Source organism: Lemur catta, chromosome 11, assembly GCF_020740605.2.
Source record: "Lemur catta isolate mLemCat1 chromosome 11, mLemCat1.pri, whole genome shotgun sequence".
NCBI classification, from domain to species: Eukaryota; Metazoa; Chordata; class Mammalia; order Primates; family Lemuridae; genus Lemur; species Lemur catta.
In genome coordinates, this window is record NC_059138.1 from 80507582 (window position 1) to 80795939 (window position 288358).

The 288358-nt window shown below is 39.7% G+C and overlaps 1 protein-coding gene across 3 annotated transcripts; it reads left to right on the forward strand.

The window, feature by feature from the left end:
* Positions 1 to 64162: 64162 nt before the first annotated feature.
* Positions 64163 to 175692, forward strand: SEPTIN7 (septin 7). 3 transcript variants are annotated; one of them, XM_045564420.1, is made up of 14 exons: positions 64163 to 64963; positions 93547 to 93551; positions 95264 to 95366; positions 132982 to 133088; positions 143346 to 143446; positions 144341 to 144475; positions 149889 to 150006; positions 152896 to 152988; positions 154329 to 154425; positions 156055 to 156106; positions 160001 to 160126; positions 169247 to 169382; positions 173455 to 173594; positions 174625 to 175692. In XM_045564420.1, exons 1-14 carry the CDS (start codon positions 64903 to 64905, stop codon positions 174662 to 174664), a joined length of 1314 nt encoding a protein of 437 aa, XP_045420376.1. In that variant the 5' UTR covers positions 64163 to 64902; the 3' UTR covers positions 174665 to 175692. The 3 variants fall into 3 exon arrangements, with proteins under 3 accessions (XP_045420376.1, XP_045420377.1, XP_045420378.1); XM_045564421.1 differs by lacking the exon at positions 93547 to 93551 and adding an exon at positions 66524 to 66525 and having other exon boundaries at positions 64685 to 64963; XM_045564422.1 differs by lacking the exon at positions 93547 to 93551 and having other exon boundaries at positions 64835 to 64963.
* Positions 175693 to 288358: the final 112666 nt, after the last annotated feature.

Sequence of the window (288358 nt, forward strand, 5' to 3'; positions counted from 1 at the left end):
TGATATAGGTGTTTTGTGTTATAGTCACCTGCAGATTATTTGGCACTTTCTCTTAATATTCCTGGGTCCTTCAGTTACAAGGATAGGGTCCTTTTATTAAAGCTGCAACCTGCAGAATCCTTCTCAATCCTTTATCAGGAAGAAAAAAAAAAAAACCAGACAGTCATTTTAGAGGGTTTTTGAATTCCTGATCACAGATATAAATAATAGTCACTCTGGAAAATACTTAAGTGTAATCAAAAATATAATGTTCCTTATAACATTGGAAGCTTTATAGTAAACAAGCAATGCTACCCAGCCTCCATCTCCGTCATCATCACACTTCTACCAACCCTTGTCTGCAATTTCAAAAGAGATAACAGAAAATTCTGTTTAAAATTTAACTTGAAGTAAATTTAAAAGCGTGATCAGGGACATAGACAACACAGATGTTAGAGCTGTGAAAATAAATCATGGTGATTGCCCAGGCATCTAATATATTTTTCACCAATACTGTGTTTTCAAAAATTTGAATGTACATGAATAATAGATCATTATGATGATTTGCCTTTGAACAGCCTTTTTTCCTTCTTTTTCATGGAGGAACAATCTTAATTTATTACTGGGGGAGCTGTCCTATATTCCACTATTTCAGAAAAAAACAATCTCCTTTTGTGGAAAACTGTCCCCATCATGTAAACTTTTAGCACATGGTCTCTCAAGATTTTTGCACTCTTAGACACCAAATATATCACCTCTTGGGGATATGATAAAATTATGGGTAAAGCTCACGTTAAAGTTATAGGTTTCCTTTGCTGCTCTATGTATCAGCTTTACCCCAACTGACTTCACAAGTTATATTTAAGGAATTAAAAAAATTTCTTTCTTAATTATATTCTCATTAATTTCTCTAGGACATTTGTTCATTAAATACAATGAGTTGCTAAACTATGTCCATTAAGTGTGTAGGGTATGTTACCAATTAAATGTCAAGGTTCTGACTAGGTAGGATTTCATGATCAAGTATAGTCTCTTACTATTAATACTTATGATCTTGTTCTTCCATATCCCCCCAAAGTCTTTCATTTCACTCCTCTGCATTCATACTTACTCCTACTACTAACTCCACTTAGATTCTCTCATCCTACCTCCTTTCCCATAACTCTTGCCTCATAGTAAGTTTCCTTTTCCTCACTTACATTTAGTCACATCTACCATCTCACCGTAAATCCTAAGCAGTGTAAGCAAAGGCAACACTGTCAACTTATCCAAAAAGTTCTGCAATCATGAACAGTAGATAAGCAGGTGGTAACAAGAGCATCCAGGTGAATCTGAGCCAGGCTGAAAACCTGCTGAGCTGGCCTGGCTCGGAGATGATAAAGAGAAGAAAATACAAGGAAGGAGGCATTGTTGCCATTACTGTAGGTTCCAAGAGCAGGAACGACTAGGGTGCTCCCCACCCCAAGGCAGCAGCGGGGGACGAATTCTCCAAGAGTCCAGAGGAGAAAGCCAGCATTGGAATCCCAGGAAGATCAAGTATCAGTGCCATGTCCAAAGGGTGAGGGAAATGACCAAAACTAGTGTGGTAAGACCAAGAGTTACCTTGTGGTTTGGCTTCATCACTATGCGGGTGCATGGAAGTGCCAGCAGCTGAGCCCAGAGCTGCCAAGAGAGGCAGAAAGCTAGCATGTTGGAGATCTGGGGCATCAATAAGGTAAAATGTGATGGCAGAAGAAGACACCACAGGCACTGTTGAGGCATCACGTAGGAAGTGGACAGCAGAACTGGCAGAGGCTGCTGCACCTGTTCAAGCACCAGGAATGACAGAGAAGGCTGGCACGGCTGAGTGGCAGCTGCTGGGCAGGACAGACCAGATTGGCCAGTACAACAGCAGAGAGCCATGTGGGGCTTTGACTCGGGAAGGTGGAGGCAAGTATGAGAGAGAAAGTAGAAGAGACAGTAGGTGAACCAAGACAGTGGTCAGGATAAAAAGAGAGCAGGCCAGATGGCCATTATAATGTGTCCAACTTTTCAGCAGCAAGCGAATAAGCAAATTTAAATGTAAGTTGCTTAAGCCAAGATCAATTTTAAGTCTGTGCTTTGCTGGTGATACAGGATCATTAACTGCATCAATAATGCCCATGCTCAACTCATTCTGGAATGGGGGCAATTGTGTAGCTTAATTTTGGTCTGGATGTATTCAACAAAAGGGAAAGGATGAAGGCAAAGCCATGGAACTATTTTTTAAAAACTGACATACATTAATAAAATCTAGAAATCTTGAGGAGATTTAATGACAATGTTGAGACTCATATAATTTTATGTTAAGGATTCTCTTTCCAGGAATAATTTATTTCAGTTAGTCATGTTGTTATCTTCCACGGAAGATAACAACTTAATTTAGTGTAAATAACCACCATTGGATTACTAACATTATATTTTTTTTCTTTGTCCAAATAGAGTGCTATCTTTTTCTTTACAAAAAATAAAAAAAGATTGTGTGTGTGTACATGTATGGGTCAAGACTAAAAATTAAGCTTGGGTTAAAGTTTTTGGCAAAGGACAAACAATTGGCAAGTTCACAAAACAGAATTTATAATCCTGTTGTGAAGTTGACTAATTTGTTAATTTAAATAAGATTGTGAGTGTCAGCACATAAAGAGGTAATGCTGTCTCAGTTGTAGCTACAGACTGCAAATCTTGTGTCAGTTCAAATTTTTGCCAGCAGATACTAATGACTTCACTGAAAGCAGATGTTTAGAAATAGAACTGTAAACACAACCCTGGCTGATTAATATGCTTATTATACTTCCTTGTTATGATACTAGCAAATATTCAGTTATCTTTAAGTTGATCCGTAATGTATTCAACAGTATCATGAGAGCATAATTTTTGTGATGATTTGTCCAATGTTTCTATCAATTCATCCTAGCAACAGAGCCAAGTTTAGAGTTATTGCTGCCTGAGTTAGAACAGCTGCCCTGGGAATCTTGTCTGAACAGCAAGTTAACTGCTGTTCACAGTAATATCTGGTCTTTCCCACCCCCAAACATACACAAAAGATTTTTGTCATTCTTGGCATTGGGCAGTAGAAGTAGCAAGACATGCCAGCAGAACTCTAAAGGCAGAATGTCCTTCCACCTGTTTTATGCTGTAAGACAGACTTCCAAGTGCGAGGCGGTGTAGAGGGCTGTTTCCTTGAATGGCAGCTGAATGCGCCAGCGGGATCCTTGGCAGCGATGCCCAGGCACTGAAGCCGGGCATTCAGGAGAGCTAAATGGAGAAAAGAAACTTGAGCAAACCGCTTCCTGGAACACTGAGAACCTGAATGGGAAATTAAGAAGTACCAGATTCTTTCTATTCTTACACCAGCCAAGGTCAGATTTCCAAGTTCCTATTGATTCTCATCTTTCCCTAAAAAAAAAAAAAAAAAAAAATGCTATGGCAATGTTTGAGGGTAATAAAGATACTCCTTTTTTCTTTTAGAAAATATTAAATGGTACTTGTTGCTTTGTTATGCTTTTGCTTAAGAATTTTTCTCCCATCCTAAAGTGAGAACTTCATGTCACAAATCAAGCAAAACCATGCTGGAGAGATTCACTTAGAGGAGACAAGTGACTTATTCTACATCTCAAGGGACAGTTCCTTAGGCGAGAAGTGTTGACTATGCCAGCTTGCTTGTTGCATCTTTTGGTATTATTTTAGCAGAAAGCTGAGGCTGGTTGTCCCTAGACAAGGAGAGCTTGATGCAGGAATAATGGCCACAGACAACCACCCATTACCAGGAAAGAGGGTACATTGATAGCAATAGACCTAGGAGAGATCACCGGCTTTTGTTAATTTTATGCTATCTGCCCGGCGCTCCCCTGGAACGCTAGTTTCAAACCTAGAATTCTGGCATTGAGGAAAGTAATAACAAGTGTCTTGGGGCAAGAGGGGAGGAGGCGTGGGTGAACAGAGGATGAGAATTCCTCCAGTTATTTTCAGTTTTTCAGGAAGCTTAAAAATTTGTTTGTTTACTCAAAATACAACCTCAAGGATGACTTTTAGTTAGAAATAAACGTCTGGACCTCTTGGCTTCCTCTTGGGAAGATAAATTCATTATTATTTCACAAAAATGTTTGCTTCTAAACAAAATCTTTTGAGACAGGGATTCTGTGGGGAGAAATTATCTTAAAAGAAGTTTTCAGTGGTGGTGAGATTAGAAAGACTGCCCTAAAGAAAATTGTTTAAAGGATGTCATTTTTCAAACTGCTTTCATAAGAGAATTTACAAACAGTGGCTAATGTCCCATTATACTCCATGTCTAATTCAAAGTCAGTTTAGAAAGATTGCAAGAAGAGCGACTGTGGGAAATTTCCGAGCTGCTGCCGCCTGCAAAGCCTTCCCTTACTGAGTATCTCAGTGCTGGTATAACAGATCCCAGTCATTGGCTTTATTTGCCAGAGCTACCAGGAAATGGTAGAAATTCAATAAATGTCAACCTTGCTTGATCCAAGGAGCCTCCTTACAGAGTTGTGGATTCTTCAGAGAGGTTTTACCAAAGTAAGGGCAGAACACACATACAGACTTCCACAGATTCAAGAAACGTAGGCAGCAATGTTTATTATTAGCCCTCCTCTTTTCCATCAGCAAGAACAAAATCACTTGTTTCCGACTGTCAAAAAAGTGCATTTGTTCATTAAATTATCAGACATTGCTCTGGTACCTATCCTAGGCTAGGCTCCGTGCTAAGTGCTGGGTCATAAAGATGAATAAGACGTGCAGTGCCACAATCAGGATTGTTAACAACTGACTTAGGTGGCTCATCTAGGTTGCCTAGACACCAGCCAGCAGACACCGGGGTCCCCCAACCTTATCTCCACAGGAGAGGTTGCACCTAAAATACTCCAAGGACCAGTTTTCTCTTCCGTAGAACCCAAAGTTTTTAGATCTTGCACAGCTGGCTTTCCCAGGCAACTTAAAGAGTTGGTATCGAACCCTAGACTGATGTTGCTCAAGAAGTCTAATTATCCTCACACCCACTGGGTTGTTCTCACTCCTGAGAACAGCAAGGGAGCAAGGTTCCTTTCCTGGAATGCCCACCCATGGTGTGTCCAGCAGAGAACCTTGGCCCATGTCTTCTCTTTTCTTGCTACTTCTTGCTTTGTAAATTTCCCCTAGTAAAGCCCATGAGATTTCACGGAATTCAACACAAAAATCACAAACCCTGCTGCATGATGGGGGATGAGCACGGAAGGATCCATCTTACACAACACTTCCCAGCACAATGCTAGAATCGCCTATTCCAGAACCTGGGGGAAAAAATCTAATTATTCATTCTGATGGGGACAGGCCAGATGAAGGGAGTGGGAAGTACTTCAAGGAGTCCACAGCACTGTTCAGCTGAGGAGTGCAGAGTTTGTGCCATGGAACTCCAGGGTTCCTTCTCTAACAGTTCCTCTAAGACAGTGCCTATCTTAAACCCCCCTCAACTACTGAGTGTATAGATGTTTGTTTCATCTGTTGATTCATTTATTCACTTAATCCGAGCTGCTTTAAGACTTAAGAGAGACAGTGGACTGGAAAGTGCCTTGGAAAACCATAAAGCTCTATCCAAGTAACATAATATGAAAGGTGTATTTACTATAGATTATCAGTCCCATTCCTTTTTTGTTCCTAAGGTAGAACTTATTCTCCAGATAAAGGCTTATGATGAAACCCCAAATATAAAATATATATGTACATGGATATGCTCCAGCTGAAGTAAGGTGGAGGGTTGGAATTCCAAGGAGCACAATTTTTAAAGCTCTGCAAGACATGACAAAGAGATAAAAGAGCTTAGATGTTTCTTTTAAAAATAAATCCCACCTGTTATGCATCTTGACTGTGGTAGTGAGTATACAGCTCTACACATGTGATAAAATTGTCTAAATGTAAATACGCACATACACAAATGATTACAGGTAAAACCAGTAAAATTTGAATAAGATGGGTAGATTATAGCAATGTCATTTCCTAGTTGTGATATTGTACTACAGCTCTGCAAGATGTTACCACTAGAGAAAACTGAGTGAAGGGTACATGGGATCTCTCTGTCTAGTTTCTTACAACCACATGTAGAATACACAATGATCTTAAAATAAAAAGTTCAATTAAAAATAAGTAAATCCGCAGTGTGAATTTCTCATCCGGTCATTTTCCTCATCCTGAATTTGCAGAGTAGCCAAACAAAAACCTACCCATGACCACCAACTGAGAATCTTTGTTTTCCATATTAATAGACATAGGCAGGTGTATCAGGAAGCCTGCAGGTATAAATAACATAAGATACTGACTCAACCGATACATGCAGTAAGGAAAATATGGCATATCATATAATGAGGCATCTTGAATATCAGGGTAGTCCTCAGGGCAGTTGATTCAATAGCTTGATTGATCATCAAGGACCTACATCCTTTCCAACTTTCTACCCTGCTGTCCGCAGCCTGTCAGTTTCATCAGTTTCGTCCTCAAGCTGGCTTGATGATGGTTGCAAGATGGCTGCTATCAGGTCGTATTCTACATGCAGATGCAAAAAGTATCTCTTTCCATAAGTCTCATATAAGAGCAAGGAAATATTTGTAGGTCTTTCTGCCACTCTCTTCACCCACTTGTTTTATTGTGGAACAATAAATGGATTACTTGGCCGGCAGGGTGGGATTGCCATTACCCTTAGATGGAGTCCCTGGGAGTGGGGGATGGTTATGCCTGAAAAAAGCCAGCGCTCTGCTGGTAAGAGCTGAGACCTGGTGATGGGTAACAACCTGTTACCAAGGAGCCATGGTAAGGCTCTGGGCCTGCCCAGAAGGTGATGAAGAGCAACAAAAACAACTGCGAGGAACACACTTTTACAGCCAGTTCCTGCTTGCACACCACAGAGGACAATGGGTCCAGTGTGCCAAGGAGGCTGGGGAACTCAGAACTAGATGAGGAGCCAGGGAGAGAGGCTGCCAAAGCCGAAACTCAGAGAATGAACGTCCTACCAGGAAGTTGCAAAGGAAGTCCTTTTTGAAGAAGATCCTATCCTAGGTTTACAGGCGAACAAATTTTTTGTTTTGTTTTGCTTGCATGAGGGTTAAGTTAAAGTGAAGTACTTTTTAAAATAAAAATATTAAAAAATAAAAATCTTTTAAAAATGAGAAAATGCAACAATTGCCTTTCAGATTATTTCCTGGTCATCAAAGATTTGTTTTTACATTTACCCAGAAGAGATAGAAGTCAGTCTGTGTATTGGAAGATCTGTTCATATTTGGTGAGGATGGAGGGCTTCAAAATATGGTGCAAATGATGCATATTTATTGCCTCCCTGACTGCAGACTCAAGGAGGCAGGGACTTTGACATCTTCCACAATGCCTATCTGTAACCCCAGTGGCTGCCACATAGTATATGCTCAATAAATATTGACTGTACTAATTAAAATTTTCCTTCTCTACTCCCAAACTATAAAAACCTAGAATGGCATGTTCTTGCTGGACAATAGCATCAAACAAAGGAGGGGAGCTGAAGGTATGTCTCTCAGTCATTCTCTGTGTCTATGATATGCCCCACATGTGTGTTCCTAATGCCGCAGTCTCACAGGTGGCCTCTATCGGGACCTAAGCCCTGTGGAGACAGTAGCTTGCAGACCTCCAATCCAGGGGCAGCCAATGGTGGCCCAGATGCAATCAGCCAGCTCAGGAAAGGTCTTCTCCATCCGTGCCTTCGAGGAAGGAGGAAGTGGGACTACATTTCAGCTATGTAAGTCTTACTGCTAAACTCAGACCGAGTGCTACATCCCCAAACCTGGACAGCCACGGTGTCTGCTGCACAGGCCAAAAGTAGTTCTTGGCAGGGTCTGGGCAGCAGGAGTAGTATAAACACTGACTGATGAGCTCACCTAAATATCAAAAGGATGAAGAAAATTGTTGATCTTTTCCCCTGGAGGAACTTTACAAATGACCTTGACAAACCCCTTAAAATCTACAGAACCAATTTTTTTTTACAACTATCTTTTTATTCTGGTTTCTATTTCCTCTTTTCCTGCTTTTTTTTTTTTTTCTATTTCTTTTCTCCCTTTCCCTTCCTATTTCTTTTTTGTTTTTTGAGACAGAGTCTCACTCTGTTGCCCAGACTAGAGTGCCGTGGTGTCAGCCTAGCTCACAGCAACCTCAAACTCCTGGGCTCAAGCAATCCTCCTGCCTCAGCCTCCCAAACAGCTGGGACTACAGGCATGTGCCACCATGCCCGGCTAATTTTTTCTATATATTTTTAGTTGTCCAGCTAATTTCTTTCTATTTTTTTAGTAGAGACGGGGTCACACTCTTGCTCAGGCTGGTCTTGGACTCCTGAGCTCAAATGATCCACCCGCCTCAGCCTTCCAGAGTGGTAGGATTACAGGCGTGAGCCATCATGCCCTACCAGCCCTTTCTATTTCTTTACTTTTCTCCCACTTTCTCTCCTTCTTCACCAACTCTTCTTCCTCTCCCCCTAAAAGGCAATACTTTGAAAGTGAAAGTATATTTTAATATTTATTGAAAGCAATTGTTTCTTTTTGCATGGTTCTCTTGCCCTTCATAAAAAATGATTCTTCCATCCTAAGTTAACTTTCATAATAATTACCAGAAGGCCAAAGGATCCAAGTACGTGTAAAATGAATACATTAAAAAGAAAAACTATTAATAATCATTTAAAGACTAACATTTAAGCACTCCGACCTCTACTGTTTTAAAATTAGAGTTCAACTTGATGCCATTTATATTCGAATTCCTAAAATTACAACCATCATCTATGTTTTGCAGGCTTCCTTTATCTATACAGACATTTCCTGTTCTGTCTTCTCTTTCCCCCGAGACCCATTACAACTTACTTATTGTTGATTTCAGGTTTTATTTGGGGGAAAGGGGTGCCTTTTTTTTTAACTAAAATAAATCCAAACTTTTGAGAAGCAGAGGAAGGGAAGAAGGCATGAGATATTGGCCTTAACTTAGGTTGGCATCTTTACTTACATATGACTGAGTTAACTTTAGCATGAAAATGTCTTCCCACTTAATTAATTTAAATTTAGTTTTCCAAACCTCAGTATGCCCAGCTATACATTATGTATGCCAGGCTTATGCACAACATCACCAATATCCCAGGTCCACAGATCTGAGGTCAGCAACATCGGCTAACCTTTATATAGTGTTTCCCGCATGTCAGGCACCATGCAAAGCTCTTCACTGGCATCAACTTATTTAATCCTTCAACAGCCCTACAAGTTAGGTGTCTTAGTCAGCTTGGGCTGCCATAACAAAATACCATAGACTGGGCGGCTTAAACAACAGACATTTGTTTTCTTACAGTTCTGGAGACTGGAAGCCCAAGATCAAGGAGCCAGCAAAGCTGGTGTCTGGTGAGGGCTCTCCCCTTGGGTAGCAGACAGCCACTTTCTCACTGCGTGCTCAGATGGCCTTTCCTCTGTGCTCCTCGGAGACAGTGAGTGAGTTCTCTGGTGTCTCTTCTTATGAGGACACTAATCTTATGGGATCAGGGCCCCACCCTTAGCACCTCACTTAACCTTAATTACTTCCTTAGAGACCCTAAATCTAAGGCCACACTGGGGGTTAGAGCTTCAACATGCATTTTGCAAGACAGTAGCATTCAGTCCATAACAGTAGAGAATATTGTTCTCCCCATTTTCAGATTAAGAAACTTTGGCCTAGATGGGTTGAATAGTTTGCCCAATGTCACACAGACAATAAACAGCAACGCTGGGATCTGAACTCTGGTATTCATGCTCTTAACCACTATGGTGGTCTGTCTCTCATTACCTACCGTGAGTCATGATCTAACTTCTACCAACCCATCAACACCGTCAACATCTAACACCCCCAAACCCTGTAGAACTTTAAACCTATCATAGAATTATCAGAACTTTGCAATGCTTTTTTAAAAAAATGCCTGTACAGGGAAAAAATCCTTCATCATTATGATTATTTTACTAGAAGTAGATTTTTATATTATCAAATTTAGAAAAAATAACTTGTAGTTACTATAATCTAGCTCTTAAAATGCCTGCACATCTTGGTTACTCTAGTAAAAACTTCTTCTCAGTTTCTATATTTAAACTCTTAAAGCTCAACAATAAAAAAACAACCGCTTTTGGAGAGCAACTCGCAATCATCAGTCCAGCAGCTTGAATTCATTAACGATTCCAAATAACTCTTTGGGGAAAGTAGAGGAACTGTGCTCCACTATTGGGCATTGACAATACTTAATTTTTTATCCTTTAATTAGCAAAGAGTTGGTACACTGACTTCCTTTTTTGAACAAGGAGGTTTGAATCTTTGGCACATGACTGGAAAAATTTGGGGCATTTTTGACATCTTTTTTTAAAACTGCCCTTTAAACAGAAAAGTCTGCTATTCTAATATTAAAGACTTTTGATTCATATGGGAACTGGTGACAAATTGTCATGTGACCCCATGAGAGGTGACAGACTATTCACTTGGCCTTATGCCCCCCAATTCCAAAAGGGGCTGACTATTGGCAGCTATGTTAAGAAAATATGGTCAGTGCCTATAAAGTTGGAACTAATCATGATGCTGAGATTGCTTAGCTTTTTCCCATTCACAAGTACAGTTGATTTTGCAAGTAATTAAATGACTAGTACAAAATATGCAGAAACATAAGCTAGATGTCATTAAGGAGGGATGTGTTGGTTTCGATTTTTGTCTAATGTAATTATCTGTAATTTGCCCAACAACTTGTCTAAACTGGTATGTTAAACTGATGTTTATATGATTCAAAAATTTAAAAAAATAAACCAAAGATCCTGACAGACACTACACCAAAGAAAATACACAGACGGCAGATAGCATATGAAAAGATCTTCACATCATATGTCATCAGGAAAACGACAATTAAAACAACAATGAGATATCACTACTTACCTGTTAGAATGGCCAAAGTTCAGAACACTGATAACACTAAATGCTGTCAAGGATGTGGAGTAACAGAAACTCTCATTCATTGGTGGTAGGAATGCAAAACGACATAGGACTTTGGAAGACAGTTTGGCAGTTACTCATAAAACTAAGTTTCTATATTTATAACACTAGTGGTTATAAATATAATCAGTGATCATTTCTTTAGAGGCTGTATTACATTTTAAGAATTTAAAGCCTTTTAACCCAAATTTCTGCTCAGAAAGCTGGAGCATTATAATGTGGTGCGATTACCCTTAGAATTCTTGCCAGTCAATGAAGAAGCCATTTTCACACTAACTTACAGACTTTGCAATGTTTGAATTAAATACGTAGTGAGGGGAATCTGATTAACTGATTGGCAGTAGTCCTAGATGTTTAACTGAGACAGTGCAGTAGATAAAAGCAAAGATTCTAGAATCTGGCTATCCAGGTCTGAATCTTGATTCTGCTGTGTCCTTGAGCAAGTCGCTCAACCTAAGTTTCAGTTTCCTCATTAGTAAAATGAAGCCAGTGGTAGCTTCTACCTTACGTGAGGACTTAGGGAGAGGATCCATGTTAAGTGTAAATTAAATAGTCCCTGGCTAAGTGCTCCCTAAATAATCATTTTTTTCCTTGTAAATTTCTAAAGAGAATGTTTTATACTTTTAAATTTTTTTAATCATTTCCCAAAGCCCCTAACAGAAGACACAATCAGTGTCAAAGGAAAGAATGATAAATGTCTTGAAGGGTCAATGTCCCACCTGACCCATTCTCAGTATTACTAGTTTCACCAGGAAACAGCAGAAGCTCTATTTTGAGGCAAAACTGGGCCTCATGCAGGCAAGAACATTGCTAGACCACAGGCCTTGCTCTTAAACCACAGCTACATACCGCAGCCTCACATGGCAAGAGGGGAGGAACTCTTGACTGGTTCTCACAATAAACAGCTTCTCACCTGTGCAGTTCTTGGGAGTTACAAATGTGCATGTAGGTTCAGGGTTTTAGGGGGGGAAGATTGGGGTATTTCTCTTCAGAATCTATTTAAACTCAGATATTTTGGTTATTAGAGTGAATGGAAACTATCAAGGACTACATAAAATACGTTTGGGCAGGCTGGGCCTAATTTTAGACTGTTGGTATAGACACACATCAGCACAGCTACCAACCCCACAGACACAAGAGTATCTGTTTGTCACTGTCCATGTGGTTGGGAAGTTCTGTGACTTGGGGAGTAGAACCAAGGGTAGTTGCTGGGACAGCTAAATACCAAGAGGAGGTTTGAGGGACGGTAAGATTCTCTTCCCAGCTACATCTTGGGCCTTGTTTTTAAACCCAAATGGTTAGATGAGTAAAGGCCAGAAAGTGGGGAAACTATCCCCAAGAAACCTTTGTGATTCTCAGTGTAAGCATCATTGCCTCCGATCCCAGGTAACAAGCAGAGCTCAGAGAGGCCATTTCCTCGGCTTGTGCATAAACCCCGCTCTGCTCTGACAGCCCAGGCTGCTGGGTTTGGCAGGCTTGGCAGCACTGGGTAGGACTGTGTTTGGGGCTTGATCAGCACTGCTTTCATGATGGACTGTGACAGCACTGAGGGCTTCCAAGTGGCCCTGCAGGAAGCAGACCTGGAGGAGCCAGAGCAGGAGAGAAAGGACCAGGTGGATCAGTGTGGTTGTGGCAGCTGGTTTTTAAGCACAAAGGACACACCCTGTTGGGGATGCCCAGAAATAGCTGGAGGACACTGAGTTCAAGCTAACAGCCTATTGTTACCTTTGTAATTTGGACATCAAAAGGAAATGTAACCTGATTTTATATAGTCTGGAAGGACTTGGACATATTGTAACTAAGCTATAATTGCAATTAATGGGCTACTTTAGAAGTAATCTAATTTCATGGAAAATTTGGTGGCTTACAATAAAATAAGGAGATAAAAGCCATTGCCAAAATGTCTATGAATTGGATAAACCAAGACATAGGAAAAAATCAAATCTGAATTAGGTTATGCAAAAAGAGAAAAATATGAAGCTTAGGAAGAATAAAACTTGCTCCATGGGTAGCTTTTTGCCACGCTAGATATTGCAAACAGAAGGAGTTTAATATAGGTGATGGAAGAGTTGAGAGGCCAGAGAATAGCAGGAATGCACTATCAACTTTCAGTCAGGAGGGACAGAGGGAGGAAGCAGAGTCCCTAGAGCCACCTGGAAGAATTGGGAACCATGGCAGCCCTTCCAGCTCCAGCTGGAATCATGGAGGAAGGGGCCGTCCAGCAGGGAGTGGAGACATGGACAAGATGCTGCTAGAGACCATCTGAAGCAGGGAGAAGGGGAGACATAGCCTGGCTTCTTCCCTGCCATTCTCCAGTGTCCATCACTGGCTCTCTCTGGCTCAGTCTGGACATGAGCCTAGAAAATGCAGTTCCCAAGGATGCAAAGCCCAGATAGAGGATGGCCTGGAATAGATCTGAGAACAAACAAACAAAAAGCCAGCATATGAAGTTTAAAATAAAATACAGAAATAGCATCATGGCATATGTAGTGTTCTAAATTTATCACTTACCATTTTTACAGAGATAAGATCTGGTTAAAATGGCCATTGAGAGCAGGCTTGATCCACAGAATGAAGGGGACAACAGCAGAGCACAGAGGTAGGCAGCAGAAGGCAGGAGGCTGCAGAAGTACACTCCCAACACAAAGAAAGGTATGCCACAGAATGGCAGCTCCGGGGGCTGTGGTGGGTGCAGGTCTTGTTCCTTGGGAGGCAGGCCTGACCTGCTCTGCAGAGTGGGAAGAGGGCAGGGGTATGGGCTGGTTGTTGCCCAGAAGTAGCATCAAAGTCTCAGAGATCTTTAGAGCCTGGAGGAAACTTAGGTCTCCCATTTCAACTCACGACTTCTGCAGAATAAGGAACTGAAACCCAGAAAAGTGATGGACCCAGCAGCCCAAAGAAACTCAAGTCAGGTTTTGTCATTTTTTGGTTTGGGGGACATGATGGAGGAAGTGTTAGGGGACAGTTTAGCACCAGTGCCTCCTTTTCCTGCTGTGAGTCAATGGGCAGCCTAGCAGAGAAGGCGTGATGAGAAATGAGGAGCTCTGGAGGCAATCGCTCTCCTGTGTCCTGTCTCAGACACAGTGCCAGGCACCTGGCGTGTCTTAGGAAGGGATTCACCAAAGAACATCTTTTCCTTAGAAACTCCCCTAGTCTCCAGGGTCTCGTTTTAATTGCCTTTGGCATAATTTTGGAGCCTTCAGTAGGTCCCAGGCGCCGTGCTAGATACAAAGATGAGTGAAATACAAGTATGAATAAGCCATATACCAGGTACTTAGAACTCCAGGAGTTCTAAGCCCCCCAGGGAATCAGAAGTGAATACAAATGATTATGATGCAATGTGGTAAACAGAATAATACCTGTAGCTCAGAAGAGGGAGTAATTGCTGGGGGGGGGGGGGCGAGTGCAGGAAGGTGGACAGAGAAGGCTTCACAAAGTCAACATCAGACAAAGTGTTGAAGGAGGAATAGAAGCTCTTCAGCCCTCCAACTGCAATGTTACATAACAGGATTAGACCACCCTTCCCCAACACGCCACTATTATTCTTCAGGGATTTACACGGCATCTGTTCTTGTCCCACCCACCTCTCATTACATAATTGAAATCACACACACACACACACACACACACACACACACACTGTTTTGAAAGTACATGATAGCTAAAATGAGTCCACTGCCCCATCAACCATGATCAGTGGGGCCAGATCAAGACCCTCAGAGACTCTGAGCACTGAAAAGTTGGTGGTGCTCTCGTGTGTAATTTAATATTAAACAGTGCCATCAGTCAGATGCCTGTGAGGAAGTCCAGCAAAGTTCTGATTTTTCCTACAATGACACCTTTTATATATTTTTGCAAATATCAAATAGCCAACTACTACCCGTGTAATGTTATTCTGATAACTTTAGTGCCCCTGCTTTGCTGGTGCCCACACGTGTGCTTGGCCCACCCGTGGGGGATCCTGCACTGAGGAGGCAGCCCCTTCCCACACCAGAAATGCCAGGTGAGGTTAGTCTCAACAAGTTCACGGCCTTCAAGTTGTTCTTTCACTTCCGCCTCGAGTGCATGCGTTATGACTTTGTTCTTTTATCTCCTTCTGTCAAATACTCGGCTTGCAACCCAGGAAGGCCACCTGAAGTTCTGGTGGTCTGTTTAACCGTAAAGAAAGGCTGATGAGAGAAGTGGTTTCCTTATACTGAGCTGAGTAACTTGTAGCACGAGGAAGACCGTGCTATGGTGAGGCATGGATGAGCACAGGCTTTTACAGACACGGCTGGGTTCAACGTTTGGTCTTGCACTAAACCATGTGATCTTGAGCAAGTTACTGTACACCTGAAAGCCCAAGTTTTATCATCTACAAAATGTGCTTAATAATAGCACCTACATCTTGAGGTCATTTGTTGAACAAACATTTTATATACTCCTACTATGTGCCAGGCACTATCCTTGAAGAGGGAGATACAGCAGTGAGTGAACAAAATCTCTGCCCTAGAGCTCACATTCTAGTGGAAGAAGATAGACAGCAAAAATAGATCGATTACATGTTATGGTAGAAGGGAAAGGGGCTGGGGAGCGTTGGGGAGGGTTCCTACTGTAGATGGAGTGAGGTGACCCTGTGGCCCTGAGGGCGGCAGGTGGACATCAGGGGAACAGCCCTCCAGAGAGAGGAAGCAGCCTACGCAGAGGCCCTGAGGCAGGAGAAGCCTAGTGCATTTGAGGAACAGAGAGTCCGGCTGGAACCAACTGAGCGGTGTGGCAGAGTGGAGGGAAACGAGGTCAGAGAGCAGGAGACTGGAGGGTGTTGGGCCGAGGCGTGGCGTGACCCGACTTGTATTCTAATAGCATCTCTCTGGCTGCTGGGTTGAGAATAGACGCTGGAGGACGGGGGCGGAGGCAGGGGAACCAGTTAGGAAACTACCCCGGTGATCCCAGTGAAAGATGACGCGTGTGATGTCCTCACCCCGGCGCCTGGCGTGGAACCAACTCTGGATGCGGGTGCCCATTAGCGTCCTGTCGTGACCTGGATCCACACTGGCGTCTCTGGCAAAAGAAGATCACGGATTTGTTCTCTGTTCTGCATCGTTCTCAGCCATCCTTCTACTGCCATCATCGTCCCCTTCCTTCATCCCTCTGTTCTTAATCCTTTCCCCCTTTCTTCTCTCTCCGTGTCCTCAACTCTGTTGTCTTTATCACTCTTATGCATAGTATTCTTTTCCAGGGCACAGTTTTGGGGATTTAATTTGAATCTTGGGGACAGAGCAGCGAGCCTTTGGGCATGCAGTTCCCAGTCATATTCCACAGGGCACTTGGGAAGGACAAGGGAGGAGAAGGGGGGGCTGGCGCGGAAGGCACCCGGAGAGGCGGCTCTGCCGTGCGGACTGCGCAGATGCCACAGCCGGAGCGCTGGCACCGCTGTCCTCATGCAGCCGGGAGAAGAGAAGCCTCTGCTGGTATTTCAGGTGACACCTGAAAGAAGGAGAAGGCAGGGACTCAGAGGCTCCCACCACCACTGCATGGGCTGGAGGAGTGAAGATCAAAAGGTCTTTTTCAGGAAATCGAGAGGTACAGGGTTGATAGAGAAGCCACCACCGATAATGCCACATCCACAGCACCAAAGCACGAGATTCAGAAGGATCCTCGTTGATCCTGGGCACCACCTTGGTGTCACAATACCGGGTGAGTTGTCACAGTGGGTATTCTGGGTATTCCCAGAAGCCATTCTGACCCTGAGACTACTAGCAATAACTTAACTAGATACAGAAGTGTCTCTGAATCACATAAATATACCCCACTAAAGCCAAACTAAATGTGTTCCCAACTCAACTTCCCCTTAGCCAGACCCCAAGAGACCCCTGGCCACTCTAATCCCTCTGGCAAGGTGACAGAAGGGAAGTTAGAGGGGAGCAAGGCAGTGGCCTTCACTAAGTGTGATTTAAAATATCCTTCTTTTGCCAATTTTACAAAAACATCTGACCCTGTATACACACAGCAAGGCCCCCTCCCAGGGCTTTGGGAGGGGGTCCACAAGGGAGGGCTCCTGAAACTTAACCCTCGCAAGGAAAATCAGCCTCTGCCTGGAACAGAAGTCATTTACCTTCATGGCCAGAGACTGATTCTGTCACAGGAAGGGGATTTGGGCAAGCGTGAAGGATTTCCTCGGGCATCGTTCATGGCAATAATGTTTTACTCATCTTGGAAGTTGCTGATACTACTACCAGATGATTCATTAATATAATTTAAATTAGTAGATAATGAACCACTTTTTGTAGCCTTTACACTCTGACTTCTGAATCACGCCCTTTTAAATCAGTAGTTTCCCAAGCTCGTTCATTCAGCAAAAATGTATTGGGGGCACACTCTGTGTGGGGACTGCGCTGAGCTCAAATGGGGCCCTTGGGGAGGAGACACATAATCAAATAACCAGCCAAGTATATAATTACAGGACAAGGGAGGGAAAGTTCAGGGTCCTACTGGGAGCAGAACCGGGGGTCCTAACCTAGTGGGAGTGACAGGAAAGACTGAGATGTCTGAAAGAGTCATTCTTTCAGCTATTATTTTTCAGTGCCTTCTCTGTGCCCACACAGTGCTAGGGGCTAGAATAATGGTGAGCAAAAACTGCAGAGTCCCTGCCCTCCTAGAATTGTTTCCTGGAGGAGACACTGTCACAGAATCAGATTTTGTCTACTTGTAAATGACAACCTGATAATGGCCTCCACAAAGGGGCCCCGCAGGTGCATGTGTGAGCATAAGCGAGGAGTGTTGACAACTGACAATGCAGCACGGATAGGTTTTCTGAAGGCGGCCACAGGGCCCTGAGAGCCAAAGGCAGATTGGATGGGTGAGAAGGTGAGAGGGCTTCTGGGGGTCTTTGGGGCAAAAGGAACTGCATGAGGGAAGGTGTGGGGATGGGAGAGAGCACGCAGGAGGGAGAAGACACAGAGAGACCTGCGCGGCTAGGGTGGCTCTGGGGAAGAGTACAGATAAATAGTTTAGCCTGGTGTGCCTAAAAATGACTGGAGCCCCAGAAGGTTCCTAGCAGCGGAGAGACAGCCCAATTGGCATTTAAATGGAGCGCTCCGGCTGCAGCGAGAATATTGGATTACAAGGGTTGCTTTGGCAATAACTGCATCCTAATTACTTCCCCCTTTCTCACTTTCTTTTCCGGTGGCCACAGAGATTTAAATAAATGCATGCCAGATACACAGTTTAAAACATGCCAACAATGAGGGCTGTGTGGCTTGGAAAAGAGCACACTACTTTCAGTCAGGCAGATGCGGATTAGATTGCGCTCCACCTCCAGGCAGCTGGTGGCCCTGGCAGGTCACTCACCCTCTCTAAAACCCACCTCCACCTAGTCTACAAAATGGGGAGAATGATGCCCACTCCACTGAGTTGTATGAGCAATAGAAAGGGTGTGTGCAAATTACCTGGCATTTGGCAGAACTCAGTACGTTCCAGCTGTTATTGGAAGTAATTGCAAGGTTGTCAAGCTAGTGAGAGGAAGATTACTAACCAAAAGCTCTACTAGCAAAAGCACTGGGATTAAAGTACAACTTCTCCTATTAAAAAATATACATATATAGGCTGGGCGTGGTGGCTCACGCCTGTAATCCTAGCACTCTGGGAGGCCGAGGCGGGCGGATCGTTTGTGCTCAAGAGTTCGAGACCAGCCTGAGCAAGAGCGAGACCTGTCTCTACTAAAAATAGAAAGAAATGATCTGGCCAACTAAAATATATATAGAAAAAATTAGCCGGGCATGGTGGCACATGCCTGTAGTCCCAGCTACTCGGGAGGCTGAGGCAGTAGGATCGCTTAAGCTCAGGAGTTTGAGGTTGCTGTGAGCTAGGCAGATGCCACGGCACTCACTCTAGCCCGGGCAACAAAGCGAGACTCTAGCTTAAAAAAAAAAAAAAAAAAAAACCTATATAAATACATATGTATATATAATATAATTCATTATATTTTTTACAGATAGCTGTCCAAGGAGATCTTCCTAATACTAGTGCTAGAAAACAAGTGTATACTATTTATATGATTAAACTATATACAATAAAGTTTTACAATTTTCTCAATTAATCATATTGTTCATGAATTGCCTTACATTTGGCCTTTTCCTGTTTGCAATTATTCCCTGGAGAAACTGAATTCATTTGCTAGACTATTTATCCCCCAGATGGAATGATATTAGCTTCCCAAGAATAATTTTATTTATCTCTCTTTCTCCAGAGCCTCCTCGGGAGCCTGGCACTAAGTAGTAGGTGCTCAGTAAACACTTGCAGAATGGAAAAATAGATAAAGAGCAAATGAATAAATTTCACTTACGAATCTGGCAACTATATTTTATGAACCAAAATCAAGACACGTTGTCTGTTCTATTGAATATGTGTGTCTTAGAACTTGTCATGGAATATTTAAAATCCAGACTGTCCTGGAAAATTCAGGATATATGATCCACACATATCTTTAAATAGCTGAACATCTTTTAAAGGAGCTACAATAAGAAGCTATAACAAGCTCCACTGTGGGCTTGTGTTACATTTATTTTTGAGCTTAAAAATTGTTCCAAGTGCTATGTTCACAGTGGAAGGAACGATCTAGAAGATTAAAGGACTTCTGTTTACCCATGACACAGGACTCAAGATCAGCTTTTCTCTTATCTCACTCGCTATAATTAGTTGCCTTGATCAGACCTTCACTGGCACAAAAAGAGCAAGTGAAACAGCCATACATTTTGTTTGTTAAGCACAGCTGAGGCTGGCTCAACAGAGTGTCGATTCAAAAGAAGGGAATAAAATATGCAGCAAAGTTGGGAGCCTGGGAACAAAGAATCCAGTATGACAATTTACAGGAAAGCTAAACAAGCATTCAAAATGCCATCAAGAAGGTAAAAAAAAAAACCCTCCAGAATCTAGAAAAGAGATAAATGGGAGAAAAAAGCTTGAGAGGAGCTGGAAGGACTAATTGCAAATCAATGAAGAATTTAAGACTTTGCTTTAAAGGAATATTTTTAAAAGTCAGCTTTAATTTATGTACAACAAAATTTACCCTTTTGGTATATAGTTCTATGAGTTCTAACCATTGCATATAGCTGTGTGGTTATCACCACAATCAATATATAAACAGTTTAATCATCTCAAAATTCCCTCTTACCTTATTGTAACTAAGCTCTTCCTTGCCCTCAGCTCTTGGCAATCACTGATCTGTTTTCTACCCCTCTAGTTTTGCCTGCTTTAAAGGAATTTAATAACAGAACTTAAAATGATGGGAAAAAAAGGAACTGAGATTTTTTTTCCCTACCACTCACTCACTTCCTACGCCATTTAACAGCATCATTTAGCGAATTTATAGTTATTAAAGATCTACTATTTGCCAAAGATTTTGCAAACACTGTCTTTCATTTTTATAGCTTGTCTGTGAGGGAGGTGTTACACCAGTTCCTACAGGAGAGATGAGACTCAAAGAGGTGTCAAGCTGGTAAGACACAGAGCAGAGATTTAAAACCAAAGTTGATGAAAATGTTACCAGGGCTTATCTCTGCATGTTACATTATGGCTGATTTGTACTCTCTTTCATATATATATTTTCATATATTTTATATTATCAAGGTTTTCTACAAAGAGCTTATATCACTTTTATAACCAGAAAAAAATGCTTTTATAAATAATACATAAAGACAGACTCTATACAAACACACAAAGTCTGATTCCAAAGCCTATTCTCTTTGCTGAGCAGAGCAGGGAAAGGTAGAAGAAACCTAGAAGGGAATAGAAGCAGAGGCTCCTCTTAGCAAGTGGCACCTATTTAGAAGTGAGAAACCAGAATCAAACTTACTGGAAGAACCAGAGCACAGCTCTGCTGTTTCTAGAACTCATCACAGCCTAACATCTCCACTTTCAAAAAGTTCTCGAACACAAATGTTCTTCCAAGGTGCTGCAGATGAAGTCCAGAGGCCTGTCGAGCCCACTGAGAGCACTCCAGACCTACAGACGGTCCCCCCCGAGCCTCTTCCTGTCTTGTCTCACATCTCCAGAAGGCCCAGTAGGAACAAGCTGATCATCATCACGGGCAAGTGAGCGCCTGGCAGCCTGTCACCACTACTGGAAAGACAGGAAAATGAATAATGACGCCAAAGCCAAAGGGAACACAGATCAAAATACAGGTCATGTTTGAAGACAGAAACAATCCATAGACTGAGACAAAATATTTGCAAAACATACATCTGACAAAGAATTAGTATCTAGAGTATGTAAAGAGCTCCTATATCTCAAAAATTAAAAAAAAAACAATTTGGATTGACTCGAACAAACGCTTCACAAAGGAAGATACATAAATGGCCCACAAGCACGTTAAAAGATGCTCAACATCATTAATCATTAGCAAATTGCAAATTAAAGCCAATTAAAGCCATTAGCAAATTGCAAATTAAATACAATACTTCTACCCACAGGAATGGCTAAGATCCAAAAAGGTCAACAACACTAAATGTTGAGAGAACATGGAACGACCTGAGCTCTCATACACCGCCGGTGGTGGAACCACTTTGGGAAAAGGTCTGACAATTTCTTACGAAACTAAACATATACCTACCCTGTGTCCCAGCAATTTCTCTTCTAGGTTTGTGGCCAAGAATTACAAAAGCATTTCCACAAAGAGCCTTCCACAAAACCTTTAATTGCTAAACAAACTGAGATATAGTCATACAATGGAATACTACTCAGCAATATAAAGAAAGAAATTCTGGTAAACGTACTAATGTGGATGAATCTTTAAAACATTATGCTGAGTGAATATAAAAGCATATGCTGTGTGATTCCATTTATATGAAGTGCTAAAATGGGCAAAACTAATTTATGGTGAGAAAAATATCAGAATGGTGGTTGTCTCTGAGGTTATGAGAATGAGAGAAGAAACATGAGGACATTTTCTAGAATGATAGTAATATTCTGTACCCTCATAAGAATTTGTTTTATAAAAACATTTCCATTTGTCAAAAATCACTGAATGGTACACTTAAGATACTTTGCTGTATAAAAGTTTTACTTCACTAAAAAAACAAAAAAGAACTGTATGTAACCAAATATTGAACCCTAGTTAATGACATACATACTAAAATGTTTCGAGGTAAAGTGTATAGATGTTTGCAGCTTCCTTTGAAATATATCATAAAATAAAATGGATTGATTATTGAATAGAGGGATGGCTACATGAATAGATATATGATAAAGCAAGTACAGTGAAAGGTTAATTGTAGAATCCAGATGGTAGGTATATGGATGTTAACTATAAAATTCTTTCATCTTCTCTGGATATTTGAAAGTTTTTATAATGAAATGTTGAGAAAAAATAGGTTAAGATTTGGGAGAAAGGAAAAATGAAGGTCAGATAAAAAAGAGTGAAGCTGATGTGAGAACATTATGAAAAACTACAGATCTGTCTTTGAGTTTTCTAAGAGCCAAAGCAAAAAAAGGCTGGGGACCGCCGGGGTGGGAGGGAACAGAAAAGGAAGAGGAAGAGGGAAGATAAAGAGAGAAGAAGAGAGATCTCAGTTACATGACTAGCAATGCCCATATGATTAAATAAATTGTTCTAGTAAAGTAACCCTTTTCCTGATACTGGTAAGGTTTCATAAGAGGAGACTGTACAGCGTGGTTCTATTAGTTAAGTATGGGCTTGGCACAGAGACTTTACTCATTAAACAAGCAACAAATTCATTTCTCTCTCACATAACAGACCACAGATAGTGCTCTGGAATAGTATGGTGGCTCTGTTTGAGGGACCACAAGGAAAAATAGGTGACTGGTGCTCCAAAATTCTACAACATAGAAAACGGCTGTAGTGACTTTATCCAGGAAAAAAAAATTGTATCAAAAGATAGAAAGAACCTTGGAAAATTTCTAAGAAATAGATTTTGTCACCTATCTCATTCATCTCCAATGTATCCTGCTAAATCCATTCCTCTCTGAATATGTACCATATGCTAGATACCATAGGGAATGATAATAATAGCTTTCTTATAGCATGTTTCAAAAATTCTAATATACATAATTTTTTTTGGTACATTTTGACATTCCTAAAATCTGGATAGGTCTTATAATCAATGACATGTCATAATTGGTAGAATTTTTTCTTTCTTAATGTAGATAAACAATATAATTGTGTTTCTTAAAATCAATGGCATCTTAAATTTACTGAAACACAGTATCTAATGCTTCATAGTTTAAAGTATTGTCATCTTATTTGAGCCTCACAACAACACATTTTGGTGAGATGAGTAGTTATTCCTATTCCAAATATAGCAATTTGAGATTCAGAGCAATTAAGTGACCTCTTCAAGGTGCTCAGCTAGAAAATGATAAAGTCATAACTCTAAATATACTGTTTTTTCCCAATATCACACAAAATATTTAGAGACTGAAAACTCCATGGAAACAAGGACTTTGTTTTATTCACTCCAATAGTACTAGAGTATGGAGAACATTGCTCGGCATATAGTAGGTATTTTATCACCTATTCCATGGTGCCTTCCTCAGGTTAAGCCAAATAAATTTGCTCCCTAATGACTTGAAAGGCAACCTAGTACAGTGCAAAGCATACTGGTTTTTGCAACAGAAGACTTGAGTTTAGATCCCTTCTGATTTTAACCACCCACCAGCATAAACTTTGGGAGAGATTATATAACTTTCCTGAGCCCCAATTTTCTTATCTGCAAAATTGAGAATAATGAAACCTATCAGATTATATCATTGTGCGGCTCAAATGAGACCAGATAGGTGAATGCACCTGCACATAGTAGGAGTTCAATATCTTTGTCTCTTTCTTTTCCTTCCACCATGCTCTTCTTGAACTTGGGAAACACTTCATTTTTGCACTTCACATTTTCTCCCTAAGAGATTGTGAATTTCTAAAAGAACATGGTTTGGTTCATATCCACCACTCCAGAGCTCAAGAGAATGCTTAATATAATACATTCTACGTGCCCTTAAATGTTTTCAGAGTTCATTCATTCACTTATTTAATCCATAAATATTTATTGTGTGCCTGCTATATGCCAGGACTTTTTCTGGTTGCTGAGGATATAGCAATGAACAAAACTAACAAAGATTCTTGTCCTCATGGATGCAGATGAACAAGACATGAATAAATAAACAATGTATGGTGATAAGTACTATAGAGAAAAATAAAATGGGGAATGTGGATAGGAAGTATGGGGAGGTGAGCAGGGGTGGCTTCTTGCAATACTTATTTGGATGTTAATGAAAAGTTAATGAAATTCTCTACTCATGTGGTGATATTTGAGTAGAGAATTCAAGGAAATGAGGGGACAACCATGCACACATCTGGGTTAAGTTTGAAGAGCAATTTAAATATTTGTAGAAAAAATAAATGGAAAAACGTGGGGTCGGGAGTGGTGGCTCAAGCCTATAATCCTAGCACTCCAGGAGGCTAAGGTGGGAGGACCACTTGAGGCCAGGAGTTTGAAACCAGCCTGAACAAGAACAAGACCCCATCTCTACCAAAAAATAGAAGAAATTAGCCGGGCATGGTGCTGCATGCCTGTAGTCCCAGCTACTCAAGAGGCTGAGGCAGGAGGATTGCTTGGGCCCAGGAGTTTGAGGTTGCTGTGAGCTAGGCTGATACCACAGCACTCTAGTCCAGGCAACAGAGAGAGACTCTGTCTCAAAAAATTAAAAAAAGTAAGCATTAAAAATGTAAAAAATGGAAAAACATAGATAGATAGAACATTTCAGAAGATGGGAACATTTGAGCAAAAACCTAACAGAATTAAGTAGAAGGCCTGCTTAGGCAATTTTAAATGAACTAGCCAGTCTGGGGTGTCAGAACCTACAATATCAGGAAAAGAGTTGGCATTTTATCTTATGCACAATGGTGAAGGCTGTTGAGTGAGACATGTGACAGGAAACTTAATCTGGTACAACCATGCATGCAGGGAGTATTAAAGAGAAAGAATAGCAGTTTCATTTTAGAAATATTGAGTCTGACATCATGGTAGGTTATCAAAAATAACTTGCTTACCAAACAGTTGGAAATACAGACCCGGAGTTAAGAGAGAGGAGAGCTTGAGATTTGAGGGTGTAGTCCATCTAAATCCTGACAGTCGATTACAATCATCTTCCAAGAGTTACAAACTCTGTGAGCAACAAACAGACCTTTTTAGAATTTCACTTCTGGCCTAAGAACTGGTACAGCATTCCCTTTGGAATTTTCCAAGCTTAGGCCAAGACTAGGCAATCGAAGTCAGCAGTAATGAGAATGATATGCAGGACCTGACAGGCAGACACACCAGCAGATTAAGTCCTGTCATGGAAAAAGACCCTGAAAGGTGGGGCACCGTGTGCCTTGGGAAGCTCAGACTCATAAGAAATCTGGAAGAATGTGTACCATGCCAGATGCTTCAGCCTTATGGGAGGGCTTTTTTTAAAAAGTGTACTATGTGAAACGATTTAGCCACCCTTCAAAAAGCAGCACACCAATGATTCATCCTGTCTACAAAAACATACAGACCCTCACATTTGACTTTGCAATGTAACACTGATCGGAAATATCAAAAAAGAAACAAAAGTTATCTCCTTGCCATTTGGCATGATTTCTCATTTACCCTCCAACAAACATGAAGGGAGTCTGTGAGTCTCCAAAACCAAGGAGTAGGGTTTATAAGCTGCAGGGAGAGAAGTTGCAATGGCCAGCTGCATCTTATGTAAGATTCTTGAGTCTTACCGATGTGCTTGTGGCTTTTTGACAGTGGAAATCTACCACTGAGAAAAGAGAAAGGAAAATATTATTGAGATAACTTGGTTCTCACAGACAAAAGCCTGGAATTCTAACCAGGTGTATTGTGTGCCTATAATTGGCTATTGGCTCCTGGGAAGAAAAGAGACTAACTGGAAGCAAAAAGAGAGGGGTTTCTTTACTTGAAATATATTATCTTAGTCCAAGGATCTTCAAATGTTTTGCTTACATAACCCCCAAAGGAATTTTTTTAAAGCTATGTAACTCCTCACATATTTTAAGTTGACATCTAACATTTTTCATCATAAGATAAAATAAGATGATAGACGGTAATTGGGATAAATATTTCATGACACTATTTGATAAAAGAGGTTTTAACTTCTCAATGAATAAAACACCCCAAGTCTGAAAGAAATCATGTAAAAATTTTATGAGCCAGTTTTATCGAATGTTTCTCAAAAATGTGCTTGTCTTGCAAGACATTCCAGTTAACTTTAAGAGAATCAGCATCACTAACTTATAGTGTTCAGCTGTTTCAAATCCAGAGCTTGCCCCAAAAAGGCCAATTCCACTTCTAATCCTGAGCTTTGCCCTTAACAGAAATATGTATAAGACAGGCAGATAAAGGAAGACCCATGGGTGTGAGGCAATTTAATTAATAATAAGTAAAGGTGTCTTCACCAAACCAATATTTCTTTCTTGTTTTTAACTTCTATGTGCATCTAAAAAAAAAATAAAAATCTTTTCTCAAACAGCCAAAATAACACTGTCACATCTAATGAAAATATTCAGTCCGTATTAAAATTTCTCACATGTCCCTCAAATGCCCTTTACGATTGCTTTTTCTAATCTAGGATTCGATCCTAGGCCATACACTGCATCTGCTTGTTATATCTCATAAGTCTCTTTTAATCTAGAATATGTATTCTTAATGGGGATGATATTGTCCCCAAGGGAGTGAAAATTGAATTCTTGGGGGATGAAAAAAAATCTTACTCTCTTCTTGTACAAAGCACATGTATACATTCAGTGCATAAACACATGCACATATACCTGTGGTACTTTCATGGTAGGGGGATGGTTAGGAAATGAATGTCTAAAAAGTCTCTCTTTTGGTGTGTGGGTCGGGGCAATAATGAAAGAAAGGTTGAGAAATATTGGTCTAGAACAATCCTTCTTTCGTGACACTGATGGATTGATGAGGCCCCAAAGCCGATATTTCAATGTGTCCCCTTGTTTGGTTCATAGGGGAGGTTTCCACAGCCCAGGGCAACGCCCCATTGTGAGATTTGGAATGAGAAGGTAGCAGACGTGGAAATGTGGTGCCAGAAAGGACTCCCTCCCCAGCTGTGAGGAGTGTGGCTAGCACACACCCTCCAGCTGTTAGTCTTCTCAGAGCCGGCCTCAGCTTTCCAGCCGAGGTCACGCTCTTCTTGGGGCAGCCCCAACCAATGACTGAACAACACTAGTGCGTGTGGGCCTGGCCATTTCCACCCAATGTGAGAACTGCGAAGAGGCAACCTTGGCTCTGGACCTGAGCCGTTGAGCAGGCAGAGACTTGTGGGGTTTGCATTACAGTCTGACGACACTAGCTGCCCAACCCTGCTTTCTCTCTGTTCCCTTCACATATATTACTCCTCAGGAAAACATTTGCACTCCTAACTCTCTCTCTCAGATCTCCTTTCTGAACAACCTCACTAATACAATGAGGGCAAACACAGGCTCATAGATCAGTTTCAGTGTCAGGGAAGAGTAGACAGGAGGTTGAAGATCTGGAAAATGAACGCTGTGAATATTGTGCAGCCAGGCATGGTGGCACACAGCTACAGTTCCAAGCTACTTGGGAGGCCGAGGTAGGAGGATCACTTGAGTGCAGGAGTTCTGGGATGTAGTGTGCTACACAGATGAGGTGTCCACATTAAGTTCACCATCAATATAGTGACCTCCCCAGAGCAGAGCACCACCAGATTGACTAATGAGGGGTGAACAGGTCCAGCCTGTTGTCCCAGAGGTCAAAAGTGGAGCAGGTCAAAACTCCCGTGCTGATCAGTAGTGGGATATTCCCTGTGAACAGCTCCTGCACTCCAGCCTGGACAGCACAGTGAGACCCAGTCTCTTAAAAAAAATTATGTGTAACTTTGGGAGGCTGAGTTGGGAGGACAGCTTGAGGTCAGGATTTCAAGACCAGCCTGAGCAAGAGCGAGACCCCTGTCTCTACAAAATTAGAAAAATTAGCCAGGCATGATGGTGTGTGCCTGTAGTCCCAGCTACCCAGGAGGCTGAGGCAGGAGGATCACTTGAGCACAGGAGTTTGAGGTTGCTGTCAGCTATGATGATGCCACTGCACTCTACCCAGGGGGACAGAGCAAGACTCTGTCTCAAAAAAAAAAAAAAAATGTAGTCCTGAAATCTTCACTTATCCAAAGGTGTAAGAAGGAACCAGTCAGAATTCAATTAGAAAAGCAGGACACTGAGAAATATATATATACGTGGGTGTGGGTGTGGGTGTGGATGTGTATTTAGTGCAGGATTTTATTACAGGGATTTGATCTTACTCAATTGGGAGAGCTGGTTCCACAGTCTGTAAGAGGCTATTGTTTCTATGTCTGGTGCTGAAGCCTGAAATCCTCAGAGAAGGCATTTGGGAAAGAAGGATGACCCTGAAGTGGGAGGAGCACAGGCAAACAGAAACCCACAAGGATGGACTGGGGTCCGCATCAGTATCTTACTGCCTCCAAGCTGCCAACTTCCATGATAGGTGCTCTGCAGGGGAAGGAAGCTGGTGTTCCCCACGAGGGAGCTACACACATATCTGGTCCAGGAGTTAGAGAGGCTGGAGGGGCTGCAGGCCCAGCTGCTGTGCCACTCTAACAACGTGAGCTGACAGGTAAGTGGCAACATGAGTGAGCTGCAACAGCACCTGTGTCAAGAATGCAAAGGATATAGCTGCTGCTTCACTGATTTACTTTCTCTTTCTAAATCTCACACGAAATATCTCTTGAAGCCCACCCTCACCCAGGCCTGTGCAGGGAAGGAAATTCCGGGGGCCAGTTTCAGCTTAGCTGAGCTGACCCACAAATCCACCCAATAGGAGTTTCCATACCCAGTTTAAGGATCACAGACTTAACAAAGGGCCAGAAATCCTTTCTGAAAATCGTGCCTGTGAGTTTAGGATTAAATGTACAGACTTGCTGCATATCCTAAGATAGAACGCATTAAACCTAAAACTCTACCAGCAAGGGAGGACGTTACTGCTTTACTCCAGGGCATAGGCAGTGAAGTGTGCATGGGGTAGGGGACACCCTCGGTCTCACAGGCCTGGGTTTGGGGGGCTGTTGGGTATTAACCTCTGTAAATTTCAGTTTCTTCACCTATAAAAGGGGCTGATAATACCTACTTTGCAGGATTTTGTGAAGATTACATCACGATCGCATACACAAAGTCCAAACACATTGTGCTTAATGAATGGCAGCTATTATTTCAAGGATGTCTTTCAATTTCTTTTCTTTAAGACATTTGTAAATCTTTATTAATTCCTGTGGAAATCAACCACTTTTATCCATTTAAAAAGCAAGTCACTGACTTTTTATTTTTGTTGAGACAGAGTGTCTCTCTGTCCCCCTGGGGTAGAGTGCAGTGGCGTCACCATAGCTCACTGCAACCTCAAACTCCTGGGCTCAAGTGAACCTCCTGCCTCAGCCTCCCGAGTAGCTGGGACTACAGGCGTGCACCACCATGCCTGGCTAATTTTTGCTATTTTCAGTAGAGACAGGGTCTTGCTCTTGCTCAAGCTAGTCTTAAACTTCTGGCCTCAAGCAATCCTCCCACCTTGGCCTCCCAGAGTGCTAGGATTACAGGCATGAGCCACTGAGCCTGGCCATAATTTCCAAATTAATAAAATCACGTTGAAATCTTAGAACTGTGGAATCTTTGGAGGATCACACAAGCCAAAGGCTGGTTAAGCCAGAGGTTAGAATTCACAGAACCATCAGCTTACGTCCCCTAAAACCAGAGTTCTCCATGTTCTTGGGTTTGAAGAGTGGGAGGGAAAAACCCAGTAGTCGCAACGAGTTAGCTTCCGGTTGATGACTGCCATCATAGCTGCAGGCAGAAGACAGCAGTCAATAGGAAACTGTGCTTCGTGTGCTATTGCAGTTCAGTTTTTCCTGAAGGCAGATGCCTCCTTCATGGTCCTTCATGCCTCAGAGAGTTGGGATCGACCTGGAAATCATGGAGGCAAATAAGGTTGTGAAAGACAGAAAGAGGTCACTGCAGTCCGGGCATAGTTTGATTCTCTCCACCCCCTGCTCTCTTACACCAATATATAACTTCAGGGCCACAGATGGACTTCATGATAAGAACTCACTTGGCCCTCAATTAGCTAAAACTCTGTGGTTGCAAGAAATAGAAACCCAATTCAAACCAGCTATAAACAAGCAAGAAAGAAAGATAAAACAAAGAAGGAAGGAGGGAAGGAAGAAAGGAAGGAGTAAGGTTATGATCTTTTTATATTTACTTTTAAAATTTATTTTTGTAATTTTATTTTTATACTGATACATAATGTACATATTTTCAGGGCACCTGTGATTATTTAATACATTCATATAATTTTTAAAGATCAAATCAGTGTAATTGGGATATCCATCGCCTTAAATATTTATCTTTTCCTTATGCTACGAACATTCAAATTCTTCTCTTCTAGCTACTTTGAAATATAGATTACTGTAAACTGTAGTCACCCTACTGATCTATCAAACACTAGGTCTTATTTCTTCTATCAAACTGTATATCTGTACCCATTAATCAACCTCTCTTTATTGCTCCCTCCCCCCTCAAGGTTATAATTTATTGTTTATTTGGCTCAAACAACGGGTAATCTAGGGACCTTGGGGGATTGCAGGTACTTAACAGTACAGTAAGATCTCTCCCTGTCTCTCTCTCTCTCCCTCTCTCTCTCTCTCTCTCTCTCTCACCCCCACCCACCCCTCTGCTTTTCCCTGTGCAGGGGCTGCATTCCCCCCACTGTAGATGAGCTTGCTCACCTTGCAGTGGAGAGGAAGTGGAGCTTGGTTCAGACAAGCACTGGTTTTGACATCTCAGTCTAATGACACCAGAGAAGAAAGCTTCCTTTTCCAAAAGTCTGCATATAAATTCCCAGGGAAAGGGTCTAATTGGCTCGGTTTGATGTAGCCAAGTGAATGGGGACAATGGTTGATGCAGCCTGGATCTCCTGCTCACCCTCTAGACTGAAGACTGGTTGGCAGCCCACTAAAACCACAAGGAGAAGGGGTGGTTCATTTCCCTCCAATGAAATGAGGAGTTGTATCAGAAGAAGGTGGAGGAGGAGATGCTGAACAGACACAATTGACAAGTGTGCATTACAGATCCTTTATGTCTCAAGGTTTTGTTTGGTTTTCCAACAAAATTCTCTGAAAACAGAGAGCACTTTTACAATTGCAAAGGAAAACCTCTTTGTTGATAGAAAGAGGAGAAAGTGCACAGAAGAGAGGGGCTGGGTGAATCACCTGTCATCAAAACTCTCTGGTGGAGTGTATCATCTCTTTGTGGCTTCAGGTATTTAATGTCTGTAAATATGACTCTAATATTTATTGCTACTGGCCTCTAACCCTCAGGGGATAAGAATAAAACCTACTTTATAGGGCTCCCGTGAAGATTCCATGAGCTAATACAAGTAAAACACAGTACAAAGCCTGATGCACAGAAAGCATTTTTTTTTTAAACAGGGTCTTGCTCTATTGCCCAGGCTAGAGTGCAGTGGCATCATCCTAGCTCACTGCAAACTCAAACTCCTGGGCTCAAGCAATCCTACTGCCTCAGCCTGCCAAGTAGCTGGGACCATAGGCATGAGCCACTATGCCTGGCCAGAAAGCTACTTTTATAAATAAAAAAATATATCTTGTTGTCATACCCATACCCCCACTACACACGGAGGGCTGTGTGATGCAAATACCTGCAGCTTTGCTTAGGCTTTTCCTTCTGGCTCATGGAGACTCATTTGCAGAGTTAATGCCCCTCAAATCAACTCTCAGTGGACAAGAATTAATGGGTGAATACTCCAGCTTCCTCATCCCCAGGCAAGACAGCTTTGAGACTTCTTCTATTCTCTCTTCCAGAGTTTCCCAGCATGACTGTACTCTAACTGACCTGTTTGTTTGAGAACATGACCTTTTTTCTTCTGCTTCCTTCCCTTCCCTGTATTACCACCCACTCCCCTACCAGTGTTTCCTGAAATCACCCCCTGAATAAACTGCTTGCACTTGAATTCTCGTCTCAGGATTTGCCTCTGGAGAACTTAAACTAGGACAATAAATTTGCAAAGAAAACACATGGAATAATATGCACCAGACTGTTCACCGTTACTATTCTAGCACTGGTAGGATTTTAAGTTATTATCCTTTTTGTTATCTATATTTAAAGCGTTTTCTGCAATGAACATGGATAGCAACTAATTATTAAAACAGTCTAAAATCTTAAGCTTGGGTTTTAGTCTTTGTAAAACCTGACCATCTTTTTCTTCTACCTACTTCTAAGTCTATGCACCCCATAATCAAGTCTTCTTACTTTGGGATCCATTAAATCCATTCCTAGCTCTAGGACTCAGACCCAACCCAGCATTTTAAACTACATCTTCCACCAGGCCTCCCCTGACTCCCTCAGCCCGTGAGGCCATTTGGGGTCCATTTCTTCTATGTATTCTTTGATCAACATTATCAGTTCTTCCTATATCCTGTATTCCTTTAATAAGATATGACTTCTTTTCCATATGGGTCTCTCAAGTTGCTAGAATATTTGGATCAGCAATAGAAGCACTTTTCACATGAAAATGGTGTTACACCAATCCAAGATAAAATACTCCCCCCAAAATTATTTAAGATAATATCTGAGCTGCATCTGCTGTTTCAGTCTTTAACAAAGGGTCTTTTTATAGGATAGCAGCAGTGGGGGAAGAAAAGGGGAGAAACAGAAGCTGGCTCTGATGCACTCATTCCACCATCCATAAATGATCTTTTCATGAGGACACAGCCGATAAGGAGAGAAGGAAAGACAAAAAGCATTCTTGACTTAGGAATGGAACGGCGGCTCCTGCTCGGTGTCTGATTCAGTTATTCAGAACGGCTTTCTTATGGCTGGGCCTCTTGTGAATTATGACTCTCTCTCTCTTTCTTCCCCCCAGGCTTCGTATTAAAGACAAGATGCAGCTGCAAGAGCCTCCAGAGATTTCCCAGCAGTCTGCTATGGTGAAATAAAATACCATGTTATGCTGGAAAACTAGCCAGCCCTTTCTTCACATGGCTGTGCTATCTCATGGCCAAGATAAAGGATCCCAGGCCCCAAACACTTACTGCTTCTCTTGAGATTTGCAGCATGATCTTCTAGGCAGTACTTAATTTTTCTGTGTGTTCCAGCTTCCCTGTATGATATTGATAATTATCCTCTAAAGGGAATGAATATGTTTGCATAATATATGTATATTCCTCCTTCTTGAAATACTGTCCCGAAGGAGGGTGTTTGGTTACTATTAGAGCAACTATTTTACTTCCAAGTGGAGAGAGGTTCTGTGGCCCTGGTGCCACAGATGACTTGGGACTTTGACAGGCTTGTGATCTTCCCTATTGGCAACTTTCATGTCATGACTACCAGAAGGATTACATTATATAAATGGGCTGAGGTTTATACATAATGATTGGTTGAACTGCTTCTGATGTTGCAATCTCTGCTTTATCTGCCCCAGAGGAAAATGGAGCCAGCTAAAATAGGCCTGTAACCCTGCCTGGAGATTTGGAGTGTGCTAGTGACATATTGGGATGATATAAAATTGGAGACTATTTCTAGTTAAATAGTTTAGCCCCTAGTGGAGTTACTTGCTGAAAGTAAACATGATGCTCCATCCTCTTATCTTGATTTCAATCTGCAAATAATAGATAACTTTCAAATCCCAGCAAAGGCTTGGGTGAGTCTGTAGCAAAAGAGAAGAATCAGAAATTACTGAGTTCTTCTTGCTGATGACAGAGCTCTTCAAATGTCAGCAGCCCTTTCCTTTCTCCCCTCCTCATTCCACCCTAGTTCTAAGCTAGCAAAGAGGATAAAGGAAGATCCTTCTCCCTGTCGGATATACCTTGTGTTGAGAAATCTTTTATTTTTTTATTATTTATTTATTTATTTATTTTCAGACAGAATCTCACTCTGTTCCTCGGGGTAGAGTGCCGTGGCATCAGCCTAGCTCACAGCAACCTCAAACTCCTGGGCTCAAGCGATCCTCCTGCCTCAGCCTCCCGAGTAGCTGGGACTACAGGCATGTGCCACCATGCCAGGCTAATTTTTTCTATATATTTTTAGTTGTCCAGCTAATTTCTTTCTATTTTTTTTTTTTTTTTTTTTAGTAGAGACGGGGTCTCGCTCTTGCTCAGGCTGGTCTCGAACACCTGAGCTCAAACGATCCGCCCGCCTCGGCCTCCCAGAGTGCTAGGATTACAGGCCAGAAATCTTTATTAGACTAAAATGGTCAGATGCTAAGAATCAAATTTCTTTCCAACCTAACTATCTGCGTTGTGTCAATGGGAGAATAGGTAAGGATCCAATCGGTGAACAAATGTTAAATTTATATATTCAATCAGACAAATAAGTTCCTTTGGTTGTTCACAAGCAAAATCTGAAGAAGTCGAATTTATCAACTGAGGGACAAAGATGGAGTCTTTTTCTATCTTTTTTGTAATAGATTGGTGTTCAGTAAATATAGTTGCATTGAATTATTAAATTGAAAATATTCATGCCCATTTTGAAGAAAACAATATGAAAGGAAATTACCAAATGCAATGAATACATAAACTATACCTTGAACCACTTCTCTGCTTCTCAAGGGTGAGGCTAGAATGTGTTCCAACTCACTAATTTTTGCAAGTTATAAGAGTCCCTGAAGGAAGGGAAATGGCCGTCCCCATTATGCTATTTTACAGATATGAAAACTGAAGTGCAAGCTGCTTGTCCCGGAGGTAGTCTGTGAGTCCTAGTCGGGATAGGACGCTGGGACACTGGGATGGAGGGAGCAGAAATCCCGCCCAGAACCTACTTTGGGCCTCCCTTTCAAACTCCTTGCCCCCTTTAACTGGTAACGACTTAGGAACCTGTGACAATGTACTCTGGGACACCAGGAGAAGCTTTTCCTGCCCAGCAGAGGGGCAGAGCAAAAAGCCAAATAGCTGGACTCATTTAGGGCAGGGACTCTGTTTTGCTCACCACTGCATGCCCACCTCCACCCCATGCCCGGTGCCTACCTAACCCAGTACCGGGCTTGGGCCTAACGAACTCGAGTAGAGCAAAAGAATGAGTGATGACAGCCCTGTTACTTTCATCTTGGTGTCTGAACCATTAAATCAATGTTTCTTAACATGGTTCAGTCCTTTAGAAAAGAAAGGGCCCCCAGCATCACCTGTGTGCAATCGCTCCCATAAAAACAACAGTAAGTATCTTTCCAGATTGGCAAGAAGCCGCATGCATTCGGTTTTAGTTATGCTCCCTTCTAATAAAATAAATACTACCTAAGTAGATAAATAAACAAACACAAATAAATACCACATATGAGGAAGGGTCTTCCATGTGTTATGAAATGAGAAAGTTATAAAACAGCACAAAAACCGTATGAGGGAGGCATTCTTTTTATTCCTTTTTACAGATAAGGGAAGTGAGATTTAAAGAGGTTAAGTAACTTGCCCAGAATCACATAGCTTGAAAAGAAGATTTAAAACAAAGTCTGTTTGACTCCAGAACGTAGCATCTTACTGCTTCTCTCTGGTTCTTGCTCCCACTCCAGCTTCGTCGTGCCTCTTCTCCCTCTCTTCCTTCTCTTTTCTATTTCTGAGTATCTCTGCCCCACCCGCATATATGTTTATCTATGCATAGCTCTCGCACATTTCCAAGGTTTCCACGATCCAGAGAACTTCCATTGCCAGAGAGCCTTGCCAGTCTTAGACTCAAAGGCCGAGCAGGGTCTGATGTTCTAGCCACCAGGCCACTGACTAAGGTCACTGCCCTGCTACTGGGCACATCCCAGACTCACAGATTCTGCCCAGGCCGGGGCTATAAATACATTTTGTCACTTGAATGTGAAAATGGCAATTATTAATTTTAAAAGCAGTGTTTAGAAGTGGCTGCCACTTAGATTTTGGTTGACTAGTTTGTATAACCATGTGCTATCAGTATAAATAATCTGCATCAGAGATTTGCATGGGTTCTTCTCAAGAAACTCTCTTCACGCTCCAGAAATTATGAGGATCAAAGTATTACCCAGGTAGCAGTTGCACTTCTTTTCTTTTTTTTGTTTTTTGTTTTTTGATTCAACACATAGACACACACTTCTAATAGCTAACATTTTGAGTAATGACTCTGTATAAAACACATGCCCAGTGGTTCACATACATGATCTTATTTCACCAAGGCTTACAGGGGTTAAACAACAGCCCAGTTGTCACTTACTCAGTCGCAGAGCCAGCTCTCCAATACAAGTGGGCCTCATGTCAGGGCCTAGGCTCTCAACCCTCTTGCTCTCAGTGACAAGCACAGGGCCATCCCTGTGGAACACAGAGATGAAATGGCTCAGTCAGTCAAGGAACGTGCAATCCAGTAGCAAAGACATTTTAAAAGGTTCACAAATAATAAAGGGCAGAATGCAACCTAATATTATCCTCTCAGGGTAAACAACAGACAAAGAATAGTAATGATTTTTTTACAAGAGCAAACTTTTAATTTGTATGTGATGCTCTTTAAAAGAACTTGGAGAACAGAGGAAACCACAGAGCATATTCGGAGACAGGCAGCTTTCCAAACATCACAATTACTTCTGTGGAAAAGCAGGGCCAAGACTGAAGGGGTAGAACAGTCCAGAAAGTCAGTGGCTGGGGTGGGATTAAGACTTGTATGTACATCTGGAGATAAAGGGGTCAGAAGGCCTGAGGAAAGATTAAAGTTAATGAGCCACATGGACCAGAAATCCTCTGGCGGTCACCCCCTGACACCAGAAGGGTGGCTGCTACAACCAGAACAGCACAGATACTGACAAGTCAAGAATTAACCACGAACACTGCAGGGCCCTTGAAGGCCAAGACCTCTTCTTGGTTTATTTTGTTTTGCTATAAATCATTTACTTAATGCATTGTAGTTCTTAGGATAGTACAAGCTGTATTAATATATGATCATTATCCAGTTGAGAAAGAAAACACAGAGTTTGTATACAAAAAGAGAAAAATCTCCCAAACTGTTTTCTTTATATACATGACTGGGGGGTGGAATCAATGCCAAGACTCATCTTTGAAAGGTTGAAATCACTCTATCATTATCTAATCTTCCAACAGTTTTTAAGTGACCACAAGCTCCAGTCACATTGGCAAAGGAATGGTCTCCTCACCAGAATTCTACTTTTCATAAATGTCTATCCATCTTTACTTGTAAGCGTATTCAAAAATTTTGGAAGAATGCAGAGCTAGGGAGGTCAGTGGCTTGGTGGAAGAGTGGTAAGAGCTGGACCTCTCCCCATGTCTTGTCATCAAAGTTTGTTTTTTCAAGACGAAGAAATTTATTCTGCTAATTCATTTGCTGCATGCATCTCTTAGTTGGGGTGCTGCGTGGGATGGTAAAAGCTCTGATGTGGATATTTCTCAGAAAAAGAAGAAGCTCATTTGTACTACATTTGCCTTTTAAGGGGTATCTGATTGCAATTATCTTTTTCCAAAAAATCTTGCTAGAACTCGCAAAGTTCTCACAGACATTGGTATAGAGCAGTCAGGCTATGGCAAGTACGAGAGGGAAAACACAGTGAGTCCTGACTTTGAAAAAGTATTTACATACATTCCAGAGCATTCCAAACACATAAAGAATAAACTTAGCAGGGAAAGGCATTCCTTGCCTAAAACTGTGTCTTTGAAACTGGAATCTGAGTGGAAGAAATGCGTTATGGTACTAGTACATAGAGAGAAAAGGAACAGAAACTGAAGGTCCAAATGAAGTGTTCGTGGAAGATTCGTGAGAGAAAAGGACAAACTGACACCAAGTAGATACTTCTCATAAGGACGTGCCTTGCAATTTGAGCATTTTTGAGCTTGCAATGGAATTTTAAAGCCATCCAGAAACAACAGATGTTTGAACCCAAATGATCCAACTTCTTGATGCCAAAATTAGGGCTCTGAAGAGGAACGTTGGAGTTGTAACATATGAAGAATAACTTCAGTAAGTCTTCTCTAGGCAAACAGTTGAAAGATTTATTCTGCGGCTTCCTGACCTACCCTTTTATCTGTGCCCATTTATATTCTAAGAGATAAAAATTTCTGTTGAGTGGGAATATTAATAACTAAAATCCAAGTCTCTTTTCTGGGTTTGACTTCAATCTCCTCTCCCTCCTCTTTGAGCACTTTATGTCTCCGTTGAATTACGAAACCAGGAGGAGGACCCTTCTGAACATTATTTACTCCCAAACTTTTATACATGAAAACCAATAACAGATTATGGCTGTATCTACATAGCACAGAATTATCTAGCTAATTTAATAGTTGTAAGCAGCCAAGTCAGATATTGTTAGCAAGCAAACAAAAACCAACACCAATTCCCAACAACAACAAACAAACAAACTCCACTTTACAAGCTACTTTTTCTCCAGCTTAAGTAGATAACTGCTAAATGTCAAATCTCTACTTTACTTGTTTTAAAACGATGTATCATTTAATTCCAAAACAAGATAGTTGTTTATTCATTAGCTCATTAGATTAACTTTTTCCCTTCATCTCTCTGTTAAATGAATGCAATTTAGACATCAAATCACTTTATCGAATTTCCACAGAAACTTCTTGCATATCTCATTTACCAAATAAACTTCCCAGCAAGGTAGAAAGGTTTATTTGTTTCCAGAAGGATGTTAGCATAAAGATGTTTCTTATTTCAGCCACACAAATACTGCAAAATCACACCTTTGGGGAGAAATGGCAGGATGGTCATAGCTCTAAAAGCAGCTAGGAACTCAAACTGTAACTGCATTTTAAAAATAGCATAGCAGCTATGATCATAATTTAGCTCCACAGCACGTAAGCGTGGTATGAACAGGAAATGGGAGTACATCTTCAGAGCCTGATAAGATTCGCTAATGTAAGACATATGCTCTGTTTCTTAGCTGGCAAGCTAGTCCTAAGCAGAAATAAGAAAAGCATGTATGTTTATCTTGAACCTAAAGATCAAACTTATAAACTTCGGGAGATTTTTTTGAATTGCTATCGAATTAAGTGATGAAGTCAAGAAATGTGCAGCATAGATTCAATTGCTAAAAAAAATACTTTTATTTGAAAAATAAAGATTTGAAGTAACATCCAGAGGAAAACTAATTAAGTTAGCTATGCATCACAAGCCCAGGTTATCTCAGAGCAGTCTCAGCAAGGCAGAGCCAGTCCTTAGAGAAATCTCTGTTAATCAAAGGAACATTCCTGACAAAAGAATCTCCATTATCTACAAAAGGCCAAAGTTGAATTCACTAAGGATTATATGTTTTAAGAACATTATACAATATCAATAACTATTCATAGTTCTACTTAGGACAAGCAAAAATATGTCAGAATGCCCTTAAGATTACTCTTATATTCTAGGAAGGAATTGATGCTTTATACATTTCAAGATCAGTGTTTTAGAGAAAGTAGAAGATAGTGCAACATGGGTCAGCAATGGACTCATAACAGTACATTAAAGTACACACAATCAAATCACCCAGTTTTACAGTCCACAATAAAGACAATGGGAAAAGGAGCTAATATCAATGCATATCATCAAAATACAAGTTGGATTTATTATCCTTTGATGAAAATCATGGTAAAGAAAACCTGAGACATCTGGGAAAAAAAGTAGTTTAGATTTCTAGGTTCTTTTCTTTGACAAAAGGAAGTCTAGGAAGATTGCTCTGTTTATTCAGAATAAGAATAAATTCACTCATTCAGCAAATATTTATTGAGTACTTCCTATGCATGAGGTGCTGTCGCAATTGCCAGGAATATGGCAATGGAAAGGAAAGACAGAGAAGGAGCTCACATTCTAGTAGGAGAGCTCAGTTAATAAATAAATGAGAGTCCTGCAAGGGTAATTAGTGCTATGAAGGGTATGAAAGGTGATGTGTAGGGAAAGACAGTATAGGTAGGGACTATTTTACATAAGATGGCCAAGGATATCCTTGTTTGAGCTGAGACCTGAATAATGAGAAGAAGCCACATGAATGAATATACTGGGGGATGTCCTTGGGGTAGCAGCAAGTGCTAGTGCAAAGTTCCAGAGGCTGGAACAAGCTTGACTTCTTCAAGGAACAGAAAAAATGTCAGTAAGGTCAAAATATGGTCGCTGATGGGGAGAGGGGAAGAGATGAGCTTGTAGAGGCAGGCAGGGACCAGATCACACAGGAGCTACTGTAGCTTAATAAGACGTCTGGATTTCCTTTTAAGAAAAATGAAAAACCATTGGAGAATTTATATGAGTAAGTGGCTTTGATCTGATTTATATATTTTATTTTAATTATAAAATATTTCAAGCATCCAAGAATGCATCGATGACAAGAAAATGAATACTTCAAGAAATTAGGTTCGGTTAAAATCCCCATGGTACCTTTCTCAGTCCTATTCCCCTCCCTCTTTAAAGGTAACCACTATTCCGAAATTATGCTTATAATTCCCATGCATACTTTTGTGATTTTACCACACATACTCATACATATCTACAAACAATATATATCACTGCCTTGCATGTTTTCAAACTTTGTATGAATGGTACCATACTGTATATATTCTTCTGTACTTGCTTTTTTATCCTCAGTATTATGTTTTTGAGATTTATCCAGACTGATGTAGAGAGCTCTTATTCCTTAATTTTTAGAAGCTATTTAGTATTCTCTTGTATTGACATATTCCAATTTATTCATTCTTTGGTTGGTGGGCATTTATGTTTTTTTCAATGTTTTTGTTTCTATCTCCCTGGGAAGGCAATGGAAAAATAGACAAGAGTGGACACACAAAAACCAGTTGGAAGACTCTTCAGTAATCCAGCAGGAAGCTGGTGGTGGCTAGGACTAAGGTAACGCAACTGAGAAGATGAGAAATGGAGAAATTTATATATATTTTGAAGATATAGGTTATTGGATTTGCTGATGGATTTGATAGGAAAGAGGGGTTGCTGAGAGAAGGTAAGAAATCAAGAATGAATCCTAACTTTTGGCCTTGAGCAATTTTTAGGTCATCTAAGAGCCAGAATCTTAGAACTTTAAAATGTAGTGTGTGATGTGGTATTTTAATTTCTTAAGGTTAATGAAAATCTTACTTATACTTGTGTTTCCTATAGAACCTTGCCATATACAATATCAAGTACTCCAAAAAATTGTGTTGAATGAATGGATGTTTGAATGAATAACAGACTTTACAATTGGTTCTCTATAGTACATCGGGATTATACTGAGATTTAGTTATATGACAATCTTAAATATCTTCAGAAAAAATGAAATGATGAAGGATTTTATTAAATAATGCAAGGGGAATGTATATGTTTGGGGGTTATTAATAAAGCAAGATTGGCTATTTTGAACACTTTTGAAGCTGAGTGATTGGCATATGAAGGTTGCATTTCTGTGAATGTTGGAAAAATTACATGATAAAAAGCTTAAAAAGAGATAAGAAAAAAAATTTAGCAGTCTCTCCATCAAGATGAGAATTGCGGCCTACCTGTCTCTTCAAATAAACATCCAAATAATAAACCACTCCAAGTAAGTAGCTTGTTAGAGAACTCAGAAGTCCAGCCAAAGTTCTTAACTTCCTGGGGCTTATAAACCCCTTACAAAAATCTGATGAAACATACGAACATTTTTTTCCCAGAAGAGAAAAACACATATATACAATTTTGCATAAATATATCTGAGTGTCTTTGGCACTCTTTGAAGCTGGTGCCATAGACCAAGTTAAGAAATACAGATGGGTTCAGTTAAAGACCTCGTTGAAGTTCTTATACTATGAATTCTTAGGTAGTTCGTTAGCATGGAATTTTGCCAGATTAGTTTTTCAATGTTTTCATGTTTTAGTGTTCTACTCCACGGTTGGTGCTTACACTCCTACCCACAGTTATAGCTGGATGATTGGGATGTGAGTCTTGCCTTTGTCACTTTTAAGCAATATGATCTTGGAACATCACTTAACCTTTTGAAGCCTTAGCTTCTTTATCTGTAAGCTTGAAATATTAATACACCAAGTGCTATTATGTGATAAAAATGAGCTAATATAATTGAGAGTTCTTTGTAAGATTTAAAGAGCACTATAAATTCATGGTAACATTTACCTATAATGGGCCAGAAACTCTTCTAAACATTTTAAGTACCTCATTTTTATTAACTTCATTTTTACTCATGAGGAAACTGAATCCGGGAGAAGTTAAGGAACTTGCCTGATGTCACACAGCAAGTAAGTGGTGCAGCCAGGATTTGAGCCCAGGCAATCTGACTCTAGACTGTATGCTCTTAACTTTCATGCTATGAATTATAACAAAACTATAACATCCCTCCACTGCCCCATGATATAATATCTTGATCATCTGATGAATTCTGGCAACCTAGCACTGAGAGGAAAACTGTAATTTAAGTATCAGTCAAATCTTAAGAAAAAAAGTTATGCCACTTTCATCTACGTTCAATTTTGTCTTGTTTTTTTTTTTAAAAAAAAAATTTTAATTAAAGTTTTAATTTTAAAATTAAATTTTATGTTTTTAAAATTTTTTTCTGTTTAATTTTTACATTATAAAATTTTATTTTGTTTTGTTTAAGTCCTTCTTTGAAGAAGTGGTTGATCGCAGGGCTAGGACAGGGAAAATACAGGGTGAGTCTGGACCATGTTGTGGTGCCAAAAAACATAAGGAAGTGCTCAAAAAATAATGAGAACACATCAAAAAGACATTGACCAGACGTGGTGGTTCACGCCTATAATCCTAGCTCTCTGGGAGGCCAAGGTGAGCGGATCGTTTGAGCTCAGGAGTTCGAGACCAGCCTGAGCAAGAGCGAGACCCCATCTCTACTAAAAAAATAGAAAGAAATTAGCTGGACAACTAAAAATATATATATATAAAAAAAAAATTAGCCGGGCATGGTGGCGCATGCCTGTAGTCCCAGCTACTCGGGAGGCTGAGGCAGGAGGATCGCTTGAGCCCAGGAGTTTGAGTTTGCTGTGAGCTAGGCTGACGCCACGGCACTCTAGCCCAGGCAACAGAGTGAGACTCTATCTCAAAAAAAAAAAAAAAAAAAAAAAAAGGACATAGGGGCCAACCAGAAAGAGCTTTTAGTAGCCAAAGCTGGAACAATTTTAGCAAGAAGTAAATAACAATAGCATTAAGTTATAATCTACTTCATAAAATAAACATTCATGAATTCATACAGATATTAACAAATACTTGAATTTTTAAAAACTAATGGGAGAGAAGAGATAGTCTAGTTTACATAAAATTCTAATTAATAAATGTGGAAGAAACAAGAAAAACAGAAAATTAAGAACAGAACACCACAGTAATATTTGTTGCAGGCAAGATCCATCAACAGATGCTTAAAATCAGCAGAACAGAAACAGGATAGTTCCATGATTTTAACATATCTCCCCCAAGATGTATTAATTACAAAGGTAAAAACAGTAATTTTGTAGTGGAGAAACCTGGCAACTTGCACCTTAACCGAGTGATGGAGATTAACATCACTAGTAATAAGAGATACCAATATCATGAACCCCCTGATCATGAGGTCCTGAGGTGGGCACATCGCTTCTGTTTATTCTTATCAAAAATGCATAAGCTCAATTTAATCATGAGAAAACAGCAGACACAGAACAATTGAGGAACATTCTACAGAAATTTGTCCAGTATTCTCCAAAAGTGTCAAAGTCACGAAAGACAAGGAGAGACTGAGTAACGGTCTACACAGTTGGAGAACAAGAGGATGTAACAAGGAGATGCAATGCAGGATCCTGGAAAGAAAAATGACATTAGGGACAAACAGGGCAGTCCAAATAAAGTCTGTAGTTTAGTTAATAATGGTATTATACCAATGCTAATTTCTTAGTTTAGATTATTGTTTTATGGTCAAATAAAATGTTAGCATTAGTGCAAGCGAGGTGAAGGGTACACAGGAACTCTCTGATCTATTTCTGTAAATTTTCTATCAGTCTAAAATTATTTCAAAATAAAAAGTTAAAAAGAAAAGTAAGCCCAGATCGTGTGTTGTTTTACACAATTGTTTAAACCATCTATTCCAATATTTCCCCAAACTCAGTTACTTGAATATCAGTTTCAGCATTTTTGACAATCTCTGCAATAGTAATAATACCAAAACTACAGTCAACATTTATTGAATTCTTACAGTATATTACAGGGCAGGAAAATGAGGCACCAAGAAGTAAGCAACTTCCTCAAAGTCAAGAACTAAGGTGGTGGAACCAGGATTCAAACTTAGGCAATTAGATGCAATGTGCATCGTTATTTCTCCCCTACACCATCTCCCGCATCATTATTTACCTACTAACTTAAAATTGAACCCATTTTTAAACTTAAAAATTAGCAATTAAGCAAAATAATAGGCTATGTTATAAGGTCCTCAGGACAGGGGTTTTGTTTTCTCCACTCATGTTTTTTCTGTAAGTTAATTGAATAGTGCCTGGCACACAGAGGTACTCAATAAATATTACTGAGTGAATAAATGAATACAAAAATTTACATCACAAGTATAAATGGAAAACCAGCACTGTTTGCCGGAAATAGAAAGTTATCTCCTAAATAAATACAGTGAAAATAATATAATATTATTAAATGCTGTAGTTTCCTGAAGGCTCTGAACCTGAGACCCAATAACTCTGTATTTAAAAAGTAATACAAGTGTTAGAAGATATATAAAGAAAAGGATACCAGCAGCAGACTTTCTCCTTGATTTATTAATAATCAGAAGGATTCAAAGAGAATAGTTTTCTAAGCAAATCAATTTTATTTGAAGTTGTATCAGTATGCTTCCTAAAATCACACTAATGACCAAGGTAAGGTCCCATTCTTTGGGAAACATGATCTTATTCTAAAGGGACTGGTTGACAGCTCAGTCTCTCTCATTCTTCCTCATTCCTCCTTAAATATTGTCTCATCTGTAATCTCCGACTTCCTCTATAGATTCATTTTTTTTAAGTACAAAATGACTTGAGCCTGCCAAACCTGTATGAACTAACTTCCTGCAATCAAAAGTCCTAAATGACCATCCAAAAGATCATGATACCCTTCCACAGCATCCTCAGTTTCTTTTTCTGTAAAGGGAGGGTAAGCCTGAATAAAATTTTATGTTCTGGGAAACACTTATTAGCAATTGAAAGAGCAATAATTTAGGGATGGCGGAAAAATAAAGAAGAGTGAGTACAGAATGGCAGATTCATAAAAAATTGTTTGAAATGAAGAGCAAGCTATCAAAATTTATTTTCAAGAAAACATTAACAAAGTTAAGCTCTGTTCTACCTCTGGTATGATATTTCTTCACTAAATACTTTAACAGTAGATATGTATGAGGGACAGAATTATTTGAAACCAAAGTTATTCCTATTAAAAAAAAATAGTGATCTGAAGAGTAAGATCGATTTTGCCTTTATTCCAAAGAGCTGTGAGAAACACAATTCTAATGGAAAGACATTTAATTATATGAGCTTCACAATGACATTATCTTCAAATCAGGCTCACTCCCTAACATTTGGGGGATCTGGGTCAAAAGTACATTTTGAATTCAACATCCCATGTATTTAAATATTTTAAAGTTCTAAATAAAGCTAAACAATTTATTAAATATTTGAATTTTCCTACCTAAACACCTTCATAGTTAGGCACAATGGCTCATGCCTGTAATCCCTGCACTTTGGGAGGTTGAGGCAGGAGCAGTGCTCAAGCCCAGGAGTTTGCGACCAGCCTGGGGAACATAGTGAGACCCCATTTCTAAAAAAAAAAAAAAATTATTTTAAATTAGCCAGGTGTGGTGGCACATGCCTGCAATTCCAGCTCCTCGGAAAGCTGAGGCAGGAGAATAACTTGAGCCCAGGAGTTTAAGGTTGCAGTGAGCTATGATCACGCCACTGCACTCTAGCTTGGGCAACAGAGAGAGCCTGTGTCTCAAAACAAAACAAAACCTTATAACAACCTGAAAGATCAGGTTTGAATTTAGATTTCTCAGACTCTTCAGAGTTCCACATCAAAAAATAGCAGGGAAAGAGGCAGGGGAGAGCTGGCTTCCAGTCCCCAGCTCAGGGCCACCAATCCTTGGGAGGATAGAAGTGGGGAAGAAGCCATGGAAGTTGCTTGGGCCCTGTGAGCGGGGAACTCCTCTGTCCTGGTTACTCCAAATGTGGTCCGGTGAGGGTACGCAGACTCTGAGTGGGTACATCCCCTTAGCAACACAGACATCTCACCCCATGGGGAGGGAGAGGGCCCGAAGGAGGCCAGAGTGGAGGCCTCAAAAGTTTGGGGCTCAGGGCCAGGGAACTTTGTCACCCTGGTCTAATGGTAATACTGCTTCAGGTACTTCTTGGTGATCAGTCATCAGGTGAGGGGATAGAGAGTAAAGCTTTCATTCTTCCAAGTCCTTTGGAATATTACTCCGAAACAGAGATTTTTATTGTGATATTAATTGACAAATGGAGACAAATCAAAAGATGTTAATGATTTGTCTTTTGGCATCATGCAACATTGGGATTTTCTGAAGTTCAAGATCACATATAAAATAAGGTGGAGTTGGTTAATTTTTATTATGATTTTGTGTAGTTTTTGCATAGTGTGTGATTCAAAAGGTAATCTCCAGGGAGGAGGAATGAGGGTAGAAAGAATGGAAAGGGAGATTTTACCCTTCAGTTAATACCATTCTGAACTGAGGGATTTTTTTATCATGTAGACAAATCAGATTTATATTAACACAACAAAAAATTAAAGATTTTAAAGTAGTCCATTATGCAAATATAGAAGTTTGATTGCTGAATTTAACTACTGGGCATAGGTCTTTTGGTCCCCAGATGAAACATTGCCAGCACAACATATTAGGTAATGTGATAAATACAGAAACGCTATTTTTTCTTAATGGCAACATTCACATTTGAAGCAAGCTGTCAGTAGCAAACAGCTTTGCTTGAGTTGCCTGGTTTAGCAGATGTCTTTGTTAGGAATGTGACAATTATCACCATTATTTATTTCGCTGAATATCAAGTGATACAGAGGAAAGCCAAGTCCTCATCAATAGTGCACATGGTTAATTACATCATGCTATCTTCTCACATGCCTTACTCTTTGTTATTTGCTTTTGAAATTATGAAAAGATATATCTGACTCTGACTCAAAAAGTGAATGCAGTTCAAAGTTAATATTAACCGTAACACAAAACTATGTGGACTACACGGGAAAAAGCAAACTATTTTTTCCAGTGACTTTACTTGCTGTATAATAATATTAGGCAACATTTACCAAGCGCTGACTCTGTACCAGTTAATGAGTAAACATTTTACATACATTATCTCTATCGATTATAATCAGAAGCTTCCCTGATATTTGCATATATTCTTTCACTTGCACTGTATCTTCCTTTTAACGTATTATTTGTTATATTAGCCAATGGCTTGTTTTGATATGATGAATATCATGAATTTTTGGCCACTGAATATTTCCTGTTATAGAAGTTCTATTATGAGTGAAACATTTACCTTACTATAAATATCAAATTACTGAGGGGAAAAAAATAAAACTCTTGCTCCTTAAAATAAGTTAAATTTGATCCTTAATTCTATAAATTAAATCAAGGCAATGCTTGATATAGAATTTAACAATTTAATAAACAAAAAGCACCTTATAATAGGAGTCTTGTGCATTCATTGAGTTGGATACAAAAATGAATTAGGCTCTGTTCCTCTCTTCCAAGAGTGCATGCTCTAATGGAGAAGAGGAACAAACATTTGAGTGCCAAGATAGATTGTGGTTAAGTTCTGTGTTCCAGATATCAGCCAAGTATTTGATAATGTGGGGAGGCTCTTGTTTCTGACTTTGGTGATGAGGAGAGAGCATTTTGAAAGAGAATGATTTGAACTGAACTTTGAAGGTCCCTGATCACACTCTGGGGGCCCCACTCTGGCCTACCTTGGACCTTCCTTGTAAAAGCCGATCTGGGGGGAAGGTCATCAGACAGAGACAATAGTCTAAGAAAAGGCAACTGAACACAGGGTCTGCTGGGGGAACTTGTTACAGACCAGGCTGCCAGAATGGAGTGGGAAATAAGACTAGGGAGATAGATTCGGACTGATTCATGGAGGGCTTTGACTATAAAGGACAAGGGTAGAGAATGAAAGTCTTTGAGCTGGAAGTGTAACATTCAAAGAAAGCACTTAACATGTGAACAGCATAGTTAATTTGCTTTTATTTTACTAATTGGAGGAAAGACAAACTGAAAGCAGAGAGACCATTTAGAAGGCTATTGCAATAGTCTAAGCAAGAGTTAACGAGTTTCTGAAGAAGAGTAGTGAACTGAGGAGATCGATTTGAAAGATAATGGTGGAAGGAGATGGCCACTGGATTGATTAGCCAAGATCAAAAGCACAGGAGTTAAAAATGATGAGTTAAATTTAGTCCAGAGCTTGAAGTTTCTGCAATACATCAGCATGGGATCCTCAGCATTTAGTTAGGAATAAGGGTCTTGTTAAGGGAAGACAGACAAGGGCTGAGGTACGGAGCTGGGAGTCATTCTTACAAAAGTGAGAGGTAGATTGAGCCCTAAGATAGGATGAGATTGCCAAGGGATTGTTGGGAAGTAAAACAGAGAGGCCTGAACACTGAATCTTCAGAAATCTTATATTATATAGTTAATAGGCTTGTTTTAAAGCAGGGCAGAGGAGTCCTGGAAGGAAACTAAACAGAAGCAGTCCACAAAGCAGGAGCAGAGCCAAAACAATGTACCATGGACTCCAGGGGAGATGAGAGCTCTAGCGAGGAAGGGGTGGTCAATGTCAAATTCTGCTGAAAACAGAATCTGAGCAGAAGGTATAAGAAGTTTTTGACTTTAGGATGTTCATAGGCTGACGGTGCTGAGAGTCAAGTGGGAGAAGGAACCAAGATGAATGAAGTTTGTGGGTGAAGAAGGATAGAAACAGAAATATTATGTATGGAGATCAGAGTCAAGGGAGAGTCTCCTTAGGGCAGGAGAAAAAAGATGTGCAGGTACCAGGGAGGGACTGGATGGGAAGAAGGCCCAGAAAGTATAAGGGGAGTAGATGATTGACAGAACAAATTCAAGAAGGACACAGGAAGGGAAAAGAGCATGGCAACACTGGCTTTAGAAGGGAGTCAGCAAAATAATTCTTCAGACACCAGACGGAAGATAAAGTGAATGAGTGATGAAAGCCTTGCATGTCAGATGACCTCCAGCTTCTCATAAAATACATGGCAATAGAGGGTGGAGATAGATATAGAAATTTAATGAGAGTGCAGAGGCTTGAAATAACAGGTATGGCTATTTTAAGACGGAATCAATGAGAGGTGAGAAAAGGAATGCCGAGTGTTGTTGAGTTCCCAGACAAATTGGATAGAATATATTTGAGAGCATCCAATCAGCCTGGTTATGCTCCATTCTCCAGAAATGTTCAGCTGCCAAGAAAAGGGAAAAGAAGATACAGATGGCCACCTTAACTGGGACTGGAAATTGGCAGAACAGGTGACAGAATGGTGAGATGAGTCACTGGGATCCAGGCGAGAGCACAGAGGGAAAAATTGTCCCTGGGATGCATAAGGTGCCTTATGATGATGTCCCCATGAGGCCAACAAGCCTGGTGGATGGGGAAAGAGCAAAGTGACTGGATCAAAATGTGTGAAGAGTGGGCTAGAAGGAGTGAGGTTATAGGAGAGAGAGAAGGTGGTGGTCAGAGGAAACTTTTCAAGTTTGAGTCTCTGATGTGGAAAAGTTGTGGGTGATGGTGAAAACTAAGGTGTGGCTGCCTATACTGTGGAGGATCTGAGGCAGAAGGAGGTGGAAGTCACAAAGATCAAGTTAAGGAACTGACAGATCAGAGAGTTACAGAGATTATCAACAATAGATTTTGAATCCCAAAGAATACTCTAGTCACAGCTGAGATTTTTTAAAATGATAAAAGCCACATTAATATGGTATTAAAATAGGAGCATCCAGAAAAATATTTTGAAGGAGGACACTCAACCCTGTTCATTCAATAAATATACATTGAGTATTATGATGTACTTAATGTGAAACCACATTCAATAAGCATGATATGATGGATACTTCTTTAGATGATGGCTCAAGTAATATTAAGATTTTAGTTCCCAATGTCAGAGTACAACTTAGCACCTGATGAATGAACTTGCACTACAAGTAGAAAATACAAACTGGTTATTTGAAGAAGAAAAAAAGCAGGAAAGCTAAACCCAGTAATTATGAAACATCACCATATATTTAAATAAATGGTTGAAGCAAGTAAATGATAGTGATTTCCAAGAAATTACTTGTATTCATTGTGAAACTGCTAATCATTCCCTAATGTTTTGCCTTAAGAGTATAAACTTTCACACTTAGAGGCTCTTTCTATAAACAGTCTATGAACTCAGAAAACACAGCCTGTCTCACTGATCTGCTTCTGGGTTGTCATAAGACTAGCTTGGTGGTGGTACATCTGGAGTCATCAAATGCAGGAACCATGACAAACTGGGCTCACTGGTCCTTTGTACCCCAGATGGGGACACAGCCACAATTTTCTAGAGTTCTGAAAATAAATAAGTTGTTTTTTTAGAGACAAGTACAGTGACTCTATTATATACACTCATCGGGAGATTGTGCAGAGTTTAGGATGTTGTAATCATCTAACTCAAAGAGGAATTGTTAGCCAGATGTTGAAAAATATATGTAAATAGGCTCTGGGAGTACATGTTATCTCTGAATCTTCCCAAAGAATGTTGACTTAGTCCTAGAGCATTTATTTATAAATTCTTTTCAAACAATCTTTAAAGTAAACCGAGAAGCCCTATTTTGCATTACTTAGGTTAGTCCAATATAGACAAAATGTTGATAATTGTTGAAGCTGTGTGTTGGATATGAGGGTTTCTTTGACTCTTCTCCTTTTGTGTATGTTTAAAATTTTTCATAATAAAAAGTAAAAAAAAAAAAAAAAGAGGAGAGTCTCTTTACTGTGCTTGTATAACTGCAAGTAGTGAGACCCCTTTCTTGCTTTTCTCCTTCCTGTTGACACACACCGTAACCTGTGAGTAGTTGCTTACTCCAGTTCGCTTCTCTCTGGAACAAATTAGAACACACTGACACTACAGTATGGATGGCATAACATCATCGTTACTCCTCATATTCCTTCGTGCTTCATAAAACTCTTCATGTGCTGTCAATTCATTCACTCCCATGGAACCTCTGTATTCACAGGCTCCTCCTAAATAGTTGTCCTCCCAAAATCCAGCCTGAAAATGCAATAAGTGTTAATCATTTATGAACCATTCCTTACTGAACACCTGGTATGTGCCATTATTTTAAAATTATTTTATAAATTCCACGGCTAAATATCTTTGCAAGGAAAAAAAATAGCATCCAACAGAAAGCGTTTATTTGCACAATAAACATCTATTAAGCACCTATTATCTGCAAAGTGGACACCATGGCCTTGGTCACACAGCATGCTGGAAACTTCTACAGGGAAGCGAGAATAGTTGAAGATTAGACAGGTGGCCCTTCTAGTGAGGGAAGGGGAGCTTTTAAAAAATGCAGACCCCCCCCCAGGCCTTACCCATAGAGGGATTTAAGTTTGAGGTGGTCCCAGAAAGGGCTGAGAACCACTGGCCTAAGTCACTAAGTCTAAAGGGCCCAGCAGACTCTAGATCAGCTGAAGCTGGCACCGTGTTCCACTTGCAGTATAGTTGGCAGGTGTAAGCAGGCAGGATATTTGTGTGAAGCTGCATCCTGATGCCGGAAGGATTATGAAAACAGGGACCAAGCCTAGAGAAAAGAATCAGCAGGACTGGGGCAAGGGGCAGTACTCAGAGTTATTGGGGCTTAGATTTAAGTGTGGGCTTTGGTCCTGGTGGAGTACTGAGCAAGGACCCTGAAAAGATCAATTGTATATTTTGTCCTAGCCATGTAGCGGGCACTATGCAGGCATATAATCTCATTTGCTCTTCATGATAGCCCTGTGAGACAGGTTGATTTGCCCAATGTCAGATAGCCAGTAAGTGGCCGAGCCGTGATTTGAGCTTAACTCCATTCTATTTGCAAAGTCCCTGCTCTTCCTGTCCCTCTGTGGTGCCTACAAAGGCTTCTCGGGCTCACCCAGCGTGATAGCGAGGGAGACCATTTGAGCATAAGGGGCTCTGCTCACATGAGGTATCAATCAGGCAGCTGGCTATTTCCATACACCCCTCACTGGCGGAGAACATAAACTCCCAGTGACTCCTGACTGCCAGGGTTCTCATGATTTCCAGCATTATCACCCAGGCAACACAGGGAAACTGACAAATTTCTCTTTGTGCCTACATCCTCCTCAATTTTACCTGTTTCTTTCACGATTCCAGAGGAGGGGCCTACTATTCTCATGCTCTTCACCTCCATTGCCATCGAAGAGCACATGCCTAATGGCAGATGAGAGAGAGCACTCTGCTTTGGGGACCTACTGCTTTTGAACAAAGATCAGGTGCTTAGTGGAATGAAGGTGATATCAGGAGCTAGAGAAGGTTGGAGGATATGCTGAAATCCCTGAAATCACACTTGTAGATAGACTATAGCACATTCAAACTGCTCCCATTGGTATCTGAGGAGAAATGACAAGATTTCAGGAGACGGATGGTCAAGAGTTCTGCTGCTTCAGAGATTCTCTTGAAGTACTTTTCTTGCCACTGTACAAGCCTATTCATACAAAGTCTTCATTTTTCACAGGGAACAATAAGTATGTGTACTCTTCTCACAAAGACGGTCATCAGTGGCCATAATCCATCAAAGCCTCTTTCTTTTGACAGCTGAAGTTATAGACCCAGACGTTGCTTTATTAGTATTCCAAATACCAGCACTGCCCCACCCTGCAATAAACAGAGTAAACAAGAGTGGCTCTCCTGCGCCTCCCCACCCCACCACCATGATAGTTCAATGAGAGCTCAAGATCATGGGATTTTCTCCTACTTATCAATATGTCTTGTGAGTTCAAAATTGTTTTGGCAAATACTTCTGACTAGTGGCTACCAAATATATACTTAAGACTTAGAGGTGGTAGTTTATTTGCTGAGAGAATATAGTAATGACCTGTGAATAATATTCTAAGATAATGTCAAACTGGATGACAATTTTCTGTATCCTGTATACGTAACAGGAGAAAGTAATTTTATAAGGCAGCATGATAAAATGGACTTGGCTTTGTTGCTTATTAACTGTGCAACTTTTGCAAATTACTTGCCTTCTCTGAGCCTTGCTTTCTGCCATGATAAAACAAAAATAGTAATACTTGCCTTGAAAAGTTTTGTGGGGATAAGGTATCATATATGTGAAGTGTCCAGCAATGCCTGGGACATAGGGGCTCAAAAATATTTGTCAAAGAAATAAGCAGTAAATGCTCAATAGAGGTAGCTTTGCTTATTTGTTATAGTGTTTGTCACACATTAGAGGCTTTAAACCTGTCCACCTCATGCTCCTTAGGAAATAATTTAACAATTCTTGGTTTCATTCTTAATTACAAAGGCAAACACGTCTGTTACAAAAATTCATATTACATAAATGGAAAAATGAATAGTGAAAGGCCCCATTCCAAAGCTCTTACCCTAGAGGTAACCATTCTTAACAGTTTAATATATATCCTTTCAGATCTTTATCTAGCCATATACAAATATGTGATGTAATTTTTCAACATAAGTTTAGACTATATATAGTGTTTTGCAACTTTAGGTTTTGACTTATCACAGACATCTTTCCAGGCCTAGTATTCTGTTTGTATGGTTGGACCGTAATTTATGATGCAAATCTCCTATTAATGGACAATTAGGTTATTTACAATGTTTTACTGGTTCAATCAGTGCTACAATGAATATCCTTATGTAAATACCCTTTGAAATAGTACTAGTTATTTTTCTAGGATAAATTTTTAGAAGAAGAATTACCAAGTCAAAAGGTATATATATTAACCAGACTTTGCTAACTCACCAGGAGAATGTTATGGAATGAATTATGTCCCTCAAAAATTTATATGTTGGCTGGACATGGTGGTTTGCGCCTATAGTCCTAGTTACTCGGGAAGCTGAGGTGGGAGAATCACTTGAGCCCAGGGGCTCTAGAGGCTGCCTTGAGCTATATATATGTTGGAGCCCTAACCTCCAGTACCTCAGAATGGGACTGAATTTGGAGACAGGGCCTTTAAAAGAGTGGATAAGTTAAAACGAGGCCATTAGGGTGGCCCTAATCCAATCTGACTGGTGTCCTAATAAGAGAAAATTTAGACACACAAAGGGAAACCAAAGACGTACACACACAGAGGAAAAATCTCCTGAGGACACAGGGAGAAGGCAGTAGTCTGCCAACAAAGGAGAGAAGCCTTGGGACAAACCAAATTTGCCATCACCTTGTTCTTGGATTTTTAGCCTCCAGAACTGTGAGAAAATAAATTTCTGTTGTTTAAGTCCCGCAGTCTATGGTATTTTGTTACAGCAGCCTGAGCAGACTAATAGAGAAGTCATTCCCTTCTGCTCCCTGTGGTGTGAGCGAGCTGCTCTGGTCACTTGCTCCCTCCACTCGTGACCTCTCTGTCCCTTCCTTCATTGCCCTTACCCTCCTTGCTTGTTCCAGTTTATTTAACAAGATGTTTATTGTGAAACGTGGGGAATTCCAAGGATCTTTGGAGGTTTACGAACAATTTGTTTTTTGATGTACTTCATTTTGACATGGCATTAAGATTACAGGAAGAAGTTATTAAGGTATTTTCCCTTTAAGTTATCCCCACTTTTCATTACATAAACTACAAAACAATGAGAAGAAAATCTTTCCCACATAATTTTTGCCACACTTCTTCCTTTAATTAATGGGAATATATAGCTCACATGTGGTAGATCATTTTTAGTACATTGGTCTTTACAATAAGGTAATTAAATCACTTTAGATAGACCTAGTGGCTAGGTAAAGTTAACGCACAGTTTAAAACTGAGTTTGAACACATTTCCTCTCCCTGACCACCCATCTCTAAATCCTTGTTTCTTCTTTGAGAAAGAGGTAGAAAGGAAATTTGAAATTACTTGAAGATCTACATTCTGCTCTGCAGCCATCCTCTGTCACCTTCACATATTTGACATTCTTTAGATACCCTGATGAAGTGAGTCACCCAGAATGACACAGCCACAGTAGCTAGAATAAGTGGGCTCAAGGTCTAATATTTCTTTCTTCCTTCAGCAATTATTTCATATGTAAAGTGAAAGATGTTTTTGCTGGAGATTGTTGCATCTTGGTGACAAAACCAGAGGAAGAGGGAGAGCATTGATTGAAAAGAGGGTTCTACTTTTGTAATCTTTTCCATCTCTTCTCTCTTTTCAGAGTTCACGTTGGTTGCACCATAGGTCTGGGAAGGCTTGTGCTTACTTTTCCCTAACAGTTTAATACGTATCTTGGGAAGTAAGCATCAGCCTGCCTCTTATCTAGAACTGATCAAGGGGGAGAGGGGCTAGAAGCAGCTGGGCTGAAACAAGAGAAGTAAAGGTGGACTTGTTCTCTTTGCCCACCCTTGCCAATGGCAGAGTAGACTGAGCCTTTCATTTGACTCTCATGGAGATGCCAAAAAACAGTAGTCTCTGCCATTTGAAATCTAGGGGAAAATTGTGTGGGAAATGTTGGGTTTTTTTTTTCCTGATATTTTTCTCAATGTGGTTTTTTGTGTGTGTAATGGAATTTGGGGATAAATTAAGGAGCAAATATAAATATAATGATCTCTCTCTATTTGCAATACTCAAGTTCTACTTTTTTTGTGCCTTTTCGGTGTTACTTTTTCTACTCTATTTAGTTTCTTAAGCTACACATGAATCCCCCAAATAAATGCAATTATTTCCAGTGAATATTTGAGTGCCTACTATGTGCAAGGCCTTATGCTAGGTTCTGCATGAGATGTGCAAGGCATTATGCTAAGTCCTGCATTAGATAGCTAAGATTTAGTCTGCCTCAGGGTCTGCAGTCTCATGGCAAAAGTAACTCATGGTCAAGTTTGCTCCTAGATTTTCAAAAACCAGCTGGATTTTGCAAGAGAAAACATTTTAACTGTCTAGTGCTCATTGACAGCATCCAATGTCACTGACATGTAGCTCAAAGCAAAAATGTATTTTAAAATAATGGACAATTAAATGAACACTTTTATCAGAAACAGGATTTCAAAAGAGTTTGCTCACTTGTGTGGCATAAGTCGTGAAAGGGAAAGGGAGTTATGCTCATGCCATATGTGAACTAAAGAGCTACGAGGCAATATCATATCATCTGCAATACAGCTGCTTCATTTAAATTCAAATCCTAACATTTAGAGTTTTAATAGTCGGTATTGTGGGCTGTACACATGACAAAAAAAATCATAATTGGGAAGTTCTTGAATTTGGTAGGTAGCAGATTAGAATTACAAGGTCTCTTCCAACTCTAAGATATGAGATTCTGTTAGGACATAAATGTAGCCTTTTGGAATAAGAACTTCAGGGGGAAGTATCTACAGTTCAACACTAGCGTTTAATGCTGTATTGCTACCATTTTGGATGACAAAGATGACCATTATTTTGGTTTCATAAAATCTGTTTATGTTTATAGTGGTTAGTTGGCAAGATGTTATCATTTACTGCCAAATTTCTGAGAGCAAATAAAAGAAAAAAGAATAATCAACCAAAAACCATAAATAAATCATAATGATGATTCCATCCATGGAAGGGATTACATCATAGATAACAATCACAAACACCATCATTTGCTCTTTTATTTTTTATCTGATGCTTAAGTACCTCCCTAAAATAGGATCCAATCAATATCAAATGATTAGAGATACAGTACAGGAAAGAGTCTGAGTTGCTGGGAGCCTCACAAAGGAGGGGAGTAATGACACACTATTTTAACTATTACTAAGCATTTGTCCTCCTCCAGTCAGTCTCCATGGTAATCTACTGTAACTGCTTCACTTAAAGCAAGCACATCAGTCTCAACACAGGCATTTGCTTCCTCTCCAAATTTCCTGTTTTCCTGGATATGAGGTCCCTGAGGTGCACCTTCAGGAAACAGTCACTCATCAGAGGTCTGCCAGAAAGACAACTTGGAGAGGGCAGGTTCCTACCACTTGTGAAAATGACAGCCTTTTTCTAACTTTACACGTTGCATCTACATAAACTTAAGTTCAATTCAATTCACTTTCAGGAGCCTCTTATATCGCAGGAGGCACTCAATCATTGCCAAAGTCAATATATTAAGTCTGGTTGTTGAAGCAGCTGGTTTCCCACAGAACCATGAGTCCCTATTTCCTATTTCAGTTAGTTTATGGCTCAGTGGTAGGAAACGCCAAAGGGAGTTGGCAACAATGGCTTTTTCCACTTCTAATAGATTTTCTTTTATGTCTTTTGGATTTTCCTCCAGTATTGTGTTCAGTGGTATTTCTACTGTGTAATCAAGTTGGATAGCTCTACAACAAGGCACTGATTGGCAAAAGAACTCTGAAGTAAATGGTCTCCTCTATTCCCTCAGTCCCAGAAGCAACTGTGCTGTCAGTCTATTACCAGTGCTGCGGAGTAGCAGAGGGAGGTGGGGCTCTCATCTGCATTAGAACTAAGCGTCCAGGAGAGCCCTGGAATGTGAAAATTCCTTGAGCCTCCAAGGAAAAATTGAGAGAAATCCAGCCTCTCCGGGCAGTCTGGATTCAAACTTCCTATTTCTGCACTGCTTCCTGCCCCACTCTCTTCTTGGCTGGTGGGAAAAAGAAAAAACCCTCCTGCAGTGAAGAATTTAAGATTTGCTCTGATTTTTTGCTATTTGTTTAAATCTCTGGGCTTCAAGCTGCATGGTTCTCTCATTTCCTTTTGTTTTATTACTATTACTATGTCTTTTGGCTTTTCTTCCTCTGTAGGGTGAAGATTGATCTTTAAAAAGAAAAAGGAAGCTATGAGGCTTTTTCTAATTTCTGTTCATTAGTTGTGTAGCCTTGCAGGAGTCGCTTGACTCCTTGTAACTTACAGAATCTTAACCTATAAAAGGGCATGCTAATATCTAGTCCCTTCAATTTGCAGAACACGAAAATTATTTTAGTTAGATTCTTTGATCTCAACAGAACTTTCCTCTGATTACTATGCTATGTAATCATAAATTTAACATTAGAATGTGCTATTGGTTTTCAAATATTTAAAAGTTAAATATAAGAATATTTAAACCATACTTACCTTGATTCCTTGTGTTTGTATATTGTGACACTTAAAAGAGATTTTGTGGATGGGAGAATATTTCTCTTGTGTAACACAGTCATCCCGCAGTATCTGTGAGGCACTGGTTCCAGGACCTTCTGTGGATAGCAAAATCTTCAGATGCTTAAGTCCCTGACATGAAATGGCATAGTATTTGCATATAACCTATGTACATCCTCTTGTGTACTTTAAATCATCTCTAGATTACTATGTAACACCTAATACAATGTAAATGCTATGTAAATAGTTGTTATAAAGTATTGTTTAGAGAAGGATGACAAGAAAAAAAGGTCTGTACATGTTCAGTACAGATACTTTTTTTTTGAGGCAGAGTCTTTCTCTGTCGCCTGGGCTAGAGTGCAGTGGTGTCATCATAGCTCACTGCAACCTCAAACTCCTGGGCTCACACAATCCTCCTTTCTCAGCCTCCTGAGTTGCTGGGACTACAGGAGCATGCCACCACACCTGGCTAATTTTTCTATTTTTTGTAGAGATGAGGGTCTCATTTTTGCTCAGGCTGGTCTCCATCAAACTCCTGACCTCAAGCAGTCCTCCTGCCGTGGTCTCCCAGAGTGCTAGGATTACAGGCATGAGCCACCACGCCTGCCTCCAGATGCAATTTTTAAAAAAATATTTTTCCATCTGTGGTTGGTTGAATCCATGGATGTAGAACCCACAATTATGAAGGGCTGACTGTATCTTGAATTGTGAGTTCTCATATTTTAAATTTGACTTGAAAAGAAAAAAATACCCCCATATTAATTCGTATCAAACTAGTTTCAGCTTTATGAATAAGTTAAATATTTTTAATTTTCACAAATTAAAAGTTTTAGTTAGTTAGTAGCTCTTTCTTTTTCATATCATTTCTCAATCCTCTTCCACTATCTTTCAAAGGAGGACAAAAGCACTCAAGGGCTTTTTGGATATTTGGATTATTACTCTTAACAGGGAAATATTGCAGATTGCTTAACCCACTTCCAACTGAAATCTCAAGCTCCACCCCTACCACTCAATCTGACCATGTCTGCTACTTTTTGACAGTGTAGAAAATAGGACAGGATCTGTTCTATGAGAGGTGCCATCACATTTCTACTGTCATTTTCTTAGTTAGCTCTCAAGGAGAACCTTCATATAGACCTCATAGCATTCACAGGTCCTTCTTCTTGCACTAAAGGTAAAAGTACCTGAAAATTGCAACAGTTATTTTATCCTCTCACTGGACTAAATGTGTAGCAAATGAGGGATAGGATTCAGGACAACAGAGGAAAAAATCTCTTCATCTGAGATCTTGTTATGTATTGGAAAAGCATGAGTTCTCTGAATGTTGTCTCAGGCCCTCGCAAAATTTTTAGACAAGTAAAATCAATTCTTTGAATCTTGGCTTTCTCAATTAAAAAATGAGGGTAATACCTATTTCACAAAATTGTTGTATGGATTAGATTGATGAGAAATGGTTGGATTTAAAAATTCTCATTTTCAGGTTATTACAGGTAATCCTGGTTCTACTACCAGCTAGAACATTGGTCCATACTTATCATAGACAATTACCAAAGCAAGCATATTTGTACAGCACTCCATAGTTTACAAAGCACATTCACCTAAAGAATACTTTTACTTATGCACATTCAGATATTAAACCTTTTTTTCTTAACCTATTCAGATAGGAAGTCTGGGAATTTGGGGGAAATCTTTATTAAGAAACATTAAGTAGCTGTGCATCACAGTTCTGGCAAACTGACATTCCCTTGTTATTTAACACATCTACGTTGAGCACACATCATGTGTGCTAGTGCAGCAGATCTGAAGCTTTTGGTCTCAAGACCCCTTTACATTCTTAAAAATTATTGAAAACCCCAAAGAGTTTTTGTTTATATGGACTAAATCAATTGCTATTTACTCTATTAGAAATTAAAAGAGAAAGTTTAAAAATATTATTTACTAATTTGTTTTAAAAATAATTCATTAAAATTCATTAAAAAATAAATATGGTAACATAAAGAACAAATTTTTATGAAAAATAACTCCACTTCCAAATCAAATAAAAATAGTTTGAAGAGTACCATTGTTTTACATATTTGAAAATCCTTTAAACATTTTTATTTTAGTAGATTTAAGGAGTGCAAGTTGAATTCCATTATAGGTATATATTGTATAGTGGTGTAGTCTGGGCTTTTGGTGTACATTGTACCCCATCAGTAATTTTTCATCCTTCATCCCCTCCTATGCAAATCCTTTTAATAGGTAATTTAACAGAAGACAGCTGGATTATTTTCTGTGCTTTTACATTGAATCTGTTGCAATTATCATACTTCACATAGTCTCTGGAAAATGACACTATGTGCTTGTAAGAGAATGGGAATAAAAAAGGTAAAAAATAAGTCTTAGTATCATAATTAATTAAAATATTAACTGTCTGGATTCCCACACATCTCAGAGATCCCCCTTGAGGGTTCCCCATTCCCTATTTTAACCCCTGTGCTAGTGCCTAGTACCCAGTTATCACTCAAGAAGTAGCTACTGAATGAAGTAATGAATACCATACCCTGTGGTAGGTGCTGGGGCTACAGAGGTGAACAAGATGAGTTTCTGACTTTAAGGAGTTTAGACTCCAATGGAAGACAGACAAGTATTTACAAAACTGTGCTATCAGTACCACCATAGGAGTAAATACAGGATATTGTGGGAGGTTAGAAGGCCCCTAGCCCAGTCTTGGGAGATCAAAGTTGGCTTTTAGAGAAAATGGTGGCTGAGACTTAAAGGAAAATCCAGGTAAGGAATGCAAGTGTAAAAAGAGGAGTAAAGTATTCCAGACAGTGGGAGCAGCAAGGCTTGCTAGAGTTTAGAGAGAACAAGCCATAGATGAGGAAACATATCATGTAAGTTTCCTGAGGGAAAGTTTTAAGACTTTAGAAAAGAGGATTAACATAGTTAGATGTAAGTTTAGAAAGGTCATTCTAGGTACAATGTGAAGACTGAGTTGTAGAACAAGGCACCAGGCAGAAAGGTTATTGCAAGGAGTTGAGGCAGAAGATAGTATTGGCTTAACTAGGATAGTAATGGAGATGCAGAGTAATGGAGAAATTAGAGAGTTTGAAAAGGAAAAACTGATGGCTTTCTGATGGCCATAGGAGGTGAGAGCGGAAGGGGCTGAGTGCTTTATTCAACCAGGTTGATCATGGTACCATTTAGAGACTAGAAACATAAAAGCAGGTAAAATGAGGAGTTTAGTTTGAGATTTTTGTTTTGAGATATCTTAGAACATCCAGAGCAGATATTTTGAAGACAGATATGTAGATTTGTAGTCAGAGAAAACTGGACTAGAAATTTATATTTAGGAGTTAGTAGCATATATATGGTCACAGAAGCCATGGGAGTGAATGAAATCACAAAAAGGAGAGTGCAAAAAGTGAATCAGGAACAAACTAACTAGGACACAACTCTGAGGTAACACAGACAATTAAATGACATGCAGAAGTAGGTCCTGGAAGGTAAAACAAAGACACAGATCTAGGAAGGAAACTAGGAAATTATGGTTTCACAAATCAATGGATGTGAGTGCAGGTCACTAGTATCAAATACTGCAGAGAGGTCAAGTAAAATAAGAGTCTATTGGATTGAACAAAAAGGTCCTTGGTGACTTTGTTGAGAATTTCAGTGGAGTGGTTAACTGCAGAATCCATAGGCTTGTTGAATAAATAACCCACTGAGTGAAGTTCCCAGGAAGGCAGGAGCAGACAGGATACAGAGAACAAATACAAAGAGATGGAATACAGGGAATGGGCAGAGATATGTGCCTCAGAGAGAGGGACACCTAATCCATTGTGACATTTGAAAAAATAGCTGTGGACATGAGTAGGTTTCTGAGTGTGGAGGCATGAAGTTGTTGGAGCTCCTTTCTGACAGTTTCTATTTTTTGCTGAGAATAAGGGAGGGAGGTGGTTTAAAAACAATGGAGAAAATGTGAAGTGGCTGTTGTGGAAAATGGGAAAGAGAGCTAACTAGGGAAACAAGTATTGCTTAGCAAAGCTGAAGGCCCACTTCAGTTTGGACACTGCAAATATGTACTGGAAACAATCTACATGGTCCATCCAGAATTTCAGATCACTTTTCTTTTTTAAACTTGTTTCTGAACCAGAAAATTAAGGTCTAGGCTATATTTTATTGACAAATGTAATATTGTAGACAGTGCAATAGAAATAACTCTTGCTATTAAACCTCTCTATAAAGAAAGTTCCACAGAATATCATCTCATTGCCAGTAATACTCCATGTAATTTTCAATGAAAAGTAGTGAAGCTATTATTGTGTGGAGTGGAGTTTGTATTATTAGAGCAAGAACAAACCTCAGGCAAGGAAGTTAATATTTTTTAATATTAAGAATTTATCTATTTTCAGAGCACAAAATAACACAATTCATCTTTTTAATACACACTAAGAGATCATCCTCAAAGAAATATAGCAATAAAGATGAGAGGCAAAGATTTTCTTCTTTTAGACCATTATATTAATAATACCATTTGGTTTAATATTTTAAAATGGTTTATATAAAGGTAATATTTATTAAGCATTTACTAGGCACTGGGCATATATATTACTCCATTTAGCACTCACAAAAACTCTATTGGATAACTATTATCTCCATTTATAGATGAAGAAACTGGATCACAGAAAAGTTAAGTACCTCGTCCTTGGTCACATGTCTAATAAATGGTGAGCTGAGATTTGAACCCAGGCAATCTGAATCCAGAGGCTATATACATTTATCCTCCTTGCTACACTGCCATTTTCAAAAATAGAAATTTAATGAAATTTCCCAAAGTAAAATGCTCATGTGACATTTCAGAAATTTAACACAATGATTGGTTGGGCAGAGGAGTTGTAACAGACTTTATGAGTAATTCAGTAAGAATGTAGACTTATGAAACAGCATAAGAAACACAAGAGACAAAATAAGTTGCTTCTTTGGATAAAATTTCCTTCCTTAAAAAATTGGAAATATTTCAAGTATACAGAAGAGTATAGAAGAAAATTACAATTGAATACCCAGGTACCCTCCACCTAGCTTTAGCAAATCTTAATGTTTTGCCACATTTCGTGTAGATTACTTTTGGTAGAAAATAAAACATTATAGATACAGGTGAACCCTTCCTATTACATTCCCTTCTCCTCCTCTCTGGAAATAACCATTATGCTGAATTAGGTATGTATCATTTCCTTATATGGTTTTTACAATTTGATCTCACGTTTCTTATTTTTAAACTTCTACTTATGGTATGTCATAAACATCTTTCTGAAACTTGCTGTTTTCCTTACATTATGTTGATGAACTCTATCCATATTAAAAATGACAACTTTTGTTTATTGATTTTCATTGTTTAGTATCCCACGTATGTTAATTTGCTCAAAGATGTAACTTATCCATTCTCCTATTAGTGGACATTTATTATTTCACTAATAACGTAGGCTGTGCTACACCGAACATTCTTGCACGTGCTCATAACTTTGTGTGTGTGTGTGTATATATATAGAATCCCTTAATATGCAGTTTAACAGGAAAATTAACACGTGCGTGAAGCATACAAGGAAGAGAGCCATTAGTTTCAAGAAATGTACGGAAGACCATGGGTTACTCCAAGTAAGGCTTTCATTAGAAAGCATTTGGGGAAGGTTCTAACAAGCGACATCCATCGCTATAGTACAAGATCACAGAATCTTAGACCTTTTTTACTCTTTAATTGTTACCCAAGTTTCACGTGTCCATTCATTTCATCAACTAGGGTGAGAGCTCCAAGCGGACGGAACCGGGCATCAACAAGGTGAGGCCACACGAACGTGACAGTAGACAGTCCACAGTGGAGGCTGCAGCAGCCGATGACCTCTTGGCTGTGAAAGGCCACCAAAGTGACAGCACAAGGAAGTGTCGGGGCAACCGAGGTCTAACTTCATTTTTCTCCCCGAAAGCAGAGGAAACAGGGATGGATGTGGGCGTAGACACCTGCCTCGAAGCATCTCTTCACTCTCACAAAGCCGCCAGGTCAGTAGCTAGAAGTCCAGCAACAGACGCGGCCCCCGCCCTGGGGCAGTTGCCCAGTCTAGCGCTTCCAGCAGCGCCTCTTTGCCTTACGCCAATTCCGTAAAGAGGCGCTGAGGCCAACCGGGCGGCTCCCGCAGCTCCAAAACCTGACGTGAAATTGCGCGGGGCGGCACTGACCGCGGCCATCTTTAATTCGGGCAAGACCCCACCCTCGCACCCCACCGACCACTGCCCTCAGCGGCCCCAGGTTTTCACCGACAAATGTAACGCGGCTAACCTTAGAGGCAGTGTTGACCGAACACGCAAAGAAACCCGACTATCCATGACCTCAAGGTGCCAAATCCGGCCAATTTAAACATGGCGGCTAAACCCGAGCATCAAAACGTCGCTGATGCCCATGAAATCATGCTCGAAATGGAGTGAGGCGGCCAGGCATGGGAGGGGATAATCTCGCGAGACCGAAGCCAGTTTCGGTTCGGCCCGGAAGCCTCGTCTGAGGGGGCGGAGGACGGAGGAGGGAGCGGGAGTCTGGCGAGAGCCACTGGAGGAGTTCGCGTGCTGTCGCGTGCGTAAGCTGGGCAGCGACGCCGGGCGGCTACGCCGCGGAATCGGCGTAGGCGGCTTTGGAGAATCGGCGGGCTGCGCTGCGCCGGGGCTGGTCGCGGAGGGGGGAGGGGATGTCGGTCAGTGCGAGATCCGCTGCTGCTGAGGAGAGGAGCGTCAACAGCAGCACCATGGGTGAGTCTCAGCTTTGGGCCGTCGCGACTCGAGGTCGGCGGCTCCGATTGCAGGGAGGCTTTGCGGCCGCTGGACCGAGCCGGGGGAACGCCCTGAGTTGAGGCGGGGAGCAGCGGCGAGGGGAGGTGGGGTGGGGGCGACGGCGGGCCCGGGGCGCGGCAGCGGCGGGCCCGGGGGGAGGGGAGGTGGCGGCGGTGACAGTTTGAATTGAACGTGCGGAGAGCCGAGGCGGCGGCATTTCCTGTGCCGCGGCGGGCGGGCCTGGGGCTCGGGGAGACGTGAGCTGCGGCCTCCGCGGCTGCAGCTGCTCGAGCGGGGTCGTCTTAGCCCAGCCCTTGCCTCCCTCCATCCGCTCGCCTCCTCCGGGCCCGCCGACTCCCGCGGCCCTGCTTTCTCCCGTCGCCGGCCGCGGCACCCTTGGCGGAGCTCCCCTCGTGAGGGAGCGGGCCTGGCGAGGAGGGTGGGGATGTGTGTGCGAGCGCTCGGGCCGGGGTGCTGTGCGGGCCGGCCCGGGAAGGCGGCGGGGAGGGAGGAAGAAGGATGCACCAGGCTGGGGCTGCGGTGCAGGCGGCGGCGGCTGCAGCAGCAGCAGCTCCAGAGCTCCAGCAGCTCTGGCAACCGCCTCGCCTGCTCGCTTCCCTCTCCCGGTCTCTCGGGGTTGCTTTTCCCTAGGCGCAGCCCGGAAGGTCGGTGGATGGCGGGCGAGCCTTGAGGCAGGAGGATCAGGAGCTTGGTTTGGGGTTTGGGCTTCATTTTTAGGAATAGGGGAAAGAGAACGTTTGGGAAGGGCGCCCTCCGGAGGAAGTGGAAAGGGTGGGAAGGGTCCCTGGAAAAGGGAGGGAGTGGAGATAAGTACTGGTGAAGTTTAAGGAAATTAATTTTTGAAAATATTTCAGTATTCTCAGTTATTCTCCTTAGAAGCCCTTCCATTTCCTTTCCTCCCCCACATATTGGAAAAAGGACAGGCCATTTCATTCACATTTTCCACTCCTGAGTTCCATTTCAACTCTGTATAGTAAGAAATAAGCAACTGAGATTTTTCTAGCACATTTCCATTTGCTAAGTTACTTTTTGAGAGTACACTGTTTCAAATCTGGGTTTTTATAGTTTGTGACGTTGAGGTGTTTGCTTAGTTGCTGAAATAATAACACAGTACTTAAATTCTTGCAAATTTATTGCTAAATAGTTCAGCTTTAAGAATTACTTCTTTTGGCTGTGTTATTTTGATGAAATGGAAGAACATCTTCCTGAGTGCCCTTGAGAATCTAAATGAACAGATAATCTAGATTTACGAGCATTTCACTTGTTTTACATATTTATGTACATATTTAGTTAGTTTTTCCTCTTAAAAGTTTATGCACAAGTTGAGGAGTCGTTAGGTTTTAAGTGTACAGGTAGGGTTGAAATTTATGGAATCCTGATAGACTGAAGGATGGATATAAACAATTACCAAGTCAGGAATCTGCCAGAATTCCTTATTCCTCCAAACTACAAGGGAATGAGCAAGGGGTGGTGGTTGTGTGGGGTGGGGAGTAGGAAACAATCTTTCATCCCACTCAGCTGTTCAGTGGGTGGGATTAAAGGAGTTAGAGTTGAGTGGAACTATGAAATAAATGTGGAAGCTACATAGATGGTTTGCATGGTAGCATTGTGTCATTCTGTGATGGGACAACATGATGGAACTAGGTCCTCTTAATATAGTTGTTAAAAATATCACATGTACTCTTAGGCTTACAGAATTCAAATTCATAAATGATAACAGGAAGTTATGTTTATATTGATTTGGTTTTAACTTACAGAAAGGATATCATGTTTTTCTAATTTAGTTTAACAATTTTGGTTGATGGTTTTGGTTTTCAGATAAGGTAATTTGATGCACAACTAATTGAAGGGTAGTATTATCAATGGATTATGTTTTGGAAGTTTGTTACAAAATTGATCGTTTGAATTTGTGCATTTTCCCATAGAAATAAGTTTAAATAAGCCCATACCAGAACCTGAGCTAGTGTGAGACAAGTTAGGACTCTTGACAGACCTTGGGGTAATTTAGAGGGATATGCTATAACAACAACAACAAAGCTCCGGAGGAAGGAGGGAGGAAGAAAAGTTAGATATGTGGCTTCTAAGGTCTCAATAATGGGGTGTGATTAGATGAGGGGACCAGCCAAAATAAGGATAGTGGTAGAGCAGGTTGTTTTCAAACTTATATACATACTCACTGTAGACTGTATTGTGGGAATTGCCAGTAGAGTATTGTTATCTGACTAAATTGCCAGCAGAGAACCATGTTTTTACATTTTGACTATTTTAATACATTATCTTCAATTTTTGATTAGAAATTGAACATTTTTATTTTAACAATTTATGTATTTTACTAAGTTTTGAGACAAAACTTTGTATATTTTTCTGTACAAAATTTGGAATGTAAATGACATAAGATTGTATAATGGAAACTGATGTAGAAAAATTATGTTTTTAAGGAATAAAAGTTTAAGGTAGCTTGATTATGGGTTTGGTTTGTCATATGAAAGCATACTGTTAAATGTAGCTTGTTGGACTTTACAGTAGTGTTTTGCAGATTGCTACCTATTAATAGGTCTTAAAATCAATTTGTGAATTTCTACTAATATTTAAAAAGAAAAATAAAAATTAGCAGACCATTGCACTTGGTGTGGATTTTTTTGAGGGGAGTTAAATTGTGTTTTTGAAGTACTATGTCTTGGATTGGGATGTAATTTTTTTTTTTTAAAACTAAAGATCATGGTCAAAGTTCAGTATGGATGGGTCAAATGTAAGATTTTTAAGTCTTCAGGGTTGGAAGTCTTGATGTGAGGAAGGAAGACTTTAATAAAGGATGTTAGTTCCGTGTGGCTTTTCAATTTGGATTCACTTATTCTGTTCTCCATGTAGCTAGCGTGGTTAGAGAGATCTGGGGCTACTCCTGCTTAAAAGGAGGCCATCCATCCTGCAAAGCCAGGTAGAAACTAGGGTGAGTCCTTAAAGAAAACAGTAGCATTCAGTGACTCTGCTGCAGGCCTTGAGGAGAAATACGATCTTTTCTTTGTTTTTGACTGCTCTTGGCCTTTTGCATTATTGGAGAGCTAGAGACTAAGTTTTGAGCATGGGCCCAGGAAAGAGAGGCCAAAAAGGGAGCTTGACTTGGTTTTGGTGTTGAAGGCCACAGGCCAGACACACAGGAAGTCCTTGTGACTCATACCTGGTGCAGTCCAGCTCTCAAGAGGTAGGAATTACGCACAGGGGTTTGAGTTCAAATTCTTAATGATAGTGGAAGCATATAGTGATTAAGAAAGTTTTGTTGTCAGATATGGATTCAAATCCTGGCTTTGCCGTTCACTAGATGTATCAGTCAGAATAGGTTAGGTTAGTGCTTCTCAAACTGATGAGGGACTTAAAATTTTTGTAATCTACTGTCGATTGATGTCATCGTAAAATATAAAAGAACGATCATGCATTGCTTACTTAATGATGGGGATACATTCTGACAAATGCATCATCAAGTGATTTCATCATTGTGTGAACATCATAGAGTGCACTTACACAAACCTGGATGGAACAGCCTACTATACACCTAGACTATATGGTATATAGCCCGTTGCTCCTAGGCTACAAACCTATACAGCATGTTACTGTACTGAATACTGTAGGCAGTTATAACACAATGGTAAGTATTTGTGCTTCTAAACATATTTAAACATAGAAAAGATAGTGTGTTGTGCTATGAACTTATGACTGTAGGACATCACTTGGTAATAGGAATTTTTCAGCTCCATTATAATCTGTGGTATCACTGTCATGTATGTAGTCCATCATTGATTGAAATGTCATTATGCAGTGTATGACTTGACTGCAAATTTTTTAAAAAATGGAGATGGAATAAGAAAGACAAAATATAAGCCTAAATTTTTATTAGATCCAGTAGATGTAAAATTATTCTGCTATAAAAAATGCGCTTTTGTGCTCTCAATTTCTATAGTTCTTTGACATAAACTGATAAACAATTCACAGACTGGCTCACTGGTCCACAGAATACACTTTGAATAGTACTAGGTTAGATAATGCTGCAGTAACAAAACAGTCATGCTAAAGTTTATGTACAGTATTTTAGGCCAGTGTTTCTTAACTTTAAAAGTATTATACTTTGAAGGCTGAGGAGAGTAAGTTTCCTCTGTGATTTGTGGATGTGGGTAGCCTGAAGCTTTTTAAAGCTTTCCGAAGCTTTTTAAGTCTTATGTATTCATGTGACATTTGCATTTTATTCTATATTTGTTTGCTTTATGTAAAATATAAAGATGAGACTATTCCTCCTTCTCCACTAATCTGGAAGTAAAAATTGACTTGCCTGAAGATGTAACATGTTAATTCTATTGTGTTTTTTAGCTTTGAGGCCACAACTGAGTACTTTTGGTACCTTCATTTGAGGTGAGGCTCCAGGTCAGAGTTTCTCATTTGAGGTTTTAGAATTCTTCATTATGGGTGGATGGGTGATCGGATATGTGCATTGTACATATTAACCTGCATACCTGGCCTCCACCCACTAAGATGCCAGTAGCACATGCCTTCTTCACTTGTGAAAATGAAAAAATGTCTGCATACATTGCCAAATGACAACTCTTGGGTAGAATCGCCCCTAATTAAGAACCACTGCAGTAGGTGATTGAGAGCCATTGAAAAATTGTAGGAGATGGAGAAGAAGGAAGAAGTCTTCCTTAACCATCTTACTCCTTAATTCTTCCTCCTAGAACTCCTATCACTTGTTAGTATTGTTAGTATTTCCCAAACTTAGGAATCAGAATCACCTAGGTAGCGGTTTTTTTTTTTGGTATAAATTTATCATTAATTCATGTATTTTTTGCAAGTGTTATAAGTAATTACTGGACATAGAACATTATGTTAGGTCAGTATTTTCCAAAGTATAATTGATGACCCTCATGCAAGAAGGGTCAACCATGGCCTGGAGTTAAAAATGCAGATTAACTGGTTCCCACTACAGACCCAGGGATTCACAATCTCTGGAAGAGGAGCCCAGGAATCTGCATGTCCAAATGCCTCCCAAGTTATTAAGTAACTTTATTGAGTTATGGCTTTCATATAGTAAAATTGTTTAGTTCAATGAATTTTGACACATGTGTACACATACGTCTTGTAGCCTTTATTCCAATCAAGATACAGAATATTGCCACCATCCCAGAGTTTCTTGTACCCCATTGCAGTTATCCCCCTTCTGCTCCAGGTAACCCCTGTTCTGATTTCTAATAGCCATAGATTAGTGTATTGTTTTGTTTTTTTAACAGTTTTATTGAGATGTAATATGTATATAGTTGACTTATTTAAAGTCATTTCTGGGTAGCTTTTTAAAGCCCTCCGCTTTATTATGCAAGATTTCAAACATGAAGAAAACGTGAAATAGTTAGAATGATCACCTTGGTACATTTAAAAGCATGCAGATAGTGTTCCAGAGTTTGGTAAGCTGTAATAGGCTTGAGATGGGGCCCTGAAGATCTTTGACTCTGATTGACTCTTTTTCAGGAAAATCAAAACCATTTTTCCCCAGTTTTACTATTCTTTTTAAAATATATTTGAAATACTCCTGCAGTGGCAATTTGGTATTTTTGTAAACCTTGTTTACAAAATATTTAACAAATATTTGACTCCAACAAGTATCAGATACTGTGAAACAGTAGCAATCAAGAAAGCTATGGCCCATGCCCAGTTTGTTATAATATTTGTGTTTTCATTTCTGAAATTGCTTTTTTGATTATTTTATTGGGAGTTTATTTTTTGAATAGATAATGTAATCACTTGGTTCAAAATTCAAAAGAGATATATAGTGAAATCTTCCTACTCCTATTCTCAAGTCACCTAGTTTCCTGCTCCTCAGACAACCTATTTAACAGTTTCTTGTGTGTTCTTCCAAAGGTGTGTTTTTTTTTTTTTTTGTATATGGAAGTTAAAAACATATATGCTTCTTGCCCCCACCTTTGGTGGCATAAAACACATTCTTTCTCACCTTTTTTTTTTCTATTAGTGTATCTTAGATTATTTCATATCAGTACATAGCGGTACATATACAGCTGCATAAATCCACTATATGGTGTCTCAGTCCATTTGGCTGCTGTAACAAAATATCTGAGACTGAATAATTTATCAAGAACAGAAATTTATTTCTTACTGTTCTGGAGGTTGGGAAGTCCAAGATCAAGGTGCTGGCAGGTTCGGTGTCTGGTGAGGGCCAAGTCTCTGCTTCCAAGATGGTATGTTAAACGCTGCTTCCTCTTGAGGGCACTAATGTTATGTCCTCATGTGGCAGAAAGGGTACAAGGGGTGAATAGCTTCCATGCACCTCTTTTGTAAGATCATTAATACTAATAATACCATCACATTGGTGATTATTTTCAATATAGGAGTTTTGGAAGAGTATATTTAGATCATAGCATATGGATAGACTATGATTTAACATGTCCACTTTGATAGACATCAATTTACAATATTTTGCTATTATGAACTGTGACATGATGAGTAACTTGGGACATTGATCATTTCACATTTGTTAATATCTCAGTGCTTTTGAACTTTTTGAAGCAAGATACTACCAGTTAAAGCACCAGTATTGATGTTAAGTTGTTACATCAGTAGTAGTTTAGAACTTCAACGCTCAAGTTCATTCATTAAACACATATATGTCTTGTACCTGCTGTATGCTGGGCACTAGGGAAACTGAATTAAATGCTATCACAGTAAACATAGAAGCATGGTGATTAAAAGCTTAGGTTCTGGAGTCAGAGCTGGATTCAGATCCCAACTCTAAAATAAAGCTTAACTGAACCTTGGGCAAATCATAGAAATTTTATGTTTCCTTCTCTGTAAAGGGGGGGGTGTCATAAGGTTACTAGAGAATTAAATGAGTTAATACATGGCAAATCATTAGCATTATGCCTGGCATAATATAATTCAGATGTTAGCTTAAAAGAAAGTTATCAGAGTATATTGCAATTGACTTTATTTTTTTTTCCTCCACTTTGACTTAAAGTCAAAGACTGTGTTTTATTCACTTTTGTATCCCTAGACCTGGCGTGGACTTAGTAAATAACTTGTGATATTACTTAAAGTTACATAGAGTTTACAATGGTAATATAGAGCAGGGTACCTTTTACAAACTGGAGAATATGTATCTTTAAAGGTGGATAGGAGTGATTAGGTAGAGGAGGAGGAGGAGTAAGGATATTTATTCTAGGCTGAGAAATCATGTTAGTCCCAGTTTATGAGGCTAGAAATGTAAACAGGCACCTGGATGCCATGCTGAGGATTTTTTTTTTTTAATGTTTATTGAAAGGTTTTAAGAACGGTAACCATGAGAATCATCATGATAATTCTCACTGGAGGTTCAGATAGGGCTCCAGGTGGGGCTAGTGAATTGAGGGAGATTAATGCAGCAGTCCTAGTTCTAAAAAATGGACACAAGTAGGGCTGTGGTAAAGGGCCTGAAAGGGATGGTTGTAAAGTATTTGGGAAGATATGTGAGTAACGAATCCAGAAAATATGAGCCTTTTGGCTTGAGTGAATGGGTAGATGAGTATGTACCATTTCTTGAAATAGGTAATTTAAACATGAAATTGAGAAGCCTGGGAGACATCCAAGTGAGCATGTCTTCTGGGGTCTCTCAATACTAGGAGAGACATTTAGAATAGAAAAGAAATGTTTTAAGATTATTGTAAATGTATTCATTTGTGCTTTGAATTTTTATGTTTAGTAAGTAAATTTGTGAGCAGGGTTGCAATGAAGTGATTTGTGTGAAACTTCCATGTCCTTCAAAGTTAGAGGGGGGTCACTGTTTTCTTGGATAGTACTGAAATGTTTGCTTACTTAAAATTTCTACTGGCACATTCACAGTAGCAGTTGTCAGACTAAGGGTTATGCTAGTGTTTATTTGCACTATGACATTTTTTATCCCTATATGTTCAAATTGTCCATTCAGATTGTAATCAGAATTCTTTCTTTTTGAGGAAGATTTTGGTATGTATTGTCCTTCAGTTTTAGAGAATACTGTAAATATTTTGAGTGAGATCATTATTTGTGTAAGAGAAGGCAAAATTTTCATTAGTAATTTTATCTTAGTGCTTTTTGCTTATACCATTGTTAAAAAAAAAAATAACCAGGGTATCACCTTGGCTGTTACAAGTAACATTCTGGGATGTGAGATGATCTGTGTAAGGAAAAATTTTCCAGTAACTAATGTATTTTCAAATATCAACATTTTAAATCATTTGCAGTAACAAAAAGTTTAATACATAAAGTTAGTACCTTTTATGATTAATTTAAACAAATTAACCAAGAGGAGGAAAATATTAAATTATTTTAATTATTGTAGATTAATTTATATTTTTTCTTAATTATATATATTTTTTCATGGTTCTAATTAGAGGTATATTAGTGGTTCTAAATCCTGAGTGGGCACTGGAAACATTTCCAATGCTTCACACACTTGGAGGTTGTTTAGTTCACCAGGTGGGGCCCAAAAGTTTGTGTTTTAAGTATTCTAGGTAATTCTGATGAAAGCCAGAATTGAGAACCTCTGGTGTGAATTATATTATGAGGTAACATAAGTAAAAGTACTCTGTAAACTCTTAATTTTTATACAAACCCAAGGTATTATTCACTTAATATTTAATACAGATTTTGGTCTATTGATCTATATGCAGGTTATTTTAAATATGTGTATGGTATTCCAATGTTATAATTTGCCTAGTCATTTTATTATTTTGGGACATTTTGTCATTTTGACATTTTAGAATTATAAAAATATTAATAGTATTTTTAAGAGCATCTTTAAGCAAACCTCTTCTTCAGTTATTTCCCTGGGGTGTTAGTTTAGTAGCTTAAACTTGTTTTAATTTACATTTCTTATATTACTGGGGAGAGATTTGTTATGTATAAAATGATTAGCTCCCCTACTTTCAGCAAAATATACTGAACTTCTTAAAACCACCATCTGGAATATTTGGTTTTGCACTGTAACTTATAATATGGGGTTATTAAGTAATATAATATGAGAACTTTTTTAAAAACGGTTACATAGCTTTTCACATTTTTCTGCTCTGATGGATGTACCTACCTTCTTCTGTTCTTGATGTTTTTTAGCTACACAGTTTGCTGTTACAAGTCTTTTGTGTTTTAGTTGCTCAGTTTTTTATTTCCTGGTTTATTTCTTTTCTTTTTTTTTTTTTTTTTGAGACATAGTCTCACTCTGTTGCCCGGGCTGGAGTGCCGTGGCATCAGCCTAGCTCACAGCAACCTCAAACTCCTGGGCTCAAGCAGTCCTCCTGCCTCAGCCTCCCGAGTAGCTGGGACTACAGGCATGTACCACCATGTCCGGCTAATTTTTTCTATATATATATATATATGTTTTTAGCTGTCCGTATAATTTCTTTTCTATTTTTAGTAGAGATGGGGTCTCGCTCTTGCTCAGGCTGGTCTCGAACTCCTGAGCTCAAACAGTCCGCCCGCCTTGGCCTCCCAGAGTGCTAGGATTACAGGCGTGAGCCACTGCGCCCGGCCTCCTAGTTTATTTCTTTATTGAGGGTTTGCTCTCTAAGCATTGAGCTAGATTTCCATTTCTAGTTCTTGTATATATTCTATGTAACTAATATGCTAGGTGAAATGGAAATAAATTTAAGTAGGCATGGTTCCTGTTCTATGGTTATATAAAATTGTGCAAATAAAAAAGAACTATCAAAACCAAAATATGAGAGGTCATTGTATAATTTGCAAGGACTGTAGATTGTCAGAGGACAGTTTGTAGTCTGGTAGCTTTCTTGTTGCTAGGAAAGGCAAATCGAGTAGATAACATTTCTTTAGTTTAAGTTTGGAGAAATAAGAAGTTGGCACAAATGGATAAAATTAGTGATACCACATAGAGCTAGTCAGTCCTGTCTTGGGTTTTGTATTAGAATGTAAAAGTTGGTCTAGTACAGAACAATTAGGAATTACTTTAGAGAGATGATTAATTCAACTGTGAGCCAAAAAGATAACTAAAATGACTTAGCTGGCATGTAGACGTACCAAACATACTTAAGTTTGTGTTAGAGCATGGCGCTGTGCTGTTAGAAAGATAATTACATACATGTAGCCCCTTTTTCTTTTTGGAAATTTTGGGATAATTTTAGATTTGCTGAAAAGTTACAGCCCCTCTCTTTTTGAAATATTTGGTCAACATGGAGGAAATGCAGAAAGAATATCACAAGCGTGCAAATATAGCACAGTATATGAGATAAATGCACCATCAACATTAGTGCTGGCCAGGATTAAGGGAAATGTCAAGGAAGTAAGGAGTTTTGTGCTTGCTGGAAACATCTTTTATTTGAAGCTGTGTTGAAAGTTTTGGATAGGATTGGGAGATTCCATTGCTTATTAATTGAAGGATGGGTACTCTAGGTATAGTTGGTTGCCAGTGGATTCCATTTAACAAATTAGAATCTAGCCAAGGTGAACAAGGGACCTTTTTCCCTATGCAGTAGTTTTCTCACTGGTCTTATTGCTTATAGTCTCTTCCAACTTCATTAAATAAATCTTTTTAAAATTAATATGCCTGAAGGACAACTTTTATAAAATAATTTACTTATTACAGAACTTTAAGTATCAATTATTCGTAATACTGGCTTCTAGGATTCTTGTTAAAAACACTATGTCCTGGGCCTTACCAGCAAGATTCTAATTCCCTACGTCTAGGCTGGGGCCCAAGTTACCTGTTTTTATGAAAAACTCCCTAGATACTTCTGATTACAGCCAGGTTTGGGAATCACTTAACCTTTAAGATAAAAAGTTCAGAGGCCTTAATAATAGCTATCATTTATTCCACAACCACTATAACAGCTGTCATTTATTGTACTTATTGTATATGAAGTACCCAACCCTTTATATTAATTATTCCTTAAATACTTTACAAATAACTTAATCAAGACATTTTCCCAATGTAAGGCTCAGAAAGGTTATATAAGTTACCAACCAGAGCATAGCTCTAAGTTACAGCAGATACTAGAATTCAGATTTCTGGGTAGCTATACTTATACTGTCTTCTTATTCTGCTGTATATTCTTTTATTAAAAACTTTGGGCAATCATTTTAGGACCTCTTTGTTTTGGCCTTTTCCTCCTACTCACATTGAGTAATATTTGGTATTCTTGCCTCTGCTTATGATGTTCTTACCTACCTTGAAGTCTTTCATTCCTTATGGAAGGCTCATCACAAAACTACTCGTTCTGGGAAACTTTTTCCAACTATTTGAGTCCTTGATGATTTTTCCTTTACTTTGAACTATAAAACAAGATCCATGGATCCTTATGGTGTATAATTCTGCTGAAGTTGACATGCTGTTCATTCATCTTATTTTACTAGTATTCTATCCTATATTTTTCTACCTTGCCCATATTCATATCATGATTGAGATCTTGTCAGAATTATCTTCTATAGTTTCTTCCTTTGCAGTCTAACAAATTTGTAATAAAGGGAAAATAAAGAATATCTAACTTGTCTATTAAAAAGTAAACCCATACTAACTTTTGGTGCATATAACTTCATGTTCTATGTGATTTTTTGTTTTAATGGAAATGCTTCAGTTTCCTTGATAATGACTTGGAAAATGGGACATAATAGAAAGCCGAATTAACCTCTAAGCCAGTTAGCTACATACAACCGGTGTTAAAATTTGGGGAGTATTTTCTTTCAGACTTTTCTTTCTGTAAACTTTTTAAAAAGCTGTAAAATAATGGTGGCACATGATTTCATCTCTCTTGGGTGAATACTTCGGCTAAGTCATATGGTAGGTGTATGTTTAACTGTTTAAGAAATTGCAAAACTATTTTCCAACTTTGTAACACATTATGTTTCCATTAGAAATGAATAAAAATTCCAGTTTCACATATTCACCAACACGTGGAATGGTCAACTTACTGATTTTAATCATTCTTACAGATTTGTAGAGATAGCTCATTATAAATTTGTATTTTTCTAATGACTGATGATGTTGAGGATTTTCTGTGCTTATTTGCTATCTATATGTTGTCTGTGGTGGTCTGTTGAATTCGTTGGTCCATTTTAAAATTGGATTATTTGTCCTACTGAATTTTCAGAATTCTTTATATATTTTTAGATATTAGTTCTTTGTTGGACTATGAAAATATCTTCTCATTATACTTTTACCAGCTAGTTTTCGCATCTGTCAATAATTCTTACTGGTGGTAGTTATTACTGTGCTGTTTGTCTTAATAGTGATTTTCTGTTTACATCATGCTACATTTTAAAGTTGGGATTCTGTTGTAAGGAAGGGCTCTTTTATTTATTCATTAATTCATTCAATTATTAATATTAGTATGAACACACAAATATTAATTTTTTTCCTTGGTTTGTTGCTTAAATTGTCCATTGGAGCTCTTTCAAGTTGGCTCTTGTTCCTTTCAACATGCTCCCATCATTTTTTTGAGTACTTCTTTACTTTCTGGTTCCTTTTATATTTTTTCTGCCTAAGCCCTGGAATCAACCATTGTCCAAGAGTCCAGGTTCCTTTTATTTGAGAACAGTATTTAGAAACCAAGATTTGGCTCCTGGAAGTGCTCATCACTATTGGGGTATCATTGCTTCTATGTGTTCTGAGCAGACAGGTAGGAAATATATGAATTTATATACATACACACATCTTTATTTCTTTACATATGTTAATATGTTAAAAATCATGGATTTATACTGGCACACCAATTCCAGTCTATTAATGCAGGCTTCATTCTAGCCTTTCTCTTTTCCTTATTTGTAATTCTTTTTTCCAACATTGAGAAACCTAGCTGTCATCCACAATTTATTTACATATTTGTTAGATCCTAGTATATACACAGATGTAGCTTAAGAACTGCTATTATATAACTTCCTAGAGTATAGTGTTAGTATTTGTGTATAGTTTCTTGTCTTTAGCCTTATAGTATGTTAACAGTAAGTGATACTGTTAGTTAAAACACTGTAAAATACATTATACTAATTGAGATACTGTTTTCCAAAGTTACTTATGTTCTTTTCTTTCCTACCCCTTCAGTGTCTTTATGTTTTTCTTGCAAAATATAGTTAGCTTCATTTGTTACTGTTTCTATTCCATTTGGGGCTCTTATTACATCCTGGCTGATTTTGGTTATTTTTCAATTGTGGTATATGAAACATTACCATGATGTTAAGTAGTGAACTCTGTAAAATAGTATACCCAGAAGTATCCCTTCCACCTTTCTTTTACCCTTTCTCATTCCTCCTTTCTTTCTATCACTTTCCCACCCATCCATAGAGGTAACCAATTTTATGAGTTTCTTGGCTTAATTTTCCTATCTTTCTGTACAAGTGAGAAGATATGTGTGAAAAAGGAGTTATAAAAATTATATATGAAAGGTAGTCTTTTACACAATGCATGCTTGTTTTTAGAACAGCTTTATTGAGATAATTTACATGCCATAAAATTCACCTTTTTTAAAGTGTACAGTTCTCTGGTTTTAGTATATTCAAGGTTGTGCAACTATTGTCACTATCTACTTATAAGACATTTTTATCAGCCCCTAAAGAAACCCTGTACCTGTTAGCAGTCAGTCCCTATTCCCTCTACTTCTCAGGTTCTGACAACCACTAATTTACTTTCCATCTCTATGGATTTGCCTACCTTGGACATTGCATGTAAATGGAATACAACATGTGGTCTTTGTGACTGGCTTCTTTCACTTAATGTTTTCCATGTTGAAACATATCTCAGTAGTACTTCATTCCATTTTATTGCTGGATATTATTCCATTGTGTATATATTACCACATTAAGTTTATCTGTTCAATAGTTAATATTTGGGTTGTTTCTACTTTTTGGCTATTATCAATAATGCAGCTCTGAACACTGGAATACAAGTTTTTGTGTGGGCACATGTTTTTAGTTCTCTTGGATATATACCTAGAAATGCAATCCCTGGATCATGGGGTAACTCTAGTTTAACTTTCTGAAGAACTGCCAAGCTGTTTGCCATAGCAGCTGTCCCATTTTATTATACATTCCTGCCAGCAAAGTATGAGGGTTTCAATTTCTCCACATTCTTGTCTACACTTGTTATTATCTGTCTTTTTAATGTTAACCATTCTACTGGGGATGAGGTAGTATCATTGTGGTTTTAATTTGCACTTCCTTAATGGCTGCTGATGTTGAACATCTTTTCATGTGCTAATTGGCAATTTGTAGATCTTTGCAGAAATGTCTATTAAAATACTTTTTCAAATTTTTTATTTTTATTTATTTATTTTTTACTATTTCTTTCTTTCTTTTTTTTTTTTTATTTCAGCTGTTCATGGGGGTACAAAAGCTAAGGTTATATACATTGTCCGTGTCCCACCCATCCCCCATTTTTTCAAATTTTTAATCATAGTTTGTCTTTTTATTGTTCAGTTGTAAGAGTTCTGTATACACTCTGGAAATAAGTCCTTTATTACATAGGTGATTTGCGACTGTTTTCTACAGTTCCACAGGTTGTATTTTCACTTTCTTGATAGTGTTCTGTGAAGCATAAACATTTTTAATTTTGATAAAGTCCATTTTTTCTGCTTTTTACATAGATTGTGTTTTTGGAGTCATATCTGAGAACCCATTGCTTAATCCAAGGTCATAAAGATTTACATCTGTGTTTTCTTTGAAGAGTTTTATAGTTTTAGACCTTATGTTTAGGTCTTTGATTCATTTTGAGTTAATTTTTGTGTATGGTATGAGGTAGGAATCTACCTCATTCTTCATTCTTTTGTATGTGGATATCTACTATCACTTTTTATTGAAAAGACTAGTCTTTTTGCAGTATCTTGGCAACCTTGTAGAGAAACAATTGACCATACATGTAAGGGTTTATTTCTGTATTTTCAGTTGTACTCCATTGATCTATTATGTCCTTATAGCAGTCACACACTTGTAGTGACTGTAACTTTGTAATATATTTTGAAATTAGAAAGTGTGAGTCCTCTAACTTTGTTCTGTTTCGGTATTGTTTTGGCTATTTTGGGTCCCTTGAATTTCCATATGAATTATATCATTAGTTTGTCAATTTCTGCACAGAAGCCAACTAGGATTTTCACAAGTATGGGGTTGAATTTGTAGATTAATTTGGGGAGGATTGCCATCTTAACAATATTAAGTCATTCAGTCTATCAACACTGGAGATCTTTTGTTTATTTAGGTCTTCAATTTCATTGAACAATATTTTATAGTTTTCATTGTACAAGACTTGCATTTCTTTTTGCTGAATTTATTTCTAAGTATTTTATTCTTGATGCTATCACAGATGGTGTTTTCTTATTTTATTTTTGGATTTTTTTTGCTGGTGTGTGGAAATACAATTGATTTTTGTATATTGGTCTTATATCATGCAACTTTATTAGTTCTTACATTTTTTTTAGTGGATTCTTTAGGAATTCCTATTTATAAGATCATATCATCTGCAAATAGAGATAGTTTTATTCCTTACATTACTTTACAATCTTGATACTTTTTATTTCTACATTTTGCCAAATGCCTTTCCAGAACTTCAGAACAATGTCGATTAGAAGTGGCGAGAGTAGACATTTTTGTGTTGTTCTTGATTTTAAAGTGAAAGCATTTACTTTTTCACCATTAACTTTGATATTAGTTGTGGCTTTTTCTTAGATGCTTTTTGAAGTTGAGGAGATTCCTTTCTGTACCTGGTTTGTTAAGTGTGTTTACTGTGTTGGATTTCCATGAAATGAATTTTGTGTATTGAGATGATCATGTATTTGGGGGGTGTGTGTTTACTTAATTTTGTATATTATATTGGTTGATTTTCATATGTAAAACCAACATATTCATTCTGGGATAAATCCCACGACACGTGTGGTGTGTAATCCCTTTTTTATTGCTAGTATTCTTTGATTACTTGTATTTCCTTGATGTTTTTTGCACTATATAAAGGACCTATATTGACTGGTTTGTTGTTTTCATTTGATGCATTTGGTTTTGGTTATCAGGGTAAAACTAGCCTTGTAAAATGAGTTGGCAAGTGTTCCCTCCTCTTCTCTTTCTTGGAATAGTTTTTGAAGGATTGGGCAATTTCTAAACATTTAGTAGAATTTACCAGTGAAGACATCCGGGCTTGGGCCTTTTTTTGTGGAAAGTTTTGTGGGTTTTAAAATTATTATTGTCCACCCTGAGCAGGAGTGAGACCCCATCTCTACTAAAAATAGCAAACATTAGCTGGGCATGGTGGTGCATGCCTGTAGTCCCAGCTACTCTGGAGGCTGAGGCAGGAGAATCGCTTGAGCCCAGGAGTTCGAGGCTGCAGTGAGCTATGATGATGCCATTGCATTCTACCCAGGAAAACAGAGTGAGACTCTGTCTCAAAAAAAAAAAAAATTATCGTGTTTGTGTGTGAAATTTTTAAATTACTAATTTAATCTCTCTGTTTTAGGACTGTTCAGATTTTCTGTTTCTTCTTGAGTCAGTTTTGGTAGTTTGTGTCTTTCTAGGAATTTCTGCATTTCTTCTAAGTTATATAATTTGTTGGCATAAAAATATTCGTATGTTCCTTTATAAGCCTTTTTTATTTCTGAAAGGTTGATAGTGATTTTCTCTTTTTCGTTCTTGATTTCAGTAATTTGAGTGTTCCCGTTTTTTTCTTTGTCAGTCTAGCTAATGGTTTGTCAATTTTGTTGATCTTTCCAGTGAACTAATTTATGGTTTGGTAGATTTTTCTCTATTGTGTTTGTTATGTATTTCATTTATTTCTGCTTAAGTCATAATCATTTATTTTTGTTTACTTTGGGTTTAGTTTGTTCTTTTTCTAGTTTCTTGAGATGGAAAGTTAGGTTATGATTTGAGATCTTTCTGCTCTTCTTAATATAAGCATTTACAGATGTAAATTTACATCCAAGCACTGATTTAGCTGTATTCAATACATTTTGGTATATTTTATTTTTATTTTCATTGACTCAAAGTATTTTTTAGTTTCCTCTGTAATTTATTTTTTTGACCCATCAGTTATTTAAGAGTATATTGTTTAATTTCCACAAATGTGTAAATTTTCCAAATTTCCTTCTTTAATTGATTCTAATTTCATTCTATTGTGGTTGAAGAATATACTTTGTAGGATTTCAGTCGTTTTAAATTGAGACTCGTTTTGTGGTCTATTCTGGAGAATGTTCTTTGTACACTTGAGAAGAATGTGTTTTTGCTACTGTTGGGTTGAGTGTTGTATAGTCACATGCTAGGTCTAGTTGGTTGATAGTGGTGTCAAGTCTTCTGTTTCTTTTTATTTATCTTTTGTCTAGTTGTTTTTATCTACCCATTATTGAAAGTAAGGTTATCAGAGTTCAACTATTAATATTATTGTTGAATTATCTTATTTCTCCCTTTCATTCTGTCAACTTTATGTATTTTTGGGTTCTGTTGTTAGAGACATATATGTTTATAATTGTTGTATCATCTCAATGCTTCAATCAGTATAAAATATCCTTTGTGGTAACAATGTTTGTCTTTGGTCTGTGTTGTCTGATATTAGTGTAGCTATTTTAGCTCTTTTTTTTATTTTTTGAAACAGAATCTTGCTCTGTTACTCGGGCTAGAGTGCAGAGGTGTCATGTTATAGCTCACTGCAACTTCAGTCTCCTGGGCTCACGTGATCCTCCTGCCTCAGCCTCCCAAAGTGCTAGGATCACAGGCGTGAGCCACCACACGCAGCTCAGCTTTGTTTTTGTTACCTTTTTTACCCTTTTTCTTTCAACCTATTTGTGTTGTGATACTAAAAAATGTCTCATGGGCACCGTATAGTTGGGTTATAGTTTTTTAAATCCATGTATCCACACTTTGCCTTTTGTTTGGAGTCCCACTCTACCTGACAACAGCAAAATACATTAATCTGGTTAAATTTAAGTACTGATAAGATAAAATTTACACCTATCATTTTGTTATGTTTTCTACGTATTTTGTCTTTTTTATTGTTCTGTTCTTGAATTCCCTTTATAAAAATATTTTCTAATGTACCATTTTAATTCCCTTCTTTTTTGTTGTATTATTTTTGAGATTTTTGTATTTGTGTGTGTGTGGTTGTCCTAGGGATTACAGTTAATAACTTAATTTATAACATTGTAATATGGGTTAATACCACCATAATTTCAATAAAATAAATTTGCTCCTGTATAGCTTCATTCTCTCTCATTTCCTTTATGGTGTTATTGTCACACATATTACACCCTTATGCATTATAAGCGCATTAGCACAGTTATAATTACTGCTTCATGAAGTTGCCTTTTAAATCAGGTAGGAGAAGAGTATCAAAACTATTAATATGTTTTATACCTCCTTTTATACTTCCTTATTCATTACATTTATCAGTAGTAGTCTTGTCTTCCTGTGAATTTCAGTGACTGTCTTCTAATGTTTTTCCATTTTATCCTGAATGATTTCTTTATTTCTTGTAGGGCAGGTCTGCTTGTGAAGGATTCTCTGTTTTTGTTTATTAGAGGATGTTTGAATTCTCCACTTGTGAAGGCTACTTTTGTTAGATGTGGAATTCTTGGATGACAATCTTTTTCTTTTAATATTTTAAATGTGTCATTCCTCTGCCTTCTATCCTCCCTGGTTTCTGACAGTATGTCAGCTATTATTCTTATTGATGGTCCCTTATATATACAGTTTGCTTCTCACTTGCTGCTTTTAAGATTCTCTCTTTATCTTTGATTTTTGACAGTTTGATTATGATGTGTGGATATCTTGGATTTTATCTTATTAGGAGTTTGTTGAGCTTTTGATGTGGAGACTAATGTTTTTATTCAAATTTGGGAAACTTTCTGCTGCTGTTTTTTCAAACATACGTTCTACCCCTTCCTCTCTGTCCCTACCCTTTTCCTATCTCAAATACTGCCATTATGCATATGTTGATATGCTTGTTCCACATGTCTCTGTGGCTCTGTTTAGTTTTCTTCTTTTACTTAAGATTGGTTAATGTTATTTGACTCATCTTTAGGTTTGGTAATTCTTTCTTCCACCAGCTCCAATCTGTTGTTGAGCCTCTAGTGAATTTTTCATTTTAATTACTGTATTTTTCAACTCCAGAATTTCTTTTTGTTTTTTTTGAATAATTATCTCTTTATTGATAATCTATTTGGTGATATCATCCTCATACTAACCTTTGGTTTGTTAGACTTGGTTTCCTTTAGTTTTTAGAACATATTTAAAATAGCAGATGTAAAAGTATTTGTTTAACATCTGGGCTTTCTCAGGAACTGTTGCCTTTTTTCCCTTGTGTTTGGGCCATGCATTTTTTTTTTTTTTTTTGCAAGTCTCATAACCTTTTCTTGACTACGAGGCATTTTAAGTAATACATTATGGCAACTCTGGTAAGCAGATTTTACCTTCCCCACAGGGCTTATTGTTGTTGCTCTTTGTTATTTGCTTAGTGACTTTTTTGAACCAATTCTGTAAAAAGTCTGTTTTTGCCATGTGTTGTCACTGAAGTCTGCTTGGTTATCTGAGTGGTTATTTGTAAGTGGGGTTTTTCAGGGGAACTACCAGACAAGTCAAATAATGATAGCTCTTTGAGAATGGGGCTTTGAAGGTGCTCCATCCTGTTTTGCCTGCTCTAGCTGCTGCTAGGCTGCTGATTTTTGCTGTAATTGTGTGCTGTTGGTTTTCAAGACAACTGTGGAGCTGGGGAAGAGGGATGAGAATGGGCAAGTTAAAATGCTACAAAAGCTGCTGTTTTTTTTTTTTACCAGGATTCAGCCCTTTTTCTTGAATAAACATTCCCCGGATTGCTGCAAGCTTTTGGTTAATTTCCAGAGTTCTAAGTTGATTTTGACAATTTTTGCCAGTTTTTTCCTTGCTTTTAATAGAGGAGAACATTTTTTTAGTTCATTACTCCACCAATTTATTTGATGTCACTCTGTGTCTAATAATGGTTTTTCTGTTCAATATATCATTCTGTCCATGCATATTCTTCTAACACTTTACTGTTGATGGCTGCATGGTATTTTATATATGGAAGTACCATAATATAATTTTGTCTTTGGAACTTGTTCTACAGTTTTATACTGTTATTAACAGTGCTTTGTTGAATATTCTTTTGTCTACATCTTACATATTCTCAAGATTATAAATTTGTGGAAGTAGAATTTGTTCAATCTTAAAAAATGAAAACTTAAGCTTTTGGTCCACGTGGCCAAATTGCTCTTCAGGTAAGTGGTTTAAGTTTGTATTCCACCAGTCATGTAGGGGAGTGCCTGTTTCCCATATCCTCACCTAGTACTTGGTACTAACTGTTCATTTCAATTTATATTCTTTTTTTTTTATTTTTATTTTTGAAAGAGACGAGGTCTCGCTATGTTGCCTAAGCTGGAGTGCAGTGGCTGTTTACAGATGTGATCATAGCACACTCCAACCTTGAACTCCTGGCCTCAAGTGATCCTCCTATCTCAGCGTCCTGAGTAGCAAGGACTACTACAGGCATGCACTATTGCATCCAGCTCAGTTTGTGCTCTTTAATAGACCTTTTGGCACTGATGAAAATTTTCTATACCTGTACGTTTGGTATGTTAGCCACTAACCACATGTGGGTATGGAGCACTTGAAATATGACTAGTCCTAAGTGAGGTATGCTATAAGTGTTAAGACACACATCAAATTTCAGAGGTTTGTTACAAATGAAAAGAATGCAGAATAATCAGTAATGTAAAATTAATCATAATTTTTATATTGATTGCATGTTGACGTGATAATATGGATACACTGTGTTAAATAAAATATTATTAATTTCACCTTTTTACTTTTATGCTCTTAGCATATTTACTAGGATATTTACAATTCCATATGTGGTTCAGCTAACATTTCTATGAGACAGTGCTTATCTAGATTCTAGATCATTCTTTCTTAAAAGGAACCCTGCTACTTTAGAAGTTATACTGTTTAGCAGAGCATCTTTATCCCCTTCTTAAATTTGTCTGTTACTTCACCTTGTATAAAGATTGCACCTAACAATCAGTTTTCCTTTCTGCTCCAATCTCCATCATCATTTTGGGTAACAATGTATAAAACTCTTTCAATAAGTTAGCATCAGTGTCTTGATTGTGCTTGAGCCAGCATTTTAATGGCCTTGTGGTGTCATCATCTGGAACTTCTGTTTCACCTCTAACATCTTAATTGTATAGCTCATTCTAATCACAACTTCACATTTTTTTACTATCTCACTTCCTTACTTCATACTTTCCATCTTTGATCCTCTCCATTTTCATTCACCGAATTGCTTCAACTATATTTCTCAGCTCTCTTTACCTCTTGTGCTTTTCTGTGCCCTTCCTGCAAAATAACAGTTTCAAATGAACAAGTTATGGATTGCTCCTGGCAAAAAAGCTCACATGTTTTCAGGCTTGCATTTAGAGATTTGTGGTCTTCAGCCTTAACTAGGCGGACAGAATTGCTTGGTTGCCTGCTGTGTATTCCTAGCCTCTCCCTGTTCTTATGGTTTCCCATCTTTACCTCTTAAAGTCCTCTAGTCCTCCCCTCCTTTTTTAGGATTAGCAGGTGGTTTTATCTTTGTTGCTTCGCTCTGTAAACATTGCCTGTGTCCTTACTTACCTTCCTCTCCTCAGACACTTCTCTACTTGGTCTTTTCTGTCAGCATTTAAACAAATGCAGCTATCTGCTTTTATTTTTTTAAATGCTTAAATCCCTTCCTTGACCCTGTGTTATCCTTTAGCTTCTATCTTATTGCTCTTCTCTTCAGAGATAAACATTCAAAAGGAATTGTTAATACTCACTGCCTGCAATTCTTCCCTGCTTATTTACTCCCAATCTGCCCTCTTCCCGTATCTTTCTACTGATACAGCTTTGACAGTGGTGCCTGGTAACAATAATTAGATTTTTCTATATCTTCATATTGACTACTCCAAGGATTTGATACAGTTGCCCACTTTTTTTTTTTTTTTTTTTGAGACATAGTCTCCCTCCGTTGCTCAGGCTGGGGTGCAGTGGTGCCATTGTAGCTCACTGCAACCTCAAACTCCTGGGCTGGAGTGATTCTTCTTCCTCAGCCTCCTGAATATCTGGGACTACAGGTGTGTGCCACCGTGCCCAGCTAATTTTTCTATTGTTTGTGGAGACGGGGGTCTCAGTCTTGCTCAGGCTGGTCTCGAACTCCTGAGCTCAAGTGATCCTCCCACCTCAGCCCACCCAGGTGTGAGCCACCTCACCCAGCCTCACTTCTTGAAGGAAGCCACTACAATTGACTTCCTTTGGAATGCTTCAGTGAACCATCAATACTTTCCTGATTATTCTTTTCTCTCACCTTTTCCTAGATTTATTTAGGTGGTTATTGTGGGATGTTGGTGTTGGTCCTTAGCTTGCTTCCTACTGTGTTACACCGGTTTTGGATTCATACACAAGGCCTTGATATTATTTAAATGTTGATGATTTAAAATACTAATATCTGTCTAACCTAGATGTTTCTAGAATTTCTAACCTTCATATATGCAGCTGCCTACTAGACATCTGTCTCCCCAAAATCTAGTTAGCACCTTAAACTTAGATGATTCCTGCTTTTAACAACTGGTACTACTGTTCATTCAATTTCTGAAACCTAAATTTAGAAATCTGAAGCTTTCTACCTTCCACTAACTAGTTACAGAGACCTGTCATTTCATCTCTTTAATACCAAACCAGCATTGTCCAATAGAAATTTGATGTAAGCTACATATGTAATTTAAGCTTTTCTAATAGGCACATTTAAAAAGTAAAAATAAACAGGTGAAATTAACGTTTATGTTTTATGTAAGGAGTATGTCTAAAATATTATTTCAACATGTAATCGCTATAAAAATTATTAATATATTTTTCCTTTTATTCTCATACTGAGTTTTCAAAATCTGGTGAGTATTTTACACTTATAGCACATCTCAATTCAGAGTAGCTACATTTCAAGTGCTCAATGGTCACATGTAGGCAGTAGTTATCTTAATGGACAGTAGAGTTCTAAGCTATATTTCTTTTCATCTCTACTGCTTCTGTCTTGATTCAAGTCTTTATCTTTCCCCAGGGCTACTATAGCGGCTTTTGGGATTGCTACCATTTTCTTTTCTAGTTGATCATCAATGTTCTTGTCAGTGGTAATTTTCTAAAATAGGAATATGATTCTGCATGTGGATTAATGTGAGTGTGCATTCTTCTGTTTCACCTCCTCTACATCAGTGTCTTTTCTTTTTCTAGTCTGTAGTTTTTCATATTTAGAATTACTTAAACTTTAGGAGAAACAAATATAATTGTTTACATCAGTGTGTAAAACAATATGCAGTATAGATATATTTTTAAATCTAAAGGTAGGCAGATTGAACTTAAAGTTATTTAGGAAAGATCAAATATTTATCTTTGAAATTAAAAGTTATTAATGTAAACCTTGATCTTTGTAGCCTGATTTATGTTTTAATTGCTGTTACTAAGGGGAGAAAGAATTCTGGGCATATTAAGGTAATTTGGGGTATGCATTATTATTCCTAACCATTTTAGATTTTTACTCAACCTCTCATTTCATGAAGATGAGGGGAGTTGAAGGTTTGTACTTCTTCCAGGATTGTGTTAATTTTTCTCAAATTCGGATTTTTATCAGGCTTTCATTCTGTTACAACTCCCTTTGATTAATTTTTTGTTGTTGTTAGCAAAATGTGTATTTACTACAACAGTTTTCAGAATAAGTTGTTCCTTTGCTCTCTTGGAAAATTTGTTACAACAAATATCAATATTCAGACTTAAAAATGATAATGAGATTTTAGACACAAGGATTTTTGGTAGCTTTATTCTTTGAAATAGGAACAAATGGCAAGAGAATATAAAGAATTCTTAAACAGTTTCAGTTATCTATTAGAACCTGTTTGAAGCATCCTGTTCTTTGAATGTATTTTTTTTTTGTTTTTTTTTTTGAGACAGAGTCTCACTCTTCTTGCCTGGGCTAGAGTGAGTGCCGTGGCATCAGCCTAGCTCACAGCAACCTCAAACTCCTGGGCTCAAACAATCCTACTGCCTCAGCCTCCCAAGTAGCTGGGACTACAGGCATGCGCCACCATGCCCGGCTAATTTTTTCTACATATATTTTTAGCTGTCCATATAATTTCTTTCTATTTTTACTAGAGACAGGGTCTCGCTCTTGCTCAGGCTGGTCTCAAACTCCTGAGCTCAAACAATCCACCCGCCTCGGCCTCCCAGAGTGCTAGAATTACAGGCGTGAGCCACCGCACCCGGCCTTCGAATGTATTTTATATCTAGAAATAGGTTAAATAAGTTCAACACCGAAGTGACTGGATATTGTATTTAAGTTGATTTTTTTCATAAAACAATGGAATTATTGTAGTTCAATTTTTTGAAACACGAATTTTGACATTGAGATTTAACATGTTAACAAAAAGATTTTGTAAACATATGCTTTTAGAAAAGATTATTTGATAAATGTTTCTTCTTATATAACTGATATTTGAAATCAAGGAATACTTTCAAGATCTAAGGGTATTTTGGTAGAAGCCTGGATGAATATACTGTTATTTATATTCATATGCTTATAAATACCGCTGTTATATCATTCACATCTATAAATAATGTTTCCTTACCCAGAGATATTTTATACTGGCACTGTGAACATTTTATTTGCACAGAAAAAGAATCAGTGGGTGGTTAAGTCTTCTGCACAAACTGTGGTTGATTTTAGAATTTGGGGTAAGGAAAGATTCTTACGAGATGTGAAAAATCTATATGTTTTAGTTGACCAATGTTATATTATTAGTATATTTTCTAAATAGTATTTTGGTGCCAGTTATCTTGACTTATGTTTTTGTATTGGATGGGACACTTGTATATGAATTCTGGGATAATTTGTTCTACAACAGTAGCCAAACCAATCTTTTGTCTTTGGAAAAGTTTCTTCCTCAGAAGAAATTTTCCTGAAAGTGTACTCATTCAGCTTTTTTGGATATTTACTGTGTATCAGCACTTTGCTAAGAATATAGAGATGAATATCACATGGTTCTCTGCCTCTGAGAAATCAGTCATATGTGAGAACTGACAAGTAAAATGTTTAAAATAATTCAGTTTTTAAAATAATTTAAAATTATTCTGTCACAATAGTTACGTATAAATTGTCTACTCTAAATCAACCTAGGCAATCTTCATCACTGTGTTACTAAGACTGCTCTTGTTAAGTTACTATTAATAGTAGGCCAGGCACAGTGGCTTATGCTTATAATCTCAGCACTTTGGGAGCCTGAGGTGGGAGGATCACTTGAGACCAGGAGTTTGAAACCAGCTTGGACAACATAGTGAGACTCCATTTCTACAAAATAAAAAATAAAAAAAATGAGCTGGGCATCATGGTGCATGCCTGTAGTCCTAGCTACTCGGGAGGCTGAGGCAGGAGGATTGCTTGAGCCCAGGAGTTTGAGGTTACAGTACGCTATGGTTGGGCCACTGCACTCCAGCCTGGGCTACAGAGCAAGGCTCTGTCTCTTAAAAAAATAATTATCAGTACCCTTATTTCCAAATTTTATTGCCATGTCTTTGTTATTTCATCTGACTTCTCTGTAAAATAATATTCAACAGTTGAGTGACTATCCTTGAGATGGTCTTTGTTTTTCTCCCACCTCACTGGCTGATCTTTCTCTGACCTCTCACTGTTGGAGTGCTCCAGGACCCCTTTCTTTTTGGGAATCTTTTTGGGAGTCTGTCTTTGGGAATCCAACCCTCTTTCAATAGTATCTATGTGCTCATGATTCCTAAGTCTGTATTTTTAGCACCAACCAACCCTGAAATGTCTGGACTCATGTATTTAACTCCCTGCTGGACATTGCTTCTTGAATATATAATAGGCACCTCAAACTTAACATATTCAAAGCTATCTTTGGTTTTGGCCCTCACCACCCAATCTTTTTCTCCTCCATTGCTCCCCATTTCCTTAAGAGATATCGCTAGTCATTGAGTTGCTTAAGCCAAAAGCTTAGGAGTTATTTGTCTTTTTCCTTTGCTGAGCATCCACCCATCAGCAGTACCCTTCCAACTCTACCTTAAAAACATATTCTGAATCCTCTCATCTCCCATTCCTTCAATACCATCTTAGTTTAATATACCCTTTCTTTCTTGGACTACTGCAGTATCCTCCTTATTAGTTTTCTTATTTCTGCGCCTTCTTCACTTAGCAGTGAGAGCTATCTTTAAAACACTAATCAGGTCACTTGCCTGTGAAAAACCCTCCAGTGGTTTCCCATCATGCCTAAAATAACATCCAGACTTCCTACATTGGCTGAATCCCACATGATCTGGCCGCTGCCTGCCACCCTGACCTCGTTTCATATCACGTATCCCCTTGTCCACTACTTTGCTGCATTATAGTTCACGTACCTTTTTTTTGTTCCTGGAAGTACCTGGTTCCTCCTCATGTTAGAGCCCACTCCTTTGCCTGGAATGCTTTCTTCCCTTTTCTTAATTCAGTGCTAAAATAGTACTGTGGGCCAAAGACTGTTCGAGTTGCTGAGGGTAAAGCAATAAATGAAACACAGGTCAGACTCTGAGACATTTTTGTTATGCCTTTTGTCTGGTGGATTCCTTGAAGGTGCAACCTAAGATACCATATTCTCTGAAACTTCTTTAACTCTCCCAGATGGCTTCTTCTTTCCTGATGAACAATTTATGTGATCCATTCAGTCTCTGCCTTGATGGAGCTTACATTCTAGTTGGAGGCAGGGTGGGGCGGGGCAGAGATTATAATTAACAAGATAATTAAAATGTATGTTAGTTATGTGGTGTTAACTGGTAAGGAGAAACATAAAACAAGCAGCAAAGTGCTGGGGGTGAGGAGTCGGGTTGTAACTTTAAATAAGGTGACCCAGGCAGGCCTCTGTGAAGGTAACATTTCAGTAATAAAAATAATCTGTTTCAGGTAGGGAAAGCAACAAGTGCAAAAGCCATAAAGTGAAAGCATGCCTGGTATGTTTGGGGAATAATTAGGGGGTCCATTGTGGCCAGAAGAGAAGTGAGCAAGGGAGGAAAAATAGTAAGAGATGAGGCCAGAATTATCAGTAAAGCCAGATCTTGCAGGGCCTTGTTAGCTAGTGGTTCTCAACTTTGGCTGCATGTTGGAACTATATGAGGAGCTTTAAAAAATACTGGTTGGGCTGGATGAGGTGGCTGTAATCCTAGCACTTTGGGAGGCTGAGGCGGGACGATGGCTTGAGGCCAGGAGTTCGAGACCAGTCTGAGAAAGTGTGAGACCCCATCTCTACAAAAAAATAGAAACGTTAGCCAGGTGTGGTGGTACACGCCTGTAGTCCGAGCTACTTCGGAGGCTGAGGCAGGAGGATCACTTGAGCCCAGGAGTTTGAAATTCTAGTGAGCTATGATGACACCACTGCACTCTACCCTGGTGACAAGAGCAAGACAGTCACAAAAAAAAAAGCTGGTGGAGTTGTTCCCACTATCAGAGATCGATTTAATTGATCTGTGGGTGCAGCCAGGACATTGGGATTTTTTTAAAAGCTCACCAGGTGATTCTAAGATGCAGCTAAGGTTGAGAACCACTGCAGGCCTTTATTGGCACTTTGGTTTTTACTTTTGAGGGAGATGGGAAGTTATTGGAGGGTTTTGTACTGGGAAAAATAATTTTGTAATTAATTGATTTTAAAAATGGATTCTTATTTGTTAAATTTAATTACTTTAACTATAAAACTATGTTAATGCCTTAAAACTGCCTTAAATTGTTTGAAATAGGTTGTGATATAACTCATAGATTTTTATCAGTATAAAAATGTATACTCTTCACAGGCAGTTTGTCTAAGGATTGTGTATTTTCTTATCTCTATGCCTCATTAGTTGCTTTTAATTTTCACAGCTCATATTTATTTCTCCATCTGTTTCTGCTTACCATCTTTAGCTTCCTTCCCTTTCTTATATCTGTAAGTCTACATTTCCAATTCTGGACTTCATTTTAATTAATGGAACTTGCAATATAGTATTGCATAAAAAGATTTTAGCTAAAATGTTTGCATTTGTCTGTTCTGGGCTTTCTTAATCCATTGACTGACAAAGCAAAATTGCATAAAATTTACAGTTTTTTTCTTCATGGAATTTAAAACTTGGTCCATATATACCTTTGAAACTTTATACTTTTATATCTTTTCCACCATTTCCTGTAAGACTTCAAGTGCAGGATATAATAATCGGCCTTTTTGGTCTTTTGTTCTATTTTTCACCAGGAGAATGCTGAAAATAGATTTAAATTCACAGGGCCTTATAGCTAACAAAAAAATATTACTTTGGTATCTATAGAAAAAAATCTGCCCTGAGTTTATTTGTAATTTACCTCTAATTTGTTGAGTTACATGTAAGTAACTTTCATTTTTCCCTCTCTTTTACTGTGTTTCAATGGATTTGCCTCCTGTTTGGACTGAATGTGTCATTACAATTCTTGGAATTCTTCATTTACTGTTCCTCTGGATTTGTTCTGTTGGAATCTGGAACACTGGAATGATGGAAATTTGTTCTTTACAAAGTAGCTGTGAGTATACTACATAATTTATACAAAGACTTTTTTTTCAGTCTTAGTTAACTTAAATTTAACTTATAGTTAGATGAAATATGAGTTAGGGAAATGTTAAATTTAATTCATATTTTTAACTCTACTCATAGTAGGCCTTCAAATATTTGACTTTAAAATGCTACGTTCTGATCAGTATTCCTAGTTATTATGTTTATAGTCAGATTTTCAGTTTAATTGGCTAACTTAGCTTTTTGACATTTGCATTAAAATTAGTTTATATGAATGAAAAAAGAGTAAAAGATTATGGATGGAATATTTAGCTACGTATATGATACTAGTGAAGGATGTTGACTTCTGTTTTTTGTTAAGTCCAAATGTGCTGAATTGATGCTTTGATCTCATCAGTTTTTTTTTAAAATGAGAATTTAGATATGACAAAAACTTTTAACAAAAATGTGTACCTCTTAGGAATATTTCACCATTTAATATACACATATATATATATTTTTGTTTGTTTGTTTTGTTTTGTTTGTTTGTTTGGGACAGAGTCTTACTCTGTTGCCCAGGCTAGAGTACCACAGCATCAACCTAGCTCACAGCAATCTCAAACTCCTAAGCTCAAAAGATCCTCCTGCCTCAGCCTCCCAAGTAGCTAGGACGATAGGCAGGCGCCACAACATCTGGCTAATTTTTTCTATTTTTAGTAGAGGTGGGGTCTTGTTCTTGCTTAGGCTCATCTCGAACTCCTGACCTCAAACGATCATCCTGCCTCAGCCTCCCATAGTGCTAGGATTATTGGTGTGAGGTACCATGCCTGGCCCTTCGCCATAGTATTTTAGTGATGAATAAGAACTACCTCTAAAGAACCTCTAAGAACTACCCCTAAAATTAATCAGTAAGACTCTACTCACTTATATTGGCTGACTTATGGACAGTATTTCTCACCAGTAGATAAGTTAAAAAAAAGTCAGACTTAATCATACCAATTTAGAAGTAGATTTCCTTGAATTACCCATGAAGCTATTGTTGAGTTCATCAAAGAATCAAAAACTATTTAGAAAATAGGATTATATTTTTCTTTAAAACCTGGATAAATCTGATTTCCTTGAAGATAGAAGCAGCAGGATCATGTGAAACCTTGAAGTGACATAACTGGACCTCCCATAACAGCTTGAAAAATATTATTTGGTGATTGACACTGATCATGAGAGTCTTCAAGAATTTATGAAAAAATTGCTTTAATTCAACATTTTTATTTCATTTCATGAATAAGAAGACAAATGTCAAGAATCTCATGCCTGTGGTAATTAGTCAGTGAGAAAAAGGGGGATAATGAGAAAGGGTTCTGAATATAATTTTAAGGGGATTTGAATTTTTTTCATTGTGAAAAATCTTTTGTTATTTTGTTGTTTTAGTTGATTGGTCAGATTCTTCTTACTATAATTTACTGTCAGTTGAAAACTTGGCTCTGAGACAGATTTCTTTAATTTTTATTATCTTGGATTTTTATAGTTACCATTATATTGTCAGTCAATTCATGCTCAGTTCATTTTATCCATTGAGCAGTTAACTAAACTAATACTTTCATTGGTAATACCTTAAAAGCAGTTGGATTTGCTATGAATAGTAGTTCAGATCATTTAAAAATAGGTCCATGAAGGGAATTTGAAATATATGACAGAATAGTATTGTTGATACATGGATAACTTGGCCCTTTTTGCTTTTCTTAGCAACAGAAGAACCTTGAAGGCTATGTGGGATTTGCCAATCTCCCAAATCAAGTATACAGAAAATCGGTGAAGAGAGGGTTTGAATTCACACTTATGGTAGTAGGTAAGATATGATTTCTCACTGAAATGGAATTTTGGCCTAAGTTTTAAACTGTTATTTGACTCTGAATAAATTTAAGAAATAATAGCCCAAAAAACTGCAGTGATCATATATTTTCTCTTAAATTTAACTTGGTGGCATGATTGGATTTGTATATTTTCTTGACTCTTTTTTTATGGTGGAAACTAAAAGTTGAGAAGTGGTAGGCAATAATAGTGGAGTAGAACAGCAGAGAAGTTTTCTTCAATTGATAATGCTACAGAAGGAAATAGCATCTGATGTTTACTTACTACTCTAGGATAATTTTTTTCTCTGGTTTGTATATTACAGTGGAGTATCACATGAGCATTTAACTTAATGTGCTCTGACTTTTAAAAAGAAGGGGGGGGGAGAGGATCATAATAATGCAATTGATTACCCTTAGTATCCACTGCATATGAGCACTGGAGTGAGTGACATGACTCTCCTTGTTCTCTGATTGTCTCATTTGTCTTTTGTGTTTTATCCTATGAACATCATACCCTGTTTATAATTCATCTGAAGATACTGTGAAGGATTACATTGACTGTAGGTTGTCATCATCATTATATGTAAAGAAACACTATACCTTTACCACATGTAAGATTAGTAATCTTCAATGACAGTCTTATTTTTAAAGTGGTGTACAATATTTTCACCTCATATAGGCTAACTTTAGAACCTAAGTCACCAATACTGTATGATGCAACTTTGTTATATTTCTCTTGTTTTAAGAAGGTAAAAGGCAAGATAGTGGATGAACTGTCCCTGACAAAGAAAATTGAGTTGATATTGGATGTTTTAGGTAGTGTTTAATTTTTGCTAAATATATTCCAACATCTGGTATTTTTATTTTGGTTTTGAATTAGCTATGAAATACTCCTTCATTGAGAGATAGACTGTTTTATCTATTGACCAGAATATTTTACTTGTTGGTCAGTTTCTAGCTGTTTGGAAGTTGAAAGCATTATAATAGTTCACATAATTAAAATATTGTACAGAGTTTGCAAAGTTGATACCTGATAGAGTTGGTTACTTTGCCTGTCTCTGGTTGACTAGAAGTATAGTATATCTAGCTTGCAAATTGCTGCTGTGGAACAGAGGTGGGCCTGGATAGATAGATAAAATAATGAGGAGCATACCTTTTCTTCTGTAGGTTAGTAACATCATCATTATATGAAGAATCACTACATCTTTCCTTTATATACATAATGTTAGTAATCTTAAATGACAAACTGTAGACAAATATAAGATAATTTTTTAATTTATAAGGAAACCTCCTAGTTCCATTAGGAGAATTAAAACAATTTAAAAAGTTTTTTTGATATTAGAATGTTAGTTTAAAGAATCACTTTTCAAACATACTTAGTAGGATAATGTCTGGTGATTAAGGCCAGATAGTTGATTTAAAATCTCTGTGGCATTTTTCCAGACAAAAAATCTCGTAGTTACCCAATCTTGATTTTTAAAGGAAAAATGCAATCTCTAGATGTGTCTTATTTATTAGTTATTCTAATCAGTCCTTTTGTGAAATACAGCTTTTGTTTTTTCTCTTCCTTGATGATAAGATTTCACCTGGTGACAAAAAACAGGTGTTAATATCCTTAATTTGTTTTCCCACTGCACCTTGAACATTGTTTAATTAGCCATATTTGTTTAGACTTATTGATTGCAAGTATTAAATCTTTTCATCTATGTAGTTGCAGTGCCTAACATATAGTTACCTTTTAAGTAAGTGTTTAATACCTGCTTCATAGGGTTGTTGTAAGAATTGTATGAGTTAATATTCAAAAAGTACTTAAAACATTCAGGCTGAACCTAGCAGCAAATCATAGAAAGCTGAAATCAACCTTGCTTTAATATTCTTGACTTAAAAATTGCAAACTGTTCCTTATGAGCTAAGTCTTCATTTTTTGAGATCTAAACTCGATAATTGCAACTCTTGTAACAATTCTTGGTTTAAGACTTAATACTTTGATACCAACTGAGACTCTACAACAGCGATTTTTTAAATGAAACTCTTTGTACTTTATTGGAAAACTTTTATCCAGTATCCCTGCCTCATAAGCAATATTTATTGAGTACTGATTTGAGTGACTTTTTTGTATCAAAGTGGCATGCTATGTATTCCCGTATTTTCTTTCTTAAAGGAGCTTATAATTTACATGACAAGATAAGCTACCCATGAAAAGATAGTAACATTTCCAGGAAATAAATATGAGTCACTAGAATCGTACAAAAAGTTAAGAGCCATAGAAATTTAAGGGTATAGGAGAGCTTGCCTCTGGTTGGAGACTATTAGTGCCTTATTTTGAGGAGGAGGTATTAGGGCAGAATAGAATTGGGGTAGAGATTTAAGGGAGCAGTTTAGTTGGGAAAATAATAGCTAACCGTAACTTTTTATGTGCCAAGCAATCTTTTAAGTACTTTATGGACATTAACTCATATAATTCTTATAACAACCCTAAAAAGCAAGTACTGTTTTCCCATTATAGAGATGAAGAAACTGGAGCATAGAGAGATTAGGTTTCTTGCCCGTGGTCACCTTGCTGGCAGATGCCATAACCAAATCCAGTTTTTCTCAGTTAGTCTGATATGTTCTTAACCACCATTCAGAGGCTCATTTGAGGATAGTAGATATAGTGCACAGCTTAACAGAGTGCGTCTACTAATAATATGCTTTCAACTTATATGAATTCAACTAGATGTTCTTTTTTTCCCTAAAAAAAATTGAGAAAGAGAATGAGAACTAGAGAAATTAGTGCTTTGGGAAAAACACTCCTCAAACTGTGTTTTCCTCTCAACTCCACAACAGTCAACACAGAAGAGGATTTCTATGACCAAATGTGGCATTTTCCCCACATACCAAGCAGTGGAAACCAGTTGAGTGTCCCCTGATTCAGTTCCAACAATGTCTAACTGGACATAGTGTGTGATCCCACAGGGTGAGGGCCCAGAACCCAAGATGACCCTCTCCCCCAGCCCCACCAACACACACACCAGTTGCAAGTCTGGGACTCTGGAGCTTCTGACTTACCTGCTTCAAGTTGGGGTTCTCATGACCCTCTCCCTGTTTGAGTTTGATTAATTTGCTGGAGTGGCTCACAGAACTCAGGAAAACACTTACTTATGTTTATTGGTTTATTATAAGGGATATTACGAAGGATACAGATGAAGAGATGCATAGGTGAGGTATACAGGAAAGGGTGTGGAGCTTCCATGCCCTCCCTGGGCATCCCACTTTCCAGGAACATCCTTATGTTCAGCTATCCAGAAGCTTCCTGAACCCAGTCCTCTTGAGTTTTTATTGAGGCTTCATTACATAGGCATGATTGACAACCATGTAGAAATGTGATTGGACAAAAAACATGATCTAAACACAGCAAGGCCTGTCTGTTCAGATTCTTTCTGGCCTCTCTCTGTAGCATTCCTTCCTCCAGGGTATGGAGCAGGACTGTCTCTGGAATGAGGGTCTTTTAACCCACAATCAGATTAGATTCTTGCCCTGGGCAGGTGAAAGGAGGACAGGAAAAAGTCAAAAAGAGAAAGATTCTATTTCCTGAGCCCTGCTTCTGAGGCCTAAAGCGCCCCAACATTATAACAAGGACTATGGGAGTTACAAGCCAGGAACCTTGGATGAAAACCAATATGTATATAGTGTGTGTGTGTCTATATATATATCAATCATATATGATACGTCACGTATCATATATGTGATATATCATGCTATATCATATATGACATGTCACACATGTGATATGTACATCATATATATATATAAAACCTATATATATCATAAGACCACAGATGGTATGAGCAATTTTATTTCTGCCATTCCCTTGAATGAGTGACTGACTGTAGAGGTGTGAAGTGGGAGAGGTGAATTTGCTTTTTTCCTAGTCATTTTCAGCTTCCATATGCTTTCATAGTGTGAGCATCTCACCTTGCTGAATGTATGTCTGGTGACAATATAACACCTAAATTAAATGAGTCACTTTTTAAAAGTGCTCAGAGAAACAGTTACCTATTAAAACAGGTTGTTAGCATATATGTAATTTGTGCTTTATGGGTAATATAAGGGATTTTCAAGATTAATTTTCACTGCATGTTCACTTTCGGATCTGACCCCTAAGATGTGACTTTACAATTAGAAATAAGGCTGGAAGGATAGACTAGCCTGGAGTTTGGAGACTCTGATTGCCACCATGGTAGGGAGATTGGAATTCTTGATTTTGAATCTTTATTTAAAAATTTAGTTTAAAACCCAATTTAAGGTATATCAAATAATAAAGACACTTAAGTCTTTATTCAGTGAAGTTGTCTAACCTGTTTGGCATGGAACTTGACCGTCCTTATGTGCTGCCTTATTAAACTTGACTGTGGAGAATAAAATGTTAATTGTAAAATCCTGATTTTACCAGAATCCTTCAAGGAGGTAGAACTCAGAAGACTGTAGATTGCTTTATCTGACCTGAAATGTTGTTTAAAAACCAGTGGTATTAAACCTATTTGAGTTCTTTAAAGATAAATCCCAAATTCAATCATATCTGTAATCTTGAGCTTTGCAAAATTTTTGTGGTAGAGGTTTTTTTTAATTTTTTATATTTAATGATATGTCATAATGCATTAACCTGTACCAAATGTCTTTAGTTATAGATTGGCATTTCTGTTTTTTCCAGTGGGAGAGAGCTTAGAACATGTTGGTTTAGCCATTTTGGGGATTCAAAGTTTATCACAATGTGTTTTTTGTATGTGCCTTATTAGAGAAAGTTTAGCAGATGTTTAATCAATGATAGGATATGCCACAACTGTCATAGTTTTCATTTCCCCCACCACCTATTGGTGTTTGAATTGATATAATATCCAGAGTTATTTGAAAAAAATGAAATATCGGTTCATTTTGTAGGTAGGCTAATGGACATTTAGTGGTATTTTTAAGATATGTTGGCTGCTTGAAACTCTGAGAATAATGTTTTTAAAATTTATTCCTTGAGCTCTATGTTTTTATTTTACTTTTAATTATAGAAGTAATTTAACCAATGAAGATTGTGTACCATGAATATACTAAAAACCACTGAATTGTACACTTTAAAATGGTAAATTTTATCTTAGTAAAAAAAGTAATGTAACCAAGAAGAGAAAGTTTAGAAGGAAAAAAAATCACATAATTCCACATACATACTATTTTAATTTTGTGTATTCCTTCCAGGTATTTCATCTGCATATTTTTAAAAAATGCTTTTGTTTTAAAGTTAATATGTTTCATTGAAGAAATTAGGAAATGCGGTAAAGCAAAGTGAAAATAAATATTGCCTTCTGTCACCCAGTGATAACTCTTAAGTATAGAAACATGTAGTTGTCTTTTTTGTTTGTTTTGTTTTTTGGAGATAGAGTCTTGCTCTGTTGCCTGGGCCAGAGTGTAATGGGGTCATCATAGCTCACTGAAACCTCAAACTCCTAGGCTCAAGTGATCCTCCTGCCTCAGCATCCTCAGTAGCTGGTACTACAGGCTCGCACCACCACACCAGCTAATTTTTCTATTTTTTTGTAGAGACAGGGTCTCGCTTGTGCTCAGGCTGATCTCAAACTCCTGGCTTCAAGTGAACCTCCCTCCTTGGCCTCCCAAAGTGCTAGGATTATAGGCGTGAGCCACCACCCCTAGCTGATTAGTCTTGTTTATGTGTATCTGTAATGTTCTACGATTGCCTGTTTAAATTCAGCAATAAATTATGATTATCTTATGACATCAAATGTTTTTTGATAACCTAGCTATTGGTCAACTTATAGGTAGATTCTAATGGCTTCTGTAGGTTGGATATACCATAATTTGCCATAGTATGTCAAATTGTCAGGATATTACAATTGTTAGCTTATATTAACACCATAATAACATAGTATAGTTATATCTTTGTTTGCATTTTTAATTACTTCCTTAGGATACTGAAACTTTAGAAGTTTGACTTGCTATTTTTTTAGATTTATACATTAAGAATATTGATACTCAATACCAATTGCCCTAAAACAGATTGTATACCATTTTGCACACTCAGCGAGTGTTGACAGTACTTGTTTCTCTACATACTGCCAGGATTGGATGTTATCGTTTTCTTTTGCTAATGTAATGCCTAAAATGTGGTTTCTTATTTTCATCTCTATTTTATTGTTGCTGGTTAACTTATTTTTTTTTTCATGGCTGTTTATCTTTGGTATTGTTTATTTTGTAAATGGTATATTTCACTTATTCCACTTTATTTTTTAAAATGGTTTATTTTTTTCTTAATGATATTTAGGTACTCTAAGGGCATAATTATTATTTTGTTGTTAGGCGTTGACATTTTTCCCCAGAATTTTTTTGTGTTTTGTATTAGCTTGATTTTTATATACATTTAATCTTTTTCTTTATAGCTTTTGTTCTTGATAAATTCCTGCTTGATTCAAGGTTATTAGGAATTCCAGCATATTTAATGATGCATATTAAGCTTAATTTTTTATTTTAAAATCTTAAATCCACATGGATTATTTTGATATAAGTTGTGAGGCAGGAATCTGATTTTTATTTTTAAAAACATGGTTAAGTAGTCTTCCCAAAATTGTTTATTATAAGTTTAATTTTTAAAAACATATGTGCTTGGTTTTGTTCTCTTTTTTACCCTTTGGTCTTAGTTCATTGATCTTGCTATATAATATTACATTATTACAATTATAGATTACAGTAATTGTGTTTATGTAGGATGACTGTTGGAGTTTATGTTAATTTGGGGGGATTGACAAGTAAGTAAAATAATTGCAGATTGTGTGTGCTATTTTCTAGAAGAGAATAAACATGGTAGAATCTATTTAGAATCCTCAGAGAAGACCTGCCTTTCTGAGAAGTAGACTTTTTCATAATTTTTGAATTAGATGAAAATTAGGAAATACTAAAAACTATAAAGAAACATAAAAATGACTTAACAGCAAGAGATAATAATTAACATTTTGCTATATTCTCCCTATTTTACTTTTGAGAGCTGTGTAATATTTCCAGGTGTTGCAATTAATATCTGATATTTTGCCATTGCTTTATCATTTGACATTTGAATGATTTGTTTGATCTCATACTAATGCTATAAAAATTTTACATAATGGAAATTGTGGTCAACATTTAACTATGATGTTTAATGGCTGTATAGTATTCCAATCCATGACTGGATATACCATAATTTTAAAAATTTATTTCTCTACTGATGGACATGAGAATTGTTTTTATCACTACCCTTGTTACAAATTACATGGCAATGAAGATACTTAAACACAGGGTTTGGTATATGTGTGCTGGGGGGCAGAGGGAAGTACCATTATTATTTATTTGTTTATAGTCCCTGAAGTAGGATTACTGGATCAAAAGGCTTGAACATTTTGTGGCTCTTAACATAAACTGGCAAATTGTTTCTTAAAAGTTTATGCAACTAAAGAGTATACATTAAGAAAAAAGGAAAATACTTATTTTTTGCCTGAATTTGAAGAGATTTCTGCTATATATGCACATGAGGCTTTTCATCCTGTGGATGCTTGAGGGAAGAATATAAAGGTACATGAGGACACCATAAAGGAATGGTAGAGGAGGGAAAAAGCATACAAGTAATTACACTATGAATCATAATGTGGTAAGTGCTGTAAGAAATTTATAAACCAAATGTTTTGGGAATGTAGAGAAAGAAGACTTTATAGCTTAAAAGCATGCCATTGTCTTAATCATTTACTAATTCATGACAAAAGTGGTGCATGATTTTTTTAAATAATTTGTATATTTATGTTTTGTTCACTTAATTGTTTTTCTTTTTCTTTTTTTTTTTTTTTTAAGAGACAGGGTCTCACTCTGTTGCCCAGGCTGGAGTGCAGTGGCCCAATCATAGCTCACTGTAATCTTCGACTCCTGGGCTCAAACTATCCTTCCGCCTCAGCCTCCCGAGTAGCTGGGACTATGGGCTTATACCACCATGTCCCACTAATTTTTTTTTTTTTTTTTTTTTTTTTCAGGAGGCAGGGTCTCATTATGTTGCCCAGGCTGTTCTCAAACTCCTGGGCTCAAACAATCCTCCCAACGTCGGCTTCCCAAAGTGCTGGGATTATAGATATGAGCCGGCACACCCAGTTTTGTTCACTTAATTCTTTATCTGATTGAATTTCAGTGTTTTAATCATGGAACAATGTAATTCAGAAAAATACTTGTAAAAATAATCTTACAGACTGAGTGTCTTTTGCTTTTAAAACAGAAGCAGTGTCTGGACATATATAAGAAATATAGTCTTGATAAGTATATCCCAGTGTCATTTAGTAGGCTTTAAAAAAGTCATTCAGTGTGATTTTTAAAATATATATTGGTAAGTCCTTGGATTATAATTCTTAATCTATTTTTACATTTAATACATGTTCTGTATAGTCTTTGAAAATACTGTAAGGTACTCTAATGTTGGAAAACATAACCACCCTTCTAACAGACTCTTTGAGAGCCCTAAGATAAAATTCATAGTATATGGGCTAAATTAAAGAGGAAAGGTGAGAATGCTCATGTTTTTCAGACCTAGAGAAATTGTTCTTTTGATATTGAATATACTCAAGATTAATTAGATAGGTGGGCTGAAATAAAAGTGATGTAACATTTGTTGATTTTAGTTAGACTTTGGGAGAGAAATAAGAAGGCCACACAGTCTATCGATATTACATTTCAAAAGCACAGGGCACTAAATGGAAAGAAAGGTCCTAGGACCTTAAAGACAAGGTTGTGAAAGGAGCACATGTTAACAGAACTTCTTTACAGATGGAAATAGAATTCTTACATGAGAAATGTATTTAGTATGTAGTTTTTCTCTCGGTCAGGAAAACTGATCTTTCTTGATGTTTAATGGGAAATTTCTAGGTCTTCCCTAGTCTAGGGCATGGAAGTTAAATACTATTGTGGGTCAGGTGGATTCATCCTTTTCCTAGGTGGCTGTATCACATGTATCTGAAATACAGTTTTAAGTATGAGGTAGTAATACTACCTCTTCCTTTCTAGCTATGACTGCAGACAGCCCAGCACCAAAGGAGATCAGAATTATACTCTTAACCCATCTGTCTGCCCAGAGCATTTGCAGATTGAGTGGTTTTTGGAATGAATCAGGTTTATTCTTTCCCATAGCAGGAAATTTTCTGTTATTACATATTTTAGTACACAGCAGGTGGGTTTTGTTGGAAAGATAGTCTTATGCCAATATATTATACTTTTTTCACCATTGAACTATGAAACCTCAGAGTTATTTTAAAGATCAGAAAAGTATAACCTATATCCAATGAAAGACATTTGTAATGGCAGATTTGCCAACCTTGTTAATTTTACCGAAACTTTATTTTTGAAAAAACAGAACATTTTAAAGAATTTCATTATTTCCATCTGGGTCCTTTGGCTCTATTTTACCATATAAGAGTGAGAATTTAAGGCAATGGCTATGCTACTGGAGACGATGGACCAGATTTTTAGCAGGGAAGGGGAGGACCGAATGGGTTTACCAAGTTTCTAAACTTCCTGAAATATAATTGAGAATTTTATCATGTATTTATATTCTGAGGAGAGGTTACATAGAGTCTCAAAGGGGTTGGTTTTTATCTACCTAAAATACTGAGAATTATAAGGAAAAAGTATTACATGTAATTAGAAATGTGTGACATTAATTTATAGTGATTACTGTTCTGAAATAATGTGTTAATTTTTAATTTTGAAACAATTCTAAACACAAAAGTTACAAGTACAGTACATAATTTTTTCTGAAATATTTGAGATGGATGCTTCTCTATTGTCCCCTAAATACTTTAGTATATTTTCCTTCCCCAAGGATATTCACCGGTATAATCATAACATACCATCAAAATCAGGAAATAACAAATGTATGTTTATATATACACACACATACATTTACATCTTTATTTACCTATATGTATTGAAAAACATAAATTCACAGTGATAGCTCCCATTTCAGTCCATCACCACAGGCGTCATTCTAGTTTTCATCCTTTCCATATCCTACATATGTGTACTTATTTGATCAATCCCCGTGTATATAACTGATCTGCCACCTCCCTCAACCTCCTCCCTTCCCTTCTTTGATGCCGTGGTCCTGCTCATCCCTCTCTTGTGTTGTGAAACCCCATACCAGGCCAGGCCATTATTCTCATCTGGATTCCCCCTCATCCTATTAAACTCAGATACTTCATACCAGGCCTTTCCCTAGGCCCCTTTGGAAGCCTTGTTCTGCAGGCTCTGATACCTCATCTGGCCACCATGGCTCTCTATCTAGCATGGACAACCTACCTTTCTCAGCCCCACATAATGACTTTTGGACGGAATTTTCAAGGAAGGAATGTGGATGAGAAAGAGCAGAAATAATTTTGAAGGGTTTAAAAACCAATACTTTAACTGTATTATAGAATTAAGTGGTACATGAATAGAAGAAATAATTTGATTTTTTTCCGATGCTTAAAAATGTATAAAAATTGGTAAAATTGTAGTTTTCAACTGCCATAGAGAAAAAGACTAATGGAGATAAAAGCTCTTGAAAATTTTAGCTTGGAAGTGAAAGTTATCTGCATATATAGTGTTGCAGAGTTACCATTGGTTACATTTACATACCTTTTGACAAACTTTGAAGAACTTTAGGATGGCCTCTAAATTTACTAACAGTTGAAACAAATAGGCTAATATTTAGAAGGAAGAAAGTTTTAGGTTTTGGGGCTTCTGTTCTTGCACTGATACATACAAGGTAATTGTGCTTATCAAGAAAGCAAATGCAAAGCATGATTTGCAGTTCATTCTCAACTAACTCAAGTTTTTAATGATAGAAGACTGTAAATTGTTTATCATGTTACATATGGAAATAATTATAGTAATAACGAAGGATGAGGTCTTCCATAGCATGCTTGTATGGTTTAAAGAATAGATTTTAATTTAATGATCAGTAATTCTGCTTACATAAACTGACATCAGTAAAATGCTAGGAATTACGGATCACCTTATATAAAAATGAAAATGATCACTTCTACCCTCAAAGGAATTTCCAAGGAAATGCACACTACTAATTACAATTTAATTTAATAAAGACTATAGTAATGTACATTTAAAGTGCCATGTAAGCAGTCAGGGGAGTTACTATTTTGGATTTAATGTGATAACATCTCATTACTCTGGTAGATAGAATCCTTAAACTAATAACTCAGTATTGTGTTTAAATTTGAAATTTACAGTTTATTTTGGCAACTTTGTAGAAGAGCACATTATACTCAAGTTTTTGATTTATGTCTTTGTCACATCATTAAAATCTGCCTTCTGTGTTTAAATTTACTGTATAATACTTAGTACAGCAGCTGTTACATTTGAAAGAATATTGTGCTTAGCCTAGTTTTAACCTTCAATTTCTGCCACCAGTGAGCTGTATGACCTTGGACAGATCGCTTTGAATCTCAATTTTCTTATCACAACAAATATTTACCTACTTTTTTCTAAGCCAGGTACTGTGCTGTGATAGATAAGTAAATAAGTATGTCAGTAAGCAAGCAAGCAAGCTGTAGTAGGGTTCCCTAAGAACCTGGGGTAGCGGGATGGTGGTGGAGTGGAGACAGTTGCATAGTTACGCTGTGTGCTGTGTGTGGCTTGAGATAATTGTCTATATGAATGTACCTAGTAAATCTGTGAACTGTGTAAATGTTAATTTTAATCATGTTTTTATTAGTGCATTTTCATGATTTTGGTTTTGTTTTTTTTTTTGTTTTAGACAGAGTCTTGCTCTATTGCCCAGGCTAGAGTGCTATGCTGTCAGCTTAGCTTACAGCAACTTCAAACTCATAGGCTCAAGCAATCCTCCTGCCTCATCCTCCCAATAGGTGGGACTACAGGTGTGCACCACCATGCCCAGCTAATTTTTTCTATTTTTAGTTGCCTGGCTAATTTTTTTTTCTATTTTTAGTAGAGATGGGGTCTTACTCTTGCTCAGGCTGGTTTTGAACTCTCCTGATCTCAAGCGATCCTCCTGCCTTGGCCTCCCAGAATGCTAAGATTACAGGCTTGAGCCACCGTGCCCGGCCCATGACTTAGTTTTAAGATCCAGAACCAGGAATGAAGAAAAGGGAAAGATCAGGGATGGTGGAGAATGATGTCAAACAACTAATAGGCTAAATATTTGATTAATACTTTGGACCTCTGTTTTGGTTGAACTCTTTTGATTATAAATGTTCAGGGCAAACAAATTGTGTGCTCTTACTTTGCAATTCAATATATTATAGATTGCTGGGCAAAGCTCTCTTCTACTCAGAGTCAGATTTAACTAATGTGAAAGATGGTTGAGAATTTATTCTTTTCTTTTCCCATTATAAATAAGGTTTAACTGGGTAGTTTGGGTTCTTGTAAACAAAATATGATTTTTTATCTGCCTGTGCTGTACAGATAAGTATTTTGCTCAAAGTATTTATGTGATATCACTATTTAGTTTTAAAGGCACACTTGTTTTATAGTTGCTAAACATTAATCCTGCCCCTTGCAAGCCTTTTGAGTATCTTTTCCCTTGAATATACCAGATATTTAATGTCAATGATATAAAGAACCTCAGAGATTATTTGTATTAAAAGTTTACTGTAAAATTTTTGTTTTGAATTTGATTTTATATGTGTTTATATTTGCTTTTGTTGTTGAATTGTGTTTTAATAAAAATTAGATTTAATGTCATTTGGTAGTTCACAGTTTTTCTTGGTTCAGGACACCATTATAGAGAAGTTTGGTCTTAGGAATAAACTTTATAAAATTTGAGTCATCTAAAAGGCCAACCAAGCAAAGAAATGAAATTAACTACATTTTGATTATTGTAAGTCAGTGTTTCTCTGATCCCTTTAGTCTAAATTCTCTGGGCTGCCTATGCCAGATACACATTCCTGGTGATGTAGGAATCTGCATTTTGATAGGAGCTACTTCTTACTCTCCATTCTAAAACTGAAGAAACACTGCTCTAAGTATACTTTAATGTTCAGAGAAAGGAATTAAATTACATATTTGTTTGAAATGTAGTTGTATTTTTTGACAACTCATGTTTTTTGATGCAACAAAGATAGTAAGATATATAGTTTTAAATTTTCTTCAAAAAAACCCACTACTTGTTGCAACATATTTTTCTCTCAGAAAAGTAATACAGAGGAATAGATGTCATTTTAAAAAGAGAGAGGAGATCACCCCCATTGTTAAATTTTGGAATATTTTTGTGTCTTATACATAGCTGCAATATTATATTCATTTTTATATATTTTCTTCACCTAATGCTATGGCAGGCATTTCCCCATGTCAAACAGATTTTCAAAAGCTACTTTTCAATGCCTGAATAATATTTTTATGGGTGTATCATAATACACTTAGCCTGTCTCCCATTGTTGGACCTGGAAGGTCTTCCTGGCAAACACTTTTTTATTATAAAAATATTATTGCGGCTGGGTGTGGTGGCTCACTCCTGTAATCTTAGCACTTTGGGAGTCTTACCCAGGAAGATTGCTTAAGGCTAGTTTTGAGACCAGCTGGGAAACACAGTAAGTCTCTTAAAAAAAATTAACTGGACATGGTGGCACATGCCTGTAATCCTAGCCACTTGTGGGAGAATCACTTGAGCCCAGTAGTTAGAGGTTACAATAAGCTATGATCCAGCCACTGTATTCCAGCCTAGGTGACAGAGCATGAGACCCTTTCTCTTTAAAATATGTATACATTATTGTAATGTTTTTCTGTGTGTGTGTGATTCCCAGAAGTACTTAATGTGGTAAAGAATGTGAACTGAACATGTTAGGTCAAGTAGTTCCCACGGGTGTGTGAATACTCTTGTGTATCTCATCCTTGCTGCTATTGAGTGGAAATCTCTCTTAAGTGCCAAAGCAAAATGACATTGCTAATCTGGTGTTAGACACAGATTTCACATTTTAATTTATGTGCCTTTGTTATTGAGTTTTTAGTCTATCTTTTTATTAAGTATATTCACAACACTGAAGATAATTTCATCATTTTATTTATTGTGAATGTTATAACTGTACATATTCATGTATTTTTTAAAGAAAATAGATGGATTCAGTCACTGGTGTGATTCACATGAATCACGACTGGTCCTTAGTGGATGCATTTTGGTATATGAGATTTATAGAACGTTAGAATTTGAAAGGATCTATGGGTCATCTAGTCTGAACAGTTAAAGACTGCCCACTTCTGCTTTGAAAGCCACTCCTTAGCACCATTGTGTAGAACATGCTCCCTGTTGAAGAATAAGTCAACACCTTGCTTCCTTTCTTCTGTCCACTAGGTATCCAAGTAAAATCATTGCTTCAGTATTCTATCTCCTTTCCTGACATTTCTTCTTTACTTGTCCCCTAATATGTCCAGTGGCCCTAAGCTGCCCTATACCTCCACTCTGATATTTCCACAAAAATCTCTACTTTGTCTGATTCATATGATCCAAACCAGCCCTGTTTTTCTCCAAATTTCCTTCATGAATGCTAGCCACTACTAAAAATTAGAGGGAAAGTCTTGTTTTTTTCCAAGATATGAAAGACTAATAGTATTCACAAGAATACTTGATTTTTAAGGGGGAATGTTTATTGAATGATCAATTAGAATTTAGAAGAACATTGGGAGAGCTTATAAACAGTGTCCAAACTGTCAATTTCAGCTCTTTTCAGTTTCGCAAAAGAACTTACAGAAACTTGATGTACATCTTGTGAAAGGTTGCAGACCCTAGCCTAAGTCAGGCAATACATTTTGCCACAAAATTGTGGCGATCCATTTTTTGAATAATTAATCATGAAGAAAATTTTCCAAGTAGGCTGTTAGATTTTTCTGGTAACATGAGAATTAAAAAATATAGTTATCCACTTGAAATGAGAAGTATGAAGAATACTTTTATCTCTGAGTATAGCAAGAAAAATTATAATATACCCCTCAGGGTCTCCCAGCATTATACATGTAGCAAGTACAAACTGTTTGAGTTGGCAAATGAGGTAATTATTGAGTGGCTATTTGGAATGTTTGCTACTAGCTACACAGCAGAATTGTTACTTAAGCTCTTAAGTGGTGGTACAATTACTGTAATTAGAATAAGTAAACCTATTTTAAGATAATTGCAGAGCCAGGTCATATAGAACCTGTTGAGCTTGCATTTTAGGATTAGCATGTAGGTTAGTGTGTATGTTAAAGGATACGCTAATAGATTTTGAGGAAATGAAATAGTCTTATAGCAAATCTCAGATCACATGTATAGAATGCCTTGAAAATGACCATATCTAATGTAGTCTAAACTGTTCTTGATAGATTAAATCTAGATAGATAAATCATCTAAAGTTTACTAAAAAGCGCAAAACAAAGAATAGCACCCTGTCTTGGAAACACATCTTTATCTACCACATCGGTGGTATCTTTTCTTCATTTTACAGCCAGAGGTAAAGAAAGAAAAAAATCTCTAGTTTCTCACCTATTACTTGACTCCTCACTGTCTTGCCTCTCCCCTTAATACAACTGCTTTTATTAAAGGTCAGTAAAAGGCTTTCTGGTTGTCCATTAGTCACTTTTTTTTAACCTATTTGGCATTGTTGACTATTTTTTTCTTGAAATTCTTTCTCACTTTCTGTGATGCTGCCTCCGGGTTTAGCTGGTTGTTTTGAAGCCTGTTTTATGAAGATCCTTTCCCACTGACCATCTTTAAATGTTGGTGTAATCTCCCATATTACCTTATGTCATATTTTACTTACTAGACTTTCTTAATTTTATCTACCTTTAAAATCATTTTGGGAAGCTTCTTCAAAATACACCTAGAAACACTTTCTTAGATATTCTGGGCTTTGGGTCTGAGGTGTTTAGGGCCATCTCATCCCTACTTCAGTTAAAATTAACACTTGTATTTTAATAATAGGTAGTGTTTGAGGCACTTTTTTAGAATGTCAAGCCTTGTACTAAGTAATAAAATAAATATCGATTGAGGTCATGTACCTATATTGTGATTGAATTAGGATTTGAATTTGGACAAAGCTAATTTCAAAACCTCAGAAAAATGAGGCAGGGATGAGAAAGAACAAGATAGAAAAGCTCCACAGTGTGATCACCAGCTTCTCTCATGCACCAGGCTTTCCTCTGGGCTCAACTCCAGCATGATCAGACACCCTGAAAGGACTTAAAGATTCTGGTTTTTGAAATCCTTTCTTTCTTTCATGCACTGTTGCTGCAAAATGGTAAAAGTAGCCTCTTCTATCTACAAATAGTCTATAAAGTTGAAATGCTTACTGAAATGGTACTCCATCTTTCAAAACCTCATTGAGATGTGACCTTTCCAGGCTGGTATGATTTCTCAGTTTTCTGAAACTCTTTTGCTCTTGGGTATCGCATTCATGGTCTTCATAAAATTCTGCCTTGCCTTATGGTTGTTTGTTTCTCCTAACATACTTGAGGTTTTTGAGGGCAATACTACATCTTATCTTTGCATTCCCCATTCATTTATTTAATAAAAATTTAATGATCACCTGTAAAGTACCAGGTACTATTTTATTCCCTGAAAATCTAGAGAGTAATATTAGATCATTAAATATGAAATGTCCGATTTCGAATCAAAAGTTTAGTTTGTTATCTTTCAAACAGGAAGCAGTACAGTTAATCAAAGTGTGTGCCTAAACTATTGACACAGTTTTGCCATCCTCATGGTAGCTGGTTTATGCCAGCAGCAAAAAAGCCTGGAGAGCAGTTGGTGATGAAATTGCAGAAGGTGTTTCTGCTTGTTGAGAACTGAGTATTTTTCCTTGCAAGAAGTGGTCCAAAGCCTGGGAGAAGTGGTAGTCAGTTGGTGCAAAGTCTGGTGAATACGGTGAATGATAGAGAGTCTCGAAGTCCAGCTTCTGCAGTTTGAGCAGCGTTGTTTGTGTGACATGTGGTCAAGTGTTGTCTTGCAAGAGGATTGGCCTGTCTCTGTTGACCAATCTCAGCTGCTTAATCACAAGCATCTTCATCATTTTGTCCAGTTGTTTGCAGTAGACATCCATTGTAATTGATTGAACCAGGTTTCATGAAGCCGTAGTGAATAATGCCAGCGCTGGACCACTGAACAGACACCATTAACTTTTTTTAATGAACATTTGGTTTTGGACTGTGTTTTGGCACTTCATCTTTATCCAGCCATTGTGCTGAATGCCTGCGATTGTCAAAAAGAATCCATTTTTCATTAAAGGTAACAATATGGTGTAGAAATGGGTTGCCTTTATGTCGTGACAGCAAAGAAAGGCGAACTTCGGGATGGTTTCTCTTTTGACACTCATTTAATTCATGCAGTACCCATCTATCCAGCTTCTTTACCTTGCCAGTTTGTTTCAAATGGTCCAATATTGTTAGAATAGTAACATCAAACCTTGCTGCTAATTGATACGTAAGTTGAGATGGATTCGCTTCCACTACAACTTTCAGCTCATCATTATCCACCTTGGTCTCAGATCACCCACGTGGCTTGTTTTCAACATTAAAGTCACCACAAAGAAATGTCTCAAACTACTGTGTGTTCATTAGCCACATTCTTCCCAAACACTTTGTTGATATTTTGAGATATCTGCACTGCATTTGTTCTACAATGGAACTCATATTCAAAAATAACGCGGATTTTTTATTTATCCATGGTTTCACAAAAATTGCTCTTAAAAATATTTGAAAGATAATCAGAAGCCAACACGCATTTGAAAGAATGAGGATGTACCTTCACAATAAAAATAAAACTAGAAGTGTCAAAGTGAAATGTCAAAGATATCAAATGTCAAACTTAGTACTTAAGGAAATCAGACATTTCATTCTTAATAACCTAATAAGACATGGCCGCAAAGTCGAGGAGATGCTGAGTAAAACAAAGATAATCAAGTATCTTTAATCGTAGGACTTTTCAGATTCTTTTATTATAAATCCCATAGGATCCTAAAGGATGTAAAGTACAAGGACCTGAAGGAACCTGACCTTAACTACTATAAATAAATACTACTGTGACTTTTTTTGAAAGCTTATGGACAAACATTTCATGAATGTTTTATTCTTAGGCTTGAAATTTAATATTCTTGAATAACGGAAAGTACATCGCTTTTATGGACTAGAACTCATGGGTTATTTTGATCTTATTATGTTCAAGTACGTGTGTTACAGACTCTAGTTAATTACTCTTATTCCATAATTTTCACAAAGTATTTAACATCTTATTGTAATTATTATAATATTTTGTTTTAATAAGGACAGAAAAAACATTAAATTCAAATATTTCCCCTTAAAATCCAGTAAAATAAGAGAGTGATAATGACATTGTTGCAGAACATATAAAAGCGCATCTCAAGGTCTAAATAGAAGGTAGACATTAATTTGGGCCAACAGATTGTTCAGAACTTAAAGTATTAGTTATAAAGAAATATAAAATGTTACATATAGATATTCTATTTATCTTTTCTTGAATAATTTTGTTTTCTTAAACCAGGATACATATTATTCTCAAATTTGTTATTCTTAAGAGTTTCCTAAATAATGTAGAGGTAAACTTGATTTAGGTTGTTTACACAAATTCTGTATAAGTAGAATTGTTGATAGCACTGATTACAGTTCTCTGTTATTTTACATTAATGACACTACTCCTTTCCCTTTCGTAAACCCAATGAGCAATTATCAGTTACAGTATAAGTCACTTTGAGAGTATTCGAACAAGGGTACTATATTTTGTCTTATTGGATATCTGGCATTTTGGTATAGAAGTAAATATTACTCTGGTAAATGTGAATAGAACTTGAATAATTTAATGTTCAAACTCTTGCATAGCCTCACTGCTTTTGACATTCCTTTTTATTTATTTTGAGGTCAGCACCCTTTAGCGTCATTATGTTGCCAATCTTACCCTTCTACTTTACCTGCCTGTTTCAACTGTTGATTCCCTTCCTGAGGCTACCTGCTTCACCTTTGACTCTTATTCTTAGTAGTTGTGCTAGGGTTCTTTTTTCTGCAAGAGAACATGAATGGTAATCAAATACTTTTCATTGCAACCACCCCGTATTAATATTCAGGTGTCCACTGTGTCAGGGTATGGTTCTAATAAGATCACCTTTTCCTCACAACAACTCTGTGGTGTTGTAGTTACTACTGTTACCCGAATTCCATAGATGAGGGTATTGAGTTACAGAGTTGTGGTTTGCCCACAGTCACAAAACCAGTTTATTGGTGGAACCGCGATAAAAGATTCCAGAGAAATTTTAAACTCCAATCTAATGGACGACTCTAACCTTTAGATGGCTACTTTCTTACAATTAGGGGTACTTTTAAAGAAAATGTCTGAGATAATTTGGATTAAGGTATATGGTACGTAAGGAAGCACAGAGAGGGTTAGGATGCACTGAATTACACCTTCAGGGTACTTCTTAGGAAAAATTTCTAGGGAATAATAATAGTTTTATCAGATTATTTCCACATTTCTCAGTTGCTGTGTTTTATACTTTGCTACCAAGTAAAAGGACTGCTTGCTTGTTCATTACAAAAATAGTTTTTGTTTTTAGAGCTTCCACGTCAAAGTCATACTGGTCACAATGATTTGAGTAAGGTGACTTTGCTTATAGGAAATACACTGATTTTATCAGGCTTATTTTCATGACATTTTGGTAACCTTGTAATACAGTAAAAGAATCATTAAAACAACACAGTAGCCTACAAAATGTCTCATTTGTATGAACTTGCTTAATGGGTTTTGATTAATAGTGCTTTAGAAGAAAATTCACTGAATCAGAATGTTATTCTGGAAGGGATGTAGATCTGTTACTGTAGGTTCTCTTTTTCTTCCTCAGTCTGCTTATCAGGAGGTTCCGATTTGGGTCCAGGGCAGATGTAGTGTTTGATGCTGGGGATAGGTAGAGAGTACTTCGTCTAGCAAGATTAAAAGCTACTGAACATAGGTTTTCTCTTTTCAACCTCTTCTAAAATTTTGAATTGCTTTGTTGTTTACTTTTCCCATTTGAAATTCCTTGTATTAGTGCAGTAAAAGCAGTGGGCCTGCTTTCCCTATTAAGACTAAATGAGTCCTAGCACTCACTCTGGGAGGCTGAGGCGGAAGGATCATTTGGGCTCAGGAGTTTGAGACCAGCCTGAGCAAGATCGAGACCCCATCTCTACTAAAAATAGAAAGAAATTATATGGACAACTAAAAATACATATAGAAAAAATTAGCCAGGCATGGTGGCACATGCCTGTAGTCCCAGCTACTCAGGAGGCTGAGGCAGGAGGATTACTTGAGCCCAGGAGTTTGAGGTTGCTGTGAGCTAGGCTGACGCCATGGCACTTTAGCCCGGGAAACAGAGTGAGACTCTGTCTCAAAACAAAAAAAAAAAAACTAAATAAGCTAGGATAAAGGGTAAGAAGCGTGTTCTTTGGCCTACTCAGAGTCTAGAAAGTATATTGTGGTGGTTAAGGACATGAGCTTTGCCATGTAGGTTGAGATATAGCTCTGCCATTTGGCAGAGATATTTGTTCTTGGCAAGTTCTTTCTCAGCGTTTTTGTTTATTCATCTGTAAAATTGAGTAAAGAATCTTTTGTAATGATTAAAGTCATTGAATGAATGTAAGGTGCTTAGCTCAGTATCTTTCTTGCAGTTGTTGAATAAAAATGTTAAGTGTTATTGTGATGAAGATATTGGTAAAATGTCTCATGACAGATATGGTCCAATCTAGTTAACCAGATTAGGAAGGTATTTAGGAATTTGGGGGTAGAGTCCTAATGGGTAAATGAGAGTGAATATTTAAAAAATCAGAAGAACATGAACTCTGGAGTCTTACTGCCTGATATCAAATACTGACTCTACCACTTATTAGCTCTGTGATATTGGGTGAGTTATTTCATTTTTTTGTGCCTGAGTTTTTCACTTTAAAATGGTGGTGATGATAATACGGGTTGAGTGTCCCTAATCTGAAAATCTGAAATCTAAAATAGTCCAAAATCTGAAACTTTTTGAGTACAAAACGATGCTCAAAGGAAATGTTAGAAAATATCCAAAATCAAACATTTTGGATTTTTGGATTAGGGATGCTGAACCAGTAAGTAATGCAAATATTCCAAAATCTGAAAAATATCCAAAACACTTCTAGTCTCAAGCATTTTGGATAGGAGATCTTAACTTGTAATATCTACCTTATGGAGTTATAAAGATTAAATAAGTCAATGCTTGTGAAATACTGGCACACAGAAGAATTTATAACTTATTGGCTGTCATGTCACTATTTCTGACGCATAGCATTTCAGTGCTAGAGGATTCAGAGATTCAAAATTCAGAGAATGCCCCTCAAGGGACATTTGTCAGGGTCTGGAGACATTTTTAATTGTCAGAGCTGGAGAGGAGGGGTTGGTTGCCGACTAGCTTCTACTGTGTAAAGGCCAGGGATGCTGCCAAGTATCCTTCAATGACGAAGACAACTCCCACAACAAAGAATTGTCCAGGCGCAAAGTGTCAGTACTGCCAAGACTTGAGAATCTCTGTGATACAGCTATCCTCATGCCAGCGTTTGCAATAGCCTGTGCTTTATTCTTCATTTTCATTTATTCTTTAGTCTCTATTGAACTCAATACTCATTTTTCTAACTTCATCTTTGTAAAGGATCCCAATACTCTTAATCATCATATTTACAAGTAGCTTATTCTCATTCTTCTTGACGTCTTTGTAGTATAACACATCATTAACCTCTTTAAAGAATTGAAAGTTAAAATTTAAAACTATATAATTTATATTCCTTGTAGAAAAACCGATATGCAAAGAGGGAAAATTAAAGTGTTTCATAACCTTTGCCATTTAGAAATAACCACTATTAGAAACATGGTGTATTTCCTTTTGGTGCCCATTCACATCTCTCCCCCCCACCAAAAATGGAAAGTATATAAAAATAAGCATTTTTATTTTTAAAAATCTAAATTCTAGAGGTTTCGTAAAAAGTGAAATTCCTTTTTCCTCCCTCCTTCAGTCCCATTCCCTTCTCTAGAGGCGTAAGCGTTAAGTTGGTACAGGTCTTCTGGCATTTTTCTTTAATTTTATATACACCAGGCATTCCCATGTGGATTTTTAAAATATAAATGGTACCATGCTACCAAAACTTTTCTGTGAATGTTTTTCCCTATCACTTAATGTATTGTACATATATTCCTATCAGTACATTCTTAGCAGTTATGTGGTATTCTATAGTATCTTTATTATGATTTATACAGTCTGCTATTGACAAACATGGATGTTCACAATTACAAACAATGCTTAAGTTCCTTGGATTTTTAGACACATATATAAAATGCCTGTGTAATGTACATTTCTGAAAGGGAAATTAGTGGGTCAAAAGGCATGGGGATTTACATTTTGATAGACTACCAAATTATTCTTCAGAAAAGCTATACCAGTTCACAGTTTCACCAACTTTCTGAAAGTTGACCTATTTTCTTTAGGCTTATTTTTAAGCACAAGGTTTTCTCTGAATATAACTATAGTCAGATCCCTTAGTTTTTCATATGTAGTACTCATTTTGTTTGTATTTGAGTAGTTTTCACATAAGAGTTAAGGAGAGACATTGTTTTATATCTAAGTAGGCAGATGGATTGTGTTACTCTTTTATTGTTAATTTTTAATTTCATTGCATTCAGAGAATAAGATAGGTAGATTTCTGTGTTTTTCAGCGTTGATTGATTTTCTTTGTAGCCTTATATATGATCAACTTATTAATATTTAAGTATTCCATAGGTTTCAAAAGTATGTTTCTTCTTTGGGTAGGAATTTTTGCATATTTATTTGACAATTAAGCATATTATTTAAATCATTTCTATTTTTTAGCCACTTGATTTATTCATATCTGGGAGACCTATTGCTCTTTTGCTGTGGAGTTTGTTAATTTTCCATTATTTGTAAGTTTTTGCTTAATATTGTCTAAGTATTCTTAAAAATTTTGTTCGTATTTTCATTCTTGCCTCTCATACCAAACTACCATGTACTCGTAATTTCATTAAATGATATCACAGAAATAATACTACTATTTAATAAGTACTATGTACAGAGCACTGTGCTTAGGTTTCATATGTATTATGTAGTTTATTCCTCATAATTTATACTATTATGCTAATTTGATATGTGAGGAAATAGAAAATTCAAGTATCTTGCTCACATAATCATGCTATACAGAGTAAGATTCTTATCCAGCAAGCCTGAAGTTAAAGGCTATGCTAAGAACTGCTATAATATGCTTCAGTCTAGTTGTCCAAACCAGAATTCTGAAAGTCATCTTAAGACTTTTCCCCTTCCACTCTACCTCAGTTTGGCCCTAAATATGCCTTCTTTCTTTCTCTTTTCTTTTCTTTCTTTTTTTTTTTAAAGCCTTCTCTATCAGTATGCAGGCCAGTGGTTTCCCACCACTGGCAGCAAATCAGAATCACTTAGGGTCCCAAGACTTTGGCCCCTGGAGACTGATTTAGTAATGCTGAGCCTGGAGTCTGGGTGTTTGTATTTTACCCAAATAAATTATGTTGATTTGAACTTCTGTTTTCTGCCTGTGAGTTCTTTCTTTTGTTGCTAAATTTTATTATTCTTCAAGATCCAACTTTGTTGTTACCTCTTTCTGGAACCTTCTCTAATCCCCATCTGATTTAGAAGTCACTATGTTTTCTACCATCCTAAACGTACCTAAATACAGAACTCATAGCATTGTACTTTCTGTGTCCCCTGTTAGTCTGTAAGTACCATGAGAGTTGGATTTCTGTCTTATTTGCCCTTTTAATCCCTGTAACTGATAATATAGCAGATGATTAATAAATATTTACTGAATTATATTTTATGCAAAGCAGTATTCAGTTGGTCCTCTGTATTCGCAGGTTCCACATCCATGGATTCAACCAACTGTGGATCAAAAATATTCAAAAAAAAAAAAAAAGAAATAACAATACAATTAAAAATGATACAAATAAAAAACAATGCAGTATAACAACTACTTACATAGCATTTACTTTTTTTTGGTAATTAGAAGTAATCTAGAGATGATTTAAAGTATATGGGAGGATGTACATAGATTACATGCAAATACTATGCCATTTTATATAAGGGACTAGAGCATCTGCAGATTTTGGTATCCTAGGGGGTCCTGGAACAAATCCCCTGTGGCTACTGAGGGATAATTGTATAGTGTTTCACATTGCTTTCGGAGGGCAGTGTTTGGCAGTGTTTTTAGTTTTCATTTGTTTCTTTTTTTTTGAGACAGAGTCTCGCTCTGTCACATAGGCTAGAGTGCAGTCGTGTCATGGTAGCTCACTGTAACCTCAAACTCCTGGGCTCAAGTGATTCTCCTGCCTCAGCCTCCCAAGTAGGTGAGACTACAGGTGTACCACCATGCCCTGCTAATTTAAAAAAAAAAAAAAATTGGAGATTGGGTCTTGCTATGTTGCCCAGGCTGGTCTCGAACTCCTGACCTCAAGCGATCCTCCCACTTTGGCCTCCAAAAGTGCTGGGATTACAAGTGTGATCCACCATACCCAGCGTCAGTTTTTCTTATAGACTTTATTAGGGCAAGTAAAAGAAAAATTATTACTAAAGGAAATCTTTATTGGTCAAGTGTTTATGAATTTCTCCTCTACATGGGACCCTATTTGTGAGTTATACTGATTGTGATCTTGTGAATTTTGTTCTTGAGGCTGTTCAAATATCTAGCAAATAGAAAATGTTGGTATAAGGGAAAAGAAAATCTGGATCTACAGCACAACCTGGGGTTTCTTTCCAAGTCATCAATGAAGTGTCTCCTCCTTTCTTTAAGAAGTTGTATATACATCATTATAGTATCATTCAGAGTATTTTCACTGATCTAAAAACCCTCTGTGCTTTGCTTATTCATCCCTCCTTCCCCCCAACCCTTTGTAACCACTGATCTTTTTACTGTCTCCATAGTTTTGCCTTTTCTAGAATGTTATATAGATGGAATTATATAGTATGTATCTTTTTCAGATTGGCTTCTTTCACTTACTAACATACATTGAAGGTTCCTTCATGTCCTTTCATGGCTTGGTAGCTCATTTCTTTTCGGTGCTGAATAATATTCCATTGCCTGGATGTACCACAATTTATCCATTCACCTGCTGAAGGACATCTTGGTTTTGGCAATTATAAATAAAGATAACATATAAACATCCATGTGTAGGTTTTTGTGTGGACATACATAGTTTTCAGCTACCTGGGTAATCAAGGATTGTGATTGCTGGATTATATGGTAAGAGTATGTTTGGTTTTATAAGAAACCACCAAACTGTCTTCCAAAGTGGCTGTACCATTTTGCATTCCCACCAGCAGTGAATGAAAGTTGCTGTTGGTCCACATCCTTTTCAGTGTTTGATACTGTCAGTGTTTTGATTTTGACCATTCTAGTAGGTATGCAGAAATATCTCAATTGTTTTAATGACACATGAGAGGGAGCATCTTTTCTTATGCTCATTTGTTATCTGTATATCTTCTTTGGTGAGGTGTCTGTTAAGATCTTTGGCCCACTTTTTAATCAGGTCTTTTGTTTTCTTATTGTTGAGCTTTAAAAATTCTTTATATATTTTGGATAACAGTCCTTTATCAGGTGTGTCTTTTGCAAATATTCTTTCCCAGTTTATGGTTTGTCTTCTCATTCTCTTGATATTATCTTTCACAAGGTAGGAATTTTTGATTTTAATGAAGTCCAGCTTAACAATGATTTCTTTCACAGATTGTGCCTTTGGTGTTATATTTAAAAAGTCAATCCTATGCCCCAGGTCTTCTAAATTTTCTCATATACTATGTTCTAGGAGTTTTGCATTTCACATTCAGATCTGCAATACATTTTGAGTTAATTTTTGCAAAGGGTATATTATATAAGGTCTGTGTTTAGATTCAGTTTTTTGCATATAGATGTCCACTTCCAGCACCATTTGTTAAAGAGACTATTTTTGCTTCATTGTTTTGCTTTTGCTCCTTTGTGAAAGATCAGTTTGACTTATCTATTTCTGGACTCTCTATTCTATTCCCCTGATCTATTTGTTCATTTAACTTATATCTAAGCATACATAAGCATATATACACATATATATGCACATATAGAACACAAGATATATGCGTAAGCATATATTATTAATACATTATTGCTATTATCTTGGGCAAAATATTATCTGTTAGATCAATTAAAAATAAGAAAAATAGGCCAGGCATGGTGATTCATGCCTATAATCCTAGCACTCTGGGAGGCCGAGGCTGGTGGATTGGTTGAGCTCAGGAGTTCGAGACCAGTCTGAGTAAGAGTGAGACCCCATCTCTACTAAAAATAGAAAGAAATTAGCCAAACAACTACGAATAGAAAAAATTAGCCAGCTACTCGGGAGGCTGAGGCAGAAGGATTGCTTGAGCCCAGGAGTTTGAGGTTGCTGTGAGCTAGGTGCCCTTCAGTGTTCTTTCTTTCTTTATGTAAATCCAAGTTTCTGACCTACATCATTTTCCTTCTCTCTGTAGAACTTCTTTTAATATTTCTTGCAAAACATGTCTACTGGCAATAAATCCCTTACTTTTTGTGTGAAAGTCTTTATTTCTCCTTCACTGTAGAAGAATAATTTTGTAGGGTACAGAATTCTATGTTGGTGTTTTTTTTTCCTCTGAACACTTTAAATATTTCACTCTTCTCTCTTCTTACTCACATGATTTCTGAGGAGAAGTCAAATGTTACTCTTATAGGTAAGGTGTTTTTCCCATCTGGATTTTTAATTTATTTTTTATTTTCTGTAGTTTAAAAATGATATACTTCATTGTAGTTCTTCTGGCATGTATCCTGTTTTTGGTGTCTCTGAGCTTCTTGGATGTGTGCTTTGGTGTCTGACATTAATTTGGGAAAATTTTCAGTCATTATTGTTTCAGATATTTCTTGTGTTTGTTTCTTTATTCTCCTTCTGGTATTCTCATTATTCAGATTCACACCTCTTGTAGTTGTCTCTCAGCCCTTGGATATTGTTTGTTTTTCTGAGTCTTTGTTTTCTTTGCTTTCCAGTTTTGGAATTTTCTGTTGCGATGTCCTCAAGTGCAGATTCTGTCCTCAGCTGTGTCATTCTACTAATAAAGCCCATCAAAAGCAGTTTTCATTTCTGTTACAATGTGTTTGATCTCTAGCATTTCTTTGTGGTCTGTTTTAGGATTTCTATCTCTTTGCATACATTGCCCGTCTGTTCTTGCATGCTGTCTACTTTATCCATTAGAGCTCTTAGCATTTTAATCATAGTTGTTGTAAATTCCCTGCCATCTCTGGTTCTAATACTTGCTTTGTCTCCTCAGATTATGTTTTTGCCTTTTACTGTGCCTTGTAAATTTTTCTAGAAAGACATGAAGTACTGGGTAAAGAAACTGCTATACATAGGCCGTTAGTAATGTGATGGTGAGGTGGAGGAGGAAGGGAAGCATTTATACTCCTATGATTAGGTCTCAGTCTTTTAGTGAGCCTATGCTCCTGAACTGTGAACTTCTAAGTGTTTCTCAGTTTTTTTCCCTTTAGGTGGAACAGAATGGCTAGAATGAGCTGAAGTTGGGTATTTCCCTTTCCCAAGATCAGTTAGACTTTGATAATAACCCAGCATATTAGACTCTTCTGAGGTCAGGCCTTGTTAAGAAATAGAGTTCTCCAACATATTTCAGAATGTTTCTTTTCACCCCTCCTGTTTCTGGAAGCTCAAGGGGATTTCTCCCTAATATTTATTGTGACAATCTGGTCATGCTTCTGGAGGTAAAATTCACCAAAGTGTGCCCCTCCATAACCTTGTACTTTTAACTCTTGAGTTGTCTGCACTGAGCTCTAGTAATTCACCAATAAACAGTTCAGGTTTTCCTACCTTGGCATTGGTTCCCTTGGTGATTTACACTCCTCAGTTTCTGTTCATGTAAGCTGTGGCTCCCTGTATTTGCCTGTTTTTACTCCAGTCTTGGGGACAGTGGTTGGCCCTGTGTCCTCACCTCTTGTGGATCCAAGCCTGTTCTCTTCAGCTTTTTATTAGTACTTGTTACAATAAAGTGGCAACTTCCAAGCTCCTTACATGCAGAAGCAGAAAAAGTAGACTGAATTCTTCACCACTTTTTGGTATGCATTCCTTCTACTTCCTTATCCTGAATGAAACTTGACCCCTTGAGGACCGTTTCTCCTATAGCATATAACTCTCAAGGGGGGAGCTTTGTTGTCTGACCCCATGAACCTCAAGGTGGGAGATGGTCTTGGTTACTTTCCTTCTTTCTCCTCCAAGTTTGTGTTAAAACCTCCTGTTTCTTTGGGGACCTGCAATTTAGAAGGGAATAGAAATTACTTTAGTTCAGAATAAGTTATTCTAAAAATTAAATGTCAAGTTCTAAATTATAGGAAAAAATAATTAAGATCTCTTTTCTTTGATTTGGCTTTTCTAATTGAGTCTGGGGGAAGAAGTGTTTTGATCTTCCTGTTTCTTTGATTCTAAGATATGATGTGCTATGAAACATATAATTATATTTGATTTGGGGGAGATAAATTGTATAGTCAGTGAACATTTTGATTATGAGACATTTGTTTTTAGAAATGTTGGTTGGGGAAATGTGTATCTTAGAATTGAGGAAATAGAGTAGTTCTTCTAAAAATCTGTTAGGAAAGATTTACTTTGCCCAGAGCCAACTTAGAAATGACTACGAATAACTTAGAAATAACAAGTATAAATGTGGAAGTGAGAATTAAAGAAACACCCATTACATATTAGCAGTGTTGAATTAGATTCTGAATTATTTTTTTCTTGGCCAAATGATACCATGTATTGTTCGACGTTTACTTTGATAGAAACCATCCAGTTAATGTAGTCATGGTTTACATTGTAATTTGTCTAAAATTATAGAGAATAAGCTGGTAAAATAGTAAACCTTAGTGAGTAGTCTAGGAATTGATGGAATTTAATTTGTTTATGTATCTTCTGATACGTTAAAAATTGCTTATACCTAAGTTTTAATTCAATGTATGGGGTATTACTTCATGTAGTCAATGTCAAGAGTTTAAAAGATATAGAAAAAAATCATGTGGGAAAAGTAATCTTAAGTAATAGTGTAGTTAGGTATTTGCTAATTTTTATAGAGTATTAAAAAACAAGAAGACATTTAGAAGCTTCATAGTACTGTGTGATACATGCTGTTTATAGTTAAGGGAGAAACCTTAATCATTGTTCAAAAAGGAGAATTGCTCAAAAAAAAAAAAAAAGGTAAGTAGCACAGTCCTTAAATAGGAAAATCATGAGCCTTGTTCTGCAGAGTTAGATATATACTAAATTTCATTATGTATTTTCATTCATATATTTATCAACTATAAAATAACTTGTTTAAATTTCTTTGCCTAATTGTGGAAGGGATGAAGGCAAACCTATAAAAATAGAGATATACCAATAAATACTATGTCATTCTATTTTTTTTTTTTTTGGCTATGATGATAAAGGAGGAAAGAAACTTAGTGGTATTAAATCAGCTATGAGAATGTAATTCTTAAAATATAAAATTCACGCCTACCTCATTTTTAAACTTAGCTGAGGAAATTGGTCAAATTCCTTTCCAAGGTAATTATGGCAATAGAGATCAAAGTTGGAAGTAAGCAGCCTAAAGTATTAATGTTAACAGTTCTGGGAGCTTAAAAATTGGTTTCATTTGGTATTTATCAAACAGTTTAAAATTTTGAAGGTTTTTTTTCTAATCATTTTTAAAATAACAATTTTTGAGGGAGACAGTTTTGCCAACAAATCATATTTTTATGAGGAGGAGAGGTAAAACCTCTTTGTGGACCAATTGGATGGGTAGTTTTCTTACTGTGTAATGGCTAAATCAAGCTAATTAACATGAGCATTACCACACGTACTTATTATTTTGTGGTTAGAGTACTTAAAATCTACCCTTAGCAATTTTCAGGTATACAATATGTTGTTAATAACTCTAGTCACCATCATGTACAATAGATCTTTTGAACTTATTCCTCCTGTCTAACTGAAATTTTATATCCTTTGACCAGCGTCTTCTCCAGTCCCTCTACCCCTCTGCAGCCTCTAATAACTACCATTCTACTTTCTGCTTCTGTGAGTTTGACTTTTTAGATTGCACATGTAAGTGAGAATGTGGTGTTTGTCTTTCTGTGTCTGGCTTATTTCATTTAACATACAACTTCCATGTTGTCAGAAATAGCAAGATTTCTTTCTTTTTAAAGGCCGAATGGTATTCCATTGTTTATATATAACACATTTGCTTTTTCCATTCATTCATTGTTGGACACCTAGCTTGATTGCATATTGTGGCTGTTGTGAATAATGCTGCAATGAATAAGAGTACAGATCTCTCTTTGACATACTGATTTCATTGGTTATATACCCTGTAGTGGGATTGCTGGATCATATGATAGTCCTATTTTTAATTTTTTGAGAAATCTCCATACTATTTTTTTTATAATGGCTATTCTAATTTATATTCCCATCAACAGTGTATAAGGATTCTCTTTTTTCCACATCTTCCCTAATACTTGTTATCTTTTGTCTTTTTGATTATACCCATTCTAACAGGATGAAGTGATATCTCATTGTGGTTTTAATTTGCATTTCCCTAATGATTAGTGATGTTGAGCCTTTCTCATGTACTTCTTGGCCATTTATATGTCTTTTGAGAAATGTCTGTTCAGGTCCCTAGCTCATTTTTTAATTGAGTTGTTTTCTTGTTATTGAGTTGAGTTCCGTATGTATTATGGATATTAATCCCTTATCTGATATATGGTATGCAAATATTGTTTTGTATTCCATGGGTTATCTCTTCACGCTTTTGATTTTTTTCTATTGGTATGCAGAAGCCTATTAGTTTGATATAATCGTATTTGTCTATTTTTGCTTTTGTTGCCTGTGCTTTTCTGGTCATATCCAAAAAACATTGCCCAGACCCACGATACAGAGCTTTCCCCCTGTGTTTTCTTCCGCTAGTTTTACAGTTTCAGATCTTACGTTTAAATCTTTAATCCAATTTGAGTTGATTTTTGTATATGGTGTGAGATGTATATCTAATTTCATTCTTCTGCATATGGGTATCCAGCTTTCCTAGCACCATTTATTGAAGAGGCTGTCTTTTATCCATGTGTGTTATTACCTTTGTTGAAAATCAATTAACCATAAATGTAAGTATTTACTTCTGGGCTCTCTATTCTGTTCCATTGATTTGTATGTCTATTTTCATGCTGGTACCATGCTGTTTTGATTACTGTAGCTTGGTAATGTATTCTGAAATCAAATATAATGACTTTTTTTGTATGTTTTTTTTTGTTGTTGTTGTTGTTTTTGTTCAAGATTGCTTTAGCTATTCAGAGTCTTTTGTGGTTCCATTTGAATTTTAGGATGGTTTCTTCTGTATCTGTGAAAAATGTCATTGGAATTTTGATAGAGATTGCATTGACTCTGTAGATTGCTCTGGATAGTATGGACATTTTATCAATATTATTCCAAATCATGAACACAAGCTATCTTTCCATTTATTAATATTTGTGTCATCTTCAGTTTTTTTCATCAGTGTTTCATAGTTTTCAGCATTACAGATCTTATATCTCCTTGGTTAAACTTATTCCTAAGTATTTTATTTTTTGATTGTAAATTTTTTTCCTTGATTTCTTTTTTAGATGATTGTTAATATATAGAAATGCTACTGATTCTTCTATGTTAATTTTTTATCCTGCAACTTTACTGAATTGGATTATTAGTTCTAACAGTTTTTTTTGGTATAATCTTTAGAATTTTTCTAAAATATAATATCAATGTTATCGCAAACAGATAATTTAACTACTTTCTTTCCATTTTGGATGCCTTTTTATTTCTTTTTCTTGCCTCATTTCTCTGGGTAGTACTTCCAGTGCTATGTTGAATAGAGGTGGTAAGAGTGGGCATCCTTGTCTTATTCCTGATCCTAGAGGAAAAACTATCAACTTTTTGCAGTTGATTATGATGTTAACTATGGGCTTATCATATGGCCTTTATTGTGTTGTAGTATATTCCTTCCTTACCTCATTTTTTGGGAGATTTTTTTTATCATGAAAGGATGTTAGATTTTGTTAAATGGTTTTCTGAAGCTGTTGAGATGATCATCTGGTTTTTGCCCTTCATTCTGTTACTTTTGTGTATCACATATATTGGTTTGAGTCTGTTGAGTCACCCTTGCATTCCAGGAAAAAAAATCTCACTTGGACTTGGTCATGATGTGTAATCCTTTTCATGTGCTATTGAATTTGTTTTGCTCATATTGTGTTGGGGATTTTTGCATCAATAGTCATCAGGGATATTGGTCTTTTCCTTTTTTTGTTATGTTTTGGTATTAGGGTAATGCTGGCCTCATAGAATGAGTTTGGAAGTATTCCTTCCTCTTTAATTTCTTGAAAGAGTTTGAGGAGGATTGGTTTTAATTCTTCCTTAAATGTTATGTGAATTCACCAATGAAGCCATCTGGTCCAGAGCTTATCTTTGTTGGAAAGTTTTTGATTACTGCTTCAATCTCCTTACTAGTTATATTATAGGTCTGTTACAGAGTTTCTTCTTCATGAGTCAGGCTTCATAGGTTTTATATGTTTCTAGGACTTTGTTTGATCTAGGTTACCTAATTTGTTGGCATAGGATTGTTCATAGTACTCTGTTATCCTTATTATTTCTGTAAAATTAGGAGTGATGTACCCACGTTTATTTCTTATTTTAGTAATTGAAGTCATCTCTCTTTTATTGTCAGTCTACTTAATGAATTTTGCTGGCTTTGGGTTTAGTTTGCTCTTCTTTTTCTATTAATAGTTCCTTAAAGTGTAAAGGTAGGTTGTTTATATAAGTGTGTAAACACTTACTGCTTACAACTATAAATTTCCTCTTTCTTGCACTGCATTTTCTCCATTCCATAAGTTTTGGTATGTTGGCTTTTCATTTTCATTTGTCTCAGAGTATATTCTAATTTCCCTTATGATTTGTCTGTTGACCCATTGGTCTCTTAAGAATGTGTTAATTTCCAAATATTTGTAAATTTTTCCAGGTTTTAGTTTGATTTTGTTGTGATGGGAAAGTATATTTTGTTTGATTTTAATTTTTAAAAATGTATTCAGACTTGTTTCTTTACTCCTGAAAAATTTTCTACACATACTTGAGAAAAATGTGTTGACTGTTGTTGTTGGGTTCAGTGCTATGTCTGTTAGGTCCACGTGGTTTATCATGTTGTTTCAATTCTCTGCTTTCTTATTTATCTTCTGTATGATTGCTGTGTCCCTTATTGAAATTGAAGTATTGAAGTCTCCAACTATTTTTATGGAACTATCCATTTCTCCCTTCAATTCTATCAGCATTTGCTGTACATATTTTGAAGTTCTGATGTTTGGTGTATATATATTTACAATTGTTATATTTTCTTGGTGAATCATCCTTTCATGAGTATTTAAAGTCCTTCTCTGTCTCTTGTAACAGTTTTTGACTTAAGTCTATTTTGTCTGATTTTAGTACGGCCACCCCACCTTTTTTAGTTACTGTTTGCATGGACTTTTTCCAGTCTTTTACTTTCAACTTGTGTGCGTCCTTGGATCTAAAGTGAGTCTTTTATAGCTATCATATAGTTGAATCATGTTTTTAAATCCATTATGAAAATCTGTGCCTTTAGTTGGAGGAGTTCAATCAATTTACCTGTAAATACTAATAAGAACTAACTTTTGCCATTTTGTTACTTGTTTCCTTATGTCTCATAGCTGTTTTGTCCCTCATTTCCTCCATTACTGCCTTCTTTTGTGTTTGATTTTTTTTGTAGTTACACATTTTGATTCCCATCCTTTTTTTCGTATATCCTATAAATATTTTCTTTGTAGTTATTATGGGGATTATATATAACATCCTAAAGATATTATAGTCTAATTTTTATACCAAATTAACTTCAGTTGCATTCAGTAAGTACCCCTATACTGCTCTGCACCCTACACTGCTCTGCCTCCCTTTTCTGTTGTTGATGTCACAAATTGTATCATTATATGTTATGTATCCATTAACATAAATTTATAATTTTTTTATGTATTCACCTTTTAAAGCTTATAGAAAATATAGTGTGGAGTTATAAACCAAAATGATAGTAATCCTGGTTTTTTTTTTATTTGCCTTTGTATTTATCTTTATTGGAGATCTTTAGATCTTCATGTTGCTTTGAGTTACTGTCTAGCATCTTTTCATTTAAACCTGAAGGACTCCCTTTAGTATTTCTTATAAGATATGTGTGGTGGTAATGAACGCCTTCAGTTTTTATTTATCTGGGAATGTCTTTATTTCTACCTCATTTTTAGTGGACAGTTTTGCCAGATACAGAAGTATGATTTGACAGATATTTTCTTTTAGCATTTTAAATGTATCATCCACTGTCTTCTGGCCTCCAAGGTTTCTGCCCCAAAATTGGCTTATTATCTTATTTAAGGATTCTTTCTATGCAATGTGTCACTCCTCTCTTGCTGCTTTCAAGATTCTCTCTTTGTGTTGGCTTTTGACAGTTTGATTATAGGGTGTGTTGGTGTTGGTTATGAGTTTTTCTTACTTGCAATTTGTTGAGTTTCTTGGATTTGTAGATTCATCATTTTCATCAAATTTGGGAAGTTTTAGTCATTATTTCTTCAAATAATCTTTGCATCCATTTCTTCTTTTGAAACTCCCATAGTGTGTATATTGATCCAATTGATACTGTTTCATAATCCCTTAGGCTCTGTTTGCTTTTATTCTTTCTTTTTCCATTCTGCTTAGATTTGATAATTTCAATAGTCTTTTCTTCAAGTTTTCTGATTTTTTTCTGCCTGCTGAGTTCTGCTGTTGAACCTCTCTAGTGAGTTTTCCAGTTTAGTTGTATTTTTTAGCTCCAGAATTTGTTTTGTTCCTTTTTATAATTCTTTGTTGATATTCTCATTTTGTTCATTAATCATTTTCCTGATTTCCAATTAGTTCTTTCGCTATGTTTTCCTTTAGCTCTTTGAACATATTTATGACAGCTGTTTTAAAGTCTTTGTCTAACAAGTCAAATATCTATTCTTCAGGAATGTTGTATTCCTTTGAATGGGCCATGTTTTCCTGTATCTTTGCCTTGTGATTTTTGTTTTTTTTAATTGTACGTTTGAAAAAAGTCACCTTTCTCAGTCTCTGTAGACTGGATATGTGCAGAGACAGCCCTCTGCTGGTTAGCTGAGCATGCCCTGTGCCTAGTGATTAGCCCAAGGTGAAAGCTTAAGGTCTTAGGACTTTTCTGAGCATATGTATTGCCTGGGCCTGTGTGTGGCTTTCTCAGTTCCTCCTGTTTACGTGGCTGCTTTTTGAATGTCTTAATGTCCCAAAGTCATACTCCAGCTTCTCCTGGATCCTTAGGCATGGTCTATTGTATCTTTCCACTATAACTTTTGCTCCAAGCATCAACAAATTTATGGTGCCCCTGGAGCACTGTGGTGCCCACTGCTTTTCCCACCTGAGATCCCAGTTAGGCAGGAGAGGAACCAGTCTTTCTGGCAGACTCAGAGTGATTAAAATGTTGCAAGTAAGGTCTGCTCTCTTCCCTCCTGTTTGAAGGGAAGAATTGAGAACCTGGTTGCTGCCTCCTTGAGACCCAGATAAACCACAAAAGGAATGGGGCAAAAGCACAGAAAAATGCTACAAAATTTTTGCACATGGCTTTTTCTTGATCGGGCATTTGCTTTGTTGCCATAGATCTTTGACTGCTTTTCACAGCTCCTATAAGGTTAATTCAACTGGTTTCCTGTTGTTTCTGATGTTTTTGTGAGGGAATGAGAGCCTAGGGCTTCTTAATTTGCCATTTTGCTGATGTCACTCAAGAATACATTTTAAATTATAAAAACTATAGAATCTTACTGAAGCAGATTTAGAGCATACAGAAAAAAAATCTCACACACTTGTACCACCCAAGAGTAGCCATTATTTACATTTTGGTGTGTTGCCTTTCACGCTTTTCTTTTTCTTTATGTCTCCTTTCTTTCCCTTTGTCCTCCTTCCTCTTGTTCCCCTACTCCCAACCACCAATAAAAAAGGAAAAAATAAATATAAAAAATAAACACTAAACATAATTTTAGTCAGTACAGTGTTAATTTTTTATAAGTACTAAAACTTCCGTTTATGTTTCTGAAAGAAAATATTGTAGATATTTCTGATAACCTCCAAATGCTTGGGTTTTATTCTAGTTTTTCTTCTTATTATATTCCAGTTGTAAGAGTTAAGAATGAAGCAGGTCTAGACAACCTATAAGTTACTTTCCAGTGACTTATATATTTTTGGTATTTTTATATCTAATAAAAAGTGGCATCCCTTCAGTCAAGGGGATATGCCCAGACCACTTGGAAAGGATCTTCTCTCTTTTGAGAGCTAATATATAAAGAACTCAGCCTGGATATATAAATATTGTGACATCAGTTATTTAGGCTAAAGATGCCTATTATATTCTAAGTGAATTATTAACAGTAATTCTCTGTCATATTAATTACCATAATATGATTTATAGTTTATTTTAACTCTGTGTTATATGTATCTTGAAGTCATTTGTATTTTGGTAAAAATTAACTATATCCTTGTACTAGTTACTGTACACTAGACTATGTGTACTACACTGGACATAGAGGGTGAAAGAAGAGCATGTGATCAGAGTAGAAATCATGCCCTAGCTTCCACCATTCCTACCTCCTACCTCAAGCAGAAGTAGTATAAAAAGTAGTTACTTAAGAATTTTTGGAGTCTGTTTTATGGAGAAATACCCTTATACTTACACTAATGGGTGGGTAAATTAGAAAGTATTTTGTTTGTGTGATTTGGAGTTTTATACTGAGGTGCAGTGTGATTAATTTTTCTTCTTTGTATCAGCAGTTTTCTATTGTTTATAGCTGCATGATTTTTTGCTTTGGTTATTCATTGTCTATAATAAAGAATTATGCTTTTTACTTTTTATTTCACTGAAGCAGCAGTATGTAATCCAACTAGGATTTTTTCATAATGACCAACTTTGGTCTTTAGGAATACTTTACTATTGAAAATGTAGATTATTGTAGTAGATACATTAGTTATTTTGTTTTGTTTTGTTTTTGAGACAGTCTTACTCTGTTGCCTGGGCTAATGTGCAGTAGCATCATCATAGCTTGTTGCTATTTCAAACTCCTAGGCTCAAGCGATCCTCCTGCCTCAGCCTCCTGAGTAGCTGGGACTATAGTCGTGTACCACCACACTCGCTGTTTTTTTCTATTTTTTGTGGAGACGGAGTCTCGCTTTTTGCTCAGGCTGGTCTCAAACTCCTGGCCTTAAGCAATCCTCCTGCCTTGGCCTAGATACATTGCTTTTAACAAACACAGATGGTATAATTATAAAACTGAAAAGAATCCTTGAGTCTGATTTGGTAAGAAACTGTAATATATTTTCTAATGTCATTTCCTTGTCCTACCAAGGAGTACTTGCATAAAAAGCAAGTTTGATTACAGCATTTTTTGAATATTTAAGGTGGGTAAAGTGGCTGAGTTTAACAGATATTTCCTCTTAATTCCTTTTAGGTGAATCTGGATTGGGAAAGTCGACATTAATCAACTCATTATTCCTCACAGATTTGTATTCTCCAGAATATCCAGGTCCTTCCCATAGAATTAAAAAGACTGTACAGGTATGTATATTAGTATTGTTAGTTGAAGATAAGCTGAAATAATATTAATACGCCCAAAACACATGTGATTCTTACTATGCTCACCTAGAGGTATGATGCCAATTTGGCTTTAGTCAATGTAAAGTGGTAAATATGACTTCATAAAATTGAAAAAAACCCATAAGAAGTAGTACACTTGATCAGAGGAATTATCTTAATTAGAACCTTCAGATTTGTCCTGAGGACCATCCTAGAGATAATATTGTGAGATTAGTAAATCAAACAAGATTGTGCTGTTCAGTGTGGTAGCCACTTGCCACATGTGACAATTTAAGTTTAAATCAATTAAAGGTAAATAAAATTAAAAATGCAGTTTCTCAGTTGTCCCAGACACATTTCAAGTGTTCAATAGCTACATGTGGCAGGTGGCTACCATTTTGGGCAGCACATATCTAGAACATTTCCATCATTGCAGAAAGTTGTACTGGACAGTGTAGAGTAAACATGATTCATAGAAAAGCTATTGTTATTTAAATACAGTGTTCTATAGTAGTCAATGGGGTAATATCATAGTTGAATGGCAGTAGCAATTCTGTAAGACTCCCAGGATATGTATAGTCTAATTTAGTGCTTCTTAATCTTTAATTGTATTCAGATTACCTGGGGATCTTGTTAAATTTAGTTCCTATTTTGGTAGGTCTGAGATGGGCTGAGCTTCTGCATTTCTAGCAAGTTCCCAGGTGATACTGATACTACTAGCTGGTGAATCCCAGTTTATGTAACAAGGAGCTAGACTCTGGACTCTAGATATGCACTTTTTAATACAGTAGCCTTTAGCCACGTGTGACTGTTGAGCTTTTGAAATGTCGGTGCTCCAAATTGAGGTGTTCTGCAAGTATAGAATAATATATCCCAGATTTTGAAGACTTATGTAAATGTAAAAAAAGAATGTAAAGTAGGTCTCATTAATAATTTTTTGTATTGATTTAATATTGCAATGATATTTTGGATATATTGGTTTCAGTAAAATTTATTAATTTTACCTTTTATTATTATTAATTAATTTATTTATTTTTGAGACAGAGTCTCACTCTGTTGCCCGGGCTAGAGTGCTGTGGCATAAGCTTAGCTCACAGCAACCTCAAAACTCCTGGGCTCAAGTGATCCTCCTGCCTCAGCCTCCCGAGTACTGGGACTACAGGCATGCACCACCGTGCCCGGCTAATTTTTTCTATATATTTTTAGTTGTCCAGCTAATTTCTTTCTATTTTTAGTAGATACGGGCTCTCCCTCTTGCTCAGGCTGGTCTCGAACTCCTGAGCTCAAATGATCCACCTGCCTTGGCCTCCCAGAGTGCTGCGATTACAGGCGTGAGCTACCGCGCCTGGCCCACCTTTTATTATTTTTTAAAGTAGCTACTAAAAATTAAAATTACGTGGCTCACATTATATTTTTGTTCGGCAGCATTGCTCTAAACTGTTGTTTGAAAAAAATTGTTGGTGGACTGATAAAGTAATACATAGCACATGAGCAGAGATGAGGGAAGGAAACAGTTTGACTGGGGCAGGCTTCATCAAAGCAGTGAGGCTTCGAGCTAGATTTGAAGGAGTAGTAGTGATTATCCCAGTGCACAGGATGGAAGGACAGTCTTTATATTCTGGGCAGAAACTCATGTATATCAAACTACAAAATGTGGTTTAGTAATTAGATCCCTAAGAAGTAATTTTGCAAAGTGAATATATTATTTCTTCTTTTTAAAGTTTTTCTCTTTATTCTAGGATTTTTTGGGGGTTCAGGGGCAAACTTTATAGGGCTTGAGATTTAAAATTACCTACAAAAATGTGCTCTAAAGATTTGATCCTACATGGCTTATTTATTTTATGATCAATATTAAAAATTTTAATTCTAAGCAAGAAAATAAACTTTTAACTTTCTTAATTTAGGTATTTAAATTTAAGATCATTAAACTTGAAAATTTAAATGAACTCTACCGTATAGAGTTCTAAGTTCAGAAATATTTAGTGTAAAAAATCTGTTAGATATTAACTGTCATTTACCTGCCAGTAGTATTCTTGTTGGTTATTTCCAGTGAGGAAATTTTCTGAGTTCTGTTTGTAGTTCTAATATATAGCATAATGCCAGGCCTACATTAATAATAAAACTTAACAACACAGTGAGTTATTATCATCTTCTAGGTACTATTCTAAGCACTTTAGATGCATTAACTTATTTAATTCTTACAACAACTTCATGAGGTAGATAGTAGTAGTATCCCATTTTAGAAATTAAGAAATTGAGGCACAGAGATGGTGATTTGCCTGAGGTTATGTAGTTGGTGAATGGCAGAGATAGCATTCAAATCCAAGCAGTCCTATGTATTCTGTACTTATAAAACTATATTATCTCTATGCTATAGATACAGTTAGTTGCATGGATTAATCAGTTTGTTTTTTTTTTTTTTTCCCTTTGAGACACAGTCTCACTCTGTTGCCCTGAGTAGAGTGCTATGGTGTCAGCCTAGCTCACAGCAACCTCAAACTCCTGGGTTCAAGCCATCCTCCTGTCTCAGCTTTCCAAGTAGCTGGGACTACAGGTGCCCGCCATGATGCCTGGCTAATTTTTCTATTTTTAGTAGAGACGGGGTCTCCTTCTTGCTCAGGCTGGTCTCAAACTCCTAAGCTCAGGCGATCCTCCTGCCTCTGCCTCGCAGAATGCTAGGATTACAGGCATGAGCCACCGTGCCTGGCCAATTAACCAGTTCTTAATAAGTGGATTAGTTTTTCTTTACTGTTTCTTTCCCTTTTGGGAGAGTTTGGTCCAATAGAGTTATCAGTTTTTTTAGTTTATTTTGCATTTTCCTTTTAAATTCTGACATAGTGAGATAGTTTTCCCAGTTAGGCAATTTAAACAAAATGAAGACAAGATGATTTGATCAGTGAACACATCTCTTTGTCCTAGATATATGGTATATGAAGGTAGTTAAAAGAACACAGAAAATGCCTGTATAGGCCATATGGCTAATGTGTCTTATGCTAGCTAGTAAGGGATACTTGAAAGAAGTGGTTTTTTTGTTCTATTTTTTTATAAACTCAAATGTTACACACATGTTTACTATTGCTTATTAGGTTTGGATTTGCAAGCTGGACTCAGGGAGGTACTGACTTCCTTTTAGGTACTAGGTGTGAAATTCCAGTAAACTACTAGGTAGATGACAGAAGCCAGTGAGCTCGTAAGTTTTGTACCGTACTGTGTTTTATTTTACTTTGATAAAGACAGTAGACCTATATTTCTAGCCCTCTTGATTCACCCATGCAGCAATTTTGCCAAGTGTCTAAACCGATGAAATCATTGGCATATGTAATCTCAGGTCTTCAACACACAGAAGTCTGTTTAACATGCTCTAGAACAAAGTATTTACTTAATGAGAGATTGCTTGTAATGTGGTTATATCTGAGCTTATTCTGTCCTGGTCTACGTATTGCTAAAAATAAGATTCATATTGAATTGAGAGATTGTATTTTTTATTTTTTATTATATCTGCTCAGTTTCATGATGAGCATGCTTTTATAATCACAAAAAATGCCTTTTAGGAAAAAAAGGCATAATTTAAGCGTGGAGTTTTATGAATTTTCAAATATATATGTATCCAGGTAACTACTACTCAGATCAAGATAGAGTACATTTCCAGCACCCTAGAAGGCTTCCTTGTCCTTCCATTCACTATCACCCCTCCCCCCATAGACTAATTTTGCTTGTTCTTGAGCTTCATATAGTTACACTCTTTTGTGTTAATATATGTTTTCTTTCACTTAAGATTATGTCTGTTATTTATTCATGTTGGGTGTAGTTGTAGCTCTTTTTCATTGCTGTATAACATTCCATTGTATGAATATATCACGGTGTACCCCTTCTATTTAGACAAACATTTGGGTTTTCAGGTTTTTCGTCATCTTAATATTTTCCGTCATTTTCTTAATTTGTAGGAGTTCCTTATTGAAATAGTAATCCCTTACATTTTAGACATTGCAGATATCTTCTCCCAGGCTAGTATCTGTTAAAGAAGATGTGATATGCCCTCAATTTATTAGAATTCTTTTTACATTGGTCTAGCTCTAAAATAAATTGTCTAAACTCATCTTACCTTCCTTTAAGGTAACATTTCTAAGGTGTCCTCTTCTATCATGAATATCTTCCTGACTTTCCCTAACTTGATAACAAAGAAGTAATGGAGGATGAGGGTATCCATAGAAAGATTTTTAAGACGGGCTTGTGCACCACAGTTAAATCTTTTACTTTACCAAAAACAAGACCTATAGCATCTGAGAACTGGATTGATCCTGACTAGAATCACAGAGAAGTCCTCTTTAGTGACTGAATCGTGGTATTCCCTTATATACCGGAAACAAGCTGAAGATCATCTAAATTCTTTTGCCCATTTGCTAAGGAAAGAACATGACATATCATGGGCAGGGCTAGAGTCATTCAAGAGGCCTGAATGTAGTTAGAAAATAGAATGTAGTCATCTTCTACAGTTGGCTGGCTCCTTACCAAGCCCAGTAGTCTAGCAGATGATCTGCCCTTGGAAGCTCATAAATTCTCTCAGTGGAGGGGAGTGGTCATCGGTATTATATCTCAGCCCAGACATACTAGACTGGTATAAACAAACAATCTTGAGATTCAAAAGGCAAATGTCTGCAATTTTCCTGACCTTAAGGCTTTCTGGAACACTTCCAGCTGTCAAAAAAAGAAAGAAAAAAGAAAAATCTTCTCCTGTGATGTGGCCAAATAAGGAGTGAAATTTTAATAAAGACCACAACTTCATATTCTCCTCCCTAAACATTATCTATTTATAAGAGATTTGTATCTTAAAGAGGAAATTTACTTACATTCACAGTTTTGGAAGGAAGGAGAAGCAGTTTAAACAGAGAGCTGATTCTGAGCCTCCTGTGTAACAGTGGTTCGGATTCAAGTGAAATTTCAGTATTAGATAGAAGCTCTCTGAAATTGACTATTAACCTCCTATCTTGGGTCTCAGGACCTAAGCAGTGCATCTCCAGATGTGAGCTGACACTAGTCCTGGAGTTCTTTATACCAGTGATTCTCAAAATTGAGTGTGCATCACAGTCACCTGGAAGGCTTGTTAAAATGCATATGGCTGAGTCCCTTCTTCACAGTTTGCTTTATAATAGGTTTTGAGGTAGGGTTTGCATTTCTGTTAAGTTCCCAGATTGTGTTACTACCAGTCTGGATGCTACACTTTGAAAATTACTGTTCTGTATTGTTCCTGGCCTACTGCAAACTGGTTTCAGCCTATTTCTGTGGGGGAAGAAAATAGGAGAGGGAAGTGTTTTTCCTTGGTTCTTTCAGAACATTTTAAATTGAATGAAGTAGCACTATTGTTACTTCTATTTTCATTCATGTATTTTTCCCCAGTAGACTGATTAAAAGGAAGTGACAGAAAAATTTAGACATTTGAGTTCTACTTCATGTTCCAATCTCAAATGTCATCTGACCTTTTGTAGGAAAAACTACCCCTTATTCTGAGATTAAGTCCACTTCTTTTTTTCCCCCCATTTCTTGATATATTAATTTTCTCTTAATATATCCTATTACAAGAATTCTTTTGTGAAATGACTATTAGTTTTTTTTTTTAAGTTCTTAGTTGGCAACTTTATGTTGGTCTCCTTTAAAAGTTTTTCTTGGTCTGTGAAGTTGCATAAATCACTATTGTAGGTTAAGTGGGTACAAAAATTTTGAAAGTGATAAAAAGTGAAAGCAGTGGATCCTATTTCTAGGATAACATGCTTTATAGACTTCTTGAAAAACTTTTTTATGGAGCCCAATTAAGAAACTGCCCTGTTGATATTGATTCAATTTTGCTAGTCCTTTTAACCAGTCATTCACATAACAGGCATTTGAATGCTTGTCTTATACCAGGTGTTGGGGCTATAATGATGATGAACATAGTCAAAGTTCTTAAATATCTCACAATCATGTGAAAAATATAGACAAATAATTATGATTTAGTGAGAAAGATGCTGCTGTAAGGTACTATAGAGGTGACATTGGCGAGATAGATTTTAGTCAAGTGGTAGGGATGAAGGGCAAGATGGAAGTGCATAGAGAAGTGAGTGGTAAATGAGGCAGTAAAGGTGGGTGATAGCTTTGAAGGAAGGGATGAGAGAGACACCTAGAGGTGAGTGTAGAAGACTGAGAGAGTAGTTTGATTATTCCAAGAGACCTGAGAATGGTTATATCCCATGGGAAATCAGTCCCCAAGAAATGAAAGGTTGAAGATAATAGGGGAAATACTGTAAAGAGTTGTCAAGTTGACTCTAAAATGGAAAGTGATCAGATCCCCAGCATAGATTGAGAAATTAGCTTTAGAAAGAAAAGAGATCTATTCCACACAATAGGAAAAGTACAGTGCTGATTCAGACAAATTGGAAATGCACTCATCTTTAAGTGGAAATGTTAATGTACTTTGCTGAGCATGATGGCATACATGGTAGAGTAGAGGGCTTGGAAGAGCCATACTGGGAAATGGGAGAGGCATGAGACTACGGAACACATACGAGGAGTATTAGACAGCAGGGAAATTCCTGTTGAGGTTGAAGGTGATGAATTTTATCATGTGCAAACAGAAATATAGGTAGATGGGTTAATTCAGAAAGGGATCTGGGTTGTAAAGGGAAAGCAATAAAGGTTTTGGTAATGGGGTTGCTAATAGAAAATGAAAGAGGGAAGGGATTTGAAGTCTCAGTGTAAGGAGACAGGGATGTGTGAGGGGTAGTGATTCAGAGAGTAGACGGCAGAATTAGAGTCTTTGGATCAACTTTCTTTTCAATAAAGTAATTATGCGTCTTGAGAATGCGGTAGTTTTTAGGCATAACTATTGTACTATTGGTCATTTCCTCTTTAATTTCCTTGTGGAACGTGATGAAGTAAGATAATGTTTGTCTTTTGAGCCATTAAATAATCAAAATAGATAATTCCTGTGTTTGAGCTAAGTGGAATGTCTTAGGCTTTTTAAGTTCTCTTCAGAATTTTGGCTGTAATGCCATTCATTTACTGAGCAAGTTATAGGTAGAGGTGAGCTCTTGACAGAAAATTTTAACTGTCTCTTCAAAATTTTTTCTACTTAATTAAATAACATTTTATATTTACTTTAATAAATGGCTTATAAACATTAGGTTAGAAAAGTTCAGTGTATTTAGCAGTCTTCTGGTTATGAAGCTGTATGATAAACATTCAAGGTTTGACCTTTTTTCCCTCCACAGATTGAAAAATTGAACAATATTAGAAAAATGAGTATTTTGGAATGCTGGAATCAAGGAAGCAAAAAGAGGCCTCAATAAATTGGTTATACATAAAAAAATATAATGGGCTTTAGTTTATTTTTCAGGGAGAAACAGCGTTGAAAATGCCCTTGATTCATTCCTTTGGTATTAAATTATGCATTTAATCTTGGAGAACCCTGAGTGATGCCATAAAATATGCTGATGTGACCTGCTTAAGGAAAGTGCATGGGAAAGAGGCCATTTGGAATAGATTTGTTAAGAAAAGTTTGAAATTCCTGGACTTGAACTAATTTGTTTTCCATGGATCCCATGAGGATACTTGCAAAACCAGATGATAGGATACAGTTGGATCCTGTGAATGGCACTAGTTTACAGTTATGTTTTCTGGATCTCTTCCATATGTGCTGATTTCTTTGTATTTGACCATGTATGGCTATACAGAATTTCGTAGGCCAGAGTACAAAAGGAGATTTATAAACAGACTTTATATAAAATACAAATCTTAATTTTTCTTATCAAGTCAATAAGTAACTAAGTTGCTGAACTGATTTTTTTTTTAAACAAGGAAACATATTAAAATTTAAGCTGTTATGTTAAAGTGTGTGATTGGTGTACAGCATATTGATGAAGGCAGAATGGGCATAGGGAACCAGAAATGGTTTGCAATAAAATTGGTAGGTGATTCATGTAGAACAACTATATTTTGGCATCAGTTTCTAGTATACTGTATGGTACTATGTCATTTAAAAGAATTATTAGGTAAAGGGGTAGTATGATTACTTTGGAAATTTCTGCTTCTGTGACAGTTACCATAAATGAATGACCTGTTTTTATGATGGAGATGGGGGTGAATTCAAGCTATACTGAGATGTTAAATTTGACCAGTTTGTCCTTTGATTTGAGCACCACCAGATAAATAAAATGTGAACTCCCTGGGCCAGATTAGATGGTACCATTTAAAATTTTTTTTAGTTTTGATAATCTGACACTAATGAATCATTATTTTCTCTGAGTTATTTTTGCCTGGTTCATATTATTAGGATAACCTGATATCAGACGAGCTATGTTAACTTAGTTATGTGGTGTGTACAGGGATCTCCCAAATGATATGTATCCATTGTTGATATTGAGGATGATCAGAAAATAGTACAAATCTTATTTATTGATGTTTACTTTTTTAGTTTACAGAGAAATTAATACATATTGATTAATGTTTAATATTCAAATTACCAATAGTACATATTTGGTAGATAAACAAGTATATTTGGGATGCTCAAAATTTTTGCTGATAGTTTATACCAGAATCAAAGCAGTTTGAAGAACATTCATCTAAAAGATGTTGGTTTCTTATTTGTCTGAAAGGTAAGAAGCCCCTTTGTAGACATGAATGTCCAAGTCTTAGACAATTATTTTTCATTTTAATAACTTTTGTTTTTGATAATAAAGTTCTGTTAACAAAAAACTCTTAACTTGCTATAGACCTTCACTTTTCAGTTTGGTAGTCCCTGGCCATATGTGGCTATCTAAATGTAAGTTAGTTCCAATTAAGTAAAATTAAACATCAGCTCCTCATGTGCACTGGTCACATTTCAAGGGCTAAGTAACCACATGGGCAAGTGGCTACCACATTGGACAGTGTGGATACAGAACAATTCCATCATCTCAAAGTGTTACTGAACAATGTTGCTATAGACTTTCTTGCTTTGCAATCTTAGTCTCAGCTTCTCAGTCTCTTCATATATCAGCCAACTTCTGTAAAAAATTCCAAAGGGAAATAGAACAACAATCTCTAAAGGTGTACCAAACTTTTTCTACCCAGAAATTAGTCACTTTTCCTTTCCAAATCCTGTTAGTCAACGTAAATGATTGGAGCTGCTTTTCATGTGCCCATGATCACATTTTTCTCTAAAGTCTGGTAGTGCTTAATTTATACCATCTTAGGGCATTTACAACTCAGAGTTTGAGTATAATTCGTGCCTCATAGATTAGCCTAACAGCATACCTGGAGTCTCTAGCCTTAATAAGCACTTGATATAAAGGTGTATTGAATGAAAGCCTGTCTTTTCGTGGGGGAATTATTCCCCTTTTCTATCTGAGTCTGTGTGTTCATTTTATCTAAGGCTCCTGAAAATTTGTAGTTTGCATTTAGCAGTAGCATATGCCCAGGATGAATGATAAATACCTTCTGATACAGAGCTTGGGGTTACAGAGTATCTTAAATTGTGCCAGGATCTGTTGTCACTGCTTAAGTCCAATACCCTGTCTCAAACAGAACATTTTAAAAAATTCTAAAGAGAACTCAATATATTAATCAGAGTTAGTAGGATTTCACTCTACCAGAATACATTTTTTTTCCACTATCTGAACTTTTGCTGATTACATTGTCTAGAATGTAAAGTATCACATTTGAGAAGAGGATTGGACCTTAGCCATGACATAAACACAAGGGTAATTACAGCCCTGCTGAGAAAGAATTGGGAATGGTAATAAGTTCACTTGAATAATTAGTTTGGACTAGACTTGATAGAGAATAGTCCAGAAAGACATTTAGTATAAATGGTAGATTAGATGTGCTTATCTGATTAGTCACATTTGAACTCTGTGAATTACTGAATCACTCAAATTGTTTATTTGCAATATTAGATGTACATTTAAGTTATATAAGTATCATATGGCTTTAATGGTTATTACTATTTTATCACTTCCTATTTCTTCTTTATATCAAGTATGAGCCATGAACCAGTATGAGTTTGCCAAGAGATTGGCATACTATTTTTATATGTGCTTTTCTTTCAAGTACCAGAACTTCCTATGTCCACAATCATTGATTCTAAGAAAATGTGGGGATGGGTAGATTTAATTTGCAAATAGTTTCCCAGTTAGTTTTGGTCAACTTGAGCAACCCTACCTCTTATCCCTTGTAGGATATCACTGGTGTTATATATAATATTAACATCTACACCAATGACTCTTACAGGTGGAACAATCCAAAGTTTTAATCAAAGAAGGTGGTGTTCAGTTGCTGCTCACAATAGTTGATACCCCAGGATTTGGAGATGCAGTGGATAATAGTAATTGGTAAGACGGGTTTGTCCTCACAGCTTTCCAGTGGATTTGAGGTACTGGGGTGGTTAGACTTTTTCTGGGTAATATTTTAATACTTCTCATCTTAACAAGGGTCACTGAACTTTAAATGATATGACTTGGGTTCAGATACCAACTTTGCCACTTAACAACTTCTTTGAACCAATTTTCTTTTCTATAAATTAGAGATAATACCTATCATAAAATTGTTTTTAAGACAAATTCTAAAACAACATAGGTAGATATAAGAACTCTCATTATAAGAAATTTAAAGCTTTTCACTTTACTATAATTTTGCCCATTCGTATAAATGATTTTCTGTCACATCCTAATTTAAACCTAATTTTTAGACCTTCAGTTTTTCCGTAAGTCATAAGTGAAGAAAATAACCCTGAAATTTTAGTCTGAAGTAATCATCTTAGTATTTTATAAAAAATATTTTTCCTTGAGTTCCACATTATTTTTCAGGTAATTTCCTGTCAACCCTAAGAACTCCTACATAAGTTCCTCTTGAGGTTTTTATATTGTTTAAAGTAATCTCTTCACTTGAAATTTAAAACCCTATGAATATAATTGTTTTCATATTGTAATGTCTTAGCACTGATATATTTATTAGTGCAAATAATATATTAATAATTAATTTAGCTGTGTTTTGACGCTAAATTTTTTTATTTGGAACGTTTTGAAATAATGAATCAAGATTATTCAACATAATTTATACCTGTCTTTAATCAATATATAGAATAATTTGAGATGTCTTCTGCTGGTAGATTGGTTTTTCCTATTTAAAATATTATTGTCCTTCAGCAGTCATCAATTATTCATTTATATATATATATATAGAATTGCAACTTATTAATAATTGTTTTCTTTATCTGCATTCTGTAGCTGGCAGCCTGTTATCGACTACATTGATAGTAAATTTGAGGACTACCTAAATGCAGAATCTCGAGTAAACAGACGTCAGATGCCTGATAACAGGGTGCAGTGTTGTTTGTACTTCATCGCTCCTTCTGGACATGGGTCAGTACCTTGATGCTTCTGATACCTTTTTTGTTGTTTACTATTACTAACCTTTGTGTGCATATTTTAGTAGTATTTAAGTCTATAGAATACATATAATGGTACCCAATAATAAAGTACCAAATTCCATATTGAAATGTTTTTTTTTTAACTTCAGAATATTATGGGGGTACAAATGTTTTGGTTACATGAATTAACTTTTGTACACTTTGAATCAAAGTTATAGAAATGTCTTAGAAAACCTTTTTCAAGTCCTAGATAAGCTAACAGTGATTTTACTCCTTGGATCCTCGTTCATACAGATTTTACACGCTTCATGGAAAGGAACAATGTTTCCACCATGGTTTGAGATCTCAATTTGTCTAATTTCGCTTTCATTTTGGCCATTCTGCCACTGATTAAACTACCAAATGAGTAGAAGCAGCCATGACAGTTAGGTTTAGACGTGTTCTAAGAAACTGTAGAGATGGTATTCATTGTAAGTATAATGGAGTTGGTTGTCAGAAATGCTGAAGTACCAGTGTTCTCTTGTGTCTTTTCTTTCTTCAGTAAATCTTTTTGGCTTCTGTTTTACCTTAGCTGTCAAGTCACATTGTTTGGGTATAATATAGTCAATACTAACCTGCTTATTAGGACTTAAGACCTAAGTGTAGACATTCGTCTGATCTGATTATTCTGTTTGTTAGCAGTTATAGCCTGTACTCTTTTTTGTTGTTGTTGTTTGTACTTCCTCTGTCATTTTGAGTAAATATGTATGTCATTGTCAACTGCAAATGTTTCTAATTATTCTTCTCCAGTCTTTTTCTTTGGGTAAATGACTAAGCATAATTCAGCCACCTGATGACTGTAACTCAACTGTCTGTCCACCAAAAGGAACTGAACTATTATGTAGCATCAGACTAAATAGCATTAAGTCATGTAACACCCAGATTGTGATAATGTTAACCAATTCCTTCATAAGTGTAACCTTTCTCTTCTATTTTCAGCTTCTCTTTCTATCTTTTTCTTATATAGGTTGATGCTTGTTATCTCTTTCTTGACAGAGCAAGGAGCCTTAATTATATAGTTACTATTTTTGCACTGTCAAGATTGGAGTGGTGAAGATGCTTCTTTCATTTCTTTTTTTCTTTTTTTTTAATTTCAAAGTATTAAGGAGGTGATGAATGTTTTTGTTACATAGATAGTTTTATAATGCTTAAGTCAGGTATTAGCGTGCCCATCGCCTGAATAGGAAGAATAGTGTTCATTGTATCCATTAGATAGGTTTTTGCCCCTCCTCACCTCCCTACTTCCCCCTTCTTGATTTCCAGTTTCTTCTTTTTTTTCTGTCTAATATTCTTCTACAGTGTTCTCAGAAGTTTACATGTTTAAATCACTAAATTGACTCACCTACTTAAAAGGCTCGAAAAAAAGTAATCTCAAAAATATAACACATTGTATAACCTTTTAAGAGTACTTATGTAGCTTCTTTTGAATTTATATATTTTTTATCATTCTGGTTTAACTTCTTAGGATTTTTTACTGGAAGCCAGCAAAGTGAAATCTTAATCTGCAGTTAATAGAAGTGTGTCAGCTTATAACCGGTTTTATTATTTTAGATCTTTTGGGCTCTCTCCAAGTTTTAGTAATTCTCATGAAATCACATTCCTCCTATCTCCCCTGGGGGAAATTATATTTCTTAAAATTGCATGGGAAATAAGAGGTTTTTTTTTTAAAGAAAAAATTTTATATACACAAGTGATGTGTAGTGGCTTTGGGCCATTTATTGTTTGTCACAAGGAATGAGAGTTTAAAATTTTTATTTCCTATGTACAAAAATGTGCTTTTTGAACAGCTTCTCAGCTTAACTATTTTTACAAATGGTGCAAAGTTTTGTCCACTGGTATGTAATACTATGGATTAAGTGAAAGAATGTGACACTGAATTTTACAATATAGAGAATTCCAAATCCCCTGGTCACTACGACTGAAATTCCATGCAATCTGTTGAATGAAGGAGGGCCTTTCTATCTCATCTGGGTAGTCTCTTGATTCCCTTTTGGGGGGAGCTTGTTTTTAGGACCTAGTTTATGATCCAGTTATAAATTGGTCCAACAGTGTATTTTCAGTGTCTTCTTTATCCTACCAAGTGTCATCAATGGGTGCAGGGCTAATTTATGATTTCAGCCATTATGGCTTCATTTGCCTTGTTCATTGTTTTGTAATTGCTATTAAAATTAAAAACTGATTTGGAATTTGAATTTTAAAATGGTGTTTTATCCTTTTAGTATTGATTGCCACTTTAAAAAAAATCAATGTCATTCAGTAAGTTTTATACAGAAAATTTTTTCCCCTTCGAAATATATACATACATACATACATATATAAAATAAATATTTGTCATTTGCCCTGTAGTCATTTATTATGCTGTAGACTTTGAGGTTAAATAGTCTTTTCCATCTAACGTGGATTTATCATCTAGAAACTCTCTAAAGGACTTTCTACTGTTTAAAAACAAGATTTAAAAACTAAGTTTGTTGATGAAAAGAAGTGATATAAAACTAAATGGACCGAGGAAAAATTTCAATAAGAATGTAATCTGTATTTGAACTAAATGTTTTCTGTTGGCATTTTGTAGGCTTCTGAAATTTGTATACTAATTTAAGAGGGGAGAAAGATTTTATCAGGACTTTTACAAAGTTTTACCTTTTTTTCTAAAGTTTAATTTTTAAACTGATATAAATGTTCTTTGGCTCTTTTGTTTTATATTTAAAAAGTTGACTTCTTGAATTTCTTTATTGTTATTTTTAAATGTCTTTCTCTTTAAAAATTGCAATATTATTTTCAGCACAACTGTTTTACTTTTAAATGTAAAATCTTGGATTTTTACATTAATATTTTGTATTAAATGCTCTTATGATTTGTTAAAATTTTAGAGTAACTGAGCTCTGCTTTTCTGTCACTGGGTTAGGCAGACTGTTTGTATAAGCCTATGATGTAGTAGCTTAATGAGTCAGTAGCAGTTTAAATTTTTCATGAGTATAAACTTGAAAGTGAACCATAATAATTTAGAAATCTGAGATTGATTGAATTGTCCATGGCTTTTATATTTAGTGTTGTTATGTTGGTTGAAGTAAAGAAGTAAAACAAATTTTTTTCAAAAACCGATGGTTCTTGGCCGGGCACGGTGGCTCACACCTGTAATCCTAGCACTCTGGGAGGCCGAGGCGGGCGGATAACTCGAGGTCAGGAGTTCGAGACCTGCCTGAGCAAGAGCGAGACCCCGTCTCTACTAAAAATAGAAACAAATTATCTGGCCAACTAAAAATATATGTAGAAAAAATTAGCCGGGCATGGTGGCGCATGCCTGTAGTCCCAGCTACTCAGGAGGCTGAGGCAGTAGGATCGCTTAAGCCCAGGAGTTTGAGGTTGCTGTGAGCTAGGCTGATGCCACGGCACTCACTCTAGCCCGGGCAACAGAGCGAGACTCTGTCTCAAAAAAAAAAAAGAAAAAAAAACCTGATGGTTCTTTCAGTTAGCACTAGTGAGGTAAGGGCACTGTTTACAGATAATACAGATAATGTAGTGTTATTCTGTCCACACACTCTTTTCCATCATGTTCCCTATTCTCTGAATGCCAATATCAAATTTCAAGGGATTCAAGATGAGGAGAATTAGAATAGGAGGCAACTGTCTTAATTCTCTGTATTTGCTTTCCTCCCTTCTTACCTCTATCTTTCTTCCTGTCAGCCTCAGTACCACAGTGAGGTATAGTATTCTTTGCTAATAAAAAAGAATACCTCATTAGTCTCTGAGTCCCAATACCTCCCATTTTAAATATATATTTATTTACCTTTATTTTAAAATGTTAGTTAATTTAATTATAGTCAATAAAGTTAATGATACAGTTAGACCTTTATTCTATTAGTTAACTGTATATTCTAGCTTTGGTTATCATTTAGAATTACTAAAGGACATGAGGAGAAATCACAGCAGCTTACTTTTTTTGTCGACAAACACACCGTCTCAAGTGTTAGGTACCAAGTGTTAGATACCACGCTAGGTGCTGATCAGAGGTCGAAGTATGGTGCTTTTAAGAAATTGTGAGAAGTTCAAAAAGGTTGGCACATTGGAAGTAGCAGGTGGCAAAAGAAAGGCCAGGAATGCTAAGAGATGAGGCCAGCTGGAGAATCCGTGTCTTCACAGGCTTTGTAAGCCACACTAACTAAGGAATCTGACCTTTAGTAAGGTTTTTAGTCAGGGAATGACTCAATCAGATTTGGATTTAGAAAGACCACTCTGGCTCTGATGTGGATGGTTTGGATGAAAACCAGATAGCCTCATGTAGTTATCCATTCCAAAAGTCTTGGTGGCCTGAACTAAAGTAATGGAAATGGAGAAAAATATATATTTATTCAGCAGGTCTTGATGAAGCTTTAGAAGAGAATTAGAGGAGGGAGGACTGACTCCTAGGTTTCATGCTTGAGTATTTGGATAGATTATAATACCATTCACTGAGATAGGAAGCATAGAAGAGGAGGGAACACAGGGGTTTAGGTGAGCTTTTGATTTTAAGGAGCCTATGGTACGTGCAAGTGACATATCCACTGGGTAAATACAAATCCGGAACTTAAGATCTGGGCTGGATATGAAGATTTAGTAGTCATTGGCCCATGGGAGACAATGGAAATCCATTGTATTGATGATAATCATACAGAATGTAGAGTAAGAAGAGAAGAGGGCCTAATAGAGACATCTAAGAAATGTCCCCCTTAAAGGTCTAACTTGTAAAGAGGATCCTGAAAAGTATCTGAAGGAAGAAGAGCTTGTGAGGGAGTGATATAAGAAAACTGCATAATAAATAGACAAATTAGTAATGGTAATATTTGAGCACCTTCTCAAGTGTTACATACTGTGCTAGGTGCTACGGATACAGATGAATGATAAGGTAAAGTATTTGGTGACCTTCTTGAAGGTATAGATGCAAAGTGGAGGCAGCAACCAGAAGTAGTGCTCAAAAGAGATATTGTAGAAGATTCTTTTTTGAGCATCTTGTCTGAGAAAGATAGTTGGCAGTAAGAACTGAATGTGGAGTTGAAAGAGGACTACTAGTTTTCATTTTCAATAAAAACCTCACGTATTTGGAGTAACAAATAAAGAGACAATTCTAAGAAATTCTATTAGGAGCCTTTCTGGTTTTTCCAGTTCCTCTTTAGGGCCCAAACCCTATGACCAGGGTTTTCAAGGACAGGAGCCAAATCCTTCTTAATCACTCCAGTGCTTCATGAGGTCCTGTTATACCTGTTAACTGGCCTAATACATCTTCAGAGAATGTTTCTGATAAGTAACTAAACTGGTTCCACTGTATTTAATTTAGCATTCAAAATGTGAAGAATCTATTCCAAATTGATCATATTAAATACTGTATATTTCAGACTTAAACCATTGGATATTGAGTTTATGAAGCGTTTGCATGAAAAAGTGAATATCATCCCACTTATTGCCAAAGCAGATACGCTCACACCAGAGGAATGCCAACAGTTTAAAAAACAGGTGAGCAAATGAGGTTAACTTGGGTTTCTCATACCATTCACGTAATATGCAGTTTTTATTATCTTTAATATAATGTGTTGCAATGCATTTCTCTTGCTGCTTTATTGTGTTGTCATTTATATTGTATTAAAAATAGCTCTTGAAAATAATCTTCTGCCTTAGTTTTCTACTCAAAACTCTTGTCCATTATTGTAGTAATTTTATCCTTTGTCAATTTTTAAATAAGGCTATTTTAAATATTTTCTTTATATGCCATCCCCTCCCCCTACACCCTTTAGAATTATTTTCTTAGAATGAATTTCCAGAAATAGGATTATTCTTTCAAAGGGTATGATTATTTTTATGGCTCTTTATCCCCTCCTCCCCACCCCTGTGCATTTTGTCATGGTGCTATCTCAAAAAAAAAATAATCAGATTCCTTTTATTTTGGTATATCTGTTTCACTATAATTTTGCTAGCATGGTCATTTTTATTTTAAAAACTTCTGGAATGAAGTGGTACCTAATTATTTCTTTAGCTTTTAATTTTATTTTCCAGAAAGGCTGAACATTTTTTAAAGCAGGCACTTATTTTTTTTTTAATTTCTTTTGTGAACATCCTGTTCAAATATTTTTGAGCAAAAGAATTTGGTATTGCCTATATGTGCTTATATGGGTTTATTTTGTTTGCTTGTTTTTTTGAAAAAGGGTCTCACTCCGTTGCCCGGACTAGAGTGTGGTGGCTTCTTCATAGCTCACAGCAACCTCAAACTCCTGGGCCCAAGCAGTCCCCCTGTCTCAGCCTCTTGAGTAGCTGGGACTATAGGCATGTGCCACCATGCCTGGCTAATTTTTTAATTTTTTGTAGAGACAAGGTCTCACTATCCCCCAAGCTGCTCTCTAACTCGTAGCCTCAACCTATCCTCCTGCCTCGGCCTCCCAAAGTGTTAGTATTACAGGTGTGAGCCACCGCACCTGGCCTATATGGGTTCTTTTTATTCTGGGTGTTAAGTTCTCTCTCATTTTAAGAAGTATATTTCCTTTTTTCTCTTTTGTGTCTTATATTTTATTTTGTTTTCATTGTACTTTATGTGATATATATAGTAGTTTATGCCATTTTTTTTAAAACTTAAGACCCTGAGATTAAGAGTATCATGCTGTACCAGCTGAGACCACTAAGCTATTTTTCTAAACTCATGTCTAATTATCTTAATAATACTGAGTTAAATAATGATACATTTTCCTCACTTTATTGTGTTTGGTTTGTTATATATTACATTTTATGAAATGTAGTGTCAATTTTTGGAAATTTTCTCCTATTCTAGTAGTCTATTTTTTATTTTAGGCCCATGTTAATATTTTTTAAAACAGAGCAACTTTGTATAATATTTTTAAATAGATCTTAATTCTTTCTTATGGTCCTTATAGTCCCTTTTGTAACAAAATACTTTGTTTTTTCACCTTTTTCAATGTGAATTTTAGAATATACCTTGAAGCCTGTTACAAAAATAAAAACTTGTTGAAATTTGCTTTGAAGTTGTGTTAAATCCATATAAGTTTTCAGAATGTTTTAGTACATTGTATTTTGTATATTTATTATTTCTCTATAATTTTACATTTTATTCACTGCCATTTTTGTTTTGTAATGTGCTGTTTCTAAGTTTCAAATGCTAATGTAATATATTTCTCCTCTTTTATTATGTGTCTCGATTTGGATTTGTACTGAGAGAATTTAGAAATAAAAAAGATGAATACATAATGATCTCTACTTTCAAATTGGTCACATTCTATTGGTTATATAGTTTTCTTTTTTGAAGGTGCTCAGTTGGGTCATTTTAATATACAACCTCTTACTAAGAAGTACTTTTCTTAGAACTGGCTCCTTTTGTTTCTTTTTCTCTTCCAGTGATGTATTTGTCACCTCATTATTTATACTGGTTTGTTTCTATATAGGTATATACTCTAATCATGAAAGATGTTTAGTCCTGTTTTTTCCAGTGACAATTTTTACTTCTATCTAGTATAGTAACCATGTAACACATTTTGTTTAGGGTCCCTTTACTGTTGCTGGGGACCCCTGCCATGAGAGTTGGGCCAAAATATAAGTATAGGCAGGGAAACTAGTTCTAGGTATATTAGCCATGGGTTTGTTATGGGTTCAAATAGGGTAAGTAGTTGAAAATTATTTAGATATTTGTATTCTATTTAGAATTTGGAATGATTTTAGACAGGATAATTTAATTTGAACTAGGTTATTTCTGATGTTATTAATAAGTTATTTTCTTTAAGTTTTCTTCATTCTCCTTATTAACTCTTGAGCTTCTTAATTTCTAGGGTATATTTTCTCCCTGCGTATGCAGCTTGCCTAATCTTATATTTGTTGCTTCTTGATTTGTGTGTATGCACATGTACATGCAAGAATATTTCCTGAACAGTGTACCAGTTTTTCTCCTGGGGCTAATGCTGTACTTAGTTTTACTTACTCTTGCCAAATTGTACTAAAAATTTTAGGGTAAATTTAAGCCCTGTTTATTCAACTGAATAAGACAACTGGTGAGTTATATCTAAACAAAGAATCTCAGTCGTTGTAAATAAATGATGTAAAGCCATTATAGTAGAAATCAACTCAAGAAATCACTTTCTGGAATTTTATATCAATTTTGGAACTTTTTTGGTTATGATAACCATATGACTTTAACGCTTTTTAAGTAATTGGATCTTGAATTTTATAGATTAAAAAAAAAAGACCAGCATAGTACTTGGATTTTAGATTACAGTTTTGCATCATTGAAAAACAGTAACAAATCTGGAACTGAGGACTCATAGAGGAATCCAAAAACATATAATGAAAATAAGGCTAATGTACTAATTATGTGTGGTGCTCTTTTACTAATTACTTCTCCCATTTTAGATAATGAAAGAAATCCAAGAACATAAAATTAAAATATATGAATTTCCAGAAACAGATGATGAAGAAGAAAATAAGCTTGTTAAAAAGATAAAGGTAGGTTCATCCTTATATATACGCTAAAATGATATGGGGCCTGAAAGCATACTATAAAATCCACAGGAAAGACTAAAAATATCAGTGTTGGCTTACCGAATGCATAGGGAGATTATTTAGTGTTGAGTTCAACTTTACAGTAAACTTTGTTGACTAGTTAATATATATAATAAGACATTGTAAGGAATAGCATGGTAAATAACACAATCCTTATCTCAAATAGTTTTTAATTAAGTGGCTTCATATTATGTAATTTTCCTCCCTTAAGAAACAAGTGATGGGAAGGGAAAGGATTTATTTTATTATGTTTTAATCTTTGTTTTAAGAGCCAGATAAAAATATTTTTTTGGCCTTTTATGAAAGCCAACCAATATGGATTATAAAATTACAGCTAGATAGGAAGAATAAGTTCTAGAGTTCTGTCGCACTGTAGGATGGCTATAGTTAATAATTCTGCATTTTCAGATAGCTAGAAGAGAAGATTTTGAATATTCCCAACACAAAGAAATGATAAAAGTTTGAAGTGATGGATATGCTAATTACTCTCATTTGATCATTACACATTGTATACAGGTATCAGAATATCACACGCTACCCCATAAATATGTACAATTATTATGTGTCAATTAAAAATAATAAAATAAAAGCCAACCAAAAATCCACACCAATGTAATTTTCTGTATTTTAATTTATTGTGGTTTCCTAAGTACCCTGGACCTAAAAACAGTGTACCGAATAATGGCATTATGTGGGCAAATATCTTGGAATAATGAAATACTTACACCTGACCGATGAAGAATTTCTGAAGTTTTATAAAATAGCTACTTAAATATTTCTTATAACCACAGAATTGTGAAAGATTATACTCTGAGTTAGTAAGGATGAATACAAATCTTGTCACCTGGATCTGAAGTTCCAAGGTTGAAGCTTAACAAATAAGCTATTCCCTTCTTCCAGTACTGTTAGAGTTGGTTTGTGATCAGGTAGACAGACTAGTCACAAGCCTCACTGTTTTTCTTCTAAATGCCATACATTTTTTTACTCTTTTTTTTTCCCCTAATATGGGACAGTTTTTTGGAGTAATTTTTAGCAAATAATTTGACTAATATATTCCTTAGTAGTCTTAAATTTTCAGAGAAAATATGTTACTTATTGTTTACCTTGGTAGTTAATACCATATAGTGGCAATTTACTAAATATTTGTTGAATGTCCTCTAAAAGTGAATGCAGAAACTATCAAAGTAATTTTTTTTGCTAATCTGTTGAGTAATGTAACTTTTTATTTTTGAATTTGTGAGGGCTACAGAGTTGTATTTGAACAAGAATACTTTGTTTTATAGGACCGTTTACCTCTTGCGGTGGTAGGTAGTAATACTATCATTGAAGTTAATGGCAAAAGAGTCAGAGGAAGGCAGTATCCTTGGGGTGTTGCCGAAGGTAAGGTTTTCTTCAATGAATGACTTTCTATAACATCTTTACAGATGTGATTAAAAAAATTATAGTTATAATAAGTAGTATAATATGCAGACTGCATTGATATATTCTAGATTTTCAAGAATAGTTGTGATCTCTGTTTCTTTTAGTCTCATTTTCCTCATGAGTATATTCCTATTTTTCAGATCTTGTATCCTACTAAGTCAGGCAAGTATGTGTTAAATCCTAAAATTGTAATACAAGTTGAGCATCCCCTAATCAGAAAATCTGAAATTTGAAATGTTGAAATGTTCCAAAATCTGGAACTTTTTAAATGCCAACATGATATTTAAAGGAAATGCTAATTAGGATTTTTGGATTAGGGATGCTCAACCAGTAAGTATAACACAAATGTCCCCAAATCCAAAAAAAAAAAAAAAACGCAAAACACTTCTGGTCCCAAGCATTTCAAATAAGGGACACTTAACCTGCCCCACCTTCCCATCTCACCCCATCAGTAAGTCTGTTTTTGTTTTCTTGTTTGAATACATGCTTATAATTCAGGAGTTCTTTATCAAGGGTCCAAAGTTTGCTTCTAAGGGATCTGGGGAACCTTCTGAAATTAAACATTTTGGAGACAAGGCCCATCACATTTATCTGAGTCTCAGATGGGTCAGGGGCCCTCAAGAATGATTGAAAACATTTATAAGCCTAGTTAAAAGATTACATTCTCCTTTCCTCGGGGCAAAAGTCACCTTTTTTGACATTACATCTTTAGAGTAAAAAAATTTCATTTTTAAGAGATCCTGTTTAGTTTTGTAAGGATTTTTAAATACCAATAAAATCTTACTTATAACATCAAACTTCAGGAGTCCTTTTGACAACAGAAGTGTTTTCCTCAAATTTGGGTTCATTATATTGGTTTAATCTAAGGTTTAACCATCTTTATTATAGTAAATTGTAACTAAGATTAAGTCATGATTGTTTTTTCTATTTGTTGGTGTTTTCTTGAACAATTATGTAATTTTTGGGTGATTTTCCCTATAGTGACCCAGCACCTCATTCTCAGTTCTCTGTCATGCCTAGGCAACCTTCAGTTGCTGAACTGAGGCTTTAGAACTTATATACCCCTTAAAAATATGCACTGAAGAAAATGCTTTGCGTCTCTAGTTTGCAGTCCCCCTCCTACCCCCAAGTAGTGTTCTATTAGTGATACATTTTTTTAAAAATAAAGAACCTTACATTTCTTGACTCACCTTTTCATTTTAGTTACCTTAAGGAGGTTTTTCCTGAAGTGATTCTGCCCTCACCCATACCACTAAATTTTTAAAGTATATTTTATTATAATAGTCTAAATATATTATCTACCGGTATTGCCCCTTTCAAAATTTCAGTTGTTTGTTTCCAGAGAGCTTATTTGTTAGGTGTATATATCTATGAGGCTTAAATGACAATAAAGTAATGTTATAGTGCACTTGTCTGTTGTGCCTTTAAATTGAGTACAATGTTAGTGTGTAACCTTAATGAAAAATTGATCTAAGCTGTTTTGCATATTGTCTCAATGTTTTTACCCCCCAAGTTTCTGTGAAATTTCCTTTGAAAAGACTGGGTTTAGTGGAAATAATATATGTGGTCTGTTTTTTTTCCTTACAGTTGAAAATGGTGAACATTGTGATTTTACAATTCTAAGAAATATGTTGATAAGGTAAGTGTGAACAATGATGAAAATGGCATAAGTTTTTTCTTTCTGTAAATAAAGTTAGAGTTGGACAGATTTACTTTTTGCTTTCTTTAAATGTAGCTAATTTACATTGTTAACCTCATTCTGGAAATGAAGGTGAGCACTGCATGGAGACAACTTAGGTTTTTTTCTCCAAGGTTTTGAAGTCATTAGGAAAAATACAGAATAATTTGTGTGGCTAGAGATACATGGGAAAATTAGTCTCTTTATCATTATCTTTTGTGTTGGGGTTTAATACTGAAATAACTATGGAAAATGGAATAGAAAAGGCTGTTGTGTTTTTGCTTAATGTGAAAAACTTGGGAAAACTCTAGAAGGAAGGCTAGTTTTTGACTCAAAAGCTAGACTTGTATGTTAAAAGGTACACAGCCTAGTAGCTGGTGAGTAGGGCATTTTTTTATGTACTAGAACACAGCAAACAAGACCAATCTTCCTACCAGGCAAGAAAACATCCCTAAATTGTGCCTTACACACCTGCTGAAAGAGAAGGAAAGCCTGTGGGAGCAGGACATTGAGGTCATCCTGATTAGATGACCAGGACTTGAATTAGGAAAGCAGCAGCAGAGAGGAAATCATGAAGAAAATGTTTAGTAGGACTAGAGACATTAGTAGGAAAGGAACAAGAAGGGAGAATCAAAGTGTACCTCAGTGTTTTCATGTTAAGATACATTTCTTCCTCTTCCTATCTCATCTCCTCTTCCCGCTTCTCCTCCCTCATCTTATTTCTCCAGGCCCTTACCACATACTCTCTTCAACCTCTAGCTTTGGGTGTCTATCTTAAGTTGCTATCTATTCCTTTTCTTACTAATCCCCACTTCCCAAATACACAGGAATTTCTTTAGCTATGTAGCAGTAGTAACATAACATATGGATGATAATCGGAAATCATGGTATAATAAGGTCATTGTAACAAGAGAGTGAGAAAATTAAAGAGTCAAACTGCTACCTCAAGAGATACACTGGAGATGAGAGTGAATTTTGAAATCAAAGAAATTGGCATGTAACTGAGCTTTTTCCAAAGCAACTCAAGACCAGCTGTTTTGGGTAGGAAGTACATGACAGGGCTGATTCAGTAGTTGGAGTTGTCAGGCCTCTCATAGTGGGAGAAGAGTAAATGGCATGAGAGGGTCATCCTATGGATTTTGAGAATACAACACTTCAGGTTCTATTACAAACTGTTCCCTTTCACTCCCATTCATAGGGTGTGACTTCAAAAAAACTAATAATACAGCTGTTACGACAGTATATATGTAGAGAATGTTTAATAGATATTAATTACCATTACATTCCCTCTGTTTTGGTTTGGTTTTGTTTTTAGTGCTCAGCATCAGAAGATAATCCCTCTGGTTTTTAAATCTTCTGTGGTACTTGCCCCGTGCTTGACACAGTGGTATTCTGTAACTTTTTTGTGTGTATTTTAAAAATATACAATCAGGAATTATCTACATACCTACAACGCAATAGAAGGGAAGACTAGTTACTGAGCCAGAGACTACTTTGAGTATTTGAAGGTACACAGCCTGGCAGCTGGTGAAGGGAACTCCCTGGTATAAAAGGAGAGCAAATTGACCATGCCTGCAGAAAGATTCAATACTGCAAAGCAGCAAGACATTCATGCATAAAAATTCTGAAGTTATGTAAGAAAGATATATATTTAATGTAGCTCATATCTTTAAGACAAAGGCACCTAGTGGATATTTAATAAAATACTTGAAGGAAAGAAATGTCAATACAAATATATTGCAGATGCCTGTAAGTCCCAAGTAATTGAAATCTTACATTTCAAAGTTAGGAATAGTGGTTGCTTCTGAGAAAGACAAGTTTAAATAAGTGTCATTTTGTTGGCTGCTGTAGGCAAAACAAGGAGGACAATGGAAAGGAGGAAAATTACACAGATATTTTCAGGGTGTGCGGATGGGTGATACAGAAATCAAATAGAGAAGGAAAACAAAAGGAGAGAAGAGAAAGCTATGATATCAGCAATGGGAAATGCTAGAGACAAATTCCTGAAACTGGGGAAAACTGTATTGCTAATTATTGAATTATTTTAAGAATGGGGGAGTGGATTGAATCTTAAAAGGATAAAACATATTCAATTAAGTAGAAATAAAGATTTTTGCATCCTGAAAAAAAGCAGAATTAGGTAGTCAGAAGATTATTTTAATGAAAGGGAAAATAATTCATTATCTAAAATATTAGATGACACTAGTGAAAATAGATTAACAGTTAATAAATTCACCTTATTTTTGTTTTATACGTCTTGTATTCCATCTTCTAAATACCCTTCCTAAGCTCCTTTAATTATTTTTCAATGATGCAGTGATGATATGTGCTATATAATTAAAATTACAAAAAATTGTTTTATATTGTCACAGGTACTTGTTTTTTTATTGTTTTCTACTCGGAGAAACTGGTAATAATAATTTATTCCAGAAAGTCAACAGTGTTTTTCATATCTGAGCTTTAGTCTTTAGTTGCCATTTTTTAAAATGTTTCTATTATCTGCTATCTATAGTGCGGGTACAAAAGGTAATGACATGTTCCTTGCAAAGAGGAGCTTGCAATATGGTTGAAGAAGTGTGGTGTCGCCTGTGATACATACTATACCAAAAAAATGAATGACAACAAAAAAGAAAATTGTCATGATTGGAGTGCCTTGAACTTCAAGGATAGGAAGAAGACTTCCATGGTAGTGGAACTCTTTGGAGAAAGAGTGACAGATTAGCATGAGCTGTTTGATCTCAACCACCAGGTGTGCTTGGAGTAGGGAGCAACCTGACTTGCCTAAAGTGGAGAGTAGTAGAGCTTTCTATGTAACTGTTGTGGCCATAAGAGAGGAAGAATTTATCAAGGGACAGAGTATAAAGGGCGGTGAGACTTTTGGAAAATCCAGACTTAGGACTAGGGAGGATAAGCTAGCAGAGAACTGCATGGAAATGTCAGATAGTAGGAGATGAATCAGAGTAATTTAAAGTCATGTGTTACTCATAAAGGGAGAGAGAGTATTTCAAGAAGCTGGATTGTGACGTAATAGTAAAGATTTTCTGGGTATGAGGAAGGATAAAAACAGTACAACAGTACAACTTTATGTTTGTCTCCTGGAAGGGAGTTTTGGTAAGGTGGTGAATATGGAAGATGGCAGATGCAGGAAGTTCAAGATAGATTGAATGATGAAAAAAGAGAGTATCGAACAGTACAGAGTACTGCCACGCCGTGTATACCCGAGAACACTGCATTGGTAAAGGATATTCTTAGAGCAGCTCAAGGTGTCCTCTGCATCTCACTAAAGAATGATGAAATCATCTCACATGTATTGATTTTATATATGATGGAAATGCTATGAGCAATTATTTAACCAAAATACATTCACTGGACAGTTTGAAAAATCAGAAATTTACTCTAAATTAAAAATCCCCAATTTAAAAACAACATGATATGTGACCTGAAGTTTCCCTATGTACTAACTTAGTAAAAGTTCAGATATTACCTTAGTAATATTGCTAAAGGAAAAGCAATTTCTTTTAGGTTTTATGAGCTCCATTAGTAGCTAATCTGCTCTCCCTTCTCTAGTAAAATTAAATATATACTGTAAAGATGAATACTCTTGTAGAAAGGTCATCCTTCCCTAACTGCTATGGGGGATTTAGGGCTCTTAAAATTCTCATTTGAAACCTAAATTTCGTGTCAAGCTAGCTTATTTTGGTATGCTTTGAGTGTAAATAAAGACAAATGAATGCCACTTTCCTTAAGAATAGTCTTTTGCTTATTTTAAATCTGAAATTTTTGTTTTGGTAACATTTTCAATTTACATCAAAGACTTTTTAATAGAAACAAACTTTTGCTATTTATTTATAACAGAACACACATGCAGGACTTGAAAGATGTTACTAATAATGTACACTATGAGAACTACAGAAGCAGAAAACTGGCAGCTGTGACTTACAATGGAGTTGATAACAACAAGAATAAAGGGCAGCTTACTAAGTAAGTATACATTTTTCCCTCAGAAATAGTATTACTTATGTAGTAAATAATCATATTTCATTTTCATCAAATTTCTCCTGGCTACTCAGTAGACAATTTGGATGATGTTCTCCTTGCACAAGAGCAGAATTTTATATTTTTAAGTTTTGTTTGGCAGTTTTATATTTTACTTTTTAATTGTTGGAGGGATTATTGTTTCATTATCTTGTTCCTTAAGTGAAAATGCCATGCAGTCTCTTGTCATTTGCCATCGCCTTTATAATCCACGTACCACACATCCTTCAAAAACTTACTGAAAAGAGAACGGTTACTACCAAGATCTCCTAACCCATTTTACTTTTAAGGTAAACATCCCTTTTTATCTTTAAGGAGGGTAAATACAGAGCTTTTACTGTTTAGTTGATGCTTTTTAAAATAAAGCGTTTTGGTAGAGTTTTCACTAACAGATTATATGGAAACAAGGGAAAGGCTCAAACAAAAGGAATATTTACATGAATGTAGTCTTGATTATCTTCTCTATCCCTATTATGTATTTTCAGGGAGAAAATTAGCTGGATTAGTTTGGATTTCTTTGTTGGTTGTTAGAGAGCTGTGACTACCAAGGGTGTAGCTTTGCCTTGCTGAGCTTGTATCTCAATCTGTGGTGCTTTCATGATGGGATAGAAAAAAGGGACAAGTGAGGAAGCTGGTAGGGTTCTTGGAAAGCATGTCTGTGCCCTAGTTCTCCTTTATTTGACATTGTTGGAGATCATAACTACTTTACACATTGCTTAACAATGGGCATACATTCTGAGAAATGTGTTGTTAGGCCATTTCGGCATTGTGTGAAAATCATAGAGTGTACTTACGCAAACCTATATGGTATAGCCTACTGTATACCTAGCTATATGGTATAGCGTATTGCTCCTAGACTATAAACCTATACAACATGTTACTGTACTGAATACTATAGGCAGTTGTAACATAATGGTAAGTATTTGTATATGTAAACATAGAAAAGGTACAGTAAAAATATGGTATAAAAGATAAAAAATGATACACCTGTATAGGGCACTTACCATGAAAGGAGCTTGCAGGACTGGAAGTTGCTCTGGCTGAGTCAGTAAGTAGTGAGTGCATATGAAGGTCTAGGACATTACTGTACACTACTGTATACTTTAGGCTGTACTAAATTTACTTTTAAAATTTGTCTTTCTTCAATAGTAAATTAACCTTAGTTTTTTACTTTAAACTTTTTAACTTTAACTTTTTGACTCTGGTAATAACACTTAGCTTAAAACACAAACACGTTGTACAACAGTACAAAAGTATTTTCTTTCTTTATATCCTTATTCTATAAGCCTCTCTCTATTTTTAAAATTTTTTACTTTTAATCTTTTTACTTTTTAAACTTTTTTTTTGTTAAAAGCTAATACAGAAACACAGACATTAGCCTAGGTCTACTCAGGGTCAAGATCATCAAGACGTCATCAAGCAATAGGAATTTTTCAGCTCCATTATAATCCTGGGACCACCATCATATATGTGGTCCGTGTTGACCAAAATGTCGGTATATGATAGATAGCTGTTATGAAACCATTTTAAATAATATATGTTTGTCGCTAGATATTGTCTGCTATTAAAAGATAATCCTGAAGGATCATCTCCATAAATTATGAGAAAGACAAGTTCTCAAAGTAGCTATACTGTCTTTATAGTGGCCAACATTCCTTAGAATAGAATAGAAAAACGTTTCCTTTTTTTATATTTAAAATAACAAGATTCTATTTGAGGTAAGTTTCAGTACATGAGAAAAAAGCAAGAGTTTTTTTTATCTCTTTCTTTTTAGCAAAATTTATATTAAATAACTTCAGCATAAAAATATAAGGATCCAGTATAGTGAATATTGTTCATAAAGTCCTAACCCACTTTAAATTCATTTTCATTAGCTTATCTATTTTTAGGTGTTTAAAAGAAAAACACACACAATGCCACTGATAATTTTATATGTTAAAGGCAAATGTACTATCAGTACATATTTTTCATTACATGTATGCATTTAATGTTCAATTTTTTCTTTTAAACATTTGTTATATCCTAAATATAAGGAATTGTTTATTCTCATAGTTCACATATAAGGCTTTTAAAGTAGTGCTATTGGATGCGGGTAAGGTAATTCAGAGAAAAATGATAGACTTAAAGTAGCATTAAAAATTCTTCTGCATATACACAATTCTGTGTGGGTTACTTGAGAAACTCTAACGCTGGTGAAAGCATTAAACATAGAATACATAGAATTCTCTTGGAAATGTACCTTTTAATGAGATGAATCATGGCCATACTTTGCCTATGCAAATAAAAAAGAGAAAAGTTTGCATTGCTAAAAAGCAGATTGCCCCAGGAGTTAGCATATTATTTTATTTTAGTATTAAGTAGGAAAACAAGCATTTTGGAAGATTGAACCAACTGAAGAAGGCCTGTAATTGGAATAACTATTTGATATGATTTGATAAATTAGGTTTTTACTACATACTACTTTTACTACTTTTGATAAACTAGGTTTTTTGAATAACATACTGAATCTGAAAGAAGTCACTTGGAAGTTCTATCTGTTGATTGTATCTTATGTTGTCTTGAAAATATTAGCTATTTCAAAAAACATTCCAGTTAATTTTTTAAAAATTATCAGAACTTACGGTGCTTTAGCTGATGTAAGATGCTTTTCTTTATAGCTAAGTACATAAATATGAATAACTGAAAAGAAAGACTAATGTTTAAATATGTGAAGTAGGCAGGGGTGAGTTTACGTTTCTTACTGATGTTCTGTTTGTATTGCTTTCGTGGGCCTCTCTCTCCATAGCAATGCGTCTTTTGGTAGTGATAGCAGGGAGAGGTTGAGGTTGCAAGGATCCTGGAATAAAGGAGGCAGAGTCATTAAAAAAAAAATTGCCAATACTCCAACCACACCACTCTACTATGTATCTGAACTTAGAGCATCCCAACATGGCTCCAAATACCACATTTCCAACATCTAAAACCACTCTTTGCTCTTAATGGAAACATGTTTAATACTGGGATATACAATAACATAAACTTATGGAGCATCTATACTTTAGTCACAAAAGGAGACTTTTCTTTTTGTCACCTGGAGGTTTTCACACTCTGGGATATTGTACCTCAGGTAAGAGATGGGTGAGAGGGAGGAATAGGCCTTCTCTAAAGTGAGAAAAGAGCTATCTGTAACTTGGAAATTTTCAGGCAGATCACTTTAGGCAAGAATTTGTATGGAAGTTGAGGATACAGAAATTAGGCAAGAATTTGTATGGAAGTTGAGGATACAGAAATTAATTCTCTTAAAACTATCCATGCTAAAATAACTCTTGGAATATTTCACATAAATAGAGTCCCCAATTTGAAGACCAATGAACTAGATGGTCTTTTGGGTCCTTTTTAAAGACGTGGTGATTTTCCTTCTTTCTTTATTATTTTTTGTGGTCTCTAAATAGATCATCTGTAGGCAGTTTGACAAAGAAACCAATAAAATTGATGATGATGTCATTTGTTAACCTGCTGATTGCTGATATACCTATGTTTATTCATTGCCCATAAACAATACTTATACATACAAATATATATATACACACACACGCACACATACAGATGAACCTATTCAAAATTTATAGTTAAATTAACCTTTGAGGCCGGGTGCGGTGGCTCTCGCCTATAATCCTAGCTGTCTGGGAGGCTGAGGCGGGTGGATTGCTTGAGGTCAGGAGTTCGAGACCAGCCTGAGCGAGACCCTGTCTCTACTAAAAATATAAACAAAAATTATCTGGACAACTAAAAATATATATAGAAAAAACTAGCCGGGCATGGTGGCACATGCCTGTAGTCCCGGCTATTCGGGAGGCTGAGACAGTAGGATTGCTTAAGCCGAGGAGTTTGAGGTTGCTGTGAGCTAGGCTGATGCCACGGCACTCACTCTAGCCCAGGCAACAAAGTGAGACTCTGTCTCAAAAAAAAAAAAAAAAAAATTAACCTTTGTATGACAATGTATACTTCACAAAGTGCCAATCATACTTTGGTTCTAAACATAAGATAAGCTAAAATTTTTTAAAATACTAGCCATTGAATAGTAAAGTATGCTCATATGCCACATAATGACATTTCAGTCAATGACAGACCACATATATGATGGTGGTCCCATAACATTATAATGGCTATACCATATAGCCTAGGCATGTGGTAGACTGTACCATCTAGAGTTGTATGAGATGATGTTTGCACAATAATGAAATCACCTAATACATTTCTCAGAATGTATCCTCATTGTTAAGCAACAATGACTATAGTTTAATTTGTCTTCTATTTCATTTTTTTCAGGTGGTTTTGGGCAAATTGTAGAGTATACTGAACCATGGAATAAAAATTAAAATATTTGGTTTGGATGTCTGAAAATGTGCCTTTCTTTTATGTTAACAGTTCTAGAATAATGAATTTGGAGGGACTTAAAACAAGAATTAGATTGTGTGGTTAAAACCTGAAAAATAACTGAGCTTGTCTAGTCAAATAATTTGTGTCAAGGCCAAAGTCTGGAGAAGTGGGTACTATTCTTAGCAACTATCCAGATATTACCATTTTCTCGCGAAGGAAATACCAAGTCATCTATTTTAAATACTTCTTATATCCTCAGGAAGAGGGTGTCTTGCTCATCCCTATATGGAGAGTTTTGGGTGCTCTAGAAGCCACAGAAAGGGTAACCTCCCAAATCAAAGAAGATTCAGCAAAGGATTATAAAGTAAAGGGGAGAAGAGTTGGCCATATTCAAATTGCTGATCTCTTAAGGAAAGACAGTGATACCCAATAAGGAGGGGGCCATCCTTTTTTGCTAAACCTGCTTCTTAAAGTTTTGTCTGCCTCCTTCCTTGATCTTCCTTGTACCATTTACTTAAAATCAACTCTTTTTCTGAACTATTTTCTATCATTGGCACCAATTATGGCAATCAATACCTTGCTCCAAGTTGGGGCATACCCTCTTTCCCTTATGTTAGTTAATTTATTTTTCTGGTCTCTATTAATATGTAGCCTTCTCCATCTGTGTTCTTGGGAAAATTTTATAGATAACTGGGTTCTTAGAAATGACCAAAAATACAGGTTCCAAAGGCATATCCTCAGAACTCCTGGTACATGACAAAGCTTTCATTGCTCTAAAGAGAAATAAAGATAATTTTCTGAAAATTTGGGAAGTTTTTCAAAAAAATTAAATTTATTCAGTCATATCATTTACTTATTATTCAGATGTCCTTTCATGAAAATAAAATGATAGTAGTTGGAATTTTGTTTTGTGTTTGGTTTTAATGCTCTCACTTGGAAAAATGAAATGTTGGCAACCATTGTTTCCCAAAATTTTTGGAAATTTTTACTGGTCTTTGAAATCTATTTAAATGAAATTCCTTTGGAAAATTTTCTGTGAAAATTGCAACGTGTCTAAATACATAGTGGCCTGTCAACCATTGGAGCAAATGTGTATGTAACTCTACTTGCTTAATGTGTTCTTCAGGAAAGACCACACACATAATTTAAATGAAATGTGATTGTCTTCCATTACACTGAAAATGTGGGCCATGTAACATAGCAAAGTAGAACCTTACTACCAGGTCAGCTTTGTGCGGTGGCCCTTGCTGTGATTCTGTTATGGGTCACGTGAAGGGGGGTGGCTTACAGGAATTTTAACCCTATAAAGAAAACCCTAGAAGGAGCTAAGTTATATCTTTCGGGATTTGCTTTGATGTTCAGGTTATGTTATAGCTTTTTTCTTTTCTTTTTACCAGGACTTTTCATTTCTTGGGCTGGTTTGCTTTTAATTTCCCTGACAAGTTTAGGTTTGTAAGCTTTTATCATATCTGTGTGTGGGGAAGTTTGCCATTAAAAAGCAGGTAGGCAGTGATGTAACTTAAATGGCTTGAACTTTTCAAGCCATCTAATAAAAAAGTTTTACTTAAAAAAAAAAACATGAGAAAAAGTGAGTTTTTTCCTGTGTTTTCTACATTGTAAGCACAAATTTGTATTACAAAATTCTAAATACCACTTTAATAAAGATGACTAGAAGTGGGGTGCTAATTAATTTAAAAATTAGAAATTTGAAAGGTCAATTTTACTGGTGAGAGGCTTTAAAAAATGCAGTTTAGACATTTGTGAACATTTTTTCTCAATACTTGGATGTTAGCTCATTTAGTCAGGGAGTCAGGTGTTTGTACAAGGCTAAAAAAGTATCTCAAATGTCAGGTATCACAAATTTGTTTTGAAAGTGTACATATTTTGTAGGTTTAGAATTTTGGACAGGCTATCAGAAGATAATTACACAGTAGATTTATTTTCATAATGATTTGTTATAGTGATTACTAATGGAAGTTGGGAAATAAATTAACTAACTTTAACAAATGTTACTATAAATTTTTGACTTAGGGCACATACCTTAATTATTTAATTGTGAAAGGTATGCATTTGCCTTTAATTGCTGCTTTTAGTATGGTTTAAGTGGGCTAAGTCTCTGTAATTTTTGTTCTTTTGGATATGATACAGTTGAAGACATGTAAGGGGTCGTTTTTTCCAAAGACATAAGCAGTTTTACTGTACAGAAATTTTTAATATTAAATTTTGAATATAAAAGCAGATTTCAAAACATCATTACATATTTCTGTAGTCTCCTATTTTCCCCCAAGAGTTATTTAAATAACAATTTAGATGACAATGTTTACTCTTGTACGAATTACTAGGCATTATTTATATTTACATGAATTGCCTGCCCCCTCCCAAAGATAAAGTAAAATCAGCATTTTATAGATAGGTCATTATAAGTAAGAATATATACCTAACTTTAAAATAATCACAATTCTATCTGAATTCTAATTTAATATATTTACAATTGTAGCTATATTGTTGGATAATCTAAGTTGTTTAAATATACATATTAAATTACTTAAGACTATCAGTTCAAAAATAGTTATTAGATTATTTCTTTTCTAGAGTCTAAAAAGTTTGTTTGGGGGTGGGGAGAAATGGGGTTACAGACCCTTTGAAAACCTGACAAAAGCTTTGGATCCTTTCACTGGAAAAATGCTGGCCAACATAAACACACATTTGGTGTGCTGTTTCAGGGCAGTCACTGATGCTGTCTGCCCAAGAGATCAAAGGCCCCTACATTAAAAATACCTGCCGTTAATATGAGGAATATGTTACTAAGAAGGATCTCCCAAAGTTTTAACAAAAAAAAATTTACACTTGAAATTTTGTTACAACTGCCCCCGCTTTTTGAATGCAGGTTCTTGTTCTAAGTTAGTATGTCTGGTTAGTTTCATTTTCAGAACTTCTGATTAATTGCTTAATTCATAAAATATAATGCAGGTTTGCATATACAAGTAAGTTTTCTTTTGGTGAAGGAGTATCCTTGAATTAACATTTTATTCTAATTTACACTAATTACAAAAACAGATCATCTTGATCACAGCAATACATCACATCTTTGTTCTTCGTTTTGCTAAGGAAAATTGATAGCCAGTGTTTTGTCTTTTTTCCCTTCTTTAATCTTTTTTGTCTAGTTTCCTTGTCCACCTCCTTGATAGGGAAGAAGAGCGCAGTGATGGTCAGAAATGGTCAGTCTAATCAGAAGAGAAGCCACCATAATCAGATTATTTCAAATCAGGGTTAATGTGACTATTCCATGAAGTATGGGTGAAATCCAAGGCCTGATTTTGGTTTTTAAGCCAAAAGTTAATATGTTTTTTATAAAACCACTGTATTGAAATAAAATTCACCCATTTAAAATGTTCAACTCAATGGTCAAAGCCTGTTTCGAGGGAGGCAAAATAACTATATTATCAAAGTCAGATCTCTCTCAGCCTTTTGGCCAAAGTCATGTGTATTAACAAAGTCAGAGAAGGGCCTTCCTCTTCTAGTCGTCCCAGTGTATTGAATAATCTTCAGAGATCCTCAAAGACACAGAGCCCACTTTTCTTTCTGCTCTGGGGCAGTGGTAGAGTACTGATACTTTGGCATTCTGTTGTGTCGCTAAGTATACTAGCCTTAGCATACCAGTAAATATTTCTCAATGTGAAAATTTTGAACACAAATTGTTCAAAGAGATTTGAGCCCATGGACTTTACTGTCAATGGAGTGAACAATTTTCATTTGATTGTGCTTATGTTTATTTTCTGGCATTTCAAAAATAATTATTATCAAATATTTATTTGCTCCTGATTATCTCTAAAGTGTATATATCTTTTAAATCACTGAACATCTTTAAAATTTAAGACACTGAAATATTTAAGTGGAATGAATTTTCAAGAGCATTGAAGTTATCACAAGAGGCCTAGAAATATTCTGCATACCTAAATAGTTCTAGATAGTAACCAGTTGTTAATATCTAGTAGTTATTTCTAGCTTATCGATTCAGTTACCAAAATAAGTTTGAATTATTGTTAATTAACTGTTTTGTTGTGGTGTCAAGTAGTTGTCTTAGAAGGAGAGATTATAACACTTGAAATTCTAGTAAAACTAAAAATATTCTACATATTTACATATTCTACATATATTAACTTCATTAACTCATTTTTTTCCGCATTAAAATTTTATTTAAGGAAAGTACAAAATTAAATGATTTTCTTCTAATGCTTCATTCTGTGAGTGCATTCTGGAAACATTTCCGTTCTCTTTTCCTTCTACAGTTAATTTTGCGTGTCTTCTTTAGGTTTGATATGCACTACATTACAGAAACATCCCACTGACCGTTGCTTTTTTATTTAGATTTTTTTTCATAAGTATTTACTAGAGATTTAAGTTAATATGTGAAATCTCATGGAAGGAAGTTGTAGGTTATAAATACATTTCTAAAATGTAAAGTTTCTGAAGAATTCATAACCCATTTGTACAGAAAAATTTAAATTTATATTTTGTGTCATTTAAAACAGTATCGAAATAATTCACAAATTATTTTCGAACTTGTTTCCAAAAGCAGAACACAGAGTTTAATAATGGCTTTTATATATAGCATCTCATTTCTTAAATCAGGTGTTTTAGATTACATTGTTTTATATTAGTTTTCATTCACAGACATTTAATGATTGTCCTTAATGTTCATGACAGGAGCCCTTTGGCACAAATGGAAGAAGAAAGAAGGGAGCATGTAGCTAAAATGAAGAAGATGGAGATGGAGATGGAGCAAGTATTTGAGATGAAGGTCAAAGAAAAAGTTCAGAAACTGAAGGATTCTGAAGCTGAGGTAATCCATTTAATATTCCATCTCTTACAGACGTAGTGTTCCTTTTCAAATATCTGTAATAGAATATATAGATAGTATAACCTTTTTATATACATTTTTTCAAAATTAATATAATACCCAAATGTAATAAAATGGAGAATTAAAAGCAAGCACTGTGTTTATAATAAAATGATATATACTTTAGTTTGTAAGTGCTTGAACACAGTATACTAGGTAGGATGATATAGTAGTCAGAATACTTAATGAATTATTAGTCAGTTATGAATAAGTTTGAGTTATGAAAAATAAGGTTATAAGTCATTGCCTACAAGTGGTATAAGAATACTAAAGATCAGATCAGATTTTTAGGTGGATATAAGAATAAAAACTAGTATTAGTATGATAATAATAATTGACCAGATATATTTGTATATGAATGAGCAAGAAGGAAATGAAATAACCTTTACTGAAGTAAGGACATGCCTGGATAAATTACAGTTGAAGGGGAGAAAATGAGGGAATGTGATGTTCTGGTAGACAAATTAGTCTTTATTTATAATGTAGCATCAAAGTAATTCCCAGTGTTACAACACTGGGCAGTGTAGTGACAAAACATCCTAGCAGACATATCTGCTATCTTGAAATTCCTTCAGATGTTGGGACACACATTTAGTTTCAAATAACCTTTAGTGATAAAATTTAGTGAGATTCTTATGTTTTATGTGGCTTCACTAATATAATAATATTTATATTTAAATATATTAAAGAGAGATTCAGGTGTCTTCTGTTACATCATTACAGTAGATTTCATTGCTATCTCAAATTACTGCCTAAAATACTGAAACCTTTTTTGACTAAAAACATAGCAAAAGTAACCCACTGAGCAGATAAAATGGATGGTATAAGTATTCAGTACTTTTAAGGAAATGTTTTTATTCCACATAATTTCTCTTATATTACTGGGCTTTTCTTATAATTTCTTATAAAAATCTTTCATTATTGTTATATTTGTCATGAGTTTAATTTAACAGGATATGGAGTAATTCCTCCTGGTTTAAGACTGCTGAGTACTGCAAGACTAGCACCCCTGGAACTTTCCACTAAATGCCAGTAGCAATGCCCTCATAATCACTGGGCAAACCAAAATGTGTGTGCACATGCACACACCTACACCCAATCAAGATTCACTGTCTTAGATGTTGCTATTATAATATAAATAATTAAAATTGTTACGGTGACATTTTGGAGATTAAGTTTACTCTTTTTATTTATCAGCCTGTTATTAAATCTATACGTTTGAGTCTGTGCCTCTCACTAGTTCACAACTAACCTGGAATGTCTATATCTAAGGGGAAAAAACAGGAATAATCAAGAGTCAATTGTGTTATCTCCACACTTAGATTCCATTGAAAATCTAAAAGTAGTTTAACTTACATTTGATGTAGATACATTTTAGGACCTGTTCCTAAAAATAAATGTTATAAACAAGTAATTGTGAAACTACAGCCAAAGAACGCTTCAGGAATTTACATGATTACTGTGAATGATGAAGACAATTTTAAGAAACTACTCTTTATGAAATGGAATTTTTCTTAGCATTGAGAGGACCTGTGAGAGATCTAGGCCAGGTTCCTGCTAATACTCTATCAAAGCCATATCTAATTAAGTATACATATTCTAGGTTCCACTTGTTTCATTGAACCACATCCCAGGGTATGCTTACCAACATCCCTGTGGTTGTAAGTTTGGAAAGCATCATGATATATATGTGTGTGTCATGTCAATATTATATATATAAAATAAATAAGTAGGTGGAGAAACCCATTCAGCCTTGTTTAATACAAAAATCTATATGCTGGAAATGTTTGGGGCACGGCTACTAATATCCAGCATTACAGTGTGTCGGGCACAGTACCAAGCATCTCTCATGTGTCTAATCATTTAGTCCATATCACAGCCCTAAAGGTAGATATTATTGCCCATCCCCCCATTAAAAATGAAAGAAAGGGTAAAATAACTTGGTCAGTACTACATAGTTGTAAACTAGCATTTGAACCCAGTTAATTCTTAAGTTTGCTATTAATCACTACATAGGTTCACAGTCCTGTTTTTCACAATTTCAAGACCTAAAAAGCCTGAAAACTACAAAACCTGACATAAACTAATAGTTTTTATCCCACTTACTGTAAACATTTATATATTTTACTGCAAAAAAGTAATGTGTTTGGTTATAGCTGTTGCTCTAAATAGCCTCGAACATGTTTTATAAATATAATATATACCTGTTTCTAAGCAGTATTGCCTTTTTAATACCTGAAAAATTCTGAACTTCAAAACACATTTGACCCCAAGGGTTTCTTGAAAGTGAGGGAAGTTACCTGCATGCAGTTAACACAAAAGATAATTACTTACATGTAACATAAATTCAAGGTAACGAATGATGAACATTTGGAAGCCTACCACTCAGCTTAAAAAGTAGAACATTATCGACTCGTTTGATGTCCTTGAGTGCCTCTCCGCTGTTGTATCTCTCTGTCTCTCTCTCTCTCTTTCCCAGAGGTGACTACTATTCTGAATTGTGTGTGATTCTCCTCACTTTTTTTTGTTTTATAACTTGTTTTATAATTTTCTCACGTTCCTACTTTCTAATATTAGTAACTTCTTCGCTGTCATCAAGAAGATTTTACCTCTGATTTGACTCATGTTTGCTTAAATGTATCTTAGGTGGTTGTTTTGTGTAGGGATTGCATGAAGTATTTGCAAAAAGTATAAATATGAAGTCACTTTTTGTGGATTTACAAAATAATTAAGAAGACATTGTATGCAAAGTTATAATCCAAATTCAAGATGTTAACTCAGCAATGTAACAAAATCTTTAATAGAACATAATTCCTGGACAACTAAGTATGTTGAATAATACTTGGATATTTGGTGTGGTCAAATTTAATCTGATTGTTTTAATTTGATGACTATTTTTTTTCAGAAATAGATTGAATAGTGCCAAATGAAATTATTTACTTAATGATTGATTGGACTTAAAGCTCTTTGTTTCTGCAGTATTTTGCATGGGTGTTTCCCACATCCTAGCCAACATTTTTTTTTTTTTTTTAAGAGACAGGTCTCGCTTTGTCACCCAGGCTAGAGTGCTATGGCTAGATGGATCATAGCTCACTGTAACATCAAACTCCTGGGCTCAAGCGATACTCCTGCCTCAGCCTCCCAAGTATCTAGGGCTATAGGCTCATGCCACCACACCCAGATAATTTTTAAATTTTTTGTAGAGATAGGGGTGGGGATAGGGGAGCATCTCACTATGTTGCCCTGGCTGGTCTTGAACTCCTGGCCTTAAGCAATCCTCCCAAAGTGCTGAGATTACAGGCCCCAGCCAGAATTCTGTACAGCATTAATTCTCAATGCAGGAAAGCCCACCTGCATTAGAATCACTGGGGCTTGTTGAAAACGCAGATTTCTAGAATTAACACCCAGACATTCTAATTAACATCTGGGTGAGGTCCAGGATTCTATATTTTAAACAAGCATCACAGGTGATTTGTATGAAGACCAACATCTGAGAACCACTGCTTTATAAGAATCAGGGGACCTTACTGGGATCTTGGAGCTCTTAGGCTCTTAACAACCTGCTTTCTTTTCACCTGTCTCAGCTTTCTGAACTTGGAATGAGGAGACTTAGGTTCAAGTCCTTGTTCTGCCAATTTCTTGCTAGTGATCTTAAACTCTGCAACTGTTTCCTGTCTGTACAATAGGAGCAATGAAGCCTTCCTTCCAACATATTTGTGATTAATGAAAAGTGAGATAATAAGATAGTAATGTCCATTATAAAGTGCTACACACCTGTAAATTTGTTGCATTTTTTTTTTCCTGTTTCCCAAGAGTATTCTCTGGGGTCACTGGCCTTTTGGGTGACAGGTCCTAAAGTGGGAGGAATCCTCAACAGTGGGTTCCAGGTAGTACCCTGAATTTATAGCAAGGTGACTCAGTGCTCATACTATTAACATTAGGATGTCTGGAGGAAACATACTTCTGCTTTTGATTTCTTAAGTAGTTTTATTTTATATATAATACTGTGATTTAGCTCCAGCGGCGCCATGAGCAAATGAAAAAGAATTTGGAAGCACAGCACAAAGAATTAGAGGAAAAACGTCGTCAGTTTGAGGATGAGAAAGCAAACTGGGAAGCTCAGCAACGCATTTTAGAACAGCAGAACTCTTCAAGGTAAGTAATATCAGATTCCTAAGAAATGTGTATATTAATGTTTTAAAGAATTATTTTCCTACTCATTTAAAAAACATTAGAATAACATTTAAAAAGCCATCATCCATTATCATGTATCTCAAGCACAATTATTTTCTTTGAGGAATGTTTTTATATAGATGGATACAGTCTGTATACTATAACAGTATTTTTTTAGTACATTTTCCATGACTTCATCATCATAATTATAATTTAGCAGCTTCATAACACTCTCCCCAGTTAACTCACCGTAATTGGATTTCTTACCTCCTCCCCTCAGCTGCTGGACATAGAGTTTTCAGTTTTTGGCAAACATGGAGAACACTGCCACAAAGATCTTTTATACATTTAGGGATATGTTTTAACTGTGTTGAATTGTTTCTTTAGAATAAAATCCTGAAAATAAAATGTTGGACATCTGAGTTCTAATACAGCTAATCAGTTACTCCCTCTCAGTTTATAAAAAATTCAATAATATTTGAACCTTGGTTTTCTTCTTTTCTTCATTAGTCCCATTTAAAACTGGAAAGCTGCATCCCTATGTGGATTCTATAATTCATGCTCACTGCTAAAACATTTTCAAGATTAGACATTTATTCGATAACACTGTACTTTTATTAATTTTTTTTCAAAGAAGAGGAAAATGTATTTGTAAAAGCAAATGCACTTCGGAATACAAATGGCAGTAGGACAAAAGGGCACTCTGATGTCAATTGATGTTTTCCAATTTCTGCTGTTTCACTTGGGAAGAGTTGTTCTCATATACTAAAATGGGATTTTGCCATATTTTTTACTGTTTATCCTGGAATTTTGTCAAATATGTGATTGTCTAAGAAAATGCTGTTATAGATTAGCATTATCTTTACTTCTAAATCTTGTAATTTTTTAAAAGAAAAAGTAGTATTTGAAACTCCAACATAGTTGTAGTTGGGTTATCTCTTGCTACCCATATGTTGTCTGTCATGTTTATGACATGGTCACTCATCTTGATTATTTTCCTTTAATCATTTAGAACCTTGGAAAAGAACAAGAAGAAAGGGAAGATCTTTTAAACTCTCTATTGACCACCAGTTACGTATTAGTTGCCAATATGCCAGCTTGGACATCAGTGTTTGTTGGATCCGTTTGACCAATTTGCACCAGTTTTATCCATAATGATGGATTTAACAGCATGACAAAAATTATTTTTTTTGTTATTGTTCTTGATGGAGATTAAGATGCCTTGAATTTGTCTAGGGTGTTGTGTACTTAGAAAGTAACAGCTCTAAGTACCTTTCCTACATTTTCTTTTCCTTTTTTTATTAAACAGATATCTTCAGTTTAATGCAAGAGAACATTTTACTGTTGTACAATCATGTTCTGGTGGTTTGATTGTTTACAGGATATTCCAAAATAAAAGGACTCTGGAAGGTTTTCATTGAGGATAAATTGCCATAATATGATGCAAACTATGCTTCTCTATGATAATTATTATACAAAGGTTCCATTCAATGCAGCATATACAATAATGTAATTTAGTCTAACACAGTTGACCCTATTTTTTGACACTTCCATTGTTTAAAAATACACATGGAAAAAAAATCCTATATGCTTACAGTGCACCTAGAGCTTTTTTATAACAACCTTTTTTTGTTTGTTTGTTTGTTTGTTTTGGATACTTTAAATATATATTATTCTCATTTAGTGCCCTCTTTAGCCAGAATCTCATTACTGCTTCATTTTTGTAATAACATTTAATTTAGATATTTTCCATATATTGGCCCTGCTAAAATAGAATATAGCATCTTTCATATGGTAGGAACCAACAAGGAAACTTTCCTTTAACTCCCTTTTTACACTTTATGGTAAGTAGCAGGGGGGAAATGCATTTATAGATCATTTCTAGGCAAAATTGTGAAGCTAACGACCAACCTGTTTCTACCTATATGCAGTCTCTTTATTTTACTAGAAATGGGAATCATGGCCTCTTGAAGAGAAAAAAAAGTCACCATTCTGCATTTAGCTGTATTCATATATTGCATTTCTGTATTTTTTGTTTGTATTGTAAAAAATTCACATAATAAACAATGTTGTGATGTAAGAGAGTGTGGAATCTTAAATATTCTACAGTTGATACACAAGAGTAGAATATGTTTGGGAAGAAGCTTTTCAACTTGAATTTGCCTCCTCCATGATGACATCTCTCATGTGTGTCTCTTTCGAATGCATATGTACTGACTTTCTAATTTCAGAGATACCTTATCTCTTTATTCATTTCTGTATCTCATTCATATGTTTATTTCTCCAAAGAACAATTGTCAGCTCATTCGGATTAGGTATACTCTTAAGTCCCTGGAAACTAAAATTTTTTTAACTGGCAAGAGGGTAGTGTAATTTCTTTTCACTAAGGTCAAATGATAAAGATTTTAACATAATGCTTTATATGGTATTTTAAATATAATTAATGCAACCCAGTTTATTACCTTGAAATGTTATACCATGTCTGTTGACTTTTTAAAATTAATGACTCAAGCAGGAGGAGGAAAATGATAATTCTAATTGGCCAATATTTTTGTTTCTTTCAGAGGCTGAAGGATTTTTTTTATTTGTATAAATTTAAGGGATACAGTGTAATTTTGTTATAAGAAGGATTTAAATAAATCAGTATGATTGAAATATGCTTATTGCTTTTCAAAGGTATTTAGATCTAAATTTTAAAACATACAAGGGAAATTATTCACATTATAGTATCTTGACTTTACATAAAAGTTCACCCTAGGGTACTATTTTTATGGGGCATTAAAAACATGATTTAGGAATACTGCCATAAACATTTATCCTTCTATCATGGCCTTCACTATTTAAAAATTGTGGGAAAGTTTTGTTAATCCTAAAATACCATCTGCTTTTGGAGAATGTAACGTGGTGTGAGTGGAAAATAAATTGCAGTGGGACTATTATGTTAACTAAGGTATAAGTGTGAGTTTCCTCTACACCTACCCCCAGGGCTGTTATCAGAGGACCAGAATTGGATGTTCAGGAATAGTTACACGTAATAGGGGTTTTTGTTTGGGTGATTTTTGTTATTTTTTGTTTTTCCAGATGTTGTATTTGAGAGGTTGGGTTAACACCTCTAGCCAGAAATGTTCTGTTATAGAAAGTTAAGAACAACCTACTGAATTTGAAGAATGCAAAATGAGAAAGTTTATGTGGACTACCTTCCTTACTGGTGAAGTACTACTGTTTCTGGAAAACAGTTGTTATTTTAAAATTCTGTATATTATAATAAATTTGTAAGACACCTTTATTATTTTTTCACCCTAATGAAAACTTTCACAAGTCTATCCATGTCATGCCCAGGGTTTTACCTGAATCTGATAGGGGACCTAGGCAACTTTAGTAGGGCTTTTGATCGTTGAGTCCATGCTTTTTAAGTATATTGAGGGCTATTACTATTTGTGCTGCATGGCCTGTGGATTTCTGAGAACTGCTGTTATGGTCATTCATGATACATATAAAATTCAGGAAGGCATAAGGAAAGGCCAGCCTATGAAAAGTAAAACGGTAGTGCCTCTTGTCCACTGTCAGAGGCATTATATAATTGAAACATCTTGTTAACCACTGTCTTTCTGCTAATTCAGCGGGACTGACCAAGTAAACACTAATCCCAGTGAACCACTTGGGCACCTTGTGGGTAGACTTTTACTGCCACCTAGTGGAATGGGATCTAATTGTTTCCCTACCAAGTTCACAAGTTGTGAAGTTAATAATGAATTGGACATAGAGCTTATTTCTGTGTAGCTCAGATTGTAATCGTGAAAGCTGAGGAGATACAGACTCATGCCTTTCAGTTGGGTGTCAGATTACCACCTGCACATTCCTCTTGAAGAAACCTTGATCTAGGAATGGAAGTCAGGATATAGTAAGTGAAAAAAAAAGAAAGATGGCATGATAGCCAGGAATGCAGCAGGAGCAAAATGTTGACTCAGGAAGTTATCTAGATCACTGTCTCCAGCCTGATCCTATATCCTTATAAAAATGTTTTGAGCATGTGTCCATAATTATATGTATCAATAAAAATGGTATCAATAAATGTATTATGCTAACGTGAACATTATGAAAGAAAATTTGAAAGAGTGAAATAAGATTAGCACTTTCTTCCCAAGCCCCAATGAATTATTAGCACTGTATACTTTGGAGGCCATTGATCGTATGTGGATAGTTAATATTCAATTATTATTGCATCACCAAGGAAGGTACTGGTAAAGATGAAGATAACACATGTAAACTACTTAGCATCCCTACTAGTAACAGTATCATCCTTTTACAGATACGGGGACAGTTTTAGAGATGTCTGGTATCCAGTAGACAGGTGGTAACTAGCCAGCAGAGCTGGAGTTTGAACAGATCTTGGTGACACCAGGCCTTGTGTGCTTCAGTCTTTTGTCTCCTGATCTGCTACACAGCCACACTGGTAAAGGGTGCTGTTCTGCAAAGTTGTTAGCACAGAGTGGGTGCTCCCCAATTAAGGAGTCAGCTGGTCACCAGGCAGCTTGGAGGAGTAGAAAATGGCTTGATACACTAATTTTCTAGGTTTAAATCCCAGCTCTGTGAATTGCGCATGTTACTTTTCCTGTCTGAATGTTTGTTTCCCCAGCTGTAAAATAGGCCCCATGCCTCCCCTGTTGGTTTGGGGTGAGGATTATATTGTGACTGTACATGTGAAGGTGTTGAGACCTTGAGAGATTATCCTTGGATGCTGATGGAAGTGATGATCTGCTGGGGCCATGACTGACCAAAAAGTATTGTTTTTCCCCAGTTTTAGGTGATGGTTCATTTTCAGTAAGTGTTCATGGTTCCATGATAAGTCTCTAGGCCTGCTTCTTTGTACACAGAGATAGATAGCCTTTTGGAGTTAATTCCATGGAAATAAAATAACTTCGGTTAAGAGGAGGAGTTATAAAATGTCATTCTTTGCAAGTAATACTGAGATGGTTTATCGATCTGTCATTTCTAATGAAAACATTGCTACTTTTCAAGCAAACTTGGTTCCCATAATTTGGGATCAATCCATTGAATGTTCAAAGTTTAGTGTCAGCTGTTTTCAGCAGAAAATAGGGGCTGACAATTTCCTGTGTTCTTTAGAAGCCTTTCAAAGCTTCATGGGAAGAATGAAGACTATTCTTGGCCTGGACATTTGCCCCATGGGGTGCTGGACCCAGCCAAACAGCCTTGTATTAGCAAAGGAGGGTCAAGTGAAAGGAGACCTTGTTCTGTGGCAGGCCCTCAAAGGGCAGTCTGAAACCTCATTGGCCACACAGAACCCCTGCTTTAGATGCAGCGTTTGTGGACCTGCCGAAATCTAATGCCACTCAGGCTTCCTGAAATCCTGTGGGGTGGGGAGAGGAGGGTAGTCAACACCTCTGAGGGCAGAGGCAGAAGTCTGTGAAGACATGGCACAGATGGTGGCCTGGTGGAGTGGGGTGGTCAGACACTGCCAGCAAACTTCCGTTTTCTTGTTCTTTCCTTCGAGGTGGGCTTCCACTCAGCTCCCTGTCTTCCAGGTGTGTTGCAAGGAGCGGTATTTCACCCTGGATATTTGTAATAGCTGAGCACAGAATCCCCATGGGTGAGGGGCTGGCACTCACCCAAGTAGGGAGTTACTGAACTAACTTAGTCTGGCAAAGGCTTACAGCTTTTTTTCCCTTCATTTAATTCCCTTGTGTTTGAATTTCACTGATCTCTTTCATATTTAAATATATGCTCCACTCCCGTGGAGGCCTGGAAAAGTTCCCTGTGTCTCCGGATAAGCCAGTAATTTAAGCAACTTGGCAAATAGTGGGTGAAGCGATGGGTACCCTGGCATGGCCCCAGGTGTTAATATGAGCTTCTCCCCCTGCTTTTCAGAAGTCAGGGAATATATTTTGTCTTGTTGAGCATAGGGGGAGCTGTCAATATTTTTTTCCCCAGGGATGAATCTCATAATGTGATTATACAAATCTCTGGCTTAGCCTTGTAAACTTAAAAAAACACAAACTAATGTAGTATTTTAGAAACACAATTCTTTCACTCAGACACCAAAATGAGATCCTCCTTATTCCTTTAGGTTGCTGGACAGAGGTGCCAGGAACTCAAATTGGCATTTTCTCTCCCAAATCTCCACCTCATTAGTGCCTAATTAGACCCCATTCCTCATAGTCGGATGCTGGAAGATGGAGTGGAGGCTACTGATGAAAATTCACCCTCTGTGGTCTCTCCTTCCAGGTAGGGTTGGCCCGATTATAGCTCCTGGATAGGAGATGGGCTTTCTCTCCAACTTGTACTGTAAGAACTGATGAACTCATCCTACCAAATGTGAACATTTTAGACAGTATTCAAACTGGGAAAAATACCAAGGGAGAGAGAACTCACTTGGAAATGTGAAGGAAGGGAACAAAATCAGAAAAATGCAAGCAGTAAGTGTGGAGTACCTGCTGTGTGCCAAATGCAGAGACTTCATGTAGATTCTCAACTAAAGCTCATGAGAGTTCTATGACGGTCATTTTAACCCCTTTGTAAAAACAGACTAAAATTTCCTGTGTGATTGATTATATAACATTTGTATTAGTTATCTGTTGTTACACAAGTGCCCCCCACCCCTAGCAACAATAACATTTAAACCATAATAAACTGTAGCAACATTATTTCAGTTTCTGCAGGTCAGGAACTGAGGGGCTGACTGAGTGGTTCTGGTGAGGGGTTGTAGTCAGCGGAGGACTTGCATGGGGCTGGAGGATGCTTCCAGGATGGCTCACTGACATCCCTGGCAAGTTGCTGGTGGGCATCAGTCTCTTGCTACATGGACCTCTCCATAGGGCTGCTTGAGCATCCTTGTGACATGGTAGCTGGCTTTTTCCTGGAGCAAGTGATCCAAAAGGGGGAGTGATGCACAAGCCACACTGTCTTTTATGACCTCACTTCAGAACACACACGTAATTTCCCAGTATGCTATTGCTAATGCAGCTCAGCCCTGTTCAGTGTGGGAAGGGGCTATATAAGAGCTGGAGTACTAGAAGGCTGCTGCCACGTTTTATCCATTTTCTGGTTAATAAACAAATTGTTTGTTTTTACAAACAATGCTACAGTGAACATTTCTGTACACATCTTTTTGCCCAAAAATGCAAGCATTTTTAAAGGCTTGTGTATCAACATGAACAAAACCAGCAAATTCATGACTTTTCAGTTCATAACCCTCTTTATAGGTTTCTGGGATGCATTGTGCAGAATGTTTTATCCCCTGCCCCTTACCCACTCAGACCAGATGTCCCCGCAGGCCAGCTTACATCCCTGCGGTCTCCTGACCAGAAAATAGAGTGGGATCCCTTCCTTTCCTCAGAGTTTGAAAAGTCCCAGGGAAGAACTGCGACAGTCCCAGTGTGGAGGGTGGTACAGATGTGGTCACCAAGAACCACCGTGAGCCAGACAGCACCCCCACTGCTCCTGCAAACTTGTCTCCCTGTAAGGATTGTGGATAAATGAGGTGCCAGTTCCACAGCCATCCTGGGCCTTTGAGTCGGCTAGACACATCCACGCCTCATGGACCAGCTCCATACATGACAGGTGGGCCATCCTGGGGCTTTGCCTGTGCTGTTGGCCTATACCCCTCCTCCTGCCTGTACACCCAGGCAGCCCTTGAACCTAGGCCATCATGAGACTTCGCCTCTCTCTGCCCCTCCTTGCTGCCCAACCTGGATGTGGGTTTGCCCTGGCCCCAACTCCATGGGCCACGCATGCAGGCAAAGCCCACATCCCAGCATAGCCCCCAACCCCAATGCTGGCTGTCTTAATGCTGCTACCTCCAACAGATTGCCAATGCCCCTTGCTCAATTACAGATTTTTAATGAACTTTTTTCTTTTAACTTTCAATTTTGGCATAATTTCAGACTTGCAGCCCTGATATCCCTTGTACTATAATAAATACTTAGATGTGTATTTCCTAGAGATAAGGAAACTCTCATAATAGTACAATGATCAAAATGTGCTGAAATTTAATGAGCTTTTAATCAAACTTAAAAACTCTTTGCCACCTTCTCTTTAAATATATATTTATGTAGTCATATTTATATACTTTGCCTTTTCATTAAGCCCAAAGCCCCCAATTAAGGCTGTTGAGCTTGCATTTTCCTTCAAGTGAATTCAAAAGGAGTCACTTCAGTGTCCCGGCCTGGCCCCCTTCGGTGCCAATAAACCCTGTGGGTCGATGGGATGGAATCAGCAGCAGGATTGACACCAGGGTCTAGGGTTCACTTCTCTCTCCCTTATGGGGGACAGCCTTATTCTTTCCCATTCATTCATCAGATCCTCCATTCATTCATTCATTCATTCACGCATTCATCAGACCTCTGAGCTCCGGGTCTGGGGCATGGGCAGAGGGATATGCCCGTTCTGCACAGGACACGCGAGAGCATGATGCTCCTGCCCTCCAGGATCCCACAGCTGTGGTGAAGAATGAGCATGAAGCCTCCTGCAGGAGGACTCTCCTAGGGCAAGGTCAAAGTCTACAGGAAACTGGGTATGGTCAAAATTTGTGTTCCCTTCTGAGGGCCCAGGAAAGGCCCAAATGATTTGTTCTGTAAAATTTGGATTCAGTCAAAAGGCAGCACTTCAACCCCTGTGGAAAACAATTTGGAGATACCTTAAACAGATACAAGCAGACCTACCATTCGATCCAGCAATCCCATTATTGGGCATCTACCCAAAAGAACAAAAGACATTCTATTACAAAGACATCTGCACCCGAATGTTTATAGCAGCACAATTCACAATCGCAAAGATGTGGAAACAACCCAAATGCCCATCAATACATGAGTGGATTAGTAAAATCTGGTATATGTATACCGTGGAGTACTACTCAGCTATAAGAAGTAAGGGTGATATAGAATCTCTTCTGTTCTCCTGGAGAGAGTTGGAACACATTCTAACTAAGTGAAGTATCCCAAGAATGGAAAAATAAGCACCCCATGTACTCACCAGCAAATTGGTTTCCCTGATCATCACCTAAGAGCACATTTGGGAATGACACCAATTGGGTGTGGGACAGAGGTGGGGGTGGGGGGAGGGGATGGGTGTATACCTACTTGATGAGTGCGATGCGCACTGTCTGGGGAATGGACACGCTTGAACTCTGACTCGGGAGGATGGCGGGGCATGGGCAATATACATAACCTGAACTTTTGTACCCCCATAATAAGCTGAAATTAAAAAAAAAAAAAAGGTGGCACTTAAGGATCTAGAAGGCCACATGTGGCGTTAAGGCCCCACATTCCCCACCCCCGGAGCCCTCAGGCTCAAGTCCCCGAGGACTGGACCCCCAGCCCACAGGGGATCCGCCTGCCCGCTCGCGGGGTGGTTCCGAGGCTCCCGCCCGGCAGAGATGGTGGCCCCGCGCCCCCTGGCGGCCGCCGCTCGTGCAGGGCCCCGGGGGTCCCCACGCGTGCGGTCGCGCGGCCGGGCTCCGTCTCTCTCCGCCTCGGGTCTCTTGGGGTTGAACGGGGAATGGAATCTCATCCCCGCAGCCCCGGCCTCACCTCCCACGGGGCTGCCCTTCTGGTGGCGGCGACGGCGGCGCTGGGACGCAAGGTGGCAGCAGCGCTCCCCGGTCGGCGGGAGGAGAGGCCCGGGGTGTCCGCGATGGCCGGGCGGGAAGGGCAGCCTCGGCTCCGCCGCTCCTGGCTCCCACGCCCCTCCACAGTCGGGCTTCATTTTGCTTCAGAAATACTTCCGGACCTCCTATTCCTTTTAGGTATTTAGGGAAGAGTTTTAAGAACGTTGCAAAAGAAACTAGGACTCTTGAAACAGAACATTCCGACCAAACATAAAACATTCGCAGTTTGGTGTTTCCTCAAAACGTTAAACACAATTTCCATGCGACCCAGCAACTCCGCTTACAGGTCTCTGTGCCCAACAGTGCAAGCAGGGGCCCGGCGGACGCTGCAAGTGAGCGGTCACAGCAGCGCCGTCCACTAGGGTCGAAGGGTGGAGCAGCGCGCGTTTAGGGACTGGATGGATAAGCAGAAGGTGACAGTGCATCCACATGGTGGAATATTATTTAGCCTTTAAAAGAGATCGAGAGTCTGCCAAATGCTGCAACGTGGATGCAACTTGAAAATGTTAGGCTAAACGTAAAAGAAGCCAGACTCAGAAGGACAAATGGTGTACGATTTCACAAATTAAATATCTAGACTAGGCAAATTCACAGGGACAGAAAGCAGATTAGGTTACCAGGGGCTGGGAGGAGGGGATAGAAAGTTATTGCTTAACAGGTACAGAGTTTCTGTTTGGGGTGATGGAAACCTTTGGAAACTTGTTTGTACAGCATTGCGAACGATTCCACTGAATTCTATCGTTAAACATAGGTCAAAATGGCAGATTTTATGTGATACATATTTTACCATAATAAAACAATAGTAAATGCACAGAAAAAGGAAAACATTAAGTTTACCTCTCTGCCTACTATTCTACCTCTCTGAGCCGGGGGCAGTTGAGTGACGTCACTGGAGTCAATGCAAATGGCAGCAGGGACACCAGGCCCAGCAGCCAGCAGACACGTGGGCCTGGCGGAGGCTGCTGGGGACAGCGCTTCACACACCCTCCCCACTCCCTGGGTTAGCCATCAGCTTAATTCCCCTCCGTTTGCTTTCCTGGCCTGGGTCTGGTCTGGGCCTTAGTATGCTGGCCCCAATCATCCCCAAGACAGGGAGTGACAGTGACTGTTCTAGCACCTGGTCCAGCCAGTTCCCAGCCCAGGTCAGCACAACAGGAAGGAGACTCTGGTGGCTTCCCAGAGACCCCTCTCTCCTCCTTAGTGACGTCCCCTGCTTCACTGCAGGCCACTCTCTGTGCCCTGTCCCTCTGAAAGCACAAGCTCACGCCCCTTCCCCATCACTGTCTACACCCACTCCAGTCCCCACCTCAGAGGCACTGGGCCCTGGCCCCACACTCTGCCTCACCTGACTTCCTTCCCATCCCTGTGCCCATTGTCCAATGGGGACATCAAACTGCTGCTTAGGTTGCCAAAAATTGGGGAGGGGGAAAGTTTGATTTAAAAAAAGGCATCAAATTACTTATCACGGAAAACCAGGATTTTGTTGGCCTTCTTTGCACCTGTTTACAGTTTAAGCTTGTTTTCCTTTTGAATTGGATGGTTGGGTGGTGGCAGTGCTAACCTTTAGGGGTTTATGGCTCCAAGCATCTTGATCTGGCCTGCCCAGCCTGCACGGTGGGCCACCTTCTCTCCCCAGCTTCTCCCTCAGTCTTGGAGGCCTGAGAAGAGCCAGGGAGAGCAGGAGGTGGGAGGAAGCTTCAGCCTGCACCAGGGGAGTCAGCTGTCTATAGAGTATGGGGCCCAGAGTGCCCAGAGGAAATGCTCAGGAGGGAGGAGACTGGTACAGGGCAAACAGATCACCCTAGTTTCCCACTGGGGCAGTGGTCAAGGATGATGGGCAGGGGCACCATCTCCCTGATGCTGCGGAACAGGGAGACACACACCAGCCTGTCCTCAGAGCATCGGCCTGGCCAGGCATCAGTGGGCCACTGGATTAGGGGGTCCCCAGTGACCTCACCATGTGCTTGGTGGATGGGGGACATCTCTGGAAAAAGGCATTCTCAGCTTGGGTTTGAAGGACACTAATGGACAGACCCCCTGAAATTGTGACTGCACACCTTGGGCCAAGGGCGGGGAAGCTTTTCATGTTGGAAGGCTGTATTCATTTAGCTGTCATCAAATAAGGCCACATTCAAGAAACTTCACTTAGATATAGTTAAAAATGTACATTGTTTTGAAAAAAATCTAACTACTATGTACTTAATAATTTCAAAAAATGAAAACTATTTGTTAAGTTTAAAGTTAACTAACCTTTCAATGACTTTGTTGTGTCTGCTTTTTGTTGGAAAGCATTTGAATATTTGGTTGCAGCATGGAGGTTCTGTTTCAGTTGATCCTCTAGAAGGTATCAGTCATTTGTGACCTTAAGGACCTCTTGATTTGGGTTAGGTAGGAGAATGTAGATTCGCAGCAATAAGTGGTTGAAAAGCAAGACAGCATTTTTTGGGCACGTTGCCGAAGGTGAGGATATTCTGCATTTTTCCATATTTCAACTGGATCTTTCTTAGCATCAAACAATGACTTTACAATGTCATCTGCTGAAAGCTCAACCAATTCCATCTGTAGTTCTTTAAGTGCCTTCGTAATATCAACTAGATGAGGCTGAAATGCTAATTTGAGTGTGATGTCATGATTCTCAAAGTCAGTGAAACTTTCATTGTATTCTCCAATGAATAGGTCTATAACGGCTGCATATACTGCAAATGATTCTCATGTATCGTCCTGTTCATCAATGACCTTTGCTAACTAGGAAAAATGTTCATCCAAAATTTCCTTTTGAAGAAAAAGTGTTTTGAAAAAAGCTAGCTTTTTTTGAAAATGCTTGGATTTTTTGCCATATATCATATATAGACTTAGTTTTACCTTTCAAAGAAATATTCCATTTTAATTTGATATAATATCACACAGAAATGCTGCATTCCTATAGAAATCTTTCAGTAATTCACATTGCTGATTCTGTTCTTCATAAAATTTAACTGTTCTCACAGAGATAAATTTTTGGCTACCGCCTGTTCCTATAATAGCCAACACACTTTAGAATGATACAGCAAATCCACACTGAATACCTCATTGTTCAACTTTAGCATGTTACAAAACTGATGATGCTGTGTTGCATTTGCATGAACATAGTTAATAATACTTATAACTAACTTGTTTCGAAGTGTCGCTTAAAATAGTAGCTCTAGCGCTAAGATTTTGCTGATGCAAGATACAATGAAAAGAAATGAGAGTATCTGGATCTGTTAAGCGTTTTTTTTAAACTGTGCAATAAACCCTTCATGTTTTCCTGTCATGGAAGATGTCCCTTCCATATATACACTCATTTAATTTACCAAATTCAGTCCAACTTTATGACTTTTATCTTGAAAGTTGTTGAAGATATCTATTCCCCGTGTTCTGTTTGCAAGAGTGCCCAAAGCGAATAACTCTTTGTAGCAAAGAGAACCTTCTGTTATGACCCAAATGAAGTACAAAACCTGTGCCAAGTCAGTAGTATCAGTTGATTCATCCAAAGTGATTGAATAATACATATTTTCCTTTTGAAGTATTGCATGAAGTTGTTCTGTTCAGTTGAAGGCTAATTTATGCTGCCAGTCAGTTATGGTTCTCCTTGAAAGAGGCAGTTTGTACTTTGAAACGTATTGTGGTTTAAGCATCCTTCAACTTTGACAGCACATTCTTTCACAATTCCTACTTCATTGAATGGCTTCCCTTTTTCCCCCCGAGGATGTAAGCTACTCTGTAAGTTGCTTCAGTGGCACTATTTCCGGGTCTTATTGCTGCTTGAAAGAATCATCTTTGCTTTTGCTTTTCTTCTTTTAATTCTGCAATACAGCCTTTTGCACCTCTCCCTCTAATTTAAAATATTTGTGGTCCTTATGAGTGTTGTAATGCGGATGAGCATCGAATTTCTTTAATGTTGATATCGCAGTGCCACAATGCAAATCATCTTATCTTTAGCAGAAAAAAGATAATACTGCAATTCCCAATCCTCATTTAAAAATCTGTTTTCTTCCTTCAGTGTTCTCTTGGTTTTCTTTGACATGATCAGCTGTTAAGCAGACAGAATTAAAAAATATTATTGAGCTGTGCAACTATTCACAGATTCCACTTCAAACAGAAACACAGTGCACCATTGTCAAAAGCTGATAACAGACTGGTGTGCTGGACCCCCATAAACTTCCACCAACCAGCCTCTTGTGGTGGTGGCGTCAGCCAGTGGAGGAAGTTGGAACTAAATCATGAGCATAGCAGCTGTCAATGTAGCCCTTACGACTGACTAATGTTATAATTGTGCCGGTCAATCTAGGAGGATTATTTTGTTGAAACTAATTTTATTTTTTTGGTATTTTAAATATGTTCATGTTAACAAGCAAGTAAAAATATAAAAGACGAATGAAAATGTATTAATAAAAATAAAAGGATTTGTTCTGTAAAATTTAGATTCAGTCAAAAGGCCGAATTTAAGGACCAAGAAGGTCACATGTGTCCTTAAGGCCACAGGTTCCCCACCCCTGCCCTGGGCCCTCATCGTGTTATTTTGGCCACATCAAAAGCCTGTTGACATTGCCTGGTAGGTGGTCTGGTGATGAGAATGGGGTGTGGTGGACGCCTGTCTGGCCCCCACCCCGTGCCCTGCCCACTTCTCCCCATTTAGAGGGAGCATGTGTGTCTGAAGAAGATGACAGAGGAGGTAAGTGTGGTCCCGATTCCCCTACCCCTTGGGAGAGCTGGGAACATGACTCCCCGTGGGCACCAGGGGGCAGTGCCGCCCCAGCGTCAGGCCCTTCCCACAGGGTAACCTCTCCAGGCTCAGCAGCTGCAGAGGCAGTAAGCTCCTGGGGCTATACCAGCGTTTTTGAATTTTAAGAAGTAAAAGATGTCTAGAGGGCCATGAACTTTGTGCAGGTCCTTGAAGTAGCAGGTGGAAAACCCTGGTCTGGGGAAAAAAGCATGAGACCAGGTTCTGCTCTGCAGCAAGTTTTTCATCATCTCTTTGCCTCAGTTTCTCCATCTGTCAGACTGAAACTATTTTCCCCACTCACTGCTCAAGGATCTCCTGTGCTAAAAGCAATGATTCATGTGAGATGCTTTTCCCAGGTTCAAGCACTTGGCCCAGTCATTGGCGTCCTTGTGGTGAAGAAATGTACAAACGTTGCACCTCTAGGAATGGATTCATAGAGTCCACTTGTTGCAATTAATTTTCCACTGATGGAAACATGCAGTAGATGTGTGATGTTTTCTGCTTCCACAAGTTAGCACAGCCAAGGAGCCATGGATGGGCCAGGACAGCAACGAATTAGTTTGGCCTGAAAAGAAGTGAGACCCCACACAGTCAAAGTCAAACCTGGCCAGTGGGGGCCTCAGCAGTGTCTGGGGCTCTCTCTCCTGTGTGTGTGTGTGTGTGTGTGTGTGTGTGTGTGTGTGTGTGTGTATTGGTGGGGGGGGGCGGGGGAGGCAGGCTGTGGCTACTCACTGCTGGATGTCCAATCCCAGGGCCTTCCCTTTACTAGTATGTTCTGTGGCTAAAGAGGACCAGTCCTCTGCAAGTGAGAAGGGAGAAGGAGGAGATGGATTTCTGGGTGGCTAAACCTGATGGCCTTTTCTGAAAGAGTGTGGCCCTGCCCAGTCAGTCCCAGGAAGGCAGCGAGGCCAGTGCAGGACAAGACAACCACAAGGATGAATTCCCAGAGACAGATTTTGAACACATCTCCTGGGACGGGCAGGCAGAATGTGCTGGAATATTCCAGTGAGGCCGGGCTCGCTGACTGAGTCATTAGCTTTAATCAGAGGAAGGCTTTGCAGGACCTGCACCAAGTTCATGGCCCTCTAGACAAGGCATCAGGTTATAAACGTCTATTCAGCCCAGATTATTTATGCAAATCTCAATCGCGTGCACCAGGTAGGTGGCAGTTCTAGCTCTGTCCTTGACCCTGAGTAAAGTCCCTAACTTTTTAAGTCTCATGTTCCTCATTTGGAGAATGAAACCATTTTCTCTACCTCACAACACTGTTGTGAAGATAAAATGAGACGGTATCTATCAAGTGCCCAGCAGAGCATCTAGAATGCAATATGTGCTCCATAAATATCAGTGCAGCAGGGTGCTGGGTGAATGACAGAAATTTTGGTGGTTTAGTTTTGTGGGTGTTTTAAGTACTTCTGTTCATCTTTGTGGGGTAGGGGCAGAGTGGGCTTCTGGCTCATCAGGAAAAAAATGAAAGATATTTTCCTCCTTCCAAGAAGAGAGCCAGACTTGGCTGTTCTTAGGTCTTCACCCCACCGGATCCCCCTTTACAGCAAGAAAAGGAGTCTCAGTACATTTGTGGTGTTAAAGCTGATGTCCTGTCACGGCAAAAAGAGGCAGAATAAATGTGTTGTGTTTGGGAAACTTGAGAAGGGACAGTGGCCTGAGCCTGTCATGTATCTCCAGGGACTGGAAAGAGCAAGCCTGGAGCTCACTGAAGGTCAACGTGGCCTCTGAAGGGCAGACGGCTGCAGGTGCCAGGGCCCTGTGTGAGGGCCGTGGGCAGACCCAGTGGGGACGGAGGGCATGGGGTGGCCCTGCCCCCCTCCTTGGCCGGACCCTGCCAGATGGAGGAAGGGCCCGTGAAGGTGTGCTGTGGGGTGGGGCTGCAGTGCTGCCCAGATGGGGACAGCCACCCCGACCTGGGGCCCCAGATTTGGACAGTGGGAGGACCTCTTTGGGGCTGTATAACCCCCACCCCGACCCAGAATTCTAGTGGGGTCCACAGGAGGAGTCCTCAAATGCCTGATTTTAAATTCCTACCCGTCACAGGGACTGAGAGCCACAACCAGTCCAGAATAAATCAGAGGGAAAAAGATTGACACTATCTGCACCTTGAGGAAAATGATTCCTTGTGAGTGAAATACACAAGGAATACCGTGAATAAAATTTGCTTAGGTCTTGGGATCTCCGCAAGTCAGCACTGGACAAAACTGCTGAAGTGTTTTTCACCTTGTGGTTTTGGTTCTCTTGACCTCAAACTGACAGAAGCTCGAGGAGCCACTAACCACACGCACGCAGCAGCCAGTGAGGAACAGAACCAGGCTGAAGCCCGACTCTGTCCATAGTAACGAAAACACGTATGTGCTCACGGTGGCGCCACGTGCTCATAAGGACACCCTCATATTCAAGGGTACGTCTCAAACACGCTGGTGAGGGAGATGGGCGTGGGGACAAAGGAGAATCCGTAAGTAAAAAATACAAACCAAGAGAGGGGCCACCTGCCTTGGCAGTGATGACAGTGTCCCGAGGCTGGGACGATGACAAGGGCAGCTTTCTGCAGAGGCGGGACACAGAGGAGGGAGCCAGGCAAAAATGATGGGCAGACACCACGAGGGGCCCCTCCAGATGGCATCAAACCTACAAGCAATGCCCTGCGGCCACGGGAGCTCACTGGGCACACAGAGAGCCTCCGGGCCGGTGTGCCCTCTGTCCCTTTTGTTGACGCATTCAGGCCTTGGAACCTGGGTGCATTCGTGGGGGCTCACCTGGCAATTTCTCAGGTTTCCATGAACTCGAACAATCTGGGTCTGGCAGGAATTTCCTCATTGCTTTCTTTCAGGATTGATATTAAAAGTAAATTATTTTCCTTAAAGTGTTCAATCCTAATGTGTCCCTCAGAAAAACTCTCTCTTTTTCTGTGGCCAAACACTATCAGGCTTTGTGGATTTTACAGAAGAACCAGAACTGAGGGCCAGGCCATACTCTGGGCAGTCTTAGCCACGTCCTTAAGTAACGGGGCTCATCTGTGGACTGTCCTTGTTGGAAAGATACTGTGTAACTGTAGTGCTGGTCACCGATGCTGGTGACACACAGGCTTAACCAAAGAGATCCCAATCTCTGGAGGAACTGGTTAAGTCGATTGTGATACAATCAGACAATGTAATATTTCACACCTATGAAAAATCCTGCTTTTGAAGCAGTCTTACTGCCATGGGAAATGTTAATGTCACACCCATTCAAATCATATTTATAGAGTGCCTTTGTACAGAACACAAACTGATTAGAGCAAAGCAGAAGCACAAACAGGCCACATAAGAACCTACTAGAAAGAACTCTGGCAGTGAAAACTGTTTTCCATACCACAGCTGCCTGGTTTACCTTTCAGACCGTGTGAGCCGAGTAGATCACCCCAGGATTGCACATCAGGAGCACCTTGGTCCTCGGAAACCACTAGGTGATTGGGGCTGGGTGATCAGGGAGGTGACTGCGGTGGCATTTCCCAGCCAGGACTTGCGTGGGGGCCACACCTTCCCACCTCCTCATGCCCCCTGACCCCAAGGTCATCCCCGAAGCACAGTCTCTGGAACCTCAACTATAGATTAAAGAGTAGCAGAAAAACAAAAACAAAAACAAAAACAGACATTTGGGATATGTGGACATTAAAAAGAACTCAAGAAATCCAGGCAGCCATGAGACCCTCATTTTTACCCCATGGGAAGGCTGCAGGGACTTGGGTGCTGCATTGTCCCTGAGGCCACAGGGCACCCCCCAGAGGTGTAGGAGTCCACTGTGTGCAGTTGGACCCACAGATCCTCCACCAGGACACCCTCACACAATAGGGCTATGATTTTTTTCAAATGTTCACAAAGCCTCTTAATCCTGAGAAGGGCTTGACTGTGCACTGGTTCCTGAAAATGGGATTGTAAAATATCTATACAGTATAAGTCCAGTTATATTTATATCTAAGTATCTAAATATACCTATAAAAAATGTAAAAGGAAATAGGCCAACATATTAACAGCTCCCCCTCTGAGATGTGATGGTTTTAAGGGAAATTAAATTATTTCCTTAAAAACAGCTTTACTGAGATATAATTGACATTGAACTTTGTTTAAAGCAAAACAAAATGTGAACATTAGGATTTACTTTTTAAGATTTAGGAGTGTAAGAAAATGAAATAAAAGGCATCCAGTTTGGAAAGGAAGAAGAAAAACTATGTCTGCTTGTAAATGACATGATCTTGTATATAGAAAAATCCTAAGAAACCACCAAAAAACTATTAGAACTAATAACCAGGTTCAACAAGGTTGCAGGATACAAGCACAAAAACCAAAAATCAATTGTATTCTGTACACATTAGAAATGAACAATATAAAAATAGAAGTAAGAAAACAATTCCATTTACAATATCATCAAAAAGAATAAAATACTTAGGAATAAATTTAAAATAAGTGCAAAACTTATACTGTGTAAACTACACAACTGTTGAAAAATGTTAGATTTAAATAAATGGACAGACATCTTATGTTCATGGATCAGAAGACTAATTATTGTTAAGATGGCAATACTGCCCAAAGTGACTACAGATTTAACACAATCCTTGTCAACTCCCTGGCTGGCTTCTTTGCAAAAATGGGCAAGCTAGTCCTCATATCCACATGGAAATTCAAGGTACCTAGAATAGCTAAAACAATATTGAAAAAGAAGAACAAAGCTAAAGGACTCACATTTTTTATTTCAAAACCTACAAATCTATAGTAATCAAGACAGTGTGGTACTGGCATTAAGAAAGACATTAGGTCAACGAAACAGAACTGAGAATCCACAAATTCTCACATTTACAGTGAACTGACAAGAGGGCCAGAACAACTCAGTAAGAGAAAGAATAATCTTTTCAACAATCAGTGCTGGGACAACTAGACATCTATATGCAAAAGAATGAACTTGGACTCCTAATTTACTAAAAATGAATCAAAGACCTAAATTTAAGAGCTAACACTAGGAAATTCTTAGAAGAAAACATAGGGGCAAATCTTCATGACCTTGGATTTGGCAATGGTTTCTGAGATATGACACCAAAAGTGTGAATAACAAAAGAAAAAATAAACTAGACTTCATCAAAACTAAAAACTTCTATGCTTCAAAGGACACTATCCAGAAAAGTGAAAAGACAACACACAGAATAACAGAATGGAAGAAATATTTGCAAATCATATGTCCAATAAGGGACTTGTACCTAGAACATAGAAAGAGCTCTTACAACTCAATAAGGCAAATAACCCAATTTAAAAGTGGGCAAAGAATCTCAATAGATACTTGTTCAAAGAAGACATACAAACATACAAGCACATGAAAAGATGCTCAACGTAACTAACCATCAGGGAAATGCAAAGCAAAGCAACAATCAGATAGCATTTCCCACCCACTTTGATGACTTTAATCAGAAAGCCAGATAATAACAAGTGTTCACAAGAATGTGGACAAAGCAAAACCCTCATACACTGCTGGTGGGAATGTAAAATGATGTCTCTACTTTGGAAAATAGTCTGGCAGATCCTCCAAATGGTAACCACAGAGTTATTATACCATTTGACCCAGCAGTTCCACTAGTTAAAATATAAGCTGAGGCACATTAAAATTTTCATGAGTTTATTTGAGCATTCAATGATTCATGAATCCAGCAGCACCAGACACAAGCAGTTCAGTGAGGGGTGCGGGGGAAACTTTTTAAGGTGTTTGTGGCAGCAAGACAAAGAAAATGTTAAATTGGTTAAAGTGGAAAGTCCCTAGTTAGAGGTTAGTTGGTGGTTTCTGATTGGTTAAACTTAAGTTTCATTTTACTGTTTACATTGAGTTGGGTTCTATTAAATAGTTTGCTCACGTAGGAACCGAAGGTGCTGGAGCTGGCCCAGCCTAATGGCCTCCCTACTAATTATTTTAACACATTCCTAGGTATATACACAAGAGAACTAAAAACATGTGCTCACATAATAACTTGCCCATAAATGTTTATATCATCATTATTCATAATAACCCAAAGGTGGAAAGAACCCAATGTCCATCAACTGATGGATAAACAAAATGTATTAATAATATAGCAATACAATTGAATATTATTTGTCCTAAAAAGGAATAAAGTACTGATACATGCCACAACATGGAGGAACCTTGAAATCATTATGCTAAATGAAGGAAGCCAGTTGCAAAAGACCACAGATTATATGATTCCATTTATAGGAAATGTCCAGAACAGGAAAATCTATTAACATAAAGATGGAAAGATTAGTGGTTGCTTCAGGACTGGGAGGTACGGTGAGGAGATTGGGGAGTGATAGCTAAAAGGTACAGGGCTTCTTTTGGGGGTGATGAAAATGTTCTAAAATTGATTGTAGTGACAGTCACACATGCTGAATATACTAAAAATCATTGACTTGCATGCTTTAAATGGATGAATTGTAAAATATATATCTCAATAAAGCTGCTACAACAAATTTAGGGGCTAATTACTTTAAAAAGAATCCTTACTTTAAAGTAATTCACAGGAGAATTCCCTTAATTATCAAACTTAATAAGTGCATTTTAAAATATGGTTCCAGTCCTACATATTTACATGAATTGCTCTCAGTGCAGGACCACATTCACTCACCTGCTATCCTCAACACCTGTAAAAAAGATGTCAATTCTTTAATTCAGTCAACCCCCACGCATAAAAACAAAACAAAAGGTGTAGTCATATGAATGCCAGCCACATCCTCTAAGAAAAAAAAGAATGCCAGGTGTGTGCGTAAGGCTACATTTATAGCAATCTTTTCAGTGCAGTTCCTCAAGCTGGATCCATACTCCGGGCGCATCTTCCTCCTTGCCAAACCTGGAGCAGGGGTTAGCTGAGCTCAGGGCTACTGGAAGTGGTCTGAGGCCCCAGTCCTGGCGACAGGTGAAATCAAAGGATCTGGCTCCAGGGTCTCCTGAAAATTCATTCCACTTCCGGGCCACTTTATGCCTCTCCTGGGACATTGACTGAAAGTTGCCATGTCTAAGTAAACAAGGAACCCAGTATATTTGTGTAGAAATGTAGGGGGGAGGTGAATCACAGGGCTGGGCCTGCCTTTGGAGCACAACACAACAAATTCATGGCCCAGGAGTATTTTGTCAGGAAGAAATAGATCAGCTATTTCATGCGACAGTCTGGAACTGCAGGGTGTGGGGACAAGCTGCTCAGACCTGCAGGTAATCACTGTTGACTGGCTCATCAGCACATTCACTCTGGAACACGGGACTCCTCACAGCTGTAGGTCCATAGAGCAGGAATTGAAGGTCACACCTTCCCAATGGGAAAACTTCAATACCCCACTCATAGGACCTGAGTGGGTTTTGCTGATTTGTTTGTATTTTTAGAAAAGGAAGCAAAATTATTCCTCCTTAAATTTAACCTTAAGTCTCTTTAAACCTGGCTTATTGGCAGATGCTTGTTCATGAGACTGTTTTACATATTCACATATATCACAAACATATACACACATCTGACATTCCATTCACGAGGTGACTTTTGCATCAGGGCCTTTCCTGGGCACTGATGAACGCAGAATTGCTTTTAAGGGAGTAGATGAAATTCTGCATCCCAGACTGAGGTGAATCCACACGCAGGCAGCCGGGGCAAGTCTGTCAGCATAATCAGTGTCCTCTGCACCTAGGGGAGTCTCAGCCTCCCTCCCCCCACTGCCACTTACCAGCAGCCAGACTCGGAGTCCTCAGCTGTAAAACAGGGATGATCACACCTGCCCAGCCATCCTCACAGATTTTTGGGAGGTTATGGATATGGAAGTGCTTTGTGAGTTGCACAGGCAGACCCATCAAGAAATGGTGGGAGCTCAGAAAAGTCACTTCACCTCATTGAGCCTTAGAACTTTTTATCTGTAAAGAAGGCCACTAGTGTCTGCTCACAGAGGAGCTACACAGATCCAGTGGGATTCAACACACAGTCAGCGCTAAATAAATGGTAGCTGTTATGATCACTATTACTGCCGTGACACCTAAATTTATAGCAGTTTCATCAACACTATCATCAGTTTTGTCAGCATCATCTGTAGGCTTGGAACGAAGAAAAGATATTTTTGGAGCAGAGGATGGCAAAGGAAAGTTTGGAAAACGTGGACGAGGAGGAAAATGCACCCTGGGTACAGGAAAAAACTAGGAGGAAATGGCCCTTCTCGAGCGAAGGGCTGTGGAGTCAGGGAAAACTTGGACCAAAAAGTCAGCAGGAGCCAGACAGTGAATGCCTCTCAAAGCTGGAATAAGACCTTTGATCAGTGTCCTGAGAGTGTCAGCCTCTGTAACTGTTTTTAGTGCTGGCCAGAATAACTGGAGCCCTCCCGGGTGACCCAGGCCCCATGCCAGGGCGTCACAACAGCAGAGCTTCTGAGCAAATAGGGAAGTGGGCAGGGCCCGCAGTAGACAGGGGCCTGGGTTGGATCTGCTCACTTTGCTGAGAGCTCTCATGGTCAGCCCCAGGGGTCATTGGCTCCCTGGCCATGGCGCCAGCTGGGCTCACTCCCCTATTTGTTTATCAGTGAGTGGCCCCACCTCCTGGGGACGCCTGACACTGTTGGGCATCCCCTCCTCAGGCACAGCCTAATACCTTGACTATGCATTGATTTTTAAATCGGTTTTTAAAAAAGTACTAGGTGATTATTATGGTGGGAAATTTCATCACAAAGAAGAAAATAAAAATAGTAATTCCATGTTTTAGTCCTAATTACTGCCTTTTTGCATCTATATAGTTTTAAAACATAGTTTTGTAATATGCTTTTTTCATTCAACAATAGATCATGGACATTTTCTCAAGTCATAAATATTCCTCTGCACTGTTTTTATAAGGATCACACTGTCCTCTATCACATGGATTAAATGAGTAAATGCATGTACAGCTCTTGAAACAATAGTAGCACATGGGTAAGCACTCAACACATCTTAGCAATGATTGTAATATGGATATGTATATAAAACTATATGTATAATTTAACTAGCCCTTTATTATTGGACTCAAGGGTGGTTTTCACTTTTTCACTTATAGACTGCCCCAGTATGCATCCTTGGGAACAAATGTGTACTCATGTCTCTGCTGATTTCCTCAGGACACATTCCTAGTAGTAGAATGGCTGGGTCACAAAATATGTAACTTTTCTGGTTATCCATACAGGTTCCTAAGTACCTTCCCACGCTCTTGGCTATCAAAAGAATTTTTTTTCTCTCCTGATGAGGTTGGCTTTGGAGGTGGCTTTTCCCCTGAAAGCAAGGAGTTCTGTAGCTGATAAAAACATGACTGCCCCATTTTATGACAGCAGCTGGAATACGTGACTCCAGGGACTTAAAGAGAAGTTCAGACCAGCCCTGTTATGTAGCTAGTTAGGAGGCCTTGGGTAAGGTACCTGACTTCTTCACATCTCGATTTCTTGACCTGTAAAAATGGTTTTAACATCTACACCCTTTAAAGTTGATGAGAGGATTAAATGAGAATTTTCAATCTCTTCCTACGGTGCTGAGCACCTAGTAAGGGCTCATACATGGCGGCAGTCATTACTAGACATAGAAGTACAGTTCATAGTAGCACCGTAGCAATAGCAGCAGCAGCAATAACTGAAAAGCCCAGCTACAGTCCTTCCTGCCTCCCCCTCTCCTGGCTGTAGCCAGGTGGAGACAACACTGGGGTGCAGGGGGCCGGCCCTTCCCTCTTCCCAAGAAATCTGGACAGGAATACAGGTCTTCACCTTCTCCCAACCTCTCCAAAATGGGAGACATCCAAACCCTCACAGTTTACAACTCCCCACCAGCCATAGAGGTGACAGAAACCCAAGCCTCAGCTATCTCAGGACGTCCTAACCGCCCCCCCCCCCCCCCGCAGCAGGTTGATCCAGCCGGAACCTGACCTGCCGGAAGTGAGCCTGATCTGCCGGAAATGGTCCTGATCCACCAGAAGCCGGCACTACACTGCGTTCTGGGATTGATCTGATCCTCCAGAAGGTGGCCTGACCTACCAGAAGTGGGCCCAACCTGCAGGAAGTAGACTTGATCTAACCGGAAGTAGAGATGGGGCTGCATAGGTAAAGTTGGGATGAGAAGGACTATTCCTGCTCAGGGACTACTTTGTGCTAGATGCAGTATAGTTACTTACCTCACTGTTTTTTTTAAATAGTGTTTTAAAAATATATAAATGTTATTTATGTTAGCATATAATGGATTTGTTATTTTTAAATGAATTAATATGCAGTTTTTAGTTCTTAATTTTAACTTCTAGTATTGTAAGTACAGATACATTTAGTCCATACAGACAAAATTTCTTTGGGGGTCCTCTAATTTTTTAGAGTATAAATGGATACTGAGACCAAAAATTTAAGAACCACTGTTTTAATACATAAACATGTTATGTGCCTCAACTTATTTAAATCTTTAGTAGTTTCAGTAAAATTTTATAATTGTCACCATACAAATCAGGCACATATTTAATTAGATCTTTTGTTAGATATTTAAAATTTTTTTGATTTATTTTAAATGGTACCTTTAAAATTATATCTTAAAAATTGTTGTAGTTATATAGAAATGCAATTTTTCTATGTTTCATATTTAATGACTTTAGTAAGTGCTCTTATTAATTTTAGTAAATATAGTGCTTTGGGTTTTTTTAATAGGCAAAACGGAAGTAGATGGGAATTTCCTTTACCTGATAAAGGGTATCTGCACATATAAAGTTAAGCAAAAATCAGATATAGCATTGAAATGATAAAAACAATTCCTTTTAATATCAGAAACAAGACAAGGGTGATTTCTATCCCCTACTTCTGTTCAACATTGCAATTGGAAGTTCTAGGAGTGCAGTGAAGCAAAAAGGGAAAAAAGTACAATGTTTGGAAAATGAAATAGTGGCCATATGGCTGTTTAGTAAGTGGCAAATGTCCCTGCTGTACTTTGTTGTAGTTTTTGTTTGTTTTTTCAGCTACTTTATCAAATTGAAGGGATTTTTTTGTAATTTTAGTTGCTAAACGTTCTTTGATATATTTTAAAATTAATTCATGAGTCCTCAGCATCCACTACATTCCTACCACATTGCAGACTCTTTTAAGACTTTTTATTTCTAAACAATTTCAAACATACAGAAGAATTATTGAACAAATAATACAAAGAACTCCAGTATATCCTTCCCTGAGATTTACCAGTTGTTAACATTTTGCTACATTTGCACTCTTTATCTACACACACACTTATTGTTTTAAAATAATTTGAGAGTAAGTTGCAGAAATCCTGCTCCTTTACCCCTAAGTGCTTCAGTGTGTAATTCCCAAGCACAAGCACATTTTCTTTACTAACCATGATAAGTCATCAAAGTTAAGAAATTTAGCATTGATATGTTATTATCTATAGTCCATTTTCCACTTTTGTCAATTTCCCCAATGATGTCCTTTGTAGTAATTTTCTCCTGATCTAAGTGCCAATCTAACATTATGTATTGCATTTAGTCATCATATCTCTTTAGTTTTCTTTAATCTGGAATACTGAGTTTTGATCATGAATGAATGCTGAAACTTATTAAATGTGTTTTTCTGCATCTATTGAGATAATAATATAAATTTTCTCTAATTTGTTAATGTGGCAAATTACCTTAATTGATTTTCTAATATTAAATGAACTTTGCATTTCTTAGATTAATCCCAACTTAATCATTATGTATTAATGTTTTTAAATATTTATGGATTTACTTTACTAATATTTTACTCAGTATTTTTGCATTTATTGATATTTTCATGAGTGAGACTGGCTTGTAATTTTCTTTCTCATTATTTGTCAGATTTTGGTGTCTGATTTATATTAGCTTCATAATATATGAATGGAGTGTGTAAATTTTTTTTGTATTCTTAAATCATTTTTATAAAATTATATGTTTCTTTATTTTATTGGTAAACCAGGTAGATTTGTTTTTTGTTGTGGAATATTTTAAGCTACTGTTCAATTTATTTATTTTATATAACTTGTGTATTCATAATGTCTTCTTATTTTTATTTAATTTTTATAAGAGAAAAAGTTCAAACATATTCAAAATAGAGAGAATAATATAATGAACCCACGTACTCATTACTCATCTTCAACAATTGTCAACACATGGCCTATTAAATTTTGTCTCTAACCTCATCTATGTCCCTCCTTCCCCTTGCTGGATTATTTTAATGCAAATCTGAGTTAGTATATAATATCATTTAAAAGTATTTTGGTCTGTTTACCAGTTTTTAATTAATAACATTTACATTTTCATTTTGAAATAATGTTAGCCTTCAAAAAAGTTCCAAAAATAGGCTCAACAATTTTTTTGTACAACTTTCACCTAGCATTCCTAAAAGTCAGCGTCTTATATGACCAGAGTACATTAATCAAAACCAGGAAATTAACATTCCTTTGATACTATTAATTACTCTATAGTCCCTATTCAGATTTCATCAACTGTCCAACTAATGTTCTTTTCAATTCCAGGATCCATGTCAGGAGTCTACATTTAATTACAATTAGTTGTCATGTATCCTTAGTCTCCTCACATCTGGGGCAGTTCCAGCCTTTTCTTGTCTTCCATGACTAGGCCCGTTTGAAGAATACTGGTAGTTATAATATTATGTAAAATCTCCCTCAATCTGGACTTGTCTGGTGTTTCTTCATTATTAGATTGAGGTCATACATTTTTGGCAAGAATACCACAGAAATAATGTTATGCCCTCCTCAGGGCATCATATCAGCAGCCACAGGTATTGCTATGTCTCATTACTAGAGTTGTTAATGCTCTGATCACTTGGGTAAGGTGGTATGGTAGGCAGAATAATATCCCCCAAAGATGTCCATGTCCTTATACCCAGAACCTACGAATATGCCACTTTATTTGGCAAAAGGGATTCTGCAAATGCGATTAAGTTAAAAATCTTCATGAATAGAAATTTTTCGAAAGAAGATATAAAAATGGCTAACAAACATATGAAAAAATGTTCAACATCTCTAATCATCAGGGAAATGCAAATCAAAACCGCAATGAGATATCACTTAACTCCAGTGAGAATGGTCTTTATCAAAAAGTCCCAAAACAATACATGTTGGCGTGGATGCGGAGAGACAGGAACACTCATACACTGCTAGTGGGACTGCAAACTAGTGCAACCCCTATGGAAAACAATATGGAGATACCTTAAACAGATTCAAGTAGACATACCATTTGATCCAGCAATCCCATTATTGGGCATCTACCCAGAAGAACAAAAGTCATTCTATAAAAAAGACACCTGCACCCGAATGTTTATAGCAGCACAATTCACAATTGTAAAGATGTGGAAACAACCCAAATGCCCATCGATTCATGAATGGATTAGCAAAATGTGGTATATATATACCATGGAATATTACTCAGCTATAAGAAATAACGGTGATATGGCATCTCTTTGGTTCTCCTGGAGAGAGTTGGAACCCATTCTATTAAGTGAAGTATCCCAAAAATGGAAAAATAAGCACCAGGAAACTGGTTTCCCTGATCGTCACATAAGTACACATTTGGGAATAACACCAACTGGGTATCGGACAGAGGTGGGGGCTGGGGGGAAGGGATGGGTGTATACCTACTTGATGAGTGTGATGCGCACTGTCTGGGGAATGGACATGCTTGAAGTTCTGGCTGGGGGGGATGGGGGGAGGGGATGGGTGCATACCTACATGATGAGTGCAATGAGCACTGTCTAGGGAATGGACACACTTGAAGCTCAGACTCAGGGGGCTGGGGGGGATATGGGCAATATACATAATCTGAGCTTTTGTACCCTCATAATGAGCTGAAATAAAAAAAAAAAGTTAAAAATCTTGAGATGGGAAGTACCATAGACTGAAAGTTGTGTCCCCACAAAATTCATATGTTGAAATCTTAACCCCCAATGTGATGGTATTAGGAGGTTGGGCCTTTGGGATGAGATTAGGCCCTGAAGGTGGAGATCTTATAAAAGAGACCTCAGAGAGCACTCTTGGTCTTCTACCGTGTGAGGATGCAGGGAGAAGACGCTGTCTATGAACTAGGAAAAAGGCCATCACCAGACTCTGAATCTGTCAGCACCTTGATCTTGGGCTTCCAGACTCCAGAACGGCAAGAAAGAAATTTCTGATTTTTATCAGCCATCCAGTCTATACTACTTTTTTATAGCACCCAAAGAGACTAAAACTGGGAGATTATCCTGGATTATTCAGGTAGGCCAGTGTAATCGTAAGGGTTATTGTAAGTGAAAGAGGGAGGCAGGAGAGTCAGAGTCAGCGGAGATGTGATGATGGAAGCAGAGGTCAGAGTGATGGAGGGCCATAAGCCGAGGACTGCAGTCATCCTCTAGAAGCTGTGACAGGCAGGAAACAAGATCTCCCTCCCTAGAGCCTCCAGAAGGAAGGCAACCCTGCTGACACCTTGATTTTAGTCCAGCGAGACCCATTTTAGTCTTCTGACCTCTAGAACTGCAAGATAATACATTTGTGTTGTTTTAAGCCACTAAAATTTTTGTGAAAATTTGTTATAGCATCAATAGGATACAAATACAGATGGTGACAGCAGATTTCTCTGTAAGGTTCTGTTTTCCCTTTGCAATTGTGGGAAGATACTTTGAAACCACATATATGTCCTATTTTTTTCTTTTACTCACTAAATGTAGCATCTATTAATGATCATTGTCTGCAACAATTATTATTATGGTGTTTTTCACATAGTGATTTTCTATTTCCATCATTCTTTCTATCTTTATTAATTGGAATTCTACTGAAGTATCTTAAAGGCAAGGACTCAGTTTTTTAAAAATATCACCACAACACTCCTGTTATAGCTAAAAAATTAACAGTCATTCCTCAGTAATGTCAAACATCCAGTCAGTGTTCAAATTCCCCAGATTGTTCTGATAAAAGTTTTTTAATTGTAGGTTTGTTTTAAACAAATACTACGTAGATAGGGTTAACACATTGCATTTGGTTAATATGTCTCATAATTTTTTAAACCAATACATTTCCTCTTTTTTCCCCTCGTACTTTATTGAAGAAGCATGACATGTTCTATAGAATTTCCCACATTATGGATTGGTCTTACAACATCCCGTGCTAGTGTTTAACGTGTTCCTGGTTCCATAATAGTTCCTGTAATTTGGTAATTAGCCTGAGGAGTTTGATCAGATTCCATGTCAATTTTTGGCAAAAACTCTTCATGATTAGTGGTGTGTACCCACAGTTGTACATGTCAAGTGTGCATAATTGTCTAATTGTTGTTCTTTTTGTGAGTTTAAGTTTGATCAGGGAATTCAGATGTTGTCAGCCTGATCCTCTATTATAAAATTCTGCCATCAACTTTTGCCACATGGTTTCAGTAGCCATGATACTCGTGAACTAAATCATTTTGCAACATAGTGATTTGTTTGTTTATTTATTTATATTTTTAGAGAAAGACTGTATGTATCAGTTAATGAATCAGTCAGAAGACTACGGAGGCTTAAATAAATAAAGGATGATTTTTTTCTCTTAAGAAGTTTGGAGACAGACAGTCCAGGGTTGGGGCAAGGGCTTAATGATGTCATCAAAGCCCTGTCAGTCTTTCATGCTTGCTGCTTCATAGTCACAAGATGGCTGCATAGTTCCCGGCATCACATACTCATTCAAGACAGAAAGAAAGATGAAGGGTGGCCTAAGTTGCTTTAGTTCTTATTATCAGGAATATAAAAATTTTTTTAAGTCATTCATAGCTGCAAGAAAGACTATGAAAGTGACTCCTTAGATTTTTCAACCTTTATAAAGGAAGATGACAAAAGAGAAGGGGTTTGGGGATGAATGGGTGAGTAAAACAGTGTCACAACATTAGAGTCACTGTATAAAGATTAATGAATACTAACCCAAGAAGCATAGACTTTCTTCTATAGAATATTAGAAACCATCAAATTTTTGGTCCAGGGGCCAACATGCCCAAGACATGCCCAAGACAGGGTTGTAGGGACTTAACCCAGCAGGACTGAAGGGTGAATGGGGGCAATGGGGCCTAGGGGAGGGACCCAGTCAAGAGGTGACTGGAGCTGTCCAGAGGGGCAATTTAGACCATGGATTTGTGCCTTACACCTATTAAACTACTTATCTGATTTGTTTTGTAGGAAGGAGAGACAAACTCTAAAGCCCAGAATTTCTTTGTTGTTTTAATTTAAAATCCATCAGTCGATTAAAGAATAGTGTGTGGTCTTGCACAACAGTGTGAATGTACTTAGTATCACTGAGCTGTACACTTAAAAATAGTTATGATGGTAAATTTTATATTATGTGTATTTCATCACAATTAAAATAAAAAATAGATTGGAGGAAAAAGGCTCAGAGAGAAATTCAGAGTTAGATAAAGGGTCAGGGCAGCAGAAATAAAAGAGATACAGTATCTGATAAGGGCCACATTTAGCCCCCTTTTGGGACAATAGCAAACAATGAAAAGGAGTCATCGAAATAGCATTGGCCTTAAAGTTATAGGACTTGGATTTAAAGCATTGTTGTGAATTAAAGTCTTTGAACTTGAACCTTTATAAGTTTCAATAACTTCTTCTGTAATACTGGGATGATAGTACCAGCTCCGTCTACCTCACATGGCATATGTAAGGAATGAAATCAGACTGTAAAGTCAAATAAGTATAAGCTCTGAGTTTTCCCCATTTTGTAAACTTTACAGCTCTATACTCCAAGCAGTTTCAAATCACTGCCAAGTTAAGCTCCTGCTATGAACTTGAAAACTCTTAAGTCCTCGCTCTGATACTACCAGTGCAGTAGAATTTTGTTTCAAGGCACAGGGCATTTGAAATTAAACCATGAGGGTGAGGAGGTGGACAAGAGAGGAAACAGCATCTATCTGGCATGTTTCTTTTTTCTTTCCAGTTGTGGGTACCTGGGAAAGCAGTCTGAATATTCCAAAAGGTCCCACACTTTGGGTAGGCCATCTCAGCACTAGCTACAGTTGGCAGTAGTTCCATACTACAGTTGGCAAATTGATATTTAATAGCTTTTCACTTCTTTTGAAAGTCTTATAATGGAAACATTAAATAAATGTAACATATGGAAGTATGTTAACTAAAAATAAAATTGTGTGCCTCTTTTGGATGTGGAGTTTAGGAACAAAAGCTCCATTACTGCTGGGTCTGATATCAACAGTGCCTGCTTAAAACATGGCAGGTGGCTCACAAGGATCTCAGCACTACGTAGGCTGGGTGGCTTTTGGTTACTCGGCAGCTGGTCATCCTTTGTATGGATGATTATTTTTCTGCCCTCTTTCTATCCCCTTTCTCAGACAGATCTCCCACCAAAGTAGAGGGAGGGAGAAAAGGTGAAAAATCGTGTGGATGTTACAATTTCTATCTTCAGTAAGGCTTAGATAAGACAAGAGGATTGAAATCATTGCATACCATTTATGAATGTCAATTATTTATATTATTCAGATTCCCATTATGGCAGAAACTGCTGCATTAGCTTCAGTCCCTAATCTTGGCATTCTAGAAGGATGGTGTTTCTCACAGTATGCACCAGGGATGGCTAATGGTCCACGTGAATGAGCCAGGAGTTAGTCTGTTGCAGTATTAATGATGATGGCTTAGTTTTGTTTGGGGCTTGAATAAATAATTCACTCATCATTGCTTGACTGTTTGAACATGACCAGGTCTCCACTGCTCAGTGCATGCGCAAGTGTCTGTTCCAGAGGATCCTAGGAGGCTCAATGACCCCTGATTCCATATTCTGCTTTCAGATATCTGGTGTGGGGCTTAGTTTTGGTGACTGGTTTGGACTTTCTGTGACTAGTGAACTTAATCTTTGCTTCTTCGAGATCTGTGGCTGTTAGTAGTCTCTACAGGAGGAATTGTGAGGTTTTCTCTATCAACTCTGGCTCCATGGGTTCCTTACAGACTCAGCCAAGTTCCCATCTGCCTCCTTTCCCCCACTGGCCAGCAGAAGAGAGTCTGACACATAATGTATGAGAAAGCAGAGTCGTCTCTTTAGTGCCTTCCGGAAGACTGTGCTAGGTGAAAGGGTGTGGAATTCGTATGCGGGGGAGAAAGACTTCTCACACAGTGATTAGGATATACAGAAGTAAAAGTTTATTTATTTCTCTGAGAAAGAAACAAAGAGAGAGATAGTGAGAGAGTGAAAGAGAGAGAAAGGGAGTGAGTGGCCACAGCACACGAATGAAGGAATAGAAAATGCCAGGAAGTTGAGGGTAAGTTGCTTGGAGTTGTAAAGGGTAAAAATGCCTTTTTTTCCTCTGCTTTAGCAGACTGATAACAGAAGTGGCAGTGAAGCTGTTGCAGGTGTTATTTTTCTCTTTTTGCTGTGAGGCTGGGTTATCTGAGTCCTTGAAATCCGGTTTTTTGGCAGGAATTGAGGCAGAGAGCTGGAGCAGGAAGCTCTCACCCCCTGTCCGCTGAGGGGTCTCCAAGGCTATGAAAAACCTCATCAAAAGATCTTCGTCCCACTTAAGAGGGAATGCCTGGTCTCCCAAGCATTGCACAGAGGAACAATGGGATGTTAGTGGGTTGTTAACAACCCATGGTGATTTATATTTTTATTATTATGATGATTACAACTGTAATTCCAGCTTCAAAATACTTTGAACATGCAGAGCTAACTTATACAGAATGTGAGAGTCCCTCAGAAATCCCAAAGATAATCACCTGAAATGGTCTTTTGGATTGCCTCCTATGTATATACCATCTTAAAATGTTATCAGTTTAATATTATGAATAAAAATGGGGGCACACAGGACATACTTGCCTGCAATTTGTTTCTTAACAATACATCTTGGCTATTTTTCAATGTCAGTTCACAAACTATTCATCATTTCATTTGTTGCATGTACCATAATTTATTGACTGACTTTATGATTATTTCTGGGTTTTCACTATTATAAACTCCTTCAGTAAAAAATCCTTGCATGTACATCTTAATGAGCTTGTCTGGGAAGTTTTGTAGTATACGTTCCCAGAAGTGGGACTTCTGCATGGAAGAACAGGCACATTTTAGGATATTGCCAAGTTGCCCATCAATGATATATGGGCAGACATGCTACCCACCCCTCACGGACATCAGGCATCTGTCATTTAAAAAATCTTTGTAATTATTATGGATGAAAATGATGTCATTGTTTTTATTTTAGTTTCTTAATTAGTGAGGTTCATAATTTCATATTGTATTTCCTCTTCCATGAAATGCTTATTTATGTCCTTTTCATTCTTGGGTCAATTTTTCTCATTGATTTGTAAGAACTTTTTGTTTATTTAGGATTTTAGGACTTTGTCTGTAATGTGTAATGTTAAGTATGTTTTCTCAAGTTGTGGTTAAATTTCTTGCCTTTGTTTATGGTATTCTATTGTTAAGAGAGAAGTTTTAAAATTTTTCGTAGCCAGATTTCTCAATCTTTTCCTTTATGGTTTCTAGTTTTCACATCATGTTTCAAAGGCCTTTTCCTCTTGAAGATTATAAAAATATTCACCCATGTTTTCCTCTGAAACTTAAATGATTTTATACCTTATATTAAAATCTTCTCTTTTGGGAATTTACTCTGATATGAGGAGGGAGATGGAGTTCCAGCCATATTTTATAACAGAGGCTAACAGCCTGGCCTCAGGCATCCAAAGACAACTGGGTGTGAATACAGCTGTGTGACATGGGAAAGTTGCTTACACTCTCTGTGTCCCAGTTTCCTCTTCTGTAGAATGGAAATAACCATAGAATGTGTTTCCTAAGTGTGTGGTGAGAAGTCAATAAGGTGATGCTATAAAGCAATGAACTTGGACAAAGTAAGCTCTCAGCTTGCGTTGCTATTTTCTTTGTCATTCTTCATAGTTGGCCTGTCATTCCAACACCACTGCTAGAAGAATCTACCTTCTTTCCACACTTGAGAAATGTTACCTGCTAGGGAGCCACATGCTAGGTTCCTGGGTGCACTCTGTTCTGAGCTCGCTGTTCTGTCATTCTGTTCTGGGCTGATTCCTCACCCACTTCACTCCTGGCCTGGGAAGTCTCGCCCCCCTCCACCCTTCAGTACCCAGAATCCTCTCCCCCCAGTAACTGGCCTGCCCTCCCTCTCTTACCCCACCAGTGTCTGCAGCCGCAGCCAGCCATGTCCACCCTCTGTCCCGTGTCTATTCATAATTTTTCTTTGAACTTACCAAGAAGGGTGGCACCTTTGGTTATCCCCACTTTTCAGATTAAAAAAAAAACAAAACAGAGCACTGGAGAGGGTACAGTTAGAACTTAAAAGTAAGATTGATTGTATTCTTAGCTCTGCCATATACTGGTCAACTTACCTACCTTCTTTGAGCCCCAGTTCCTGTCTGTAAAACAAGGACAAGAATGCCTGCATTTGGGGGTTGTTAGGAGGAGCCAGTGGAGATGTACACGCCCCTGGCATAGTGCCTAACATGTGGGAACCAGCTTCCAAGTGACGAGGCCTGAGAACTTCTTATTCCAGATCCAGGGCAGTGTTGCCCAACCATCTGCCTCCCCCAAATCAGGCTGGTTAGGAAGAGTGGGTTATGCCACAGGGAGGTCTGCAGACCTCACCAAAATCTCTGCTAGACTTTTCTCTGGGGACTGTATCTCCTTCAGGATGCTAGTTCTAGCCAGTAATGTGCCACAACTGAATGCAACTGCAGCCTAGCTAATCGCTACTGCTAAATATTAACATACATAGGACGCCCTGTGCCATGCAGGTAGCATGTCTTCATCACCATGGTGATCAGGCAACTTCAGTCTCCAAACACATTCTTTTGCAACATATGTCTACCAGGGATGGAAGGGATCCAGCGAAGCTGTGAGCCTGGCAAAGAAGGGTGGTCCCATCCCCCAGTCCCTGGCTGGTAGAAGTGAGTGGCCTGGCTCTGCCCCTAGACTCTAGGAAGACAGTTCTCTGGAAACCCTCCTTGTCAACACGAAATCCACAAATTTCCATCACCGACACTGATTCGGGGCAAAAACAAAAAGTATCCAAGAGAAGACTATACAGGTGACAGCTGCACAGTTGGGGAAAGCCCAGCAGGCAGGACTCACCGAGATCATCCAGAACGTATCGGTTCAGTGGTGATGGAGCAAATCCCAGAAGCACCCATGGAAATCCTCTTCTGGGAGATTCTCTGCAAGGATGGAGCTGAAAAATGTAGATGCCCATGAGAGCCTCTTGCTTCTAAGGCAATTGTAAGATAAGCAATTCTCAGGGTCCTTTGAGTATGAGGGATAGACAGAAATGGTATGTGGGGGTACAGCTGGCAGGGGCTGTCCCACTTGCAGTGACCCCAGCTTGCTCTCCCTGGGCTCATTCACAGGGCCTTCTCTGCCATGAGCAGCCAAGGCAGGCTTGGCCGGTCCCCAGTTTTTGTTTGAGCGCCTATAGCTTCCTCACGTGGAGCTCAGCTGTGCTGTCAGTGGTGCACGGAGCTTGTAATGTCGCCACTGCCCACCAGCCCTTCTCTGCACCACTGAGTGTAGCTCTCAGCTCGTGGTGGAGATTCCTGACCTCACACGCCGACGTGTGGAGCTGGCTTCACAGTTTCCACGTTGATTAGAAAACTCAGCTCATGAATTGAAGCCATTTTCCTCAAGCTGCCCCCTCGGATCCCACAACTCACAGAACCGGAGGATCCAACAGCCCTGCTTTTTGTGACTTAAAACAGTGGTCATAATCATCTTCAACTTTTCCAGGATGCTGGGTCTGCCAGGGGTGGGGGTGAGGTGGGGAGGAAGCAGATCAACAGGGTGTCCGCTGCTCAGTTCAAGTGGAGATCCCATTTTTATCTGTTTTACGGATTTTTTAAAAAAATCAACGTAAGATTTTCTTTGGAGAAAGTGTTCAGAGGCTAAAAAGATGGTGAAAAATCACCGCTTTGGGCAAATGATCTTTTCAAAAAATAGCTATATTGAGGTATACTTTACATACAGTATAAAACATATCTTTTAGTGTATAGTTCTGAGTTCTGATAATAACAAAGTCATGTAACTGGCACTACAGCGAAGATGTAGAACATTTCTATCACTCCACAAACCTGCCTCATGTCCCTTTGTGTTTAGCTACACGCCATCCACACCCCCAGCTCTCTTTTCCATTCCCGTAGTTTTCCCTTTTCCAGAATGTCATACAGGTGAAATCATAACATACATGGCCTTTTTATTTTGAAATAGCTGTAGATTCACGTGCAATTGTAAGAAATAATTCGGAGAGATCGCCTATACCGTTTACTCAGTTTTCCTTAATGGTAGCAAGTTACTAAACTACCGGACAGTATCACAGCCGGGACGCTGGCATCAATACGGTGCAGACACGGAACACTTCCGTCACCACCAGGTCCTCCTGTTGCCCTACGCGACTGCATCCGCTACCCCCTAACCTCTGGCAAACGCTACTCTTTTCTCCGTTTCTATAGTGTCATCATTTCAAGAATGTTACGTGAGTGGAATCATGCAGGGTGTAGCCTTTAGGGATGGGCTTTTTCCACTCTGCACGATTGTGTGGAGGGCCATCCGGGTTGCTGCAGGCGTCAGGAGCTGGTCCCTTTTCACTGCCCGGCGGCATCCCACGGTACAGACGCTCCTCGGCGGGTTTCACCTTCGCCCGCAGAAACACATCTGAGTTGTTTCCAGTTTGGGGCTGTTATGGATAAAGCTGCCTCAGACATTTGTGTACAGGTTTCTGTGTGGACCTAAGGCTTCATTCCTCTGGGATAAATGCCTAGAAGAACAGTTGTTGCTCATATGGTAGTTGCATATTTAGTTTTTAAAGAAACTGCCAAACTGTTTTCCAGTGTGGTTGTTCCACCAGCAATGTATGAGTGATCCAGTCTCTCTGCACGCTCAAAAGCATTTGGTGTTGTCGTTACGTTTTATTTTAGCCGCCCTGATAGGTGCATAGTGGTATCTTGCAGTTTTAATTTGCATTTCCCCAGTGACTAATGACGTTGCCCGCCTTTTCATGTGCTCATTCGCTATCCGTGTGTCTTCTCTGACGAAATGTCTCTTCACATCTTTTGTTCGTGTTCTAGTTGGATCATTTTCTTTTTTACTGTTGAGCTTTGAGAGTTTTAAAAATATATTCTAGATACTCATCCTTTGTCAGATAAGTGGTTTGCAAATATTTTCTCTCACTCCCCAGCTTATCTTTTCATCCTCTTGACAGGGTCTTTGCAGAGCAAAAGTTTCACATTTTTATTGTTCATTACAGTATCTCTATCGTGGCTGCTTTAAGATTTTTGCTCATTCTGACAGCTCAGTCATCCCGATGTCTGCACCTGTTGATTGTCCTTTTTCCCTGAGTGTGAGGTCTTCCTGGTTCTTAGCAGGCCAAGTGATTTTCTTCACTGGAAACTGGACATTTTCATATTACAAGAGGCTCTGGGTCCTATGTCCACCTCCTGTCCTAGCAGGTGTTCTGTGGCACTGCCCTGGCAGGCAGGTGGAGGGCGAGGGTGGCAGTCCGGGCTCTCCACTGGGCGGAACTCTGTTGACACCTGAGGGGGAAGCTTCCTCGTTACTGGGCGGGGGTGGGAGTTCTGACTCCTTAATGGTCCCCACCGTCTCTGTGGTGGGGGTGTCCCCATTACTGCCAGGAGACGGTGAAAGTCCTGACTCTCCACTCTGCCTGCTCCGACTTCGCCCCGGTGCCAAGGCAGAGGGGCATCCCTTTACTGCCGGGAGGGGCAGGAGGCCAGGCTCCCTGTTTGGTTTCCACTAACCCTGGGGAGCGGGGGTTTCATTACCAGCCAGCAGGCATGGAAGTCCAGGCTCCTTACTTGGTTTTTTTGACGCCACCCCAGGGCGGCTGTTGGGAGTCTCTGTATGGCCTCTCTGTAGCGGGCGCTTCCCACTAGGCCTTTGCTGGCATGAGCGGGTGGCGGTGGCCACAGCATTTTTCTGTTGTGTTGTACTGAAGTAGAGCAGTGATTGTCTAAAAGTTTTCTGTCTTGCCAGGCTGCCCCTTCTCTGGTCCTTTGGCTAGAGAGTACAGGCTTTCCTTGGTGCTTTTCTCATCTATGGTCAAGGTGTTTCCAGAAGGCTGCCTTCTTCAGCTCTGGGGATACATGAGACGAAAACAAAAGCCAGTGTCATTCCTTGGGTCCCTGCACACTTCCACTGTGACGAGGACACAGCAGAAAAAGAGGGGTTGCAGACACTGATCTGCTCGTGCTGTAATATTGTAAGCACTGGATTCAGGAACTCTCATTAGGAAAAAACTGAGAGGACGTAAGTGGCTAATGTAATTGGAATCTTCACCTCAGAGGGGAGTTGGAAATGCTGTAGCCCCAGTGGCTGTTTACTGCTTTTCCTAGCAGTTGCTCCCGTGTCTTGGGGTGGGGGGAGAGGCAGAATTGGCTATCTTAAAAACTGGGTTAAGAAGCTGGGTTAGAGTATGTATTCACCTTGAAAATGTTCTATTTAATGACTGGGTCATGTGCATCTGGTGCAGGAATTTTTCCTACCATAAATGACACTAATAAATGTTTGTTATTAAAAAAAAGTGTTCTGCAAAGACCAGCAAGGAGGCTCTCACCTTGGACCTGGTGGGATTGTTTATGACGACGCTCCTGGGAGTGGGCTTTACTGGAGGGTTTGAGAACACGTCCAGGGCCAGAGACACTGCCAATGAGAGGGGGAGTCAGGGTTTAGGGGCATGAGAGCAGGGGCCCTCCTACCAGTGGGTCTTGGGGGGTCCTTTCAACAGGACTAGAATAGTCTGGTAAGACCCACCCCTGCTCCTGAGCAATAGCAGCCATGCCCTGGGCTCTGCACTTTAGGGAACTCTGCCCTGGTCCCCCCCAGGCACCCTTCCTCCAGGTGTCTTCAGGGCTTACGGGATCTACTTACCCAGAGCCTGTGCACCCCTTTCAAGACCATGCCCTGGAATTCTGGAATACCTGCCCAAATGCCCTGAGCCTGCTCCCAGCTCTGCAAAGCCCTCCTCCCTGGATCCATCTTCTCCAGGGAAGACTGTGCAGCAAGTTGTGTGCCCTGAGCCTGGCCGGGGGCGGAGGGGCGGTCTGCAAGCTGCTGTGGAGGGACTGGGCTGAGCTGCCCATGCTCATGCTCATGAGGCCATTGTGGTAAGAGATGGTGTTCGGGGAGAGGGAAAAAAGGGGGTGGACCCCAGGCTAGGGACCTCCAGGCCCCACAGTTTCTGAGGGCAGGCCTGGTACATGCCCCTAATCTTGGATCTCCTGCTCAGATACTCCCTTGAATGCATTAACGGTGTTCCCCAAATCACCCTCATTGTCCCTGAGCCTGCTGCACACCCTGTTCTTTCTGCTAACGGTGTCCCACTCCTGGTCTGCCCCCCGGCCTCCTGCCCAGCCCTCCAGGCTCAGCTCTCCCGAGCAAAGTGTCCCAGATCTCCCCAGGTGGACTCCTGCCCTCCCTCCTCTGTCCCCTCAAGACTGACTCTGTTCTGGGACCAGTCACTCTGCACGTGTGGGCACAAGCTTTGTCTCTCCCACAGATGGCACATTGGGTGCCCAGCCCCTGGTCACTGCACCTGGCACAGGAATGCCATTATGGACTGGCTCATGGACTGGGTTAGATCACGTCAGTAATTATGGAGGAAGGATTTGGAGGCCTCCCCTGATGGTGACTCCAAACTCTGGCTTCTCTTGGAAAGCACAGGGCTTGGTTTGAAGGGCCAGTGTCTTCAGCTGAAGTGAGGGCTGTGTATTGATCTGCTCCAGCGTGTCCCACCTCTGAGCTGTCACTGTGTGTGCAGAGTCCCCGGCCCACTCTGCCGCTTCCCTCCCCAACTACACAGCTGGGCGGGAGCACTGTGTGCACTCTTGTGTCTGCACCGCCTGCAGCCAAGACGTGTTCTGGGGAGCTCGGGTGCCCGTGGAGGAGGGGACCGCGTGCCCGATTTGCCCAGGACAAGCTGCGTGTGTATCTGCTGTCCCAGCATAATTGTTAATAGGACCCCCCTCACTCTCAAAAGTGTCTCGTCCCTTTGTAAGATAAATTGTATGGTCCTCTACGCAGCAGAATCTTGGGTCTCGCTGCTGAGCTCATCGGCCTGAATATTTGCATTGTTTTCCTTGAGTTCTGAGTTTTCTCAGATCTACTATATTTTTAGGAAAGGTTGGCAGAAAACGGGGTGAGTTTCACGGCTTCATTACGAATCCTAACTGGTTCTCTTTAAAATAGAAGGAAGTGGTTTTAAATATTTTGTCTCGTGGCTCTTAAATTTCATTTCCCAGGAACATTGGTGAAGGAGTCCTGAAGGAGTAGTTCTGTGATTTATGTGTTTGACCTTTGATATCTGGTCCTGCTTGTCAGTTGGCAGATAAACAGATATACAAATGCTAAGTGAACATGAAATTTTTAGATTTCAGAAAGTATAATATTTGATAATTTAAGTATTATTAGTGAGAATTCTTATACTTTGTATATGGTCATTTTTTCATTTAGTAAAATCATTTTCAGTTTATGTGATGGCCCTTGGCCTATGGCCTCATCAAGGGCTTAGCAGGTGGGAGGGAGGCACTGCCTAGCTGTGCCAACCACCACCGTCTGGCTGCTTCCACATGCAGCTCTGAGCCTGCCGCTGCTGAGCAAGGGAGGGGCAGGTGCTTCTTACACTTGCCACCTGGGCCACCCTGTACTTACCTTCACTATGGGACCTGGCATGTCATCATCCCCAGTAGACAGAGGGCATCAGGGCAGGCACACCACTATCCTTAACCCTTAGCTCTGTGCTGGGCACGCGACGGGGCTCCAAGAGGAGATGGATGGGTCGAGGACCTGTGGGTGAACTCAGCATTGCCTGGTCTGGCCACACTGTCCTTTTGTCCTGACCCTCCCTCTGCCTATGAGTAACCAGCCCGGGGCTGCTCAGCCCGCCCTGCCCTTGCCTGCCACCCACCTTCCCGTGTGCCCTGTTCACGCTGGGCAGCGAGACCACGCTCCTGCTGTTCCCATTTCAGGGACTGGCAACAGGCCGCCTGAGCCTGGAAAACCTTCCCTGCTTCCTGGCTGAGCACCCTCCTGGCTGTCGGGTGGTAAGGACACAGACAGAGGTGGCCTGAGAGTCTGAGATGCTTTTCTTGCTCATGCATGGAGTGCGCTTCTGCCAAAAATTCTGAAGGCCTTTTTGTCCCACTGTGTTTCAGAGCCTGAACGCGCTTTGCATCACAATGCTCAGCTTTCCTGGAAAGCCCTCCTTTTCTCTCCGGGGCAGCAAGCTCTGCCTCTTTATTGCCAGCCTGGACGACAATGGCCTGCGCCCTACCCCCTGCAGTCCACTGGCCCTGGGGGCTTTTTCTGAATCCAGACCAGGGTGTGGGTTACTTTTTCTCTGTACGATTTTTAAAATATTTGCTTTTTAAAATGATTGTTACAAAATTAATATAAATATTCATGGAAGGAAATTTTAAAATCTAGGAAGCAAAAGTAACTATATCTATCACTGCCTTTTAGCATTTTACTGTGGATAAGACTAATTTTACTCTATGGTATTATTCCCCCAAATCATTAACCCAAGTCTCATTAGCATTTTACTGTGGAAAAGACTAATTTTTTTAATGTCTGCTTTATTGATTATTAGAAAAAACTCTAAATAGCATTACGCCAGTTTGAATATTTGCCTGACTATAGACACATTTTTATGCATTTAAAATTTTTTTAAATATTTGTAATAATTTTAGATTTATAGAAAACTTGCAAAAGTAATACAGAGTTCCCATATACCTTCATTCAGTTTCCTGTCATATTAACATTTTACAAAACCGTGGTCCGTTTGTCAAAACTTAGAAGTTAACACTGGTACAATACTATTAACTTAACGACAGATGTTATTTGAATTTCACCAGTTTGTCCATTAATGTCCTTCTTCTGATCCAGAATCACATGCAGGACCTGGGCCACCCTGTCCTTACCTTCATTAGGGGACCCGTAGCATTTGGTCATCCTGTCTCCTTAGTCCTCTCTAATCTGTGACAGTTTCTCAGGTTTTCCTGGTTCTCCATGACCTTGACACTTTTAACGAGTACCGATCAGGTGTTTGGTAGGCTGTCCCTCAACTGGTGTTGGTCTGATGTTTTTCTCATAATGAGACTTGGGTTAAGGATTTGGAGGAATAATACCATAGAGGTGCCCTTCTTAACACAGCATGTCAAGGCATCTTTCTGTCTTTGTTAATGTGTATATGCACATATTTCTATTTGACAAAAATGGGACATCTTTCTATGTCATTACCTTTTACTACAGGGATGGAAAGTAACACATTAATTATGACATTGCTCCAACCCAGATAGGACCTCAGAATCTCTCTCAACACAGCCCTCAAGGCAGGCCACTGTAAGAGGCCTGCATGGTGAAGTATTTTGACAGTTCATTTCTCCTACGTCATTTTTAAAGGCTCCAAAGTAGCTCATTGAATGGTTGCACCCTAGTGCGTTTTACTAGTCTCCTATGGTTTCTTTTCCTTTTCTTTCCTTTATTTATGTTTTAAAGGAGGAATTCCTAGTACTATTATTGTTAGATCAAAAGGAACACATATTTTTAAGGCATTTGATGTATATTTTCACATTGGCCCCAGAAAGTTTTCATGGATTTATTGCCCCATTAGCAGTGAGAATGCTACTTTCCCAAAACTGTAATAAATGACTATTACGATGAAAAACAACAAATAGAAAACTTTGTCGTTCAACAGTTAATTATTTTTTATTATTTTGACTTATACTTCCTCAATTAGTATAGAGATTGAACATTCTTTTTAAGTTTATTGGCTATTTATATATTTAATATTTTTTAAGCCTACATGTGTCCTTTGTCCATTGGGAGATGTTAGCAATTTCCTCATTGATTTGTAAAAGCCTGTTATAAATCAAAACTATCCATCATGTAACATATAATATTTGTTATAAAATTCTCCCAATCTGAAGTTTGTCTTTAAATTTTATTTATAGTGTTTTTAGTGTATCAGAGCTTTAAAGTTTTATTTAGTGAGGAACCTGAGTTAAATTTTTTCCCAAATAATTAACTAATCATACCAGCCTCATTTATTAAACAATATTCTTTTTCCTTACTGATTTAAATATCTCATTTTCAGATATTTAGTTCTATTTCATGGATTCTTGGATTTTCTGTCACTGGTACCTATTTTGTTCCATAGAGTTATACATCAAATCCTGCACTTCTGCTTTCTAGTATTGTTAGCACAGCTCTATGATACTGCTTAATATTATGTATTAAAAGAACAAGACCCTTTCCTAATTCTAGTTTTAAAAAAGTTTCTAGCTATTCAAATTATGTTTTACTTTCTGACAAATTTTAGGATTATTTAGACAATTTTAGATGATGGATTAATGGGGGGGCGGAATTTGCTAATTTGCTAGCTTAACCCTATTCAATCTATTTATTCAGTTACATGATCTTTCACTTTGTGCCCATCTTTTATGTCTTTTTGAGAATAATTTTGCCTTTTTTTGAGTTTTCTATGTCTTAGATTCACTAGTCAAGTTTTGACTGCCAAACTGAAGCAGTAATGTGAGGAAGGAAACGTTCTCGCACAATGGTCTTGTAACTTTATCAGTATGAGCTGGAGATAAGGAGAAAAATGATCCAATGTTCTTGTCAAAGGAAAGGTGATTTGCATAAAGAAAAGCCATGTAAAAGGGCGTTGTAACCCAGCGTGGTGAGCAGGCTTCTGGGAGCCAGACGGGCTCGGGCTCAGTTCCCAGACCGCCATTCACCAGCTCTGGGATGTCACTCCTGCGGGGCTTGGCACGGCCACTGTGAGGTGGAGATGGCCGCTCTGCTGAGTTGTTGAGAGCAGAGCTCATGAGTGTAAAGCGTCCAGGACAGCACCCGGCACTCGTAAGTGTTCAAAAAGTGGTTAAATACATGTATATTTCAAATACTGTAAAAGACTAATAAAATTGATCATACACCAGGCCACAAAGAAATCTTTGATTAATTTCAAAGAAATCATTTTTGCAACATCCTCTTACCACAATGAGATAATACTAGATTAATGATAAAAGTTTGAACAAACAAACAAAAAACCCAAGTGCTTACAAGTCTTAGAGAAAACAACACCTTGCCTAAATTTTCTCTATTAACACACATACCATACAGTTCACCCGTTTACAATGTATCATTTAATGGTTTTTAGAATATTCAACCACCACTATGAACAATTTTAGAACATTTTCATCATCCCAAAAAGAAACCTGGTACCTATTAGCAGTCACTCCCCTTCTCCTGCCATACCTACCCCAGCCCCAGGCAACCAGGGATCTATTTTCTGTCCCTATAGATTAGCCTACTCTGGATGTTTCATACAAATGGAATCATAAGATTTGTGGTGCTTTGTGTCTGGCTTGTATTTAGCATGTTTTCAAGGCTTATCCATGTTGTAGCATGTATCGGCACTTTATTTCTTTTTATGGACAAATTCCACTGCATAGATCTTCCATTTTTGTTTACTCATTCATCAGTTGATGGACATTTGGGTTGTTTCCACTTTTCAGCTATCATGAATAATATGCTATGAACATTCCTGGGCAAGTTTTGCATGGACATTTAATGTTTCAGTGGGGTTAAATTGTAACTCTAGGCGGGGCACGGTGGCTCACGCCTGTAATCCTAGCATTCTGGGAGGCTGAGGCGGGTGGATCGCTCAAGGTCAGGAGTTCGAGACCAGCCTGAGCAAGAGCGAGATCCCGTCTCTACTAAAAAAATAGAAATAAATTATCTGGCCAACTAAAATATATATAGAAAAAATTAGCCGGGCATGGTGGCGCATGCCTGTAGTCCCAGCTACCCGGGAGGCTGAGGCAGTAGGATCACTTAAGCCCAGGAGTTTGAGGTTGCTGTGAGCTAGGCTGACGCCATGGCACTCACTCTAGCCTGGGCAACAAAGTGAGACTCTGTCTCAAAAAAAAAAAAAATTGTAACTCTATGTTTAACCTTTTGAAGAACTGCCAGAATTATTTTCCAAAGTGGCTGCACCATTTTATATTCCTACCAGCAGTGTATGATGGTTCTCTTTTCTCCATATCCTTGCCAACACTTGTTTTTGTTGTCATTTTTATTTTAGCCATTCTAGTGAGTATAAAGTAGTACCTCATTGTGGTCTTGATTTTCATTTCCCTGATGGTTAATGATGTTGAGCATCTTTTTATGTGTTTATTGGCTGTATGTTTATCTTCTTTGGAGAAATATCAGCTCATATCCTTTGCTCACTTTTTTAATTGGGTCATTTGGGTTTTTTAAATGATTGAGTTGTGGGAGTTTTTATATATTCTAAATATGAATCCCTTATCAAATATATAATTTTCAAATATTTTCTCCTATTCTCTAGGTTGTCTTTTCACTTTCTTATGTTGCCCTGTGAAGAAGACATACACACATGCGTGCACATGCACACACCCACCCAAACCCCTCATCTAAAACTTTTGGATCAAAGAGGAAATTAAAACTACGACTGATTAAGCAGCCCCGTGATAGCTAACCACATATCTTTGACCACTTCTTCTGCCCAGTGCCCGGCCAGGGGCTGCCCCAAGCAGATGCTCTCGGTATTTGCCTCCTGGTTGGTCTGCGGGTCCGGCACAGGGCACCTCCAGCTGGGGAAGCGAGGGAATCGTTGGCAGCTGCTCTATACATCCCGAGGGACAAAAGAGAAAGATCAAAATCAAAAACAGACACCAAATTTGTGTTGAAAGGAAATATAGCATTTCCTTGAAGAGAAGGGCAGAGGATGTGACAAATGGAAATGAGGAAAGATGAAGATAATAAGGGGAGAGATTAGAGCACAAACTGCTGGAGACCGTTGTGTCCAAAACAAACTGTTTTAATATTCAAAATAAATCTCACTCTTTCCCCACATAAGTGTGGTGAGTCCAGGACCGAGCCTGCTGCATCTGGGGAGTTCTGGGGCAGAAGACAAATTGGGGACTCTCACCCTGAAACCTGTCCAGTGTCTCTCTGACCACCTCTGTGCACCTTCCCGCTCCCTCCCAGTGCTGTTGCAGCCCCGGGCTTGCTCCATGACATTCACACAACCCTCCCCCGCGCACTCCAGGGCAGGCACATCACAGATTTCACCAAGGGTTTGGGGGTGATGGAGGGTGGTTCGGGCACGCACCAGGACCTCGACCATTCAGTATCACTTCCTAAAGCTCACCTCCATCCCGCAGCACAGAGGGTCTCCCGCCAGTTCTCCTTCGGTGCTGGCCCAGCTCCCTGAGACCTTTACTCCCTCCTGGCTTCCCCGTCCCCAGGCCACCTACTCACCTCCTGCTCCCCACAGCTCCCGAGAGAGCAACCTCAACCTCCTCGTTCAAACCATGTCCTAGGCCTCAACTTTCACAACTGAAAGGGCAATTAATAACTCTTTTTCAAGCATAGAAGACCTATTCAGAAGTCACCATCTTTGGCAACATAAATCCACTCTGTCTCTCTGTCTCTCTCTCTCTCTCTCTCTCACACACACACACACACACACACACACACACACACACACACACACACACACACACACACACACACACACCCCTGGCAGAAGTTTCAAAATTACTATTTCTTTAAAGTTCTGTGAAAGAAATTTTTGGTCAGAGCTTTCAGGCCAGAGCACCTGGGTTTTCGCCTCTGAGCAACAGTTTCTGTGAGTAGAATTAAGGGAAGAAGGTAAATTATCACCTATGCAGAGCAACTCCACCGGCCAGGGCCTTTTCTTTCCATTGCAAGAGGAACGGGGATCTTGGAGCTTTGGGGTGATGAATGCCTCGCAAAGAAGTGAAAATTGCACTGGTATGATGTCCATAAGAGTTTCCAAGGCCTCTTTTTAGCAGCAGAACCCCTTTTAAAATAAAATCTTAGACAAGCCCCCCTATACGAAAACAGGGAAAAAGGAATCTGGATTGGTTGAGGAAGCTTTCAAGAACTTTAGCTTATGGCTTTTATAATGTTGTTAAAATGCCCATTAGGAAAAGAGGAAGTGTGACATCCTCTTCCAAATCCCATGGTGAAAAGGGGAAACAAATTCCTAGGGTGTCTGAGAGGACTGGGGGTGCAAGAGAAGAAGGGAGGGGGAGCCCCAGGGCTGCACCACAGACTGCACCAGGCACCCGCGGTTAGCGAAGAGTCCCAGGGCCACCAAGAGGAGCATGCAAATAATTAAGCAGAACCTTATCTTTTTCTTTCCACAGTACTTTCATAGAATAATATTTTTTTTAAAAAAAGATAACTCTTATTACTTTTTTTCCCATTTTGTTTTAAGAATTTTGCATTCAGTCACTCCGGGTTTTTACAAATCATAGTTTCCCTTTGGTTCTCCTCCCTGCCAGGTCTCTGCAGAGCACTTCTGCATTTCTTCCCAGTAAGGAGAACCCTAAGCTGTTCATGATGAGCGCATCGCATGGGTTTCCGTCTCCCCAGGTCAAAGGCAGAATCACCCAGATCGTGGGTTTGCAGAAATACAAGTGGGTGGTGTTTTTGCTTTTGATATCAGATAAGAATAAAAACGCATTAAGATTGTTCTCTCAACTTAAAAAAATGGCAATCAGATAACACCGGCTTCTTATTGATTCCACAGAAGCTTTCTCTGCAAAGCTTAGGCAGTTTCATCTCCAGGTGCAGTTTTCCTGAGGGCAAAGCTGGTGCCTAATTAAGTCTTATTTTTGTGTCTGATTATCTTTAACACCCTCGAGAAGTGTTTGCCAGCTTCCTAGAAAAAATTGATGGCTCACTCCTCCACTGGTTCTGCCGATGTGCTGTTTAGAAGAGACGTTTTCCTTATTTTTGGTGTCAAGGGGAGATGCACACAGTGAGGGTCTCACCTCTTCTCCCCTTTGCTGCGCTGGAAGGACGGAGTTAGGGCAGGCAGCCCCAGAGCATCCCGTAGGGGGGCTACCTGCCTGTGAGGTTACCAGCCCTGGTGAGTCTGCGGTGTTCCCCTAGGCTTTCCTGTCCTGCCCAGGGCTATGGGGACAAGGCTGGCAGAATGACACTGGCAATGTTAAGGGACCATGGCTCAAGCCACTGATGTCATTGCCTTGGTCAGGGTTAGTTTGGTTGCAGGTAAGAGAGACCTGCCTCAAACTAGCTTCAGCCAAAGTGGGCATTTATTGGAAAGCAATGGTGCACAGGCCTCTTCGTCACCCCCTTTGTCATTCTCTGTTATTCTCTCTCTGCATGAGGACAAGCCTGGCTGCTTCATGGCCGCTGGGTTTGTGTATCTGCTCAGGCTGACCGGCCCAGTCTGAAACCATGCATTAGTCACAGTTCCAAGCTCCAGGGAGAGCTAATCTGAGTGTCTTCATCGAGGTTCTCTGTGGCTCAGGGGTCACTGCCATGTAATAGAAAGACAGAGTCCAGGGGATTATTGGGGGCTGCAAATATACCCCTAAAGTTATCTATTGTCAAACTGAGCATGTGTCTCCAAATTTCTGTACCTTTGTACAGTAGCTCCCTTTGTTGTGGCATCACTGTGGCTGTGAGGATAAGAGTGGCTCAGACAACAAGGAACGGCTGTGTGTACCCCATGTGCTAGTGTGAGGCAGTCGGTCCCACCCACCAGTCGAAACACCGGGCCCATGTCAGATGCCATCCTTGTCTCTGAAGGGACGGACACAACCAGATACATTTGGGGCTCCAAGTGGCTCAGTTTATGTACTGAGACACATTTACAAACACACAGTCCAAAATTAATTAAACGTAATTGAAACCAAATTATAATTTTTTGCTTGCATCTTTTAAGGAATATTAGTGGGGAACAAATTCATAACCCCTCAAAACTTTCCACCTTCCCCTCTGTCTCTTTTCCAGCAGATAGTAGGTGCCCCAGAACGTGTCACGTGCCTGATTCCTCTGAACTCTTCCTGCCGTCCGGCCTGCTCGGCCCCCTCCATCCTCCTCCTCCCCTCCTCCCAGGTCCTCTCAGCTTCTCGTCCTGTAGCTCAGCTCAGCCTCTGACTCCATGGGATCCCCTTTCTCCCTGCAGCTCCAGTGCTGTTTTCTCTCCACCCACGTTTCCACGGTTACCACAGACCTTTTACATCTTAGCCAGTAAAGACTGGACTGTTTTTTAGAGGGCAGGAAGAGGGAAAATCTAAGTAAGCAAAGGGAAAAATCTTTAGCTGGTAGGGGGTATGAGGAGGAAAAGAACACTCACGTGTCCATAAATCGTGTCTCCCTCGTGCGGAGAAGGACGAGACCAGGTAGTCGCCCACACAGTGTTCCCCACCTAGGAAAGGAGCGGACAGGAACACAGGTCAAAGCCAGCACACGCCTTCTGGGGATGGGGGACATCAGGGAAAGCCACACAGACGTTCCAGGGGGGTGCTAAGAGGGGCAGAGGAGTCAAGACAGGTAGGCGTCTGTCAGACGGCTAAAGCATAGTGACAGGTGGGGTTCTTGTTTCTGATTTACAGATGAGGAAAGCTGGCTCAAAGAGGAAGTGCAGCTTGTCCAGCCATGGTCTCCCAGCTGCAAAGCGGCATCAGTAAGACTAGAACCCTTCGTCTGACTTTAAGGACACTTTTAATCACCGCACCATACTCCTTCCTGCCTTGGCTGAGACCTCCCTTTTTCTAAATTTTACCACCTTTGTCTGGATCTTGGGTCTCAGACCACAGAACTTACTGGACCTCACAATGGTGTATGGTGAAACACGAGCGAACTCTTAACCCCAGTACAGTGTTATTTTCCATCTCACGAATACAGAAGTGACAAAATGGTGAAGAATTCTGTCTGTCCTTCCTGAGGAACTAAACTAGAATTTGAAAGGGATTTATGGTGACTTGACAAGGAGGCCTGGCCCTGTCCTCGCAGGAGACCATCTGTATTGCTGCCCAGGAGCTGCTCTGCCCGCTGTTTGCAGACTCCCACCCTGCCTGGAGAGCGCCCTTCTCTGGGCAGAGCTGCTGAACCTTCTGGAATAAGTGTGCCCCGATGGGTGGAGACAGTGGAGGAGGGCAAGCCTCATCCTACGTAGTAGGGCTGTGAAAAGGCCATCCATCCATCCATCCATCCATCCATATGTTTATTCCTGGTCTTTTTGGATTGTCAGATTTTCGGACCAACTGCTTGGCAGCTTGCACTTGGATGTTGCAGTGGGGGCTCTGTTCAGTGTCCCCACCTGTAAATACAATCAGAGCTCCGTTCCCTGCTGACGCATCGACTGGGACACTGTCCAGGTACCTGGGGGCAGGAATGTTATTAGACACTCCATAAATATTTTTTGAGTCTTGAATAAATTTACTTCCTGAAACCTGCTCAGAGACAGTGAATGGACAGAGGGAGGTGTCTTCTCCCAGGAGATTGATTTGGTTATTATATTAGAAAGAGACGTGCAAATCAGCATATGCCCAGAGCTGAATGGAAATCCATCCATTAACCTGAATAAAATTTTACAAGCTCTGTAGTTCTTTGTTATCCTTGGGTTAGGTTTTAAGGGTTTTAAAAATAATAAAACTGAAAGCTAGAAAACTTCCAAAGTGACCTAAGATGGATCTGAACAAGGCATGGCCTGACCCTCCCGGGGCACATGTGACAATCATAGCGCCAGTCTGGAGAGGAGAGAGGGGAACCCCACAGACAGGTGTAGAGAAAGTCCTGTGCAAGTTCCGAGGAACGAGATCACTTTGGCCAGTGGTGGTAAGCGAGGTACTTTTGCAGGGGTGGACATTCATTCATTCTTTTTCCTTTCAGAAATATTTCTGGGCACCATTCCAGCTAAACACTGTACATACTTGGGAAAGGGAACTGCAGCCGAGTGGTCTCAGCACAGAGCCTGCATTGGAGGAGCTGCATTTACTTGGGATGAGATCAGTTATGTCCGTAACCACCAAATAAAACAGACAGCGAATGGCCAAAGCCAAGGGCCCTGCATGGAGCCACCGAGACCTGAGCCTGGTGAGATGGAGAATCCCAGAGGGAAGCAGCTACCGCTGACCCGGTGCCTCCATGCGCCAGACCCAGTGCTGAGTGCGCTCTGCTGGTGCTCATTTAATTCTTTTTTTTTAAATTTATTTTTTTCTTTTTTATTTCAGCATATTATGGGGGCACAAATGTTTAGGTTACATATAGTGCCCTTAACCCACCTGAGTCAGAGCTTCAAGCGTATCCATCCCCCAGACAATGCGCACCGCACACATTAGGTGTGAATATATCCATCCCCTCCTCCCCCCCCATCTGCCCGACACCCAGTGAATGTTATTGCTATATGTGCACATAAGTGCTGATCAGAAAGTCTCATTTAATTCTTAAAACCTTCCTTGGGATGGATCGTTATCTCTGTTTTACTGATGAGGTCAGTAAAGCTTAGAACAATTGAGTAGCTTGACCAATATAAAGTGCAAGAAAGTGGCAGAGTCAGATTTTGAGCCCTTGTTGGGCTGATTCCAAAGCCTGTTCACTTTCCACCGTCAGCTGTTCTTAGTGTCCCGCAGAGTTTGCAATTGCTCTTCCAGGGATCTGTACGTCTGCGAACACTCCGAGAAGGCCAGGGCTGGCGTGGCGTTGGAGCTAGACTTCCAGGCAGCCGAGTGGAGGTGGACACAGAGTTTGGAGACAAACTGCAGAGCGGGGGCACTACAGTGCTCCTCTGCAGACAGAGCTGGCGACAGTGGCAGGGCTGAGGCAGTGGCTTGTCCAGCCCACAGAGGTGCCGGGCCTGAGGCCTGATTCCTTCTGACCTGGCTCTGGGCAGCAGGAGCCCCGGGCCGGAGCTGTGTGACCTTCCTTGGGCTCCGTTTCTCATCAATGGGGGAGCAGGGTGGCTGCACCCGAGGACTGTCAAGGTTTCCTCCAGCTCTGAAAGTCCCCAGTTCTCAATCAGTGAAAGGTCTGACGTTTCCCATCCCTCTTTGCTCCTCTCTGTGTAAATCCTGGGCCGACGACCAGTGATCCAGGTCCCGCAGCCCAGCCAAGGCGACAGAAAGCCTGACTTTCCCAGCCCTGAAAAGAGCTGACAGCCTGTTCTCTGGGCTCCCCGCGGCAGGAGCACTGACAAGAGCTGGAAGCCGGAGACTTTGGCACAGGAGCCTTCTCAAGTTGCTCCACAAAGGACCTCTTCTCTTTCCCAGGCACGGTGACAAATACTGCTGCTCCCTCTGGCTGTAAGGGCCAGGGGGTGCGGACAAGTTTCCCATGTCTGAGCTCTTAAGAAAATTGCAAGCGAAGAAGAAACTGTGCACGGGCTTTTGGCTACGCTTCTTGACCTGACGCCAGATGGCCGATGGGTTCAAAATTACATCACTAGTGACTATCTGACTAATTTCTCTGTTTGACCTTCTTGGAAGAATAGTTACCTTGGCAACAGATTGTTATCAGTTCCTTAACAATTTGTGCTGAGGAGCCGTTTCCTTCGTGTTGAAAACCAGGGGCCTGAAAGCTGGTTCTGGCCGGCCCCGCCCTCCCGGGGCCGTGGGCAGTTGGTACAGGACACAATTCCTGATCCATGAAAGTTCAACTTATGATTTTTTGACTTTACTATGGTGCCAAAGTGACACGCTCTCAGTAGAAACCTTACTCAGAGTCCCCATACATTCTATTTTTCACTTTCAGTACAGAATTCAATCAATCACATGAGATAGTCAACACTTTGTTATAAAACAGGCTTTGTGTTAGATGATTTTGCCCAGCTCCAGGCTAATGCAAGTGTTCTGATCCCCTGTATGGTCGGCGAGGCTAAGCTGTGATGTTCGACAGGTTTAGTGTGTTAAATGCATTTTTGACTTACAGTATTTTTGACTTACAAAGAGTTTATCAGGATGTAGCCCCATCGTAAGTTGCAGAGCATCTGCATTTAGAAATGGAGCTGCTGTCTGTTAGGCAGCAGGGCCAGGTCAGCGGTGCCAGGACTCCCAGTCTCAGCTGCCGGCAGTGGTGGACTCGGTCCCCAGCTCAGTCCCCAGCACTAAAGGCTGCTCAGCGCCACAGGAGGGACTGATAGGGCACATCCAGCATAGCCCAGGGGCTGCGGCTTCTGTTCCTGATGCTGCCACTCTCCCCTGCTGCTTGCTGTGTCCATCTCCCGACTCACCAGTTGCCACGTGTTGCCCTCTGTGCTTCAGATGAATTTAAAAAGCAAAATGGACCATCCAGGCAACATTTAGAAAGAACTCCTAGGAGATTCACAACAGAGTCATCAGAAGAAAGAGGCAGTGTGGTTTCTAATGTCCACATGGAGCTGCAGAAAGAGGAAGGAAAGTTGCAGTGAGGAAATGGAGCTCAGAAGACTTAAGTGACTTGCTCAAAGAATGCACCTGGCAAGCAGTGAGGCTGGGATTTGAACCTGAGTCACTGTCCCTGTAGGAGGTGGAATTTGGGGCTGTATCAGTGAGGTCCAGTAGAGCCAAACATGTGCCAACAGCAACAGCTCTGTATGCACAGCAACTCTCCCCGTGCCTTGGGTCAGGCAAGGGGTCAAGACACTGCTGAATGAATGAGTGATGACATTTCGCCTCATATTGGGATTTTGAGGCCCTTTTATCGCACATAAGCTCAGAGGGACAGAGCTTCCCTGCCCTCATCTGACTTTTGAACTTGGGCTTCAGGGAGGAAAAGCCTCCCAGCTGCAGCAGACCTTTCCTGAAGCCTCCCACATGCCTCCTGCAGGTAGCAGAAAGACCACGCAGCTTAGTTTCTTTATCACCTGTCTTTGGCCAACAAAATGAGGTCACATGCTGTCTTCTAAGTCCAGGAAAGAGAAGACAAAGGGGACCAGAACTATTAGAGGCCAACTCTTTTATATATATAATCTCATTCCTAATTTACCATGACCCTATAGGTAGTTATTATTGTACCCCATTTTATAGACCAGACACTGAGGTTCGAAAGGCGAAAAAAATCCAGGTTGAAAGATTAAACTTTTGATGTTTATAGCAGACACTACAATTTTTCTTGGAGAAGGAACAGTCTTTATTTGCTAAGATACCTTTATAAACCCCTTGTGTTAAAAGCGAAGGCCTAGAGGACAGGGGTGTCAGCTAGGACAGCACGGGAGGGGCTTAGCTGCCCACCACGAACAAGGGAGGGGGGAGGGGAAAGGAATCAGCAAGACATAGAAAGAGCTGGGGGCCAAGTGACTCAAAGTGCCCAGTGAAACATCCAGTTGTGAATAGCCCCATGCTTCCCATACCTGCTCTAAACTTTAGTAAAGAATTTTCTTTACGAGGGGGTCTTGTTTCCAGAAACTGCAGAAAGGGATGTTTCTTCATCTACTTCCATGTGGTGAGGCGCAGGCTCAGCTTGTGTGAAGTCAGGACCCTAGAGCCCAAGGTGATTTTGAGAGCGGAAGATGCCGGCCCCCTCCACACACAATCCTGGCATCTACAGGAATCCTGGAAAGGGCTTGGCCTCCTATAGGGGATGAAGGAGGATATGAACAAGGCAGTGGCGTGCTAGAGTTGGCCTCACTGGTGTCCATCTCTTCCCAGCTCCCCATTCAGCGGTGTCACCTTGGTAGCTTCATGTCTGCCACAGCGGGAGTATTTACACCATGGAAATTGGCAGACACTGCAAATCAGTGCTTTATTTTCGATAGTCCACTGTTGTACATTTACCTGCACACCTCTGCCAAGGAGGTGTAAATGTATGTCCTTTTGAGATCCATTTACCCTTTTACCAAACCGTTTACCAAATGTTGAAGGAGTGCCAAAGGTTATAGGCTCTGAAGGCAAGATTTGTGAACTGTTTCCATTTCTGGTTGAGTTACGAGGAGGCTTTGGTCAGACTGGGGAAATAGAGTGAGAGGTAATATGTTTTTAAAAGAAGAGAAAGAGGAAAAACACTCCCAATAATTGCCCTTGGCATGTGTGCGGGGACAGGGGATGAGTAATGAGATGAGCATCTTCACAGTGGCCTTGGAGAAATGGTGTCCTGACATAGCCACAAAGGGCTGGGACATGTTCCTTGGAGCCTATCATCTTCTGGTCTATCTATCTGAGAAAGAACAAGATGTGAGAGAAGCCAAGTTCTGGACAAAAGTGCTGAGTCTAAAAAGTGGGCAGAGGCCGGGCGCGGTGGCTCACGCCTGTAATCCTAGCACTCTGGGAGGCCGAGGCGGAAGGATCGCTCAATGTCAGGAGTTCTAGGCCAGCCTGAGCAAGAGCGAGACCCCATTTCTACTAAAAATAGAAAGAAATTACCTGGACAGCTAAAAATATATGTAGAAAAAAAATTAGCTGGGCATGGTGGCGCATGCCTGTAGTCCCAGCTACTCGGGAGGCTGAGGCAGTAGGATTGCTTGAGCCCAGGAGTTTGAGGTTGCTGTGAGCTAGGCTGACGCCATGGCACTCACTCTAGCCTGGGCAACAGAGCGAGACTCTGTCTCAAAAAAAAAAAAAAAAAAAAAAAGTGGGCAGAGTACTATGGTCTTTACAAAGCAAAAATGTCCACCTCTTAATCTCCCTCAGATCTCTAAGATTCAAACCAATTGTTTGAAAGCTCTTTCTGCATAGATTTTTAATGAAGATTTTGTTTGGAGACTCTCACCTTATTTTCCTGCTTTTTAAATTGTTTTATTTTGAAATAATTATGTACTTACCGAAATGTTGCAAAAATAGTACAGAAAGTTTACATAAACCCTTCACTCAGCTTCCCCTCATAGCAACTTGGGTAATAATAATGGAATTATCAAACCCAGGAAATTAACATTAGTACAATACTAACTAAACATCAAAGTTTATTTTAATTTCACCAGTTTTTCCCTTGATATCATTTTTCTGTTCCAGGATCCAATTTAGTACCCTACATTGCATTTGGTTGTTGAGTTTTCTTAGTCTTCTACAATCTGTGGTCATTCTTCAGTCTTTATTCATTTTCAAGATCTTGACGCTTTTGAAGAACACTGATCAGTTATGTTGTAGAATGTCTCTCATTTGGGTTTGCCTGATATTTTTATATGATTAGGTTGTGACTATATGTTTTTTGCAAGAATACCACAAAAGTTGTGTTGTGTTCTTCTAAGTGTATCATATGAAGAGTATATGATGTCAGTATGTCTGATTACTGATTAGATTAATATTTATCCCTTGGTTAAGACGGTGTCTGTAGGGCTTCTCCACTACAAAGTTATTTTCCCCTTTATAACTAATAATTATCTTGTAGGAGCTACTCCGAGATTATGCAAACTTTCACCTGCTAATTTTAGGATCCATTGGTGGATGTTGCCTGCCACAATTATTTACTGTGGTGTTTGTCTAATAGTGATTTTGCATTTCCCTCATTCTGTCTTTATTTATTAACTGGAATGCTTCTGTAGTATAGGAATGTCTCTTCTTCTCCCATTTATTTATTTATTCAATTATTTATTGAATCATGGGCATTTATTTTATTCTATGGTGTACTAGTCAGGGTTCTCCAGAGAATCAGAACCAACAGGATGTGTATATACACAGAGAGATTTATTTTGAGGAATGGGCTCACCTTTATGGAGGGTGACAAGTACAAAAACTGCAGGGTGGGATGACAGGCTGGAGACCCAGAGAAGAGCTTATGCTATAGCGCATGGCTGAAGGCCTCTGCTGGAGAATTTTCTCTGCCTCCAAGGAGGTCAGTCTTTTGGTCTATTCAGGCCTCCAGCTAATTGGCTGAGACCCACCCACATTATGAAAGGCAATCTGCTTTACTCAAAGGGCACCAATTTAAATGTTATGTTAATCTCATCAAAAACACCCTCAAAGAAACATCCAAAATAATGTTGGAACATCTATCTGGGCACCATGGCCTAGTCAAGTTGACACATACAATTTACCACCGTATATGTATTATAACCCAATATAATTATTATTTATTTTGTTAATCAAGTTGCTCCATCTTTAGCCATTGAGGGCTTTTTTAGGGTGATTCCTGTCTTTTTGACATGCCCCCATCTTTTTCCAATGCTTCCTTATTTCCTGGTACCATATGATGTCCCAGGCTCCTCTTGTATTTTTCCTGTCCCAGCCCCAGAATCAACCACTTCTCCAAGGAGCGCTGTTCCCTTTTATTGAAGAATGCTGCTTTAAGACCAATTTCTGGGAACTAGGCGTGCTTATTGCCACTGGGGTAGCATGGTTTCTAGACTCTCTTAGAGGACAGGCTACGAAAGATTAGTATGTATACTAATATGCACACATATAACATGATAAGTGTCTATATTTATTTCTATATCTATTGGTATATATATACATATATATAAAAACTATGAGTTTGACCAACACAATAAAACAAACAAAACAAAATTTTTATATGTGTGAAATATTTTACCAGACACTTCACCAAAGAAGATGTACAGACAGGAAATATAGACACAGAAAAAATGCTCAAATCATTAGTCATTAGGGAAATGATAATTACCACCACAATGAGACCACTATATACCTACTACAATGGCTAAAATTTAAAAAACTAGCCATAGCAAATATTGGCAAGAATGTGGAGGAACTGGAACTCTCATACACCACTCGTGAGAATGTGCATGGTACAAACACTTTGGAAAATAATTTGGCACTTTCTTAAAAAGTTAAACATGCACCTACCATATGGCCCAGCCATTCTACTCCTAGGTATTTACCCAAGAGAAATGAAAACGTATATCCATACAAAGACTTGTACATGAAGGTTTACAACAGCTTTATTTGTAATAACTAAAAGCTGGAAACAACCTAAATGTACATTACCAGGTGAGTGAATAAACAAACGGTGATATATCCTGAGAATGGAATACTACTCAGCAACGAAAAGGAATGCACTTTTGAGATGTGCTATAATTATGCTGAGTAAAAGAAATCAGACAGAATATGATTCCATTTGTATAAATTTCTAGAAAATGAAAACAAATCTGGAGTGACAAAGCAGATAACTGGTTGCCTATGAATGGGGAGGAGTCTCCTGGGAGTAGAGAGAGGTGGTAGGCAGGGATCACAAATGGGTATGAAGAAATTTGGGGGAGTAATAGATATATTTGCTATCTTGTTTGTAGTGATGATTTCATGCATATATACATGTCAAAACTTATATAAGTATACACTTTAAATATGATAGTTTATTGTATGTCAATTATACCTCAGTAAAGCTATTTTATTATACAGGTAAGATTTCATGCTGGTATTTCCAATTTGAATCCAATAACACTAGCTTCATTGTCACTTTTCTTCTTTCATTATTTTTCATATCTTTCTCTGACAATGAGAAACCTGGCTGTTGTCATTCATAATAAAGTTTTGTTCAGTCCTAGTACACATCTAAAGTAGTTTCAAAATTGCTAACCCAGACCCCTATAAAAACACATTTACTAACTGGCTACAGCATTTATGTAAAATTCTTTTTGTCTTTAGCCTTACTGTAATATTCATTCAAAATACTGTTTTCTGAAGTTACTTAGGTTAGTTCTTTCCTTCCCCATCCCCGTCAGCATGGTTAGAACATTCACTGGAAATATAGTTAGGTTCGTTGGCTATTGTCTGTGTTCTTTTTTGGGGTTCAGGTTTGTTTCACATCCTGGTTGATTTCAATTGAGGGATACTTAAAACATTCCCGTGGTTCTAAGTGTCAAAGCTACACAAAAATACGTACTGAGAGAAGTGTTGCTCCTTCGTCACGCCTGCTAACCCCTTCCCATTCCCTCCTTCTCTCACCCCCGTTCCACCCACCCCTGTAGGTAACAGTCTTTTTAGCTTCTGGTTTATTCTTTCTGTATTTCTTTTGCATGAATGAGCAGATACATGAGCATTGTGTTACATCCTTTCTGTCATACATGAAGGGTCTCACACTAGAGATACTCTGTTACACTTTGATTTTTTCACTTAACAGTATGTCCTAGAAATCACTCCAAATTATTTCACAGAGGGCTGGGCATGGTGGCTTATGCCTGTAATCCCAGCATTTTGAGTCTATGAATTTGAGACTAGCCTGGGCAACATAGCAAGACTCTGTCTCTACAAAAAATAAAAAAATTAGCCGGGCATGATGGTGAGTGCCTATAGCACCAGCTACTTGGGAGGCTGAGGTGGGAGTAATGCTTGAGCCTAGGAGTTCAAGGCTGCAGTGAGCTATGATCACACCACTGCACTCTAGCCTGGTTGACAGAGTAAGACTCTGTCTCTAAAAAAATTTTTTTTATTATTTTGTAGAGATCTTTCACCCTCATTCTTTTTTACCACTGTATAGTACTCCATTATGTGGATATACCATAGTTTATTCAACCACTTCCCTACTTAGGAGCATTTAATTTGTTTCCAATATTTTGATATTATAAATAATGCTATTTTGAATAATTTGTGCATTATTATTTTTATATTGTTGGAGGCATATTTTCAGGGTGGAATCCCAGGAGCGGGTCAAAGGGTAAACGCACATGGAGTTCTGTTAGGTGTTGCCCAATTTCCCTCCATGGGGCTATGCCAATTGGCATCCTACAAACTATGTATGAGTCTCTGTGTGCCCCACAGTCTTGCCTAGAGAATGTATTGTCTGCTACTCTGATAAGTGAGAGAAGTTATCTCAGTGTTGTTTTAATCTATATTTTCCTAATTTCGAGTGGGTTTGGTCATTTTTTCATATGTTGGAGGGCCAATTTTATATCCTTTTTGTGTGAATTATCTGTTCATGTCCTTTTCCCATTTTTCTATCTGGTTATTGGTCCTTTGTCCCTCGATTTTTAAAGCTATTTATCTGTTAAGGATATCAACCCTTTGTCTGTGCTATGAGTCACAGATATTTTCTCCCAGTTTGTCAGTTGTCTTTCAGTTATGTAAAATTTTTTATTTTGAAGCCATCAAAATTGCCAGTCTTTTCTTTTATTGCCTCTGGATTTTAAATCATAAATAACTTTTCTCCACACCACGCTTAAAGAGAAATTCACCCATGTTTTTTTCTAGTTATTTGTATAGTTTCATTTTTTATGTTACGATGTTTCCCCCATTTGGAATATGCTCTTTTATGCAGTGTGTGGCACTAATTTTATCTTTTCCCAAATGGCTGTACAGTTGTCTCAGCATTGCTTCTTAAAAATTCCTTCTTTACTCCAGGAATTTGAGAGATAGTCCATTCCCTTTTGGAGAATTTTTCCAGCATTTACTGTGTTAAGTGAATTATAAGCATTGTCTCATTTAATCTTTACCACAATTCAATTAGGCAGTTAATGTCAGCAACCCCATTTTACAGATTAACAAACTGAGACTCGAGAAGGTAATTTAGTCAATATGATAGAGCTAATGAGATTAAAACCCAGATCTAACTCTTTAGAGATAAGAGCTTAACCTGGGACTTAGGCTGTTCTAATCTTAACCTCATGAGTCTATATTAAAACTCTTGATTCACTATCTTGAACTCATGGCTGTTAACTGAGGCTAAGTGAATTTTGACTAAGGTCACATATGGTTGGTCACACTGATTGGAGCATTCTTGATTGACTTCTCATTCTGAGATGAGTGACTTAAATCCACTTTAGAACAGTGGACTGTTAACCCCTCAAAGCAGGCCCTGCCTCTCCATGTGTCTATCCTGGGAGGGTGAACTAGATAAAAACAACCAATAAAGTAGCCTGTGTGAGAAGTGCTATTAATAAAAACAAAATTGGGTGCTGTGATGGGGAGTGGCCAGGTTCTCCCTTTAGACGGATGGGCAAGGAAGATCTCTATGAGAAGCTTACATTTAAGCTGGAATCTGAATGACAGGAAAGCCCTTGTCATGACAGTAGTCCACAGACATATGTTTTTAAATGTACCTGGGATTTTTTTTAACCAGATATGGGAAGGTGATAGACACAGAGACAACTACCTTGAAAGAAGAGTTTACTACTTACAGTTCCCAAAAGGAGGGGACATGCCATGCCACATGGGAAGCACCTGGGTGGGTCAGGAGGCGCATTGAGTGTGGGAGAGCATGGGCCAAAGCCCTGGGTGGGGTTTCTGTGGGAAGGAATGCGAGAGGCAGGGTAGGTACACTAAGTAAATTTAGGATTAGATAATTTGAATAATTGCAGCAGGCTATAGAGGCGGTCTCTAGTCTTTCAGTATCTGACCCTGGGGTGATTTAGGAAAGGGGTAATCTAGTCTTGGTCAGTGAGAGTTGGGTAAAGGGCTGCTTGCAGGATGGGCTCTGAATTGGTTGCTTTGCACATCAAAGGGGTGCTGGAGGGCAAGTTGTTTGCTGTCTATAGCTAGAGGGGCAGTCCCTCCTTGGGTCTGCAAGGCTCCAAGATGTCAAAGCTTCATAAAATATCGAAAATAAACATCATGATTAACACACCAAATGTGGAGAAAGAGTATTCCAGACAGAGGAACAAGCAAATCCAAAGGTCTTTAGTCAGGACTGAATTTTACACACTGGAAGAATGAAACGAAGGCAAGTGTGGCTGGAAGTAACGAGAGGAGAGACAACAGTGACAGACAATCAGGGTTTTAGGCAGAGTCCATGTCACGCAGGGAGCTGTGGGCCAGGATGAGAAGTTTCCAGTGCAATGGAAAATGCTTGGGTGGTTTAAATAAGGAGTGATGTCAATTTTGTATTTTGTGAATATCATTCTGGAAGGTCTACAGAGAAAAAGAATGGACTGTGCGGTGCTGGAATGAGGGAGGACAGTGAGGGCCTTGGCAAGGATCCAGGGCAGTGACAGTGAGGCCTGGACTAGGCTGCTGGCAGTGAGAGGGGGGTGTGTTGTGAGATCGAGTTAGCAGGAATCCTTACATGGCTGGGTGTGAGGGGACAGGGGAAGTCCCTGGGTAGATGACAGTTCATGTGCCCAGGTGGGTATGGCAGAGGAGAAGCGTGTATAGGGAGGATTGGGGAATCAATAGTTCAGTTTGGACACATTAAATTTGAGATGCCTATTGGATATCAAAGTGGAAAAGGAACAGATAGACATGAACTTGGAATTTGGGAAAGAGGCTGTGCTGGAGATACAAATGTGATGGTGACAGTCTATTTAAAGTTATGGATTAAATGAAATTATCCAAAAAAGTACATAGATAGTGAAAAGAAGGGGGCCCAGAACTGAGCCCTGCAGGCAAGATAAACCTTTAGGGGCTCAAATAGAAGGTCCAGAAAACAGGACTGAGGAGAGCCCAGTGAAGTGGGAGGGACACGGGGACAGTGGACTCATGGATATTTCAGGGAGGGGAGGGTAGTATTGATGCTCACTGAGAGGTCGTAGATGAGGACCAAAAAGCAGCCAATGGAGGTGTCAGCCTAGAGGTCACTGGTGATCTTGACAAGAGCTGCTCATGGAAACCCAGCTGGAGCAGGTGGGGGAAGAATGGAAAGGAGAAGTTGACTAAATTGTGCTGTGAAGTGGAGCTGAGAATTGGGGGCAAACATTAGAGGAGGCTACAAGGAGCGAGGCAAACTTTATCTAAACGTCAGAGGTACTAGTTCACCTAACGTGGCTGGGAATGGTCTGGCAGAAAGGGACAGTCGCAGGAGGGAAGCCCTGGGACAGGGAGAAGTGCTGGGCTCCAGGGTAGACAGAGCACAGTGAGAGGAGGCCAGGCAGCGAGGATGGACTCAGGTGTGGGAAGGTGGGTCTACCTGGAGACAGGACACGAGGGGGTCCCTGTCTGAGCGCTTCTGTTTGCCCCATGAGGCATGGAGTGAGGTCATCAGCCGAGATAAGGAGAGCATGGCAGGGCCTTAGGAGACAGGGAGAGCTGTGCGGACGGAGGGAGCAAAGGCACTGGGACCGGGTGGGCTCAGCTCGTGCCCAGGCTGTGGGGGAGAGGCCTGGCACAGGAGGGCACTAGGAAATCAGCAGGAAGAGGCGGGGTCCCCCAAATGCAAGCTGAGGCTGACCCATTTGGAGAAAAGAGGCAATCACTGTTGACTTTGGGCTGGAAATGGCCTGACGCAGGCGGGCTGTCAGCGGAGTGGTGGAGCCAGGCTTGAGAACGAGGAAGAAAGGAGGAGGCACTCCCAAGAAAATCTACAGGATTAGAGAACTGAAAAGGACCTCTCTTTCACCCCCCCACTGCCCCAGCGGCCCAGGCCTAAAACCAGATCCAAGCTCTGCGGCCGCCTCCCTCACGATCTCCATCTGTTGCCAGCACCCTGCCCAGCATGTCCCCGTCTCTGGCCACCTTACCCTCTCTCTCCCACGCCACTGAGAGACGGGCTTCCCAGAGTTCAGATCTGATCCTGACGTTTGCCTGATAGGACGGTGACCGGCTCACGTGCTTTCTTCTCTCTTACCTCCTCGCATCTCACGGGATCTCTTAAGAATCATCGGCACCTCTATTTAAAAACAAAACAAAACAAAGATGTTAGTTCTGAAATCCTTAAGAAAATCCTTAAGGATTAGTTTTTCAACGTGAAAATTACACTCCCAATGGAAAAGGGCTATTTCCCATGCATGTGGCCGAGGCATGTATGTATCTCTGAAGGTCTGAGTGTGTTCCCAACAGGGCTGAAATGTGTGAAGGAGGCGTTTCCTCTTGAAAACTCACTATACTGTGCTCCAAGAGCTTTCTGTTTGGCTAACCATTCGAATTTGTGCATTCACTCACTCATTCATTCATTTCACTCAGCAAATATTTACTGAGCACCCAAGGTGCCGGCCACTGCCCCAGGCACTTCAGGAGACAGTGGAGACCGGACAGACCAGGCTCCTGCCCCGCTTTCCTGTTGGAGGGAGAACAGCAATGAACGAGAAACAAATGAACAAGGCAACTTCTCAGCAGAGAAATAAGCAGGGAAATACAATCATCATTTGGGAGGTTGTCAGCAAAGGCCTCCATGTGGAGGGGGCATTGACATGACAATGGAAGGAGCCAGCTGTGCAAACCACTAGGGAACAGCATTTCTGGTGGAGGGAACAGCAACTGCAAAGGGTGGGAATGGAACATGTGGGAGAGAACTGACTGGCTGCTGGGTGGAGAATGCAAATTTAAGCACCCATAGGGGTTGGCAGAAGATAGAGAAAGAAAATTCTGCTACTTTCAGTAAAATAATTTAAATCTGGAGATCCCTGGAAAAAAATCTTCAGATCATAGCCCTGGAAAAGGGGCTCCATTTATATTTTCTTTACTAGACGGCCAGTACCTTGGACACCAACCTCCAGAGTCAGTGCAACTCAGCAGCCAAGGGCACAGGCTGGAGCCAGACCACTGGGGCAGGAATTCTCACCCTAAATTTCTCACCCTTGCCTTGAGGCAAGTCACTTATTGTCTCCAAACTCAGTTTCCTTGTCTGTAAAATGGAGATAAGAATAATCCCACCTCATAGGATTAAGTGAAGCATCCACGTAAACATTGCAATCACTTCACAAATATTAGCGACTACCATAATTATTTCATTGAGGAATAAGCAGACAGAGTCTTTCAGCAACAAACCTATTGTGCCATAGTTTGTTAAAAACGATTCAGCATGCTGCTCAAATTCTGAGTCAAATGTTTTTTCACATCATGAGTCACATCCAAACCCTTGAAATAGTTTGAGTGTTGGAAGTGAAATTTGTTTTTGTTGTGGTAGAAAATTTCACTTCGCCTTTAATTAGTTTGGAAGAAAAAGAATGATTTGGACAGGGTTGGGCAGGGAGGAGAACTAGTATGGGCACAAGAGAGGGAGGAGGTATTCATTGATCCTGAGTGTCTGAGAGGACAGGGAACTTAGAACGACAAACCACTTCCTGTGTGGCTGCAGTCCCACCACTGACTAGTAGCACTTGAAATCTTTGAAATTAAAGGACAAGGATGAATGACAGTCTGGAAGGATGTTTGACACAAGAGCTGGTTCCTTGGCAAAGTCTAGATCATCAAAAATGAAGGCAAAGCAGGAATCAGTGAGGAAATGACCTCTGTGTTTAAATGGCAGAAAATTCTGGCATCCCTGAATTTCCATTTAAGAAATCAGGCCTGTATCCCAGACTGCAATGAAACCTGAGCAAAATGCACCCGGACAGAGAGATTGCAATGTTTGGAGTGCAACCTGTTCGGAGCCATAACCTCCTGATCAGCAGTTCTAAATAAACAGCAGCCCAAACTCAAGTTTCTCAACCTCTTTGTAGATGAACTTGCTCTCACAGTCTCCGTTTTTATATAAAAATCAATCAAATCTCTGGGGCTTCAAAAAACCTTTGTCCTTGTTAAATCTCCCAACCACGGTTGTGTAATGAGATAAAGAAGAAATTTTATTCCTCAGGATTCCTCTTGGAGAAAATACTATATTTGGGAGAATAAATTGTTTGATATGCCCCTTGGGGAGGAGAGTAAGGCCTCAAGGACATGGCCAAGTACCAAAGACAGTTGCTGAAGCTCAAGGGACAAGGACAAGTGTCTGTGACTCTGGAGAGGGGAGGGAAGGAGAGGGTCCTGGAAGTCACTTTGTGCTCCATCACACTTTGATACTCATTAAAGTGGTTAACCCCAGACCATGCTTGGTGCAAGTGGCTTTCTGATTTCGTAGGATGAAAACTGGTGAAGGGGCTGAACTTTGCACGGGGGAGATGTTTGCGGAACTGAGAGGCAGAACAGATTATAAGCCGGAGGGGCAGACAGGCCTCCTTGGGGTCTGTGTTATAATTACCTACAGCCACATCTGCCATCCCAATGGCACCTTTGAAAACTGTGTGAGGCTCTGCTCAAGAGTCTAAGCTGCACAAAGACATTTAGATAGGCTTGGCCACCTGGAGCCAGGCATGGTGACTGAAAGATCATCACCCATGACCACCATTCACAGGAAGGATTTCTTCATTCCTGTGGGCCTTGGCTTGTCAGAGCCCCATCTGCTTTGAGTCAGGGCTTCCTCTTCCAGAGACATTTCATGTGAGCTCCTAGATCACCGCAGAACCGTATAGAACATGCTGTTTGAGTGTGAATCAGGGCAGGAGTGTTTAATTCAGTTAGGTATACACACCAACTTTATTCTGAGGGCATCAAAGACCTCATTGAACTTTCGTTGGTTGCCCTTTCCCAAAACACCAGCCCCAGGCTTATCCCACAATTGCATTTCCAGGTAGCCATAATCTAATCTCAGTCAATCAATGACAGCTTGGAATCCCAGTTTGGCTGCTTTCTAGCTGTGTGGCCTTTGGCAAGATACTTGACCACTTTGTACCTATATTAATTTTCTCAACTGGAAAATGAGGATAATATCTATTACCACCTCAGGCTGGTTAATTAAATATGATAATCTGTGAAAAATGTCCAGCAAATGTTGGGCACATAGAGTTGTCCTTAAGGAACGATTAGTTTTTTAAAAGTCTGAGGAATCTCAAACCATGACTAACTCATTACATAATTAAATTAGCTGATATCCACCTCCTATTCACAAAACAAACTGATAAAATATGAGTTTATCAACAAACTACTTAAAAATTTGTTTATTTAAATAAAACTTATGTATTGCACAAAGGATTCTTCTTTATGACTTTCCAAAATTGTTCATAATTAATTTCATTCAAATCTTCCTAGAACATCACTTATGTCATGTTATTCTCATACTCAAACATGTTGAATGTTTTTGTCTGTGCTGGGAGACAGCCCTGACCCTGGTGCCCTGGGCCCGGCACAGATCTGACCCTGCCCATTTACAAAGGCCTGATCATCAGAGCCCTACACTGGGGACATTTGTCAACTCACTGGTCTTGAACACGCCCACTGTAATCCTAAGAGGATGGATATCCTATTTCCCAAGGCACTGAAAGGGGGTGGGGTGGGAGGAGGAGTGGGCCAAGTGCAAAAGGGGGCACCTGGGGTGATGCGGGGGCTGAGGAGACAGATGGGTCCTTTGTCTGCTAGGGCTAACAGCCAGAAGTGATTGTTGACTGACAGTGAGGAAATGAATACAAAACTAGAAAACACAACTACAAGGATTACAATTTTAGTGGAGGGGCCCAGAGTCCTACATATCTTCATAACCCATAAAGCATTGTTCTATTACAGTTAACATGATATTCAAATATACGGACACTAATGCGGTAAAAGCATTGAAATTAGGCTCTTGTAAGGCAGTGAGTAAAAAAATAATTTATCATTATGGTTTTCAGACAGTACTTAAACATTTTCTTTTTTTATTTTCTACTTGGTATTTCCTGATTTTTTTCACATATGTATATAAAAGTTTATATTTATAAAGTATTACTTATTTAATATATTTATGAAATGTTTTCTTGGTTATTTCTTTTTTCTAATTATGTTTCCTGCTTAGCTCTCTTGCTGGCTTCACTGCACCAAATGAGGCACAACAGTTTAAGTAAGGGAAAAGTCACAGTCCCAAGGCACAATTAACCTTCTCCTTTGATTGTCCCCACGTGTCCAGATCCCTCCAGCACATGGGCAGCTGAAAAGAGACTAGTGTGTGATGCCAATTTGTAATGGTATGTGAAAGGAGCTGTTCTGTGGTAAAGAGACTCACCATTGAGTCTCAGATCATACCACGGAGGCAAATGCCAATGCCTCCCACATAAAAAGTCAGATCTGCTTGAGCCCCAGGGCCTGGGGTGGAGGCCAGTGTTGCTAGGGAAGCAGGCAGAAGCCTTTACACACCAGACACGACTATCCTGGGTTCTGTGAATCCAGGCACAATGGAAATCCACAGATGAGTTCCAAAGTTCCAGAAAGAGAAGCGAGGCTCCAACCCAGGCATGGGAGAGTGGCGGGCAAGCTATGTTATTTAAACATCAGTACTGTCATCCTGAGGTTAGATACAGAAAACACTAGCATTTGAGGGGGCCATGCTCCCAGGGTAGAAGCAAGAACTTATCTACTATTGCTCCTGGGGAAGCCCTGAACACAGGAAGCAAACTATAATCCATATGGTTATTTCAGGCCGAGATAGAAAAATATACTATTTTATAATGTAAAATTTTTTTCCTGGGTTCAGGAAAAGTTCTCAGACATTATTGTGGTGTAAACTGTATCTTGCTGAAATAGATGGGAGAGTGGAGACGGGAAGCCTGGGCTCAGCTAAGATGGAGCTGGAGAAGTAGCTTCTGGTTCAGGAACAGCCAGGACCAAAGCAACATGGCGGCAGGATGGAGCCAAGATGAGAGACAGTCAGTAGGGGGCCCCTTTGTGGCTGGACGTGGCTGATGTTCCCTTGTGGCTGGACGTGGGTGATGTTCTGTGCGGGCACTGGGTGGAATGTGACCGTCAAGCTTTTCAGTTTTCCTGTTGTGTACTGTAATCTTACATCGCCCTAAGGCTTCAGTAAAGCTGGTTTAAACACAACTGTCTTGTGCTAATTGAGTTTGAGAGAATAAAGGGAGGGACCTATGCCTATACTTCCCGGTGGCACTGATCTGGGATAGGGCGCCGGGAACTGAGAAGCCCACCAGCAGAAAAGCTTCCACAGTCAGAGGAGAAGCCTGGGGAAACCGTCTGGAGAGACCACACCCCAACCTCAGACATCCCCATGTCCTCATTTGACTTTGTAGCCCCTCTCTCCTTCGGTCACATCCTCTCCATCTCTTTTGTTCTCTCCTACGAGAATGAAGACACTAGCCATTAGACCTGAAGTAACTTTGACAGTATCTAGAAGCAAACTCTGGGCTCCCAGCCTCCCCTTTTGTTCATTCGTTGTTCCACGTGGAGCTGAAACGGTCTACAAGTTCTATGCTGATTTTGCAAGGATAAATAGTTGTGGTTCAAATAAGTCTCTTGCTTAATTTTTCAGATCTGGAGATTTTGCCACATAACTGTTCCAACGCCAAGAATTCGTACCCCAGAGGCCTTCCTCTCATCATTTAAGATCTTCAAGAGGATAATTTAGCCTCAGTACTAGTTGCCAGATTGACAGCCTTAAAAATAAGAGGTGAAATCCAATCTGGATGGGGCCTGTCTATTTTTAGGGTGAAGATTATTCATCCCTATGGGCAGCTGGGAATAGAGCCTTGCTGGGGGTGGGGATAGGGCTGGCAGGGTCAGTGTTTAAAACAGCCCTGGCCCTAAATCTTCTGCCCTGGGTGGTGGGTGGAAGGTGGAAGGACCAGGACTTGTCCTGGGGTTGGGAGGGGTGCGAGGCAGGGTTTCCCAAAAACAATCAGGCATTTTGAAGAGTGATAAAAATAATCCTTCTTTCTAAAAATAGCCCTTTTAGAAACCAGCTGCCTGGATTTATTTATAGTCACTATGTATTGAGCATGTAGCAAGGTACCAAGCCCTGAATTAGTTCTTTATAGATATTATCTGGTGCAGCCCTGCTCCAACCCCAGGAAATAGGTTTTCCTCTTCCCACTTGACACATGAGCACAAGGAGGGTCTGAGAAAGAATTCAAAGCTAGTACACCACTTAATCCCAATAGTTTCCATTTTTTTTTCAAATCTCCCAGGCCAGAAGTTCCCAGGCTTGGTTACACACCAGAATAAACACAAATTCCTGGGATCTACCCTAGTCCTGTTGAATCATGGTGTTGGGCTGGGGCAGGAAATTATTTTGAAGTTCCCAAGATGATTCTGATGCACAGCCTTGTTTGAGAGCTGCTGTCCTAGAGACAGATGGGGCAGGGAATTCCAGGAGCACACAGGGAATGCCACTGTGATGTCCCTTTGGTCCTGGACCTTAAGTGTCCTCCAGCTACCTGGTTCCTCTCTGAGTTGCATGATTGAGCCAAATTCCCTGTGACCTCAGAGCTGGCCTCTCTGTTTGGAAGCCCCCTTCCCCTTCACTTTTCTCTTACATCTTGGCTTGAATGGCATCTCGTGGTGGAAGCCAGCCCTGTCCACCTGCACAGAACGAGATGCCCTGTACTTTTTTCTCTTAGACCACATCATGGGCTGTCATTATACATTATGTGAATTTTGAAAATTGATGTTGGTCTCATCTGGTAGGTGGTAAGCACCTGAAAGGCAGGGACTAAGCCGATTTCGCTCAGAATGTGCTCCTCAAGCCTCACCCAAGGCATGCTTATCCTTGTCCGATAAAAGAAGGGTTGAGTTAGACCCACAGACCTCAAACCAGTAAGTGTCAGAGCTGCTTCTGGAACTTGTGTCAAGGTGAATCTCAAGCTTTGCCCCCAGAGAGCCTCCTGCAGGGGGTCTGGAGGGGCCCAGTCTGCTCTGTGAATGGCCCCAGAGACGCTGATGCAGGTGGTCTCTGTGTGGGGGGCACATTTTAAGAAACACTGCGCTGAGTGAATTCTGAGGTTCTTTCTAGCTATGTCATTTTTATAATTTATTCAATTAACAAACAGTTCCAAGGATCTGGGCAAAAGAAAAACAAAGCAGATTGAGGAAAAGTGGTGACTTCCCAGAACTGGTATTCCTCCCACTGCTACTAGCCAGAAAGGCTGGAAGAGACACCTCAGCCACTTCATAGTGTACAGGAATGCAATACAATGCCGTCCATGCTAAAAATGTCCTAAAATACTTTGGAAATACTAAAATGTTCTCAGAAGGCTCCGGATACCATTCAGGACTGCTAAAGGCTGAGATTATCATTGCAATGAATGGAATTCATCCAGAGGAAAAGGCTACATAATTCTCTCTCCTCTTTGCCTTTGAAGAAAATTATCAAATAAAACACATACAATCAGTCCTCCGTATCTGCAGGTTCCACAACCACAGATCCACCAACCACGGATTGAAACTATTTGGAAAAAAAAACAAACATAACAATACAATAATAAAAATAATACAAATTAAACAAACAATGCAGTATAACAACTACTTACATAGCATTTACATTATATTAGGTATTATAAATAATCTAGAGTTGATTTAAAGTATATGGGGCAATTTGCACATTATATGCAAATACTATGCCATTTCATACAGGCATACCTCGTTTTATTGTGCTTGGTTTTATTGCACTTCTCAGATATTTCATTTTTTACAAATTGAAGGTTTGTGTTGAACAAGTCTATTGGATGTGATCACTTCGTGTCTCTGTGTCACATTTTGTAATTCTCTCAATATTTCAAACTTTTTCACTATGTGTGTTATGGTGATCTGTGACCAACGAGCTTTGATGTTACTATTGTAACTGGGGTGCCATGATCTATACCCATATGAGATGGAGAACTTAATAAATGCTGTGTGTGTTCTGACTGTTGCCCATCTCTCTCCCTCTCCTCCCCCTCTCCTCCCGCCTCCCTATTCCCTGAGACACAATAATATTGAAATTAGGCCAATTAACCCTACAATGGCCTCTAAGTGTTCAAGTGAAAGCAAGAGCCTCAAGTCTCTCACTTTCAATCAAAATCTGGAAATGATTAAGCTTAGTGAGGAAGGCGTGTGGAAACAGGAGGAAAACCAGGCCTCTCGTGCTAGTTAACCAAGTTGTGAATGAAAAGGAAAAGTTCTTGAAGGAAATTAAAAGTAAAGTGAAACAGCCTTATTGCTTATACGGAGAAAGTTTTAGTGGTCTGGATAGAAGATCTAACCAGCCACAATATTTCCTCAAGCCAAAGTTTAAACCAGAGCAAGTTCTGAACTCTCTTCAGTTCTATGAAGGCTGAGAGAGGTGAGGAGGCTGCAGAAGAAAAGTTTGAAGCTAGAAGAGGTTGGGTCATGAGGTTTAAGGAAAGAAGCTTTCTCTATAACATAAAAGTTCAAACCGAAGCAGCAGCAAGTGCTGATGTAGAAGCTGCAGCAAGTTATCCAGAAGACTTAGATAAGATCATTGATGAAGGTGGCTACACTAAACAATAGATTTTAAATGTAGATGAAACAGCCTTATATTGGAAGAAGATGCCACCTAGGATTTTTATAGCTAATAAGGAGAAGTCAGTGCCTGGCTTCAAAGCTTCAAAGGACAGGGTGACTCTGTTGTTAATGGCTAATGAATCTAGTGACTTTAAGTTGAAGCCAATGCTCATTTACCATTCTAAAAATCCTAGGACCCTTAAAAGTTATGCCAAATCTACTCAGCCTGTGCTCTATAAATGGAAGCACAAAGCCTGGATGATAATACATCTGTTTGTAGCATGGTTTACTGAATATTTTAAGCTCACTGTTAAGACCTATTGCTCAGAAAACAAGATTCCTTTCTATGTATTACTGCTCATTGACAATGCACTGGTTACCCAAGAGTTCTGATGGAGATGTACAAGGAGACTTATGGTCTTTTCATGCCTACTAACACAACATCCATTCTGTAGTCCATGGATCAAGGAGTTATTTTGACTTTAAAGTACTATTATTTAAAAAAACACATTTCACAAGGCTATAACTGGCAAAGATTGTGATTCTTCTGATGGATCTGGGCAAAGTAAATTGAAAACCTTCTGGAAAGAATTTGCTATTCTAGATGCCATTGAGAACATTTGTGTTTCATAGGAGGAGGTCAAAATATCAACGTTAACAGGAGTTTGGAAGAAGTTGCTTCTAATCATCATGGATGACTTTGAGCTTTTCGAGACTTCTGTGGAGAAAGTAACTGCAGATGTAGTGGAAATAGAAGAGAACTAGAATTAGAAGTGGAGCCTGAAGATGTCACTGAATTGCTGAAATCTCATGATAAAACTTGAGTGAATGAGGAATTGCTTCTTATGGATGAGCAAAGAAAGTGGTTTCTTGAGATGAAATCTTCTCCTGGTGAAGATGCTGTGAACATTGTTGAAATGACAGCCAAGGATTTAGCATATTACACAAACTTAGTTGTTAAAGTAGTGGCAGGCTTTGAGAGAATTGACTCCAATTTTGAAAGAAGTTCTACTGTGGGTAAAATGCTATCAAACAACATCATATGCTACAGAGAACCCTTTCATGAAAGGAAGAGTCAATTGATGTGGCAAATTTCACTGTTGTCTTAATTTCTTAAATTAAGACAACAGCCATTCCAACCACCCTGATCAGTCAGCAGCCACCAACATGGAGGCAAGACCCTCCACCAGCAAAAAGAGTACGACTCACTGAAGGCTCAGATGATTGTTAGCATTTTTTAGCAATAAAGTATTTTTTTGATTAAGGTGCATACATTTTTTTCATAGACATAATGCTATTGCACACTTAGGCTACACTATAGTGTTAAACATAACTTTTACATGTACTGGGAAAACAAAAACTCATATGTCTCACTTTATTGTGATATTCAGTTTGTTGTGGTGGTCTGGAACTGAACCCACAGTAGCTCCAAGGTATGCCTGTATAAGGGACTTCAGCATCTGCAGATTTTGGTATCTGTGGGAATTCTGGAAGCAATCCTTTTGATACTGAAGGACTACTGTAGAAAAACCCAGATAAAATAAATACATAGCTTCATGAGTTATAAGGTGAACATGGCTTAATCATTACCAAGTCATGCAATAGAACTTTGCAGGCTCCTCAGAACCCCACCATGTCCCACCCTCAACTCTTTTCCTTTCCCTAAAAGGAAACGCTCTCCTGACTCTTAGAGCTATCACTTCCTGGTGTTTCTGTATAGTTCTGTCACCTAATTGTGCATTACCACTGATTCTAGTTTAGTCGTGCTGTTTTAAAACACTTGTTATGTCTTTTAAGTGTCATTAGATTTACAGGTTCTTTCTTTAGCCCTCTGAAATAGAGAGGCACTTAACATGCAGAGTTTCCCACAGTCTGGATTTTGCTGATTGCGTACTCATGGTGCAGTTCAGCATGTTCCTCTGAGCTCCGTGTTTCCTGAAAATTGGCAGCTGAAATCAGAGGTTTGATCAGTCTCTTTTCCAACATCTTTGGCAAGATTACAGGTGGTGGTGTGTTCTTTCATCAGGAGGCACATAATGTCTTCTTTTCTCTCCTCTTCCTCCTCCTCCTCCTCCTCTCTCTCCCTTTCTCTCCTCTTTCCCCCATCCCCTGCCCACTGTTGGCCACAGTTGTTGATGTTGAATGCCTGGATCCATTAGCTCATTAGGGATGTCAGAATGGTGACAACCTAATTCTATAATTATTTATTCATTTTATTTTGTTTAAATACTTTTATGAAGAGATACTTTCCCTCATCTACAATTTTGTTACCCGGTAACACCCTTCACACAGACAAGGCAAGATAAATGCTTCATTCTTTCCCTTTATTTACCATTTTTCAAGGCAATTAATTGCTTCTCTAGCATACTCTGATGGTGACCATCTACACTGAAAAACATTATGAACTCATGTATTTTACTATATTTGATGGGTTTTGATCTATTTCAGTTATTATTCTTGTTGGAGCTCAAATTGCCCCTCTTCAGCTGAGGAACCTGTTCAGGTTGGCCCCTGAGTGCTTTTGGACACGACTGTGCTGGCCTTGGCAGATCCTTGTTGTGGATTTGTCAGGGGTTCCAGATTCATCTTGTACATTTCTGTCCCAGACCTGCAACTGGCCACTTCCCCCAAGACGTTCTTGTTGACTTTAGTGGAAAATAGTATTCAAGACCACAATCTGGGTGCTACAGATGGTCATTGCTACTCAGGGTTAATCATTGTTTCTAGCCCTCTTCGGTGGACAGAGCTGAAAAATTATGTTTTTTAAAGTTAAAATACTTTACGTTCACACTGATACTTCCAACCCAAATTCAAGGCTACAGCGTTTTTTACTTTATTGCCACCATATTATATTTTTATCTCTTCTCTTCTATCCAATAATTCTTGAGCTCAAGAACCCAGAAAATGGTGGAATTGGAATACCCCGCAGTGACTCATTTACTTCATCCCACGATACACACACAACAGCTTCAGAATAGCAATACCAGTTCTACCACCATCCATGTGATTCTTGAGGGCAGTTAAACTTCCTTTTGCACATGCTTTCTCTATGCTCAGCACCCCCTTTTTAATTAATATATGTAGGTGCTAAATCTATATCAGTGAGCTTCAAGGCTTTACATATTGTATGCTCCCTTTTAACCCACATTTAGTCTTAGTTCTACAAGAGATCGATGTTGAATACTCAACACCCATTCTTATGTGGATGTCCCTCTAGACATTTTGGTTGTCTGAAGCTCATTCTGGAGCAGATTTTTCAGGAAGACCTCATGGGAAGGGTAGTCTGTGTGCTCAAAAGAAGAGGGAAATGAGTTTAATGAGCAGCTAGCCAGTTCCTGTCATGCCACTCATCAGACTTTGAAGATCGAGGGCCCGGCATTGGGAGGACGCTAGAGGCTAAGTGTCACCACTCCACATGTCAGACGTCAGCTTGAGTCTAGTTGCCATTCCCCATGTGTGACTCCAGGGCTGTGCAATCTGTCCCTCCAGGAGTTGCAGCAAGTTTGTGACATGCCACAGAAGCCCGCAGACCCTTTCCTCTGGCCAGAAGCATTTCTGTAGGTCACAACTGAGAGCCTCCAGATGAGAATATGTTTCTTAAAGAGACTCAGTGACTCAGAGGTTTTACTAATGCAATATCCCCTCTCCTTAATTAGTACTTTTTTTTGTTTTTCCTTGGTATTTATTTATTTCTTTCTATTTTAGTGGAAAAAAAAAAACATACACACAACATTAAATTTTCCATCTTAACCATTTTTAAGTGTACAGTTCAGCAGTGTTACATATATTCACATCATTGTGCAACAGATCTCCAGAATGTTCTCATCTTGCTAAACTGAAACCCTATACCCATTGAACAACTCCCTCACTTGTATTCGGTTTTATTTATGGTTTCTGTTTTAGGACAGTAATGTTTGATTGCAACATAACCAACTATTCCATGTTATTTATCATGCTTTCAGATTTTGCTCTTGCATAAAGAGACCTACCCCTGTAATTATAAAAATATCCCCTATTATTTTCTCCCTGTGGTTTTACAGGTTTGCATTCTACACGCAGCTCTTCTACTCCTCTGGAATGTTTGCATACAGTGGTGTTCGGTCCAAGTCCTCTGGGATACAAACATGAAGTCAGGGTTAGAAATGCAAGAGGTCTACTGGGGCAGTGCCTGGCAACAACGTGTCTCTGTCTCAGTTCACCACATCTCCATTCTTTCAGGCCCTAAGGCTGAAACCTGTTTCTTCCTTGTTTCCTTTCACTCACACTCCACATCTAATCCATCAGCAGATTCTCTTGGCTTTGCCTTCAAGGCATGTCCAGGATCAGAGCACTTGTCATCCCCTCCACTGCCCCAGACACATGGCGCCTCACCTGGTTCACTGCAGTAGCTGCCCACACGGTCTCCTGTCTCCACCAGCACCCCGTGAAGTCCATTCTCAACTCAGCAGCCACAGGATCCAGTGAGAATGTGAAATGATTCCAATCCCCTGCTCAGAGCCTCCATCATTCACTCAGAGCAAAAGCCGCATCCTCACAGTGACTTCTAAGCCTCCCGTGTTCTGGCCCTGGGGCTGCCTCTCTGTCCCTGACATTGGTCATGCTGCCGTCCCTCCCTCCCTGTGCTCCCACAGCAGAGGCCACCAAGCCTTCCAGGCACACTGGGGGTTCCAGGCCTTGTGCTGGCTGTTCCCTCTGACTAGAACTCCCCAAACATCTGCACACGCACTCCCTCCGCTCCTCCAAGCCCGCTCACCGCCCTCCTCAAGGAGTCTACCCTGTCCCCTGTGTACAACGCCATCGTCACGCCCTCCCCCTTGCTGGAACTCCTGTTGTGTCTGCATTTTGTTTTCTTTCTCCTTAGCAATTATCACTTGTAACATTCTAAACAGATTACTTATTTATTATAATTGTTCTTTACCATCTGTCCTTGACTGTTGGAATATAGGTTTCCACAAAATCAGAGATTTGTTTTGTTCACCGCGGTATCCCAAACACCTAGGATAGTGCTGGCTACGTAGTAGGTGAGCAACAAATAGGTATGAAGTGGCTTCCCTCATTTAGATCTTGCCTAGTCAAAAGATTTTTTAAAAATTTTTATTCAAGTGTATTATAACTCTGTATGATAATTAAGCAACCTTAATTCTATGATTAATTTATTTTCATGCCCATTACTAGCCCTTTTTAATCATAATTTCTTCATCCTTAAGGTTGTTTTTATTGGCCATCATGTCTCCTCTGGCAGGCAAAGGTAGCAGCTCAGTGGTGGCTCCTCGTTTGAGTCTGGGTCACACAGGAAGTTCAACACTCCCCTCCCCTCCAACCCTCCAGCATCCAGCAAGAAGCCCTGCTTCTCTCATCCCCAGGCCTGCCCCATTTCCTGCTTTAGGAGGATGGACAGAGAACCACTGTGCTCCCAGCAATTACAACAGTTTGATGCTGGTGTATCTCAAAAGGTCTTTTGTTATCTTGTCATACCTATGCCCACCTCACAAGATTGTTGGGAAGAGAATGCCTGTACGTGGGTTTTATTTCATGAACTGCAAAGTAGCCCTGCAAAATTTAAATGTTAAATACATTTGACTCCATGCCTGTGGTCCAGCCTGCACTGTGCACCTTTTTCCTGGAAGCTCACGTGGAAGACGCAGTCATCAGAGTGACTCTCAGAGCTGTGCCCACAGCCCTGAAACCACGAGGCCCACTCAGCTCGCTTTGTGGATGTTGCACACATCTGCGTCTAACGCTTCTTTCTGCTAGGTTTTGCTCCAGCAGGGTAGAGAGGTAACAAAGGCACTTTCAAGAAAACTGGCCTCAAATCTTAGCTGCCTTCCCCTTTGGGAAGATAGTAATTGGAGATGTTCATCCCAAAGTACTCCCAAACTGCCACATCACTGTGCCTAGGCTAGAAGATTGTTGCTACCCTGATGTCAGATGAGGAAGCCCATCTTTTGGGATTCATATTAAACTGGCTTAAAGCCAGACCATGTGCTGTGTCCCCCAAATCCCTTCCCAGAGGCCCCAGAAACCCTGGAGGGGGTTGTTTTGCCCTGGAGAGTTGAGTCCACTGGGAGGGAAAAGTGGGAGTAGAATAGGGGCTCCGGGCAGCTGGGGTCTTTGAAGTCCTCTTCTCCCTCCATCATCCCACTGCTTATCCCTTATGGGTCCAGTCTTGAGCCTGTGATTCCAGAGGCCGGAAGTGGTTACGGGGAACCCCCAGCTGTGGGAAAGCTGCCTTCTGGGACTGCATTTTCCAGGCTGGCCGCCTTTGCTCATCCATTCTTACAGGGACAAGGTGATGGTAATTCATGTGTCCTTGCTCCTTTGAATCCCACTCACCACAAGTCCTTCCATAAGGACTGCCCACGTTTACTGGGGACAGGCAGGTGGATGGTATTCAGAATAAAGGAAAACACTCAAATCCATTCCTTCCAGCAAAACGGGCTGCTGTGGCTGCTGCTTTCTTTCAGGGAAGATAAATTTTTTGTCATTTGAAAAATTATGGCTAATTCCTCTGAGTTCAAGTAGCTCTTACTGCATTTGAAAGCAAAAGAGACTCATTAAAACATAGCCCCAAACCCCAGCGTGCTGAGTCGAGATGACATCAGTCCTAGGGTGAAATGAAAACAATGGCACGAGCTACGCAGGGCCAAGGCAGCGCTTCTCCTCCAGCTGGGCCCTCTGTGTTCTTTCTCCCATAGGACTACAGGATGTGCCAACTGTGAGCATAGTTTTTCCTACCCGTGACCATTTCTGTGTTGCCCTCGAGAGGGCTGGAGTTCAGGGCATCAGCTTTCCGAAGGGAAAGGCAGGGCGGGACTTGGATGTGTGTCTGCAAAGCTGTGTTCACTCTAAATCACAGGGCTACTGTACCTTGTAGGATGACATCATCTCAAAGAAAAATCTAAACAGGCAACACTTGCAAGAAGGAGAATCAATGAGTGAATGAGTGGATTACCATGTCCATCTCCTTTCTGCTGCAGATGCCGTAGCCACTTTAAAACAAGACCTTTGACTTGCTGGACGGCCAAGCAAGTTGCCCCAGCTAACGGAGACGAGCAGTCCTGGGCAGAAGGCTTCCCGGAGACCCCCGGCCTCATTTGAGTTGTCTTTAATTTTTACCCTCTCTCCCCTCCCTAATCAGCAGAATACTGAGTCATGAAGAACAACACAAACTTTGTCAAGCTTTGTATGAATGTGAGATTTCAAAAGGCATCTCATTCTTATAATGGGCCAGGCCTCCCTCTGCAGCCCTCCAGAAACCCTGGGGCGGGGGACTCACTTTTCTCTGCCATTAGAATTATTTCAGTAGGAAAATTAAATAGCACTATCTTATAGGCCGGAGGTCAGCAAATTACCAGGTGCTGGCCAAATCTGGCCACAGCTGATTTTTGTAAATAAAACCCTGTTGGAACTCAACATACTCGTCATTGACTTATGGCTGTTTTGGTGTGATAACGGCAGAGTGAGGCAGTTGCAACAGAGACTGTATGGCTCACAAAGCCTAAAATATTTACTATGTGGACCTTTACAGAAGGAGCGTGCAGACCCCTGCTCTAGGCTAAAGAATTGGGAGAATTAAGGAGTCATGAGCCATGACTCATTAGCTAACCAATGCCTCAAAAAAAAAAAAAAAAAGTAGGATAAGAGAAGTAACTGCAGCCCAAATATGCACCAAACCTCATGTGTCAACAACATTTACCACATCTCTTGCCCTGTCTCCTCCTCCAGGATTTTCCCTCATGCTACTCATTCTTTTTTTTTTTTTTCTTCTTGAGACAGAATCTCGCTCTGTTGCCTGGGCTAGAGTGCAGTGGCGTCATCACAGCTCACTGCAACCCCAACCTTCTAGGCTCAAGCTGTCCTCCTGCCTCGGCCTCCCAGAGTGCTAGGGTTGCAGGTGTGAGCCACCGCACCAGGCCCTCCTCATTCTCTACTATTGGCCTTCTCTCCTCTGCTCATCCTGCCCCCTCTGCCACTCCTTCCTGTTCTCCCATCGCTCCTTTCCCACCCCTTTCTCCTGCCATCCCTCCTCTAAGTGAGTCACAACAAAGCCACCGGTCCTGGGTTCTGCTCCTTGGGCTTTCCCAGGGGAGGTGGCCCAGCCCTCTGAGCTTCCACTTCCTCCTCTGTACGCTGGAGGCGATTCCAGACCCCTCTTGGGTCTGTGGCAGGGATTTAATATGATAAAACTCCTTTAGTACATTTTAGGTACTCACAAAATGCCCCTTAGTTAATTAAAACATGCAACTATGCTTGCATGAATTTCTGTGCTTTAAGCACTCTTTGAATGACTTTCTTTTTTACTGTAGATGAATTTTCCCTGATATAATAATAATAAAAAATAACTTTTATATGTCAGTGAGATAGGTTACAAAGCAGCATATAAAGAATATCCCCATTGTTTAATTAAAAAGTATGTATGCATTTTTTAAAGTCTGAAAAGATACATCAGTATATTACCAGTGGTTGCCTCTGGATTTTAAATGATTTTTACATTCCTATTATAATGTTAAAACCAGATAAACAGAACATATGACATTTTTCTCTCTGAGGGGAAAAATGTAGTTTAAAGAATTAAATGAAGCCCTTTTTTCAGACAAAGGATGAAAGAGAAGGAAGCTGTTCTGAAAGAGTCCAGTGTTAAACCTGGAGGCTGGGAGGTCACTCCCAGTCTGAAGATGTGGGCAGAGGAGTGTGGCAGGACACATGTTTCATGCCCTTGGGGGGCACAGGATTCCAGCAGAAGAAACCGAGTGTGCCCCGCAAAGGACCCCACATGTACCATGCAGCAAAGTGCCCGGGACAAAACAGCCTGGGTGGAGACACAATGTCCCACTGCAGATGTCTGGAATTTCAGGTGATGTGCCATCCTGCAGGGCTGCAAAAAAGACTTTGCAAAGGAGTCTTTGCTTTTCTAGAGTTCTCTGTGGGCTCCTCATGCATTTAAAAGGACACCCTGCGGCTAATTACTCTCTCCCTCCCTTCTCCAAAACCAGGCTTCTCTGACATAAGAAATCCACACCATCTCTTTCAATCGCCATAGTCAGGGCTGCCCACCTGGTGCTCTGCAGAACAGAATGCCTCCAGGAGTGTGTCCCTCCACTGAAGTAAGCCAAGCTCCCTCCAGGAGTGTGTCCCTCCACTGCAGTAAGCCAAGCTCAGGATATGAGCTGAGAAATCCTCCAAGCTTCCTTTCTGGCTCCCAGATCAGGGCCCTCCATCTTCGTCCCACTTTGTCCAGCTCCCTTCCTTGGGCCCAGAGATGGAGCCCACATACCCAGTCCTTGGATGTCCATGTAGAACAGGGCCCCTACCCACCGTGGATTGCCCACCTACCTCTGCAATGTTATATGAGAGAAATAAAAAGCTTTGTATTTACGTAAGCAGCTATATTTTGGGGTCTATTACTGCAACTTAGTCTGTTCTTAACTAATATACTTTCTATAAAGTGGTATCAGTGACAAAATTTGAATTCACCCACAAGCTACCTGTCAGCAGGTGTCCTGCCTGGCTGGCTCCCTATTCTCCTTCCTTAATCATAATATAAACCTGATCCTCCCCTCCTTTTGCCCCTGAGACTTTCAAGTGCATATTTGCAGACATCCCTTCCTTTTTGCACTATTTCTATCTCTGGCTGTGAACCTTCTAACAATGAAACATTTAAGTGTGTCTCTGGAATATATCTTCCTTATTGCTAGAAGAAGTATGTCTGGCTTCACTTCCTAAAAAATGGGGTCAACTGTCATGGCCAAGAGAAGACCTGATGACTAAATGTAAAGTGGTATCCTGGTTGGGACCCCGGAAATAGAAATAGGACATTAGCCAAAAGCTAAGGAAATAAGACCAAAGTGTGGACTTTAGTTAATAATGTATATCAATATTGGTTCATTAATTGCAACAAATGTACCATACTGTAAGATGGTAGATGTCGATAATAGAGGAACTGAGGGTGGGGAACTCTGTATTCTCTTTGCAACTTTTCTGCAAATATAAAACTGTTCTAAAATTAAAAGCTTATTTTAGAAGAAGATGATGATGACAGAGGAGGAGGAGGAAGAGGAGGAGGAGGAGAAGGAGAAGGAGGAGAAGAAATGGGAGTCTAGGTAGCTTTATGGGCACAAATCCATTGTACAGGGCCAGATGAACTCACGGGCAGATTAAACACCACCACAAAGAGACATAGAGGAAAGAAGCAGTTAGGTCTGATCAGGTTAGTGGAAAAACCTCCTAATGGAAGTGATTTATGAGCCAAGTCCCAAATTGGGGGGTTAAGAATGCAGGGTATAACTTGAACAAGGCAAATTGAGCACAGACATAATTTTGTCTCCTTTGGAAACCCTTTAAAATGACAGTAAAGGGCTTTTTTTTTTTTTTTCTTACAGGTAAACCCAAAGAACAAAAAGAATGAGAAGGTTGAAAAATAGCAGATAAAAGAGATCAACCAAGTTTTGGAAGCTGAGAGGTAGTCAGCCAGTTGGATGAGGGCAATTACCTCAAGAGAACAGAGAAATCCCAGCCTCCCTATGGCTGAGGGGAGCTAAAAAAGGCAGGGAGAGAAGCCAAAGAGCATTAAGATGTGGGCTCCAGGACACAGAGGTACCAATGTAGGACTGTGGGTAAAGGGAGTTCCAGAGACGGCTGCCATGCAGAGGGCCCAAAAGTGACCAGTGTGGATGGAACAGGAGACAGAGCTCCAGGAAGGACACCTGCAATTAAAATTTTTAAAAAATTTATTATTATTATTATTATTTAGATACAGTCTGGTTGTGTTGCCCTGGCTACAGTGCAATGGTGTGATTATAGCTCACTGCAACCTCCAACTCCTGGGCTCAAGCCATCCTCCCACTTCAGCTTCCTGAGTAGCTGGGACTATAGTGCATGCCACCACACCTGGCTAAAAAAATTTTTTTAAAAGCCCTTATTAATTGCAGGAAATCTCTTTAAGGTACAAGAAAAGACATGACTCTGTTGTTCTACCAGACCCAGTTGTGAAGAATATTTGCCAGCATATGATACCAATGCTGAGTATTGATTTAGGTTTTAAAATTGTGCTATAAGTTTATCAGGAGATTGCAGGAGGGTACAAGTGAGTGCAGAGAGTATAAGAGAATTGAATCCTCATCTTGCACAATGGAAAGTCAGTGGAGGATACACAAACACGAAAAATCACAAACATGTTTTCTAAATTGAGGGGTAAATCCCAGAAGGAAGAGCTAAAAGACTTGAACTTGTTTTCCTCAGGGTGAGGAGAGGGGCAACAGCAGGGACAGGTCCGGGAAGGAATGCTGAATATGTACAGGTATAGCTTTAAAAGTAATTGGTGCAAATGACAGTAGGAAGAGGTGGAAAATCAAAAGTTTATTATCCCAGTGTGATGAACTGTGTCCTCCAGTGTTGAAGCCTTAATCCCCATTACTTCAGAATGTGACCGTATTTGGAGATAGTCTTTAAAGAGGAATTAATTTTAAAATGAGGTCGTTAGGGTGGCCCTAATCCAATATGACTGGTGTCCTGATAAAAAAAATTAGGACAGAGAGAGACCATGGGTGGTCACAGGAAAAAGACAGCCATCTGCAAGCCCAGGAGACAGGACTCAGAAGAAACGCACAGACTCCTAGTCTCCAGAACTGTTAGAAAGTAAAGTCATTAAGCCCCCGGTCCGCAGGACTTGTTAGTGCAGCCTGGCAGACCAAGACCCCCTGCTCCCCACGTGCAAGTGGGCGGGGCGGAGGTGGGCGGGGCTTGCCTGACGGACAGCCTGGGGGACGGGCGTTTTAAGGACGGGGCATAGGGATGCAGCAGCGGAGCCACTGGGCCATTGGCATGTTTCTCCCATTGTTGACAGGTTGTGGGGGGGCTTCTCGGCACAGATGTCCTATGTTTTCACTCAGTACAACAAACCACTCTTTGGTCCCTTTGCAGAAACTTTGCTTTTTGCCTTTGGGCATTACTCTTTGGAAGCCACTGAGATACATTGTACAAGAGGATTTCATGGAAAGCAAGCTACATTTTTTTTTTTTCTTTTTCCTTTTTGGCAGATGTCAAGGTTATTTTGCTGTTTGTACTACAGGTACACTATTAATATTTTTCTGAGTGAACCTCTGCATGTTCCTGTGAAATTTCATGATCTTTCAAGTGAACAATCTGACAGTACAAACATTTATACTGAAGAAAAAGAACTGAAAAATCTCATGTAAACTTCAGTAATATGGAAAGTTGATCATTTTCATGAGTCTATACACTTGGAAACCAAAATAACAAGGAAATTTTTTCAATTCCACTAAAATCATTTTTTCTTCTTTGTAACGTTTTTTTAGCAGTCTAATAACAAACACTTACAGACTTGTCATTCTTGTTCAATTTTGTCTTCTGTGTGTGTATTTGGGTGTGCATGTGTACTTGTGTGTTTTTAACATTAATCCTTGTTGCAGTGTTAATCTTTCCAAACTGCTTGCACTCATTTTAGGCACTGGAGATGCTGTCCTGGGAATCATGTTAGGGCTGAAAGTTCACCAGAAGAGACAGAACAGATTTCATTTGGCCTCTTGTCAGCTCAAGCCCCATGTGAGTATTAACAGAAAAGTAAGCAGATGAGGTGAATCGGCCATCTCAAAGTCCTTTGGTTTTGTGGATCTACTGAAACTTGCTGCCATGGCCAGTTTTGGGTGTTCTTATTGTATATTTTTTACTTTATTATCCTGGATGTGGCTTTTATTTTGTGATAAAGTAGTGTGTGTGTATGTTTTCATGAATGGCCCTATTCGAGCAGTCTCTGAGTTATCATGGTGTGGGACATCTTCTTCCTCGTTGCTGATACCGGTATGCGCTCCTAGCCTTTCACGCGGCTCGGGCCACAGGAGCAGCCGAGTGCATAGAAGGCAGCAGATTTTTTTATTCTTTTTTGCAAGTGCCATCTTTGTGTTCCTTCATTTTTCCTGGTGACTCTCCTAAGCCATCATAATAACTGGGACCCAGTGATTGTATAAGGAAGACTGCTTGTCTTTATTAGCGGAAAACAGAGAATCCCAGCGAATGATATGACTGCTTCATTCACTCACATGGGATCTTTAAAGAGGATGGAGTAGCTGGCAGTTAGAATTCACTGTTACACAACAAAGGCCAGACATACCCTGTCTCTGACAGTGTTCTCTTAAAAAAAAAAAAATACACGTGTCAAAGCCTTATCTGCAAAATACTAACAAAATTCAGTTCTTTAAAAATCTAAAATCTAAACTGCGTTTTCTATATACTTGTTTCCTTCATTTTCACAATGAATTATTTTGCAGTGTTCGTTTCACCACAATTCCAGGAAGTTCCTGCCTGTAGCCCATTTAGGAATTCAGCTGATGAATTCAGCTGATGAAATCGGTTGAACTAATCAAGAAGTGAAATGCTAATGTTCTAGAGATGTACTTTTATCTCTTTGCTAAATTCTGTACAATATTATGAAAATATACTCTATAAATCATTAAAGTAAATAACAGTATGGGTGACATGCTAAAAAAAACTATGTGTGATAGGAATGGTCTATATTTTTAAGTGCAGTGGAATGTTGAAAATTAATATCATGGAAAAACTGTTTAATATAAGCATGTTCATGCAAATTTGATGGGGCTTACAAAGAATTAATTCTTGAGACAAAATATCTAGTTCACTTATTCTACATATCTATACTATCTTCACAGAAACCTTCATAGTATTGAATGGCCCGTGTCATAAATGTGTGACAACCTATAAGAAATCTTACATCATACCCAGTTAAAAATATTTTGTGTTGCTGTAAATTTGGTTGATAAAGCTTTACTTCATTTAGGGGTTAAAAGAATTATTCACCTTTCAATTAAACAGTTTACATGATCAAATGGTTTAAATTGAAGTGACATAAAACAATTACTTTCATCTAAAAATATATTTTATCACAGCTATAAATCAAATAGGCTTTAGAAAATGCCATACTTTTTTCTAATTAGCAATTAGATTAGAGATTTAGAGATTTCCCTGGGAAAGTTATCTTAATATTCTGGATAGAAGATCATTTTTCCTACATCTGCCTGCCACACGCATGCCTTCTTCCTCACTGACATTTGCTTTCTGTATCACTTACTCTTCCAGGCTAATTTCTAGGCCTTTCTACTAGGGCAAATTGTACCTCCTCTTCCCTTACCACTCCTGCCCACTCCACGTCCTCCAAGACTGAAACTGAAGACTCAATTTTGCAAATCTTCACAATTACCAACCTGACATGACAATTCCCCTCCAGAGAAACTAATCCAAGAGACAGAAGTCAAACACTTATTTGAAATCATCAAGTTAAACACAAATCCTCCCTCCAGTAAAGAGAAGCAGTTATTAATATGTGACAGAGGTACAGAACACCAAAGGCCAAATGTTTATTTCTTAGAGCTGCAGCAACATTGAGTAAGTCTTGAATCTGTTGGCCAAAGAAGTCCAGCTACAAAGGTTTGTTCCCCAGGAGACCCTCAGAGGCAGGGCTAACCTGTGCAGCTACTATTCCAGCTACTGCATGTTTGATGCCTGTGGCCCAAGCCATCTCTGAACTGCCTAATTAGTGCAAAAAATAAACAACCCCTCCAACTGCCATTACCACAGAGACCGATGCACAGTGCCCTGTGGGTCCTTTTTCATGATCTGCAATGTTGGGGTGTCCTCATGTCTGAAATTCTGCAATTATAGATTCAATCTTATTTCCTGATAAACAGTTGCCCTTGCTGAAAGACAAAAGTGATACATTGGGATTGTTTCCTCATTCCAGAGCCTTGTTTGTGGGCTGAGGAATGATAGTCACTATTTCATACTCCTCCTGACACTGTCCTATTGTCTTGCTGCATATCAACCTGTCCTCAAACTGAATCCCCAAATTCTCTGATTTTTCTGAGTAACTCTGGTCCCAAGACTGAGAAGAGAGCTCAGCTAAGAGAAAAAAGAATAAGGAAACCCCAAAGCAATTAAAACTTTAATTTTTCATGACCCACGTTTCTATAAATATAAATGACTAATAGATGACATAAAATATTAATCAAGTTAGTAATCCAAGATTATATACAATTCCAAATTGCTCCCTCTTGCCAATGAAAAAAGCTATCAAGCAGCAACTTCTGGAAACAAATATAAGCTTCCAAATGTCCCAATAGGAGAGTGAAATCTCACTTGATGCTTCATTTTTCATCAGGATGAGTCTTGAATAGATCAGAAAGCTGCACTGGATGCAAGGGCAGGACATGAAAAAAAAAAAAGAGAGAGAGAGAAAAAAAGAGAGAGAGAGAGAGAACTACACAAGAGGACGCGGAGAAGACCTACATGAAATCTACCAGAAGTTATAATCTAATGTAGCAGCTGCTTTACCAGAGGGGGTGCCGTTCACCAGGATTAAACTGTGGGAGCCTATGTGCTTATTGTGTATCAGGGGATTGTATTAGAGGGGAGGCCCTGCTGGGGAGTAAGCTTGTTTTATTAGTTTCTCTTCCTCAGCAAACTAGGCCATGTCACAGTATAGCCAATGGTACGAGTAGTCTTGGAGCTTCGAAAGTGGCCATTGAAAGGATGTTTTGGGGCCCTGGAAGTCACGACACATGGCCTCCTGCAGCAGGCTCACCTGTGCTGGGAGAAGAGACAGCTCACCTGGGAGACGGGTGACAGTGACTCTGGTCCCAATCAGAGCCTCCAGGACAAGCTTGAGCCCTGGGAAGATGTTGAAAACTGGGAGCTGACACTTTGGGAGCAGAGACTGGACCCCCCTTGGTTGGCTTAGTGCCAAGGGAGCATGACTGTCTTCCCTAGAACTACTGCATCCTGGAGAAGCTTCCCAGCCAGTGACAGGTCATCTCATCAGGGGATGGGCAATATTGTCATCAGAAAGCCAGCCTTCAACAGTAAGTAACAACGTGTGTCAGGGGGCAAGACCACCAGAACTGAACTGATTGACTCTAGTTCTCTAGTCTAGTGGTGTGTGGAAGCTGGGTCAACCCAGTTTGGGTGGCATAAGGCCCTCTGGAGTTTCTGGACAAAGAGAGATGGAGTGGGAAGTGCTGATTTTCTGTAATAGGGAATGTAGCATGAACAATTATTTCTGTTTGTGGCAGAAACTGTTGTCTGCTGACTCAAACAACCTTTCTCAAGAATAGCCGTTTCTGGAAGAAAGAACCCTTTCTAAAAGAGCACATCTCTCATGACAGAGACTTAAAAGGCCACAGACTCACTCTTCCAGACTGTGTTGGTCTGTAATCTAGTTTTGGCCAATGAGACCATAAGACAGTTTACTAGGAGCTTGAGGGAATATTCTTCTTTTCTCATGATAAAAGGAGAGGGGTAGGCAAGGATAACTTGTCTCTTTCTTCCTGTCTTGAACACAGTTTGGATAAGAACATGACTTTGGGAGCTGTGGCAGTAATATTGTGACCATGAGGAAAAGGCTACAAAAATCACGTATCAGTCAACCCAAAGCCCTGATACTGTACAGCTGCCAAAGGAACCTTGGAACCACCTACTTCAGGACTTCCTGTTAGGTGAGAAAAACATCTCCTCCCTTTATAAGTTTCTTTTAGTTTGGTATGCTATTAGTTGAAGTTGAAAACATTGCCATCAGTTATTATGTCTTTACTGGTAAATGACAGAAAACCCAGCTAACCTGGCTTAAATCGTAGGAAGGTATACATTTTACTTAACAGGAAGTCTAAAGGCAGATGGTCCTAAAGTTACTTCAGTGGCTCAGCCATGTCATCAAAAACCCAGGCTCTTTCTATATTTCCTCAAAAGGCTTTGACCTCTGGTTGTTGCCTCTTGGTTACAAAATGACTGCTGCATTTCCAAGAATTTCATCCCAGCACAGTACGGGAACAGAAGAGGAGAGCAGAAAGGGGGCTTCTCCCCAGCTACTTCTCTATTAGCTGGGAAGAAAATCTTCCCAGGATCCTCTAGGAGAGTTTCCTCTTACATCCCATTGGCCAGAATTAGGTCACATGCCCATCCATCAACCAATCACTGGCAAAGACGATGGGGGCAGTCGTTATTGACTTATTTAATACATCAGGTGCTGCTGGGCATCTGCCCTTTTCCCCTTCCTCTGCTTCTCTCCTTTCTCAGCATGTCCACTGTCCTTGCTTGCAGCCCTCAGAATGGTCTTCTGGGGATGCTATGTTCTTTGGGTTTCTGTTAAAGAGCAGAGAATGTTTTTTCTCCCTTTAAGCTTCTCTGTCTCAGTTGGGCCCCAAACAGATTGTGTGTTCCCTAATGCTACTGTTTACTGATGTTTTTAGGAAAAAAGAAAAAGAAACTAATAACAATAACAAACCACTGGATTTTGGATGCGGCTTGCGCTACTTCTTGCCCTAGAGCCAGACCCTAAAGCCTTGTTTCTTAACAAGCGGCAATTTTGCACACAGTCTCCAGGGGACATTTGATAATGTCTGTGGATATTTTTTGGTTTTCAATACTAGTACTTGCGGCAGAAGTACTAGCATTGGTACTTAGTGGAGAGAGCCCAGGGTTGCTGCTAAATATCCTACAATGCACAGGACAGCCCCCACAACAAAGAATATCCAGACAAAAATGCCAGTAGTGCCAAGGTTGAAGAAACCGACCCTAGAGAATGCAACTGGGCTAGAGGTCCATCTTTCCTCCTTTTCTTACCACCTTCTTGCTTTTACTTCATGCCCTTATAAATATGAAGAGTACCCATTCTCTATGCCTCTCTCCAATGACACTAACTTGCCCCTGGGCAGTAGCATTGACCAAGTAAGCACCACTAAGGAGGCACTAAGTACTTGTGCGAATTCACCCATGAAATAAACCTAATCTCTTCTGAGTCTACTTTCCCCTTTGGGAAAACTGCAACAATGCCAGGATGACTTTTATACAAAATTACAAAGTGTTGCAGCTTGGGCAACAGTGTCTCCAACTGCCATTGCATCAGAGGGAGGCACTGTGAGGAATGTGGCAGATTCATTCCATTGCTGTTGATGAACTTTGGAAGGGAGTGAAAGGGCAATGGAGACGCATTCTAAACACTAAGACTTCCCAACAGTTTTGACCTGGAGCATGGCCTTCTCTTCCTGCCCACTTTGATTTTATTTCCACCAGGCTCAAGTAAGAAGTTAAAATTACTTTCTCTTTAGAGCTGTCACTTTTTATTTTCCTTTCCTACATTATATCTTCCTAGTCTTCTCCTATTTCCATATAAAAAAAGAGACAGAGACCAACAAGTGAGGGGAAGGAAGGAAATCAAGCACACGCTCAGGCAGGGTTCTCTTCTCATCAGTGTAGTGCTGGAGCTGGCTGTTTCAGGAGACACTTCTGAGTTCTCGCCTAAAGTAACGGTTCTGTGACGGTCTGTAGAAGTTCAGATATAGTTTTGCCTGCTGTTATAAAGAGATCTCTATCCCAACACATTATTCTTAATAAGCCAGAAGTCTCTTTGTTATGCACTATCTGGGTAGGTGTTCTACGGCTCAGTGGTGCCCGGGACCCAGGCTCCTTTGCTCTACCATGTTCAACATGCAGCTTCTCCCTCATTGTCAAGGGCTGGGCCATTTCCCACCATCCCACCCATGGCCCAGCCAGCAGGAAGGGGAAAAGGAGAATGTAGAGCACTCCCCTTACCTTTAAGGGACATTACCTGCAAGTTGCACTCATGGCCTCTGCTCAAATGCACTTGGCCAGAAGTTAATCACACTGCTACATCAAGCTACTAGGGGAGGGGGCTGGAAAATGCAGTCTTTATTTGGGGAGACCTAGTGTCCCAGCTAAAATCAGAGGGTTCTACCACTAAAGCGTCTGCCAGGAGTCATGCTCTGTGTTGGCTTTTACAAGGTGTACTTCATTTAATCCCTACAATAAAGGAAGGTATTCTTCAAATCTCCATTTGTCCAAATGGGAAAGCTGAGGCACAGAAAGCACCCTTCCCCCAGCAGACCCCAATCAAGGATTTTTGTGCAAGTGCTTTGTTAAGGGGGTACCGGGAGAGAGGGGAAGGCAGGAGAGAGAAGGGGGAGGAAGCCAAGCAAGGGCAAGGTCTCAGCTCCAGAACCCAAGTTGCATCTGGGAGTTTGCCCTTGAGACAAGGGGGCGGAGCGTTCGCACTCCCGCACCAGTCAGGTGATGCTGGTCACCCTGGAGGAGACTAAACCCCCAGGCACTCAGCCCACCGCACCTGCTGCCCAATCAGCTCCAGGAGTCCAGGGGGCAGTTCTCTGAAGAGGGTCACAAGGACCAGCCCCTAGGAGCAAAGCTCAGGAGCTGAGAGAGAGCACATAGAACCCGTAGGAGGGGCAGATCTTGGCAGGGAACCGCCATGTCCACTACATGTTTGGCTCACAGCAGCACCTCATGGTAAGACAGCCCCGGAACAGGGCCACTCCCGCCTCCTCCACCCACACACATACTGATCTTATCAGTCACACTTAAAAGCTGTTCACAGTGAAAAAGTTCTTTACTCAGTCACTCAACAAACATTTATTGAGCAGTTTCTATGTGCCAGGCCCTGATTAGGGACGAGGCATATGAAAACTAATAAGGCACAATGGTCTATTCCCTCAAAGAGTTCACAGGACTCTGAAAACAGAAACATGAGTAGATCTTAGATTCGGAATAACCAGTGTAATAGAGACTTGTGCTCAGGAGATTCAGAAGGTGAGAGAAACAGGGAAGGGGCAGAAAACATTTGACAGAGGAGGGGACATAAAAGTCTGGGTTTTAAAGGAAGAACAAGAGCATGTGCAAAGTTCTGGAAGTACAGAAGAGCTGGGTGTGCGCTCTGGGCCTAGGAGAAGATCTAAATGAATGAAGGAGTGAAAGAATTAATGAATGAATGGGTCCAGTGTCTGATAATTCTCAGAGTGAGAGAAGATCATTTCAAAATCATTATTGTAAGCAGGCTTTTCCCCAACCCACACAACCTTTTCCTCTCATTCTTTCCCTCCCCAGGAGATTCTAACACACTCCTTCAGGGCAGCAGGAGCCTCCAGACAGAATGCCTATTACCCTAAGGTGTGAAGGGCAGAACAAAAGGTGGAAAGTCAGCCTGTTGGCCTATGAGAATGGTCTTTCCTCTTCAATCACCAGCCAAACCTGACCAACCTGATTTGGCTGCCCTGTTAAGATAAGTTTCAGAAGCCTCACCTCCCCCACTGGAAACTAGAGCATAGGAATAGTTTGCCCTGGTCTGAAAATTACTTTGAAACTTGTAGGCAACACATAGCCTTCAGAATAAAACAAAAACCCTATTCAAAATGTGTTTCAGATTTCAATTTTTGTTTTTATTTTGGAATATTTGCATTGTACTTACTGGTTGAGCATCCCAAATCCAAAAATCCAAAATCAAAAATGCTCCAGTGAGCATTTTCTTTGAGCATCATGTCAGTGCTCAAAAAGTTTTGGATTTTGGAGTATTGCAGATTTCAGATTTTTGGATTAGGGTTGCTCAATCTGTATAGAACTATAAATATAATCTCCTCTCTTCCAGGCCAAATAGCCAGCCCCTCCCCATGTTAGGTAGATAGCGAGGGATTCCGGGTCTCCTAGGGATGAAAGTGGGTGCTGTTGTCTTGGCCCAATGGCCCCACCTGGGAAGGAGGACAAGGGTGGGCCCCAGGCCCCCATCTTGGTCCTGTCTTACCTTATTCCTGTCTCGAGCAGCTGCCATACCTGGGGTAGGAGGGAACACCCTACGAATCTGTCAGTCAGAACTTGGCCCACCAGCTGCAAAAGAATGCAGAGGACCCTCCAGCCCATGGGCCAAGCAGCTTAGGTACCACAGAGTCCAGAAAGTGACCTAGAACCCACATGTGTGGTAAGACTCAGGTCACGAAGCTCCCAACTGTCCAATCAAAGTGGTTCCATGGGATCTTTCCCAAACTACAATTTTTCCAAAGGCAAAGGGAACCTCCACCTGGAGGCAGTGGAAGCCCTTTTCCTCAGCTCCGCTCCTAGCTCCTCCCAGTCTGGTTTCCAGACCCAGCTCTTAATGGAGTCAGGCAGTTCCTGCCCACCCTTCCTGTCCTTCCCCTTGGCCTGCTCGGAGGGGGTAGGGTGATGAACTAATAAACACAGCAACAAGAGCTTCAGGCTTGGCTATTTAACATTTCTGAGGCACTAAGTAAAGTGCCTTTGATGTGTTATCCTAGTTAACACTTAGCCCATTTTACAGTTTGGGAAAATGAGGCTCAGAGAGGTCAAAGGTGGACTCCAAGGACTCTAGGTCAGTGAAAGTCCAGCGACGTCAATGGGGGAGAACTGGAGACTGAGGACTGGAGAGTTCAACAGGAAACAGAAAAGGGTCCAGAAAAGCATGGCCTTGCAGGGGCCCTGCAATCCCACAATGGTGCTAGGGCCCCAAATACCTGTCTATCCTGACCCTGGAGCAAACCCCTGAGGCTGGGCAGGGGGTTCAAGAGTTTGTCCAAAGCACTCCAAGGCTGCGGGCCCCACTGGTACAGAGGAAGCAGATCAGGCCATGGGCAAACATGCCCCACCAATCACAGCTCGCCAAACACACACCCTCCTCTGCTAGTCTCAGCAAATTCTCCCAGGCCACAGCTACAAGGAGCTATAACAAGACAGAAACACCCAGGCCCTAGAACCAACCTGTAAACTGCACCAGGCAGGTCTAAACTGCCCCTGGAGTAGCTGCCAACTCCCATTCTCCTGTCCCTCCGGTGTCTCGGTAACGCTCCCAGCTGGCCAGCTGGCTCTCCCGACTGGAGATGCTCATCTTCTCGGTGGTTTGGTGGGACTGGGCCTTACGGGAATCCTGACCACCCATTCTGCAAAGTGCTGAATCTTCTCATTCCCAGAGGGCCTGGCAATGGGATCTCGTTGATCTGATTGTTCCCCTCCTTTCTGTGGGCTCCCTCTACCCACACAGGAACAGAAGGCGCTTAGGGACGGAGCGGTGGTCAGTGCCACACAGCCTCCTGTGGCTCCACCAGTTCCACACCTTCAGTGTTCTTAGATGCAGGGTGCTGGGGGTCGAAGCCAGCCGGAGTGTCCTGCTGGGCCCACACAGCCCTGCCCCGCCCACTCACTGAACCCACATCTCGCAGTCTGGGCTAGCCAGTGCGATTCTGAGAGTTCCTGCTCTCAGAGGGCTCAGGGGAGGGAAAGACACGCAGGAGGGAGCAGAGCCAGGTCTCTCCCTTTTCCCAGGGAATTTTGGGGCAACTTGATGGCAGTGGAAATTTTTAGGAAGGGAACATCAATAGGTGCTAGTAATTATTATTAATATTAATTATGACTGAGTCATGGGAATGTCAAAATGATGTGGTGGTTATTTCTCCCACGGCAATAATACCTTTAATGGAAATGCATTTCTAGTTCACTGTCAAATCCTTCGAGTCAAAATCCTAACAAGGGAAAAGGAATGAGTCGCAGTGTTCATCTGGGCACACGGATAGGCCGAAACACCATCAGTATCGCGTACCAGAAGTGAAAGACCATACCCAAGGCCATTTGGGGGTTAAGATCATGTCCTTCTTTAACAAAGTGTGACTTGTCAGCGACTGTTGAAGCTCAAAGAAATTCCATCAGTCATTTGATATAAATTAACATTCCAGCCTTCTCAGTTGGACTGAAGTCTCAGACTGGATCTCCAGTCCTGCAGTTCTGTGGTAGTTACTGCTACTTTGGGCTGGATTTCTTTTTCCCAAAAATGAGGACATTAACAGTGACCACTGGTTTTCTTTACTCCGGTGATGGTGATGTTGTTCCAGGCATCCTCAAGGGACAGGTGGCCTGTCTGCTCTGTGGGCTCCCATGCTCACCATGCCCCAGCCCGCGTCACCTGCCTTGCTCACACCTGCCACTGGCATGACTGGGTCAGCGGGGACAGCTGAGCACAGGAAGTGGCTGGACTGGCCAGGGCAGGGAAGTGATCCTGGTGAAGCAAGATCAGTGTTGAGATGGAGGATGCTGGAGCTACAGGAAGTGTGTGTGGCCATCTCACGGCTCCAGGTCCAGAGTTAATGATTCTCCCACGAAGCACTGAGTCAGCCCCATTCTTACTAGCCCCTGGCAGGTGGACATGCCGGATCCGTGTGGGCCTTCAGGAGAGCACAGCCATGGGAGCTTCGCATCTAGATGCACAGAGAAAACTTCAGCACGGGGCAGCGCCAGCACCCTGGGCCCACCCCCTCTCCCACAGAGCACAGCAGCCCTCTGCCTGGTCTTGCCACTCTCCCACCCTCTGCCACTCCTCAAGACATCCCTCTGGTGGCGTCAGAGAGACCTATTAGACCAGCACGTAGACTCCAGGGTGCCCATGAAGCTCCTGGGGATGAAGTTCAAAGGCAGATTTTGAGTCCATGGATCTGGGCGGGGCCTGAAATTCTGCATTTCTAGCAAGCTCCGAGGTGAGGCCAAGGCTGCTGGCCAGCTGTAGAGTTAGAAGTGTGCAATGTAGGGCCAGATGGATCCCAGCTTACCAGCAGTGTGACCTAGAAAGTCCCTCTCTGTCTTGCCCTGCCGCTTCCTTCTCTGTACAGTGGCAGTGGTCAGGGAGACACTGCTCAATAGACGGAACAGCCCGGCCAGTGCCTGGCACGGGGTGTGTGGAGTCAGCAGTTACCACCGCTCATCTGTGCTGCCACCCTGCAGCGCCCTTCCCGTGCAGGATAAAATCTAAACTCTGAGGCGGGCCACCTTCACGCCCTGCCCTCCTGTGTGCCAGCCATGCCAAGCCCGTGCACGGAGTTCCGGAAGGCAGTCAAGCTCTCTCAAACCCCCACACCTTTGTGTTGCCCTTGTTCTCAAATGCCCTTCGTTCCCTGATCCACCCAGCAAAGTCCTCCTCACTCTTCCAGGCTGTGAGAGCCCCCAGAGCCGTCCCCAGGGAGACTCCATGTCATCCCTAGACCATGAGCCGGGAGGACGGGAAGTGTTTTCACCCTTTTCTAGTCTCGCCTTATACATCACCTGACATACACTGGGTTTTGATGAATGACGAATGAATGAATGACTGAGAGAGAGAGACACACACAAATACTTCAGGTCCTTTTTCTAGAACTTCCCTGACTGTCCTTTATCTCAAGAGGCTAAACCAGTATTTCTGAGCCTTGACGGCGCATCACCATCCTCCACAGCACTTTTTCAGAAACAGAAATGCCTGGGCCCCTCTCCAGCCCAACTGAGGCAGCATTTCAGAAGTTGAATCTCTGACATGGATTTTTTTTTTTTTAGCAAGAACATTTGCTTATTTATTTACTTATTTAAGTAATTTATTTAGTATGACTTCATGATTCTTATTTCATTCAATGGTTTATAACCCATTACTATCACTGTTTATTTTGATGCTCAAATTGTCCCAGATTTAGCCTTCAAGCTGGCTCCTGTGCCCTTTAGACATGTCCCCATCACTCTTTGGGTAATTCTCTGTGCAGCAAGACATTCTGATTCATTTTGAGGCATGTGTATTTCTGACAAAGCACAACAGGTGATTCTGATGCACACTCGGGTTTGGAAGTCATCAAGCCAAACGGGAAGCTCAAGTCGCTAAGAGGGTTAGCTGTCAGCCAGTAGCACAAGGGAGAGGAGGATTCTTAGGCAGGAGGTGGCTGTAGGGAGCTGCGTGTTCCCCAAGCTTCCTGCAAAGCACCCCTAAGGATGGCTGGCTCACCAGACTCAGGTTCCCAGGTGCCACCTGCCTGGCAAGTTAAAGATGGCAAATGCCTAGAAGTGCCCAAGGCAACAATTGAGGAAAAAGGGAGAGGAAGAGACATAGAGAAGGACTTTCTGGAGTAGAATGTGTTTCACAACAGGTAGAGAAAAACAGCCTTAACTCACCGTGGGGCGTTAGCGGTCTGAAGTTTGGGTACGCACCCTGAGGACTCAATCCCAGGGCTTCCCTGGAAAGGAAGAAGTTGGTGGCTCCTATCAATGACTGCCACATGATTTTTCTCTGAAAGAGGCCAGCTGTACCACAAACAACTCACACTAAACAGCACCTTTGTTCCAAAGAACGCAAAGTGCTTTCGCAGATGGTTTTCAAATAATTTTTAATGTGAAAACATTTGTACAACTGGAACCAGAGGTGGGAAAATATTTTTAAAAGACTCACAACTGTATGAACTATCTTTCTAACTCTCCTGTAAATGTAAAAACTATTAACAAATCAGGCCTTTTTAAAAAAAAAGACAACTGTTTTCAAATCATGGTAGCCAGAATAATGCCATCCCTCCCACAGTTGTCCATGTCCTAATCCCTGGAACCTATGGATATGTTACCTTACACGACAAAAAGGATTTTGCAAATATAATTAAACTAAGGCTCTTGAGATGGGACATTGTCCTTCATTATCTCCAGAGTCCTCATAAAATGGAGGCAGGAGAGTCAGGGTCAGAGAGTTTATGAAAGAAGGAGAGAGAGAGAGAAAGAGAGAGAGAGAGAGAGAGAGAGAGAGAGACTGATTTCCAGAAGCTACCCTGCTGGCTTTGAAGATGGAAGAAGGAGCCCCAAGCCAAGGAGTGTGGGCAGCCTCTAGAATTCAGGAAAAGATTCTCCCCCGGAGCCTCCAGAAGGAATGTGGCCCTACTGACACCTTGATTTTAAGGACCATTTTGGACTTCTGACCTCCAAAAGTGTAAGATAATAAATGAGTGTTGTCAGCCGCTACATTCCTGGTAATTTGTTACAGCAGCAATAGGAAATGAATGCAAACATTAATTTTAAAATTATTTTAAAAAATTATCCACATTATTTTTCTGTTAGCCAGTTTGCTTTTTAGTCATGTCCTATTCCCTTTTCTGTATCACATTTCATAAACTGTTAACATGAAAATGCAGCTGGAACCAAAAATATTCTTTCTATTTCTTCCCCCACCACCCTCCTTTTTGTTGTTGTTGATGCTGCTTGTTTAGTTGAGGGTTCTTATTCAACGTGAGCCTCGTCATCTTTCTAATATCGCTGGAGCTGTGATTGGGCATCTACTACCCTTCTTTCCTTGAATGCATACACAAAAGGACCTTCACTTGTGCTAGTGCCATGAGCATTCCCAAATGCAGTCAGCTGGCTCTGAGACTTTCCTCTACAAAAGAGCTCACACCTGCTCCACAACAACGTGCCCTGCTCTGCTTTGGGAAAATGATCCCAGAAATGGAATTACTGGCACCCTGGACTTGACCTGGAAAATAATTCATAGTTCGAAATCCTGTTTATACCTGGCCATGCAGAAGCCACGGGGACAGTAACATATCTGGTTCTCCTGACAGTGTAGTGGCTCCAGAGCGATGCCCAGGTGAAGCCACAGGTGGGCACTCATTGTGCATGGCGTCTGCATTCTTTGTCATCCACAGATGACCCAATTTCCCACGTACTCATCAGAGACAGGAGACCTCACTGCCCAGGGGAGGAATAAGCTTCAAATTAGGCAAATCTGTATGCAGAACAGCCCTAATTAAATTATACTCCTGTGGCCAATCACACTACAGAATAAAGCACATACCCCTCATCAAGTCATTAACTTCCACATGAATGTTCCAAGGACAAATAAATATAGTGTGTCTTTCATATTCTCCTCTGGGCCCCCCACACTAATGGTTGGTAAAAACCTTAGCCGGGTGGGGCCATGGACAATATTTCTTCCCTACCCATTGACAGTGTCTTCTTTCACGCTATTGATCGTCTGTGCCCACACTTTCTTGTTGCCCTCCTGTCTGTCCGGGATGGCTCACCCCTTCCACTAGGGCTCCAAATCCAATAGCAAAGGGGGCTCCTTCTCTCTGGCTACAATGGCTCAAAGGTCATGATTTCCAGGCCTTGTGTTTAGGAGCCTTAGCTCTCCTGGTTGCTAAATGCTACTGCACAGGTCTGTGCAGACGTAGATGCTAAGATGTGGGCTCTGTAAGGTTGGCTGCCCGGAACCTGAGATGGCCACACTGTTTCCAAGGCTCCCCCACCATAAGCATCCCATCTGTCTGAGCTGTGCTGTATCTCTGGGAAGAGTTTTCTTGTCCTCAGATTTATGTCGGTCAAATCTTCCAGGCTGAGTACAACATGGAAAAGGCCATTTGGAGAACGAATCATAGATTCTATGCTATTTCTTGTGTTTTGACATCAAGCCTGCCCTGGTTGCAGCAGTGTGAGCTGTTACAGTCTAAGTGTTCCGTGCCTAGACCTAAATGGACTGCACAGACTTTAGAAAGTTTCACTTAGATGAACCACACTGAACTGCATCTCTCTACCCTTGCAGAGGCAAACTACCTTAGACTGTAAATTAAGCCGAAAGCCCTTTGTTATCAAAAGAAGATTTTTAATACAGGCAGTACTGGGGGAAGAGAAAACAGAGTTTTTCACAACAGAATAAATTTGAAAGATTTTCAAGCAGGTAAGATCTATCTGGGGGAGGCGTTCTTTCCATTTGGATTAATTCTAAAGGAGTTAGTACGTGCTGGGGAGGAGGGGGAGAGGCAGGATTAGAAAAATTCACCCGCTTAAGTGTAAGCCCAAACCACTCCTGGATCAAGGTCTCACCTCTTCCTCCTCACCACCTCTTCCCCTCTGAGCTGCCCCAGAAAAGCTGGGGAGTGGGGGGTGAAGGCTGGGCTGAGCCAGACTAGACAAGGCTCCCTTTGCACAGAAGAAGGGCTGTCGCCGGGAGGCAGGAGAGTGGCTGGAGTTGTTGGTAATGTCCAGTACATCCAGAAATTTCTACCTGCCTTTGAGGGACCCGGAGGACCCCCTTCAGGACTGATAACATTGTGTCTGAGTTCTGTGTCCCCGGAAAGCTGGCCGTGGGGATGCGTCTTCCCTCCTGAGAGCGGGAAGTTCTCCCCGGTGGGGCTTGCTCTGAGGAAGCCCATGACAGTGATCTGCAGCACCAGCTCTGGCCTGGAGGCTCAGCACTCACGAACCAGATGGGCCACATTCTCTGTGGCCTTTAATTTTACCATCTCCAAAAACCGATCCTTGTAAACCAGAGTACCGGAGAGAGAAAACGCCCCAGGAAATGCTCTGGCCATGCTTCCCTGACCACGCAGGGGTAGTCCAGACACAGTGTTATCAGTCCTGAAGGGGGCATCCAGGTCCCTCAAAGGCAAGTAGAAATTTCTGGATGTACTGGACATTGCCAACAGCTGCAGCCACTCTCCTGCCCCCTGGCCACAACCCCTCTTCAGCACATCCCAGGTGGGAGCCCCGAGCCTATCACCTCCCTGCTGAGAACACTGGACGTGGTCCGCATGGCTGCTCAGGGCCCTCCTGAGTCAACCACCCAAGTCCAGGTCAAGGGGTGTCCTGGGCTACACCCACCTAAGATTTTGCCACCAGCCTGTCCCCGCCCCATCCTAACACCATTCTGGTGGCTGCGCATGCCCCTTAACAAAGACAGACTTTACCCCCTTGCCCAAACCTCCATCCTAGCCACCATGGCAACCTATTTATCAATAAAACCCTTTCTTAGCTCTTTATTCACCAGACTCAGCCCCGATTTGCCTGTTGGTGTTGGAGGGCATTGTCCAAAGCCCTACAGACCATAGCTGCCACTCCCCCACAGCCAACGGCCAAACAGAGAGTGTCAGGGCAGGCCCCAGAAGAACCCCCATGGGGTTCCAGATATAGCCGTGTTGGCATTGGCCCGCTGGCCACACACAAGCTTCTCGATCTCTCCTATCCCAAACATTCCTCTCCACAGAAATTGTTGTTTCTCCCCTGCTACTCCCATTCCCTCCCCAGTGCCCCAGCCAGTACTGGGGGCTGTGGTTTTCAGGGAGAAGTAGAATGCCATGAGTGAAGGATGGTGACCAATCCATACCCCAGTTCTGCATACCTGAGGTCCAGGAAATAGAACACAGGAATCGATCATAGCAGGTCAGGTCCCAAATGGTCCTAACAAGGTCTTTGTTTTGGGAAAGAGATGGGGTTGTAACACTTCCTCCCATCTGACCCCCCCATGTCGACCAGAGGGGAACTGGCTGGAGGTTCGAGCAAAGCGGTGTCTGCAGAGCTGGCTGTGTCTGGAGAGAGGTTCCAACCTGCCTGAGTCAAGAGGGTGGGCCTATCTCTGCCAGAGAGAACCTGGCTACAGGCCCAAGTTGGCAGGCCCACTCTGCGGGGGCGTGGGGCGGTGCCAGCCAGACAGGTTAAGACCTCCCAGCACTCTCGTTTTTTTGTGGCTTCCATGCCTGGGGCACTCCGAATAGTCCACACTGAGCACTTACAGACATCATCTCATTTCCTTCTAGCAACACTCACCAAGAAGGCCAGGTGCGGTGGCTCACGCCTGTAATCCTAGCACTCTGGGAAGCCGAGACGGGTGGATCGTTTGAGCTCAGGAGTTCAAGACCAGCCTGAGCAAGAGCAAGACCACATTTCTACTAAAAATAGAAAGAAATTAGCTGAACAACTCAAAATATATAGAAAAAATTAGCCGGGCATGGTGGTGCATGCCTGTAGTCCCAGCTACTCGAGAGGCTGAGGCAGCAGGATCGCTTGAGCCCAGGAGTTTGAGGTTGCTGTGAGCTAGGCTGATGCCACGGCACTCTAGCCTGGGCAAGAGAGTGAGACTCTGTCTCATAAAAACAAACAAACGAAAAAAAAACCAAAAAAAGCACACACCAAGAGCCTGGTTTTGTGGTTTCCAAATTGTATACAACTGGAGGACTCTTTTTAGAAAAGGAACACAAATCGACCAACATGAAATTAGGTACAAAAGCAGATATTTCTTTAGAAGTGAGGGGTATCTTAGCTTTAGCTTTGATTTTGGCTCTGGGAATAGTATCATCACCCGCATTTTAAAGGTCATGAAATTGAAGCTCAGACTGGTGAAAAGATTTGCCCAAAGTCAAACAGTTTGGCCATGAATTAACTAGGATTATAATCCAGATCAGTTCAGTGTGACCCAAATTGGTAGTAACATCCGGTGACCTCTGGTAGGGGTGGTGATGGGGTGCCACTGTCCTAGAAAGAATGTTGATCTAATTTGCATCATAAAGTGATTTGTGCCATCAGCCAGTTAGGTCATGTTTATCCAGGGCATATTTTGTGCCAGGCCTGGACCCTGGGAAGATAGCAGTCATGGATGTGGGCAAGGAGGCAAGTAGAATATTAACACCACTGCCACCACCGCCTCTGGCCACAGAACACTGGGACAGGAAAGAGAGTAGCAGAGTAAAAGAAGCCAATAGCTTTTTACCTCTGGTTGGAAAGTTCTTAGGGAAGGAACCATGTCTATTTAGGAAAATACCTCCATAGGATATGCTTTTGGACATGGAAAACAAGAGCCCAGGAGGTTCTGGACTATTCTACATGAGAAAAGGGCACCCTAGTAGGGACCAGAGAGGAGAGGCTAGGGGTCCTTAGAGACAGGGGTAGTGTGGCCGGAAGTAGAGCCCCAAGGTGCAGAAATGCCTCAGAGACTTCATGGAAAAACCGGCTGTCTGTACTCGGTTTTGTACTACTGTGTTTTTATTGTTAATCTCCTCCATACCCCCAAAGTTTCAGTAAAGCTGGAACACACACAGAGGCCTTGAGTGGATGGTGTGTGCGTGAGTGTGTGTATGGTGACGTGTTTGTAGACCGATGTCCAATAGAGCGTGCTCAGATCATCGCTGATGCACTATGTTGTTAAGAGTTTATAGTCTGTGAGTGGAAGTGTTTACAACAGGATGACGACAGAAACGTGGGTTTTAATACACGTGTGTGAAAGATGTTTCCTGGAATGCTGCATGTACTATGCGCTGAACAATAGTATTTCAGTGAATGCAGGTTATGGATGTAATTAAGTGTGTGAGAGTGTGTATGAGCGAGTGAGAGTGTGCGACTGTGTATTGTGTGTGGAGTGTGAGATTGCGTGTGAGCATGTGAGAGTGTGTGTGAGTGGCGTAAGCGTGTGTGAATATGAGTATGCATGTATATGAGAGTGTGTGTGAGTGCGTGTGTGAATGTGTGTGTGTATGAGTGTGTGAGAGTGTGAGTGTGTGTGCGTGAGTGTTGAGTGCGTGTGTCTAGCTGAGTGCCACACTGGGGTAGATCAGAAACCTACCTGGGAAATGCACGGTGCAGTGGAAGCGAGAAATGCTGTGCCCGGGGCTTCACGGAGATCCGCAGCCGGGCACTGGTGGGTGGGGATTCACAATCACCTCCTCTAGATCTCGGAGGGCAGATGGGGCCCCTCTGACATCCGGTGTGAAGGAAAGTAGCACCGTCGGGCACCCCCAGGCACCAGTCCCTGCGGCTGTGCCACACACGTGATCTCAGTTGCTCTCCCCTAATCATAACAGGCTGGTATTTTTATGCCCACTTTGTAGATCGAGAAATCAAGGCTCAAACAGGTTAAACAACTTGTCAGGAGCAAGTACTAACTGAGAGCAGGACTCATCTGATGTCACAATCCCTGCTGTTTCCACGGCTGCCCCCAGCCCCCGCCTCACTTGATATTCCTTCCACTTTAGTCCGTTCCCAGAACATTCAACAGGGACAAGCCCAAGACAATGGGCTCTGGTCCCTGTGTCACCACGGTGCTGTTGCCTGGCTCCTCTCCATCCCACGCACTCCTCTTCCTCTGCTCTCACCCCTTTCCCTCGCAGGGTTCTCACTGAACACAGTGGAAAATTACTGCCCCAGTCACTGGCTCCCCCTCTCAAAGGGCGACATGACTTCTCCCTGCCGCCCGGATTGTCCCTGCACTCTTGAACAAATGTGTGGAAGCGGCTTTTAAGTGCGACCTCCCACATCAAGTGAAAATGCTAGAGGCAAGTACATATTACTGTTCCCCCCCTACCTGCCCCCCGTCTCTTTACAGAAATTGAGAGAATAACATTTTAATGGAATGGTTTAAATAGATGAGATGAGGTCTTTAAACACTTGACCGCAGGTAAAGTATGGGTCATGCCAACTAATTTTAATGTGTTGGCCATCTGACTGCCACCCAGACACAGTCACTTGTTTTTCTTGGTAAAGTGTAAAATAGCTGTCAAGCCATATCTTTGGGTGATAATAAGCATCCAATTATCACTAAAAATGAAGTCTGGTCCAGGAGACCTGCCAGTCCTCGGAGATCAAGTAGAACTCTATGTGCTGGTTCAGTCGGGCTGAAGAAGAGAAACAGACAAAAAATGGTGACTCACTGAGTCCCTCCTATGCACCTGCCACAGTGGTAAGCATGCTACGTTCATACTCATGCCGTGTCTGCACAGGTGGGACCATTGTTATCTTCTTTTTGCAGAAGAAGGAATTGATGCTCAAGGTCACCAGTTTGTAAGTGTCTGGGGTCATCCAGTTCTTCTCTTTCTCAATATAAGGTTGGATGGTACTTTCCCCTCAATGTTAGTAACATTTGCCACTTCCAAATGGAACTAGTTTTCTCATCTGCAAATGAGGCAAAACAGTATGTATCCCATAACCTGCTTGGAAGACAATGTAGCAACATCTGTACGATGATGTTTATAAAAATACATGGCATAGTATATGGCACATAGGCAGTGTTTAGCAAATGTCAGCTGTCATTATTTTAATGATGATGGTTATATGAGTTTGCTCCTCGAGAACCTTCAGTGGCTTTCTATTACTTAAGTCATGGCCAAATTTCTCAGCCAGGCATTCCCAGCTCTAATTTCTCCCTGATGCTCTGTCATGGCTCAGGCAAGCTCTGCAATGAGGCCACCTCACTTAGCAGCGGGACTGCTCGGTGGGGGGATGGGAAGGTAAGGTCAGGAACCTGAGGAGACAGGCGCTGCTTCAAGTAGCCCGGCCCCAGGGGTGCCCATCACAGCAGTGCCCGCCTCAGCCAAGCCCTGAGGTGGCCCAGAAGGCCCGATCCAGCAGGAGGAACACAGCTGCAGGCCAAATGGAGGCAATCCTGGCAATTACCATTGGTCATTGTGCCTGTTGTTAAAGACAAAGTTTCCTAACCACTTATAACGTTGGATTAAAACATACATATTGGGGTTCCCGTTCTGAGCAAGTTGGAGTAAGCACACCCCACCCTGTCTTTCCCACTGAACATGACGATAAGGCCTGGTCGGAACACATGGAGCAGCTTCCTGAGGACAAGGACTACTAACTGGCAGCAGGTGGATTGGGGGAAGAGATCAGACTCTGATGCATCACCACACATGGTGAGTCTCTCATTCCTCCTCCCACCCCCCATCATCTGGCCTAGACTTACAAGTCTGAAACCTGGACATGTGCACACCAGAAACAAGCAGAGCTCTGAAAAGAACCCTCACTTTGTGGTCCAAGGTCAGGGGAGAGATCCTAAGGGTCAGAGAAAGCGGAGAGAGCCCTTGGTTTTTCAATCTTTTTTCCATTCTCTTCCACTCACCCCCCAGGTGGCAGCAGCAACCGCAATGGCGGCGGCCAGGAGAGCCTAAAGCACTGAGGGAGGGGAGTCTCCCTCTGATAAGAGAAGACATGACCCAGGAGGGTGGGGCAAAATAGAATTGTTTCTCTCTGTCCATCCACTGCTTGCCCCTGTACTCAGGTACAGCCGTGGGAAGTGTGCAGCAGAGTCAGGAAACTAAAGACCCCACTGACTAGTACAGTGAAGTCATCATTGTTCACGCATGCGCATCCTAGTCCGCTCTCCTTGGCTGATGTCACACAAACTGTTCTTGTTATATTAACATTGGCTGGATACTTTCCGGACAGACCTCATATAATCATATATAGTGTGTGTACGTGTGTGTGTGTGTGTGTATATTTTTTATATGAAGTCTCACCCAAGTTCAATCAAATCAGAATTTCTGAAGGTTAGGACACTGGGGGATGGTACTTTTAGATCTCCAGGTTGTTGTGATGTGCAGCCAGGATTAAGAATCTTTGCTTTTAGGTAATATTTTGGTTATCAATTGCTGCATAATAAACCAACCTAACACTTGGTGGCTTAAAGAAACAATGTTTTTATTTTATCACAGTTCTACAGTCTGGGCCGAGGCTCAGCTGTGTGGTTCTTCTGCTAGCTTTCCAGCGGTCACTCATGGACTATATTGAGGCAGCAAGTTGACTGGAGACTGGGTTCATCACGGACATGGGACAGCTGGGCTTTTCTCTCTCTCCATGTCTCAGGGCCTCTCCCTCTGCTCGAGGTCACTCCATGCAGTCTCTCCAGGAGAGTAGATGGACTTCCTACACAGGGGCCCAGGACTTCCAAAGCATGAAAGCAGAAGATGCCATGACTTTTTACAGCTCTATCCCAGAACTGACACAGCATCACTTCCACCACATTCTACTGGTTGAAGCAAATCACAGATCCAGCCAGACTCCAGGGAGGGGGCTATAAAAGGGCATGAATACCTGGGAAGGGGTGAAGAAGGAATGTGGTTCACTGGGGCCACCAATGGAACAGAAGACCCCTGGCAATCTCTTGTCTCTTGTGCAATGTTAATATATTTTCAGTAAAACCAAAGAATTCTTCACACACATAAAAGCAAACAGATTTCCAATGTATAGCAATGTGACTATAGTTAACAATGCTGTACTGCATACTTGAAGTCTGCAAAAAGGGGAGATCTCAAATATTCTCACAAAAGAAAGAATGAAGGCCGGGCGCGGTGGCTCACGCCTGTAATCCTAGCACTCCGGGAGGCCGAGGCTGGTGGATCGTTTGAGCTCAGGAGTTCAAGACCAGCCTGAGCAAGAGCGAGACCCTGTCTCTACTAAAATAGAAAGAAATTATATGGCCAACTAAAAATATATATAGAAAAAATTAGCCGGGCATGGTGGCACATGCCTGTAGTCCCAGCTACTCGGGAGGCTAAGGCAGAAGGATCGATCGCTTGAGCCCAGGAGTTTGAGGTTGCTGTGAGCTAGGCTGACGCCACGGCACTCTAGCCTGGGCAACAGAGTGAGACTCTGTCTCAAAAAAAAAAAAAGAAAGAATGAATGAAAAAGAAAGAAAGAAGAAGGAAAATGACAACTATGTGAGGTGAAGAATATGTTAATTACTTGATTATGGTAATTATTTCTTAATGTACACTTATATCAAAATATCAAGTTGTACACCTTCAATATGCATAATTTTATTTGCCAATTATACCTCAATAAAGCTGTGGGGGTAGGAAGAGAGCAAATAGATTTTACATACAAATGACCAAAGCAAAGTGGATAAAGGCAGGACCTGCTTATTCTCCTCAGCATCGCAACAAGTGAGACATGAGCGTTTTGAAAATGTTATTTTTATTAGTTCTGATTGCTGGTGACCTTAGATGAATTCTGAACTCTTCCCTCAATCAATTGGACTGCCACATTCTGGAATTTTCCAAACACCAAATGGTGAATAATGTTTAAAATTGATTTTATCCTCACACCTTGCTGCCTGTTACCAGATAATCCCTAGGTGACAGTCCTGGCCGCAGAACATTTCTATTTTCACTTAAAAACAACAAGCATATAAATGAGCTGTAAGGACTCTTGCTGTCTCACTTGGGGCCCTTCACTGTCCCCATCACTGGACAGTCCATGTGCGGTAAGATTAGGGACAGCTCTGGGAAGGAAAATGATGGTGGAGACATGCCATGGGGCTCTGCACCAGTTTGGGGGCCGGGGACTCCAGCCTGACCAACACTGGGGGACCCTAGAAAAGAACTGGGGGAGGCCCGGGGAAGATGAGAATAAAGCTTCTCCCTCAGCTCCACAAAGCTCATTTCAAACTATCCACCAAAGTTCTTAAAGCATCTCAGCCTCCCATGAAGCCCTGCTCCGGTATACCCTATATTCCTGTTCATCAGGGTCCTCTTTCTGTTATAGGACATGAGCCCAGAACCTAAAAGGGAACCATGCAACGATTCCCGCTCACTTATCTGGCACATAGCTCTGGAGCATCTGCTGTGTCGAGTAGCTGGGGTGTAGACATGAACCAGAAATACAAGGTCCCTATCCTTACGAAACAAATGTCTAGCAGGACAGGAAGAAGAGAGAAAATAAACACGTGAAAAAATCAGATGGTGAAACAGACTGAAACAGAACGAAGCGATGGCGTTCCTGAACACACCACGCCTCACAGGGGTGTTACCAGGGGCAAGGACTTAGCCACTGCATACCTCAGGTACCTTGTCTCTGAAATGGGGGTCGCGATAGTACCGATCAACCTAATGAGGACGTGAGAATTTTGCAAACAGTGTCCATTCAGTGGGATTATTGCAGTGTCTCAACATTGTGTGTAATCAGCAAATGTGAGCTACTCTAATGATTAGTAGCCTTTTCAGGAGAACTATATTTAGAATTGCTTAAAGCTTCAGAGAAGTCCCCTGAGCAGGTATGATGAATTCCTATCCCTCCACCCTACTGACTTCATGCTGTTCTCTGATGTGTTGAGGAATTAGAGATTTCATGAATTCTTAAGCTCATTCCCCTCTGCAGGCACTCCTGCAGGGTAGCCTCTTCATTAAAAAAATATAACTTTTAAAAGCGACATAACACTATCCTCCTAGTGTGGGGTGTAGAAAGCCCTCAGGATCAGAAAACCCAAGATTTGAAGGCTGGCTCTGCTAGTATTTGCTATGTGACCACAGGCAAGCGGCTTCACCTCTCTGAGCCTCAGTTTTCCAATTAATGTGACTAATCACACATGATATTCAGAGATGATATGAAGTCAGCAAAGTACCTTTTATTAGGGTAGCTATTTTTGTTAATAGTAGATCATGTAATTCAGAATCTACGCAAAAGTTTATTCTAGGACCTGAATTAAGCGAGCCATTTGAGCAAGGAGGATGCACAACACTAAAGTGGAAATAAGTGTTGGGAAAACAACCCCTTCTCCTTCCTGTCATCGTGAAAGACAGTGGGATCCCCAACTGTGGAATTACTGAGGGGTCAGGACAGAGGATCCTTTAATATCAGTGGTCTGACCACCACATTTTCCGACAAGAAGGTGGATGGCAGTGATTTGCCCCAGGCCACAGGGCCCATGGAAAGCTCAGTCGGGTCCCCTGAGTTTGGGAGTGTCACTGGGCTTCTGTAAAAACACGTGAAGGCCCCACAGTTACTGTGAATAGGGAAGGGGCCACCAGCCACCTCAGCAATACGTGGGCAGGGCAAGGGGAGCCTGCCAGGGAGGCTTTGGCAGGCTGAGAAGGACATCAGAGCATACCATGAGCACCGTCTCTTCTCAGCCGCAGGGACATGCTGCATTGGTGTGACATACCTGTTAAAATTGAGGCATCAGTGTTGATACCCTATGATCAACTAAAGTCCACGGTTTACATGAGGGCTCACTCTGTGTCATGTAGTTCATGGGTCTTGACAAATGCACAATGTCATGTACCCACCATTGCGCTACCGAGCAGTAGTGTCACGGCCCTAAAAATCTGCTGTGCACCCCTATCCCCTCCCTCATTCCCCCAAGCCCCTGGCAACCACTTATCTTTTCATTATCGCTATAGCTTTGTCTTTTCTAGAATGTCATATAATCAGAATCATACAGTATGTAGCCTTTTCAGACTGTTTTTTTCACTTATCAATATGCATTTAAGTTTTCTCCATGTCTTTTTGTAACTTGAGAGCTCATTTCTTTTTACTGATGAATAAAATTCCATCATATGGATGTGGCACAGTTTGTTTATCCATTTACCTGTAAAGGACGTCCTGGTGCTTCCAAGTTCGGGCAATTATAAAACTACTGTAAACATTAGTGTGCAGGTTTTTGTGTGAACAAAAGTTTTCAACGAATGGTTATGGTTATGTTATACCTTTCTAGCCTCTTGTAATTAGGTTGTAATAAGTAAACAAAAATCGTTTAGCTGTAAAATTCCTTTTAGAGGAGGGAATAGTCTTTGTTGAGCAGAATGCCTTGAGGGGCAGTGTGGCTGTGTAAGGACAGCCTGGGGGTGTGGCCAGTTGGGCTGGGAGTAGAAAAGCCACTTATTACCCAAACCAGGACACTTTGATGGTAGGAAGGGTACCATTAGTAATTTCACGGGAGCAGCAGAAATAATCTGGTTTTGTTCCCCATAAACCTAAGCATATGCTTCCCCATGGTAGAAACGCAGCCAAGAGGTAGCTAAACCACTGTGTATTAAAACACACACACACACACACACACACACACACACACACACACACACACAATGAGATGGTTAACTTTAAAATAACTGACCATTATCAACTGCTGGTGAAGACATGGAGCAACTGAAACGGTCACAGATGGCTGGTGAGAGTGTAAGATGGTACAACCACTTTGGAAATCAGTTCAGCAGTTCCTTAAAAAGTTAAACATACATCAACCATACAAGCCAAGCATTTCACTGTGGGTATCTACCAAAGAGAAAGGAAAACGTGAAACCCAAAGACTTGAACATGCATGTTCCTAGGAGCTTTATATATAGCCAAAAACAACCCAACCCAAATCCATTGGTAAATGAATGGATAAACAAATTGTAGTACATCCATACAATGGAATACTACTCAACAATAAAGACAAATAAACTATTAATATGAACAACACATATAAAAGTCTCAAAATCATACTGAATGAAAGAAGCCAGGCAAAAAAAGAGCATATGATATAATTCCATTTTTCTAAAACTCTAGAAAATGCAAGCTCTTCTATGTAGAGAAAGAGGGTCATAGTTGCCTGGGCTGGGACGGAGGGAGGAGTGGATTAAAAGAGCACATGGCAACTTTGGAGGATGCTGGAAATACTGTTTGGAAACGATGTTTTCCTGGCTGTGTATGTCAAACTGATACAACTGTACACTTTAAATATATGCAATTTAGTGAACTTCAAATAAAACTCAATAAAGTTGGAAAACTTTTTCAAAAAACAAAAATCAAAAAGAATGCTCTTTAACCTTAAAGACACACACACACACACGATTTTGGGGGTGGGATAGGTAATCCAGGGTGGAGTTGAGGAGGTTGAAGGGGGTGAAGGGGCCCGAGAAGGAGCTGGGGCAGCAGCCAACAGGAGAGACCAGAGCACATGCCCCAGTTTGGGCTGGGGCCCAGGAAAGGGGGTCCCTCCCTTAAGACTGCTGGCGTCCCACAGTCTACTTTATCTCTGATGTAGCCCCCCGCCCCCACCCCACTGGCAGACTGAATCTTTATAAGATACACACTGGCCTAGGGCCAGTGCTGTTCAGGGGAATGAGGTGAAGGAGCTGACTCTCTGCGGGTACACAAGGGACGTGGAGAAGGGGGCAGCTAGAATGCGAAAGGTGGGAGGGGGAAGGGTCCAGGATTCACTGGAAGCAGAAAATCAGAATGTGAGGAGACCTGGGGAAAACTGTGACTTTCAAGAGTCCTTGCTGAGATTGGGGAGTTGGCTGGAGGTCCCATCACACGAGGAAGTGGGGGTTGAGCCCATTATATTTGTCCCTCAAAGGACACCAGAGCCCCCGCTGACAGCTGAGTGACATGAGGATGTCAAAGGGCGGGGGTTACATCACTCCAGCCAAATGTCGCGTCCCGTGGCCACTGCCCCTTACCCTTACCACACAGTTCCCACCTGGGACCTGGGCAGACAGGTCAGAGGTCACTGGCCTTCTGCTTCTTACTCAGCAGTTTCAAAGGGAAATGGTGATTCGGGAGAAGGGAGAGGTGGCGGGAGGGAAGAAGGGAAAGCATTTGTCAATTTTCAATTTCAACACGACGGTGCTAGGCACTGCGTCTCCTGTGAAGAGCAAATTCCTGATTCTTCTCTTCTCAGAGCTGAAGGGCCCGCAGGACTGCAGACACCAATCAGTGAGAGCAGTGCCTGCTGGAAGACAGGGGAGAGGAAGAGAAGATGGCTGTGAATGATGAGTGACTTAGTCTGGGGACTTCCTGGGAAGTGAAGGTTATCAGAGATGAGAAGGATGAATAGAGAAATGGTGCTTCAACTCACAAACCCTCAGTCCTTACAATACAAGCCCCATTGCCCCAGTTGATGAGGTTCAGCCAGGCTACTGACAGTGACCTTGACACCAACACTTGTGCATCGGCCAAGCCGGATGCTGTCCTGAATATCAGTTGGTCAAAGCAACGTCTCTTATTGGTGTGACCTCAACAGGACATTGCAGCATCTAAATCAGACCCTGCCTCACTGGGAGTTGTGGTAGAGGATGGCACAGAATGACCATAGCCAGACACCGTAGGCAGTGGCAATGGACAAACCTTCAGCCTTCACACATACCATGGAGTGCTGCTTTCTCTTCTGCTGTGTGCAGACACTAAGCCATGAAGTTCACCACCAGGAGCACTTTCTTCCAGTTCCCAAAATGAGGCTTGTGCCCTGCTCCATAGCAGTATGTGATAGATCACTCAGTGGTCCTCCAGTGAGTCACACCTCTCAGCACTCTCCTCCCTGTGTAATCCCTTCCCATGCTGACTCTGGGCTTGGCCGTGTGACCTGCTTTGGCCAATGGGACATTAGAGAGAATAAGGCAAGGAGAGGTTTGAAAAACACTTGCCCTTTGGGGCTAGTCCTCCTCGAATGTTCCTTCCTGCAACCCATCCACCAAGCTGTGGGAAACACTGGCCTTCCTGTTGTGACAAAGAGCCCACAGAGAAAAGAACTAAGGCTGGCCAGGCATGGTGGCTCATGCCTGTAGTCCTAGCACTTTGGGAGGCTGAGGTGGGAGGATCCCTTGAGGACAGGAGTTCAAGACCAGCCTGGGCAATAATAGTGAGATGCCCATCTCTACAAAAAATAAAAAATAAAAAAAAAGAAGAGGAACTAAGGCACCCCAGCCCACAATCAGCACCAAAGCCTTTCCAAGTGTGAGAGAATCCTCTGAAGCCATGTAGCCCAGCCCAGCCCAGCCCAGCCACCAGCAGGATGTACCCACAGGAGTGAGCCCAGCGGAGATGCAGGGGGCAGAGAAACCACCCAGCTGAGCCCAGCCAAGCCCCAGGACATGAGAGAGAAAACATTGGGATTGTTTTAGGCTTGTACACATCGGAGTGGTTGTTTCCCAGCAGTGTCTATCATACAGGTGTGGACCACCCTGATGCTGTGGTGATTGTTTTTCTTGCTGGAAGCATCAGGATAGTCCTATGTACATTCATTGACAGTTGTCCCCTTCTTAGGATGGTCTCCCAGGCTTTGATCTTCTTTGAGTGTTTTTGGTTTTATTTTTATTGTTTCTCAGGTGGGTCACAAAGGTATTTCCAAGGATTCAGAGCCCTCCCCTTGAAAAGTTGTAGATGATTGTCTTGTGACAGCTGTAGTCATAAAGCAGGGTGTGTTTTTTTTAAAAACTATGGTATTTAGATATAACTTAGCATACATATTTTTGTGTATATTTTCTCCCAGGTGGCTCCTGGCTGGCCTTTCAGCTCATCACTTATCTTGGAGACAATGTTTTTGAAGGCCATGGAGGAGCAGGATTTCTTCCTAATCTGAGCTCTCTGGACAACACACTGGCAGTTTGCACATCCGCATCCTCTACCACCCGAGGCCATCTTGGCCAGGCGGGCTGTGCACAGCAGCATGTGTGTCCTCCTTGCTCCCATCAGTAGCCGTTCGCATCTAGCACCAGGCGACATATGGCACCATCTCCTTAGGCTCCATGGAACTCAGGAGGTTTGACCTCCCCACACGCGTTCCTGTATTAGTCATTGCTTCTCTGCCCACCACCCGAGGTTTCAGTCTCCATTCTGCTTTCAGCCTCATGCTGGCTCTTGCTGGCTGACCTGAAATGCAGGTGTCGGCATAGGAAGGTGAACAACCTCCCAGTGGCCCCCAGCTGGCCCTGGCTGTTGCCAGAGGGAGAGGCTGGGGTCATATCATGGAGCAAATTCTACCAGTCTTGCACCTGTCCACACTGCCCAGTGTGGAGGGAGTTTCCTTTGGAGGAGACACCCTGGGGGAAGTTGGTTCCATCTTGGGGCTCCACCACTGCTGCTAGGGTATGGGTGGAGGTGGAAGCCACAGGGCCAAGTTGGGTAGGTGGTCCCCATCTCCGGGCTGGGTTGGGGATTGTTGGGCACTGTGCTGCCTTTCTGCACTGCCTTCTACTCCTCTCTGGGCCCCTGATTTCTGTGTTACTCTCTTGACTATTCTCAGAGCAGGGATTTAAGGTGGGAATGGCAGGCTCCTGAACCTCTGCTGCTTTTGATTGTCAGAAACCCTATGCTCTACCTTGTGGGATGGGATCAGCTGGAATGGAGAGGTGGCCTTAGGGGTGTGGCATAGCCCTCCAGCTCAGGTTTCTTACAGTTCAGGAGCAGACACTTCATCATGCTTCTGGCCCTGCAGTGAGTCCTGCACCCTTTCCCGTGCACAACCCATGGCACCACCAGTTCAGTCTGCCCAGGGGCCTTGAAGTCAGGGAGTGGCTTGACATAATGCTTCTGTTCCCTCTCACGGCCCATGTTCATCTATGGATTTTGTATGGTTTCCTCTAAAGAGCCTCTCTTGATCATGTTGAGAATAAGGAATTTCTTGAGCAGGTTTTCACACTCCCATGGATATGTAGAAGAGAATACGAATATTCCTCTCAATAACTGCTGCTGTGGCTCCTTGAAGTTCTGTCCATCAAGAGGCAGTGACCTGATGATGCCACCAGGCTCCACACATCTACCGTGGGGCCAAGTACATTTGGCCCTGAAAGAGTTCTGAGGACTGCCACAGAAGGTACCCAGCTTGTTGTCAAAGATGAATTTGCTGCTAAAGCCAAAGTCTGCAATCTTGGTGTTCATGTCAGCGTCCCAAGCAGCTACTCTGCCTTGAGGTCCTTCAGTAGCCGGACCTCAAGGGACAGGGACTGCACCGCAGGCGCTGTCAGGAGGAATATGCTCGGGCCTCTCTATCTTACGTGCTGCCATGAGCTGCTAGGTACTCAAACACCTGTCCCGCTGCATACCCCATGACCAGGTAAAGCACTTCTTCAGTCTCCATCACTTCACATAGTTTCATGATTTTGGGGTGATCAAGGCCTTCAGGAAGGGG

Bases quoted from the DNA above. Each gene is read 5' to 3' on its own strand.
- SEPTIN7 (XM_045564420.1), top strand. From the start codon at position 64,903: ATGTCGGTCAGTGCGAGATCCGCTGCTGCTGAGGAGAGGAGCGTCAAC. The intron at 154,426-156,054 runs GTAAGGTTTTCT...TTTTCCTTACAG, and splicing joins TCCTTGGGGTGTTGCCGAAG to TTGAAAATGGTGAACATTGT. The intron at 156,107-160,000 runs GTAAGTGTGAAC...TATTTATAACAG, and splicing joins CTAAGAAATATGTTGATAAG to AACACACATGCAGGACTTGA.